The sequence below is a fragment of the Lissotriton vulgaris genome, chromosome 11 (assembly GCF_964263255.1).
Source record: "Lissotriton vulgaris chromosome 11, aLisVul1.2, whole genome shotgun sequence".
NCBI lineage: Eukaryota > Metazoa > Chordata > Amphibia > Caudata > Salamandridae > Lissotriton > Lissotriton vulgaris.
In genome coordinates this window covers 742,589,558-742,877,915 of record NC_141699.1, presented here as the reverse complement: position 1 = coordinate 742,877,915, position 288,358 = coordinate 742,589,558, and the positions used below count along the sequence as shown (strand labels likewise).

Sequence of the window (288,358 nt, the reverse complement as noted above, 5' to 3'; positions counted from 1 at the left end):
ACTATTTAATTATGTAAAAATATATAGTGTGAGAGTGGTAATTCCGCCATTCATGACTTGTGTAGTAAATAGACTGAGATTGTTGTATATACTGAAAGGTTACTAGAGAATGCCATGTGCCTGGAAATCGTTAATATTTCCCTTCCAAGTGTCTGGCATTCTGTGAAGATTTATCTGTACAAAGTATTAGTGCAACTCTTGGAGTACTTCTTCCAAATCATCATTGAGATCTATCAAATAGTTAATTTTAAAATAAAATCCAGAAGGACATTCTATGCTCCCTGAGCCTTAAAACAGGATTCACAAGGAGGCCCACTGGAATTATGAGGCAAAAGACCAAATTATGTAGCAGGGTTGACTAAATATGTGGCAAGAAAAGCAACATTGTGCAGCGCAAAGCAGCAGATTGTGCAGCAGTATTATTTACCTATTTTGTGAATACTTACATACATCAATACTGTCTGGGCAAATGTTACTCCTGAATAGTACCAGCTACTGGAATTTAACCAATTAACCTTTGCAAAGCGCCTGCCTGTGTACAGCATCACGTGTGATTTTTGTTTAACTTACTATTGATCCGTTTGAGTTATAAACAATTTTTGGTTGAAATGTATATTATGCAGCAGGTGGTGTATTATGCGGCCAGTGCCGTCATTTCATAACTATGCGGAAATGCCATAACCGCTGCATCACATAATTCCAGCACCCCTAATGAGCAGGCCGGTTGGACCCACCGACCAAGTACGAGGCAATTGGCGTGCTGTCTATTCCACATTCGTGGATATTAACACAGCAGTCTGCGGGAAACCATTGGGCTAGGCAATCAACCTGAACATTTCTGAACTCTCCTACTTGGGAAAATTCTTGGTGAGTTCAATGCCATCAACGCCCAAGCAACTATGACGAGGTTCCTCTTTCCAGGAGAGAAATTTCTATTTTGAAATGATAAGTGATAGGTGTGTAAGGGACCAAGTTATTGATTTACAGATTCTAACACCATATCTTTTAAGTACACTCTTGGTTAATGAGCAATCTGCGGAGAAGGAGACCAGTGAAACGCATCAAAATTTAGGTCAAAGCGCAACCAGTTTCATAATTGCCAGGTGAAATTTCGCAATCACACTCAATTTCGTTCAAGTCTTTATACTATATTTAGAAACGTAGACCGTAATTTCAGCATCAGCAATCATGGCTGGGTTGCTTTGTTTGCATACCAGTCTTTTAGTCTGCGCAGCCCTACCAAGTATCAGGCATCAGAGTTTGGACTAACGCATTTTAGAATGGTGGTCTGCATCACAGCACAAAAATGCACAAGTCAAGCATTTTTAATGCATCCTGACACCACTGGCGCTGTGGCACACACAAGTGAGACAGGAGAGACACCCTCTGTAGAAGCACTCATTAAGCAAGCAGTGCGGCCTGCACTTGACTACACACTTTGCAGTGCTGCCCTGGTACAGTTGAAATGTTTACTCATCAGAATGGAGTGGGTCACCCTGGCCTGGGGGTTCAGCTGTGCTGTCTGCATTTGTTATGATCACAGCTACTGCCGAGACTCAGCACAAGCAGGCTGCGGTGGCATTGAGTGGCTGCAACAATATTCACAGTCAGTGTGTCCATTTGCCCTCAGGAAGTCATTGTCTGAGTTAGGCGGGCCCTTTTTAGGTCTCTCCTACGCAGCTCGCTTACGCTGCATAGGAAAAAGACCTTTAGCAATCGATTCCATTTTGCTACCAAAAACGTGTACACATTGCATTGCATTGCTTTCAATGGCAATGCGTGCACGTTTGGCGATTCCCTTGCGGGAGCGAGCTTTCAAAACATTTGTTAATTACAAACAGATGGTTCCTGGGAAACAGGCCCAGGCCCCCTGCTGCCTCCTCCTCTCCTCGTTGGTTGCTTGTTTTTTTTATCACTGCAGGCAAGGTTTCAGCATTTTTTTCTACAAAAGGAGAAACTCTTCGCATTTTAGACATTGTATTTGCCACTTTTGATGTCCAGAAACAAGTCACAGGCTAAAACCGCTTGTTATACCCCACTTCCTTTGCAATTGCCTTGGACAATCTATATTCCTGTGTAAAAAGATTGATGTTTCCGGGGTGAATGAGAAAGGGGCTCACACTTAGTTCGTGAGGACTGAGTGCCTGTATGGCGAGCTTGTTGGCTGGCAGTGAGTGTATTATTGCTTTGGTCAGCTGCCTGGCACACTCGTGACCAGCCAGGGAGGCTCAGCGCCGCCGGCTCCGCTCTAGTGCCAGGCACAGATGACCGCTAAGGGGAGAGCGCCTTACCATCGCATCCGAGCCGTGCTGCTTCCGGGAAGTGGGGAAGCAGACATTCTTTGCGAAAGGCTGCGGATCTTCCCACACACCATGGCTCAGTACTAAAGGGTGTGTGTGCAACCAGACACCACGGAGCGCCAACCAGGAAGCCAGGCTAGGTCCCTCCCGGCAGGAGGCGTTCCTGGAGGAGGATGTTTTCAGACAAGCACAGCCAACGAGTGGCGAGAACATGCCGCCAACCCATCATGTCGCTTAGTTTCTGGGCTCTTGACCCCTGGCCCGGAGGGCGGAGCACAACCAGGTATTACCACATGCAAACTACCCCTCCTGTGGCCGGTGAGGGGTAGATCCATTGCCTGGTCATGCTTGACACTGGACCCTAGAACCATAGATTGGTTTGGTGAAAGTCTAACTCACATTCACAAACGTTATAATGGCTACTAGAAATCTGTGTTCCAGGCATGCAGCAAGCTTGGAGGCGGCCATCTTGAAGATGTCCCTTTGGACAACTTGGAAAAGGTTACAGATGCCACCATACTGAAGTGGCACTGCACCTCCTGGTCATCCGGCAGTACGCTACTGAACGGAAAATACTTCTGCAACATATTTGCAAGATAATGGTACTCGTATCCGTTAGTACTGTGCCTAAACCCCCGCCTCTCTCCTCTCCCCACTTTGTAATCATGACTAGGGTGACTAAAGCTGTGGACGGAAGTATGACTACATGTTGGCGTCTACCAAGGAGACAGATGAATGACTTCAAAGACCGTTCTAAGCGAAGTACGACTACAGCTGCAGAGCCGGCAAGTTATCCTGGTCTGTGCATGCCAGTTCAAGTTTATTTTTTGTGTTCTGTGGCATGCAGCCATGATTTTATAATGGTCTAAATTGAGCTTCAAATCCCAGAATGCAAACTAAAATCCTACCCTGGATGGGACAGTCACCCATGAGTCCTGAAAACTTGACCCCTTGTGCCAGACAACTGTGTCCTGGGGGAAAGGGTGACTGAATTAGAGTAAATCTAGCGCCCTCCTGTGCTCGTTAACCTCACTTCTAGCAAAAGTCGTGTGATCTTATAGAACTCTGCCACTTCCACCCTGTCAATATTTTGACTGCTGAATACATCCTTTTATCGCCCGGTTTGATCTCTTCGGTCAGAATCTCTGTTCGTGGCCGTGGTCCCTCGAGTGAGGAAGGCCAGCACCGGGGGTCGCTCCTTTAGTCTTAGAGCCCCTCAGTTGTGGAACACCTTACCTCTGGCCTTGCGGAGTACTCCCAATCTGCTCCTGTTTAGGAAGAGCCTCAAGACCTGGCTTTTTAACCTTTAGGACGTTTTTCCTTTCCTTATCTGTCTCTGTTTTATGCTGTTATGTTTTTTCACACTGAGCTGCCTACATAAAGCGCCGGGACACTCTCACTGAGTAGCCGTGCGCTATACAAATAAAAGTATAACATAACATAACATAACATATAGCCTTCGTGCATACATACTTGCATTAAGAATAAGGATTGCCACAGGAATACACAACCACTGCTCTGTGCGCTCTTCAGCGAGGCCAAGGTTTGGATGAGCATGTATTGTGAACACCTTTTTGACCCGCTGGCAGGAACTGTGAGAAACTCGCACTGACTTCAGGTTCAACTCAAGTGATCTCAATCCTGCCATTTTATAAATACTGGTAGTGACTCAGTTTAAAGTGTGCACTATAAAAGCGTAATAGGCTACACAAAAAGAAACACAACATTCTGGAAATAGCTAACACTCTTAAGGTATGCAAGATTTGAAAAAGCAGGTAAAATGTAAACAGGAACTAAATCACTGTTTTACATACATTTTTCAGAAATTGGACCATGTTTTTGCCAGTAAAGGTAAGGACGTGAATATAGGGCTCTGTTTCAATGTTCATTTTAAATTACTACCTGGTCAGAGATCCAGAAGGACCTGGCCCACTTAAAGCTCTGTATATAGATCTGTCAGAAGAGCTTAAGCAACTTTTGACACCCAATGTTGGACTGGGAAAAAAATAGGTTTAGGCACCAAAAATAAAAGTGGCTCATTAGTGAATTAGAACATTAAAATAAAGTTCCTCCTATTTACAAACTGGGGCAGTTTTGAACTATTAAATACAGTCAGCATAAGTGTTTTTCAAGGTATGGAAGACTGCATAAATGTAAGCTTGCTACATGCAATGCTTGTTATAATATCAGGGAAATCAACAGTAAAAACCAGCCCAGCATACAATAAAACAGACCAAAAACAGCCTACACACTTCCCTGGCAAACCAGTACAATGGGCACTGCCTGATTGCCCCATATACCAGATCCTTAGCCTCTTGTGGACCCATTAGGCTTTCAGCATGCGCTGGATTATTTCTGCTGCATATTATCAGCAGTCTGCACGGGATTCTAACATTCACTTGATTTCCAGCCAGCAGTGGATCCCCTCCTCGCACCTGTCCCTTACAGCATGCATCGAATGCCCAGACTGAACTAGATCTCTGGTCTGCACTTAAATCCGTGGCCCACTCTGACTTCCAAGAGTCTACTGGATCTAGATTGAGTCGGCCTCAGACCCAAGGCCTTTACTCTTTCCCCTATCTGCAATCTCTCCAAATCCAGCTCTACAATAGATTTCAATCCTGCCCTAAGATCTCCGCTTGCATCAGATCCATAATCTGCTCGGTGGGTGATAATGTGCTGCATGGCTAAACGCTTACAAGGTCCCAAATGTGAGACCTATTGGCTATGCCAATGCTTGTTGTTGATGTATGGTCTCACATTCTTTCCCTTCCGTACCTCTTTTCCCATGATTGGAGGAATTGAAGACTTTTGCAGGATCAACATGCGTTAATTTGTTTTGTGTTTTTGAACTTTTCTATCAGGACCATTTTGTTGTCTATATCTCAGAGTCGGACTGGACATAAAATAGGCCGCGCACCAAAATAAAAGTGATAAAAGTGCCTCCATTAGTTAATAGGTTAATCAAAAAAAAGTGACCAGATCCATGTTTGCAAACTGCGGGAGGTTTCAACTCACAAAGACACGCTGTGCAAGTGTTTATCAAGGAATAAAAGAGTGTATGAATTTCAGTTTACTGCAGGCAATGTTTGTTTTAATTACAGGGAAATCAACAGTGAAAACCGGTCCAGCAGACCACAAATCAGGCCCACAAACAGCCCAAATAAAAGCGCACACAATGACCAGGCAGACCAGCCCTTCGGGCACTGCTTGATTGCTCTATGGACCAGTCGGACCTTGACTCAGACACACCTTTCAACTGCTGCCTGCTCTTGCAACCTGTGCTCATCCTGCCCAGCCTGGCCAAAGAACACACAGCTCAAGTGGTGAAGCACTTCCCTGGCAAGTTAAACAAAATAGATGAGAAATTCATTCTTTTACATGACTGTTACGAAACCTTCAATTGATTAATGCAAATAATGAATTTTGTCTTAGTCGGCACAGCGGTGGATTGTGACTTCTGTAGTATAGTGCTACTGTGTCCTACTATGCAACTAAAAGTGAAAGCACTGTGAATATGCCTGTTGCTTTAAAATTGTATAGCATAGGGTGCAGCAAAATGTGCAGAGATTTACAGCCCGATTCATAATAGACCCGTTTTGCGAGTCTATAATAGCGATTCATAAGGAATGCTATAACAGACTCGCAAAACGGGATTCATGTAGGAATCGCAAAAAGATTTGCGATTCCTACACAATCCTTATTTGCGATTAGCAAATTGCTAATCGCAAATAAGGAATAACTACCCATTCATTCCTATGGGCCAAAAGGCCCATAGGAATGAATGGGGAGTATTCCTTATTTGCGATTAGCAATTAGCTAATCGCAAATAAGATAGCGATTTAAAGGGTGCCAGGGGTGTCCAAAGGACACCCTGTAGCACCCCTTAAATGCAAATTGAAACAGGTGTTGCGTACACACATGCCCAAAGGACATGTGTGTGTGCAACATGCAACTTAGAAAAATGCTTTTAAAAGCATTTTTCTGAGTTTTCGTTATTTACCACGAGGTTTGACCTCGCGGTAAATAGCGGGCCGAAATTGCGAATTCGCAATTTTTTTAATGGATGATGAATTGCATTTAAGGAATCTCAAATAGAGATTCCTTAAATGTAATTCCTCGCAAAATTGCGACATCGCTATTACCGATTTTTGCATTTGGGATGATGAATCCCAAATGCAAAAATAGAGCTCGCAAAGGGCCAGAATCTCAGAATCTGGCCCTTTGAGAGCCGATTTCGGCTTGATGAATCAGGCTGTTAGTGTTCATTATAAAGACAGGGTTCACCTTCCATTTCAGGGGGTTTTGCAGCAATTTCAAGATGTTGTTAGAACTTCTCATTAATCAAAAGGGTGACATTTCAGATATTTATCCCTTTCCATGCACCTCATTTTTGGATTTACTTGAGAGAAAGCGTCACTCTAAGTGTCACATATTTGGCAGATGCATGTCACTGTGCAAGTGCACTGAAACAATGGAAATGACACACATAAGCAATATGAAAACTTGTCCACTATGTCCGTGCTTCTCAGGACTGAAAACGGAAGCTTGTATGTTTTGCTTCAATACTTTTAACTTTTTTAAAGGATTTTTAGCTATTTATTGATGAAATATGGAGGTTTGTGCCGCTGATTACCTTGTTTAGTGGAAAAAGTTGTATTTGTCATTTTTACTTTTGAGAATGTGTATTTGTATGTGTGTATTCTGTTTTATGTGGACCTCTTCGGAGTGCCAAAACATAATAAATAAATAAAAATAAATAATTGAAAAATAAAAATGGAAGCTTGTATGTGCTACGTTGTACCTACCCATCTGTCAATGTACCACACCCTCTGCTACTCATGCCAAGCATTACATGTATGGTCTTTTGATTTTGCTTGCCCTCCTTACATACTAGTCGCTAGAAAATGCACTTCACCAAATATTCAAGGACTGCAATAAAAATACGAAATGATCTTTTCCTCAGATATTTGGGCATAAATATGCCTCCCCTCTGAGTTTCAGGAAATACTTAGACATGGCTGCCTCAAAGAGGTACATCATGAAATAATCAAACGCCATACCGCCATGAAGTGTGAACGGTCGTTTAATTAGGACACTGTTGTAAATAGTTAGTCAACCTCCAAAGAACATTAACATAGTGTCAAAACATCTTGATATGTCGTCCCTTTCTTCACCCAACAATTCTCACCTCTCAACAAGCTTTTACCCCAAAAGCCCCATATCTTGCCTCATTCTTTCCCCTTTCACTCACTGACCTCCTTCCATTTCCCAATCTCTCTCGCTCTCTTCCCCTATGAATCATCTTCAAAGGAAGCCTCCTTGTCCTGTTCCAAGAATCCTGCACACCATCTTCTTATGCCTGTGCTCCCCCACCCCCGAGGGGTGGATACGCTGTTGAAACAACAATCCTCGCACCACTCCTCTAAATTTGTTGGGTGGGTGGTCGTATTTAACCTCCCTCTGCCCGGTGGTGCGCAGGAGTCAGGAAATGCTGTACACACCCTCCTGACTCCTTAAATGCGTTTCCCTAGCTCCCACCCCTTTTCCTATCCCTACCTATCCCCTGCCTAGGCCTTCTCCATTTCACGAAATTCCCCAGGGGAGACCAGCTGTACCAGTTGATTGCCCTGGCTCCCAACATGAATTAACCACACGCCATACCACTATGAACCCTAAAAGGTCATTTTATTTGAACAAGGCTTTAAACAGTTAGTCAACCTGCAAACAACATTAACATGGAATCAAAACTTCTTGATATGTCATCCCTTTCTTTACCCAACAATTCTCACCTCTCACCAAGCTTTCAACCCAAACGCCACTTACATTGCCAATTCTTTCGCCATTCACTCACTGACTTACTTCCATTCCCAATCTCACTCTCTTCCTTCCCCTACCAAACATTCTCCAATTAAGTCTCCTTGTCCTCTTCCAAGAATCCTGCACACCGTCTTCCTACTGTGCTCCCCTCACCCCCCAGGGGTGGATATGCCCACATCTGACTCTCAACCCCCCCAACAACCGCCATACAGGAAAACTCATAGGTCATTTTAGTGCCCCCCCACCAGCAGCTGCATACCAACTTATACATTGGCACACCCCTTAGCACCAAATCCTCTCATTCCACGCCTTACTAATCATGTCCCTCATATCCATCATGCTGTGAGCATTGCCAAACTGCGACAGTTGCACCCCATCATCCCTGAAAAGAAAATGCTCCTTTTCTTTGATGCCCCCATGGGCTATCGCCTTAATGTCCCTGGACATGCAAAACACCCTCATCACCTTCCTATCTTTCCACCTAGCCTTGTAAATGGCTGCATGTTTCACTGCACCTCTCCACTGCCTCCTAAGCATAAACTGTCCAGACCAATCTTGTCCGTGCAAAATTCTTTTTCTATCAACTGCAGGTCCTGTTGCATGTGTTGCAGTAACATCAGTCCCAGCAGCTGGACCAAATACATTTTCCCCGGGAGCATATCCGAGCAACCCCTCTGCGGAACCAGCTTCATCAAGAATGGCAACAAATTGACCCAGCGAATCCCATTCCTACCCCACCATAGTACCGCATGTCTGCTACTGGCTAATCCGGACTCCATCCGTAAATCTTTAGGTACACATACTTAGCTGCCCAATGCAAAATAGAGTGTCCAACTATCCAAGTCACCCACTTACTCCTGTCAGGTCCTCTCATTCACCCTACGGGAAAAAATAAAGCATTAGTAGTGGACACACACCCCATTTCCTTGGGCAAAAAAAACCCAATCTCTGCGCGTAGCATGCAAAACACCTTGATTGCCACCTTCCTATACTTCAAATCTGATTCCAAGTCTAACCCAGGGGTTCCGCAGCTGCCGCAATCCTAAAGAAGTGCGTCTCGATACCGGCCAGACCCTCCCCAGTTTACGCACTGCCAAGTGCAGCACTTAAAGCAGTGGAAAGGCAGTAACCCTCTCCCCTCTTTCATGATGAAAAATCACCTCACGCTGGCACCGTGGCCAAACCTGAAATTTGTGCCACTCAGTAACAGGGCACGTCTCTGCTCTGCCCCCTTCCTGCAGCTACACCTACTTGCCCCACCCCACCTGGTCCGTCATGGATCTCCTGAGCCATATCCCCAATTTGCCTTGTTCCGAATGTACCCCAACAATTCAAACACCCTGAACGCACCAAAAACATACATAACATACACAACCTGAAAATCACCACTTCAAATACGTCGTGACAACAATCTGGAAATATTGCAATAAGGCCTTACAACAAATCAAATATTAGTTCCTCACACAAAGTAGATCCACGCTCCCCTCTCTCTACCCCACCCTTTCAGAATCTTCCCCCAAATCTAGTCCCTCACTGGTTCAAAACCACAGTACAATTTCTCATTGAATGAAGCACCAAGTAACTTGCCAGTTAAAGTTGTGGGTGATAAACCTTTGTCATTTAAAGACAGAACAAAATAAATCACTCTCCATTTCTGTCTCTGTGGTCATGTATCACCGGCCTCTGTGGTCCATACCAGATGATTACTTCTCCTTGTACACTCCGTGAAAGAAATTCCACCAACCCTATCACTCTCACTCCCACTCCCCCCATGCCCAAATATCTGCAGGTAATGGCATCTTGCTGTCCTCTGCTCCCGGAGCCAGGCTGCAGAACAGGTGACACTGTGAATGAGATCATGAATCTGCTATATCATTGCTCACTCGCAGCACATATTTTGCCCTGAAAACCATGTTCAATTCACTCATGCTTCCATATCCTATTCTTCATTTTGTCTGACATGTGAGACGCCAAGGGCATTGCCAATGCCATGTAAGGTATCCTCTTTTTATGGGCATCACCCTCCTTACTTCCGTCTCCTCCTGTAACGTCTGTAATTTTTGCGTCTTCTGTCTGAACCCCCTTTCCTTCCTTGCTTTTGTCATTCATCACATCCTTAGGCGTTGCAGGCACCTTCAGTGCCTCCTTTGTTGTCTCCCCCAACTCCCTCAATGACTCCATCACCGATTCCCACCGACCTGCACACCTTTGAGCCTGTCCACCCTTCTTTTCTGTCCTAAACTGGCCATGATTCCTAACTACTTGTAGGTAATCAACCACTGTCCTGTCTGTAGTTGGGATGGCCGCCTCTTGCCTCGGTCTGCTTTCCAGAGGTACCTCCCTTGTCCGCTCTTTACCTCTGAAAGACACCAACTGTACTTTTTGTTGCCTCACCTCTTCCGACCGTCACTGGTGCTTGCACCCTATTTTCGGCTTTCTCCTCCCACCTCTTTAGGCGAACATCTCAGGGCCCTCATGTGCCCTGTTGGCCTCACCAACTGACTGCCAGTCTCACCTGTTGGCAATGTCGATCCTGCACCCGCCAGGCTGCAGCAACATGACAGGCCCCCTGCATCATGGGGCCTCGAGCCACCCCCGTACCCACAGTCTCGGACACCCCTGGACCCCATCTGGCACCCTTAACCAATGGCCTCCCTCGAGTGCCACTGGCCTATCGCTAACCCCCCTCCCTTACCCTGACTTGCCTTTCACCTTCTTCAGCAGGTGTCCCTGTTGTAGGGCCACCTCCCAACACTGCATAGAAGTTACCACCTCTCCTCAGTATCCTTGAAAAGCTGGCACTGTACTGTTTCACATCTAACATGGGCTTTGATTGGAATTCATAGAGCATATTATCAAGCCCATTATCGCCACTTTATCGGCAGTTTCCTGCCGATAAAAGTGACGACAATGTAACGCCCTTTCTTGATAATATGCCCCATAGTTAGGTAAGTCTGGAGATTTTCTATACCTAGCTACATATCCACCTATCCACTCTGTACATATGTCTTCAAGATAGGCAGATAGAAGTGGAGTTAGGAATTGTACATCTATACTTCCCTATATGCACTTACCTTTCAATATTTTCCCCTTCCTTATTCTAAGCTCTATATTGCTGTACCACTATTATCCGTGTTGATCTTCAGTAGTACAATCGAAGGGGAGGGCGGTAGAGCTCCCTCTCTCAAACCACTAGACAGGGGAAGGTGCAGAGATATTAAATCTACACAGAGCAGCACACAAAGCCCTGTCCTTGTACAAAGTGAAATGAATTTGGCCTTCAGCTCCCTATCAGCTTACCTACAGGACTCCAAGAAATAGCTCATCTCTGTACTGGGGATCAAGGAGCCCAAAAAAAACAGAGCAAGAACTTTGCTGCCCTTGATACAGCCTGAAAAGAAGTCCCTGGCCCGGTGACACATAGGACAAGCCAAAAGCAGGCCTCCAGAATATCATCCTGTATTGTTAGTCCCATCCCAATTAATAAAGAATAAAGAAACAAAATCGGTTTCTGAACATGAACAAAAAAAGAACTGGGAAACAGGACCTTCCCAGAGCCCATCCCAAATGAAGGAAACATATAAATACAAGAAAAAGAAATACTGAGGGGCAGATTTTCAATAAAGTAACGCAGCGCGGTGCAGCAAGTCATTTTACTGTGCCGCGCTGCGTTCGTTTTGAAGCACAGGGTTGCAATATATTTACAACAATATGTTGCATCTCTATGCTTTCCCCTGTGCTGGCGCACAAACTGCTGCCATTCGGTGATGCAGGCACCCTTGCACCATGGTGTAAGGATGCCTGCGTCACAGGGATGATTGTTTATGTGCAGGAAGGGTTCCCTTCCTGCACGTAAACAATCAGAAACAGCGTTTTACAACTTCTATGTGAGCTGCATTAGCACACATTCTGATAAGGAGTAGTAAACCAGGGGTGTGGAATCTTGGCTGGTTTATATGGTGACCAGGCGTCCCGGATTTGATATGACAGTCCTGGTTTTCCACCAGCTGTCCCAGCAGATTTTGGCAAATGTGTCTCATGTCCCGGTTTTTAGAGAGGTTCAACTGAAAATAGTGAGAGGCGACTTTTTAGGTGTTCCAAAGCACATATAGTTAGCAGCTGTTATAAGTAAGCAATTTAATGAACAGATATGATGCTGGTTTTAAAAATTACACTTTATTTATCTTCTTAGTTACTTTTCTGTGTTTCCAACTTGATGAGGGCGGTTATTCTTTGCCACTCAGTTGATGTAAAATTGTAGTCCTGCTTCTATGTTTGCGAAATGTCCTGGTTTTTGGTTCACAAGATCTGGTCACCCTACTGGTTTATGGCTCTGAGCAGCTCATCATTGGCTGTACAAAATAAATGTTGACTTCGTATTTAGAGAGATGAACAGACGCACACACCTCCCATCCCTCGCCCGCCATGTTCTAAACTGTTTCTGAGCATACAAGGAAGTAGAGGAGTGGCTAGACGTGCTGTCGACCAGGGGCAGAAACACGAAGGAAAACCTTGCCAAGCATATTATCATACATAGATTTGGAGAAGATATTCGTGGAAGAAAAATCAGCCCACGTTAACCCACTTTAAAAATGTCGCAGCTGCAGCGTCAGTGATAGTGGACTGCGGTTGGCTCTGGGACAGATTGTTATCAGATTATGAGCGTCACCTTCACCTGCTCGAAGCGTGTGGTTGGGAGACAGCCATGATGTGAAAGATTACACAACAATGTTTTCACAAGTTCTAGCCACAAGCTGACATTTCTTTGAAAACAGTGACATGTGGTTTAAACCATTCCGCTGAGGTTGATGAACGTCTGGGTGACTTACGTGGGTGGAGCAGCTCCGACCATTTTAGAAAAGGTAAGATCAGCACAATTTTTCCAACAACAGACCTCAGCTTTCAAGTCCCTAATTTTGGTGAGGACCGAGGTAATTTGAGGTCCTGACCTTGTAACATTTAAACAAGTTTATCAACCACTTACAAATATATATTATGAGATTGTGACAGTTAATGTAAATTAAAAGCTGGCCTTGTGCAATTACAAATTTCACCATTGGTACCAACATTTCAGAGGTTACACAAAAGTAAAGCATGTTTATTCATTAACAGCTTTGTAATCCTGTTTGGTGACTACCTCAGAACAATGGGCCCTATTCACAAAAGCAATCTGAGACAAAATCCTAACTTTACGACTTTCAATATTCACAAAAGGCATTTAGTAGTAGTAAAGTTAGGATTAAGTAACGGAGAGCCATGCAAAGTTGCCTTGCATTGCTTGCTAAATCCGATTTAAGGATTGAGCTGCCACACAATCCTATTATAAATCTGGGGCTGAATATTTGGGGGTGTATAGAGGGGGAGGATTGTGCAGTTTATTAACCACTTAGGGCCTGATTCATGGAGGCAAACTGACACATTGTTTACGTTTACCACTCCTAGATATATTCACAAAGTACATGCAGAGTTTTGAAACTCCACGCTCCTAGTTCTCCACAACTGGAGACTCTGCAATCAGGGCAGAGAACTCTGCACACATAAGTATAGAGAGTACAGTGTCGTAAAACTCTGTACACAGTTTGTGAATACCTAAAAGTAGTAAACTTACCCAAAAATCTAGGTCAACCTATGTAAATCCGGCCATTAATTTCTGATTTTGAATTGCACTGTACTGGTGAGGTGGTAATTGCACTCTGTCCCACTCATAAGCATGGCCTTAAAAGTGTATTTCTCATATTTGTTCAAACAGAAACAGTTACTTTGATTCAATGTATAGGTTTCCTGAAGATGTAAGTGACTTTGGCACCTAGAACAGTAAATATACACTTCAGTGAATTATGGAAGTCATTGACTGGTGTTCAGAAAGATAACTGTGTTTATGGGACCTGGGTGAATACGCTAACCGTGTGTGCCACTAACAATTTCATTTGTATCATCTTAAATGTCCAATGTGTACATACACTTAGAGGGTGTAAATCAATCGATTCTGTCTTTGTTAATGAACAGTAAGCATTTAAACTGTTGCTGTTTTTGTATTTTTGTACAAATTAACTTGGTATCAGATAATAGGGCCAGATGTAGGTATCCAAATACCGGTCGGTAACGGCCGAAAATACCGATTTTCGGCCGTTACCAACTGGTATTTGGATACTGAGATGCATTTTGAAGCTAACGCCTGAAATGTTATCGCATTTAAGATAAACGTTGCTAATAGCACGTTATCTCTGCGATAAAATAAGGGAAAGCACAGCGATAGAAAAAATGACGCTAAGCTTAGTTAGCAATGAATGTCGCTGTTTGTTGATAATATGCCCCGTAGTTACAGGGACGTGAGAGAGCATTGCCAGCTTAACAGTGCCAGTCCCGCAAAGTGTATTGTGGTTAATACAGTTCCTTGGTATTGTTAATACTGACAAGTAAACATTGCTTGTCATTAGTGTTAGCACAGCTAGTACCGGACATCTTTGGACACGTTTCTTGGTAGTCGCCATTCATCAGCAGATGAATAGGTAGTATTAATGGGTAGTATTTGCTGGGGATGCTTGAGATGCTTCTTAAGTTTTCAGCTCAAGAACCTCTCTCTGCTTCAATTGAGTTATGTAACTTGCTATCCACACATCTCCACAATGATCCAATCATTTAGAGATATTTACAGGGAGTGGGAGCAGGCTGTCAGCATATCTGCACCAGCCCTACCAAGTACATTGAGGTTAATGCAGATTCAGTATAATTATTAATGCTCACAACTAAAAATTGTTCTATATCTTTTACTTGTATTAATATAAATTGAAGAAATTCCCCAGTGAGATTTATTTCCTCCTTTTTTAGGATTGTTTAATGACTGTACTTGAATCAAGTAAGTGCACTTCCTTTCCCAATTAACTCTTCATTGTCTTCAGGTTGCTTACTGATTTATCTAAATAGGGGAAAGTTTTTTCATTGTTGACGAAGCCTACCGTAGATATATTGAATCTAGCGGCTTTTCGTCTGATTACCACTTGTTATTTCCAAGCATCCCTCTTGTGGAGAAGTGTGGCTCAATGATTAGAGTGGCAGACCCCGATGCAGAGGTCTAGCCCGGGACCAGGGTTCAATTCCCCGCTGCGGCGGGTCTTGGGCTAAAAATTCCAAGGACCTGATAATTCTTGCCTCTGTGCCTATTCCAATCATGGAGTCCCACTCTGCAACTCTGGGCAATAGCTTGCTTAATCTCCACAACGGCCCCCACAATGCTAAGGATGCCTGGCCTCCACCTTGGGGGTGCCCAGGAGTGGATGTCTCACAGGGAAAGCCAGGATGGGTTCCACAGCGGTATTCGTACAAGCGCCTTGAGACCCTTGCGGGTGAGTAGTGTGCTATACAAGTATCAATTTACATACAAGTATCAATTTACATTACAAAGATATCTTTTGGCAAAGCTTGATTATGATCTTCAGTCTCAGAAACATCTCCAGGCGTTTCAGTCTGGGTTCCATGCATTCCGTGGCACTGGTTTTCAGTTTCAGTTTTGGAGAATGCCATGGATATGGGTGAGGGACATGCCTACGGATTGTCCTAGCAGTCTTTGACATGATCGGCCGTGAGGAACGCCTTTCCAGCCTAGCAGTGGAGGCTCCTCCGCAATGGCAGAGGAGCGTCGCCCCACTGCTTTTGAGCAGTGCAAAGCACAAAACATAAAAGAATAGTAACTTTGCGTTATTATCATTTATTCTTCATGCTGCTTTGCGGGTGGGCGGGCAGTTGGGTGGGGCTGCTCTGCTCTCGGAGCAGGGTAAGGGAGGAGTCCCACTTGACATTGCTCTGATGAGGAAAAAAACACAGTTAAAGTTCATAATCAAAACCAATAAACCACAGAAATGTTAAAATTATGGTTAGGAACATAATCCAAAACTCGAACATCAGCCATAGAAACCATACCTTGCACCATATGAAAAGCTCAAGACCTCACCCTTAATGTGACAGATGCAATTACATATTTTATAAACAATCTTAAAATGAGAGTAAATATCATATTACCATTAACACTATGAAGGAGACAATTTTGACTGTAGTATTATTTATTAGTTTGATTATGTATTGCTTTTTAAGAAAATCTTTATTCAGCAAAATCAAAATAGGCCATGACAGTACAAAGAATATAAATACAACAGCAAATAATAAAAACATTTAAAAACAAATGTACAACATCCAATGCTAAAACAACAAAACGTTTAAAAATCCCAGCTCCAGCCTCTTTTTACAAATTGGAATAAAATAAGTTTCCTGGTTCGAATCGCACCCCAAATGTAAGAAGCAATTATGAGGCATAAAAAAGGATCTACCAGTGCACACAAAAGTCATAGAGAAGCATTATTATCCCTAACATTATATGCAGGAAAAATCGGTTTCAGGTAATATATCCTTAGGCAGCCGTAAAAGGTACAAAATTAAATAAAGTGCTGAGTGCTCTGCTTCGAGATACCGTCAAATGGTCATGGGGCCATTTCCATGGGCCCTTGCTTCATAGTGGTGTAAGCAACAAGAAAATGTACTACACCCAACTGCAGTCTAGTTAGAATGAAGCGGTATTGGGTATTAGTCACCAATGACAAATACGGTTAGTAACCCTCCTGGAAAGCATTCAACATATAAGGGACAACAATAACTTTCTTAAACTCAGCACGGGCTCTAGTTTCAGACCTAACACTTAAGAAAGAGGCCTTAACCTCGGTCTTACGAAAAGCCAGCATACTATGTGGATCTTGGGGCATAGGTAGACCAAATAATGATTTAAAAGTTTCATTAATGTAAGAAAGCAGAGGGATTTTAACCCGTTCCCAGCGTCGAACGTTCAGCGCCCAGTGCTGAATGTTCGGAGAACGAATGCTGGCCCGTCGGCCAACGGTCGTGCGCAGCACTGGGGAGGTATCGCTCGTGACGACCGTTGGCCGACGGCAGCAATTAACGGGTTAAAGGCATGGTCTAGGGCTAAACAATCGAGAATGAAATGATTTTGAAAGGCTGCTTCAACTTTTGCCCAAATAGAGTACCAAAGAAGAATAGGCTAGAGCAAAAGTAAGTCCTCCAAGTGAATTAGCTCAACCGCCTTATGGACAATAAAGGATGGTACAGAGGCCGGTGTACACAACAAGAACCTAAGAACAACATTCTCCTCATCCTGAAGAGGGGCACAGGGCACATAACCCTGGAGGCCCCACTTTACGTGGCAGCCGGCAGTGCTCTTGCCTTGTAAATGCTGATCATTTCCTTGACAGTACGGCTACCAAGTTTGTGGAAGAATCTGAAGACTCCCTGACAACCTCTCCTGATTTTCGATCAAGCATTTCGCATATGAGCCATTATTGGAAAAAAGATACCCAAATAGCAAAATGAGTTAACCCTCACAATTGGAGTGTCCTTGATACAAAGGGTCCTGCGCTTCTGGATTGTTTTTCCCACTTGACATTGCAAATGTTTCAGTATTGTTAATCTTCAGTTTTCTGGCCTCCATAAAGTCAATGAATGTAATCATCAGTCTCTGCAGACTGATGGGAGTCTTTGACATCAGCACAGCATCATCTGCGTACAATAACACAGGGACCAAACGTCTGGCAACAATTGGAGTTTGGAGGGCATCATAGACCCCATCCCATTAAAAAACAAAAAAAATAATTATGGCCAAGGCACAAGCCTGTCTAATTCCCTTCTTGATTTTAAACAATGGGATACATTCCCCATTGGTGCCATAACAAACCTTAGCAGACAAAAAAAAGAACAATGTTCTCAGGCGCCCCAAGTGAGAGCAATGTATGCCAGAGAACAGAGTGATCAACCAAATCAAAGGTGCTGCTGAGGTTGGCAAAACATAAATAGAGGGAGCCTGACTTAGCCTTTGTGTATTTACCAATGAGCAGATCTAGGTTCACACACTTCTTCACTGTCCCCAACCCTCTTCTGAATCTATACTGGGCCTCCAAAAGGATAGAATTATCCATTGCCCACTGTTCTAGTCTCTGTGGTAGAACCCTACCCATCATATTTGCCGAGGAATCCAGGAGGAGGATGGACGATAGCACTTCTGGTCAGATCTATCCCCGTTCTTAAAAATAGGCACTATGATGGATCATGCCCTCCACATCTGCGTTAAAAACACTTGGGTCAGAATGGGGCCCCATAGTTCACCCATTGCTCTGAAAGCATCAACCAGAACCCCATCGGGGCTTAGTGCCTTATCCCCAGCACTATGTTCTAGTGCAAGAAGGACCTTGTCCACGGTAACATCAAGGGACCTGCTGCAAGATTAGTTAACACTCTTAGCCACATTTGAAAAACATCACCCTTGAGGGAGTAAAGAAATCTTGTAAAACAATTAATCCATGCGTGTAGGGGAACAAATTAGGTGAATTCAGGGGTGGTATAATGTTTTTAAAAAGGGGCGTTAACTGTACTCCAGAACACAGTAGCATCATTGGCCAAGTTTGACCAAGCCTCTTCCCAAAGCACCTTTTTTCCGGAGCCTAACACCAGGTTGTAGTGCTTCCTTAATTGCTCTCCATGCCACTGGAATCAAGCTATCTAGCTGATGCGGGCTGAAAGCCCGAAACCGGTCCTAGGATGCTTGTTTCCTGTCCAGGGAGAACCTGGCCTGGTAGTTTGGGCTGGACTGTTCCCATTGGGCGCAGGGTCAAGACTGATTTGCATATGGCTGGGTCCAAACTGGAATGGTATGGTGAGCAAAAAACGATGGATTTAGGCCCAGATCTCTGTATTGCAGTGAATGTATGACATTGTTCTGCATTCTGTCCCTCAATTGTTCTTTTTGCAATTGTTCTTTTTGCGTAAATGACAAGGTAACCCCTAGGGGAACTATGCAAGCCAATCAGTAGCAGCTTAGATGCCTGGGTACATAAAGGGTCAACCCAACCATGTCTATTAGTAGTCCTTGGTCTAGGAGATTGTGTGAGGAGGACAGTAAGGGACCTGGCGATTGTTTTGAAAGTGTACAACAGCCTCCCATGGTCCATCTCAGTACTCAGACAATAAGTGAACTCAGCTCCATTCGTAAATTAACAGCTTTTGCAAAACGCAGAGATGATTGTCCTCCCCCCTCCCATTTGATATGGATGCCATTAGGCCAATTTGGGATAGCATTTGCTACACAGATGATTACTGTAGGGCTTTCTGCATAAAAAGACATGGATAGAGCTAAGGTCATGATCGCTCACTGTGGTTGGAATTATTCTAAAACTAAAAATAAGGTCACTAGAAGCAAGAGTAATTAGGATGTGGTCAAGTATGACCTCCTCTACCAATGAAAGAAAAGGTCTGTTCATCACCCTTTGTATTATCATTCTCCAGTAATAAAAGTTAATATTAACAAATGTAATAATTTAGAGATTTATCATGGGGCGTGTCTTGTTATTTAATTATGTTGTGCTTTTAGATGTTATTACTTTTTGGAATAAATATTGTTAGGTCATAAGCATTACATCTGGTGTACAATTTATGGTTTGCATGTGAGATGTATGAGTTATGGATTGGGGTCCTAACAGTAATTGGCAAAATGTAGTGGTTTTTGGTTTTAATTTGCAACCATAAATCCAATTTAATTAATTTTCACTTAATTTGAGATGTCATCAGTGATGCCACTGACCATTTCATGAGTGATGTAATATGTGAGGTCATAAGCAGTTCATTGTGGGGCGCGAGTTATAGTTACCTCAGCTAACTATAACTGCTGAATTTCACTGGTTTTGAACAAGAAACATCTGAGCCTAAATATAACGTCCCTGTAACCTGTGTTTTTTCAGTGAAATTCTACGTTTTTTTAAAATTCCATTTCCTTACAGTACGTCCCTATAACCTTTGCTTTTTTCAGTGAATTTCCAAGATTTTTAATAGCTCATTCCTAACTATATTGTCCCTATAACCTTTGTTTTTATCTGTAAATGTATATGTTTTTTAACTAGTAGTTGCGTTTACAGAGTGGTGGAGAAAGTGGAAAGGGCCTCTGACATGATCTCAGCAATTCCGCTGTCTGGGACTTACTGGAGGTAACAGAAGGGATTTCTGGCCCCCAAGGACCCTCAGCATCCAAGGAGACTTCATCTCCCAACCAGCAGTGCACCAGGAGGTGCGTTTACAGAGTGGTGGAGAAAGGGGGCATGGCTTCTGACAAACTCTCAGCAATCCTGCTCTGTGGGATTTACTGGAGGTAAAAGGAGAGGTAGTTGGCCCCCAAAGACCCTCAGCAGCCAAGAAGACCTCATCCCCCAACCAGCAGTGCGCCAGGAGGTGTGTTTACAGAGTGGTGAAGAAAGGGGGCATGGCCTCTGAAGACCTCAGCAGTCCTGCAGTGTAGAACTTACTGGAGGTAACAGGAGAGGTCGTTAGCCCCCAAGGACCCTCTGGAATAAACGTGGCCTTCATTCCCCAACCAGCAGTGTGTCAGGAGGTGTGTTTGCAGAGTAGTGGAGAAAGGGGTTGTGGCCTCGGAAGTCCTCTCAGCAATGCCGCTGTTTGGGATTTACTGGAGGTAACAGGAGGGCTTGTTGGACCCCAAGGACTCTCAGCATTCAAGGGGACTTCATCCCCCAACTAGCAGTGTGCCAGAAGGCACGGTTGCAGAATGGTGGAAAAAGGGACCATGGTCTCCAGCCACCTCTCAGCAATCTCGCTGTGTGGACTTACTGGTGGCAACATGAGGCGTTTCTGGCTCCCATAGACCCTCAGGAGGCAAGGGGACTTCATCCCCCAACAAGAAGTGCACCAGGAGGCATGTTTGCAGAGTGACGGAGAAAGGGGGCGTGGCCTCTGAAGACCGCTCATAAATCCCACTGTGTGGGACTTACTGTAGGCAATAGGAGGTCTTGTTGGCCCCCAAGGACCCTCAGCTGCCAAGGGTACTTCATTGCCCAACCAACAGTCTGCCAGGAGGTGCGTTGGCAGAGTGTTGAAGAAAGGGGGTGGGGCCCCCGGCGCCCGGCCAGTCTTTCTTTTTATTTATCTTTTATTTATTCTGGGAGGGGTGCTGCATGGCCCCTCTTCCCTGGGCCAATTTTGGCCACAGAGACCCCATCCCCTGGGGCCATGCCAATTCTGAATAGGGGAGGGGAGCCGTGAAGTGCCCCTCCCAGGGCCGATTTTGTCCCTGGGTAACCAAGGGGTTGCTTTTATTTATTTCAGGTTGGCTTGGTTGGTATTTTACTAATTCAAAGCTGTAACACTGTGCCTGGAATGGTAAAAGGCTTGGACAGCACTGTGTTAGTCCCCTGCTGTAGAAATGGCTAAAGACTTTGTCCCTTTCTATCTTGGCAAGATTCTGTTCGGCTGGATAGAGTAGAATTTTTTTGGGGTAACGGTGCTCAAGGTTTAAAAATGGGTGATTAAAGCCTATGGAAGCATTTTGTTTGTTCGGTGGGTCAATACCAGCAAAAAGAAGGTAACATTCACCAAATGTGGGTGACTTGACAGGTCTACCATTTATCCAGCATGTGGCCAAAGGCCTTGTGCATTATCATTAGACTGGAGATAGAAAACTGGGAAACTGCAGCTTGTTGAATTCAAGTCCACAGACCCTGTAGACCGCAGTCACAATGACTGCATGATTTTATCAGTGATGTCATCAATGAGGTAATTTGAAATGTCATCAGAGATGTCATAAATGATGTAATTTAACATGTCATGAGTGATTTAATAAGTGATGTCATAAGCAGTTCGTAATGGGGCCCAAGTTATAGTTAGCTCACTAAACAATAAATGGCAAATTTCAGTAGCTTTTCGATTTTAAAACAGTAGCTCTAATCTCTTTTGAAAACCTAACCATAATGTGACTTTGAACCTTGGGGCATATTATCAAGCCTGGGCGATAAAATTATCGCTGCTTTATCGGCAGAAAACTGCTGATAAAGCGGCGATAATGGGCTTGATAATATGCTTTATGGAATTCCAATCGAATCCCATGTTAGATGTGAAGAAATCTAACATGGGCTTCTATTGGAATTCCATAGAGCATATTATCAAGCCCTTTATCGCCGCTTTATCTGCAGTTTTCTGCCGCGACAGTGGCGATAATGTTATCGCCAAGGCTTGATAATATACCCCCTTGTTTTTTCAGTGAATATAATTTTTTTTACATAAGCTAAGCCCTTTTCACCATTCTTAACTAATATGTCACTTTAACCATCGCTTTTTCCAGTGAAAAAATATAATACCATCATTAGCTGAGGTGCGTACTGCTGGGAATAAATGAAGGACAAGCAGCAATAAGCAATAAAAGGTTAACATAGCTTGTGGGAGATTTTGGCTTGGAATCTTCACTTTGCAGTAGCTACCACTACAGAGAGATGGTAACTGCAAGGACACATTGTGGATTACAAATTCCCTGCTTGCCCTAAAACTTCCCATCAAAGGAAATACCTATCTTTAATGGCCAAAACTGGTGAGTGTTAAATAATGTTTAATTCTGGCATATTGTTGAATGTCAATTGTGCTGACAGTATCTTGGCTCCAGTAAATTTGATATGTACTAAATGCCAATATTTGTCAAAAAAAGCAAGAGTCTCTGGAGATCTCCTAATATCTCAATATTCTGTCCTCAATAGCCACATAATTGTCATTCGCATAAAAGTAACCTTTGTGAACTAATTCTATTTTCCCAAGTATCGTCACAGTTAAGTTGTAGTTAAGTAGATATCCAGAATCCGCTACCCTACGCGTTGTGTAAATATCGCAATGTACGTATCTCTAAAGATGAAATTTGTCCGCGTCCTCTGCCCGAATACAGGTCACTAACTGACCTGTATTCGGGCAGAGGACACGGAAAATTTTCATCTATGGAGATACGTACATTGCGATATTTACACGATGCGTGGAATTTCGGAGGCCTCTTTTCCGCGTTTAAGATTTTGAGAAAAAAAAGCCCTGATGAAGTCGCAAGGGTAACCCCCTTTGCGAAGTAACGCATTGGCTAAGGCTAAAATAAGAAGAGCATACCGAAGAACGGAATTTTGAGTGCACTTGGATTCTTCAATGATAAAGACATATTTGTATTATAAAAACTGCAACGTGTGCCTTGAAAATCAGTGAAAAGTGTATCCATGTCGCAAGTGTGCCTGCATTGCAGACACAATTGTTTTTGAGCAGGAAGGGACACCGTCCTGCAAAAAAAGAAATCCTCTAGGCATTTTTCTCTTTCTAGGTGTGCAGCATACTAGTAATGGCAAAACTGGGAATGTGCCAAATCCATGAGTGAATGCCTGTGAACACCGATGCTCCTCCCATGGAATGCCTCCCTAGGGTAGAGTGACGTAACACAGTGATTTGTACTGCATTAATCTAGATTTATCAAGCCATGCAAGGTGGCCTTGTGTAGCCTGCTAAATCTGACTTAGTAGTTGCAACGCCCTTCCGCCTCCTTGCGTGGCACAAGGGCGACGCGACTCGTTGATAAATCTGCCCCTTACTGTTTTCATCAAATGCAGATGGTCCTTCTTAAGGAGGCAAAAGGAAATAAGCATGATCTGATACTACTCTTATGTTTAATAAGCATTATTGAAACAAAAAATTGATACAATATAGCATAGGCCAAAAACATAACATTATACAAAATGATGGATGAGCAAAATATAGTAGGCAATTAAACATAGTAGAAAGCTGTTTACATTTTAGGGATATTATGGGAGAAAGAAAATAAGAGAAGAAACAAGGGAGGGAGAGAAAGGAGGGGAAAGAAGGGAAGAATACTCTTGATTCTCTATTTAGGAATTTCCATTGCTAAAAACTTTACCTCGAACCTATTGGCAAAACTGTGGCTCGATTGACGTTAGGTATCTTGGTAGAAAAAAAATATTTTAATTTGTGCCCAACCCATGGCATATTTTGTGAGCCACCCACTCTTCCAGGTATGAGTCATATTTCCGTTATCACTCCTAATCTCTCTGTAATTTGGACTATGTACGATCAGATAACATTATTGTGTACAGTTCGAGAAAACACTTTCCTCCCACACTGGTGTTGGTTTGATCTATCACAGACTCATGGAAAAAGTTTGTATGATAAAAAAAAGGACAAAGAGCAGAACTGTGAAGTTAATTTTCTCACTTGGCTCACTTGCAGAAAGTCACAGCCAGAGTCTGGGTGTTGAGCACTGTGCATAGTATTTGGAATTTGAAACAGTTGAAACCTGTTGTGATTAGTCGTTTTGCGTCTCATTTTGTAATTCTGTAGCTTTAGCATCTCGAGGACATCATGTTATGTACCAAAGTATTATAAAGTGAGCGTGTTTTGGGTCAGCAATCCTAAACCACTGGCTTTCATGTTTTTTTGGGGCTTTTCATAATTTGTCATTGAAGAGCTGACCACTAAGACCATCGCATTTTGTGGATTGTTACATTGTCCCATTTGTCATCCCTTTGGTGATAGCCATCCAGCAGCACAAAGTCTAGCTTGTAATTCAGAGCGAATGCGAGTTTTTTTTATTTGAACTTTACTGACATGATATTTGAATTGCTGGTACATATATTTTGTTTTGTTTAGGAAGTGCTTACTCTTTGTCTTAATGCTGACTAAGGCTATTTACTAAAGACACACATAACTTTGCCTACATCTGCAACTACATTTTGAAATTAGACAACACAACCTTCAGCTTCTGACTAATTATAACACTCTTACTTGAGGATGTGGCTTAACTCTGCAATCACCGTTTGTTCATCAAAGGAGCCTTACTTCTAGCTTCAGTCCTGTTGTAGCCCAAGAGGTTGTCCCATTACGAGATTGTCATTCAAGGGAGGTGCAAAAGCACACGTACGATCAAGTAACTGTTACCAAACACTTCCCCTAACAAAGAACAGACCTACCAGTTTTCCCACTGCATATTTAACACAACTGTGACCTTGTCATTGGTCTGTTGAGGAGTATTGCTTGACCCTACCTAATGCCAGGCTCTACTTGAAATTGTACTCGTTATGTCTCTGTTTTCAATGTTTTCTTGGTGTCAAAGCCCATTTTGTCGACACATTCCCCTGCCTTATTCTGATGCAAAATACCCTCCTTGAGGCCAGATTCTAAGCCCTGCATTCTGAGGTGGCCAATAAAAGCGTGCATAAACACCACCCAGATGTAATACTATAATCGAATATCAACAGTGTTTTCACAATAGGGTTTTGTTCTCAATTGTAAGCAGGAGACTGGGAAAAACATGCAAATCAATCTTTCTTGCCTGCAAAACAGAAAGTGTTGTTTTGGCGGCAAGTGCTACTTGGAGGCGCATGGTTGCATAGTTGCAATGATGCCTCATCTATTTCAATGTGTGCTTGGATGCTATAGCCCATTGCCCCACCGGTGCATCACTTTTGTTAGTGCACCGGCAGCGTAATGGGCTTCCTCATATCTACAATGCCAAGTAAAGTCAGCCTGCATGACTTTTCGTACACTTGTAAATATGTTTCCCTTTCACGGATAACTCTGCCTGAAAGGGGCGTTCCATTGGTGTTGCTGTGGGTGTTTTCACGCAACATCCATGGAACTTAACGCAGTCCCAGATTTACAACATTTTGTAAACCTGGGAATGCGTCAGAATTAGGGAGGCATAAGGAGGCACAACGAGAAGAAATACTTTCATTTTTCCTCATTTTTTCCTCTTTCTATGCGTGATGCATTCTGTCGCATGCATAGAAAGAGGAAAATGCCTTTAATGATTGTTTTTGTGCAGGAAGGTGTCACTTCCTGCACAAAAACTATCATCCTCTCAGCGCAGGCACCCTTGCAAAATGAATCAAGGGTGTCTGCGCTGGTGCAAGGCTGCTGTTTGTGCACCAGCACAAGGGAGAAGGACTGGAATGCTCTGTATCTTGTAGATACTGCACATTCCTGTCCTTTTATTTTGACGGCCAGCAGCGCATCAGGAAGGCTTGCTGCGCTGCCGTGTGTCAAAATATTGTATATGAAGCCCTATGTGTCTACATGTGTAAAAAAAGAAAAACGTATTGGCTTTGCCATTCTTATTCTAGATAAAGTCAGAGTATATCTGTGACACGATCCAAGGAACAATGGCTTTGGAGTGAAAGCCACTTGTTGGTATAGTCCCTGCATTTTGTCCTTTTTAGGTCTTGCGAGAGTCAGCACATGCGCTGCTCTTTCAAGACATTTAGTAGCTGCTTCAAAAAGCATTACTTTGCCGGCCAACAGTTTGCTAGAATGCGCACAAGCGCGCGCGACGTAAACAGCACTTTTTCCCGTCGCGCGTGTGCGCACCAATCGCGTTTTTTTATTGCCGCAAGGCGTTACTTTTACACTCGCGCGGCCAATGCTTGTTTTTTTTACATTGACCTCCATGGCTTGGATTTTGCAGATTTATATTGCGCAGGCTTGGCCCATCCCATACTTGTGGCCCCTTCCAATGGCAAGCGAGTGCATCGCACCAGCCACGTTACCTAGGGCCTATTCCTTCCTGATAGGGGTGCTTCAGTGATTTGTCCCAATTCACATTCCCTCCCGTGGCTTTTGCAAATTCATATCGCGCAGCCTCGCCCTGTAGGTATCCGAGCGCTTTACACGAGCACCAGCATGTTACCCAAGGCCCTATTCTTTCCTTGTTAGTCCCAAGGAGATTAAGTGATTTACATAGCTAACCGGATAAAAAGTTGTATATTTTGCCGAAATTCAAGGTCAAAGTTTAGAACATCACGAGCCTCAATTTATGCATACTTTATCTGAGGTGCAAGCCCCGTTTCACTTACAAACAGGAGCTGGAACTAGCTGTGCTTTTTTATAATTCGGGCACAAAGAAAGTACACACAGCAAATCATTTTTTTCTTTTCAACCGATTTTTGCCCATTCAAACCTCACACCCATCGGGGATGCACACTGACCTCTTATTTTGCTGCTACGGCTGTTTTGTACCAGCCGGTTCACCCCCGGCCCGAGAGCCCCTTCTTCCTTCACCGCTGCATGGGGAGATGGAGTCATCCACACGCCTCTTGTCCATGAGCCTCCTGGTCCCGCTATGCCACGGCTTGCTCCTTTTTCATCCAACGGTGTTGGTGAGTTCTTGGCTTTGTGCTTAGATTTCCTATGATCAGCAAACAGCATTATAAAGATTTCGCGGCTGTTAACTTTTTGCAAATAAGAATCACACATTTGGAGTGATGGTTGAGCCATCACATCAAGTCAAAGCCACACATAGTGAGAAGGTCTACTCTAGAACCTAACATGTAAAACGTTACTTTATCCAGAGCTCCTCTGAGGATCTACAGAGTACAGGCCGCAAGCCTGTGCCCTGTGAACAGCAGGCAGGGTGCACAGTGCCCGCTCCTCTCGCAGTGCAGCCCTGTATAAGCTGTGGAATGTGTGATTCTCTAAGGGACGCCACTACCAACAGCGTCTCCTGGGTTTCACTTTCAGTACAGAATACTGACCTGGTATCGTTTTTGTCTGGGTTTGTTGGACGCCTGCCAACAATGCAGAAATCTGGATGGACTGGTAACACCTTCTCCTCACAGGGCAGCCGTGCTGTCTGCACGACAAAGGGCTTGTCTGAAAACCAATCTCCAGACGTGATAACTGGGGCTAGGACTGCAATTTGCTCCTTGTAATTATTTTCAAGTGCAAATCAAAACAGGTGAAGGTTGTTCATGCAGGGCCTATTAAGACAACAAGATGGAAAGCAATATCATTTTTCTAGGTGCCGAAGAGCACCCGCTGTGAGCTGTCGTCTTCTTGTTCCACGGATGTCTCGGTGTTTCACCCGCACATCTGCCTGAAGGGACCCACACACAAAACAAAGAGGAGTGTCACTTGACAAGGTGTACACTTGCAGACCACCATCCTGCCCAGAGGTAACCAGTGCTTCAGGGACGCAACATCCTCTCACACTACCCAGGGTACTCTGTAAGGACAAGGGTGCTTTTAGGAACCAGGAGCTAGGCCACAGAAAGAGGAGCAGGGTTACCTACATATTCCGAACCTGAGTACATTTGAGGTGTTCCTGGACTCATGTGCATTCCACTGCTGCAACATTGGCAATGAACACAGTTCAATAGAAATCTGGGTTTCAGAGTACTGGAACAAAGAGGCCCACACTTCAAGAGTCGTCAAACATTCAGTTCCTTAGGTGTAGGTCTTCGCCTACTCCCTCCTTCCGAAGCACACACTTCAAGAGTCTTTGAATACGTAGATCATCTGGTGTAGGTCTTCGCACACTCTCTCCTTCCTGAGCCCACGCTAGCTGCACTGACTTTTATCAAAACTTTTATTGGTGGTAATTAGTTATTTCATGATAGTATTGCTTGTATTGAACTATATCTCAACTTGCACTTTTGGCAATTGACCCCTTCAATGCCAATTTCCCGATCAACATTTTATGTTGTCATGGGGATGAGCCTTGCATTTACACTGCGTTAAGTTAGAATGAGCTTATTAGAAGTTTAAACGCCATTGTTCCTTTCTGCTGCCTTTGCATACGGCACACATTGTTATAAATGTTTAGAGTCTTGCAGATTGTTTTGCTTCACACAAGAATAATATGTTTTCCTATAGTAGCAGCCTTGCTTGGTAAGCTTTGTCTAAACAGTGAGTGCCGAGGCCTTCAAGGGTATTTCAACACAGTGGTTGTTGTTCGGTCTGATCAGCGCACGTTCTAGGCATAACATATCTGCAGCTGTGGCCACCTCTGATTTTGGCGCGTTTAATAATGCACTGCGCAGGCATGCTCACACACTTGGAGAACATTCGCATGCAGAGAGCTGGTGTAGAACATGATGCGATCCATTTCTACTAGGACCAGAGGTATGGGGCCAGCCTTGTAACCCCAAGAGACCTTCTGTAGATATAAAATAACCTACTAGCAAGGGATGGTGATTTCTAGGTGTAATTTAGCCCTTTTTCATTTAGAATTTTAACATGCTTTCTCCCTTTGTATTTTATGGAATAGTAACTATGCTGATAATCTTGTTGCTTATAATATGTCTGCTTGTATTAGCTAAGATACTGCGCCTGAGAACACAGCATTAGAAATAAATATTTAAAACTTGCACGTGTCTTCATTTACTCCCCGTTTTGGACTGGTATGAGAGTATAAAGAAATAGTGTTCATGTGTTCCACATTGCCTGAGGTATTCTAAGTTCCATGTTCTGAGTTGTCTAATCATTGGGGTATGGAAGAACCAATGAGACACTGATTGCTAGTCTGGTAGGCGATTTTGGCTACTAAGGTGAGTTTTGGTACAACCTAATTCACTGAGGTTCCAAGTCTCTATGCACTGTTCTGTGTATGAGCAGAATCCCTGCTACATGGCGCCCAATGTGGTGGTCTTGTTACATGACACTTGAGTAGTACTTCATTCAGTCCTTAGCCCCTTGCTATTGTTCCGGATAATAGTAGCGTCGAACAAACCTACCTATAGTTACATAGGTCTTTTCAAACTTGAATCTTTTCAAACGGTTTCCTTTTGAATTACTACCCAGTTGTGCTACTACGTTTTACATTGTGCCTTTTTCTTCTCTGTGTCACTCTGGCTGACATTGTTATACCGCAACATAGTCGCATTGCGGTTCGCAATCACTTTCAAGCATACAATGTTGGATTGGAGGGCATGGCAGTGATTTTGGGCGTAAGTGCTGAGGTTGCTTACCCGTTTGAGATATTCTACTCTTGGGTGACGTTCCCTGCAGTAGAAGCGGCTACGCAGGTTTTTCACACTTACACTCACACAGCCGTGCCCAGGGAATATGTCACTTATAGGACACAGGAGATTCCAATTTCTGCATTGCAGCATCGTGTTTGGTTTGATGGCGCCCTTCCCCACAGTGTAACGGTGGCTAGATTGGGTCCTTTGTCCATTCCAGGTACTTCTTGGCTGGTTTTGGCTGGATTCACCCGCATCCTTGTGCGGGCCAAGTCCCCGTTGCTGAGTTATGGACCCTACATGACTCTTCTATTAGTGTTATTAGGGCCCGAGTTCAATATATTATCCGCAATTTCCAGGGCAGGGCCCCTGGTATGGCGGCCCTTCCAGCAGGACCGAGCGGAATGAAGCTTAGTCCCGTGATGGTCAATGCAGTAATGGGCAAGCGTCCCCAAGATAAGGATGATATGCCTTTTTGGCTTGCCGAGAAATTTGACCAGCTGGAGGCAGTTTTTCCTAATTTGAGTCCCGTAGAAAAACACAGGATTCTTACAATTAGTTTACCCATGGATTTGGTACCAGATGCCAGTGACTGTGAGTCATGGGGTAGGATTTTTGCGGCAGTTGACACGAGGTGCTTTGGCACTCTGTCAATGGCTGTGCTTCCAACGGTCATTAAGCATGTTCAGGACGAACACGGACCTAAGGCTGCGGTTGAATTGGGAATGAGACTCGTTGGCACGTTTGATGTGGTAGACGATCTCGTCCTTTCTAATGTAAAGGGAGATGCGGTGAACTTTCAAGTGGCTAATGATTTACGCGATGCCCCTGATGCCGACAAACCCCGACAGTTACCGAGAATTATAAAGGCTATGTATAAAACTATTGGCCGCAATAGTTTAGGTGTCAAGCCCTTTTCTGCTAAAAGCAAACCCAGGGTGCGAAGTCTGAAATAGACGTTCAACTCACAGCTCCAAAGAAAAATTGGAACAGAAATAAAAAACAGGGGAAACAGCAACAGAAACAGGAGTCCCATCACCAGTTCCTGCGTCTACTGAGCGTGTTCATGATTTGAGCGACCGCACTACGATTAAGTCGCCTGATAGATTTCAGGTCCCTGATCAATGCTCTCCTTGTTCTTAACAGGACACATCAGCCTCATCGTCCGGTGGTGGAGGAGGCGGCAGAGGTCGGGGTGGCCAGTAGAGTCGCGACCAGCCCCGCACGAAACACGGAAATGGCAAACAGGACGATACTTTACAGAAGAGAGCCCGGTTTCAGAAAAAGAAAGTTGCCGCTTTAACAGCGAGATATGCCACAGATAGTGAGACCGCAGCTTCGGAATCAGACATGGGCGCTGACGTTGCTGGACAGCGCAGTGGAGATTACCATAGTGCGAGAGGCCCTTCGTCCACTACTGAATGTGACAGCGACTGACCAATATGTTGTTGTGGAAACAGCTGATACTAGAGTAGCTCCCTTGATAAGCTTTATAAAATAGTTCTTTTAATTGAAGGTGACATACAACTTACCATAAAAGGGGTATTTTCAGAAAATCTTACAACTACATATGACATTTTGTTAGCGGAGGCTGACTGGCCCCCACCTTTTGTTTTCGCGGCTCCGAGAGGGGAGGAGGTAATCCTCCCGGGTTTCATGCACATGGTGTCGAAGGAGCATGCAGTGGATTTAACAAAAGAATGGACTAAGGCCCTTGGGCCGGCTCTGTACCGCACACACTGTGGTTGGGATAAATTTTCCCCTCACCACGAGATTCCCATACAGTCTATGTTACAGCCTCAACCTCAATATCCCATCCGGCGTGAAGCTAAGGCTTTCGTCGTGGAGATCCTTGAACAATTGGAATATCAAGGAGTGATTGAAACTTGTGTGTCACCGATGAATAACCCACTTTTTACTGTTACCAAGCCTGACGGTTCGTACCATTTGGTATTGGATTACCGGCATTTGAACTTGCATTGCCGTACCTGTGCAGTACAGAATACCCACGGCTCTGCTCTCGTGGATGGTCTTGTGCGAAAAAGGTTTAAAACCACACTTGACATATCCAACAGTTTTTTTGCCCACAATTTGGATGGTCTAAGTTCCCAATGGACCAGTTTTTCCTGTGGCGGCAAAGAACGCCAATTTAAACGCCTGGCCATGGGCTATAAGAATAGTCCAGGTGTGTTTGCTTCCTGTATTAACTGTCTCTTAGAGAGAGTTGACCCGGATGCGTGTTCGTATGTGGATGACATCTATCTCACAGACGATGAAATTTGGGCGCATCTGTGTCGAGTAGACCGCATAATTTGTAACTTTGCGGACTTCGGTTACAAATTCAACTTTGCAAAGTCTCATATTGCAGAGTACACAGTGTTGTTCCTGGGCTAAGAGCTAAACAATGAAGTTCGAGGATTGGCTCCTCATTTCTTGGAGAAATGCGCACAGCTGGGTGCTCCTACAACTCTGAAAAAATTACAGTCCTTGCTGGGATTTTTGTATTTCAGGCGTACTTATATTCCCGAATATGCCCAGCGTATCAAGCCTTTGTATGCTTTGGTACAACCTACTTTCACCAAATCGTGCTGGCTGCCTAAACATACAGCCATTTTGCAGTCTTTGCAGGCTGACCTTCTAGAATCTAAATTCTTACTGTGACTTGTAATAACCACACCAACCTGGTGATAAGAATCATCCCTGGGGTGGTGGGTTTCTCTTACCTTGCTTTTAATGAAGGAGACACAGTACCTATTGCTTACAAGTCACACTTGTACACTTCGGCTGAAAAGCGGTTTTCCACTGTGGAAAACGTTTTGACAGCAGCGCAAATGGCGATTCTCAAGGAACGTGCACTGTCGCAGGGAAAATGCATGTTGGTTGTTACCCCATATCCTGCCCTAGAGGCAGTGACGAAGGCCAGTGTACCGAATTCTAAAGCTTTGCACCCACGGTGGATACAATGGGCAGCATCTTTGACGTCTCCGGATGTTACGTTTATTTTTTATGCCTCCTTACAGTCACAAGAGTTTTTGCAGTATGATTTAGTTCATCCTGCACCATTGACTATGCGACCTTTGGAGGATTTCGATTGTATCATTTACACCAATGGTTCAGCGCAAGTTGCGCATGGGTCTAAGCACAGATACCTTTCCCCTTGCGCCATTGTTGTAGGTACCATGGTGAATGACGAATTCAAGTCCAAAGTCGTGCACATGCAGACTTTAGGGGACTGTACTGCACAATTGGCAGAGCTCCGTGCTCTGATGCTTGCATTGGAGTACGCTGATCCTAGTGTGACGACTCTTATTGTGAGTGATTCTTAGTACTGTGTCCAGTCTTACAATGAAAACCTGTTCTTTTGGATTCAGAATGATTTTCGTGACTCCAAAGGTAGCACAATAAAACATAAAATGACCTGGGTACGAGTGGCTGAGCTTAAAGAGCAGTTGCCACTCGTGTATGTAATTCACACTCTCTGTCATCAGCGCGTGGGAGTTCACGCTGTTGGCAATTCTTTGACCGATGAGGCCGCAAAATCAGCAGTTTCAACATATTTGGTTGCAGCAGTTACACGTTCCAAGAATAAGATTGATGATGATACCTTGGCGGCAGTAACGCGACTGAGAAGGGAAGTAAATATCCTAAGGGGTTCCCTTCGAAGTATTCATGCCACTTAAGTCCTGATAAAGTTCCTATGTGAAAATACCGGACGTTGGTGAAAGGTTAATTCCCAACGGAGACCGCAGGTCCACACTGATTACAGCTGCCCATGAAGGTGTTGTGCCTGCGCATGCGGGCGTTTCGGCTACTGTATCTCAGTTACAACAACGTTTCTGGTGGCGGGGTCTGTACAAACAGACGCGTGATTATGTCCTTCAATGTGACATTTGCCAGGAGATTAAGCCTTCCACTGCTGCGCATCCACCCCAGACACAGTTGTCCATTTCTAATAAACCACTTGGTTGTGTTTACTTGGATCACTGCGGTCCTTTTTCTTCTGATACTGCATATAAGTACATCTTAGTAGCAGTTGATTCACACGCTTTGTGCGGGTGTGGCCACACCGCATCGCTGATTCGCAAACTGTCATAAGAGACTTGCGTGTCTTTGTAGGGATTTTTGCCTGTGGCACCTTCCATTCAGATTAGGGTCCTGCTTTCGCCTCTAAGGCGTATAAGGATGCCATGACTTCATTGGGGGTCCAAGTCAAGTTTTTGTCTCCATACAGACCTGAGGGTAATAGTGTTGTGGAACGAATGAACCGAGATTTAAAGCAGTCTTTGACAGCTAGGGTTATAGGCCCTGGTAGGAACTGGCTATCCCACCTCAATAGCGTGCAGCATGTCCTTAATAATCTCCCTAGAAGGTCTCTGGGTGGGGGGACCCCATACGAAATGCTCTTTGGTATCAAGCTGTTTGTCCCGGACCTTGACGGTCTAGACCAGGCATCAGCTGCTGCCTCCTTTGACATAGATGAACAGTGGAATGTTTTACAGGATCTACAAAAGACGAGAGACAGTCTTGCAGAGGAACTCTTGCCCTCCACATTTGAGGCTGCGTTGCAGATTCCGGTAGTTGGCTGGCTACCCCAAGTTAGAGAATTGGTTCGAGAGAAGATCGAAAACAAGAAGGAATTTGGTCCCTCATATCGACCTCCGGTTCCAGTGCTTGGTGTGAAGGGCACAAGAATAGTCATTTTAGCACCACTTCCAGGTCATAAAGATAAAAGGTATATCTTCGTTGACAATGTCAAACTACACAGAGTGGCCGATTCTTCTTAGTATGACTCCAGCAGTGTCATGTCCATCGATTTTGAGAAATTCTGTTTTGGCCCGGCTCCTAATCCCAGGCATGATGTTGCCCTTCGAGATGCTTGCAGTTTCAAGTCCTTTATTGAGTTCAATACCTGGTGCTCACCTTGATGAGACTGAATATACTTACCCCACTGACTTATCGATGCCCGATTTGCAAACTTGTTTTGATACAGAATCAAGATTTTCATTTGACAGTGACTCTCACACATCGAAGACCCTTTCCAAGATTTCTGTTCCTGCAACACTGTTTAAAAACATTTTTTGATTCCTCCTTGGACTTACATTTGGTTGGTGCTTTTTTCGATTTACCTGTTCATGTCTATTGGATTATTTTTTCCGGCTTGTCAACGGACACTTTGTTGAAGAAAGAACATGCATTCGACATATTAATGGAAGATTGGCTCCCCATTCCTCATCACACAGATTGAAGAGGGACTTGGCTTTGGTTAATATCACTGCTTGGCCCTTCTTAGATGGGATTATGTGGGATGCTATCAGATTTCAAATCCATGGGCCCACTGAGGTTATAAATGTCCAAATGTCCTAAGAGTTTCTATGGGGGATGTAAATAAACAAAATATACGTTCTGATGATTGGGATGTTCAGGCCGTATAAGCTTTGTTTTCTGATTTGAAATATTGGATAGCCTTTGATGCTGAAGATTTGTATCTAGATTCCGCGAGTTATGGTGATTTGTTTTGTTATCAACATTTTGGCAATTACTACCTGCATAGAGCAAATACAAGGAGGAATACTGTTAATTATACACAGTGGGAGCATTGGTCTGCTCCTGTACGAAGCAGTTCCACTTCTTTTTTAAAGAGGTTCACTTATTTTACTGATTTCAGTCAGTCAAATCCCAATGCATTTTATTTTAAAATGACTGAGAAGTCCACTTCCAAGGTTAGTCTTACCCACACAAAATTATTGTATTCAAAGTCCTTTTTAGACCAATTGGCTGTTGGGGGCTACGAGCTGTGGAAAGATACTATTGATCTTAAATCTGTTTGGGGTTCTAAAAGTTGGCAAGTGCAAGGCACTGAGGCTTTGCATCGTGCATGCCTCATCCCGAACCATATGTTGTTTTTGAATTCTACAATTTCGCAAACAACTTGCTTTGGATTGGCTACTACAACAAAATTAAATGCTCCTTCTTTTCCTGAATTAGAAGAATATTCCAGTTGGAATAATAATACCAAGTTTCCATCAGAGAATTACAGACGCTGTTACTGAATTCTTCCTTTAACATGTCCAGTTTGAATCCTAAGGGTTAATTGATGTGGCATAAAAGTGCTGATTCTTGCCAGTATTGTTTTCTGGGTTTAGCTCCAGGCTACACGCAGGTCAGGGTGGATCCCGGTTTTGAAAGTGGCCATTCTGTGACTACCTATTTTGTAGGCAGATTATGTCAGAGTTGGCTCAAACGTTCCACTTTGGCGTCAGTTAAGCTGCATTTATCGAAATTGACTGACAATGTTGATCTGAATGATTTTGTGAAAGGGCTGGCTTCCGGCAGATCTAAAAGATGGATATATGATATTTACAAAGGAGTCTGGAAACTTTCCCAGATTGAAGCGGCTTCACGCATTAGAGCTATAGATCAAGCAAATTTAGAAAAAGTGCTAGCAGTTGTAGATAACAGCATTAACACGCTTTCTTCCCGCATTTACACGTTGGATAATATTGTGTCATCTGTTGTTGATATTGTGCAAGATAAAGTGTCTGTTTTGTACCATGGTCAAAATCAATTGTGTTCTGTTATGCAATTTGCATGGACCTTACAAACCTTGATAGCTGGAAAAGTGCCATGGCACTACATGAATACGTCATCATTATTTGCCCCGTGTAATTTGACTGAAAAGCAACGTTTTATGTCAATGAAAGATGCAACTTTTTCTATGTTACACACTGAAAAGTTAGACCCGTTACCATTTTCAGTGGATGAGACCAATTCGGCAACGTGGCTTATCCACGGGTTAATAACTCTACCTTTTCCCCTTTTCAAGTCGATGCTTGTATGAGGTACTATGCAATTGACAGATATGAACCTCTGGGCACCGCTTATCTCCATGAAGCTTGGTTGCTGCCGTTTACCTATAGATGCCTTAGGGAGGGGAAAGAGGTTTACTTGAATGGTGAGGATTGCACTACAACACGAGATCACTCATTAATGTGTAGGAATATCCAATTGCATGGCTCTTGTAACCAGAACGAGCCAAATTTAGCCTGTGTTTTGAAAGGTACACCAGCACCTGCTCTCATACCAACATGCAAGTCAAGTCAAAAAGATCTTTATTTCGGCAGTGTGCCATAAAAAAAAGCAGTGAGTACGAAAAACAGTGCAAAAATAGATGCCAATCTAAATTCACTATATAAATAACAATTGCAACAAGATTTAACGACACAGATGGTTATTCAAATTTCATAGGTATTGGCCACGGTTAAGATTATTAAAACAATAAATAATTTCATTTGACAATTTAAGAACATGTAAAAGAAAACAATATGCCACGGGCTAAAAGTGCAGCCTTAGGTTTGTTCAATTAATAGCCTGCGCTTAAACCACATAGCAGCCAAATACTGTCGGTCCAGTTGTGTCTGTTTTTAGTATTCTAAATGCCTGCATGCATCGTCGGAAGCCTAAGTTTTTTCATAGGGGAACAAGCCAATGGGTCCTGGCCTTAAGATAACCTGCAAAAACAACAGTTGATGGACAGAATGCAGAACAATGTCATACATTCACCCCAGTACAGAGATCTGGGCCTAAATCCCTCACCACCCTCTTTTGTACAGCTTTGTTCGCCATAAGTTGGCAGGGTATGCTCAGACGTGAGTCCCTTGCTCACTTTGCCACTGGATTCAAGCAAGCCGGGCTGAAGACGGCTGAAATGTCAGAAACCGGTCCTCAGAAGCTTGTTTCCGGTCCAGGGAAGGCATGGCTTTGCAGTTCGGGCTGGACTGTTCCCATGAGGCACAGGGTCAGACTGATTTGCATATGGCCATGTCTGAACTGGGGTGGCAGATTGGGCTAAAGAACGGTGATGGATTAAACCCAGATCTGTTGACTGGGTGTGAGTATTTGTTTGGTTCAGATGCTCCGTCCATCACCACCCTCTTTTGTACCGCTTAAGATAACCTGGGCAAAAAAACAACACTTGCAGATCATTTTCAGTGTCATGTTCACAAGCTGGACAGTTAGTCGGGACAGAGGGTGACCACTTGCAGGTGAAAGCTCGCAGTGGTAGAACACCATGCCTCCACTGAACATATATTTTTTTTGCCAAAAGAGGATAGATGTCATCTAAAAATTGCTCAAATAAATAAAAATCTTTAACCAACAGGAAAGAGGCTGTTGTGGAGTCAGTTTGTGGATTGCGTTGAGCAGCAATAAGTCTGTCTACACGGAATGCATTTGTGAGCTGGGTGCTTGAAAGTATTTTACACCCCCGTTCTGGATCGGACCAAAGCTCGGGAAATTCTAACCTTAGGGATTCTTTCCTTATGTAGGCAAGCCAGGGAAATTTCCCCGAGCCTGGAAAAGAAAGGATCTCCTTGAGTTCTTCTCTGTATTGTAGCAGCTCCGGGGTGATCCAGAGTCTGCGCCAAAATCTCAAGGGTTTAAGTGCTAGTTCTTCATTGATTGGTCTAATGCCCAAATTAAGCCTTAGGGGAAAGAGTGGTGTACTAGATGGTAGTGCTATTCACCCTCTTAGAAATTTATTTTCGGTCGTAATAATTTCAGACCTGGCAGAGTAACCCCACAGTTCACCCCCATACATGATGGCACCCCTGGCTTTTGCCTTTTAGACCTCGATAGGCGGTCTCAGAGGTTTAATTGTAGATTTATTAGATAGTTTAAGGCTGCCACCCGAGAGTTGGGCCAATTTTAACTGTGATTTGATCTGCTGGGGGCCCCATGTATAACTTTCATTTATTGTGACCCTGAAATAATCAAAGGTGGTGACCCTTTCCAAAAGTGTCGGTCCTAAACTGGGGTTTGCCCTGGTGGTTCTTGGAGGATTGAAGATCATACATTTAGGTTTTAAAGAATTGATCTCCAGGCTTCGAATGGTGCAAAAATCCTGAAAACCATCCAATATTCTCTGTACCCCAATGGGGGTTTTAGACAACAAAAGAGTATCGTCGGCAAACATAATTGCCGGTACCCTGTTGCCAGCCAACTTTGGGGCATCGTTGTGGGGGACTCCGTTAAGGTGCTTGATTACTCCGTTGACATAGAGGCAGAACAGGGTTGGTGCAAGGACACAGCCCTGCCTTACCCCCTGTCAACGGGAAATCTAGATGAGAGTAAGCGGTTTTTCCCACATCTCACTTGTCCAAAGTTAGCCTCATGTAACCTCATCAAAACGGACAGGAGGTGCATGGGAATACCAAGATCAAGAAGAACAGCCCAAAGTTTGGCCCTGGGAACAAGGTCAAAGGCGGAGCGAAGGTCGACGAATACCATATAGAGGCTGCCACCCTCTATACTCACTGTTTTCCAGTATAAAAGTTGTAAACAGAAGATTTGGTCGACAGTGGAGGTATTCTTCCTAAACCCCGCCTGCTAGAGACTAAGAATTGCAGACTCGTCCATCCAGTTCTGTAACTGGTCCAGAATGAGTCTTGCAAAGATCTTCTGGGGGTCTGTAGTTGGATGGGAGCAGAGGAGAGCCCTTTTTAAATATGGGCACTATCTCTGCGCCCAGCCAATACCATCATGCCTCTCAGAATTGCATTGAACAGGATCTGGAAATAGGCGCCCCAGATTCACATTACTTGCAAACAGGAGTTATTTACTCTTAAATAATGAAGATTGTTGTGGGATGGTTGCCGGAATTCCTTACGTGGTTACGGTCAATGAGCGTGTAGTTTGTTGTAAAAATGCAATGTTTCCTCCTCCGCATGGGAAGCTTGAAGCTTAATGTTTCCATATGGCTGACGATTCCGACCTTGAAAGCAGAGTTCAACAAAATGAGTCATATAAGAGCTCTATTGTCCCAGAAAGAAGTTGCCCTCACATCTGCTCGTGAAACATTTGTCCTTCATGTGGCAAACACCTGCACAGAGATGCATGCTTTATTAAATACTGATTTGCCCCTGCATTTCGCTGAGTTAATTCATGCTATCTTTAATGCATCCTCCACCACAGGGCTGGCTCCCTTTTTTAAAGTTGTTACCAGTGGCCTTGAGACTTCTTTTCAAACTATATTTGATGTGTTCCTGGCATTTTTTCATTCGATTTTTTCCAGCCTGTTTGGTGGATTTCTCTTAATGCTAGCTCTGGCCGCAGGCACACTTCTGTTGTTTTTTTTTTATTTCAAAAGGTATGTACGTCCTGTGTTGCGAGAAGATCTGTCATGATGTTGCTGCTACGCAACCGAATGCTTGAGTATTATGGAGCACTGCCTCTTGCTGCATTGAGTGCGGCTTATGGATTATTGTTTCGATTTTCCTACTTTACATGCATCCAGACTATCTTTCATTGCCTGAGTTGCGATTTCGACTGGGCCCTGGATTTGTGTCTCTACAATACTTGTGTCTCTACAATACGGTGTCTCCCAATGCGGTTTATGATCAGCTTATGAGCTCCTTAGTTGCTCAAGAATTGCTTTGTTCTGGTGGAGGGATTATGGCATTTGCAGCGATGCATGGAGTCCTGGGACATTGGAATGTTTTCGCAGTGATGCAAGATTTCTTGGCACGCAGCATCATTGAAGAAACACAGAGTTTCCCTCTGATGGTGCTGGAGGCTTCGGAAATTGAGGAACATGTATGTTCTTTCCCTTTGCTGCATTGGATGGCTGACATGTTTTCGGATGAGAACAGTGACTTCCTATTGGAGGCTGTTGCTACATATTTTGCATATACATTATTGGATTGAGTTGTGTCATCGCTTCTCTCTCTTCCATGATAGAGGTCACGAGTTGGACATCAGATTTTTTTTGTATATTTTTTTCCCTCAGTTTCATTTTTTTCTGCCCAGACCTATTGACTTCACTATGTCCATGTTTTAAGCAAACAAAGAGTAGCTGTGGGTCAAAAGAACACAATCTGTCGATTAACAATGTATCTGACAACCGGAGAATGGTTATGAAGAAAACATATATGGAAAGAATATATATATGTGAACGTGACAAAAGGTCAACAGGATACTTTCCGTATATGAAAAATACCCATCAGTTATCGACCGATACCGCCCTTGTCATCATCTGGGATCCTTCACACCAGGAAGGTAACAAAGAAAAAAGGTTTCTTATATCAATGTGAATGTCCCAGTGGGCTAGAATATATGGGCATATGGTGATGACTGAAAAGCAGTGTGTGAATATAAGTGAGGATAAAGAGAAAAAGTGCAAATAAGACTATAATTGGAGAGAAAAGAGGCCTATTGGCTATACCAATGCTTGTTAATAAAAGTGGGAGGCTCAGTCGACTTCACAGCTCATCAGCAACCCCATGCAAATCTCTATCTACAAGTGAAAGGGTCTCCTACATACATATCCTGGCTTTGGCACCTCTTACAGGCCAATCCCAAGGTATTTGTGCATCCTAGATTAAGTGCATTTTTGAACTCCACGTAATTTTCGATGGCACCCATGCAGTTACTACCAAAGTGGGCATGATTAAGAACAACTTACTTTAATGCAAGAGTCAGTGGCAAAAAGGCGCAACTGCTGATTAAACTGTTAGTAAGGTATCATTGAATTTCCTGAATTTGTAGATGCAGATGCAAACTCACTTACCTAGGAACCTTTGGGGCCTGCCATCATATGCTAGATTTACTGCTTAAATACCTAAATGGAAAGTCTCACGATTTGACCCCTAAGGACCCAAGGTTATCATTACTGATTCCATTTACAATGTTGGTAGCTAATCAAGGGCTGCTTTTCCAGTTCAAGATTTACTCTGCTAATAAAGCAGCTGCTTTCTAGGGTCCCTGCTAGACAGCTCCACTGTCAGTCAATGGACCTGTAGCAAAAAAGTAATCGCAGGGTTTTAGAGAATAGTAGGTTTGAGAACTTATTCTCAGTCAAATCATCATGTTAAAAAGTTGGGATGTAAAAACAACAATTGATGGACAGAATGCAGAACAATGTCATACATTCAGCCCAGTACAGAGATCTGGGCCTAAATCCATCGTATTTTTGCACTCCACACCACCCCAGTTCAGACATGGCATTATGCAAATCAGCCTTGACCCTGTGCCTCATGGGAACAGTCTAGCCCGAACTGCCTAGCCATGTCTTTTCTGGACCGGAATCAAGCATCCTAGGACCGGTTTAAGGCTATCTGCCGTCTTCAGCCAGGATAGCTTGACTCCAGTGGTGTGGAGAGCATGGGACTCACGTCTGAGCATACCCATACCACTCGGGGAGACAAAGGCAAAAACAACAATTAATAGACAGAATGCAGAACAATGTCATACATGCACCCCAGAACAGAGATCTGGGCCTAAATAAATCGGTTTTTGCACTCCACAACATCCCAGTTCAGACATGGCCATATGCAACTCAGCCTTGACCCTGTGCCTCATGGGAACAGTCCAGCCCGAACTGCCAAGCCATGTCTTTCCTGGACCGGAATCAAGCATCCTAGGACCGGTTTCTGGCTGCCCTCTTCAGCCAGGATAGGTTGACTCCAATGGTGTGGAGAGCATGGGACTCACGTCTGAGCATACCCATCCCACTTGGGGTGACAAATGCAAAAACAACAATTGATGGACAGAATGCAGAACAATGTCATACATTCACCCCAGTAAAGAGATCTGGGCCAAGATCCATTGTTTTTTTGCACTCCACACCACCCCAGTTCAGACATGGCCATATACAAATCAGCCTTGACCCTGTGCCTCATGGGAAAAGTCCAGCCCTAACTGCCAAGCCATGTCTTTTCTGGACCAGAAACAAGCAACCTAGGACCGGTTTCTGGCTATCAGCCATCTTCAAGCAGGATAGCTTGACTCCAGTGGTGTGTAGAGCATGGGACTCACAGCTCAGCATACCCATCCCACTCGGTATGACAAATGCAAAAACAAAACAAAAACAAAAAGCAAACATAACAATTGATGGACAGAATGCAGAACAATGTCATACATTCACCGCAGTACAGAGATCTGGGCCTAAAGCCATTGTTTTTTTGCACTCCACACCACCCCAGTTCAGACATGGCCATATGCAAATCAGCCTTGACCCTATGCCTCATGGGAATAGTGCAGCCCGAACTGCCAAGCCATGCCTTTCCTGGACCAGAATCAAGCATCCTAGGACCGGTTTCTGGCTATGAGCCGTCATCAGCCAGGATAGCTTGACTCCAGTGGTGTGAAGAGCATGGGACTCACGTCTGAGCATACCCATCCCACTCGGGGTGACAAATGCAAAACAACAATTGATGGACAGAATGCAGAACAATGTCATACATTCACCGCAGTACGGAGATCTGGGCCTAAAGCCATTGTTTTTTTGCACTCCACACCATCCCAGTTCAGACATGGCCATATGCAAATCAGCCTTGAGCCTGTGCCTCATGGGAACAGTCCAGCCCGAACTGCAAAGCCATGCCTTTCCTGGACCGGAATCAAGCATCCTAGGACTGGTTTCTGCCTCTCAGCCGTCTTCAGCTAGGATAGCTTGACTCCAGTGGTGTGGAGAGCATGGGACTCACGTCTGAGCATACCCATCCCACTCGGTATGACAAATGCAAAAACAAAAACAAAAAGCAAAAACAACAATTGATGGACAGAATGCAGAACAATGTCATACATTCACCCCAGTACAGAGATGTGGGCCTAAAGCCATTGTTTTTTTGCACTCCACACAACCCCAGTTCAGACATGGCCATATGCAAATCAGCCTTGACCCTGTGCCTCATGGGAACAGTCCAGCCCGAACTGCGAAGCCATGTCTTTCCTGGACCGGAATCAAGCATCCTTGGACCGGTTTCTGGCTTTCAGCCATCTTTATCCAGGATAGCTTGACTCCAGTGGTGTTGAGAGCATGGGACTCACGTCTGAGCATACCCATCCCACTCGATGTGACAAATGCAAAAACAACAATTGATGGACAGAATGCAGAACAATGTCATACATTCACCCCAGTACAGAGATATGGGCCAAAATCTATCGTTTTTTTTCACTCCACACCACCCCTGTTCAGACATGGCCATATGCAAATCAGCCTCGACCCTGTGCCTCATGGGAACAGTCCAGCCCGAACTGCCAAGCCATGTCTTTCCTGGACCGGAATCAAGCATCCTAGGACCGGTTTCTGGCTGCCCTCTTCAGCCAGGATAGGTTGACTCCAATGGTTTGGAGAGCATGGGACTCAAGTCTGAGCATACCCATCCCACTTGGGGTGACAAATGCAAAAACAACAATTGATGGACAGAATGCAGAACAATGTCATACATTCACCCCAGTAAAGAGATCTGGGCCAAAATCCATTGTTTTTTTGCACTCCACACCACCCCAGTTCAGACATGGCCATATACAAATCAGCCTTGACCCTGTGCCTCATGGGAACAGTCCAGCCCGAACTGCGAAGCCATGTCTTTCCTGGACCGGAATCAAGCATCCTTGGACCGGTTTCTGGCTTTCAGCCATCTTTATCCAGGATAGCTTGACTGCAGTGGTGTTGAGAGCATGGGACTCACGTCTGAGCATACCCATCCCACTCGATGTGACAAATGCAAAAACACCAATTGATGGACAGAATGCAGAACAATGTCATACATTCACCCCAGTACAGAGATATGGGCCAAAATCCATCGTTTTTTTTCACTCCACACCACCCCTGTTCAGACATGGCCATATGCAAATCAGCCTCGACCCTGTGCCTCATGGGAACAGTCCAGCCCGAACTGCCAAGCCATGTCTTTCCTGGACCGGAATCAAGCATCCTAGGACCGGTTTCTGGCTGCCCTCTTCAGCCAGGATAGGTTGACTCCAATGGTGTGGAGAGCATGGGACTCAAGTCTGAGCATACCCATCCCACTTGGGGTGACAAATGCAAAAACAACAATTGATGGACAGAATGCAGAACAATGTCATACATTCACCCCAGTAAAGAGATCTGGGCCAAAATCCATTGTTTTTTTGCACTCCACACCACCCCAGTTCAGACATGGCCATATACAAATCAGCCTTGACCCTGTGCCTCATGGGAAAAGTCCAGCCCTAACTGCCAAGCCATGTCTTTTCTGGACCAGAAACAAGCATCCTAGGACCGGTTTCTGGCTATCAGCCATCTTCAAGCAGGATAGCTTGACTCCAGTGGTGTGTAGAGCATGGGACTCACAGCTGAGCATACCCATCCCACTCGGTATGACAAATGCAAAAACAAAACAAAAACAAAAAGCAAACATAACAATTGATGGACAGAATGCAGAACAATGTCATACATTCACCGCAGTACAGAGATCTGGGCCTAAAGCCATTGTTTTTTTGCACTCCACACCACCCCAGTTCAGACATGGCCATATGCAAATCAGCCTTGACCCTATGCCTCATGGGAATAGTGCAGCCCGAACTGCCAAGCCATGCCTTTCCTGGACTGGAATCAAGCATCCTAGGACCGGTTTAAGGCTATCTGCCGTCTTCAGCCAGGATAGCTTGACTCCAGTGGTGTGGAGAGCATGGGACTCACGTCTGAGCATACCCATACCACTCGGGGAGACAAAGGCAAAAACAACAATTAATGGACAGAATGCAGAACAATGTCATACATGCACCCCAGAACAGAGATCTGGGCCTAAATAAATCGGTTTTTGCACTCCACAACACCCCAGTTCAGACATGGCCATATGCAACTCAGCCTTGACCCTGTGCCTCATGGGAACAGTCCAGCCCGAACTGCCAAGCCATGTCTTTCCTGGACCGGAATCAAGCATCCTAGGACCGGTTTCTGGCTGCCCTCTTCAGCCAGGATAGGTTGACTCCAATGGTGTGGAGAGCATGGGACTCACGTCTGAGCATACCCATCCCACTTGGGGTGACAAATGCAAAAACAACAATTGATGGACAGAATGCAGAACAATGTCATACATTCACCCCAGTAAAGAGATCTGGGCCAAAATCCATTGTTTTTTTGCACTCCACACCACCCCAGTTCAGACATGGCCATATACAAATCAGCCTTGACCCTGTGCCTCATGGGAAAAGTCCAGCCCTAACTGCCAAGCCATGTCTTTTCTGGACCAGAAACAAGCATCCTAGGACCGGTTTCTGGCTATCAGCCATCTTCAAGCAGGATAGCTTGACTCCAGTGGTGTGTAGAGCATGGGACTCACAGCTGAGCATACCCATCCCACTCGGTATGACAAATGCAAAAACAAAACAAAAACAAAAAGCAAACATAACAATTGATGGACAGAATGCAGAACAATGTCATACATTCACCGCAGTACAGAGATCTGGGCCTAAAGCCATTGTTTTTTTGCACTCCACACCACCCTAGTTCAGACATGGCCATATGCAAATCAGCCTTGACCCTATGCCTCATGGGAATAGTGCAGCCCGAACTGCCAAGCCATGCCTTTCCTGGACTGGAATCAAGCATCCTAGGACCGGTTTAAGGCTATCTGCCGTCTTCAGCCAGGATAGCTTGACTCCAGTGGTGTGGAGAGCATGGGACTCACGTCTGAGCATACCCATACCACTCGGGGAGACAAAGGCAAAAACAACAATTAATGGACAGAATGCAGAACAATGTCATACATGCACCCCAGAACAGAGATCTGGGCCTAAATAAATCGGTTTTTGCACTCCACAACACCCCAGTTCAGACATGGCCATATGCAACTCAGCCTTGACCCTGTGCCTCATGGGAACAGTCCAGCCCGAACTGCCAAGCCATGTCTTTCCTGGACCGGAATCAAGCATCCTTGGACCGGTTTCTGGCTTTCAGCCATCTTTATCCAGGATAGCTTGACTCCAGCGGTGTTGAGAGCATGGGACTCACGTCTGAGCATACCCATCCCACTCGTTGTGACAAATGCAAAAACAACAATTGATGGACAGAATGCAGAACAATGTCATACATTCACCCCAGTACAGAGATATGGGCCAAAATCCATCGTTTTTTTTCACTCTACACCACCCCTGTTCAGACATGGCCATATGCAAATCAGCCTCAACCCTGTGCCTCATGGGAACAGTCCAGCCCGAACTGCCAAGCCATGTCTTTCCTGGACCAGAATCAAGCATCCTAGGACCGGTTTCTGGCTATAAGCCGTCTTCAGCCAGGATAGCTTGACTCCAGTGGTGTGGAGAGCATGGGACTCACGTCTGAGCATACCCTCCACACCACTGGAGTCAAGCTATCCTGGCTAATGACGGCTGATAGCCAGAAACCGGTCCTAGGATGCTTGATTCCAGTCCAGGAAAGACATGGCTTGGCAGTTCGGGCTGGACTGTTCCCATGAGGCACAGGGTCAAGGCTGATTTGCATATGGCCATGTCTGAACTGGGGTGGTGTGGAGTGCAAAAAACGATGGATTTAGGCCCAGATCTCTGTACTGGGGGAAATGTATGACATTGTTCTGCATTCTGTCCATCAGCTGTTGTTTTTGCATTTGTCACCCCGAGTGGGATGTGCCTTGTAGGAGAATCAATGCCAGTTTTTTTGTATCAATAAGTGTTCATCCTAGTAATATTCACATATTTGCCAGCTGATTGCCAGAACTCTTAGGGGCCGGGCATCTTTATTGCCGCAGATGCCAGATCTTGGGCCTACAATGTCAATTTATATAATTATAGACTCATATGCACTTAAAATAACCCATATTTATGAGGTAATTAGCCTTTTAATTGATGAAATATATGTGCTCCAACTATTGCTAAAATACAGAATTCATGGCTGTGTGCATAGCTCTCAATTAGTCACTTGCATGATGTAACTTTAAACTAGTCATGCTTTTTCAGTCAACATAACTAAGCTTGTGTGACCTGTAATTTATTTTTCAATCAGAAGTATTTAAAGTTGGCAAGTGGACCAGAGATGTGACAGATTTAGTGAGAACTAACTTTATAACCAACAGAGCATTACATTCTGGAATGTATGTGTAGTTTCCCTTCTACATGTAAATGTGGGCCAAGAAGCTAGACATAGTTAATGGTATCACATATGACATAGGAAGTAGATGCCAGGCATACTAAGCCATTATCTTGTATCAAACCCTGCGAGTCACACAATTAGAGGTTTGCGACCACAAATTGCCATTCAGGTATTCACCAAACCAATTTTGCATTTCGGGAAAGGCTTACGAAATTACAAAATGGGTTAAGAAATGGATACTGAATAAGTTTGGATGGGGGGCGTTTAGGTGCCCTTTCCAAATTGTGAATCACAGGTGGTAACTCATTCCCAAAACCGAAGTGGTCCTTTGAGACCACTTCCTCTTTGTGAACATTAAAACAACTTATATTGGGAAATAGTCAGTAGTCCAAAGGATCACTGAAAACTCTCAAGCAAATGTGTTTAAAAAAGTAAACTTTCCTTTTAGAATTCGGCCTTGTTAAGGAAAATAGGCTGCATTAAAAATAGTTTACTTTAATAAAAGGTGATCACAGACATGGTGGCATGCTGACCCTAGCATGCCTCCATCCATGTGACGGTCACAAATCGTACGGAGTCACAATTTGTGAGGCACGTAATTATTATTCATGAGATAGGTCAGTTTGTGACCCACATCGGATGGTAATTTTGTGAACTGACCTAATAATACATCGATTCAATTTGCAAAATCAGAATGAATTTACAAAAAGTCGGTGCACAATTTGTGATTTCTTTTTGCAAACTGATTTTTTGTACATCTTGCCCTATGGTCCTCTAAGCCTCTGCTTATATGTTCTGTTGTGTGAAAAAACTAGGGCTGGCTTAAAGTCGGTCTCATGACATGAAGCAATGAATGCTGGCTGTGTTTGATACATACAATGCCAGTTTTTGATCTCTAAACTGATGCTGGAATTTTGAAGCCTAGATCATTGTTCCTCCACCTAACTGTGTGAAAACAGAGCAGTGAGAAAAGTATGTTCTGCAAGTACAGCTACACTAAACATAAAATAGATTTTTGTAGGCCTGGGCGGCAAACTGTACTCTGTTCTCAGATTTTTCTGCACTCCGCGCTCCATGGAGCACGCAGAGTTCTGAAGGAGTGACGTTTTTTTCTCGCTCATGCTCGCCAACGTTAAGTTGGTGAGCGTGAGCGAGGAAAACACAACACTAGACCACCCCCCAGTGAGATTTCTCAACACAGATAGTCGCGGATGGTCACAACAGCTCGCATTGAGAAACCATCCATTCGTATTGAGGAAGCTCCTGCTTGAGTAGAACAGCTACTCAAGTGGCAGAAGGAAGAAACACCCTCTTGCGCTGCACATGGTGCATTTGAGCTGATTTTCCAGTGTGGGACAAATACCGGGTGCTAAAAATCAGCGCAAACCGCATGAACTAATGCGCTCCGCCACTTGCCGATCTCCGCATAGCAAGGTGGGGGGTTTTGGTCACTTTACAGAGTTCCAATTAGCAGAACACGGCAAACTCCACCCAGGCCTAGATTTTTGTACATGCTGAAGGGGTTACACCAACATGGTTGCTCTGATGGTGACATACTCAGTTTAAGTGACATTCATCCTAAACCCTATAAGCTTTCACATCTTTCCTAGTGCTACCATTATTTGCCTCTTAGCAAATGCACATAAAGGTTAACAGGGTCCTGTCAGCATTAAAGAAGCGTGTCCGATTCTAGTTCTAAGAGTCTCATTCAGTAAAACCATGTGAGATGGTTCGGTGTCAATTTAAGAGTGCAGCCCAGTCCTCATGCGAAATCCATCAGAGCCCAATCCTCAGTGTGAAATCAGTCCCTAGTCCTCAGTGCATGAGATCAGAGCCTAACGTGAACTTAGAGTTGTGTTCTCAGTTCTGAGTGTCAACATGCTCTATGTTCAAATGGGAACCGTCAAAGCTCCTGTCAAGTCAGAGAAAACTGCCATTCCCTGGGGATGGGCACACGCGGACATAGCAGGAGCCGGCCCTGGGGGGTGATGGTCCTCAGGGCCTTGTAAGGCTCCAAGAAGTGCCACGCAGCCTCTCTCCTTTGTAGTTCATGGGCAGGCCCCGGGAGGTGGTGGTCCCCTGGGGGCTGTATATGGCCCGGGAGTGGGGCCTTCACTTCCCCCCCACTTTAAAATTTTTAATTTGGCCCTAGGGAGGTGGTGGACCCCAGGGCCCGTGGAGGTCCATGAAGCCCCCTTTATAATCAATTTAGCTCTGGGAGGTGGCGGTCCCCGGGGCACGGGGTCAGTAAGACCCCCCGGATTTCTTGGTAGTTAACCCTGGGGTGGTGCCTGTACCTGGGAGTCAATGAGGCCCCACAAATACAAACATAAGCCACGTGGAGGTGGTGGTCCCCGGGACATAAAACTGCCCAAGGAGGGTGGCCCCATGCTCCCACTTTCTGCACACCAAGAGCTATTTCCAAAACAAGTTTTAAAGCTCAGGCTAGTTAAAAAAAAAAATATTGTAACAAATTTGGAATTCCTTTAATTTCTCGAAAACTACTGAACAGGTTTAGACCAAATGATTTGCATAACCACATTTACCTTTCTGCCAAATTTGGTGCACTTTCGTCCAGTGGTTCGGGCTGCAGGTTTGTCTAACGCTCATATGAAAATTAACATGGGAAAACTCACTTTTTTACCCTTCCTTTCTCAGCCCCCGCTTGACAGATCGCCCTGAAACTTTCCATGCGGAACAAGATTCACCTGGGAATTATTTTTTGAAAAATGTCGTGCAGATTCATTAAACGGCACCAAAGATATGGGCAAGTCAAAAATGCTTTTTCGATGGAGGCGTGATCCATATATACATATGCCACTAGGTATTTCTAGTTAGTTCTGCTTTTTCATAGATGGAGCATTTTTGGTTTGCTAATACCTTTGGCCCATTTGACAAATCTTCACAAAATCTTCCTCCGAAAAGCTCTTTCCTGTAAATTTCCAGGGTGATCCATCGAGCTGGGGCCAACAAAAAAGGGGGTTCCAAAACATAAAATCCCAATGCATTTTCCATAGACGTCATTAAGACAGGTTATTGCAAAAACTGGTGACCGGAATTGCACCATATTCTGCAGGTAGCTTGATCTTGGTCCGTAGATTGAGCTTTTTGTGATTTGGATTAAATCCGTTCAGAGGTTTTTGTGAAATTAAGGGGTAAAAATAATTATATATTTTAGCAGTTGGGCTCGCAAGACTTTTGCAGGAGAAGACTTATGCAGGAGTGCCAATTTAAAATTGAGCATTCTATTTTGCCCAGGGATCTTTATTTCCCTTGAGCCATCTCGCTCCAGATGGAAAGAGCAAGCCTGCAACATGAGAACAATTTTGCTGCCCGCCATTATAGGACTCAGGGATCTTAGTTCCCTGTCCTGAAGTTGTTAAAAAAGATATATGGAGGCAGGGTAAGGATACCCTTACCCCCAGGCCTCATGGGGGACCCCCTTGGGCCCCCCAAAAAAAATAAATGGCAAGATATCCTGTGATCATGCGGGACTCTTGCAGAATGAAAAAATAAATCACAAATAAATGTCATTTATTGATTATAAGCCCCAAGGCACCTACTCCAGGGGGTACAAATATTTTTTATGGGGTGGGGTGATCCACGGCCCCCCTCCCTGAGTCATTAGAGGCCCCTGGAAAGCCACCCCAGGGCCCATCTGATTATTTATGAGAGGGTGCTGCACGGCCCTCCCGCGTGGAGAGGCCCCAGGGAGCCCAACCCTCCGGTCCGACATTCATCTTTATGGGGAAGGGGCCACACAGCCCTCCTCCCCGATAGGAAGTCATAGAAAATGTCATGAGGGATGTCATATGTGAGTCCTAAAGCATGCATGGTGGGGGCAGAAGTTATAATTAGCACTGCTAACTATAGCTAGTGAATATCTGTGTTTTATTTTAGTTCAAAACTTTAATGTTCACACTGACAAATTACCTTAACTATAATGTTACTTTATCCATTGTTTTTTTCACTGAATTCCTAACGATAAAAAAAGATCCTTTTTATCACACCTAACTCTAACGTTACATTAACCTTTGTTTTTTAATGAACATATAAGTATATATGATGCTATAATGCAGAGTGGCGGAAGCCACTCTGTATATCTAGTTAGGATTCCCAGGTATTGGAATTCCTCAGATTTTTGCTTGCTAATAACTTTGCCCCCATTTGACGGATCACCTTGAAACTTTGCTGATCTTTTGCTTTTTCTACATTGGCTGATGACACAGAGTTTCGTGGTGACTTGGCAAGGGGGAAGCAAAAAGAAAATGGGGGCCCCAAAACGAGCACTGTAATGCACTGCACTGCAAATGGCTAGACGGATTTTCATTAAATTGTGCAGGATTACACATTATGGTGCACAGATGATCCTTTTGGGTACTACAAGTAGGCAGGGAAAGTATTTTTTTCAATTATAAGGTATTTTAACTTAGTGATATCTGTAGTCGCTGTATTTCATGAAATTTCACAGTATTTCATGAAAGTACCATGGTACCTAGCGATGACAAGTCATTGTGTGATTGCTAGTGACTTCCTTTACAAAGGTTAAAGCCAGCAATGTTGTTTTTACGTACACTTTATCTGTGTTCTGCGTTTCGCTCTTAGATGTAGGTAAGTATTAGGTTTGACTTTTTTCCCTTACCTATTACCACTTTATTAAAGTGGCAGTAGGTAGGAAAAATATTTAAGAGTTTTTATATATTTTCAAAAAATGGAGAGAGTACCACAATGCTGCCTTTGAAGTGGCGTGGTACCAAAATAAAGAAATAAATAAAGGGTAAAAAATGTAACATAGACTGTAGTACACTATGTTTTACAAATATATTGTACTACGGTGTATTTTCCATTTTTAAAATATTTAAATCTTCAGTAAAAAGTCTTCGGAGTAGCATGGTAATTTCTACAAATTACGACACTACTTAAAAAAGTTAAAAGAAAATATGCAGTTCTCCCTAAACTGATGTAAGAATATATATTTACCTAGCTTTAAGACTGTAGCCCAGAATGCTGCAAAACGTAGAACGCAGACAAAATTTTCAAAAGTTTACAGGGCTGCCTTTTACCTTTGGTAAACACAGCCATTAGCCATTCGCCAATCAAATACTACCTTATCATGAACATGTACCATTATACAGCAAACTTACAGCAGTACACCTGTGGCACAATATATAACTAAGGCAAAGATTTACAAAGATTTTATGCCATGTTTGCATCACTTACAGTGATTTAGTGATAAACTTGTTTAGCACTGGAAATAATGGAAAAGTAATGGAAAGCAGTGCATTGGCTCTGCTTTACATTACTTGGCGCCATGGGGCTGTACTAAGGGTGGAGCATGGGCGTTCCCATGCAGCCATCCAAGTTTTGTCATGCTAAACCCAATTTTCTAAATAAAGTAGATTGGGTTTAGTGTGAGAAAAATGTACCCGTTTAAAGTAGGTGCAAGGAAGAAGAAATGCTTTCATTTTTCCTTCCTTTTCCTACTTTGGCTGCGTGCTGCAAATTGGGAAAAACTTTGCATCTTGTCTAGGCATGGTATTTTGTACAGGATAGGTATCCTTCCTGTACAAAACCTATGCTAGACTCACAGACACACCCCAGCGCTATGGCGCTAAGGTGTGTGCATGGCGCACCGCAGCTGTAATCACATCTGGCGCAAGGGAAAATGGAGGCGAGAGCCATATCTTTGACAACATGGCGCTCTCCTGCTCCCTCTCTGTCGCGTAATCCAGTACAGCCTCGCTGGGGGCTGCTGTCCGTTGAATGGAGTTTTTGTAAATCTTTCACTAAGTATTAAAAAAAATTATAACTTTAAAACTTCTTACACTATTCACACACATATCACTATTTACACCAAATAATATTTTTTCCTGCCACATTATATCTACATCCATTAACTCCTTCCCTGCTGGCCCGTTTCCGCCGCTGTGCGGTAAACAAACGAACAGGGCGGGGCCGTGAGGAACCCCAGCCGCCATCAGCACACGAGCACCGCGGAGCGTGACGGCTGGGGTTCGTCACCAGCATACAAGGGGTTAACACACTTTCACGCCTGTTCTGTTTCAATTACTAGACTCCACTGTATAACATTAAACTCTATGCCACTCAGAAGAGAAGAGAAGTCTTTGTTTCAGAGGCAGCCAGTGCAGCTCAGAGAGTGCAGCCCCCATAAGAGCCTGTTTTTAATCTTTAATAATCTGTTGTGCAGTGAAACAATTGTTCACACCTATTCAGTATGAAAATGTGGCTCTTTATGGCACGAGCAAGAAAAAAGCTTGTTTATGCACTCTAGATAAACATCACTTTGAATGACGTGCTCAGTGGTAGGCGGAACAGTGGTGGAGTAATAGCTACACGTAGTTATATTTAATTTGTGGTCTGTTTCGAAAAAATGCATGATAACCACAAGAGGAAATATTGAAGAGGGAACTTTGCACGCCTCGGCAACTTTTATTTTACACAGTTTATTGGGCATAATCACACAGCCTAAGACTATGAAGAAAAGTTAGCATGCTTAAGATCGGCATGTTTGAAAGGTTCACATATATTGTTATTTATGGCTGCTGTAGAGAGGATTCGAAATCCAGGAAAGTCACTGCTATGACATGGCAACAGTGGGTAACAGAACTTGTTGCAATTGAAAGCGGTGGCAGATTATTGTAGGGACCAAACATAACATACAATTAGAGGCGTAGAAAATAAATAACAAGGACGTTTTTCACCTCAGGGTTCTGAGTGACGTCATAGAGAGCTTGAGCTTCACTCTCATTGTCTGTTTCATGCCTCTCACAAGGTCTCTCTAAAACAACATCCCCAATATTCACTGTTGCCCCTCTACAATTCTATATGTTATCTAACCTCTTGTAGGAGCATGTTGGTTTGGGACAGTGGCTACTTTTCGAAGCCTGTTTGATAAAGCCTTAGACTCGAGCACTGTCGAGATTAATGAAGATAGAATAATTTGGAGGTATTTTACCTTGAGGCTTCAATAAAGGGGTGAATGGATACAGACTTTTGCCTAAAAGTGGGTCAGAGGAAGGACAAATGTCAGCTCCCAGGCATGAAGGTCGGCTTTCATTGGACTGGGACACATGCTTCGTCAATGTCCTGGTGGTGTAGAATTTCCTCCCATAACTCTGTGCCCAAAGAAGCACTAACTAACGACCTTTGTCTCAACGGACTCAGCCCTTCTAGAACAAAGTCCACAGCAAGTATGGGGACTAAAAGGGGCCCTGGAGGATGTTTTAATACAAGCCAAATATTTCACTGAGCAAACGTGCCCACCATTTCTAGTGGGGGCCATGTAGAGGCGGCTCATGGGAGTTGGCTCCAATAATTACAATTTTTATTTACAAATTTTATTTTTAGAAGATTGCTTTTAACGGACACATTTTCTGATACATTGTCATTAAAGCAGTAGATTTTATTACTAGATCAGACCTGGCAGAAGTAGATGTCTTTCTGCTTATGGGAGAATATTGATAAAGAAAGGTCCTACCATGAGTTTTTACAGTCGCAGCGGCATGACTCACAGGAGGGGGGAGGGTGCGGGGATCGCACAGGGTGGCAAGTTTAATATAATAATACAAAATTGATTAAACTTACCATCCCGTCGGCCGGGTCCCGCGTCATCTCTGCTCCTCTCCTGCTTTCCTGCCTCTGGCAGGAACAGGAAGCGGGCAGCCAGGCTCCCAGTCCCAACCCTAAACCAAAAGAAAAAGCTCCAAGCAGCGTTGTGATTGGTAGGGACGCCGCCGAGCCAGGGGCTAATGGCCCGGCCATGTTCTCTATTTAGGCTGCATTGCAGCCTACATGTAGAAGGACAGATTGTGCATGACTGGTTTGGTCGGCCCTCTGGGGGCCAATCATGCGCACTCAGGAGTGGGCACACCACTCTTTCCCTGCCCAGCCCTTCTCGCAGAGCTGTCCCGCCCACCCGCAACCAAACCCTTCTGCTTTCTCACAGTGCGAGAACCATTCTAGGTTTCTGCTTCATGCACTGCGAGAAAGTAGTGAGGGGACGCTCCTCCGTCTAGTGGAGGAGCTGTCCCTGATTTTTTATGAAATCTGCCTTGGACCATTGTTGAGATGACTTGATATTGTATGAAACCACAGTGATGCTAAGAAGAAGCCCCAAGAAATCGGTGAGCGATAAGCTGTAAGCCAAATGTTGACTATATATAAAATCCACTGTTAACTAGTACAGGAAATTTTAACCAAAACACATCTCTTATAAATAAAAAGTGGGACGGTTAAAGAATTAGGAATCCTTAATTTTTGTTTTTCCCTTTTATCATTTTTTTTAACTTGCCGGGTCAGAGAAAGTAGAAGTAGGTTTGTTTATACAGTACCAATAGGGTAAGAATTCATGCATCCTTGAAGCACCTCAAGTAGTGTGCCAAAGCTTCTTTTCCCCACAAAGAGTTATTATGGCTTTGGTGGTTTTTCACCCACAGTCTTGAAATCGTTGTGTTACTTCATGGCATCCAGTCCAATTGGGTTTTATCTTTACACACGGTTAGCGAATCTCATTGATACTATAAAAGGCACCCGCTGGGACATCTAGACATTGGCGGGTGCGTTCTCATTTATACAGATGGAATCCTGCAAGTGATGAAGAAGAGTAAAAATCTCAACGCTGACAAACACCATCACTACGATATAGGGAACAAGAGAACAGAGAGTACAGAAATAATGAAATAAATGTAGAAATTTAAGGGAGCTAACTTCTCTTCTTTTGCAAAATATCGTATACAAGCCACAATATTACATCATACATAGAGGGAATAAATGTTAAATAGTCCTCCCCCTTCCTTGCTCCTGTTATACTACCACAATTACAGCGAATCAACGCCTCGTCAGGTGGAGTAAGCGCTATATAAATGCAATTACAATTACAAAGTGCCTTATTATGTATGAATATTGGGCACTGGGCCACTGCTTCACAGCTCTCCGCACAAACCCATTGACATACTACACACAGATTAATGTCCAGCACTATATAACTCCATATTTTCAAAATACTGAGAAACATCCTCCTTTCAGAATCTTTAACAGAGACTCTGGAGTGTATATTAGTGGCAAATGCATAATCATCTGTCAATCTCTTCTAGTTAGGCCGTACTGTTGTCAGTATCTATTTGCCTCTGGTTTTGTAAGTTCTCTGGGTCACTTAAATCATGGATCTGCTGCCAGCTGCTTCAAAACTCTTGGGGCATATTTACAATATAAGTGACTGAGTGCAGCGTTAGCCTTCTTGGCCTAACACCACACTCCGCCACTTTTGAAATGCAGGGAGGCACCATATTTACAACAATACGGTGGAGTCCTGCGTTTACCCCTGCTCTGGCACTAATTACAGCTGCCTAGCACCATTGCAGGCACCCTTTCACCATAAAGCAAAGGTGCCTGCATTGTGGGAATGATTGTTTATGTGCAGGAAGGTGTCCCTTCCTGCACATAAACAATCTTAAATGGTGATTTGTAACCTCTATGGGTGCTGCACAATGCAGCACACATAAAAACAGCAAAAATGAGGAGAAATAAAGCATTTCTCCTTGTTGCGCCTTGTTAAGACCGGGTTCTTTTGGTCTTAATTTTGGGGTTGACCCATATTTATGCCACCCTTGTGAATATGGGGCCACGTCAAAATCAATGAGTGTTGCAACAGAGCGCCCATCGCAACACCCATTGCCAACCCCTTTCACATTAAGGGCCCAATTATGATCTTGTCAGGAAAGCATTCCTACTGATTCGGTTCCGGAAATGTTTCCTACCTACTCGACTGCGAGCTTCCTAAATGACGAATTACGATGCATTGCATGTTAAACTCCCACCGAGTCGGTGGGAAATCAATATGCAAGATCGAATTGTCTGGAAACAAGCCAGAGGTGACCAACTCTTTCGGAAACGCTGAATGATAGCATTCCCGTATTAAGTCGGTTTACCCTGTGAACAGATGACGATGCATCTGACGCGGTTTATGAACTGTGCCGGTTGGTGTCACAATTGGCAATTGAAAACTAATAAAAAACTGTCAAAAAAGCATTGGCACCTCTAAAAAATCACGAAAACACCAAGGGGACACTGTAACTAGGACGCTGGATGCAAAAAGTCATCCTGAAACGTCAGGGTGCAAAAAGTCACCCAAACAAACAATTTAAAGGGAAGGAAGAAAAGGGGGGAGGAGACAAAGAAAGAAGCCTAGGTATAAACACCCATCGTAACAAAGGCAAATATTGTCCTTAGTTGCCCTCACACACCCATAGGATATCATGCTTCATCATACACCCATAGGATGTCATGCTTCATCATCGGGCTATAGCTTCACGTGGGGCCGGCGCTGCAATCCCCCACGGGCCCCAAGAAGGGACACTTTACTGAACATCTTTTAGGAAAGCCGGATGGTGCATGCAGGTGTGCGGGGTAAAGGAGGTATGGGGTAAGATGAGGGAAAAACCAGTGCTCAGTGAAAAATCAAAAAAAGGGGGAGGTTTGTACGCAACAATGTGTCGTAATGATATACCTCAAGCAGTTGTAACTATGAAAGACGTTCTTGTTCTAATAGGTATATTCACCTGATGAATCAAGGGTCAACATGTTTCATGCCAGTAATCGCCCAGAGGTCGGTGGCATTTCATCAGGACCAAAAACTAATAAGTGCACGTGAATTATAAAAGAAGAAAACCTCTCAACTTAACAGGGCGGCCAGGGGGGTTATGTATCCAGACTCAGGCTACATCTTCTTAATGTGTCCCGCTCCTGTATAGTACCTAGGACAAAGAGACAGACAAAGGTATACTTGTGTATGCATCAGTAACAACTTGATGTCATAGCGTGTGCCATCAGTGTTGCACATCTTTCAAAAAAAGACAACCGTGAGCTGTACACACAAGGCACACACCTCCAAAAAATCCCCAGAAAAGTTCAAATATTAGGCACACCCACCGATCCACCTATTTAAAGGGCCAAAAACCTGACTATGATCCTTTGCGCTAACAAACCTGCTGCTAGGTCACAGGATTTTCCACACATTCCCTGCTCTCTGCTTCATAGACTCACACTTCACCCACCACACAACCGTCACAGATTTTATTTTTAAACAATTCCTACAAACACACACTCTTTCACATTCACACTCACCCTCACCTTCAAACTTATCCTCACCTTCACAATCACGCTCAACCTAACCATGACCCCAAGGAAGCAGCTGCGGTTCAAAGAGAAGGAGTTGGAAGTGCTTGTAGATGAAATAGTCAGAGTAGAGCCACAGTTATTTATGAACCTAGTTCAACAGTCTGGCGCACAATGGACGATATCAGGAACAAGTACTATGATGTGCGAAAGACGGTAAAAAAACTGCTGGCCAGAGAGCACGCCCAGAGCCAGCAGATGGGCGGTGGCCCTCTTCACTTCCTGGGAGGAGAAGGTGCGTGCCATCCTTCCGCCGGAGAGCGTCTATTGACTACCGGGAGCACCAGAGTCTGGTAAGCACCTAATCCATATTCAAAGTTACCAATTACACCGCCATCAACATCACTGTGAAGGACACAGTGATACAAATGACTCTTTTGAAATGAAAACCAAAACAACAGTAAATTAGCATGTGAGGTGTATGTCATATTGATAGACAACATGCCTGCAATGAAAATTAAAAGTCATAAAATTCAAACCATGTACAAACTTCTTACAAACTTACAGCAAGGCTTTTGTTCCAAACACCAGTCACCAGTGTCAGTCATCTTGCCAGCACATTTTCCTTCACTCTCAGGAAAGCAGAGTCACAGTTAGGCTGTTTGGGATAGTTGGGAAGATGGGGGTGGGCACAGGCCTTATAGGAGTTGCAGTGACTGCAAACACTCCTCCCTCCACACAGCCCAACAAGCCCATATGGAACTATGCTTTCATGACAGTGAGTGGAAATGTACTAGTAAGATGGGTGATCCTGCTGTATGTTGTCTGGAGCAGAGGGCCTTGAAGGTAGTTACAGTCAAGTCAAACAACAGGCACCAGTGTCAGACATCTTGAATGTACACTTCCCCTCATTGTCAGGACATCACTCTCCCTGTTGGCCTGATTGGGCTGCCTGGCAGGAGGAGTATTTACACTGACTACATCTTCCATCAGGCTCTGTCCCCTACACACACCTTCCCACTCAGCTCAAACAGCATACCTGGGACTATGCTGTCCCTGACGGTGAGTGGCAATGTACTGGCAAGATGGCTGACACTGGGGACTGCTGTTTGGAGTACAAGGCCAGGAAGGGAGTTGTGGTCAACCCAGACACCAGGCACTAGTGTCAGACATCTTGAGAGTACACTACTCCTCATTGTCTGAACAACACTCTTTCTGGTGTGCTGTTTGAGCTGTGTGGGAAGGTGTGTGTGTGGGCCCATGCCTGCTGGGAGTTGTAGTGATAGCAAACAGTCTTCCTCACACCTATCCCAAATAGCTCATCTGGGTCTTTGGCTATCTGACAGTGTGGGGAAGTATATTAGCAAGATAGATGGCTGACACTGCTGCATGGTGACTAGAGCAGAAGGCCCCAATGAGAGTTGCAGTCAAGTCAAACAACATGCACCAGTGTCAGACATATTGTCAGTACATTTCCACTCACTGTCAGGTAAGGATAGTTGCTGGTGGGCTGTTTGGGCTGGGTGGGAGGAGGAGTGTTAGCTCTGACTATATATCCCAGCAGGCCCTGTTTTACACACACTTTTCTCACCCAGCACAAACAGCCCACCTGGAACTCTGCTTACCTGATAGTGAGTGGAAATGTACTGGCAAAATAGCTGACACTGGGGACTGGTGTTTGTAGCAGAAGGCCATGGTGGGATTTGTGGACAACTCTGACAACAGGCACCAGTGTCAGACAACTTGATAGTACATTTCTACTCTCTAAGAGGTAGGCATAGTTCCAGGTGTGCTGTTTGGGCTGGCTAAGAAGACGTGTGGGGACAGGGCCTTATGGTCGATTAAGTCAGTGCAAACACTACTCATTCCAAACAGCACAACAAGCCCATCTTAAACTATGCTTACCTGGCAGTGAGGGGAAGCGTACTGGCAAGATAGATGACACTGGGGACTGGTGTGTGGGCACAAGGCACTTTGTTTTTTATTTTTGGTTCAGCACTCCGCCATTGTGCGGCATGAGCTACCACCTTCAAGCACTAAAATAAATCAATCTCACAAAATACTTGCTCATGTTGTGTTGTGACTTTGATTCCCAAATGGACAGATTGAAAAGATGCACAAAATCACAAAGAAGTAAGTGTCAACAGCATTGGCACGAAATCACTTGCAAAATGTCAACTAATGGCTTGTGAGTAAATGTTCCTCATCATTGCATGATAGATAGACACAACCAGATTATCACTTAACCCGCAGTACCTGGTACTGATTCAATTTAAGTCTACTGTCTACAAAACTATCACTAGTTGCAAGCAAAATCAACAATCATTGTCAGCAAACCCGATCCTCATAATACATGTTTTGTCTCAAAATATTCTTTGGATGTGTGAAAACAGACAAGGTATGCCTCAATGTGGAGCACATGTGGAGCACAGGTTTATTCTCCAGCTACAACCTGGCGCTGTCACACAAAATCAGATCACATCACATCATACCGTGTCAAAATGCACAAAAGATCAAAAAATGACCATCAGGTCAGAAGTGCCAGGGATTTCTGCAACAGTAAATTGTTAGAGTATGTCACTGCATCATAGTCTGGTAAGGTTACAACTCTGCAGATGACAAGGCAAAGTACCCTGGTAAGGAGAAAATAGAACAGAGTCAAGAACTCATGAATCAATTGGCTCAATTTTGCAAAGAATGTCATCAAAAGCACAAACATGAACACTAGCTAGGATTCACAATTAGCACTGTACATGTTAACCTGCAAACTTCATTGAACCATTTCATTTGAAAGGTCATGACAATTATCATACACTCACATGCATTCATGCACATTGTACACCAGCACAGATTGACAAACAATTGAAGTGTGTCACCTCCTCTCATTGCATATTTACACTCATGTGAAAAAGTTGTGAATGAGCTGTTGTCGCAAATCCAAGCCCTCCTCCTCATCACCACATGTCCCAGTCCTGGATCTTCCCTCGCTGGCGGCTGCTGGTCTCCGTCATCCAGTATGAGAGGTATTGCCTTCCGTTTAGCCAGGTTGTGGAGCATGCAGCAAACTGTGATGATCTTGCACACCTTCAATGGGGCATACTGAAGGGCTCCTCCAGTGCAATCCAGACAGCTGACTCTGGTCTTCGATAGCCATAAAATCTGCTCCATGACTCGCCTGGTCCTACCATCGGCCTCATTAGCCCCCATTTTTGCAGGGGTGACAGGGTTACAAAGTGGTGTCAGCAATCAAGGCTGGTTGGGGTATCCAGAGTCTCATACATTGAACATAGTAAATACTTTAGTTGTATGGCAACAGGGCACTATCTGACATACAATCAACACATACCACAACATATACATATAACATCACCTCCCAACAAGCCAGGCCCGGTCAGGTTGCAGCTGAGACATCAAATGGGGGATGACGCTGTTTCTCAGGAGGTAAACATCATGTGCGGAGCCAGGGAAACATGTGCAGACGTGGGAGATCGACATGCCAGCTAATCATACCACATGGACATAGATTGAGTGGTAATGTTTTCGGTTACAATATGTTTGATTAATTGCTTGTGGTGGGATCAAAGCAACGTGGATGCCATACATCGAGCCAATGACATGTAGTATCCGTCCCAATGCATAGAATTCCCTCTTGATGTCAGCCAACTCTCCAGGCATCGGGGAACTTAATGTACAGGTCCAAGTTATACAGCAATGCCTCCAACACATCCCGAAGGACATGGCTGAACATAGCTTGGGACATTCCACCTGATGTTGCCACTATGTATTGGAATAAACCAGTGGCAAAGAAATGTAATGCTGCCTTCACCTTTACCTTGGGGGTCAATGCAGTTGGATATGTGCGACCAGGCTGCAAATACGTTGACAACTGCTCAGACAACTCTTCAATAATTGGCCTGGTAAAACAGTATTTTCTAATGGTATCCCGTTCTTCCATGGTCTGGAGGTCAGGAAAGGGCCTGTACACTGGAGGTCGTCTGCGATACCTGTGTGTAGAGTGTAAACACAGATGGTGTTAGTTCACATTGTACAAAGCAACATGAATTTAGAAAAACCGAACATTAAATATGACCACAAATGAAACCAGATAACAATGGTAATACACATTTCAATGAATAAGGTTGATACATGTCACAGCATTATGACCCTTGCCGGATATGTTACCAAGGTATATTGGCCAGCAATTAGTCTGCCGTAGTGTACAATTCACTAGTGTCTTTCACCATTCATGTTAATCAAGCATCACATACTCAACAATTCCCACCAAATAAGCCCAGATATAGGTTTGGGATACCAATTACATAGTTCAAATGTACCCACAATAATATCATGTAATGCAAGATATGTTTGACACCAAATAGAGACAGCATCTGACAATGTAAATTATGCAGACTAATGTCACAGAGTGAACACTGTCATGTTGTCATGTCTGCAATACATATACAGTCACATACGCAAACCATTAACTAGGTTGGACTAGCATATAACACCTCAATCTACTTAAGTCTGGGTCACAAAGATACACTAGTAAATCACCTAACAAACACCAGCTGATATGGCTGCCTAATGTCACAGTCTACTCATTCCAAGGTAAATTCATTATCCATGACTCAGACTCCAAACATCTAGAGTCACAAATCACACAGATTGCACATTGGGTCACACAGTCCACAATCACAGTGAAAATGCAAAGAAAACACGTGTATATCCCCCAAAAATCATTGGCACTGTGACCCAGCCTAGGAGGGTAAATTGAGTCGTTTTATTTCAGAATTTAGAGGTCTATTTCATCATGAAACAACTGTCTACACACCTGTAATGCACAAAAATACATAAATTACAGAAGTGTCTAACCTGCCGACCTATTATTGAAAGGACGCGGTAGCCGCATCCTAACCGATTTGGACTGAGCCATAGGCTGCAAGTTGTTATGGTGACAGACACAGGTGAGTATTCAAAGGACGCGGTAGCCACATCCTAACCAATTCGACACAGCATAGGCTGCAAGTTGTTATATTGACTGATGTAGGTGAGTATTCAAAGGGCGCTGTAGCCACATCCTAACCGATTCGGAGGCAGCCATAGCCGCTAGTTGTTCTGGTAACCGATGTGGGTAAGTATTCAAAGTACGGGGTAGCTGCATCCTAACCAAACCGGTCACAGACATTGGCTGCAAGTTGTTATAGTGACAGACGCCTATTTCAGATTGTGTCCGAATCGCGTAAAAACATCTCAGTAACCTCCCATCACCAATGTATCAAAATCATTCGCATTCCGATGATGAGTTTTTGAACGTCACAGTAGGCATGTCATCTGCAATCAAAGTTATGCATTGTACCGAATCAGAAAATGCAACCGATTCGAACCTCTCGCTTTGGCCAAATGGAATTAAGACCGCTTCTGCTGTTTAGATATGTCTGTCTGTTCCCTAGAGACTTCACTTGCCTGCACTACCTGCATCATTGCTGCACCTCCCCATCTCTTTGCTGCTGTGTCTACATCCTCCTACTATGGCAAGTACAGTGGTCAGGGCCCTAGCTTTCAGCGACGAGGGGAACCTGATCCTGCTGGACGACCTCCTGTCACTGTACAGCCAGCTGTATGGCAAACCGGAGGAGCAGGTGAGTGATGATCACACTGCATTTTCATTGGGCATGTGCAATTATCATGCTATACTACCATTAGGAATCTCATTGGCAAGCATGTAAACGGTTTAATGTAAGTTTAAAAGTGTGTAGATAACTGTTCTGGGCAGGTACACTGCTCTAGAAGTGTGTGTACTGGGGTAAACACCTAATCACTGTTCTCATGGGATAAAGTCATCACTGAACACAGGACAACTGCACAGAAGGCCATATGCCTACCCTTTAGACATTGTTTCCCAACAGACCATGACCTATGTGTACAGGTGTCTGACTTAAAAACATGTTACATGTGAACTGAGGTTCTGTCACCATGTCATACTTACAGGGCTGATTCAGAAAAGGGGGTGGTGATGAACAGAGTGTCTGAATTAAGCAGACCACTCTTACCCAGTCCTAAGATCAGGGCTTGATCCATCACCGTTTTTTAGCTCACTGCACCATCCCAGCTCGGAACTTGGCTATATGCAAATTAGTCTGACCCTGGCCCAGTGCATCATGGGAACAGGGCAGACCAAACTACCAAGCCAATTCTTATACTGGAAATTAAACAAGCTACCGGGGACCGGTTTCTGGCATTTCAGCCGACTTCGGCCCGGCGTGCTTGAATCCTGATGGTGCAATGAGCTAGGGACTCACATCTGAGTATACCCTTCCACGCTTATGGTGGACAAAAATGTTTCAGAAAAGGGGGTGGTGATGAACAGAGTGTCTGAATTAAGCAGACCACTCTTACCCAGTCCAAAGATCAGGGCTTGATCCATCACCGTTTTTTAGCTCACTGCACCATCCTAGCTCAGAACTTGGATATATGCAAATTAGTCTGACCCTGGCCCAGTGCATCATGGGAACAGGGCAGACCAAACTACCAAGCCAATTCTTATACTGGGAAGGAAACAAGCTACCGGGGACCGGTTTCTGGCATTTCAGCCGTGTTCGGCCCGGCTTGCTTGAATCCTGATGGTGCAATGAGCTAGGGACTCACATCTGAGTATACCCTTCCACGCTTATGGTGGACAGAAATGATTCAGAAAAGGGGGTGGTGATGAACAGAGTGTCTGAATTAAGCAGACCACTCTTACCCAGTCCAAAGATCAGGGCTTGATCCATCACAGTTTTTTAGCTCACTGCACCATCCCAGCTCAGAACTTGGCTATATGCAAATTAGTCTGACCCTGGCCCAGTGCATCATGGGAACAGGGCAGACCAAACTACCAAGCCAATTCTTATACAGGGAAGGAAACAAGCTACCGGGGACCGGTTTCTGGCATTTCAGCTGTCTTCGGCTCGGCTTGCTTGAATCCTGATGGTGCAATGAGCTAGGGACTCACATCTGAGTATACCCTTCCACGCTTATGGTGGACAAAAATGATTCAGAAAAGGGGGAAGTAGGGTATACTCAGACATGAGTCCCTTGCTCACTGCACCATCAGGATTCAAGCAAGCCGGGCCGACGACGGCTGAAATGCCAGAAACCGGTCCCCGGAAGCTTGTCTCCTTTCTGGTGAAGAATTGGCTTGGTAGTTTAGTCTGCCCTGTTCCCATGATGCACTGGGCCAGGGACAGACTGATTTGCATATAGCCAGGTTCTGAGCTGGGATGGTGCAGTGAGCTAAATAACGGTGATGGATCAAGCCCTGATCTTTGGACTGGGTAAGAGTGGTCTGCTTAATTCAGACACTCTGTTCATCACCACCCCCTTTTCTGAATCGTTTTTGGCCACTATAGGTGTGGCAGGGTATACTCAGACATGAGTCCCTTGCTCACTGCATCATCAGGATTCAAGCAAGCCGGGCCGACGACGGCTGAAATGCCAGAAACCGGTCCCCGGAAGCTTGTCTCCTTTCTGGTGAAGAATTGGCTTGGTAGTTTAGTCTGCCCTGTTCCCATGATGCACTGGGCCAGGGACAGACTGATTTGCATATAGCCAGGTTCTGAGCTGGGATGGTGCAGTGAGCTAAATAACGGTGATGGATCAAGCCCTGATCTTTGGACTGGGTAAGAGTGGTCTGCTTAATTCAGACACTCTGTTCATCACCACCCCCTTTTCTGAATCGTTTTTGGCCACTATAGGTGTGGCAGGGTATACTCAGACATGAGTCCCTTGCTCACTGCACCATCAGAATTCAAGCAAGCCGGGCCGACGACGGCTGAAATGCCAGAAACCGGTCCCCGGAAGCTTGTCTCCTTTCTGGTGAAGAATTGGCTTGGTAGTTTAGTCTGCCCTGTTCCCATGATGCACTGGGCCAGGGACAGACTGATTTGCATATAGCCTGGTTCTGAGCTGGGATGGTGCAGTGAGCTAAATAACGGTGATGGATCAAGCCCTGATCTTTGGACTGGGTAAGAGTGGTCTGCTTATTTCAGACACTCTGTTCATCACCACCCCCTTTTCTGAATCGTTTTTGGCCACTATAAGTGTGGCAGGGTGTACTCAGACATGAGTCCCTTGCTCACTGCACCATCAGGATTCAAGCAAGCCGGGCCGACGACGGCTGAAATGCCAGAAACCGGTCCCCGGAAGCTTGTCTCCTTTCTGGTGAAGAATTGGCTTGGTAGTTTAGTCTGCCCTGTTCCCATGATGCATTGGGCCAGGGACAGACGGATTTGCATATAGCCAGGTTCTGAGCTGGGATGGTGCAGTGAGCTAAATAACGGTGATGGATCAAGCCCTGATCTTTGGACTGGGTAAGAGTGGTCTGCTTAATTCAGACACTCTGTTCATCACCACCCCCTTTTCTGAATCGTTTTTGGCCACTATAGGTGTGACAGGGTATACTCAGACATGAATCCCTTGCTCACTGCACCATCAGGATTCAAGCAAGCCGGGCCGACGACGGCTGAAATGCCAGAAACCGGTCCCCGGAAGCTTGTCTCCTTTCTGGTGAAGAATTGGCTTGGTAGTTTGGTCTGCCCTGTTCCCATGATGCACTGGGCCAGGGTCAGACTAATTTGCTTATAGCAAAGTTCTGAGCTGGGATGGTGCAGTGAGCTAAAGAACGGTCATGGATCAAGCCCTGATCCTTGGACTGGGTAAGAGTGGTCTGCTTAATTCAGAAACTCTGTTCATCACCACCCCCTTTTCTGAATCATTTTTGTCCACCATAAGCGTGGAAGGGTATACTCAGATGTGAGTCCCTAGCTCATTGCACCATCAGGATTCAAGCAAGCCGGGCCGAAGACGGCTGAAATGCCAGAAACCGGTCCCCGGTAGCTTGTTTCCTTCCCAGTATAAGAATTGGCTTGGTAGTTTGGTCTGCCCTGTTCCCATGATGCACTGGGCCAGGGTCAGACTAATTTGCATATAGCAAAGTTCTGAGCTGGGATGGTGCAGTGAGCTAAAGAACGGTGATGGATCAAGCCCTGATCCTTGGACTGGGTAAGAGTGGTCTGCTTAATTCAGACACTCTGTTCATCACCACCCCCTTTTCTGAATCATCCTTACAGGGCAACCACCATGAGAAGGTTAAGCTGTGGAGTACCATCACCCAGGAAAGTGTTCTCCGTGTGGATGGAAACTCAGCGCATCTGTCATTGCCGCATGAGGTGGCAGGACCTTCGTGGCTGGACTAAGAAGATCGCTGGAGTCCAACTGGGCCTCTCACTTTCAGGCAAGAGGGGCCAGTGTCGAACCCTGACTCCCTAAATGCTCCGCATCCTAGCGATAGTCTGCCCTGACCTGAATGGGAAGTTGAAAGCCACACAGCAGCAAGGAGGGGGTGAATATGTGCCTTGCCGCACAGCTTTCTTCAAACATGCATGCCGTAGTATTTTATCCTGCTGCCCCTTTTACAGGTCGGAAGTCAGCCAAATCCACTCTTCAGTTTTCAAAGATGCATATGCATAAGGATTATTAGATGCCTGGTTATGCCCCTTTTATCAAGGACATGTGAGGAAGTTCTGTTCTAGGTAGTGGCAGTAGTGCCATGCTCATGGGATCAGCACAAATCACGACAACATGTGCATGGAGATAACCTTTTGGAATAAATCAAATCAAATCAGGTGTTTGTTAAACACGACTACTCACCCATAAGGGTCTCAAGTCACTGGGGGTGTGGGGGTTCGCAGGTTCCAGTCCATCAAGAAGGGGGTCTGTCGAAGAGCCAGGTTTTGAGGTTTCTTGCGAAGATGGGGAGCGATGTTATATCTCTGAGGTGGAGCAATAGGTCGTTCCAGGCACTGGCCGCGCGGAAGGAGAAGGAGCGACCTCCCGATCTGGTCTTTCTGGTACGTGGAATTTGAGTCGGCTGTGCAGGTATGCTGGTCCGGTGTCGTGGAGGGCCTTGTGAGCATGGGCTAGCATCTTGAAGGTGACTCTAACTTCGATGGGAAGCCAGTGGAGTGTGTGCAGGTGCTGGTAGATGTGGCAGTGGCTTGGCAGGTTGAGGACCAGTCTTGCGGCGGTGTTTTGGATTGTTCTATAGCTTGCGGGTGAGGTTTTTATTTATTCTGGCATTGAGTGCGTTGCAGTAGTCGAGCCTGCTGGTGACCAGGGCATGTGTGACGGTCTTTCTGTGTGCGTGCGGGATCCATTTGAAGGTCTTACGTAGGAGGCGGAGGGTGTGGAAGCAGGAGGATGAGACGAAGTTGATCTGGCGGTCCATTTTAAGCTCTGATTCCAGGATGATTCCCAGGTTCCGTGCGTGGTCTGTGGGTGTGGGCGGGCTTCCGTTGTGAGGGGGCCACCAGGTGTCGTTCCAGGCATCTGGGTTTGGGCAATTTGTCAGCCCATTTACTAATGTATGACCTTTTCTCAGTGTGGTTTCAACAAATATGTGAAGTATGTTGTTATTGGAGCATTCAAGTTTGAAAAGCCCATGCTATACATCCCAGCAGCAGGTGACATCAATTTCGAGGCCTTGGTGAGTTTTGCTTGGTTATTGTGCCAATGATAGGTCCCAGCCGTAGTGCTCAATGTAATCAAATGTATACCATGGGGTCAATTACAGGTATGCTAACTCTGGTCATCTGTCACACTGGCCTTTTCGCATGATGGTGTGGAAGATTCCATTTTCTCCATTCAAAAGAGTGAGTCCATGTATCTGACTCTGTAACAGTGACAACGCATGCCAGTTAATGACAAACAAAGTTGGTCACTGGTGGAAACATGGCTGAAACTGTAAGGTATGATGTTAGATACACATTCACAATAGTCGGCATGTATGTAAATGCACTTGACTATTCATACTTGGGATTTTGTAAACCATGTGTATGATGTATCACTGGCAGATTGAGAGATGTAAAATATGCATCATTTTGAAGTAAGTCAACAAAATAAGATGGAGAATAAGAGCAATGTAAGCTGCAGAAAGTGTGCAATATGTCTAATAGAAGTGAGGGGCATTCAGACTTGGGCCATACAAATGGAGACTTCTGCAGTCTAGGCAGGATTCGTAGACAGTGCTGACTGGACTCAAGAAGAAAGGACGTTCAGTACTGATAGACTGTACAGACAATGCACTCAGACGGGCCAGTGGCATGGTGTTCCACCAGAAGCATTGTGAATATGCATTCATCAGACTTAGAAGTGTGTTGACCAGTGTTCACATCTGAAAATAGCAAGCTGTTTATAATGTGCACAACATTCTGATTCATCTTCATGACACTGTGCATGAATGACACAAGAGAGTGTGCCACTTATCTCTCACCCTAGCTATGCCTACTGCCTTGGTGTCTCCACAATAAGAGTCAGATGTGTGACATGACCGTAGAGAACCTAAGTTACAGGACAAGTGAGCACAATCACTGTTATCTGTGTGACATGACTCATGCAACGAGTATGCCAGTTTAAAGTTTGACAAGGAAGTCATTGGACCTGTGAAATAAGAACCAATGGTTCCCAATTCGATGACTAGGGACTGCAGAATGGATACCATGTCTCAATTTAATTATATGAATCCAATTCCCATTGTGAGCTCTAAACTCCCTTGCAGGAGATGAGACAGGTATGTAAGGACACAAGACCGTCATGAGCAAAAGATGATACATCACCTGCTACATAATAAAGTAGTTGACATTGTGGTTGTGGCATTTGATGTTGATACACCCAATGTTTCAGATAACATCATGTGTGAGGGAGTAATGGTTAACTGGCAGACTGACAAGTGCCATGTATATAAATGTATCAAAAGGTAATAGCACTAGTCGAAATGATGTGTTTGTTTGATCTGTGAAGATTTGTGATGCTACTTATGTGTGAAGTACATATGGATGACTTATGTGATTCTTTTTCATTCTTGTTCACAGAATCAGCAACGGCCAGCGGAGGAGGCAGTGGCACGAATGAAGGGGGATCAGTTCGCCAGTCTGGGTCCAGTACTGAGTTGGAGGAGGAGGGACCCAGTGGTGTGGAGGGTGAGGGGAGACACACTGATACAACATCTGCAGCATCAGAAGACTACTTCAGCTCCAGTGATGACTTCCTTGTGGTGGTGGAGGAGACAGGGCATGATTGATCTACATCGGAGTCCACCACCCCCACTACCATCTCCGTCCTGCCAGCTGCTCCTGGGCCCAGTGTCCGTGGCCACTCCTGTGGAAGGGGACCCTTCTCTTTTGCGCCAAGCACCTCACCCCCTGCCCTGGTCTCTCCTGCTGCCCTGAGTGTGGAGTCCATTGACATCCTGAGGCAGATCTCTATGGGGCTGACAGCAGTACTGAGTTTCCTCCAGGTGCATTCCAATCATTTGACTCAAATGGTGTCATTCCTGGAAGGCATTCACTCGGACATGTCTGCCCTATAGGGATCCAAACAGGCTCTGGCCTCCACACTGACAGCAGTAGTGTCCCAGCTCCAGCAGTCCTTCACCTCTCCTATCTCTTCCCCACCCACAGTCCCAACTACCATACGTAACCCAAGCACACGAATGCACACACCTCAAAAGCCACACCGAGAAGGCAAACACACACCCACAAGGACAAACCCACACACACATACGCACTCAGGAGCCAGACAGCACACTCACCACTAGGGACATATTAGCAGATGACACACATGTATCCATATGCACTCCACAGACATCAGCACCCTCTGCCTTCACAACCCTTACACTTGCCTCTCCTGTTCCCCTCTCTGCCCAGGCACTCCACCTCTGTGACCTGGACCTCTTTCCTACCCACAACTACAAAGCCCCTCCCAGGAAGAAGAGACAATCCACCCCCTGGCCCTGCCATCTAAACCCACCCCCCTCCGAGAGAAAAAAAACCAAATGCCCCACCAGAAAATCCCCTCAGTCTTCCAAGCCCAAACCCCCTCACCAACCCATACTTCCCCAGCTCAGCCAAGTACCTCCCATACCACAAAAACCCTCTTAAAGAGTCAGAGTCCCTCCCTATTCCTGTCCACACCATAAAGCACTACACCATCCCCAAAATTGACAAACCCAGCCCATCTCCACCTCCAATCGAGCCTTCCCACTACAGCTGCCCCCCCCCCCCTCAGTCTGAGCCTATCACTGTAGTGGACTCATCGCCCCCTCAATCTGACACAACCACTGCAGTGGTACCACTCACCCCCCAATCCCATCCCTCCCAAAACCCAACCCAGTCCTCTCGAGTTTTGTCCCTTTGGTAAATGACATGCCCCCTAGATGCTCCTCCTAGGGGAGGTGTCTCCTTGCAGTATATGTGTACACAAGAGTTGATGGGCAAAATGTTTTGGCCCATGAAGGTGATCAGTATTTATGGACTGACCATTGGCCTTTTGTTATTTATTTTTCTGCTTTTACATGCAGAATAAAGCATCTTTACAGTTTTTTATTTCTGATTTCTATGTCTCACAAAATGTTTTTAGTTAACTGTAAATCATGTACAATTAGTAGTGTAAGTGATTTGTAAATATTTTAATTGTTCAATTTTTAATAGTGACATCAATTCAATGTAATTGTATTCCCCTGATTATGTATTTATGTCTGTGTGCTTTTTATGATTTGTTATTAATCGAAATAAAGTTGTTTTGAACTAGTGTAAGTATACCATGAAGTTAGTATGGCATGGATTGTATATGATCCATGGAGTATGTGACCTTTGACAGCATGGTGTCCAGATTATGGTTTCCACATTTGTTGTGTTTCATCAACCACATCAGTTTTGACTATGAGTGTGAAATGAAGTCACACACATATACTTTTTTACCTCACAATTGCACCTATGTAATGCTTTCATATGTCAACATGGTGCAAGTGACTCAAAGTGCAACAGTTTAGGATAAGCATGCTGCATATGTTTGTGATGTGCAGAAAGACAGGTCTCATCAAAACATCAGGATGCATATGGATTTTGACTACATGATAGTGACTTTGGAGGCACCTGTACACACAAAGTAATGGTACAATACTTGTATGTGACTTGATAGTGGTGGACCCATGTCTATGTGTGGAGTGGAGAAGTATGGCTCAATGGTTGGAGCGGCAGACCCTGATGCAGAGGTCTGACCTGGGACCAGGGTTCAATTCCTGCCGCGGCGTGTCTTGGGCTCAATTACCTCGGACCTGATAGTTCTCGCCTTGGTGCCTAATCTAATCATGGGTTCCACGCTGCAACTCTTGGCAATAGCTTGCTTAATCTCCACAACGTCCCCAACAGTGCTAGGATGCCTGGCTTTCACCCTGGGGGTGCCCAGGAGTGGGCAATTCACAGGGAGAGGCCAGGAAGGGTTCCTCAGCTGTATGCTTACAGCACCTTGATGCCATGTCTGGGGTGATACGTGCGCTATACAAGCAACACTACATTTACATTTATGTCTTCTTTAGATCTGATAGACTAGTGGCAATGACAACCTTGCCCCAGGTGGCATGCCACTGTAGGCAAATTCCCTTCATGGCTGGGTACTCATCTGATACATTTCCTACGCCCATGGTGAGTGTAAGGTGAGCAGTATTCTCACAGTCTTCTGACCATGTTGCCTCCAAGGACTACACTTTCTGCAGATATTCCTGTTCAGCAAGGTGTCTGTGGTCTTAATAGTCCAGTGATCACTTATTCATATGCCAGTCATGCCATCCTGCTTTTGTTCGGGTACATCATGTGGATGGTGTGTTTTGTCTGGCCAACTTTGTATTCCATATTTACAACCACACATCAGTCGTAGTTGAGCATTTGATTTGTATGTAGGTTGTCATATGTGCATGACTGAAAATGGGGTCTTTTGGAGCTATGCTTGATGCTCTTCCAGATTACACAGAGCTGAACAAGGATTGCTGTTGTGTCTATTGGATTGTCATGCGCTACATGTGGTAGGCCAAGTGGAAAGTGAGTGCACAGAAGTATTGTGGGTCCATCCACTGTGCAGATGCTTCAGGAGCTAGTGCCACATCCATGCTCTTAGTTGCCACACAGGGGAAGTTGTGGATTTATGAATGTGAGGCCTAGCTGCAGATGTGTTTTGCACGGTACATGCTGCATGTGCTAAGCTAGCTTAAACAAGGATGAAGGTGAGAGAGACTAGTGTTTCCGATTTTTAAATTGAGTGGAGACTCATACATAGTGGGGGCAGAACAAATTTAGAGGTTGTCAGAGAGTATATGGTATGAATTAAGTTCATAGGCAGTTCTTGTGTAGGAGACGTGATGTATCCACATTGGCTCAAGGTGAGTGGTTTTACATGCGAGGCTGTGAATCAGAGTATGCTAGCTTGCTAGACTTGTTGAATCCTGTACGAGGTATCGTAGGAATAGGCAGATGTGATATGGGTATAACCAGCTATACAAGGTTGGATTATGGCAGGAGATGAGCGCTCTAGTCTGTGGCACTATGGTGAAAGATGTCTGTAAGAGGGCAGTTTCAATGAGTGAGGATAGTTGTTAATATGCATTACTCAAAGGGGGTATAGCGCATGGAAGCCATATGTGGCTGTGACAGGGCCACAGTGAGACAAGGTTAAACTTGTCATTTTTTCAAAGTGGAGAAGTGTAATGTTAGACCTGGCTTTTCTAATGAGTTTATCGCCAGACTTTTTGCGTTTTGTCCTACTGTTTTGGACCCTGTTTTGTTTGTTTTATAACTCTAGGGCACTTTACCACTACTGATCAGTGCTAAAGGGCATATGCCCTCCCTGTAAATTGTGTTTATTAATTGGTGATTCCATGATTGTCATATTTGATTTACTGGAAAGTTCCTAGTACAGTGCACTCTGTGCCTAGGGCCTGAAAATTAAATGCTGCTAGTGGGCCTGCAGCACTGATTGAGCCACCCACAGGAGCAGCCTGTAAATGTAACTCAGAACTGCCACTGCAGTGTTTGTGTGCAGTTTGATACTGCCATGTCGACCTGGCAAATGCACCCACTTACCAGGCCCTAACCTTCCCTTTTCTTACATGTGAGTCACCCCTAAGGTAAGCCCAAGGTTGCCCATGGTCAGAGTGCAGTGTATGTGAAAGATAGGACATGTACTGAGGTGTGTGACTTGTCCTGATAGTAAAATACAGTGTATGTCCTTTGTCACTATTGAAAGCCTATCTGTCCCATAGGGTCGAATGGGGAGTTTACTAATATCATCTTATGAGTAGAACTGCCCATGGGGGACAAATAGGAAGGGAAAGTGTAGTATGCCTGAATTGAGAATATAAAGATGCATCTTTAAGTAAGGATGATTTTTACATTCTGGGTTTGAAAATACCACCTTTAGAAAGTAGGTATTTTCTTGCTTAGCCATCCAGTGTGCCTCTGCTGGGTTTGTGTATTGACTGTCTGGCTTTGGAGTGACAGAGGCTGGGGATGTGCATTCTGTTCAGACAGTCACTTTGGGGGGGGCGGGGTGAGGTGTATCCTGCCTTACCAGGGTGAGTCAGGGCTGGGCTGAATGAACCTGGAATGCATTCACAGTAGTGGGGGGAGATTTCTTTCACACCTGAATGGGTCTGGTCTGCCTCGGACAAAGCTGTCTCCACCTCTTGCCAGGCAAATGCACCAGAGAGCACAGAACAGGTTTTGGCTGGGCAAAGAGCTTCTCTGCCACTAGAGAACAAAGTAATTTGTGCTATAAAAAGTGCGGCCAAGACCTCGGAATTTTAGATCACCTTTGAGCTTCAAGAGGAACCTCTGCCAAGGAGAAGAACTGGAAGAAGCTGGAGTGCTATCCTTTGCTGTGTGCTGTCTGGGGCTGGCCTGCAGTGGCTTTTTCTGCCAAGGAGAGGAACTCTGTGTGTATCCTGCTAGACAAAGTATCTCCAAGGTCTTGAGGTAGAGCTTACCCCCTGTTCAAGAAGTCTCAGGAACAGAAAAGACTTCATTATCCTTCAGGACACTGTCTCTGGAATGGCTGGTTTCAGTCCCCACAGAAGACAAGAGCAGCCGAATCTGTCACAAATCCATCACTGGTTCCATGTCCTGAAGGCTCCACAGTAGGCACCGCCGCACTTCGCACTGCATCTTTGGACTCACTGGCGCCGCTGGGCAACTATCACAGAGCCGTTGCTTGCACCCCGTCCTATGGGCACTGCACTCCGCACCCCATCGCTTCACTCTGCTCGGATGTCACCGACACCGTCCCTGCCCAACCTGAACATCAACTGTCTTCGTCGCCTGGACCATCACCTGCCAGCAACGCCTCAATCTGCATCATAAACCTTGGTCTCACTGACACCATTGGACGCCTGTCACCAAGCTGCTGCCTGCAACGCTTCGTGAGGGCACCGCACGCTGCAATGCTTCATTTCACAATGCAACCGCAATGGTTGCCCTGACCGACTCATACCAACGTGATCGGCCGCAACGAGAAAGGTACTGTCTACAAGTCTGTCTACAGTTTAGCTTGCTCGTACCAATGCAGTCGACTGGAACTGTTGGACTCTGTCATTTTCAGCTTCACTGAAACCTTGAAACCTTGGCTTCACTGTAGCCTTGGACTGAGCTATCGACTTGAAAGAACTGTGTTTTGGGGATATTTCTGCAATTTGAAGGTTATCTTGCAAAATACCTATTTTTACAGTATTGCATGTTGGATTTTTGTCGCATTTGGTCCTATTGGTTTAAATAAAGATTTTCTATTTTTATAAACTGGTGTGTTTTCCATTTGTAGTGTTATCACTGTGTTACTGTATGCATGCACAAATGTTTTACACACTGCCTCTGAGATAAGCCTGTCTGCTCGTGCCAAGCTACCAAAAGGGTAAGCAGGGGTTATTTTGGAAGTGTATCCCCTTTGCCCTGACTAGGAAGAAGGGTCAAAGGTGCAAACCTTTGCCAACTAGAGACCCCCATTTCTAACATGCGTGATTTTGCATTTCAGTGCGATGATGTGGATCACTGTACTGAAATGCATTTGTCTAACACCGAATGCGTGGTACTTGACAGGGCTGCATCTCACATAGAATGTCTCACCCCAGTATCCACATGTATTCCATGCAAGACCAACCACAAGCTCGACAGACGCAAACATGCGATCATCATAACAAACATGGATACAACACCTTGCTGTCCGCAGTGATTACAGTGTGCACCTATGTATAACATTAGCACGCCACAAGAGCACCAACTTTGACACACCGCAGCATGTACTTAAGGCACTGGCGCCCGAGGTCTGCTACATGGTAGGCAGTGACAAGCACACGTTTATTCAGGACATTCGAATGCTGGGGAATATTCATGGGCAGCACAGAACAATGCTTTTCAGTGCCAAATGTTGCATCTTGGTCTCACTTCACAGCATCACTTGCTCTCACTGTCTCTCTCCCAAACCAGTAAGAATGGTCTTGCCTCACTTTTGTCTCTTTCCATTGTCTCTCTGTTATCTCTTTCTCTACTCTCTTATTCTATGTATCTCTCTCTCTTTCTTTTCTCTCTCTTTGGTCGCTATCTCTCTCTCTATTGCTCTGGTCTCACTCTCTTTTCTTCCGCTCTATGGCTTTCCCGCTCTCTCTCCTCTTCTTTCTGTGTCTTCCTCCGGTTTGTTTTCTCCTTCTCTCTTGTGTTGCTCCATCTTGTTGCTGTAAAACAGCCGGTATAAAGGGTGCCAGGGACTTTTCGTGCTTCTCAGTAGTAGCTTTTACAGGGTACGCCCTCTCTGTCCTAAGTCGACAACTCATCTAGAGTGTTTTTTCCCTGCTCCCCAACCCCATGTATGGACTTTGATCCTCTGAACCTCTGCTCAGCACGTCCTGGAGTCTTTTTTTTAAAAAAACATTTTTTATTTGTCAAATGCACATTTAGTGGAGCTCTGTAACCCAAAGGCTTCCGTATCATCAATAGACAGTATTATAAGTTGACACTTTTCTCAAATAAGGAAATAAAACAGAATAATGAAAGGACTTGCAAATGAAACAAAACCAATAATAAACAATAAACATGTAATACCCCGACCCCCACCCCATCGCACTGTCAATACAAGCAAAAACAACATGTATAGTCGAAGCAGCAGTTCTACACTCACTATGACAGATTTCTGAGAAGACACTATGCCACCCGGATTATGTATGATACGGACCCCCCCAGTAATAGGCTGGTGAGTGAGGCCCTTCTATACACATCTAATTGATTTGCACACTCTGTTCCATGTTTTTTGGTTTTTGTTGTTTTTTACGAATTTGCGCTCTTCCGTTGTTTATATTAGTCTAACAGGGGGACTGAGAGTGTACTCGTTTTTCGCTCTCTCTCTCATTGATTTATAATAACAGACAAGGGACCAAGTTTCTATCCCAGGCTGTCGGCCGCGAGTCAGAGTGGAATACACCCAAATATTTCAGCGCCCCGTGCACCACCCGCAACGCGGAGGCCCAGAAACCGTCCGGTGTAAGCCGCGCTTTATAAGAATTTTTTACATTACATTACATTACATTACAGGCACCAGGATCATCCCCTAAGACCCACAGAGTAGACTTCCGCAAGTTCATATAAAGGCCAGATATCACACCTGCATGATGCGCAGCAGCCACGGGCCAGTCCTGTCCAACTGAGTAAGAAAGAACAGCACATTGTCCGCATATAAAGCTATGCTATCCGACAGTCCATCATCCCATTCGAGACCGGCCACTTGCGCATCAATACGCACCCATGCGGCCAGAGGCTCTATTGCCAAGGCAAACAAATAGGGCGACAAATAGGGCGACAAGGGGCACCCCTGCGTGGTGCCTCGACCGATGGGGAAGACCGACGAGGCAGAGCCCGCCACACGCACAGACGCTGTTATGTCCGTGTAGAGAAGAGTTAGATAGGACAGGAAATCCAATCTGCGGAAAAATGAGAATAGAAACTCCCAGCTCAATTAATCAAAAGCACAAACCATGTCTGCGAGCAATAATGCCGCCTGCACCCCCAGACCCCTGGCTGCTACAATTTCTGTGTGCGCTCAGCTAATATTATGGCGGGTCGCCGGCTGAGGCATAAACTCGGCTTGGTCTGCATGGACTACAGAAGAGACATGGGGATGGAGACGATTATGCATGATGCTCGGGAGGCCTACCAGGTTTATGGAAGACCACCACCTCTGCATGCCGCCAGTCATTAGGCAGTCGACCAAGCTCCCTGGGCTCCTCCACCACGTTGCGATAATGAGGGCCAAGCTGCAGGAAGGGAAGTACTGCCTAAAAAATTCATTTGGGAAGCCATTAGGACCCGGCGCCTTACCAGGGCACAACTCCCAAAGAGCAGAGCCCAGTTCATCCTCCGAGAATGGACGGTTCAGGTCTGCGCTAACCTCGTCAGTCAAAGCTCTGGGTGGGAGATCATCCAAATACCAGCCACTAGCCTCTGCTGACAGCCATTCCCTGGGAGCATATAGATCTGTACAGTATGCTGTAAAGCTTTCTGCGATGGCCGACGGGTCTGACATCAGCACCCCATCAGCACCCATCTGATCCGGCAATACCCGGGAGAACCATGCAGCCCATCGTCCCTTGACATAATCTATGTAAGAGTTTACTCAACTTGTCCCCTTATTGGCAAATCCTATTCTGGGTTGCCAACCATGCCTGGTGAGCTTCATCCAGCAAAAAGGCTGAGTAGTCTTGTTGAGCATGCAACAACTGGCGGCGAACCAGCCTCCTCCCTTCATCTCTGCTGCGCTCTTCCAGATCTAAAATTTCAGCTTCTGCCTGGATGAGAGACTCTCTACGGGCCCTGCACGCTGCCTTGCAAAAGTAAATGTCCACCCCACGAAGGGTGGGCTTCATTGCCTCCCACAAAGACTCCGCTGCCGGCACCGATCCTACATTAAGCAATGAATACTGGTCGATGGCTTCCTCCATATGTTCCCTATACTCCTCATTTTGGAGATTCCATGTGGAGAGGCACCACCAGAAAGGCCCACGTGTCAGTCCAGCACGCAGAGTAATGGCCACTGGCAAATGATCCGAAAGCCCTCGAGGGAGAATATCTGCCTCTGCCACCCAGACACAAAGATATAATCAATGCGAGAAAAGTAGTTGTGGACTGCCGATAGATAAGTGAACCCCTGGGTCCCGCCATGCAACCTGCGCCATGGGTCATCCCAATCCTGGCCTACCACCAGGGAATGAAGCTTGGTGTGGTGGCGAACTGCCAGGGCCCCGTTGGGCTTTCACCGATCAATGACAACATCCAACACATCATTCCAATCCCTGCCAACCACTGCTAGGCCCTCTGGAATATCCGTCCACACTGTCACAAGTTTTTCTACAAATCCCCACAACTGCGGTGGGGCATAGATGCTACCCAGTATCATGGATTCACCCATTAATGTACCCTGGAAAAAAAGGTATCTACCCAGTGTATCGCCCCACGTCTTAATGTGAATATAAGGGACTCGTCTATGGATCAAGACTGCGACTCCCCGGGATCCCAGCACAAAGCCCGAATTAAACACTTGTTCATATCCGAAGCGCTGAAAACACAGTGCTTTTGTCCCCATAAGGTGCGTCTCCTGCAGCATTAAAATATCGGTGCCAGCGCGCTTTGCCTGCTTAAGAATTGCTCTGCGCTTAATCTTATCCAGCGCCCCTCTGACATTCCAGCTCAGTACACGCAGGGACCCCAAGGGGTCTAACAATATACCCACAATGGAAGCCATGTGCTGCCATCATGAACATGAAGAACCCCGGGGATCCAAGACAGGTAGTGTTGCAAGGCCCTGACCTGCAATTGAATAGCGCGATTTGAACACAACAACAGTTCCCCAGAACAACCCAACCAACACCCCAACCCCACCCTATACCTCAAAACAGTGAAGTATCTGTCGCGGCGGACAGAGCAGGCAGACCCCAAAAGGAGGTACCATGCCTCACCCGCTAATGGATCCCCAACTTATAGCCCATCGTCCTCTGCCAACTATCCCTGTCTGGAAATATCCAACAGAAATACCGGCCATCTTCGAGCTCCTCCTGTCAATACTAAGCTTTGTGAGGACCTTAATCACAAAATCACAGAAAACAATCAGTCAGCTGGTGCAGCTTGACCCGAGGCAGATCCCACACGTGACGGTGGACCACCCTCTGGACCTGGAATGTCTATACCCCCTCCCCTTACCACCATGCAAGTGTTGAACCACCCCACTCGAGGACAAATCAGAGTCTCTCCCGGGCGGCAAGTGAGGGCGCAGCCACATCGTCTCATCCTTCCACTGGAACACCTCCTCCGGGGAGTAACAAAAATTTGTGCGAGAGCAATAGGCGACCAGCAGCTGGGCCGGGTAAAGCAATGCATATGGGAGCTTAAGTTCTCGCAGGAGGGCCTTAGCTGCGAGGAATGATTGCCACTGTTGTTGGACCAATTTAGTATATTCTGGGAATATAAGGATACGGGCATTATTGTACAACAATGGTTCTTTGGCCTTGGCCTGTTTCAGACCACGTCCCGGTCGTGATAATTAAGTAGTTTCGCAATCACTGGCCTCGGCCGAGCTCCCGGAGGGGGCTTCTGCATCAGGGCCCTGTGGGCACGCTCAACCACAAAGCATTTAGACAAGGAGTCGGGGGGTAGCCAACTCCCCATCCACTGGGTAAGGAACCTTTCCATGTCTCCAGACTCGCACCCCTCCGGAAAACCAACAAATCGGAGATTGTTGTGTCGCGCCCGGCCCTCAGCATCCTCCACCCTCGACACCAGACCCCGCTGGGTACTCTCCAGAGATGCCACTCACTGCTGCAGGATCGTCCTCCACCCCGTGATTCGCGTTTCAGTCTCAGTGATGCGTGCCACCGCATTCCGCAGGTTCTGGCGCAACAGCATAACGTCTGATCCCACCGCCCCAATTTTGGCATTGAGAGCTTCCCTAGATTGTGTAATGGCTGCTAGGAGGGCAGCTTTGTCTGGAACATCTCCCTGGGCCCCACCCGTTTCCGCCGCGGGGGCCCCAGAGCCCTCAAATGTGCCCAATGTACTTTGCTTGAGGGACCCCCCACCGGTTCTGTCCATTTCATGGCGGACCAGGTATATTTTCGTGACCCCCCTCCAGGTAACCATGCGCTAGCTAGGTCTACCCCTGGGCGGCAGGGCAATGTAGGGGACACAAAGGCGGCACTGCTGTCAGGCAGCGGCCCGCGCAGCTCAGCCTAGTTGCTGATGCGTCCCCCGGGGTACCCTCACTGATCCTTGCAAACCCACGGGCGCCAAGCGTCTCAGTTCTGCACCCCTGGACAGTGATCCCCAGGCAGATGAATTTCAATGCCTAGCAGTGCACCAGAGATCAATGGGGGCCCCACGGGACGTCAAGGAGCACACCAGGGATCCAACACGGTAGACCCTCAGAACAGTGGCTGCTGATTGCAGGCCCACAGAATGTGCCACAGTCCACCACTGGTCCACCAAGAAGCCCCACAGATCCACCAGGATACATCCCAGGGCCACCAAGGGGAATCCAGTACACTCAACGGGCCAACGTCATCAATAAGCACCCCCAGGCTGTCTGACAACACCGCCAAACCACCACACAGACCTGGGGAAGGTGGGGGCGTGGGTGATGACCAGAGGGAAGCGCCCAAGCCAGACCCAGGCACACCAGGAGAAAGCAGCCAGCTGACCACAGGCCACTACACCAGGTCCTAGGGCCCAACAGGGGGATGCAACCACTCACTGCGTGCTTTGCAGCCCCCGCGCCCCAAACCGGCCACCGAACGGGGAGGAACGATCCCTGGAGAGGCTGGGAATCACCGGGGGCAGTGGCAGGCAGGTAGGATCTCGCCCGCTTCCACTGAGGAACGGGCCAACCGCCGCAGCCCTAGAATCCACTGGAAGGCATCCGGGGGCCACACACCAGGACACGGTCCCCTGGTGTCAGCAGGCCCAGACAGCAAACCAAGCAAGCCCCCAGGCAGGGTGGGCGCCCAAGCAATCAGCACCTCCAGCCCCCGCCGGCAGGGAGACCACCCGGGCGGAACACCAATGCTCGGCGGGCCAGTCTCAGGATTACCAAAGGGCCGGGAGGCCCGCAGCTAGGCGACTCAAGATGGCAACATCTGCCACAGGTGCCTTCCCAATCGGCCGCACTCTCACTCCACGGTCCGGTCGACCGCCGATCAACGGAGGTGCTCTTCCGCTTCACGGGGGACATCAGCACACGATTGAGGATCGGCCCCAACGAGGAAACAACTATCCTGCACAGCGCCACTGGGGGGATTAAGCCAGCCTCACTTGCTCCGCCTCCGTCAGAATCCGCCAGCAGGTCCGCACTCGAGGCAGCGGTCTCGGTGCTACCCTCGGGCCTCAGGGCCGGCCTCCTCCACACCGCCACCCCAGGATGCAGTACAGGTCTACAAGCGCCACTGACAAGCATCGCCTAGGCTTCCCACCTCCGGGCAAGCCAGGCGGGGGTATCAGAGCTGGAGGAGCAGGATCAATGCAGGATAAAAGGAAGGGCTGGACGGAGCGTACTTAGCACACGTCCGCCATGCTAGCTTGCTAAGCCACGCCCCCGTCCTGGAGTCTTTTGCCGCATTTATTGGTCCAATTTGTGAAACACTGAGCCAAAATGCATCCATCATCTATCCCCTACCATCCACCAACAAGTGTTGCAGAAGACAATGCGTGTTACTTATAACTGAAAGTGCAAGCCAGAGCTATTAGCAATGCTAATGTTTGTTATAAGCAAACTTCATTACTTGTTCCTCAAACTTATTAATCTATACTAACAACTCAATCGTCATTAGGGGGTCTATATTCTTGAAGGCTCCTGCTTCATGAAGGACGAATAGATACTATATGTAGCGACCCTTCACAGGTAGTACTTACACCAGTATACCTAAGTGTCCCATAAACCAGGAAACCTCAAAAACGAGGCACTACTTCTTTTTTTTGTTCAAATCTTTTTTTATTTGTTTTTAAGGCATATGACAAAAACCAGGCACTACCTCTTATGATACTGTTGTACCTCCATCATTTAGCACCACTTAAATTACAGGTGTCTCCCACTAGTTAGTAGTTCCTCCAGTCGCCCAACCCATCATGCAATATTCAATGCATTCTGCTGCCTGATCAGAAACTCTTGCATAACAGAACACTTCTAATGCTGTGTGCCTTAGATTGACCACTCCCTTAAGGAGGGAGTCCACCATCAGCAAATAACAAATTAATATTTCAGGATTTAAGCAATGTTTGCTGCTGATCGAGGTATCAATAAAAATGCAGTGTTATTGCTTTTAGCTATAGCCGCACCTCTAGTTTGTGTGCAATTGAGAGGATTTTATTCAAATCAGATTAAGTGACTGCAGTTTATTGTTTTTAAATAAAACTATAAAGGTGTAGTTTGGAGGATTACATTTGCTTTAAGGACACAAGTTTTTCGTACCCATGTTAGCACCGCACTGCTGACATCTACATGAGGCTGTTGCTCCCCCTACTGTCTCGTGTACAACTGAGGAAGGTAAACTTTCAAAACTTTAACTCAGAAATTCCTTTCCTTCGTGCATCGAGTGGAAATGTGATTAATCAGTTGGTTTGTGTGTGTCATTCTGAAACAAATTGGCCCATATGTTGCATTTTGAAGCAAATAGATTCTAAAGAGGCACTGCAAAGATATTCAACTATGTTCACGCTGTGCCAAGGGAACCAAACCTTCCATAGAGATATTTATTGGACTGCACCACCAAGTAATTTTTTAATAACGACCTGTTTACTATGCCATTCCTATGCATTATTTCAGTAAAATGCCTAAAAAGTAATTTGAGAATGCCAAATGTCCTGGTCTTCTACCATCCTACAAGATCTATATTGTATTGTATTGTATTGTATTGTATATTGGATTTATATACAGCATCTTCCTTCACCTTTACAGCATCTTCCTTCACTTTTACGTTCCACTTCCTTTCATGTTGCCATTGTATTCCCATGGTTCTCAGTCATTCAGTGAGGCTGAGAGTATTCATGGAAAGAGAAGGATGGGAAATGGAAATGTTAAACATATATAACAAACATTGGGCCTGATTTAGAATCTGGCAGACAGGGTAATCTGTCACAAATATGACGGAGTACCATGCCCTCCAAATCCACAGCCCACCCACTCAGTTATGAGTCGGTGGGCCGTAAAACTCTGCACAGGCGGTGCTCCACTGGCCCACCTTCAGAACGCTCATTCCAATGCCCTGACAAAGTACAGACCATTGGAATTAGGGCATCAGATTGCCCACACTATTCAGTGTGGAGAGAATGATCTCTTTTGTTGTCGTTTGTCGTCACAAACTGCCACAGCCTAGAGAGAAAGCTTACATGATGGGGGTGGAATTCGTTTTTTGTTTTTTTCAAAAGAAACTCCCTCTTTGGGAGTTTGGTGCTGAAAAACAAAAATGTGACGTGAAGCCACTTAAAATAAGGTGGCCCTGTACCCAACATTACCTGCAGTGGTGCTGGATCCTGTCAACGCACAGGGATGAGCATTGGGCTGGTGATGATCTCAGCCACCCTGAGGGGTAGTGGGCCTCCCACCATAACTTAAATCAGACCCTTATCCTTAATATTACTTTGTTGTTTGTTGCAGTAGACATCCTAAGTCCAACTGTGTACCTAGATGTTGGTGCTGTGCTCGCTGTGCCACAGAATTCAAGCTATCACTCAATGACAAAGCCTAGAAAGGCTGAAACGTTCCTGGGGCCGAATGTGTTCTGTCTGAAGAAGACCTGTCCTTGCAGTCCGGACTGGACTGTTTCTATTGGAGCCAGATCACAAGTGCATATGGCAGATCTCAATCTAGTGTGGCTGTGCGGTGAAAAACAATGGACTAGAATATGGCAGTCCCTCCATCACTTTCCTGTTTGTTATAACAGTGCTTTCACTTGGGATAGTCTTTCCAGATTAAGATAGCTGACATACCACCATCTTACAGGCTCTAGAAACAGCAACAACTGCCCTCAGTTACAAGGTCAACATCAGTAATAAGTGTTCCTAGCTCAGCAAGAATTAACATTATAATTATATAGGTAACCTCTTAACAAATGTGAGGTAGTAGCTGCGCCAGTCATTTTCCTCATGCAATGTGTTCTGTAGGATGCCTGGATGAACTTCTCCATTTTCAGGCATTTTAGTAAGTGCAAGCAGTTTGGTTCTCTGGATCTGGTAACTGGCATTCCACTGCTTGGGACCTTTACTCCCTGGAACTGTCCCATTTCTTTAGATTTTTGAAGGCTTTTTGAGTGATCAGGATATGGTTGACAAATGCAGACGACTGACATGGGCTTAATTGACCACCCATTTCTGCTAGCACTCTGGGAATCTTCTCCAGGAGACCTTTCATATGAGGAAGAAAATCGGGATGATTCCACCGGTAACTAAATAACACTTTTAGAGCTGGTTCTGCCTGTATATGTTTTCACAGATTTAAGTTCATTCTAGCCACTAAGTGAAGTCAAGTCAAAGAAGGCTTTATTCGATTGATTAGACAAATAATCATAAAAGTACAAGATTACAAAATACATTCAGACAATTCATACATTAAAATTTCGCTTAAATGATACATTAATAATTTCATACAATAAGTTACAACAGTATTAAACTAACAAAAGCCCTCATCTCATTAAAAAAATTAAGTGCATATGTGTTTCCTTTGGCTCAGGGCTTTTTTCAAGAAAATTATTATCCTAAAGACACTATGCTCATTATCTAAGTATTGTAAAGCCACGAAAGCAGAAACGGTATTGGCATAGCCCAAACTGTTTCAAAATAGGTACTAAGAGCAAGCTCCTGGCAGCAGAATAAAACCTACAAAAAAGATTAACATGAATCGTGGATTGTGGGGAGGTATTATCGCAGGGGCATAGCTGGAGGTCTTGAGACCAATCATTCATTACGGGAAAAGTAACTAACCTATGAAAGAACCCAGCCTAAAACGAGTTAGTAAAAATCTATCATAAGCACCAGGTACAAAGTTGATATAGGGTTGAATATTAAAAGTAGTTAAAACCAGCTGATTACGCCGGACTGTGGGTTTTATGGGTTTTAAAATCTCAGATGACATTCTAATGGTATCCAGGAGCAAGATATCCTCTTTTCTTAATTCCTTCCTTGATGTTGCCCTAATGGTAGTAGAATTGATAAAATACTCCAAATGGCAAAGATCTTTTAAACAATTATAAACATCTTAGCCATGGTATCCTCATCACACCTTCCAGTTTCAAAATATCTGAAAGGATATCTCTGTTCAGTTTTGCCTCTTCTTTAGTCCAGAGCCTGTGCCATAATAGCACAGGCTCAATCCTAATTAAATCAGAGATAAAGGAGAGTCCTAACTCTGCATGACAAATGCATACTGAGATACCACTCGGGACAGATAAAATGTATCTTAGGAAGGAGTTCTCTACTCTCTAAATTGAAAGTAGACCAGCAACCCCCAGACCCCTCTCCCGTAAACTGCTGCTGAAACACACTTAGCCTTATAGATTTTGATGAGCTCTTCAGGGTTTTTTTTTCGCCCAGTTTTCTGGCAAAAACGCTGAGAGGAGATGTGGTGCGTAGGAGTGCCCGTTTCTTTGCTGCAACTGCTTGTACCCAAGTGTCATTGTGGGCGAAAAGAATGCCGGTCTGTCCTTTTCTAGCATTTCTATGACTTTCTTTGGTGATCTTGTCTATGTCTTGCAAGCGCCCCACCCAATGGTCGATTTGAAGTGGGAGAACGTTTTGAAGCAAGTAATAGCTGCAGGTATTTGCAAATACTATGGCTCTGACCTAGAGTTTGAGTGAAAAGTTTCTGTTGAAAGCACTTTTGGTTTCTTGCACCTCATGTTTTTTGTTATCTTTTCCAGATGGCTCATGCAGATGTTGAACATCATAAGTCATTACTGAACACTATGGGGCCTTTTCACAAATTCCATATTGTAGTATGTTCAATAGTATTACTGTAGTACAACTCACACACTGCAAAATGCTATTCACAAATGTACATGACAGAGCTCTGCCACTCCTATCTTTTCAAGGTGAAAATCTCTGCCCCTATTTTGGAGATCTCTGCACACATACACCTGCTCGTTAATAGTAAATGTAGGAGGGTTGGGAAGCGGCTGGAAAATGGTGTATACTTACGCCAAAATGGGAGTGGTTTAGTGAGATGTAAGTAGGGGTAAAGGATGGGTTTAGGAAGAGACAAGCACCCACCCACAAAGTAAGCCCGTTGCTACTAACAAAACTGCTCTTCTAGTTATGACAGTCAAAAAGTACCCAAAACAGCCATAAATGTACTCCAGCTCAGACCTAGAGAGAACCAGCTACACACAGGGCCAACCACAGGTACTGCAACACACTTCCATAGAAAATAATTGAGGTAAGGACCTAAAATAGTACCCCATCCTGTTAAAATAAAAGATGTCAAAATATATTAATTTATTTTGATTTTTTTTAAAAATATATGTAAATGTAATTTAAAGTTAAAGATTTATTAGATATTATTTGTAAATATAAATAAAAGCAAATATTAATGTAATTCGTTTTTTTATTTAAAAGGAACGTATTTAAATAAATTGTATACTTAACTTTTAGTAACTTTTACACTAGAGCAGCGTAATTTAGACTCCACCCTCTACTTATACTTTATTTCCATTTTACGGTATATAATCCACATATTCAATGTGTGCCTTAACTCATCAACTTGTGTGCTTCACATTTCTGCCTTATCATATAACTTTGCTGTTCATATTTAGATATCATAATGTAGTGGAGTGGAGTGGACAAATCACACATGTATTTACATTTATTGCATATTCGTGTTGAAATGATGACAATTTGGTTACTTATGGTTAATAATATTATAATGTGATTACATTTTGATTCACAAACTAACTTAACAGCCAAGTGTTACACATATTGGGACTCTCAGTATGCTACACATTCATTTCTTTTAGAGAAAGTCTCATTATTCTGTACTAGATTGATAGTAAGGCTTGATGATGAGAAGTTGGAAGGAATGATGGAGGATAGACAATTAGAGGAGACTCTTGTACCCTGTGTACCAGAAAGATGCAATATTCAAGGATGAGCAGGTATGTACCTAATTGTGTTGGGATGCGAATTTAGGGGGTTCCCGGGTCCTGGCAAATTCCATCACAGTATTGGGTCTGAACTGTGAGAGCAAGATATGGATGTTCTGGAACTTTCGATTGTGCTTTTAATTAGTGTTCCATAGCCGTTAATGGAAAGACGCGATTCTTGACTTTGAACAGAACAGATCTCTCTAAAGTCTCTGATTTCCCAGAGTGTTAGGCTTCTTGCTAAACACTCTATCTATTTCCTGAACTTCTGCTGAGGTTCACACGATGCTGACACTTTCTTCTTCCTTTCCCCTTTAGAAATCTCCTTTGCACATTCATTTCTTAATTCAGCTTGAATAAGCTTTTATGTTGAAAATTCATTCTGGATAATTTGTATTATTAACATACTGATCATTTGCATTTTGTACTTTATAATATCTCGATTTAGAATGTGTGAGCACCTTAACCTTTTTTCTGAAATGATACCTCAGAATATGCTTTAACAAGTTTGATGATTGTGACGAACTAATAACCTGAAAATAAACCTTTATGGTTGCATACCATCTTCTCTGTTGTTATTATATACTTGTATTGGTTTACTGAAATTAAATTGACTTCTCAATGCTAGCTCTCCCTCAATGCTTCAAGTGGACTATCAAAAGTCCATACGACCAGTGGGGGATTCTGTTTGATGATTATACCAAGAGATTGGTATCTAGTGCCAGGATGCTCCTCTGGTAGTGGTAGTGTGCTCTACAAGTACTCAATTCAATTCATTTGAGATTTAGAGACCCCTACTTTATCAAATGGTAGTAAACAGAGGAGGGTTAGTCACTGAAGTGGGGAGACAGAATACTCTGCATGAAATCTGAGGTTGCCCAAGCCCAGTCTAGGCTTTCAAAACAATGGTCAAGTTCGGAGGATCTGCAGTGATTTGACAGCGCTGAAGGAGTTCACAGAAGCTGAGGAGTAAGTATTAATACTGTTGTGCGTCGCCATGTTATGTTGAGTCTGTAGTGAATTCAATCCAATTCAATTAAAAAAACTTTATTCAGTCTTAAAAATAAGCCTGTAGTCATTATTGTATACTAATATCGGTTTACTGAAATTAAATTGACTTCTGAATGTTAGCTCTGCCTTAACGCTTCAAGTCAACTATAAAAGGCCCTTACGACCAGTGGGGAATTCTGTTTGATGATTATACCAGGAGATTGAGGTTTACAGACCCCCACACCATCAAATTCATAATAAATAAATATAACCATTTAACTTTAGATAGGATTTTTTATAAATATTCAATGAAATATTTGAATTTAATTTACTATATTTGAATTCACGAAATATTTAATTAAGAGTTAAGTTAAACATGCTGTAGCTTTTTACAATTGTATTATAATGATAGATTCTTATATAGTGCATAGCTACCCAAAAGGATTTATCAGCATTAGAAAAAGGCGAGTAACTAACCAGAATCAGAAAATAATCAGAAAATCTAGGTTTTGAGATTTTTATGAAAAATGATCAGCGATTGGCAGCCTCTCAGTGAGACACGCAATATGAACCAGAGCTTAGGGCCCAAGTAGGAAAACAAGTGCCCCACATATCCCCACATTGTCCCACTTTTAAAATACATATTAATTTACATTAATGTTTAACCTACGCATATTTTTGCTATTAAGTTTCAAAAACTTAAAAAAATGTCTTTATAGTTTATTATAGAATGAACTCACTCCTATGGAAACCTCCACCTACATGTGAAAAGTTACCAGTAGTAACTTTCACTTGTAAATTTGTTAAAGTGTTGGAGTCATGTAAGTCTACACTTTTTAGGAACCTTACGCTCCGGAAAAGGTGAATAGCCAAAAGTAGTACATTTACTATAAAGTGTGAGATTTGTAATATCTACTGGAAATCATCATGCTTGTGATTTGTTCTTCATCTAGGACTGGGTGATCTCTGCATCTAAACTTTAATACTTATTCTGGACTTTGGTACTGAAAATATTGGGGATGAAAATTGACAAAGGCGAGGGAAGGTAAGAAATTGGTCATACGCCCCCATCTTTTCAAATATGACTATCCTAATCATTTCCCAACACTTGCCCGAGAAGTCCAGATGAAACTTGCTCTCTACTGAGTGAATGTGCTTTATGTTGCCTACCTTGCACATCACATTTTTAGGTCTTTCCTAGGCAGCGCTTGCGCTATCTCTTCGAGACATGCTGTATTTAGCATTTTTATGTTACATATAAAGGGGTCCCAGTTGAAACAATGTTAAGAGCACAAAATCACAATTCACATAAAAAGATATATAAAGAACTTTCTGGAAAATTACTCTGAGAGATGTTATTTAATACACATCCTCAATTGCAGATCAGTTGCATGTACATTTATCAAACAAAGTAATAAACTTATTCTTATTGCCCAAAGAAGGAAGGGCGTGGGAAAGAAGGACAGGTGAGGGAAGGGAGTGTAATCAGGGTAGTGCAAAATATAGAAAAGTTTCAAAAGAAATCACACGTGGTCTCATGTACATTTAGAATTAGGTACCACAATGACATATTTACATTGCCATTCAAGTATTTCGTACAATTGAATATTCCTACCCCATTACAATCTAACACAGCCAAAAATGATCTGTTGTTGGTGGGTAGGAATGGAATAGGTTGTATCGACGTTTCAACCCCAGAGACGTAGGCTGATTCATGCCCTACTGCGGGGTCTTCATCAGGACAAGTGGGGGCAGGATGCCAGGGAGGTGAAGGAGGGCACCTAAGAAGCCACACCAAGTCGCGTGGCACTGTCGAAGAGACGTAGTGGGTCAGGAGGCTCCGGATGTGAGAGAGAGCGTGAACCCAAAAGTCACAGAATAAAGCAGAACTTCATATGTCGAAATCAACGAATATTCATTTCCATAGCGTATTTCAGTTTTGGTTAGCGATCGCAAAAGTGGCGATGATATTTCCTGCCGGATCCGAGCTTTAATCACGGAAGACGCGGCTGTTCCCTCTCGCGCACATCTCGAGTTGAGATGTGCGCGAGAGGGAACAGCCGCGTCTTTCGTGATTAAAACTCGGATCCGGCAGGAAATATCATCGCCACTTTTACGATCGCTAACCAAAACTGAAATACGCTATGGAAATGAATGTTCGTTGATTTCGACATATGAAGTTCTGCTTTATTCTGTGACTTTTGGGTTCACGCACTCTCTCACATCCGGAGCCTCCTGGCCCACTACGTGTCCAAGACGGTGCCACGCGACTCGGTGTGGCTTCTTAGGTGCCCTCCTTCACCTCCCTGGCATCCTGACCCCCCTTGTCCTGATGAAGACCCCGCAGTAGGACATGAATCAGCCTACGTCTCTGGGGTCGAAACGTGGACACGCCCTCTTCCATTCCTACCCACCAACAACAGATCATTTTTGGCTGTGTTAGATTGTAATGGGATAGGAATATTCAATTGTACGAAATACTTGAATGGCAATGTAAATATGTCATTGTGGTACCTAATTCTAAATGTACATGAGACCACGTGTGATTTCTTTTGAAACTTTTCTATATTTTGCACCACCCTGATTACACTCCCTTCCCTCACCTGTCCTTCTTTCCCACGCCCTTCCCTCTTTGGGCAATAAGAATAAGTTTATTACTTTGTTTGATAAATATACATGCAACTGATCTGCAATTGAGGATGTGTATTAAATAACATCTCTCAGAGTAATTTTTCCAGAAAGTTCTTTATATATCTTTTTATGTGAATTGTGATTTTGTGCTCTTAACATTATTTCAACTGGGACCCCTTTATATGTAACATTGACTACCCAGGTCCCAGTACCGTTGGGTCAACCCTTACTCCATAACAGTATTTAGCATTTTGGCATGAAGCTATGCCCACTTTCCGCTCATCTTTTTAATTGCCTCCTGTCACTGTCCTTTGTAAATGGTGGCTATTCATTGGTCAATAGTCTTAGTAGTCCATCCTTAGTACTGCCTTTTCTCTTCATTGCTACTCAGTACCTCTGAATTATAGCATGGGAGCACTATTTTCATAAATGCCTTCAGCAGGCAGGACAGGCTCTCCCGCAAATTTTAATTCTTTTAAATTAAGTTAGCCAGCACGGCACGCCTCAATGGCAGCCATACATTTCTTTTATGTGCCTTTCTTCTACTGGTTCTTGTGCAACTTAAACAAAAAAAACGTAACCAGCGCAGCACGCCTCAATGGCGGCATCCGCACAGGTGCCACCATTGTAACAAAAGTAAACATTTGTTTACTTTAGTTTCAATCATGCACCCGTGCTTTAGCTTTAAACTGCTGAAGTTAAAGCGAGTGTGCCGCGATTGCTGCAAAAGTAAAGAAATAGAAAAAAATGCACATTTTCTTTTTCCTTACTTTTGAGGCAATCGCGGCACCCGTGCTTTAGCTTCAGATGCTTAAAGCTAAAACTTGGGTGCTGCGATCCATTTGGAATGCAATAGCTCTCACATTTTTGAAGGATTGAGCTAATGGCATTGTATTACTATTAGCAACGCCAATAGGTCACACTTTCAGTAATACGTGTCGCATTGCATTGCAAATGCTTGTTTATATTTGTCTTTTATTTTTACTACATGAGGCTGTCGAGCATTTATCCCAGACTTAACTCCTGTGAAAGGCTGGTTCTGGCCCATTATGAGGAGTAAGGGCAGTCCTAAAAATCATAGCATGCATGGTTTTGTGAGTTATTCAGGACTGAATATAGGTGTTGGAAACAGGCACAGACCACTTGACAGCTATATTTGTGAAGTTCGCACTACATCTTGCAAATGCATTTTCATACTCGCTACACAAAAGCTATTCACTGAAATAGCCAGACCTATGGGTAGGTAGTGCTTTGTATTAATTTTGTTTCCAAATCCTTGTCTTGGTCCTTACTATTCCCTTGGGCAGAAGAGCTATACTCATGGGGGAGAGGTTATTTTATGTCCTTCTCAGCACAACGTCGATGTCCGTGGGGGTTGCCTTGTCAATGTTGCAGAACAGAACAACTAACAGGTACGGCTAGCACCGATCAGAGGTAGGGGGATGGGGCTGGAGGTGGGGGGGGGTGCATTAAGTAGGAGGGAGGATGCGGGAGGGGGAGGACGCAGGGGAAGCGGCTATGAAAAAATTAAATTAAGAATGAAAAACGTACCTTTTTGCCACAAGAAGCACACCCAGGCTCTCAGTCAGCCAATCACTACACTGCCTTAGCAGCGTTGTGATTGGTCTAAGTGCCGTTTTTCAGCGCTCAGACGCTGGCTGGAGGCCTGGGCATGTTCTTTTTTTTTTTTAAGTTTGAGTTTATTGAAAATCAGAAAAAAACATAAAAGAAACTAGAGTGAAGAAGAAAACAGCCAAAAAGATAAATTATCGAGTCATACAACAACAAGGGAGAGGGGAGCAAAGGTTATATAACAATATAAGGAGATAAAATTACAATTACATCAAAAATTAAATACTCAAAACGACAAAGTAAGCATAATCAGTTACAAAAAGATAAGCAATTAATAGTAAAAGAAATTAAGGTGGTTTGCGTACCTCAATAGAGTGGACATCATGAGTGACGAATGAAGGGGCAGAGGAGGAGAGATAGTTCACTAAAGGGAGCCAAAGGAGATTACGTTTAATTGCTAGGGAAACAGGGGTAACAAAATTAGTATCTAAGCTATGATGAAAACAGATCGCATTCCACCATGATTGGAAGGAGACATTAGTGGCTTGCTTCCAGTTAGATGTAATATGGTGAAAAGCAATGGCAATGAAAAGATCAAGTAGGAGGTAGTGTCGGTGTGAATGGGGAAATGCAGAGGATAAGGAACCCAAAAAGATGTGAGTAGAGGAAAAAGGAACACGAAATTAGAACATTTTTGGGATTTGCAGGCAAACCAAGTTCCAAAATCGTAGGATAGGAGGGCATTCAAAGAGCATGTGTTTCAGATCTGCAAATAAACAGGGACATGACCAGCAAGTAGGGAGAGTGTCTGAGGAGAAGGAGGATAAAGCAGAGGGAGTCAGTAGAGCACGGTTGTAAATAAAGTATAGAGTCTGGGTTGTATTGGCAGCTCTAGAGGTTTTATGGAGTTTAGACCAGATCTTCTCCCATGTTACAATAGACCATTCTAGAGAGAAGTCTCGCTCCCAAGCTAACTCGACTTTCGATTTGGGCCTATCAGCAGAAAACTGAGCAGAGTTGTAAAGAAAGGAAGCAGAAGGAGAGGAATCCACTGCTAAAGCTATAGAGCGACAAGCTGGGGGAATGGGATTAGAGATTGGCAAGGATGTGAGATAAGACTGAAGAATAGGAAGTAACGTGTCATATTGTGAGCGTGAACTAGTGGGTAAGGAGAATTGAGACCGAAGGTCTGAAAAAGATAGAGGGAGATTATGAGATAGAAGTTGAGAAATCCATCGTAAACCCCGAGACTGCCAAGTTTTCCAAAAGAAAGTGCGGTTACGAATTAAAAGTTGTTTATTATGTCAAATGGGCTATTCATGTGTCGAGGAAATAGAGGGGTAGGAAGAAGATAGGTAGGGAGAGAGAAGTTTGCGAGAATGAGAAATGACGGGATTGCGCAGACTAGTCAGAGGAGAAGTGAAGGATAAGAGTTCACGAAAATCAAAGGGAGAAATAACAGAAGATTCGATTGTTAACCAAAAGGGGGGATAGAAAGGAAGATCAGTAGAAAGCCAATGAGCCGATTGTATGAGAGAAAAAGCACGATGATAAGCTTTGAAATCCGGGAAACGAACTCCCGCTTGGGATTTGTCCTTCCGCAAAGAAGCGAGTGCAATACGTGGTCTTTTGCCATTCCACAAAAATGTTAACAAAATAGAATCGGTCTTTTTAAAATAACAATCAGGAATGCGGATTGGTATCATGGAAATACTGTATAATAGAAGAGGTGAAAGCATCATTTTGATCGAATTCAGAAGACCCCACCAGGACAAGAAGAGCGGGTTCCAACAGGAGGTGGCAGATTCTAATTTTTGGGAAATATAATCAAAATTGAGTCTCAGAGTGTCTGATAAAAGGGGAGCGAACCAAACACCCAAGTACTTAATTTTAGTTGGCTGCCACGAGAAACCAGAGATTTCAAAGAAATGCTTTTGACATGAAGAATTTAAAGGGAGAATTTCACACTTATCCACATTGAGACGGTAGCCTGAAACAGCGGAGAAGGGGGAGACCTGTTGTAAGAAAGAAGGGAGAGAGGAGACTGGATCTGAACAATAGAAGAGAATGTCATCGGCATAAACCGAGAGCTTGACTTGCTGGGAAGCAAAGTGAAAACCGGAAATTGAATCATCCTGACGGATTTTGGTAAGAAAGGGTTCTAAGGCCAAAACAAATAATAAAGGAGAGAGAGGACAACCTGTCGAACGCCTTTTTGAAGGTTAAAATAATCTGAAGTTGCACCATTAACAAAGATCGACGCTTGGGGACAAGAATAAAGTAAAGAAATAAGAGAAATAAATTTGGGAGGGATGCCTGTCCAAGAGAGAGCCTGAAACATAAAATCCCAACCGATCCGATCAAAGGCTTTCTCCGCATCCAGAGAAATAGCAGCTAGGAGAAGATCTAAAGAAGGAGCTTTACTAAGAATATTGAAAAAGACCCTGGAGTTATCAGAGGATAAACGACCCTTTACGAAGCCGGATTGTTCAGGACCAATTAAGGTGGGCAATACGAGATCTAATCGAAGAGCCAGAATTTTAGCCAAAATCTTATAATCTGTATTAACTAAAGAGATAGGTCGGTAATTTTTACAGAGAGAATGGTCCTTATCTTCTTTAGCGATTAAACAAATTAAGGCTTGTTGAAAGGACCAACTCGATAGACCAGAGCTCTGGAAAGTTTGAAATAGAAGTAAGAGTTTTGGTAAGAGAAAAGAAGCGAAATGACTGTAAAACTCAATAGTAAACCCGCCAGGGGCTTTACCATGACGCAATTTGGAGACAGCGTGAAAAATTTCAGAAAGTGAGATATCGGCATCCAGAGACCCAAAATCTACATGAGTTGAAGGAGGAGGAGGAGAGATAGAATGGAAATAAGAGATAATATCAGCCGAAGAAGGAACAAGTTCGGGAGTGTATAGATTTTTGTAGAAAAGCATAAATTCATTAAGAATGTCTTTATCTTTAAATAAGGAATCCCCAGTCGATGATTTAATCAATTCAAATCTTTTTCGTTCTTTTCGAATTTTCAAATAGTTAGCAAGTAATTTCCCCATTTTGTTTTGACCACCATAATAGCGAGCATTACACTTCAGTAATAAATTCCAAGCAGCATATGTGGTGAATTTATTAAAAGACATTTTGGCCTCAATGAGATCTTTAAGGGAAGAGTCGGTGTTCGAGGAGTGGTAGGCAAGTTCAAGCTGCTTAATTTTAGTGAGTAAGAGAGATGATTTAGCCTCATTAGCTCTTTTCTTTCGTGAGACAAAATTAATAATAAAACCCCTAGAAGCTGCCTTAAAAGAATCCCAAACCATGACAAAAGAAGATTCAGGAGTGTGGTAAAGTAGAAAGAACTCAGACGCGAACTTAGAAAATTCTGTACAGAAAGTAGGATCAAGGAGCAGTGAATTATTAAAACTCCATCTGCCAGAGTGAGGAGAAAAGGGAATGAGGTCAATATCAACGAGTACAGGGGCATGATCAGAGATCAAAATGGAACCAATATCAGAATGGATAGCATGTTGGGTTAAAGATTTACTAAGGAAGAGATAATCAATACGTGATTGAGAATTATGTGTGGGGGAATAAAAACTATATTCTCTAAGATCAGGGTTACAAAGTCTCCAAATATCCACTAATGCATTGTGTTAAATGGTTTTGGTGAATAGGGAGTGCATCCTAGAGGGTGAAAACTTAACTTTGGAGTGACTGTCCAAAATAGGATAGGATCAAAAATCTGATTGCAATCTGATTGCAATCGCCACCAAAAATAATATAATCATCAGTTAGGGTGGAGAATTTGTCGGATATAGAGGGCCAAAATAACTTATCAACACCAGTGGGGGCATAAACATTAAAAAACACAATTGGTATCTTATCAATAAGCAATTTAACAATTAACCAACGACCCTGAAAATCACATCCCAGAGAAATAAAATCGAAACCCCACCCTTTTTATTGTCGGTGGGAGAAAAGAAAACAAGCCCTACCCAACAACGTTTAACTTTTAAGGCTTCAGCCTCTGAAAGGTGAGATTCTTGGATAAAGGCCACATCAGATTTAAGTCTAGCAAGATGTGACAGTACTCGTTGCCTCTTAATTGGGTTGTTTAAACCCTTAACATTCCAGGTAGTAACACGGAACGAATTACAGCAAGAATATATAGAACAAAAACAAGCTTAATGAGTCAGTAAAAAGAAGGAAATGAAAAAGGATCTCATAGCAGAAAGGACAGGGGATGAGGATGATAGATAAGGAGAGAAGGAAGGAAAAAAAAGAGGAAAGGAAAAGCATTGGTGAAGAAAAGAAGAATAGAAAGGGATGAAGAACATAAAGACAGTACTAGTCCAGAACAGACGACTGAAAAACATACTTGCAGGACAAACGCGAAACAGGGAATGACGGTGCCAGAGACAGCGATGACAACAGCGAGAAAGCAACCGCATCCGGACCTCCGCCTGCACAGTGACAAAAAGAAAGACAGTATAAGAGGCTAACAAAGGAAACAGTAGGATGGATTGCTCGGGAATGAACCTATATGATAAAAACAAAGGTTAGTAAAAAATGGATAAAACAATAGTGGGCATGTTCTCCACATAGGTTGTAATGCAGCCTGCATGGAGAACATGTGAAGTGCGCAAGATTATTTTGGGCAGCCCGAGAGGGCCATCCAAGCAGTCATTGCATACTTTTGGGGGTGATACCACTCCTCCCCTGCCCCCTCCCCTCACGAAAAGCTGTGGGCGGAAGGAGGAGAAAATAAAATGATAATACAGCGAGTTATTATCATTTTATTTTGTCTGTCTGTCACTGCAAAAAAGCAGTGGGCGACGCTCTTCCGCCTTAGCAGAAGAGCCGCCACTGACAACAGACCCTGATTGAGGTGGCCTTCCAAGCAGGTCTGCCTTTTAACGGGTCTAATTGACCTTTTCCTTACAGTAATTTGTCTGCCTGCCTTCTGTTGCAACTGCTTCCCCTCGTCCTTTAAAGGGATATCCTCCTGCCTCCCCTACCCCCTGGGAATGGTCACGAGAGGGAGTGGTGAAAGCCACGCGAATTGAGGAGGGCTTGAAAGATCAATACTCAGTGAATCTGAGTCCCTGATTGTCTATACTCAAGAAGGGGGGCTTATTACAAAACAAACCTTTCTTCCTTTTTTTATTGTTAACATTTCTGTTCGAGGTTTGAATTCGCTTTCCTATTTAGCGAGAAACTCTTTCGTGTCAAGGTAGCAGTCTATTGCAAATGCCTGGGAGACAAAAAGAGTACATGCAGGGTTAGCAAAAGACAGGCAAAGGTGAGGCTGTCACATCTCCAGGCTAGTTCAGGACACACCTTCCTTTAAGAGTATTCTCGCATGTCTGTTTTGCCATGCATGTTATGTCGTCCCATGAAGGTCATGACATAATCATACAATAGTTCTGAGACAGCAGGGAAGCTGGAGACCATGCCGGGTCCGTGAGCAAGAATCAGACTAAAGCAATAGCAGACTGTTCACCTGAAACTGCCTTCAGATGTAATGGCTATTTACACTTTTTCCATGTGCAAGTGAGATTTAGGTGTGGCAAAAAAATACTCAGCCATTCGTAAATTGATGGGATTCACGAAGGCAGAAATATCTACATTACACATGCAGACGTGTGTTATGTCTGTCTATAACTTGTGATGTGTATGTATTCCTTTTGCATTTTTCAGTGGTGCCAATGTATACAAAAATGGTCATTCCTAGAGGTAAGAGGGATGGCCTATGAAATACAATGCACACAGTCTTATATGTATACGTTGTCTATTCACAAACACTTCTAAATTAATTTCCTAATTTCATCAGTATATTTTATAGCTGGATAATCAAGGTGCAAGTGTTGTGGGAAAGAGTAGTACTAACATTACCTTCTTTCATATCATACTCAAAGAGACAAAATACATTTACTAGAAAATATTTAGCATGAAGTAAAAAGGGGAAACATGCATGAAAGTGCCTTTTGTCCAGATTAATTTAGGTACTTAATGAGTCATAAAACACGCTCTCTAACACTAATTTTTGCACTTATGCATCCATTCATCCATCCACTGACATATTCTTCCAATCACCCTCTGACACAATGACAATAAAACACCCACGCTCAAATCCAAAATAATACAAATAGAAAACATGCTGCTACCTAATCATGGCAGGCAAATGCTTGCAGTATTATACATAGCAGTGGGTGTCTTTCTTGCACTACTGTTGAACATAGAACCAAAGGGATGGGAATCTTGAAATTGTAAAACAAAGATATACTATGGACAATAGCATTCCATAATAGCACCTGGATTAGTGGAAGTGGCCACCCTGAAAGCGGTGCAATGCAAATGAAATGAGTGTCAAGGAAGTAACTCTTTAGCACTGCCTGGGGAGCTGTAGCACCAACACAAATTAAAATAAAAAGAGGAGAAGCAAAGAAATGAAACGGTTAAATATAAAACAAGAAAATTGAAAATTAAAGGGCTGGCCATCTAGCCCTGACATTGAAACTCATTCATTTTCAGGTGTATGTGCATGTCATATGAAAATGCTGTCATTCACATGGCACATGAACCAATGACTGATGTGGTCTGAACCATTACCTCATGCAGAATCGTGTTGTAGAAGGAAGCAGTATGTAAGTGACACTGGCTGAAATAGGAGGTCCTTTATTTATCTCTACGGCTCGATATATTTATATATATGGATGAATGAATTATGTATGCCTTAGTTAATGTTTTTATTAAAATACAATATTCTAGCAAGAATTTTTGCAGTGCATATTTCTGCTCTAGGGCTTGTCAAAGAGGGCAACCAACACCAAAACATTTCCCTTCTAAGTTAATCAGTGATAGTTAATGTAACAAAATTCCTGACTGCAGACTTTAGCTTTTGAAACGCACAGCCGGGCGTCCCGGTCCCTGCCTTCCTATGGCTACTGCCTCCGCCTCAGAGCTCAACAAGCATTTGCAATGCAATAGATCTCGCATTTGTGAGAGTTTAAGCTATTGGCATTGTAAATTAAAATGCCTTTTATTTATGTGTTTTGAAACCCTGCATGCGGTGCTTAAACACGCACTTTGTACTTATAGTAGTTGCTTATGAGAAGCTAGGCTGGCTGTAACTGCGCCTCTTTTACTGCCAGCCTTGCTTCTCGCAATCAAGGACTATAAGTACAAAGTGCATGTGTACGCACCGCTTACAGGTTTTCAAAACACATACATAAAAAGTACTGTCATTTACAATGCCAAAAACACAAATGCAAGACCTATTGCATTGTAAAGGCTTGTTTAAAGATCCTCTGGGTCTAATAAATATAAAGCGCAACTTCGGCTTCAGGAGCAAATGGAAGTATCTATTTTACTTATATTTAAAGCTTCCAATTTTCAGTTTTTACAGATAAATGCAGACTGAAAACAATGTCTTTGATGTCTATATATTTATTTTTAAAAGTGGAAGGATATGGAAAATTGTGATTTTTTTGGGCGAATCTGCATGCTGTTTTTCGTAATTTCCAGGACAACAGGAAGTTACATACAGGTTGAGATTTTCCTAAATGGAGGAATATGTTAACATATATTTGTATTATAATGCTGATAATTACTTGTAGCTGTAGTGTTTTGCTACATTTGCCTGCTTAATTTGCTAAAATGTGACAGGCAGCAAAGTATGAGTGCATGTTTATCAGTTAAATAAATGTGGAAATATACAATTTTAAGACTCCGTGTATTTGCAAAACACAAAATGAATATGGCTAAATACCAACAAGATGGCCAAAAAAAGAAATATGCATAACTACAGACGAAAATATAAAAAAAATACCATAAAACCGGGAGCCCTACTTATATTGTTCTCATTCAAGGAATACCCCAAAAAAGTTCAATATTTTTGTTTCCTAAATTTTCACAGTCTCACTTAATCTCTCAGGGCTAGACCTGCTGTTGGTAGGCGATTATGGGTAGCTTAGACTACAACAAAGGCAATACATATATTTCAAGACACTAGTTAGTTGATCACGTAACTGTTTGGAATGACTGACCTCCTGTGGTTATTTGAAGCAATGTATGTCTACTTCAAGAGCAGCTTTTAGACCAGCTGTTTTCCCTTCAGTGGACCCCACTGAAACCCTACTGGGAGCCTGGGACCCCTGCCTAAGCAATTCGATTATCTGAATCTAAATACAGGAACAACACAAAACAAATAAATACTCAAATAATGAAATATTGTAATTAGTTTGCAAACAAAATATGCAAAAAACGAAGTATTTAATGGTAAGGTTAAAGCTTTTGAAAATGTTATTTTATTTCTAAATGATGAACCAATATGATACGGCCTAACATATCATTTAGCCCGTTTTGCTCCCAATGCTTGCTCTCTTTTTGTCAGTGCATACCAGTTCCCTAATTGAGGACACCAGTCTTCCAGACTAGACTCTGGGTCTGATTTAGATTTCGGTGGACAGGTTATTCCGACACAAACGTGACAAATTTTCAGTTCAACGTATTCCAAGTGCCACTGGATATAATGCATTTGTAACTCAGCGGACGGGATCTCCATTAGGTTTTTTTTTGTCCTCATATTTCGCCCTTGGTGACCAAATAGTGGCACGTGGAGATGAACTTACTGTCACAGGTAAACTGGTAGGGGCTCTAAGCGGTGCAACACAAATAGTTGCCCCTCAGTAAAAAATGCCAAACTCCAACAACACCACATTGGAACAACCGTCGGGGTCATATGCTGCATTAAAATACCAGTTTCTAGACCGATGTCAACCTTGATGGGTATATACAAACGTGGAAAAGGTGCCAAGCAGCGTACTCATTGGACCTTGTGGGGAAAAAAAAACAAAAAAAAACAAAACTTTATGGTCAATTAATAAACAATTACCAATTCAATAAAAGCCAGAAATTTCTTTTTCGTGGGTTGCCTGATCTTAAGAGGTCCAACTTCGATATTTGTAGCACGGAAGTGCGCCAGTCCAGCAGAGAAGGAGGTAGCGGATCCTTCCATCTCCTACATATCTCCCTTGTGGCCAGCAAGATACCATAAAAAAGTAAATTTTTTGCCGGCCCCTGAAACTCCAGAGAAACCCCAAAGATAACAAGAGCAGGACATAATATAACTTGGGATCCCAAGGAAGTGGAGAGTGATAGGCAAACGCATTCCAAAAAGGTGATAAAAGTGGACAGTCTAAGAACATGTGCAGGTCGGAGGCAGATATCAAGCCGCATTTAGGGCATGACACAGGTGAATTATCTGAAAACTTTGACAGGCGTTGTGGTGAATAGTAGGCCCTGTGCAGAGTGAACAGGTGGTTTCGGCGAAGCCAAGATGGTTTCACAATATTCCACATGATCTTGAAAGACTCGAACCAATAGTTCTCCACACTATTGTTAGTAATATGTGCGGCCCACAGCAAATCAGGCAACTGGAACTCACCCTCAACCTCATCCAATAAAAGATTGTACCAGAATGAGACCTCTTTCTTAGATGGAGGCTTGTCTGTTAAGAGGGACACTATATTACTATCACCCCCCAACTGAAACCTACCTTTAACAAAAATCTGTGAGTGTGCCCAGCTTTGTATTTGCAGGTATTTAAATCTAGAAAAACCCGCCCCTATTTTTGAACTCAACACCTCCCACGGGAGTAAACTGCCATCGACAAAGAGATCCCCCATACCACCAATCCTGCCTCTTGTGATCAGCAACCTTTTCCCCTCTAAGCAGTGCCGCAAACATATTCCAACATCCCGAGTTTGTCGGAGATTTTAACAGCATCCTGGCATGGGAAAACTGAAAGGCCCATCCATAGAGCTGTAGGTCGGGCGCCACATGCTATATGCAAAGAAGCATTTTGGCAGATTTGAGTCAGTTTGCACACCTTTTCATTGTGCAAGGTCCGTATTGCATCCAATTACATCAAAATGTTTATAATGTATGCAAGGTGAGTGTTACTGTGCAAATCCATAGCAAAACCAACTCAATCAGATTTACTGATTTCACACAGACCCACGTAGTGTAACACAAAGATCATATTGTATGAAAACATTGCACATAGTACACATCTTTGTAGAAACCAAGGCAAACACACCTCTAAATCTAGTAACATTATGCAGTTCATCGCACATTCATCTTCAGCCATGGAATTGCTAATCCTGCACCTCAAGCAATGTCGGTGATCATTCAAATTACAAAGAATTAGAAGGAAGTGGAATCTCTTTCAGCAGAGAGTGACACTGATTAACTAAGGCGCCTGAATACCCTCACGGGTGATAAGCCATGCTCTACAAATACGGATTGATTGATTGGGTGTTACACACACATCCATTGCAAAACCAATGCAGAAAGACTAACTATTCATACAGACACACACACTGCAATACAAAGGTCAAATTGCATGAAAACCTTAACAATGGTCAAATTAGGCACAAACCAGGGCAAGGATACTACAATACATAGCAGCATTATATAGTTCTTCACATATTCTTCTTTAATCATGAGAACTCTGATTCTGCACCAGAAGCAGTGTCTGTGACAAAGCAAGCTACATAGAAGAGAAATGAAGGAGAGGATGTGTTGTCAGAGGGTTACACTGATTGAACAAAGGGAGCAGGATGTCATCCAATTTTATAGATTTAATTTACAGAATACAATTACTCTATTGGATAAAAGTGGCATACTTTAGTGTCTAACAATGCAAATTCACATGTCATTTCACCACAAGTGAAGCTCCTGGAAGTACTAAATCTGATTTGCTTTTGATAGTTCCACAGTACTTGTCCCATGGTGTCTGCCATTTCTCAACCAATCAATCAATTAATCAATCAGTGTGTCTTGTAAAGTGTGACTGCTCACCCGTAAGGGTGTCAAGGTGCTAGGGGGGAACTGCTGATCCGTTAAAGACACCGTTGTTCTGTCGAAGAGCCGGGTCTCGAGGTCCTTCTTGAATTGAGGCAGTGACGGTGATTCCCTGAGTTGGAGAGGTAGGGTGTTCCAGGTCTTTGCTGCGAGGTATGAGAGGGAACTTCCACCAGCCCTGGTCTTGTGGATACGTGAGATGGTGGCCAGGAACAGTTGGGCGGAGCGGAGGTCTCTGATGGATGCGTGGAATGAGAGCTGGTGGTTAAGGTGCTCAGGTCCAGCGTCCTGTATGGCTTCGTAGGCATGTCTGAGGAGCTTGAAGAAGATCCTTTTGTTGACTGGGACCCAGTGGAGGTCTCTCGGGTGGCCAGTGATATGGCTGCGGTGCAGGATGTTGAGGATGAATCTTGTTCTGAATGTTCTGTAGTTTCTTGAGGAGTTTCTTGGTGCTACCGGTGTAGAGTGCATTGCCGTAGACGAGTCTGCTGCTGATGAGTGCATGGCTGACCGTCTTTATGGACTTGTGGGATTTTTCTTGAAGATCTTTAAGAGAAGGCACAGCATGTTGAAGCAGGATGATGAGACAGCGATGCTCTGGCGGTTCATGGTGAGCGAGGAGGGCCTTGTCTTCTTTGTTGCACAATGTATTGGATGCCCTTATTGGCACTAATCCACGATATCTGCATTCCCCTGAAATAGCTCTAGAATGAATATAGGTCAAATGAGGCTTTTATCAAATTGCTCATTTTCTACATATGCTGAGGAATGTAGAATGTATACTCATGTACAATTAGTACCACCTGTAACAACTGCCCACATGTACAGAATCCTCTAAAATTCTTATTTGGTCAATATGCAGGCCACCGTGGATAATAATTACTGTTTCATTAAAGTGGTTGCAAAATATCCTGAAAGTACCCTTGACCCTTATACATTTGGGAACTCAACAATTAATCATCAGATTCATGAAGGTTACCATGGAAATTCACTATTAGTTAGTAATGTTATTTCCTTTCAAGACAACTTAACAATTATTTTTGCATAGTACAATTTGATGTTAAATTGGGTTTCGTTTTTTCCATTTTAATATTTTTCTTCTTGGTATTTGTTCTATATATTTTTTTGATAGTTTTAAACTAGAATATTTGTTGATTTGATGGGAAGCTGAATCCCCACCCAATTCTAAGTAGGATGGCTAGATTTTAGCACTATAAGATCAAGTACTCTGTATTCTTTACAATTTAGTTTCCTGTCTACAATACCTGTAATTAGGGCCTTAGTACACATTACAAAATACGTCAATAATACTTTATTTATTATTATAAAATTAAGTCATGCTATTTGTGTTTAGCCTTGGTTGAATAAACCCCATAGTGAATCCAATAAAAAAAACTGAAAATCAATATAATTTGGCATTTGAAAACAAAAAATATGATTGAAAAATTTTTGGGATCTACATAACTTACTTCAGGTGATTGGACTAACCTAGAGGACAACTCCTGTACACATGCGAAATGGTGTGGAAAAAGGTCATCATTTGTGCTACGCTGCATAATATCGCCGTCTGACCTTCCATTATTATCAACGTAAATTATGACATTTCAAGCCAAACTATTTACACATTGATTGATTTGTTTCATCTTGATTAAAATCTCATTTATATGTCTAAATAGTGATAAGTTACAAAGTATATATATATTTTTTTATTTTGTAAGAAATTGATGGCAATGCATTGAATTCATAATGATACATCTTGTGAGGATGTGTCTTGCATGTGTTCAACTCAATAGAATAAAAAATGTCTTAAACGAAATGTTATAATGGTATAAACCTATAACCTGTTTTATTACATTTTGAACATAGATACAGCGAGCGATTGCAGTGACATTCGAAACAAAATTAGTACCATATCTCAAAGATATTTTGTTCTTTGACTTTGTCACAGTGCTGTCAAACGTTTGTATGGCATCAGACAATTAACATACTGTTGCACACTGTTGCAAGGATTTCTACATGTTCTGAAGTTCATCCTTAATGTGACAGTAGCCTTGAAGGACATAACTAAGCCTGTAACATTGAAAATACTATAACGTCTGATGTACAATGCAACATACAAGCTAAAATGGTGGCAGCTTGGTCAATGTAAATCTTTAAAAACATTATACTAGCTTCAATGGGGTATAACAATTAAGAGGAATATCCTGTCTGTACGTTAGGCTATATATGTGTTTGTATAAAAAGGAATAGGTAGTCATTTAGAAAAACACATGTAACAAATAAGGAACACACACTTGTAAATAACTACACATTTGCACATAGCTCATCATCATGACTGTTATTTTTGTTAAATCAAGGGTGTGCATAAAACCAAAAAGTATACTCTTAACATACTATGTTTTTTAACACAAACTCTGTACTAAGTGTTACAAATTATAAAGCCATTTCAAGAAGGAATGAGCGTGAAAAACACACTTTCCAATATGAAGAAACTAAAATGATGATGCCCAGATACAGGATCCATATATCTAAAAAATATAAAACAACCTTTATAATTAATTTAGTTGGTGTTTTTGCAAGATTAAATGAACATGATATACAATGTTTTAAATCAAACTATTCTTTAATAACAATATATATACTTAAGATCTATTATAAACTGATAATTATCTAATTAATCTATACTATACTCTAAAATAATCTAACTATAGTATATATCCTAAGAAATAACTCATAAAACTTAATAAAAACAATCTAACCCATAAATATTTCTAAAAAAGAATAAATATCCCAAAACACCTGATCTATCTATACATATATTCCTAAACAATTTCTAATAAACATATCAAAAAGCACACACTATAACATTAGCTCCCCCTTTAATTACACTAATCTAATTTACATCACAACTACAAAACATTCACACTATCTACAACTAATAATCCTATATTTAACGTCAAATAATTGCAAACTATAAATTTTAATCACGCAATTGTAAAGAAATCTAATTATAAAATATTGCGACAAATAAAATCAACTACTAGTGCTGGGCCATTGTATGCAATGCTTTCTGTCACCCATGTAAAATTATAGTGATTTACGTAACTGTCATTTCATGTTTCTAATATTGCGTTCAATATTTGCATCTCTTTCTGAGTTGTAGTGAAAAGTTTGTACGTCTTCCTTAGTCCTTAGTGTCTTGGACGATGTTGTCTTTGGACTTGTGGTAGAGCTGCTGTTGCAGTGTTGGGAGTGGTGATGTTGGTGGTGCTTGAGCAGCTCCTGATAAATAAGCAGCTGGTTCTGCTCTTGCACGCTCATATATTTGAGATATTTATCTAAATCAAAGTGCCGCAGACTGAAGACATTTATATCTTGCTTCTCTTATAGTACACTGGCACCTTTTATCTGGCTTCATGGTATCTACAAATCAATATCCTTTCATAACACATTCTTAGTATATTAGAATTCAACAAATGTAATGCTTTACCATCCAAATATCTAAAACAAGCAATAGGCCACAAATAATACAATATTTTGCGACATAATGCAGTACACAGATATTCAGTAATGGTTTGCATCAAAGGAAAAGTGAAAACTATAACCTTATATAAAATGTTATATTGTTGCTTTGTCCTCCAGCAGTACCATGCACCTGCGCATAACCTCTTGCAACATATTACAAGAGTGCAAGTATTCTGTTTCTCCTAGCTGTCACAGTGGAAGTTCACACATCCAATAGAATTCTATCTATGTGATAATTTTCAAAGTGTGTATATGTGCTGCACAATGCAACACAGATGATTCAAAATGTCAGTTGTATCACAATTGAGGCAGAATAACCACTTTTTAAGGCCTACCAGTGACTAAAATTGCCATTTTTATAGACTTTTCCTCCTAATAAGAAGCTTGTATTTTGCCAGATTTCAAGCATGGAAATGACTATAAAACCACTTGTTATAGTCCCAAAAGTGATGATACATATTCAACAGTCATTTACAGTAAAAATATTAAATATTCAAAAAATCACCATTACTAATATTTTCAACTGTAGAAAAGATGATTCAAAATGTAAATTGTATTCCCCTTGAGGAAAAATAACTACTTTTTAAGCCCTGCCAGTGACCAAATTTGCCATTTTCATAGACTTTTGCTCCAACTCAGAACAATGTATTTTGCCACACTACGAGCATGAATATGACTCTAAACACACTTATTTTATTTCCAACAGAGATGATTCACATACAACAGTAATTTATGTCAAATGATTAAACATTCAAAAAATCACCATTACTGACCATTTGGAGAAGATTTCCTCAGGTCCGGGGCATCGTTATTCATCAGAAAATTGATTTTTTTGGATGTACAAAAAATTATTCAAAATGTCAATTGTATTGCACCTCATGTTGAATAACCACTTTTTAATGCCTCCCAGTGACCACAATTGCCTTTTTATAGACTTTTCCTCCTTCTCAGAAGTTTGTATTTTGAACAGATTTCAAGCATGAATATGACTCTAAATACACTTATTTTAATTCCAAAAGTGATGATTCACATACAACAGCCATTTACAGTCAAAAGATTACACATTAACAAAATCACCGTTAATGACCACTATGAGAAAGTTCCTCAGGTACGGGGTCATTGTTTTTCATCACAAAATGGATTTTTTGGACTGTACAAAGAATGATTCAAAATGTCAATTGTACTGCGCCTAATGTTGAATAACCACTTTTTAAGGCTTCCCAGGGACCAAAACTGCTACTTTTATATATATGTCCTCCCACTCAAAAGCTTATATTTCAACCAATTTTGGGGCATAATCCAAAAGTGCTGATTCACACCTGACAGTCATTTACAGTCAAAAGATTACACATTCAAATAATTGCCATTACTGGCCACTCTGGGAAAGTTCCTCAGCTCCAGGGTCATCAGTTTTCATAAAAAAATTGAGTTTTGGGACTGTACAGAAAAATGATTAAAAATGTCAATTGCATCGCTCTTGAAGTTGAATAACCACCGTTTAAGACCTCCCAGTGACTAAATTTGCCATTTTTATAGACTTTTGCTCCTACTCAGAAGCTTGTTTTTGTCAGACTTAGCGCATGAATATGACTCTAAGCACACTTATTTTAGTTCCAAAAGTGATGAGTCACATTCAACAGTCATTTACAGTAAAAAGATAAAACATTAAAAAATTCACTATTACTGACTATTCTGAAGATATTCCCCAGCCCGGGGTAATTGCTTTTCATCAGAAAATTGATTTTTTTGGACTATAAAAAAAATGATAATAAATGTCAATTGTATTGTACCTTATGCTGAATGACCACTTTTTAAGGCCTCCCAGTGACCAAAATTGCAAATTTTATAGACTTTTCCTTCTACACAGAAGTTTGTATATTTACCGATTTCGAGCATGAAAAAAGTCTCTAAACACACTTATTTTAGTTCTAAAAGTGATGATTCACATCCGACATTCATTTACAGTCACAAGATTAAACATTAAAAATAAATAACATTACTGACCATTTGGAGATTGTTCTTCATGTTTGGGGTAATCGTTTTTCAACAGAAAACTGATCTTTTTGGACTGTCCAAAAAATTATTCCAAATTGGCAATTGTATTGCGCCTTATGTTGAATAACCACTTTTTAAGGCCTCACAGTGACCAAAATTGACATTTTTATAGACTTTTCCTCCTACTCAGAAGCTTGTATTTTGTTTGATGTCAAACATGAAAATGACTCCAAACACATTTATTTTAGTTCCGAAAGTGATGATTCACATCCAACAGTCATATACAGCCAAAACGTTAAACATTAAAAAGTCTCCATTACTGACGATTCGGAGAATGTTCTTCAAGTCCGCGGTCATCGTTTTTCACCAAAAAATGCTCTGTTTCTTTTGGGTCATAAATGTAAAATATTACTGTGTGAAGCTAATTTATCCTTTGAATAGAAATATGGAGGCGCAAACTTTAAATTGCTCTGTGGGTTGCATATTAGACCTATATCGAACTCACATCTTTTTATTCACGGTGATAATTGAACATCTTTTGGGTCACTATTGGGTTCTTTTCTTTCTAGAATTCAAAAGAACAATGTTTCTGAAATCCAGAGCCTAATACAGTAGCATTAATTAAAAGTATTCATAGTTGAGCATTTCAAAGTAGACTGGGAGTTGCTGGTTCCCGATATCAAAAACCAGCTCAAAAGAAGAAAGTTTTTTCTTTTACAAAATGATTGAGGTAGTTACATTTATTTTCCTAGAAGGGAGGTTTAAGGTCTAATTCTTCTTCATGATAAGCAGCTACATTAATTTCATGATGGAACATTTTTCTGTTTGTAGATTCCTGAGTGATGAAAGATGACTTCTTTGTCAGGGATGTTACATATATGAACATTTACATTTTCACCTACCTATAACATCATGTTAACCATTGTCTTTTTCAGTGAATTTCTGAGTTTTTCTTAATGTAAAATTAGATATTATTACCATACTTAACTCTAACGCCACTTTGACATTTATTTTTTCAATGCATTTGTGAGGTTGTTTAACTTAACAGTATAGAGGGTGTAATTTTAAGTAAGGCAAACCTACTGGCTTTGTCAAAGGATCACAACACCAAAATACAAAAGGCAGGCTATTTGGCTTTATCACTGGGGTCATCACATCATCATATATGAAGGAGTCCTATTCACTTTGTCAATAAATCACCATAATGATATAAATATTTAAAACAGCATTTCCCAAGTAACTTTTTGTCATCCAGATAAGAAACTTTTAAACACTAATATTCTGGCTTCTTTGAAAGCATGCTGTAATGTCACATGAACAAGGTCGGACTAGGGCAGAAAAAAAGACCCAAAATAAAAGTGGCCCCTATAAGTAAATGAGATAGCTAAAAAATGGCTCATTTTGCAAAGCTGAACGGTTTGGAACTTGTAGAAACACTCTGTATATGTGGTGTTCAAAGTATAGGAGACTGCATGGATGTGTGCCTGCTGCAAGCAATGTTTGTGGTAATATAAGATAGCAAAAAACGGCCTTCTAGACTATTAAACAGCCCCACAAACAGCCAAACACCGATCCACAAACTGACATGTTAAACCTGCCACCCTGACACTAACTGACTGCTGTAGTATGAACCCTGCTCATGCCTTTGACTTGCACTTCTTCTCCATCTGAATTTTAAATCCAAGATAAGATAATACATCCTACATTTCCCATAATTTGAATCAGTAATATACCACCCCAATCCTGACCCCACTTCCCAGAAAAATAGAATTAATTTAAACTCCCTTTAGTATACTATTTATGTACATACATTTTTGTCTGGGACAGTAGTGCTCTCTAGTGGCATAAAATGGAAGTTCAGGTGTTCCTCTGTAGAAATAAACAGAAAATATATGTCAATGTAAGGAATGAATTGGGCAAGATTTAAGGAACAACAGGCATAAGCAATGCTAGTAGATCTGGTGAGTTTAGACACATCATACATCCACTCTATCATTCATAATTGCACTCATTCATCTATTCATCGATTTACTGATTCTATCTTGCTTTAACCCACTAACTCTCCCACAATAAAACACACGCATTAAGTCAACGAGCATTTGAACAATCATTTCATTAGAAGAATAAAGCGTAAAAAGATACTGGCACCTAAACCGGGTGGACATATGTCTACAATACAATCAAAGTAAAACATTAAGCATTGGATTGGTATAGTGTGTTGTGTATGCATAGTGTAATAACAACCTACCCTTAAAGGCATAGTGGCTTTAACATATACATTTAACAATAAATATGTCATCTCTACTTTCTTTGTCATAACATATTGTCATAACTAGATGAGATCTAAGGCATCTGACATCACTCGTCCTAACGTACTATTTAGTTATATAGCTTGTACTATTGGCTTGTAACTATAACCATGTCAGGCCTATTGAATAGAGGATAACCTTTATCACATGAAAGTCAAGGGCATACAGTCATAAAATGGCATATATACAAAATTAGATTTGGCAAAACAAAATAAAAGCACCTCATAAAGTGCCTAATAGCGAAGATTATCACAGCTCAAGTCTTTAAACCTAAGGGTTTAATGGGGGATCCAGGTGTAACTAACACCAACATCTTTAGATGTTAATCTGTGAGATTCCATGTAACAAAACACCTGTCTACAGACTTTAACTAAGTGTGATAATATTTCACCCTTAGAAACCTATTTGCTTTAACATATGACCTTCATAGTAAAGAAGTCGGTCTTGCTTCCTTTGTGACAATAGATCATCTTAATGGCTTGCCACCATAACTGACTCTACCTCTTTCAGCGGTAGCACACACCTACATCCAATCAGAAGCTTGCAGAGGGAAAGAGCAACGTGTGGGCTAAGTCAAAGACCTGCTCTTAGTAATGATCCTTTTTCTGGTGAGCACATTAGGTCTGGTAACAGCTGCGCTGTCAGCCTGACTTAAAAATGAAACGGAAATTCAGATCCACATTAGATTTGTTGTAGCCTGTGAATCTAGATGTGGGCATATCAACCACTCAATCACTTACTTAACAATAATGATTAAGTGTCCTTGAAATTAATAATTACCCAATGCCCAGACCTTTGGAAGAATGGGATGATCTGTCTGGAACAGAAGACGTGATCGTGTGAGGGGAATCTGAGTAGCCTTTCATGTCTGTTTCTACTGCTTCTGGGACACATGACATAGAAACAGTGGTCCCAGCAAACTTTAATCCAATATAAAAATCACAACATAAATACAAATTCAAGATTGAGACAGAAAATATTTGTTGCTCATGGTGTTTAATTCACACTGAGCATTGGTCTGTTACTGACATGGTTCACATATTATTTTATACAGTGATATCCCTACGTGGGGATAAGGGGGAAGGCAAGGTGGGGTGATTGTGATTCAGGTGAGGGTATGGTAGTGACTGCAAATGTGTAGTGTCCATCAAAACAATCTAACACTTTAGAAAGCACGTGGCTCATTCACCGAGTCTATTATTCACAGTTTACACTGCTTGATTGAAAAAGCCTGCTCGGACAACAGAGATTTAGTACTTTGTTAACATTCGAGATCAGGGCTACATAAAGTTTTTGGGTGTAAATTGTGAATAATAGGCTCAATGAATGAGCCATGTGCTTTCTAAAGTGTTAGATTGTTTTAATGCACACTACACATTTGCAGTCACTACCCTACCCTCACCTGAATCACAATCAACCCACCTTGCCTTCCCCCCTTATCTCCACCTAGGGATATCACTGTATAAAACAATATGCCAGGAGTGCAGGAACTCCACACACAGAGGCAACAGGGCAACGGCGAATTTAAACTGACCCCAGAAGTAGACAAGAGCGCCGCCATCAGTGCGCAAGAAAGTGTGCAGCGATGCCTAGTGGCCACAGGTTAACACTGCGACAGCACAGACAACAGTGAAGCACTACGCCCAGACACTGGGTAGCAGAGCGCAGCCAAAAGCGCGCCAAAGCAAGCGAACTGCGGCGGAAAGGAAGAAGTGGTTGCGCAAACCACCAGAAGCAGTAAGACTCACAAGAAGAAGCCAACCACTCAGTCTGGTCACAAAGGAGAAGAAGCCGACCACCCGGTTTTGTCGCAAAGGAGGAAGAAGCCGACCAACCAATCTGGTCGCAAAGGAGGAAGAAGCCGACCACCCAATTTGGTCGCACGGAGGAAGAAGTCGACCACCCTGCTGGTCGCAAGGAAGATTCTGACCACCCAGCTGGTCGCAACAAGTAAGCCGACCCGTCAGATGGTCGCGATGGAGGATGCTGACCCACCAAGAGGTCAGAGCAAATGTGAAGAAGATCGTAGGGACATCGACAAAAGAAGACCCAGAGAGAGGTCCACGAGGAGGACCAGAAGGTGACTGGCGCCAAGTCCCACAACATCACCTTGACATCAGAAGTATCATGTGACAGAAGGTTGCGACGACAGGTCTAGTCACAGAGTGAAGTAAAGACAGTGTCCGAGTGCCGGGACAAGACTAGAGGGAAACGAGCAGAGGGCCCGCTGCTCGGACAAGCCTGGTCAGGATGAGAAGGAAAGCAAGGAGGCTGGACAGCGTCGCAAAAGGGAAGAAGATAAATGATGGAGAGTGAGCGGCACGACGCCACAAACAAAAGTGAAGAGTAAGAGAGGATGACCCATCCTGAGTGGCACGGTGCCATGACAAAGAATGAAGAGAGGAAAGGAGAAGAGCAATGACAGTCCACCACAACACACACCAGAAAGAGAACACCCAATGGGGAAAGTGAAGAGATGCATGACCATCTAAGCACAGTTCCTGGAAACCATCAGCACCACTGGGAGTACACATCTACGTGCAACCCGAAGATCACCCGGGAACGACAGAGGAGAGCATGCCGGTCTGTTGGCAACAACCACCTCTGGATGGAACGGACACAGGACCGTGGATATCCAAGGAGCAGAGGCCTCAGGGACACCAGTGGCAGCGGATCCCAAAACGAGAGATGGACCGTTGAAGCTTGCTCTGGAGATCCAGGGGGAACAAAGGGTAGCATGCGATGGAACAAGTGCCAACAACACCCTTTTCAGGTGGAGCTTCAGACACGGAGAAGGGACCCGTAGCGACTCCTCCAACGCGCTTGGAGCGACAAGGCAGCTGGCCACTGGTCTAGTGGAAGCCTGGCAGCAAAGGGCCTCCTGGTCGTCCAGTGAGAGTGGACACCCACTAGAGAGGGGTATCAGTGAGAGTGATACCCTTGGAGAAGTGTGGCTCACTGGTTAGAGGAGGCAGACCTGGAAGCAGAGGTCAGCCCGGGACCAGGGTTCAATTCCCGGCTCGGCGGGATCTTGAGTCCTAAAAATGTCCATGGGCTCGACAATTCTTGCTCCGGTGCCTACTCGATTCCCGGGTTCACACTCTGCGACTCTGGACAATAGCTTGCTTAATCTCCACAACAGCCCCTCGCAGCGGGATCCCTGGCTTTCACCTTGCGGATACCCTGCCAGGGTTATCTCACAGGGGAATACCAGGACGGGTTCCCTAAGCAAGCGCTTAGAAACCGCTCGGTGATTTGCGCTATATAAATTCCTGTACATTTACATTTACAACTGTTGATCCTTTCAGCGACAGACACCAGTTGGACAGAACACCTCAACCAGGACGATACAGAGGAAGGTAACACACAAATGCCCCTATCATTCCATCTATACTTTCACAGGATGTGGAACAGGAAAAGAGAGACTGTACAGCCCACCTCTGATCTGCAAGGACGAGAAAAGACACCATCGTCAATGGCTGACCAGCAGCGGTAAAAGATTACGTGGGAGTCGTCATTATTGAGTCGTAATTTTATTTGTGAACTGTGTTTTCTCCGGTAGGTTTCGGGCTTTTCTTTGGTTTGACTTTCACTAAGTTTGGGAGGGATGTAATGACGTAGAGTCAGCATTCTAGTGTTCCGGCATGTTATCACACACTGAACACCCACCCACCACAGGCGTCATCAGTCAGATGACCCTGCAAATAAAAGAGGCTGAGTGCACGTGCTCAGGGCCAGTTGTCTAACCATCTAAACTGTGTCTGCGTCCATCATTATAGCATCATGAGGGCCTAGGGCCCAAAGACACTACATTGCCCAATACTTTCCGGACAGCCAATATCTTTGATCATGGGCCTTTTTTGCAGCATCCCATTACTGCAGGTCACATGTTCATTTCACCAATGCCTTTTATTTCATTTTAGTGGGCTTCACAAGTGAAACAATGCATTATGGTATACATAGTCTATTTCATATTTATTTTTCTCGCCAGTAGGAATATGTGATGCCACAATTAATTAATTTCATAATTTCCTGCCCTCCAGTGGGCAGCCCATCTAATTTGCACAGTTCATAATTTTTTTAACTTGCTGTTCTGTACTTGGTCTCGAGAATCCAGACCATGGACCTGCTGTCCTTTCAATGCAGTGGAGCAGGCTTCACGGCTTGGACTGCCATAAACATGTTTGCATCTGTGTCCTTATATGAAGCCACACTCCCCATAATGTTGCATTTAATATCGTGGCAAAACCGCCAATAACATTGGTGATACTTTATCTTGCCCAATGTGTTTCGGACAACCAATGTCCTTGCTTAACAGTTATGAACTTAGCAAATTATATGGATGGCTCACTGTAGGGCAAGAAATGATTACATTAATTAATTTATTTATTTATAGGATTTTTAATGCGCAGCTAATACCCGAGGGTGTCTAGGTGCAGAAGATACTCTAGGATACGGTGATCAGCACACAAACTTATTGGTTGAAGAGCCAGGTCTTCAAGGCCCTACGGAAACAGATGAGAGTGGGGGCAGTTTTGATGTGTGGAGGGAGAGAATTCCACAATCTAGGAGTTGCTACCAAGAATCGTCTGTCTCCCCAGGTGGCAGTTCTTGTTCGGGGAACAGATAGTAGACAACTAGCTGCTGATCTTAGGTTCCTTATGGGGGTAAATACCTGAAATGCCTCCTTTAGAAACTTCGGGCCAGTATGGTGAATGGCCTTATAGGCAATGCATAAGGCCTTAAATTTGATCCTGCTCTCCACTCTTAGCCAATGAAGATGGCGTATAGCTGCCGAGGTGGACTGGCGCCTTGGAATGTTGAGAAGGATTCTGGCTGCCATATTTTGAACAGATTGGAGCTTGTTCAGAATATATTTATGAGTGTTGAAAAAGAGGGCATTTCCGTAATCAAGCTTGGAAAACACCAAGGTGGTAATTAGGGTTTTTCCAGCTGATGCTGGTAAGTACGGTAGCAGTTTTTTTTATCTTTTTCAGCGTAAAGAAGGCAGCTGAGACAACCTTGTTTACATGATGTTTGAATGATAGTTGTTTATCAAAGTTCACTCCAATATTCCTGACCTTTGCGACTGGGACCGGAGGAGGACCCATCTGAGTCGGCCACCAAGTCGGAGACCATTCTGGAGAGATGTTACCAAAGTTCATAACCTCCGTTTTCTCCGCGTTCAGTTTTAGGCAATTACTATGCATCCATGCTTGTATCTCTAGTATCCCCTCCTGAAACTTAGCTGCCACCGTTGGTCCGTTCTTATGCACCGCCAGCACAAGTTGGGTGTCATCAGCGTAGGTAGTTAAACGCATCCCATGAGATTTTATGACCCTTGCCAAGTCTGCAACATAAATGTTAAAGAGCGCAGGACTTAACGACGATCCTTGGGGGACCCCGCATGGCAGTTTAAAAGTCGATGAATAATGATTGCCCAATTTAACTGCCTGTTTGCGGTTAGCTAGAAAAGAAGCTATGAGATCTTTGGCCAGATGGTTGATCCCCAGGGCTGCGACACGGTCGACCAAGATAGCATGGTCGACCGTGTCGAAAGCCGCCGAGAGATCCAACAGAATGAGCACTGCTGCTCCTCCCGAATCCAAGATTTCTCTAATTTCATCGGAGGCCTTTGATGAATTGTAGTATCACATATACCCACTGGAGGAAAAAATAAATACTGCATGGACTATGTATACAAATTACATGGGCAGAATATGTAACTTTACATGTTTTGACAGTGACAACGTGGAACTGCTGTTTTTGCTATGGCTAGTGTAGAGTTACACGCTGACCCCTCAGATGTTCTAACTCTGGAACAGTGCAACCAAAGTGGGTCATCCTAGTTATCAAACAACTCGTCACCTTGAGCCCAACTAGATTCTCAGGTTAGTGAGCAACTTAGGAAAAGTTGCCACTTTGCTGTCTTCAGTCCACTCTGCCCATACTGGCTGCACACAGCTCCTGTAGATGAAACAGCTTTTTGCCCTCCTGGGGAGACGTGCTAATGGCTCCCAGGAAAGGAAAACATAGGGGTCTGATCTAGAAGAAGGTGTCACTTTCTTCCTTCAGGAGGCCACCTGGGCTTCAAAGGAGATGCTGCCTTTGAAGGGAGGTCAAATGGGTAACACTTGGGAGAGGGGCTGCTCTATTGCTCTGGCAGACAAGCTGGCACTTCGTATAGGAGGAGGGAAACCATTTGTCAAACTGGTTTTCCACTGATGTGCAGCACCCTTGGTAGCCAGACCTTTCGGTTGGGCTAGGGAGATCCACATGCCGAGAGAGGGGTCCAGCCAAATTGGAAGTGGGCAGAATGGTGCATCCTGGGATTCCGTGCAGAAAGTGGTTATCCGGCGGGAGGGAGCCTGGTAGCCCACTGGCTACCAACTGCATTCTGCCCTGAAGGCATTTTCTGAGCATTAGTTGGGTACCCTGGCACTCCGAATTTAGATGTCAAATGGACTGGAAGAAGGACCAAAGAAGGACTTCCCTTCTGCACTGTGGAACCAGCAAAGAGAGGTTCCACCTACGTGGACTGCACCTGCTGAATCTGGTGGCTAGGAAAGGAGAAGGACTGTGACTGCTGAGTCCTGCTCAAGGAGAAGTCATCTCCAGAGCCCCAGCCAAAGCCATGAGACCCCAAGGGCAAGTGAGCAGGCCTCCTGTTCACAGCACAGGGACACAAAAGCTACGAAGCCTGGAGGGGCAAGTTGGCAGCCCAAAGTCTTTAACCTGCCACCAACCGGCATGAACCAGGACCCATCGCACAAAGTTGCACCCGAGTTCTATGAGCTAGGGAGTTTCACCCGAGCACCACTGGGACCTACAAAGGATGAGTTATCATCCCAGGAGGGATTGGTCGGTGACTGCTATAATGTGTGACCAGAAGTTCAGAGAGGATGTGAGGGACGTTGACCTTGTGACATGGACCACCTCTTCCACTTCGTGGACCGAGGAGTAGTCGCCGCAAGACCCCCGTTTTCATTTATTTGTAAAGTTTTATGTAGAGCAGACTAGACCCGATGAGGGTATCAGATCACTTTACATAAGTTACATCAAAAGAAAAGTTGAGCGCTAGTCACCTATAAATGAGTATATAAGATGAGATCATGTAAGTTGTAAGTACTCGTTGAAGGTCAGGATTGTGTTAGTCATTCTCGTTTAGAAATCATCTTGTATTTTGGTAGATGAGCAGCTTCTGATTGGCATCAACTTACCTCAGGGCTGGAATCAGGGGAGAGTTTTATTCATTATAAGTAGTTTGACTTCTTTTTTGAAGGAGGTGGTGGAGGGGTTCATTCTGATTACTTGGGGCAGGGCGTTCCATATCCTCGGAGCTTGGCCTGTGTAGTTTTTTACATTTTTTAATTCTTGTGGTTTCAATAGCAGGGTGTTGGTGCTTCTCAGAGTTCTGCTATTGCCTGATAATTCGGGTTTATTGGCTAGATATTATGGTGTATTGAGGTGCAGGGCATTGTACGCCATGCACGCATCCACAGCATCCTTTGAGCATCTACAGCATCCTTCCTCCCTTGCATCAGTACCACTACCATAGGAAAGCCCTGCAAAGGATACAAAGTTCCCAGAACTGACTGCTTCACCCGCTGAGTTAACTGTTTCTGAGGGACTGACTGGTCTCTCTAAGTGACTCCCTATTGGAGTGGGTCACCTAAAGTGACTCCAAGTAGCCACATTGCAGCTAGCCTAAACCTTTTGGTGAAAACGTTTCTAAGTGTCAAATTCTTTGAATTTACTAAAGCTTGTTCGCCGTTGAGTGGAATAACTTGATTTAATTTACCTAGTAGATTTTATATCTCCACAAAATGTAAAAAACAAATTAAATCCAGGATTTGTAAAGCGCAAACAATTACCTGAGGGCTTCAAGGCGCTGGGGGCTGTCAGGAAAATTAAGGGACCTATTTCCCAGAGTCACATGGTGCTGGGCTGATCTGCCACCGGCGCCAGGGATTGAACCATGAGCCCCCGTGTTCTGGAGTCAACCACCCTGGTAACAGCGCCACAACTCTCGGACACATCTATTTTGTTGTGGTGTCTAAAAACACACAAAAATACAGTCTATTTTTATAAATTGATTTTGGATTTTCTTGGTGTCTTGTTGATTTCTTCTACAATTGTTATTGTACTGTTTAAATGTTTTACACTGGTTCCAGTATGTAAGCCTTATTGCTCAGAGCCACAGCTACTCAGGGTTAAGCTGAATGTTTGACAATTGAAACCTGAGGGTCTTAAAGGGGTTGATAGTACATTACATGGTGAAGTTGCACAAGCACACAACCACACTATATAATACACCCCACTTCCTCACAACGTCCAAATGTGATGTTATTGTTTCACAAATGCTTGTCCACTTCACAAGCTTTGCATGCATTTACTGCTCATTACAAGCTCATAAGGGCAGCATTTTATTTCCAGAGGGTCCCTAAATGCCCATAACATAAGTCATTTAAAAGCACATAGAACACCCCAACAAAACATTAAGAAATATAGCTGTGGAACTCATGCCCACCGTGTGTTTCACTAGCAAGAAACTTAAGCTTGAAGGGTTCTGGGACCTAGGGGCGTGGCCAAGATGGCGGCGAGTGTGGATGCACTTCACTGATCTCCGAGTGAGGCCAGCCAAAATCACTCAGCAAATACAAGACATGAGCCAAATATCCAGGGTCCAGAGGTGCGCAGCACACAGCTCACACACACACTGGACCCCCGGGGTCGGAGGGGAGACACAAGCAAGAGGGATGCTTGGAGGCAGCGCTGGGCTGCCGGCGATCACGGCCGAGGGTGTCAGAGAATGAGAGAGGCGGAGACTACCTCAAGCTTCCGTGGTGGGAGCAGCGGCGATTCCTCCCCTTCCTTAATGCTGCAGGCGATGACCGAGGTGAACATAGACATCGTTTATGCTCCTAGAGGTTAATGATTTGTGGACTGCGACCAACTAGCACAGTAACAGCATGTTGGGAGGTTGACAGCTGGTCGGGCTTGTAAGAGATCAGGCCTATGCCTGGTGCACCGCATCTTGCCTCCCCCTCCCCTCCTGAGCCCCGCAGGATGTGACACCAGGGGCCCGTAAAAGACGATTACAGTGGAAGACTCTTCTCCCCCCCGGGGGCCGGATTGTGCCCAACACCAAATGAGTGACAGGCTCTGTGCGGCCCACATTGGACTACAGTGCACACAGCCTGGCATTCGAGTGTTCCATTGTGGCCGCAGCAGGACCCTGCTGCCATTGGTGCAGTACGTCCCCCACTCTCTCTGGCGCCTGTAGTATAGCTCCTGCAGGAGACCTGGAGACATGCGCTTGGACCCAGAGAGCATTGATAGCCAAAAAGAGTGGCCAGAAGACCGTGACCTGGTGAACACTGCATAAAGGCGCCCTGGGGGCCCCTGAGTTGTCAAGGCTGCCCACAATCCAGAGGATATCAGGCGTGCAGGCTGAAAGGGTAGAAGAGGCATCCACATGAGGCAATGGGACATCGAGGCCTAGAGACATGAGGCGAACTCGCCCTGCGACATATGCGGATGGCGTACCCGGGGTGGCCTGGCTCCACCACTATGTGGGGGCCCATACACCTTACTTTACGGAACGGAGGACCGTGCAAAGGAGGTACTGGAGCTTTCCCCCCCTCCCAGGGCATGAGACACCTCGGGTGCTTTCTCTCCCCTATGTCGGAAAGAATTGCATTCCTGAGCATACCGGCAGGAAAGAGCAAGGACGACGTACTTTCCAGCGAAGTGTAGGTGGAGAGACAGGAGAGTGTACATGGAGGACTGCAGTGTGGGTCGAGCCTGATGCCCCTTGGCTGAAAGGAATAATTAGAATTTAAAACATATTGGGAAAATCACGAGTGGATGAATCGCAACCCCAGCAGGTAGAAACATTGGAGGCTGCGATGGAGGAAGGAGGCGCCGCACAGCATGGTACCCATCATGTAAGTGCCCCTCCAGATCAACCGCATAGGTTTGATGAACTCATGGCAGTGGTACAAGACATTAAGACCACATTGGGACCCAAAATAGATACATTATGCCTTTATATGGGCTACGTAAGAGAGGATCATAAGAAACTCAAGGCCAGAGTGGAGGAGTGCTCTGGTGGCTATGCGCCCCACGACCACTGACCAACTCAAATTCCTGCAACAAGAGGTGAAATACTTGATACATCGGCTGGAGGAACAGGAAGGGTGGTAATGCAGGAGCAAAATCCACGTAGTGGGGCTGCCGGAGCGCATAGAGGGACCAGCCATGGACCTATATCTGGAAAACTGGATCTCCAACAAAATCTTTCAGAGTAGTCTCAAGATTCTTTTCCATTGAAAGGGCCAATCAAGTACCGGGTGGCCCTCCACATCCAGGCAACCTGCCGCGACCAGTATTGGCACGATTGATCAATTACCGGGACAGAGACCACATCCTCCAAGTGACTAGATCCAAGGGCCCAGGGCAGGTGGAGAATGCAACAGTACATATCTACCCGGACTACAAACTGGCTGTACAGTGCTATATAGCCTCCTACACAGAGGTCAAACGGTGTCTGAGGGAACATCAGATACAGTATGCGTTGCAATACCCTGCTAAACTGCGCATCCACCACAAGAAGTCCAATATATTCTGTTCCACTCCAGAAGAAGCCTGGTCCTGGATAGACCGCAACGGGCTCGCACACCATCCACCTACTACTCGGATAGATTCATGAACACCTTGGAAATCAGTGGACGCACGTAGGGGCCAGAAGTTGCATAAGATACAGTGGCCCACCGAGACGCAGGTGGAAGAGAAGCAGGCACAGGCCATAAAGATGGTGGAACACCTCAACAGCACTACAGCGCTGTCAACATCTGAATCGGACTCAGACGATAGACAGAACCGCCAGCTACCCCTAACAGACTCACAAAGTGCAGAATTACTGAGAAAAGGTCCTGAGATGACCACCCAAATGGCAAATGAATTGGGGTGAAGTTTAGCAGTGTGTAGAGACCTGAGGCAGTGAGCCCGTGCTCCAGTATTAATGAACAAGAGAGTTCTGAGGACTTCCTGCATATCCTTTTTCAGTGAACACACAATCAATGGTTGGACGACCAGACATTAATGGGGGCTCAGATGTAATTCCTGTGATTATTAGTGTTTCTTTTTTCCGCTCCGGGCTCGGGGGGATGACTTACGAGAAGGCTTTCCTGTTTTCAGTTTCTATTTTGGTAAATTCTGGTGGTGTTTTTTCAGTGTTTTCAAGAGATCTTAATACCTTAAAAAAATAGTGATTATCAGTGGTTACACATTTTCGCTCCATTAAAACAACAGAAACAGTGTTTTTCAGGTGTTTATGCAACTTTTAGCTTTTATTATTGCTTGCTTTCTGCACTGATAGTGCATGGTATGTAGACAGTGTACGTACAGTGTAAATGAGGTCTAAATACATCAAACTTATTGTAGTACACCATACAATATTACTTCAGTGAGTCTTTAGTCATGCAAGCTCACTCTTTCCTTCCCATATAAACTTTTATCTGTGAAAAGGCCTTCTCAACATTGACACTAGAAGTAGGCAATACAAAAATAGCCAGTATACATTTTGATAATTCTGGCCACTGACATAGTTTTCCATGCCAATACTGGTGCACCGGAGATTGTGATTCTCTGCAACAGGTTCTGCAACATATGCGTTGAACTGGGTGCATATGCCCTCAGAGTTATTGATGCAGTCAAAAATAAGTCAGCACTTTTAAAACTCTGGAGAAAATTTCCCTTTACGGAAGGGATCTATAACTTTTGCAGAATACCACAATGGGGCTTCATTGACTTCAAATGCCATGGTTGGTGAAGGGCTATTTCTCATACATAGTATAATAAAAGTTCCTGAATTGCTCCTGAACATTTCTTTGTTTACCAAGTTGCAAGAACTCTAACATTATGACCACTACAGTAGTCATGTATTCCTTTAAAAATCTAAGAAGGCAGTAGAGTGTACTTTTTTCAAATCACTATCAGGATGTGACCAAAGATCCTCACATTTCTTGCCTTTTGTATCATCACTCAACAAAAGTTCTGTAAACGGTGGCCACATGGATAATATAGCATTCATGGCCTCTAGGACTGAGAACCACCAGCTAAGTGACACATTTGGGATAACTCTTTCATTGATACCACACAAAGCACAACATGAGAAATATTTGCGCTTTAGTTTCCGTGCATAACAAAACAGTGCACCAGAATGGGCTAAAAAGTCAGCAGCATTCTTCATTAACTCTTAAGATTGTAAAGACGCTTTCAGCATACCATCTAATAAGTGGCAAAGATCTCTTACAGGGAAGCACTTCAGCTCAGGTATCGATTTTGACAGGTCATCACTCAACTTTTTCATACATGTAGCTGAATCACTGCAAATACAAATAAAATCACTCCAATCTTTGTTGGACTTGGTAAGAACTTTTTGCAGCAGCATTCCAAGTGACACTGCATTTCATGTTTTACAAAAGTCTGGCGTCATGTTTTCACCAGTATCCCAAATGCTTTGTGCCTACACTCTGTTCACATATACCTGCCACTTTACCTTGCATTGAATGTTTAAAGCCTGGGATGTTTGACAATTCACCTATTATCAATACTGACTCACTAGAAAAGGGGGCTGATTTTTCAAGGGTTTTTACACATTCTCTGTGGGTAAATGTGATGGTACACATTGGGAAAGACTCTTATGAAACCTACATTTTTCCTATCAGTGAAAGACTCAAGCATAGCCACAAATCAAATATGATTTGGATATTTCCTGATTCTCTACAGTTTTTTAAATAAATAAACAACACCTAAAACATGCTTTTAACCCCTGTATCTTTAGATCAAAGGCCACAAACCTGAAACATGGAAGAAGACACAATATTTTAGTGGCATCCCTAAAGAACAAAACTCAAGCAGAATAATGTTTGCCAAGTCTTTCTTACTGCTACCTTATATAACAAAGTTGCATTGCATTTGCCCCTTCAGGAAGAAATAAAAATGACTCTTTCACTCTGCTTTTCCTTTCTTTGAATGGCTTTAGTTTGTGGTTGTGCAGGTTTTTTTCCAGTGTTTATATGTTTACACTGGTGAGGGCTATTTCCCTTCTGGTTGGTTTTTATCAGTTAATATAGGTTTAAACCTAAAACCAGACAGCCTATTTACGAGATTTGCTGCTGGTCAAAAATAGCAGCCAGGAGTATGCTTGGGAAATATTACAGCTGCAACCCCAGTGGACACTCAGTAACTGAGAATAGCAATTGTGTTACGAAGTAGTTTAACAGCATATCAGTACATGTGGCCAATTGCCCCTTGGCAAGCCGGCCTTGGGTGGGGAGCTGTGGGAATGTTTTTATTATTTAGTTAGTTACGCAGTTTAATTACCTGCACCACAAATACTTAACGCCATACAGACTGGAACACATGTATCCTACATCGGGCAACATATGGCCTCGATGTACCGGTACGGATGCAGAGTTCCTTCACAACATCTGGTTGTGCCATCGCCTCGGGGCTTACTGGAGCAAGATTGCGGCACTGCTGGGGGAGGCAACCGATACCATGACCCCGGCACAAACCCTTCACTTCTTGCTAGGTGTCACCAAACAATCTCAAGGACAAAAAAACCTTAATAAATTCTTAGATTTGGCTCTGGTATTGGCAAAGCAAAGAATTGCCATGTCTTGGAAGTCGAGCACACCCCCCGCATAAGCATCTGGTTACTGGAACTTCGTAAGGTACTGATGGCGGAGCACACAATGCAACCACTGAAGGCACCCTGAGACCCTTCATGGACCAGCCCTTCATGGACCAGCCCCATTCAGTGGCAGGAGTACTTGAGGTTCGTGGAGGGTAAATTGAACACAGCTGGCTCCTCCAAGGGATGAATGAGTTCCTCATGGGAGGAAATACTAATACTAACACCATGTGAACATGTTGCGGTGAGCATGGAAGGCACCTGGCCCGGCAAGGTCTGGCTGAACTATTCGAGGGCCCTGGCATGCGCGCAGAAGAGAGAAGGCACGCGGCAAGTAGTATCCCCCCTTCCTCCCCTCCGACCCTTCTCAATCTCTTTACCCTTCTCCCTCTCTCTCTTTCTCCCAGCTTCCCCTCTACCTCCCTGGCTCCCCTCTCTTCATTGTCCCCACTGTCCTCTGAAGGGTACATACATAAGCAACCACCCTAGCTCATATAGGCTCCAAAACACATAGTACAGTTGGGTTAGTTGTGATCACATGGTTTGTGTTTAATGTGAATTGTCTGGTGTGACAGCATAGTGGTAATGTGAGAAGTTGGCCTGGTATATGATGTTCACTACTCTAGTGAGCACCTTGCACCAGTCCAAACGACCCTTATGGTGATTGGTTGTAAGTCAACCTTATAGACCAGCTATCCTATAGGTAGCATGGACAAAAGCAGTCTTAGGCTAAACTCAAGAGGGCATGTGAAGCCAGCTGTTTTACCATATGCAATCCTTTAAACATCAAATGAAAGGACACCACACAAGTTATATATTATAAAATATATGTATTTATTACTAGAATAATCCCCTGTACTCTTTATGAGGACAGAAGCACAAGCGTTAGACAAAGAACTTCATATAACATACACAAGTTGCACAAATATAGATAGGCCCTGGTGGCCACTCAAACCATATACTAAAATAGTGGTATAGGAACCATGTCACGAACAATGGTAAGGCCTAGGGCCTTGGGAATCGCTGGGGCTACACTGGACTAATGAAGGTTAGGTTGGGGGATGCCCACAGGATGCGGGTGCAGTGTCTATACGCAACCGCGTTCACCAATGGAAGTCAATGGTGCGTAAAAGTTAGAAAGTTGCAGTTTTGGAAGTCTTCAGACTGGACTAGAACTTAACCACTTAAAACTAGGACACTAGGGATGTAAATCTCTACAGGAGCACCGGAGTACCCTCGTTACCTCACCCACAGGAAACGGGTGCATAGGTGTCAAAGTGCATCGGGTTTCGTCGTGGAGTTCTATGGAGCCTTGCTGAAAAGATGCTGCAGGCGACCAGGAGAGAAGAGTCCGGGTGGATCCAAGGGTGGATCGAAGATGTAGAGTACCTGAAAGCAGAGGGGACAGAGTCTGGGTCATTAGCCAGTGACCAGGATGGAACCAGGAAGGAGCCAGGCGATGTCGGGTTGCGATCAGGTGCTGTTGTGAAGTTTTTCTCCGCTGCCACGTGGACCAGGAAGAATCGACGGCAACCAGGAGGTGGACACGAACTGTCCCACGAAGGCTCTCACTGTCGGTGGTGTCGGTTCTTGAATCGGAGTCAACAGGCCTTGGCAAATGCAACCCACGCAGGAATCGAAGATGGCTTCTCGATCAGACCAGCAAGATCTGATGGGCTGCTCTTTTTCAGGGGAGCAAGGGCCAGTCTGGAGCAACCAGACCAGCAGTGAAAATTTGAAGGTTCATCGTCACAGAGGCCAATAGCCAACAGGCAGGTGACCGGACAACGCGTCGAGCAAGAAAATGCAAAAGGGCCCCACGCAGCACTCAATGAGTGTGGAAAGGTGATCTTCAGTGCAAAAGCTGCTCGGGGCTGGGGCTTATCAATACCCAATGCACAGCTTCGAGGGTGCCTTGGGAGTTGCACAGAAAGCACTTTGTTGGCTTTCCAAGATGGCTGGTCCCACGTCTCACGTCGCCTCCACGGGTCTCAGCTTTGCTGGCACTGTGGATCGGGCTGTTGGATGTCTGGAAGCCTGGTTCTTGTTGGTCTCTGTTGTTTGAGCTCTGACAGGAGCAACAACAAAGAAAACCTTTGAGCGCTGATGGTGCCTGCTTGTGCAGGGTGGTCACTCCTTGACCACAAGGGAGTTTCTTCAGTCTTCTACGTCGAGTAGGATGTCAAAGGGTCCAGAGTTTTGTATCAAAGTTTCAGTCAGGATGATCTACTGTCTATGGACACAGCTCCTACCTTTATTCCAAATCAAGGGCCTGGATCACCTGCTAGGTCCCTCCTATGGGTGGGTCCCAGGAAGGGGGTGGTTTCACCCCTTTCCCTTTGTCCAGTTTCGCACCAGAGCTGGGGCTGGAGTGCCCCAGCACCGGTTTGAACGGGACTTTGCATGGGACACCTTGTGTGCCCCAGGCAGTGTCTAGTTTCATTCAGCCCTCCCTGCCCCAATCCACTATCTCCTGTCTGGGTAGTGCTAGCTCCTCCCTGTGACAGGAAACCTTTTGTCCAGGCCTCCCCTTCCGGAGTTGCAGTCAGCAGCAGGAGGCCAGACTTGTGTTTGTGGCAGCAGCATCCATTTTGTGATGCTGAGGCTCTGGTTAGTTTTAACCGTGTTTAAGGAAAGTAACATGTCTTCTCCCTCTAGAAGGGTTGAATGCTACCCCCGTCACCAGGACTGGCGAGGGGGTAGTATTCCAAAGTGTATGACCCCTTACACAACATGTTTTGATAAAGTCAAACCATAGTTAGCATTTAACAGGGAGGTTCATTATGCACTTAGGAGTATATGGTGTGGCAATATCCTAGAACAGCTATAAGGACATGGTTCCGAAAGCTGCAGACAGGCTCAGCTCATGCTAGAGCACCATCTCACATAAAACCAAGCACTCTGCCTCCAGGATTGTTAAGGCCTGCCATAGGAGTGACTTATAGGTACATATGTGTCCAGATATAGGTTTAGACATAGGTATACTAAATCTAAGCAAGGGGTGATTACACCACCTTGCCCCAGCTGAGTGATCAGCTAGTTGTGTCAATTTGGGTGGCCAGCCAGGGGTGGCATAATACATGCTGCAGCCCCTGGTAGGCCTTGGATGCACCTATGCCCTGGGTACCTATAGTACACTGTACAGGGGCTCATAAGGTGACCCAGTATCCAATTGGAGATGTACCTAGGGTACATGGAGTCCATTTTAAAGAGAGAGCAGATAGCCTGGGGCCCGGATTAGCAGGATCCCAGGCCAACTAAGTCAAAAACCAGCTATACACTAGGCAAAAAATCTGGGGTAACCATTGTCAGGTATCCACCTTCCTACAGGTAATATGAACAGAAAAGTCAGTTTTTGGTTTTTTAAATTGCTGATTACAGAATAGACAATATAAGTAGACATATATAGGAGTTCAGACATGGTTTTCTTCGTTTTAATGACACCGGCATCCAGAGTAGTCAGATTCCCCACCCAGCGTCAAATGTGTAATTGTCACTGTACCATTGTTATATAATAAAGCTGGCAGATTGTATCATGTATAAGCATGTGAAAACACCTTTAAAGACGATAAAAAAGAAGGGTTCTGGGGCCAGATGTACAACCCGTCAATTAGCGAGTTGCAAATTGAGTCGACTCGCTAATTGAGATGCACAACAGTGTCTGTGACACTGTTTGCGATTCCCAATGGGGTTGCAAATTGCATGCCTCATGCATATTAATGAGGCTGTCACAATTTGCGACCCCATTGGGAATGTCTGGCACTCCCAGGGATGGTGGTCTACTGGGGTCAGCAGACCTCCATGTATGGGACTGCTTTTAAATAAAGCAGCTTTTAATTTTTTTAATGCTGCCAGTTCTCCTTATAGAAAAATGGGATGCATTTAAAAATTAAAATGAAAGTTTTCAGTTTCATTTTTTAAGGGCAGGCAGTGGTCTCTGGAACATCTGCATGCCCTTAAAAAAAATTGCGCATGCATTCACAAATGGGAAGGGGTCCCCTGGGGACCACTTCCCGTTTGCGAGTGCTTTACCACCCTTCTGGGAAGGGTGGTAAACGACAAGTGTTTAGCGACTGCAATTGTGGTTGCAAAACATTCTTACATAGCTTAAGGAGACGCTATTATGAAGGGATGCCCTTAGAATGTCCCTTCCTAATAGCGAGTCGCTAATCATATTTTGCGAGTCGCAAAATAGAATTAGTACATGTGCCACCGGTTTTTTGAGGGTGCAAATGAGTCTAAAACCCATTTGCGCAAGGAAAATCCTTTGTTCATCTGGCCCTTAAACACCTCTTTAACGCCTCATCTTAATAGGGCATTGAAAGGCAAGTTGGTTTGGTGGTAAAGAAATATCAAAAATAGGGCATGTTCTTGCTCTCTTGAACAACTTCTGCGTCTTTAACTTTAGATATGTCCGCCCAGTGCTCACAAAAAGACTTAGGTCCTGACTATAAGTTTGACTGCCTGTTGGACTGCCAAACCCACGATCGGAGTGCTGCAACTGCCTTACCAGCGGTGGGACAGCCCTATTACGAGTTTGGCGGTTGGACCACCATTGGACCGTTGCAACCACCAGGAATCTGTGATCCCTCAGCAGTGGTGTGGCGGTCAGAGGCTCAAAATATGATGCTGGCGCCTCTGCAGCACCACCAAGCGTATTACGAGTTACCTCACCACCACCGTTTTCATGGAGGTGAGCCCGACATGAAAGGTGTGGTTGGACTTTTGCCTCGTGTCCTGAGGATGCATGCAAGGGGGCACATGGTGTGCCCCTCTGTGTGCATGCACCCCCTGTTCCTGTTCCCACTACTCAGTATACCTTTGGATCTCTCAGACCTCAGTTGAGGGGCATCTAAAACCAACTCCAGTAGACAGAACCTCCAGGAATATGGCTACTAGTATAGGCTACATGTGGGGCAGGTGAACCTAAGAATGCTAACTTCAAGTCTATTGTTTCTATTCATGGGACGTTCAGAGCTAGGAACTTTTGCTACTGTCCAAAAGATGTATAAAGTTGAAAGCTACAGGCTGTTCAACACTCCATCCATCATCCCCCTTTGGTTTTGCTTTGGTCGCCCTAAGTTGGCAGGGTATGCCCAGACGTGGGTCCCTTGCTCACTGTGCCACTGGATGATGACGGCTGATTAGCCAGAAACCGGTCCCAGGATGCTTGCTTCCGGTCCAGGGAAGACATGGCTTGGCAGTTCGGGCTGGACTGTTCCCATGAGGCACAGGGTCAGACCGATTTGCATATGGCCATATTGAGCTGTGGACGAACTTCAGAAAGTTGAGAATGCCTTTTTAAGGTATTTATTGGCAGTTCCACAAGGCACCTCAACGTTTTTGTGCCACACAGAACTGGGAATACCTTACATCACAGACACAAAAAAAGTCCAACCAGTCTTATTATGGCATCGTATTTGGTCATGTCCAGAAATATAATTTAACCGGGACGTATTGAAAGATCTTTTAGGCCTTGAGAATGTTCTTAAGATTGGGTGGCTCAAGTATGTAAAAAACCTCCTGTCTGATTTAGGGCTATTAAATTATTTTAAAAATCCTACATCGCTAGCTCAAATTTCTAGGAAAATCTTTAAAAAACAATGCATGAGTCACATGGAGGAGCTTAGATTTGCCGCAGAGGCAACCAAGCAAACAGTACAAAATAATGTAATGATGCAAACTAGCCTTAGCATTCAACCTTATTTAACGTTCATTTTAAGTGGGCATGATAGAGTCATGCTAACACGCTTTAGGCTAAATGTATTTCAACGCTTGGTCAGCGTCCCTAAAATGAATGATTGGGCCAAAGATTTATCAAATTGCCCCTGTGACGAGGTATCGCCTCAAACTTCGATGCATGTGGTCCTGTTCTGTAAATTTTATAAAGAACTAAGAAAAAAATGGATCAAACCTGTTTTACAAATTTGGGGCAAAAGACAATGCCACCCAGCCTTTCTTGCATTGCAATGTTTAGATGCAGAATGCTTTACGAGAAATATTGCACAATTTTTGAAAGCCAGCATTAGGCATAAAAAATATGTTTTTTTACTAGGAATTCTGTACTGTGAATAAGTCTTTTTATTTCTTATTTTTTTAACCATGTACTAGTTTTTATTGCAAACTTCCTGCTTGCTTCATAATGAAGTTATGAATTTGCCAATTGCATTGTATTTTTAAATCCTAATGTATAATGAGACCGAAAAAGTGTTTTTTGACTATTGTTTTTAAACTGTACTTTTATGGTTTTTCTCTACCATCATATGAAAACCGAATAAAGATAATTTTGATTAGTGTCCCTTGCTCACTTGGCCACTGGATTGGCAGTTCGGGTCAGACTCATTTGCATATGGCCATGTCTGAACTGGGGTGGCAAAGTGAGCTAAAGAATGATGATGGATTAAACCCAGATTAGTTGACTGGGGTGAGTGCTTGCAATGTTCAACACTTCGTCCTTTATCCCCTTTGGTTTTGATTTGTTCGCTCTAAGTTGGCAGGGTATGCCCAGACGTGGGTCCCTTGCTCACTTTGCCACTGGATTCAAGCTAGCCTGGCTGATGATGGCTGATTAGCCAGAAACTGGTCCCTGGATGCTTGTTTCTGGTCCAGGGGAGACATGGCTTGGCAGTTGGGGCTAGAATGTTCCCATGACGCACAGGGTCAGACGGATTTGCATATGGCCATGTCTGAACTGGGGTGGCGGAATGAGCTAAAGAATGATGATGGATTAAACCCAGATCAGTTGACTGGGGGTGAGTTTTTGCAATGTTCAACACTCCATCCATCATCCCCATTGGTTTTGCATTGAAGAAAACATTTTCAGAGTTGGGGCAATATGTGCTGTCCTATAGATCTCTAGGTTATGTACAAATATGTTCTGAATTTGATTTAAATGTTGTATTGAATAGCTGTCCAGAATTGGATCTCTAGGTTTTAACCAAGAAATAGTCAGATGGATCTATTGGTTGTATTGAAGATATGTTTAGAGTCGGGTTGTATGGAAACCAACCACCCTCCAACCCACACATTTGTTATGAAGCATCATTTTCCCATGATCCTCCTTTGTGCCAGAGTCCCCATTCACACCCAGCGATACACCTAAGTGTATCCAAGCAAAGCAAGCATAGGAGGGAGCTATTAGAATTTCTCTAGTGTCCCCTAGAAACAGAGCCACCTGTAGGTCCACCTCATAAAAATGCTCGTTGCTAGAGAATATTTAACACATAGGGGCCGATCCCGATCCGGTAAAATAACCGTCCGTATGATTCGCATCCGGAGCCGTCTCTGTACGACTCGTACACACGCCGTACAACCCGACGAGTACGATCCGGACCGGGGAATTAGGACGCGATTCGTATGGTCCACGTCAGGTAAGGGCGATTCGTACGGAAAAGCGCACAATCTCACACACACCATAGGGCGCGTACACCCCATGATCGCAGGGGTACGGCGCGTACCCTTGCGATCATGGGGGGTACATGCCATACCCGGGGGGGGGCCGTTCCGTACCTGTTTCGGCGCAAACTCTGCTTTTACGGCTGTTTTCAGCTCCCGTAGAAAAGGGGTCGTACGGTGCATACCCGACAAGTATCATACTTGCTGGGTCGTATAAACCAGCCGCGAACCGTACATATGTCGCGTACAGCGGGTTCCGAGTGAGAATCGTACGGAGATTAGAGTGGTACGGTCTCTGTACGATTTGTACGGAGTCCAGCTCCTGGTACGAATCGTACTTCATCATACGTACGGGGGACGCTGCAGGGTACGAATCATATGGAAAAAAACGCTCCGAACGGCTATTCGGAGCGGTTTTTACCGGATCGGAATCGACCCCATAGTGCTGTAAAATGTGAAATGCAGGAAAAGTGTTCTCATTTGCAACACTTTTTAAAAACAAGCAACAAAACTGCACCAAAGAATACATTGAATGTATTTTATTCAAGTACATATGATGTTTTTATTGTGCAGTTTATACCTAAACAATGAATCAATGACATTTTCATTAAAGTTTTTAGAAGAACACTCATGTTACTTAGACACTATGCAAATAAAACAGGGTGAAGTGTACACCATCGGAAAAAGCTAATGGACAGGGCTTCTCAATGGGTAGAACAGAGTAACCATTAAAAGACTGTGTGCCTTGTGAGGTAGGAGAAAAATCTCTGCCCTTAGTAAAGTGCTGTTAGTTTGAAACATTTTCCAATAAAATCTTCTTGAATTTTCTACTTAAGGCATGCAGGAAGCTTTTATTATGACTAAATAATATCTATGGTGGGTGCGCGAAAACCTGGAGCAAAGAAGTTTGCTTACAGTCATCTTGTCCTAGGCAAGACCAAGAAGAACATAAGAAATACACTAAGTGCCCGTTTATAAGTTAATGAGGTGCAGGATTGTGTGGTACGCCACCACTGCGTCCCTGCACCACCAACATTGGGCGCTGCCCACCCACAAGATTACGACTTAAAAGTGGTCTGGCAGGCAGGCGGCGCGGCAGTCCTGCAGCGGTGTCTTTGAAAAAGGCACCACAATGGACCCAAGCAACAAGGTTCCTGCAAGGGATTGACTTGAAAGTCCATGCCATGCAGGAACTGGTGTGCATGCACACAGAGGGGAACATGTTATGCCCCCTGTGTACTCCACACATGGAGGCGGCACAGGGGGTCTGGTAGAGCCCTCTTTGTTTCCTCTCCACCACAGTTTCCATGGAGGAGGAACTTCCATTACACCGCCGGCGGAGAGGAAACTCGAAAGACGTTTGGCGGGACTACGGTGTTCCCGCTAAGCATATTGCAGTCTATGACTTCCAGGCCACCTCCAGGGAATGGCAGTTCCCTGATGGCACTGGCGGTCTCAGGGCGGTCCAACACCCCAGCTCGTAATGGGGAGGTCGGACCTTGAGTGTGGTGTGGCTGCACCATCGCGTTCACACAAGTGTGGTGGTCCTTGGACCACCAGGCTCGCAATCGAGCCCTAAGTGGTTCCAGTGCTTAAACTGAGCCTGTGGTTACCAGTGCTCGGCACCAGCACTTAATTGTCAAGACCTGTGCTTGAGACAGTCTGCCACAAGGTGGCACTGCCTGGCTAATTTAGAGATGACCACAACAACAGCTAATAATTAATTCAATATACATTATAAGTGACCCTTACCTGCCTTCCAAGCCATTCATATAGTTTTTGGGGCCTGCAATAGTTTGAATTGTTGCACATGTAGGAGTATGTTGATTATTAGTCCTGTCAGTTTGATCTGTTCATATGATGACTGTGGGGCAGTGTGCCCCCTCGCAGGATTCGGTAAACAGACAAAATATCGACTTCAAAATATGGAATGGACAAAATATCGACTTCAAAATATAGAATGGACAAAATATCGAATGCACAGAATATAGTCATCAAAAATATCGTTTTTAAGGAAAGTAATGTAATATCGAATTTTATAAATATAGAAAGTCAAAATATCGAAGTATATAATATAGGTTATTAAAATTATCGAATTTTTAATAATATCGAATTTTTTATAGTGTTTTGTATTTTAGTATATGTGTGAAAAGTGTATATTTATGTTATACTTTATTTTGAGTAATGAATTTTATGTTATTTAATTTTTACGTCATTTAATTCTGTAGCGGGTTGTGGGTTTATAGGGGAATAGGGTGGGAAGTAATTTAATTATAATTAATTAAATATTTACATTTATTTATTGGTATTTATTTTGAATTAATTGTTAATTAATTTGTATTTGGTAATTAATAAAATTGTAATTGGCAATTCATTTTACCCAATTGATTATTTGATAATTATGTTAATTTTACTAATTAATTTTCCGTAGTGGGTTGTGGGTTTATAGGGGAATAGGGTGGGAAGTAATTTAATTATAATTAATCAAATATTTAAATGTATTTATTGGTATTTATTTTGAATTAATTGTTAATTAATTTTAATTTGGTAATTAATTACATTTTAATTGGCAATTAATTTTACCTAATTGATTAATTGATAATTATGTTAATTTTACTAATTAATTTTCCGTAGCGGGTTGTGGGTTTATAGGGGAATAGGGTGGGAAGTAATTTAATTATAATTAATCAAATATTTAAATGTATTTATTGGTATTTATTTTGAATTAATTGATAATTAATTTTTATTTGGTCATTAATTACATTTTAATTGGCAATTAATTTTACCTAATTGATTAATTGATAATTATGTTAATTTTACTAATTTATTTTCTGTAGCGGGTTGTGGGTTTATAGGGAAATAGGGTGGGAAGTATTTAATTATAATTAATTAAATAATTGAATTTATTTATTGGTATTTATTTTGAAATAATTGTTAATTAATTTTTAATTGCTAATTAATGAATTGTTAATGTGTAATTACTGTGTATTAATAGGTAATTGATTCTAATAATTAATTTGTATTTGTATTTTTATTTGATTAATTAATATATTATATTAAATTGGTAATTACTTTAAATTAATTTTTTATAGATATTAATATATATATATATATATATATATATATATATATATATATATATATATATATATATATATAATTTATGAAGTATTTACTTTCCCTACTGTTGCACTGGAGTGGGAATAGTAATTTTTACCCATACGCTATCCAACGCTTTCCCTACTGTTGCACTCACTGGAGTGGGAATAGTAATTTTTACCCCTATGCTATCCAACGTTTTACCTACTGTTGCACTCACTGGAGTGGGAATAGTAATGTTATCCCTACGCCATCCAATGCTTTCCCTACTGTGCACTCACTGGAGATGGAATAGTAATTATTACCCCTACGCTATCCAACGCTTTCCCTACTGTTGCTCTCACTGGAGTGGGAATAGTAATTATTACACTCCTGCTATCCTACGGTAATAATATTGTATATTTTTTATTAAAATTATGTTAATATATAGATATGTTTTAAGAAATAAAATTGTATCATTATTTTATAACTTACATTAAATATTTAATAATTTTAAGGTTATTTAAGTATTTTTAAGTATATTTTAGTTATTTATTTTTTATATTTTTTTAATGTTACATTACTTTTAAGAAATTCAATATTTTTACAAAGTATATATTTTTAAATGATATTTTGGATTCGATATTTTTGTACTTACCTGTTTGTAGATAGGAATTCGATATTTTGTCCTTCGATATTTTGGCATCGATATTTTTAGTAGTCTATATTTTGTCCCTCGATATTATGTCAGTGATCCGCAGGATTCTTTTAACCTGATTGAGGGAGACTGATTGTGTTTTTATTGATTATTTTATTTGCTGCTGTTAGATTTGTCTTATCTAGGTGATCAAGAGATGTGCTTTAAAAATGTTTTTTATGTTTGGGATGTGCTTTTATGGCTGTGTTCACTGCAGAAATAAAGTATTATCTGATCTGATCTGATCTGATTAGTAGTTGTGTTGTTGCTATCATTGCCAGTGTGGCAGGGACAATGTGTGTTGCAATCTGCAGTGGCCTCCTAACAAGAGCCCTGGCACTTATTGTTTTTTTTTTTTTTTTACAAATTAGCAAAGTGCATTTAGGAGGAGCTCAGATTGGATTGTTTGAAAACAATAGTTGAGAAATATAAATTATAAGCTCACCAGTCTTAAATGGAAATGGTGTATTATGATTTTGTTTTATGCCAACATGGTGGATAGAAAGGGTCCTTTCCATGGCCGAGGACAGCCTTGCCTGAGTACCCCATACTAACTTTTGTTGTTTTTCATTACTCTTTCACCGCACTACGCATGCCAATCCTGTGAGTGCATTGAAGGGCACCCTGTGACATTGAATGCGACCCAGAGTAGGGGTATATAGTCTGCAGGACACCACCAGGTACACTCTTGATTTCCCAGAGCGACAACCATCAGTTCACCCTGCTGTAAAAGGCAGTAACAGATTATAGAAGCGAAACATGTCCATTTGCCCGTCACGAGCTTGGGAGAGTTGGAATGAACCTCAGACAGTGTCAATTTTAGAGGTTCTTACTAGTACTGCTAAGGTCCTTTGTACTGTATGATGCGGAGGCTAGAAGAGAGAGAGAGATTCACCCTTTGTTGTGTAGAGAAAACACTTACCACTTTCCTGCTTCATTCTTTCCCAGAAGTATTATACACAACAAGTTAAGATATTGTTAAGTGGGGAAGCCTCTCTCTTATGTGACTTTGTTTTGGGGCTCCCTTGATGGTAGACTCCCAATTATAGCATACCTTTGCACTGACACTGCTAGTCAAAGATTATGTCTGGACCAATCTGAAAGGAATATTCAAAAGGCAGGATCTGCCCGGGGCTGGCCTCAGAGGTAGACTTTTGGATTAAGCAAAATCTGTTAACAGATTTGGTATAAGTATGGGGTAGAAACATTTATCTACCAGAATTTGGAATCCCACAGCGGTGGATATGGAGGTGTTTTTTTATGTTCCTAGCTTGTAGTCAATGATTTCCATATCACGTTCACAGGTTTGACAGCAGGAAACTGGAAATGTATGCAGTCTGCCAAGAGTAGCTGCGTTCAGACTGCTTTGAATGAAGGATCTAAATGACTGCTAAGGAGAGGTGCTGAAGGTGAATTTGAATCAAGATAAAGGTTACAAGAAAGGTACTATAAGGAGCTGAGGAAGGAGGAAATGAAAACTGTCTGTTGCAAATCGGGGAAAGGCTTGCACCTCTAGGATGTAGGGTGAGGCCCTGAGATCCCTTTTCCCCTGCAGTGCACCCAGAAACAGTGGAACCCATGACTGTGATCATATCTTTCTAACCAATAAAAAATGTGGCATCTGTAACTACCCAGCAGTGAGAAGTCAAGACTGCTTTCAATGGTTGCACCTGATGCACTAAAGCACCAGGAAAGAAGTGCTGCATCAGGTCAAGATCGGGGCTGTGACCTATGCCTCCTGATCAATCCTGCTACAGAGGCTGGGCAGTTTGCTTTGTTTAGGTGGAGGGTTTGTTTTTGAGCTCAAGGTACATCCCAATAGTAAAGATCCACTGGGCCATGAGCTGGAGATGCCCATTTTCATGTTGGCAGGCAGGGTGCATGCAAGCACGCCAGATGCAGACCTTAGCAATGTTGGCTTTGCAACATCAGAGTGGAGGCAATCAAACACTTCACCAGGTGCTATGCTGTGCAGCCACAGGCTAAGAATGCTAACAGGACATCAAGAACAGAAAAGTACAGTACAAGATAGAAACACCCAGGGAGAACCATCATTTGGGTACTGCACATACTCTACCTAAACACAGTCTCTTGGAGGGTGGGCTAGGCAGGGCCAGAGGTGTAATACTAGAACTTTATCCCCAGGAAAGGAAATGTATTAACTTGCTTTGTGTAACCATACATTACCTGTCCAAGAGGAGTAGGCAAGCCTGTCTCCACACTCATAGTAATTATTACCTTGAAACTGTGAATCATTCAAAATGTTGTCTGATAATTGTGTACAGTATTGTGTTGTGTGTCGAAGTAAAGTATTTTCTTCTATATGAGTAAAAGCACTGATTGGATCATGATTTATTGAGCATTATTCGAAGTCTCACTCAGTTATGAGTTTCTACTCTCACCACCAACCTGAATACGCATTCGGCCTCTTGGCTTTGCTACTCTGAAGTGCTAAAATAGTATACTTGCTGCTCAGTTTTGTGTTCAGCAGTAGGTAAAGCTCTAGGACACAAGTGGAAAAGGCTCCCATTGTTACAGTTTGACCCCGGTAACCTCTGTCTGCCCCCAGACTCCCAAAATGGTTCCCAGACAAAACATTTGACTTTTAGTATTCATTAAGAAATATTAAATGAAAGAGAATCGATGGCTGCCATAATGAGTTGTTTGAATTCAGTGGTGCTGGACACATTTTCGGAGTGGGGGTGCTGCCATCATTGTTACATTACTGAACTTGTAGGCATTGTGAAAAATCCAAGCGTCACACAAAGAACAAGTACAGTAAATGAACCACTCCCATTGGGCAATAATGTCTTCAGGCTGTTGTATGGAGCTGGGGTTGCATTTTGGAGCACACTTTCAAAAAATAGTTTCATTTCAACAGGATTTATTTTGGCAATGTGTGTCATAAGAGCAATCCAATACCATGATCAATATTGACAAGAAAGAAAGAATAAATAAAACTTAGCGTTTGACATGCAATCAGCTAAAAATGGAAGCCTAAAATTTCAATCATACATAAATTTAGTAATGATCAATGGCAGAAGGTGTCATTAAATATAATAAAATCACAAGCAAGAAGTATGCAATAAGAATACATAAAAGCCTTAAATGCATAAAGTGCAATGATAAAACAAACTGCCATAAAAAGTTACAGTGCAACAGAGCTGCTGGTTGAAGCCACTAACTAAAGGAAAGCTAGAGATTGCTAAATTCCCTTGAGCGAGGAATCGATAGCTTCAGGCGCCCACATCCAGCCTAGGAACTTAGCAGCCGAACATGCGAGGAATGGGCGAGAGTCGGTTGTTAAAATTCTCAATGCAACAGAACTGCTTCTTGTCCCCAGAGACTGACATAAAGGTTTCAACTATTTTTTGCGCGGACCTGCATAAACAGGACAGACAATCAAAACATGAGACATGGATTCCCAAGCAGAGCAAAAGGGGCAGCAATCATTGGTTTTCCCATTCCATTTATTTGTGTAAGATTTTAAAGGAAGTAATCGCCCCCCCCCCCTCCGATTTAAAAATAAAGTGCATATTATCAAGCCCGGCGTTAAAAATTATCGCAGTTTTAGCGACAGAAAAATGCCGCTAAAGCGGCGATGATGGGCTTGATAATATGGCCTTGTGAATTCCAAAAGAAACCCATGTTCTGGTGTGAACATGGGCTTCTATTGGAATTCCCCAGGGCATATTATCAAGCCCATAATCGCCGCTTTAGCGGCAGTTTTCTGCAGCTAAAACAGCGATAATGTTAACGCCGTGCTTGATAATATGCCTCTAAGTTTTCTATCTAGTGGTACATATATAATGACCCAGTATGCTTCCAGGAAAGAGTTCTGTTTAAATTCTAGGAATCTCCCAGGCAGGGACTCACCTTCTAACCGCTCGATATTCTTCAAAGGAAATGGTTAACCAATAAAGCTCTTTCAGTTTTTCAGCAGACGGAATGGGGCTTCTGTAGGATTGTCCTATAATACCTCCAGACCCAGCTACATCAGTGAGTTTTTGACATTACAGAGCCAAACTATCCTATGGGAATGGTTGGCATCTATTATGTCCCTTAGAGCTGTAGTATAATGGACCAGCTCAGGGGTGGATCAGAGTCTTTGCCAGCATATGATTGGACGAAGTTAGCCTTATTGGTGTTGTATCTTAGTAATGATGTAGTGTTCCATGGTGACTGTGCTCACTGGATTCCAGAGTGTGGAATCCAGGGAGCAGTCCAGAGATGCACAGTTACTGAGGGAGTTGGTCCTTGAATGCCTCTGGGGTTGTTGTACTGAATAAACTACATTTTCTACTTGAACCACTGTACTCCAAGTAATTTCAGTGGCCACGAGGATGGGATCGATTTGAAGAAATCAACCAAGAAAATTTTGACTTGGACTGAAAATTTTCTACAAACTGAAGACTTTCTACACACAACCCCAGGTTAAAGCTGAATGTTTCATGGAGTTTCAAGGTACCTGATGAATATTTATACTAAACGTTTTTTTTTCAAACCAAAAAACTCTCGTTTTTGTGCTTAAATTGAATTTATTTGAGAAAATCGTCTGAATCTAATTTTTTTTTGGGAAACTACTCTGGCACATCAATATAGCGCGCTACATCGTGATTTTTATACTAACTCATTAGCGATAATCCGTTTTCTCATTTGCTGTTTTGCGGATTGTAACAGACTTACAGCGTTATATTTTGAAAAATGCCACCATGTTAAGGATTACATCGGACTTACGTTGTTGTTGGTTTTGAAAAATGCTGATGTGTTGATCACCACCGTCTTCGCGTGCACTTCAGTTTCCTTCCTGATCATCGCGTCACTGTGTTTCTGCATCATCACGTCCAACACTTCGACGTTGAACATCTACATCACCACGTCTGACGCGCTTACGTTTAACACGCACTCTAGCGGCCATCTTAAGTATCCATAGCAACCAATTGTTATTTCACTCGTCGGATGAAATCTTCTGATAAACACGGCAAGTTTACAAATTACTATTAGCGGAACCACTCTATACTAAAATTCAACGCGCATATTGAACAAAATTATTGTTTCATTTGAATTTTGAGCAGCAAATATATACTTTATGAAATAAACTTCTGCCAACAACTTTACAAGCAATTTTCGGCTATTGACAACGGTGACTACTTTTTTTATTTTAATTTATTTATTTATATGCCATCTTGACAACAGTGACTACATTAATTATTTTAATTATTTTTTTTTTTTTTATTCCATTCACAAAGTGTTATTCTGATATTTACAATTCTATTTAATCAATATGGATGTTTCATCTTCTGTAGTTGCTCCTCCCAAGTTCTTGCAGTCTCCAGGTCCGCCTTCTATGAATTGGGAAGATTGGTCAGAATCTTTTGAGACCTATTTAGAGGCCATAGGCGGTGATCTATTCTTACCTTCTAGAAAATTAGCATTACTTAAACACAATTTAGGTGTCGAAGGCAGAAAAGTTTTAAAAACTTTACCTATAATAAATCGTGTTGTTTCAACAGTTGTTGATAATGATGAAACAAGTGAAACTAGTGAAACCAGTTCAAATGACACATCTATTGATGTATATTCTGATGCTTTAAAAGCATTAGAAGAAAATTATGGGAAGAAAACGAGTATTGTAGTTGAAAGACACAAATTTTTCTCTAGAGCACAATTAGCTGGTGAAAATGTGCAACAATATGTGGCATGTTTAAGAACCTTGGCCATTACATGTAAGTTCAAAGATTTACACGAAGAAATAATAAGAGATCAATTTATAAATAGAGTTAAAAACATCAAAATTCAAGAGCGTTTACTTGAGCTCAAGAATCCATCTCTACAGAAAACTCTTGACACTGCTAGAAAAATGGAGAATACTTCCCATTATGTTAAAGAGTTAGGTTCTAAAGATGAATCTGGTAATGTTAATGCTGTATCTACAGGTTATAAAAAATCTGATTATAAAGGTGACAACAAGGAGGTTAAACCTAATTTTTCTAGAAATAAATCTAGTTTTACCAAAAGAGTATGTTATAGATGTGGTAGTCAAAAACACACTGTGGACTTCAATAAATGTCCTGCTAGCAAAGTTACGTGCATTAAATGCAAAAAAATTGGTCATTTTGCCAAATGGTGTAGAACTGGTGATTACAGTAATTGGAAGCGTTCAGTAAATCTTGTGGAATCTCATATTGACAGTGATGATGAGGAATTTGATGGCAATGATAATGATATTGAAGTGATGATGCTGCAGGATGATTTTGTTAATGATATTTCTGAAGATTATTGTCCGCCTAAATGTGAAGTGCTAATAAATGATGTGTACATGATGCTTTGGGCGGATTCATGTTCGCCGTACACTATCATTGATAAAAATATGTGGGAAAATGGAAACAAATACACCTTAATAACCTCTGATGCACGACCTAAAGGTTATTGTGGCGTTAAGTTACCTGTTTTGGGTTATTTTAATGCCAAAGTAACTTTCAAAGGTAGATCTTCTTCAACTAAAGTTTATGTTGTCGAACAGGGACGTGCTTTATTAAGTTGGAAAGATCTTAAAAAGATGGGGTTAGTATTGAATCCTAATCATCCTGATCAGGTGGTTTTGGCTAATGATTATCTTGAACATGTATTATTAACTAATGAAGATTCATCTTCAAGATGGGAATCTGTTTTTCCCAAATTATTTAGCAAAGATCTAGGATGTTTACTCAAATTTGAACATAAAATCATTTTAAAAGCAGACAATATTCCATCTGTTCATAAGGTGAGGAATGTACCATTTGCCCTACGGAATCCTTTAAAGGAAGAATTAAATAGATTGTGTGATGCCAAGGTAATAGAACCTATTGAAGCTTCAGATTGGCTTAGTCCCATCGTTTTGGCTCGCAAACCCAATGGAAAAATTAGGATGTGTGTGGACCTGAGGGATTTGAATAAAAATATTTGGGTTGATAGATATCCTCTGCCACACATCAATGAAATGATTTCAAGTATTAAAGATGCATACCACCAAATCAAATTACATTCTGACTCTAGGCATCTAACATCTTTCACTACACCTGAGGGTGCTTTTCAATATCTCAGAATGCCATTTGGATTGGCATCTGCATCCTCAGTTTTTCAGAGAGTCATGTGCAGTATTTTGAAGGATGAATTGAATGTGAGAATATTTCAAGACGATGTTCTTATTTGGGGGAAAGACATATTTTCTCACGACCAAGCAGTACACGGTGTGCTGCAGAAATTACAGGATGCTGGTCTAACTGTATGTGGTGAAAAGTGCAAGTTTGGAGTGAAAGAAATTGATTATCTTGGTCATACCATTTCCAACGAAGGGGTTAAACCTAAAATGAAACTATTGGATGCCATTGAAAAAGCACCCCACCCCATTAATAAAGATCAGTTACGATCATTTTTGGGACTTGCAGAATACTACTCTAAATTTGTCCCAAACTTTGCTGACAAAGTGTATAATTTAAGATTGCTAATGAAAAAAGGCGCTTCTTTTGTATGGTCAACCTTGTGTCAACAGGCTTTTGAAAACGTCAAAAATGATATCACAAAAGCTGTAGCTCTTAAACCTTATGATCCCGATCATGTCTCTATAATTGTTGTGGACTCCAGTGCTTATGGTTTAGGTGCTGTTCTTATGCAAAAGCACAATGGAGCTGAACGAATTATAGCGTTTGCGTCTCGCACACTTAAGGGTGCTGAACCTTCGTACTCCGTAATTGAAAAGGAGGCTTTAGCATGTTGGTGGGGTGTAGACCATTTCAAAACTTTTATTTGGGGAACTTCTTTTGAATTAAGAACAGATCACCGACCTCTCATTGACATTTTCACAACAAAAGGTGCTTCAAGAGCCACTCCTAGAATAGCAAAATGGTTATATAGACTACAGGGATATAATTTTCAAATAAATTATGTTCCCGGTCATAAAAACATAAATGCAGACTGTTTATCACGTCTTCCCTTGCTGTGTGACAAGGATGATACATCTGAGGATAATGATGAGTGGTTAGTTGCCAGCATCGAGGAATCCTGTAATAATGCATTCAGTGAACAAGAATGGGTTCAAGCTGTGACCGATGACACTTTACTACAACAAATCATTAACAACTTACATGATGGTGTAGATCTGTCATCCTTGGACAAGTCTATTTTGGCCGATTATAAGATGGTTTGGCCGGAATTATCTTTTTATGATGGCATTCTTAGGAGAGGTGATAGATTAGTTGTACCTGCAGTTTTGCGTGACAAATTATTGAATTTATTACATGAAGGACACAGTGGAATGACTAGCATGAAAAGGAGAGCTAGGAATGATTTTTGGTGGGTTGGAATGGACAAGGACATAGACAGATGCGTTAGGAATTGCCTAGCATGGGACAAAGTTGCTATTGATATTTGTGGTCCATTTCATGTTAAGGGTATTGAAAATAAGTTTGCTATTGTCTTGATGGATTTTCACTCTAAATGGCCTGAAGTAGCTTTTGTAAAGGATATCAAAGCTTCCAACATTATTGAATTTTGCGAAGGAATTTTTCGAAGAGAGGGTTATCCTAGTGCTATCCTATCGGATAATGGTCCGCAATTCATAGCAGAGGAATTTTCTGCTTATCTTAACAATGTTGGCATAAAACACATTACTACCTCTGTATATAATCCAAGAGAAAATGGTTTGATAGAAAGATTCAACAGAGTGTTAAAGGAATGCATCCAACTTGCCAGCAACAATAATGATGACTGTAAAAATGCTGTTAAGGAGATGTTATGGTGTTATAGAAATACTCCCCACACAGCTGCGGGAATATCTCCGTTTTCCTTATTAAAAGGGCGTGTGGCTGGATCTAAGGTCAAACCCATATGGATGTCTAGAAATATTTCAAGAGTGACTGATGGTAAGAACTTAGCAATTAAAGTTCGACAATATCAAAATAAATATGTTCAAAATCACAATTCTAAGATCAGTTGTAATGCTAAAGCATTTAAGGTTGGTGACTGGGTACGCTCACAATTAATGGGCAATCGGAAACCTGGTTCCTCTAAATGGTCTAAACCAAAACAAATTATTCTTGTGACTGGTAATATAGTGAAATTAGATGATGGTAAACAATGGAATGTAAGAAGCATTACAAGATGTAATGATCTTGAATGCAAACAAATGAGTGGTCTGGTAGACAATTCTCCAAAAACATCTGTTGAGAAAAGAGATGATGTACCCATTTCTGTGTCTTTATCTACTAGGCCTAAGTGTAAACCGTCTTTATCTATTAGGCCTAAGTGTAAACCAGTTTGGATGAAGGTTTACATCTGTCCATGATTTGGGTGTTTCCAATGTGGATGAAGGATTACATCTGTCCATGATTTGGGTGTCTACTATGTGTATATCATACGGAATGTAAATTTGTAACACTCTTTATTTGTTCCCCTTTTAGTTTCTTTTAATTTATTGTTTTGTGTTTGTTTTGTTATTGTTATAGAAAGGGAGATATGTTGTATCTTAGTAATGATGTAGTGTTCCATGGTGACTGTGCTCACTGGATTCCAGAGTGTGGAATCCAGGGAGCAGTCCAGAGATGCACAGTTACTGAGGGAGTTGGTCCTTGAATGCCTCTGGGGTTGTTGTACTGAATAAACTACATTTTCTACTTGAACCACTGTACTCCAAGTCATTTCAATTGGCTAACAATTTCCTACTAAGGTCTAGCAACAATGGTTTTTTGGGCTTGATTTGCCGAAGGCGCGTTGCATACCTCAGAAACTAGTTCGCAGAGACTGAAAGATTGGCTACATTGGAGTAGCCCATTAATTCAGAGCCATAAAGAACCGAGCACAGAACCTTAGTGTCATAGACTTGGAGGACTGGGCTAATAGGCTTTGAAAAGGAGTTGTTACATTCCTTGAGCAGCACACGGGCGATTTGTCAGTGTTTCAGGGCCATGTTTTCTTCTTGGTGGTTTCAGGACACATTAGAGACTAGCGTGATACCCAAATTGCAGTAAACCTCAGTTTTTCCCAAGAGTTGGTCCCGAACCTTACAGTGTCCTTAAAGGACCTGTCCTGGTTAAATGTTATATGTTTGGTTTTGTCTGAGTTTATTACCAGGCCTGCATCTTAGAGAATTCCTCGTAACAAAGCAGAGCAGGCTGTAAAGCACTTGTTTTTTAAAAAAAAGTATAAATGTGTCATCTGCAAACATTAGTATGGGAATTTTGAGGCCTGCCAGAGTTGGGGAATCAGTGGGAAGATACTTGAGAAACTAGACAATACCATTGAGGAACAATGCAAAAAGGGTGGGAGCTAAGACACACCCTTGGTGCATCCCTTTGGCAAAGGGAAAATGGTCAGTGAGTGGACTTGGGCGAAATTGTTGCCATGTAGTCAAACATATATTACTAAAGCATAGTGTGGTAGCTACTGTCATTAACAGACAACACATTTTTCCAGGGACACTGCAAATAAATTTCCACAGACAAATAGTTTTACTGATAATCACAAATGATTATGTGTGTAAATTGGGTATCAGTGAAAATGTAACACTTCCACATCACCAAGGAAAGTGTCTTGATTTGTTGAGCTCCTGTTCAATTAAAAAGCTTTATTCGATTATCTATGATTGTTCTGAAATAATGATATAAAGCTTATTGATTGATTAGTTGTGAGTCTTTTAAAATCACTATTTCAATCAAAACTTCATAATTTCAAAAAAACATTTTATTTGTGATTTATTAACTGTTGATCGAATTTGAAATATGTGTACAGTTCATATATAAATAATTACATTTTGTTGTGTGTAAAAAAGAAATGACAACCTACAGCCTTTCGTTTCACAGCTGCAATATCGCCACATATATCAATTTGCACAATACTTAAAGTTTGCATTCAGAGAAGAAAAACTTTGCAATCAGAGAAAGTAAACTTTGCATTCAGAGAAAGAAAAGTAAACACCAAACTTCAGGTCAAAAAAATTGACAGCCATTTGCCAGCAGACATAGCCTAACATTTGGTCTCTGAGTTAGAACACACAGCAATGTGATAAGATAAAACAAAAATTAAAATGTATATGTATTGCTCATTCACCTTCTGAACTCCAGCATGAGTATTTTTGGGGCTTCTCCAGCACCCCCTACTTCCGGCAGCTATGTTTGGATTGGTTGAGAAAGAGACATTCTTCATTTTGAGTAATTACTGCTTGTTTATAGAAGTATGTTGTGGTTTGTCTCCTATGTTACTAGATTGGGCAGTCATCTGGAGTGTTATATCATTAAGAGTTGGAATGTTTTTGTGGATTCATACTATGTAGAATCTCTTTTTGCTGGTAAAAATGTCTATGCTGGCTCTACTGCAGAGGGACTTCATGTTACAATAAAACGTGGAACATCAACCCAGTACTACATCTAATATCTCAACAATCTTCATTTCTATTCTGCACAAAAAAATAGTAGATGAGGGGAACTGACGATACCCATGTATTCAATGTACAGGTAGAGCAGAAGTGGAAGTTTCTAGCAATGCTTTGCCAAAGTAAAACTTTATGGCTAGTCTAATCAAACACTGCCAATTGGGGTCTTGGCTTCTGTTTTTTTAATTTCAGAAAAGACAACATATAAAACAAATAGATTAAATAATTAAATGTCAGGAGAAAAACAAAGATAGCATATCAATTTTTAGGCATTATCTACTTGTTAAATATTTCACACACATATAACAAGAATTAAAAAAGAAACCTTTAATCAGTACTATAATGAGCCTGAACATTCATGATCATTGATTAAAGTCATGTTGGATGAAGACTTCTGTAATGTGGCCAGATGCCTGGAAAACACAGGATTGACTCTATCATTAAATTCTTGAAGGCTTTTAGCATCATTCATATGCAAAGACATTTGATCACAGGAGGACGAGAAATAATTGGCTTAAAGGTAAAACAATTTCTATGCATGCACCAGAACATTGGGCACAGGTTTAATATCGCCTTCTGGAAATTGTATACATGAGACAAATAAAATGAAATAGAGTGTTCCGCTGAGGCGTCGCTCATTAGGATCCTCACTTATTTGCGTGTGGTTTTATGTGTCTTGCGTCTCTTTTTTGCATTGGTGTTTTTGACGTTTTTAGGTTTCTTTCTAAATAAAAACACAATATGAAAAAGGGGTTAGTAGGGATTAAAACAAGCCAAGCAATTAAGATGTTGATATGGACCATTTGGAAGCTCTGAGTGTAGTTGTGTTATGCTTGGAGGGCAGACTCTTCGTACAGGAGTCTGGAGCTATTAAGGTAATAGGTGAGTTCTTTATTTCATGTTACGCCTTAGAATACAACAGCTTGACAGGTCCTCTTAGGGCTCCATTCTCCCTCCAACTGTCATCTGCTCCTGTTAGGGATTTTTGTGTATTCATGTCTCTATGCTTTATAACAACATGGAAAATATGATTTTACATTCAGTTACACATTTACACACTGATATTATGCTCTTGTCTTAAAAACGAGTTTTTTTATGAAATATAGAAGTGTGATTTCCTGATCCTTGTCAACTGGGCCTCAAATTGGGCCCCACCGCCATGTTTTAAGAATGGATGTCTCTTTTGTCTTCCCCAAGCACATTTCACTGTTTGTTATTCCTGCAGCACAACAGTCAAGCTGAGTCATGTTTGTTTATTCTCATTGTCATTGTTCTGGCTGTTCTCGAGGAATCTTCCCTGGCTCAGTGACAAAAGTTTATCTTTGATTCAAAGTCCTTCTGTTAGCTCACTATAACATATTCATTCATAATAGCTTGCTTATGTTCACATATCTAAATATTATACCAATTCTAGATGACATTAGGAAAGATTGGGCAAAGCCAATATTAATGTAGTGGGATAGCTACTAGGTGATTGGCCAATATGCTGCTTAATAAAACTGTGCTCTGGTTTGCTGGCAATATTACACTTCCCTTAGCCAGGGGATTTGGGAAGCCCCCCACAATGACCTAACTTCATCCAGTTCCTTGGCAAATAGGCTACGCCCTGGAGTAGTCCAGAGCCGTCACCATTGGGCCACCAGACGGAACCGAGCCAAGTCATTGAAGGGTTTGCAACCCAAATCTAACAGCAGTGGTTTGGTGGGTGTAGATTGAGGAAGACCCACCAAATTACGCAGGAATTTATTTTGTGCCTTAACAAGGAGAGACAAATCTTTATACCCACACACATCAGCGCCATATAATATGGCTGTGTTAATTTTCGCTTCGTAAATTTTTATCACCGGGGCAATACGTTTGGTCAGGGACTTTTTTTGCTCCTGTAATAAGCATCCCGAGAGGCGGACAAACTTAAGATATAAAGCCTCAATCTGGGGTTTCCAGCTAAAGCGGTAGTCCAGGGTCACACCCATGTACATCATTGTATCCACTTGTTCAATCAGGGTACCATTCAAAGTAATAGAGGTTTTAATAGGGCTTTTGTTACTGAAAACCATAAATATTGTTTTATCTGTGTTGATCTGCAGATCATTAACCCTGCAAAACTCAGTGAACCTGTTGAGGGCTAATTGCAACCCCCTACGAGTTTTTGAGAGAAGCAGGGTATCATCTGCAAAAATCAACATCGGGTATTTAAACCCACCCAAAGATGGTGCATCGGTCGGGGTATCAGAAAATAATTTTACAACCTGATTAATAAACAAAAGGAATAAGGTGGGTGCCAACACGCATCCCTGTCGCACACCGCGTGTGACTGGGAAACTATCAGTCACCTGACCTTGTTTACCCCATCTCACTTTAGCGAAGTTTTCTTCATGGAGTCTAACCACTAAATCAAGAAGTTCAGGAGGCAGACCCATGAGTCTAAGGGATTTCCACATTTTCTCTCTTGGTACTAAATCGAAAGCCGATTTAAGGTCCACAAAAGCGGCATAGATGGCGCCACCACCCAGCTTGACAACCTTCCAAAACAACATGTTGAGTCTAAAGACCTGGTCTAGGGTGCTGGTGCCTACTCTAAACCCAGCTTGCATAGGGGACAAAATATTTTCTTGCTCCATCCCCCCCTGGATTCTCACAAGTACCATCCTGGCAACTATTTTTTGAATAGAATCTATCAAGCTTATAGGGCGATAGTTCCCCGGGACTGAGCGGTCTCCCTTTTTAAAAACTGGTAGAATCTCCGCCCCTTTCCAGGAGTCCGGAATCCTTGCCCCTGCAGCGATTGCATTTACAAGCATGGTTATGTAGGGAACCCATATGTCAAAATGCATTTTAAAAAGATCAGAGGGTATTGCGTCCATCCCAGGTGCTCTACCTGAGTGGACTGCACCCAAAGCATACTTCGTGTCAGAGGTATTAAAAACAAGCGGGCAATCAGGGTTAGTAGGCAAGACTACATCCAACTCTTGATAAGAATCCTGATCCACATCCGGAGCTCTGAACTGCAATGAATAGAAAGCCACCCAGTCTTCCACTGAGACATGATTCACAGGGGTTTTGGAATCCTGGTTTGCACCCCACTTAACGATTTCCCAAAACTAAATTTGGTTTGATGTTAGACATGCCGAAAGGAGCTCTGACCAATGTCGGTCCTCCCACTCCTTCTTCGCGGCCCATAGCATTTTTTTATAGATGAGCCGGGCCGTTCTAATAACTGCAATGTCTCTGGATTTAATCGCTAAGATCAGTCTGCTGTGTGCTACCCTACAACTTTTATTATACCATTTGGTCCGGACTTTATCCTTCCTTGGTATTAATGGGGTTGTTAACAGGGTTTTTAGTTCCGCAAAGCACTGGTCCTGAAGATCACTAATCTGGGAGATAGTCCCCTGGGAGGATGATGCAACTTCCATTGCAACCAGTGTCTTTGCCACTTCTTCTTCTATACCTTTTATGATGGAGGGGTCTGCAACTACTCTAGACCATTTTACTCTTTTCCTGTCATTACACAATATAACTTCTGACGTTGAGCAGGTGGTAATAGAAGGCCCATCTCCAACGTCTAGAAGCTTGAGACTCAACGAAAGGGGGTTATGGTCGCTCTCCGGGCGTTCCACAACCTCAATGTCAATAACCTGGGACCAGAGCTCATTTTTAACAAGGAAGTAGTCGATACGACTCTTACTGACCCCATTGTTAAAGGTCGGTTGGCCTAATTTATCGGAGGGCGTGCGTCCATTAGCAGCACGCAGCCCCCACTCTAGACATAAGCCCAGCCAATGAAGTGCTGCCTCAGTGCCCTTGACGCCCCTTGTTATTAATAAGGGCGGGATGTCCCATGCCACATCTTCATCAGCCCCCAGATCCTCCCCCACACTGTTCAGAGGCTCAAATGAACAGTTCAAGTCACCAGCGACCAGAACAAAACTGTCACTGCCTATTCTCCTCAGCAGAGAGTCCAGATCGTCTATAACTGACTGTTTGCGACCTCCAGGGCATCCTCTGGCATATATATTTATGAGTACTAAGTCCTTATTGTTGCCTCTACTACACTTAATACACAAGAGATCCGGATTGTCTACCGAAATCTCCAATAGACTAAACCCCATGGACTGTCTTATCTATACTACTAACCCTCCTGAGGGTCTGCCCTTTGGGCCCTGTATAGCAGGCTTGAAAAAGTTTAGGTACCCAGCCCTATGGATCGGGGTAACTGCCCAACTTTCCTGTAGAATTACAATATCAAAGGAGTCAATGAAATCAGCCCAATCTTCACTATCCATACGACCCCTTAGTCCTGCCATATTCCAGGAAACTATTTTGGCTGTCCCCACCTGGTTACAAGATGGGGCTGCATCTAAGGTACACTTATCCTCTTCGAATTCAGCATTCGCCCTCCAAAGGGGACTAGATCTCAGGGGAGGTGATTTAAGGTATGATTCTGCATAGTCCTTGCTATTACCCTCGTCAGTGGCATTATTTCCTGGGGAGATGGAGAGTTGGATACAACCTATGGTATCTCTACTAGAACTATCTGGACCATGAACATACCCCAGTCAATCCACACATTCCAGCCCAGGCAGTGGATCAAACCTGTTCAAGAGGCATGGGTAAAAGGGTGAGCTGGGAAACCTCTCTACCACGTTTCTCCCCACCGGTCTATGTGATGGGAAATTTCTGGGAGGGGGCGGACCATACCTTTTAGGGTAGAAGTAAGACAAGCTTAAGGATTGTCCATCCCCTGTTCTTCCGAATCTTGCCTCTCTGCGAATATAGTCAACCACCCATGGATCCCGAAAATTTATTAAAATGCAATGGCCTTCCAAGTCCTTTGGACAATAACCCTCCCAATCAACTCTGCAGACTGTCAGAATCTTTGTAGAAGAGGAAGGTGGAAGGGGACGATTTTTATTAAGAAAAAAAGGCTACTTTGTTCATTAAGTCACCATGTGATTCCGATTGTCTGTCCCTTAAGGGTGCAACTCCTGTCAGGACGATAGTATAAGGTGTGGCATCGAATGGAAGATCTGCTGGGGGGGGCCCTCTTCTAGTAACTCTTTTAGGAGGTTGTGTACACCCAGCTGCAACACAAGTACTAGCATTTTGATGGGAAGTCGGTTTGGAACTGCCTACCCCTGAAGTAGAGGCCTGTGCAGAGCTCACAGACTTGGAGGTAGATAGCAGAGGTAGCCCATGAGATTTAAAACTTGCCTTCTTAGGAATAACAGATTGGGTAACCGGGGTGGAGGGTTTATTTAGTGCACTAGATGGCTTCGAAGTCCTAGCCTTAGGGACCGGTCTGGTGTCACTAACATTTGACGGTTCCCCAGGTTGGAAAAGCCTTGGTAGCTGTATCAGTATGGCCTGAAGATTTAGGGTTAGAATGACCAGAACCACTAGAAGAGACCAAATGCTTAGCCTAATGGCCAACCAGTTTTTTTAGTAGACAATAATTATCTTTAATGATGGTCTCTAGGTTGTCAATTTTTAGATTCATAAGTCTAGTTCTCTCTAATACCTGGAGCAAGTGTCTTAAGTAAGATTTCCATTTGTGCTAGCAGGTCGGCATTATTTCCATTCATATTTACTATGCTAGTGAGGGGGACCCCTGTGGGATTAGAAGCAGAAGTAACAGGGCCACCCGATGGTATAGTAAGCAATGGGTCATCCCTTGAAAGGAGAGTTTCAGACACACACAACGATGGACTAACGGTTTTTAGTGCCTTTGAAACTCCGCCTTTCTGCTGGCCTTTGTTACGCTTCCTCTTACCAGGGCGATTCATCTCCAGAGTCTCCTCTTCAGAGGAGGAGTCTTGTAGTGAGGGTGTAGCAGATAGTACGCTATCTTCTACACCACTCACAGATGAATCTGCATCACCAATATTATTATCAGAAATACAATGCAGTAGAGGGGAACCTTCAGTGTCATTATGTATCTCAACTGGTACAAGAACCAAGTTAGGGGGAGGTGGTTGGTTAGGTGTTGGGCTTGGTACTGTAACAAGGTGCCCCAAGGAAGAACGTTTCCCATTTAATAAGTCTGGGGACAACCTTTTCTCAACGAAAGCTATTTCTTTTTCTAAAATACCCGTAGCTTTGGTTCTAAAAGCATCTAATGGGCCTGATACCACCCCCTTTGAAGTCTGAAGTGCTACAGAATGATCTTTACCCGAACGTAGGGGCATGTTGAAGAACAGACAAGCTATACAACCAAAGTACAGAAATTGTAATCTCAGCGGACACCCAACAATAACTATGACTGTATGGGCGACTAAGCCACTTAACCACTAAGTAGTAATATTCACCAGGTCTTTGTCCAAAGGCCAAGAGGAATGGCCCAGCCCGGCCTCCTGCGGCCCCTGACGGCCTTAGACGGCCCGCCCTTTGCCCGGGCTTCGCCCCGGGCGCTCCCGCGCAGCGGAAGACGATGTTAGAGTTATAGGGGGAGTGACGCGCTGGGGGCGGGGCTTGCAGGGAGGGCGGGCCAGGTGTGCACTATTGGCCGGGCAGGGACTCCTGGTAATTGGAGTCCCTGCAGTCGCTCGCAGCCCTGCAGCTCTTCCCCTTCGCTCCTCAGATGCGCCCAAAACAAAGACCTATCAAGCCCAGCAGTCCTCGCCCACGAAGCGGGACCCGCGCAGCGGGTCGGACGAGGAGTGGCGTCCAAGGCAGCAGCAAGGTCTCGGGGCGGGAATCCAGGCCACGCAAGATGAAGGGCAGTCCAGGTACACAATTACTATTCCAACTCCAGAGAGTGCAACAGTAGGGAAAGTGTTGGATAGCGTAGACATTAAAAACAACATACTTATAAATAAATTTATATTTTACAATATTAAAAATATTATTTATTAAATACATCTAAACTATTTACAAATACCAATAAATAATGATTAAAAAAATAACTACCTATTAATAATTAATATCCAATAAATGAATTACCAATACACAAATATAAATTTAAAAACTACTTAATTACATATCAATTACTTTACACACTATTCCCCTATGAGCGCACAACAAACACCAATAATAAAATAATGCACTTAACATAATTATCAATTAATCAATTAATAAAAATTAATTACCAATTAATAAAAACTAATTACCAATTAATTATTAATTAACAATAATATAATTACCAAAAACAATTAATAAAACATTATTACTTAATTACATTTAAATGACTTCCCACCCTATTCCCCTGTAAACTAATTAATCAAAATTAATTACCTATTAATTAATAATTAATCTATGATTTCTAATAAATTAATAATCAATTTTCTATAATTAAATTACTTCCCACCTTATTCCCCTGTAAACTCATAACCTGCTACAGAACATAATTATCAATTAATCAATTAAAATAAATGACGAATTAATAAATATTAATTACCTAATAATTAAAAATTAATTTATAATTCCTAATAAATTAATATTTAATTTAGTATAATTAAGTTACTTCCCACCCTATTCCCCTATAAACCCAAAACCCGCTACGGTACTAAAGTACAAAATGTACTTAAATTACATTAAAAAAACTTATATACATATTAAATACATTATAATATACATAAAAATCATATAAAAATCGATATTAGTAACAACGATATTACTAACATAGATATTAGTAACATCGATATTACTAACATAATATTAGTAACATCGATGTTACTTACCTTCGATATTACTTACATTCGATATTACACACCTTTGATATTACTACTTCAATATTATTGTACTTCGATATTAACAATTCGATATTTTGTCTGCCTACCCACATCATGTTACTACATCATCCCCTTTCCTTATATATTGGACAGTCCAAACAGGTTGCATACTAACTCACCAGAAAATAAGATGGGCATTCATATTTTTAACTTTAATACCTGTATTGTTATATGCAGAAGTTACAAGTGGTTGGTGAAGGAACTTTCAACTATGCAAAACAGTTCTATTAAACACATCCAAATTCAAACTATTGCAAACAATTTTTAAATTGGTAATATGCTATAGATCAGTGAGTACCCTCTCATAAGAAGACATCCATAGAGCTTAAAGTCTTATGAAATACTATTTTTTTTCTTAAACCTTGTCTTTGGCAATATGTGTATGGTTTTGATTAATCTTGACTTTACCAAAGTTAATCAATTACTTTGCCAGCTACTTTAGTGGCTGGCATTTCACAACCTTGAATGGTATACAAAATTTGAAAAGCCTGACATGTTTCTAGTGTAGTAGTTACTTGGGACTGTGAGGAAGTCACTGCCCTAGTAGTATGGAATGAGGATGTAAAAGTTTTTTATGCTTGTATTCCATCCTTCTGTAACACAACTCAGGGTATTATTACGATGCCGGTGGGACCTCCACCGACACGCCGTCGACAGTGGTCCCATGACAGGCAGCCCTTCGGGCCGACCACAGCATTATGATGCAGGGGGTCGGGCACTTTACTGTTGGGGGATGGGCCTCCTCCCACGACAGGATCTACTGATCCTGATGGGACGGTGCTTGGAATCTTGATCCTAAATAGAGGCAGTGCCTGCGCACGCACCGCTGTCAGGATTACAATGTCCATTCCGACAGCCTTTTCAAGGCGGTCCCACAGCCATGAAAAGGCTGTTAGAAAGGGACTTTGGGGACCCCAAGCAGGGCCCATATCCCCCAGGGGCCACTGGCAAGTGGCCAGGGGGCACATGTGGTGCCCCATCAAACATCCATGCACTGTGTACCTGGCACACACAGCATAGATGTTTGTTTGAAAAGTGCCCTTTTCTACTACGGCTTGCGCTACTGCCCTTTCCCAGGTCAAAGCAGAAGCTGCAGTAGCAGGAGGCATTTTACGACTGCCTACATGGTGGTCATATCGTAATGGGTAGGCTGGCCCACCGATGTCTTGTTGAATGGTCCTCTGCCCACGGCGATGGCAGTTGGACGCTCATCCGACTGCCATCCTAATCAGGCCTTCAGTTACTTGCAAATCGAGGCGAGCAAAATAATATTAAATAATACTGATTTTCCATTTTCTCTCTGTTTAGTTAAGATTACTTCTGTCAGAGGTGGGTAATAAACAAAATTAAAAAAACAAAACTGCTCAAGAGACGAGCAATATGGGAATAATTATGTCAAGTAATAGGCATTTATAAATTGTCCAAGGTTAAAATTAGAGGCAGTCACTGTAAAAGGTTTTAGGGATAGGACCTTAACTAAAAGTTATTTCAATAGAAGATTGCAAGTGTATGATGGCAGAAAAGTGTTCAAAACATGTCCATACATGGACCTTTGACCCTAGTGGCTCAAACTTAAGAATTAGTCAGGTTTTGCATGGGGGTCCGTGAAATTCAAATAATTTCAGTTTTTGTAAATATACAAAATTTCTGAAGAATTAGCAAAATTACATTAAATAATAATCTGTCATTTAGCTCTATATTTTAGTGCAAAATAAGTTTGAGGTATTTTGTGCTAAAAAATTACAGCAAAAAACCCAAGTACCATAAACAACAGTCCATCATGGTCTGGTCGTTTGTTTGAGTTGTCCCTGTGCTCTAGCATTAAGATTTTTCAGTGAATGGTTTATAATTATGAAATCGGTCAGAATGGCATCATTTCTGGAATTTTGCAATACAAGTGTAATGTGGAATCCCCGAAATGATGAGGAAATACAATTTCACCCTGGTCTACTTCGGAGGGCCTACTTTAAGAACTGCTGAAATTAGGCCTACTGATAAAAGTTGCCTTAAAATTCTTTATTACAAACTAATTTGCTTTAGTGCCCCCTGCTGTTACTGGGAGAAACAAGATTGTTGCCGGTCAGCACAAGAGTCACAAACACCAAGCTGAACCGTACAATAACACTATGCTGACATGGTGACTCACATACAGACCCCAGCTGTTGCCCTTTGTGTATTTTAGTCTCTTGTCTGTGTCTCTGTGCATTTGTGCTCTTCCCTGCAGTGTTGTGATGGAGAAAGGTGACTAAATGTAGGCCAGCCCACAATTCCACAACCCAATAAAGAACCAGCTATTCTAATGCTGTTAATCATGTACTGTTGACTGCTGCTGTCATGTGTGTGCTTCAATCTCCCATCTGTCTCTCTGCGCTCATTTACTGGTTTGACAAACGCAGTTGATGATAGAGGTGGTTTCCAGCCAGCTTATTAAACAAGCATTGGCAAAGCCTTTGAAATATATTTTTTGCTTTGTCAATGTTTTTGGATATGTTGCACAGCAGCACAAGTTGCTGTGCAACATGTCTGAAAATAAATAAAATACTAGCAATATGACGCGGTCAACGCTGGCTGCATTATAGCACTTTTTTTCTTCACTTTAAGCAATGTTGCATAGCATCCTTAACATAGTTTGGACTAAAGAGCACAATTGACCGTTTTTGGTTATCAGCAAAAAAGAAAATCATTAACTAATGGTGCATGTCAGGAAGTTGGGGAGCAAGGCTTAGTGCCTCGAGTCCAAACCTATAAGCAGGGTTTTCTGTGTTGCAGGTAGTATACATGATGCTTGGCTGAAAATGTTATTGATGTCTTGGGATCTTCAAAAACTGTATGAATGTGTCTATAGTGCTATCAGTCGCTGTACCTTGTCAGATGCTGCCATCCAGTGGGATATCAGTGGAATAGCCTGTTACTTAAAAAACAACACTTGTTATAAGGGGGGGGCATAACTCTGTGGAATTTCACATACTTCCTATATAGTGAGCCTACGGTTCCTAGAGCTGGGGCAGCCTGCATGCTGGTGGTTCCCCAGTGTTACAGGATCTTCCTACCGGGGTTGGCTGACCTTCTTCTGGAAGGGCATCTGGGGCAAGACAAGACCTTCGTGAGGCTTGATGTCTACTTCTATTGGCCCCAGAAAGAAAGTGCCCTCAGATACATTCTGTATGTCCTGTCCCACCTGTCAGGCCAATGGAGAGTCAGGGGAAAAAGCTCAAGGCTCCCCTGACCCCATTACCTGTTGTTAGCACTCCCTCTGAAACAGTGGGCATCAAATGTTTTGACCTATGAGCCCAAAGACAGCTTTAGGAAACAGGTTCATACTGGTCCTGGTGGATTACATCACTAGCTACCCGGAGGCCATCCCTCTGAGGTTGGTGACTGCACCTGGAGTGGCCAGGGCCATGATGGGAATTTTTAGCTATGTGGGGTTCCCCAAAGAGGTAGTGTCTGACAGAGGTACCAACTTCATGTCAGCGTACATGAAGTTCAGGTGGGATGAGCATGGAATAACTTATAAGCACTCCAAGTCTATCACCCCAAAACAAATAGTCTTGTGGAGAGATTCGACAAGACCCTCAAAGGCATGATAATTGGTCTTCCGGAGCCCAGGAGGTGCAAGTAGGATGTCCTCCAGCCATGCCTTCTCTTTTCCCACAGGGTGGTGCCACAGAAGGGTTGGGGTTTAGCACCTTTGATCCATTCTATGGCAGCCCTTTTAGGGGACTCTGAGCCTTGTCAGAGAGGGCGGAAGCAAGCTCCCAGGAAACCCACTTAGGATGTAGTCAACTACATGCTGGCCCTCAGCAACATTATACATCATTTCTGGAAGAAGGCAAAAAGCAAACTTGAGGTAGTCAAGAAGGTTTGAAACTCTGGTATAACCAGAAGGCCCCTCTTGGAGAGTTCCAGCCTGGCGAGAAAGTGTGGGTCATGAGCCTGTGGAGTCCTGGTGTATCTCAAGACCCCTAGAAACTGCTTATGGGTGCTTCACGTGAACAGCCTTAAATCACACTTCAAGAGATCCAAAGTAAGCATGCTCCTGGTGACATATGAAGGAGTGGAAGAGGAAAGCAAGCCTCTCCCTGACTTTCTGCCTGCCCAATAGCATGATGGGGTAGTGGAGGGTGTCAGCCACTCACCTACTCTGACGCGGAACATCAGAGTGACTGTTACCAGCTGCTGTGGGCGTTTTCCTCTCTGTTCTCCCTCACCCCTTGACTCATACACCTGTGCAACACTGTGCATTGCTAAAAAATAGGATTTACAGGTTGTCAGACAAGGTGAGGGCCAATATCAAGGAGGAGGTCACCACGATGCTGGTGTTTGGCGTGACTGAGCCCTCCGACAGTCCCAGTGGTGCTGGAATGCAAGGCTGCCCCACCGGGTACCACTCCACAACTTAGGTTCTATGTGTGCTACATGTGACTCAATTCTGTCAGTATGGCTAATGCACACCCCATCCACCAAGATGATCAACTCATCGACATGGTGAGCGATGCCAAGTTCCTGAGTACCTTTGAGTACCTTACATCAGGGTACTGGCAGATTGCTCAGACTGAGGGAACAAAAGAGAGGTCTGCATTCTCAGCCCCAAAGGGCCACTTCCAATTCGGAGTGATACCCTTTTGGCTTAAACAAGGCCCCTCCCACCTTTCATAGGCTGGGCAACAATGTTCTAGCTGGGAAGGAGGAATTTTGTGCTGCCTACATGGGGGACACAGCTGTCTTTTTTTTGACTATTCATCTATCTTTTAAAAAAAAATGTTTATTGAGAGTTCATAGACAATGGATAAACATTACATGGCATTTTTCAGCAATAACATTGATAAAGTGCATAGTACAATATGTATGAAAACCAGTGAGCAAACTAAGTGACTTCATTTAAATACAGGGTCATATTCAAATTCAAAGAATTTAAAAATACTCATAAAGTGCAATGTGCATAGTGCAATGTATTGACAACAAATCGGACTAAGAGAGAGGTTAAAATCAATGTCCAGCATAAAAAGTCTAACATTCAAACACACTCCAGTATTTATCATATTTCCTAAGGGCCCCTGATCTCAATGCATACTTTCTTTCCCTTCCCTGAATCCTGGATAATTTCACCTTCCATGCATATAGGGTTGGTACTTTCTCTGATTTGCAACACTGCAAAATAAGCGATTTTGCTACCAATGATGCTATGAACAAGGATTCATTGTAGGGAGTAGAGTTCAAGGAGAAACCAAGGACTGAAGTTAATTCATCAAATGTAATATTGACTTTGAACATATTACTGAGATATTTTCCTATCTCCTTCCAGAACTCCTGTATTTTGGAACACTCCCAGACTATGTGTTTCCAAGTGCCCTTTTCTTCACAACGGAAACACTTATCCTCAACTTGGGGATATATACTATGGAGAAACGAGGGCGTTCTATAAATTAACCATTTGCTATAGAATTGCATTCGCTTAAAATTGGTGCCTCGAAAAATGAATTTATTAAATTTATTAACTTTATCCCACGTGAATTTGTTAATTTCAATGTCTTCCCTCTTTTTCCACCTATCTCTAGCCTTATTATACAGTACAATTGAATTAGCATCCTTAAGATTTTTTATCCAGACACTAATTTTCCTTTGCATCGCACTATTCAGTGCTTCCGTTATGACACTTTTATGAAATAAGTTACATATGTCTGCTCTCTAAACTCAGCGTGAAGAACGATAAAGGACCATTTCAAGATTGTGTTCGAGTGATTTCTTCCCAAGATTTCCATCTATTCCCTAAAAGAAAGTCCTCAATTTTCTCGAAGCCGTTTTCCTTCCAAAGTCGCACAATATTTTTATCCAGACAACCTCTCTCCCCAATTTTTAAATTGAATAAACTAGTCAAACTACTTGCTCTAAAAAATATCATAATATTTCAGGAGCCACTGTAAAGACTTATAACGTACCTTCTTTTGGTATTTTGTGATTCTTACTGGATCATAAATTTTAGATTCCAACAACATGTTCCTCATAAAAAAATTGTCTGCTTCATGATCATCTAAAAAAAAACCTAAGACTGTGATGTGCAAAAGTAGCAAAATATTATTCTCTAATATTTGGTAGGGACAACCCTCCTTGTGCGGACGGGAGGTACAAAGTGCTAAGAGCTAATCTCTGAATTTTATTTGCCCATAGAAAAGAGGAGAACATGGCATCCACTTCTTAAAAAAAATGAGACCTGAATTGCACAAGGGGCTGCTCTAAAAAGGATATTATAAAGTGGTAGGATAGACATACAGATTGGGGCAACACATCCCATTATTGATAGCGGTAGTTGGTTCCAGCGATCTAATTTTGAACCAACTCTTTTTAACAGGGGTATGTAATTTAACTTATATAGGTCTTCCAAATTTTCAGAGATGAATATTCCCAAATATCTCTTAGGGTGGTATTGTAAATCTGTCTAAATTCTGATGATAAAGTGTCTACCGTGCAGTTAGCTAAAATGATTTCCGTTTTGTTAACATTTATTCTATAGCCTTCTAGTTTTGGAAGTCAGAAAATATTTTTTAAATTTCTATTTGACTTGGGGGCTTTGAATTTAAAAAAAAGGACAATGTCATCGGCATATAGTTTTATATTTGTCATTCCGACTACAGGTACTGTGTCGGTCATTTTCCCCCTAATTGCAATCGCCAAAGGTTCAATAAATAAAGCAAATAAAATTGGCGACAGGGGGCAACCTTGACGCGTGCCTCTGTTAATTTTACATGTCCCAACATTTATGTTATTAATATTAATCTGTGCCTTAGAGTTCTCATATAGTTGTTTCAGGAGGAAGATAAAATCGGTCGGAAAATCAAAGTTGTGCAAAATCGCAAAAAGACTCCCATGACACTAGGTCAAAAGCCTTTCCGGCATCTAAAAGCCAGATCTGTGTTTCCACCTTATTAATCTTAAAATAGTCCAATGCCTCCAATAGAAATTTTGTGTTAGTGTGGAGGTGTCTACCTGCTATAAAACCGCACTGTTCTGGACCTATAAGAGACCCTACTATTTTATTCAGCCGATTCGCAAGAAGTTTCGTAAAAATGTTATATTCTATATTTAAAAGACTTATAGGCCTGTATGAATTTGTGTTTTCCTTATCCTCTCCTTTTTTAAAAATACTAACGACCACTGCAGTGCGGAAAGAGTCCGGAGGGGGCCCTCGTAATAAGGAATTAGCTAGTAACAAGAACTCTTTGCGGGAATATCATCAAATTTTTTAAAAGTTCCGCAGGAAGTCCATCCTCACCAGTAGCCTTGCCACTGGGAAGGGAGCTAATTACCTCATCTAGATCTGTCCTTGTGAACTCCTCAGCCAACAATTTTTTATCATTGTTACCTAGTTTGGGAATTTTAAGTGTACCTAAAAAGTCCCGAATAGTTTCTGTTGCAACCCCTTCACTAGTTTGGTAAACTCCCTCATAATGTTTTTAAAACACTCACCTATAGAAGCTGTAGTCTTCGCCTGTACTTTGGTAACGGGGTCCAAGAGGTGCTCTATTCTGTTGCGGACTTGATTTTCTTTAGCTTGCCACACCAAGAGTTTACCTGTGTATTCACTCTCTTCATAGAGCTTCTGGGCATAGAGATTACTATTTGTGTCACCTAAATCATAGTAGAATTCCTTCATTTTTCCCTTTGCTTCTACTACCTTTTGCCCCGAGACTAAATATCTCACTATACAATGCTCTTGGTTAGCCTGCACAAGGTTTGTCTGTAAATTAATTTTCTCCTCCCTTTTTGCCCTCTGTTTCGGTATTTCTTTGGAGGTAAATATTCCCCTCAAAGTGGCCTTAAATGCGTCCCAAATTACATTGATTGGAGCTGTCCATCTATTTTGCGTAAAAAACTCCTCAATCTCCTCATCGATGTCTGTACACCATTGTGCCTCTGAAAAGTTCAATTTATTAAAATGCCATCTTCTAGGTGTCTCTATTTCTTGATTCCCTATAGTTATATAAAGTGCTGCGTGGTCTGAGAATGCATTTGGTAGGTGATCATATTTATGAACTTCTAACCCATAGGATGTTAGAAAGAAGTCCAACCTAGATGCTGAATTGTATTCACGTTTAGATATATTGCGGGTTCGCCGATAATCAATGACGTCAAGGTCTGATTTGCAACTTTGTAAGGCAATAGCAACTTTGGGTTTATTCTGGCACCGGTCTTTTTTAGATGAAAAATTAAAATCCTCTGCCTATATTATTTGCCCAGGTATACCCGTCAATGCTTGTTTCAGTTGTAGGATTGGGAGTAGGTCATCTATCACTGGTGCGTATATTGTAGCTAATATTATATTTACCTGATTTAATTTACCATATACGAATGGCCATCTACCACTATGGTCTGTAAGTGACCCTTCCGGAAAGAAGCCTACATGCCTTCCTACTATGATACTTACTCCCCTCTGCGCCAACCCAGCTACTGATGAAATTCTACAAACCGCCCAGCCCTTTAAAGTTTTATCGGATTCAGCCTGGACTCTGTGATCGGTTTCTTGTAAAAAAAATAACATCCGGGCAGAGGCTTTTTAACCAGCATTCAATAGCATTTTTTTTACGAGCATTATTCAAACCATTTGTTTTAAAAGACAAAAACTTCAGCTTATTTCTTATTAATAATCATATATTGAGTATAAAACTAATTGTGTGCAGAGTACAGCAAACACTGGAATAAAAGAAAAAGAGACCCGGGGAATATGTGCAAAATACATGCATATAGTTCAGAGATCATAGGAATTTGAGCAACTTTTAGTGCAAAATATGCAAACCACCACTCCATAAAGCAGCCAACAGTTGTGCGAAATCAGCATTTAAAGTGCAAGTACAGTGCAACATATGCAAACCCTGAGATATAAAATTGGAGGCAAACAAGTGTACAGAAGCATTGCTAAAAGAGAAAAAATTGTAACCTCTTATACCTGGCCTCTGTGCAAAGTCAGCAATTAAAGTGCAAATGACATAGAACTTAAACCTTGCAATAGATTCCAATGTTAGACAAAGAGAAGCTGCCATGGATTTAAGCATTATTGCGACTGGCACTTATAATGTAGCCCCCGCTCTGGGTCTTAAAGTGCCTTTCAGTGCAAAATAAAAAGTGCATCAGCATAAAGCAAACTTCTGCTGCTAATTTGCTACTAATTTCTTCCATATCGTGACTGTACCTCTAACTGACCATATAACTTCTTATCATATGAACTCTCTTTTTTCCCACCAGCAACACCCTTTCACCTTCCCTCCCCCAAACCCTCCTAGAGGCGACGGCAAACCCTGTGTCCCACTTCTGTCTCCCTCTGTTCCTTTTTTCTTCTTTGGGGATGCCATTTTATTGCATCCTTGAGCACTTCCTGTAACCCCTTGCAACCGCCCCTTTCAAAAAAAAAAAGGAGGAAGACAGATAGATGAATAGTCAACGTTCGAGACGGAAGTCAGAATGCAGCTGACGTGAACCCAGGCACGTCGCCAGAAGCGCTTCCTGTCTCGCCGAGCCCCACCGCTCGAGGCCGCACAACCCTGATGCCGATGCTCCTAGTCGCTACCCCGATTCCTCGCTTTGTCTGAAATGAGGGGGTAGTTGCCCGAAAACGCCCCGAGGTCCCCCCCCAGGCAGAAGCTTCCCGCTCCGATGCTCTGCGTCTGAGCATGAGAACTTGAGAACCTGAGCAACTCCGAGACCGTCGGACTGCCAGAAACCGCCAAAACAGCAGGGCTAGCGAGACCACCAAGATCGAGGTCGAAACCGGCAGGGCTGAGGTGAGCGCCTGGGCGGGCTGACCTTTTTATCTGACATCGCAGTTCTAAGCAGCGGGCGCTGAGGGCTCAATGGTGCGTCCCATCTGTCCCAGCTGAGGAGTCTTTGAAGTTGGAGTCTGTGTCGGCCTTTGGTTCTGTGAGTCCAAAAGCCTGGTAACTGCACGGAAATTGCACGGTCTGACTGTATTGTTACATTGTGACATTTGGCATTTGGCATTGGTCACAGAGGGCATCGTACAGAGGGTGTCCTCAGTGGAAATTGCGCCCGATTTGTGAAAGACTTGTGACCCTGAATTAGGCCCCTGGAGTGGCTCTTTACTGGGGTCGGCTATAGTACTAGCAGGACTGCTAGCTCCAGAATGCAATGCGGCCTAGCAACGAAGACCTAGATGGAGGACAGAGAATTTGTTTTCACTTTGAGTTCCTGTGCTTTTGCCTATTGAGTTTCCATTGCTTTCAGCTGCACACTTTTTTACTTGGTATAGTTGCTCTTTCCCATCCAGTGGCATAACCCGAGTAAGACCGCGCAGCCTGCATACAGCCTCCACACCTTGCTCCCTTTCCTCCTTTCCTGTTGCCCACCCCTCGTTGCCTTTTCACCCATGGGGCGGACACTATTCAGCTTACAGGTAAGGCGGCGAGAGCTAGGGGTAAACAGGCTAAACCGGATTCAGTGAGAGATTCAGTGAGAGAGCTCTTAAAATCACCGACAGTGGCTATACCCACACTTGTGTCCAAAGGAGGAGAAAAAAAAAGGTAGAAGAAAGGCGCAGCAAAAAAATGCCCTAAAGTTTAAAGCGATGGAAGCGGCTGAAAAGTACAGACAAAAAAAACACAACATCTCAATCAAGTCGGCTGAGGAGGAGGAGGACTTGAAAGAAGAGGATGAGGACGCGCAGACATTATCCGAACTATCGGCAGAATTTAACCCTTTGGCTGTTGGTGATAATAGTGAGGGGAATGGGGATGACAATGCGGACAAGGTGGATAACACTGGTAAGAGTACAACTAGGAGGATTGAGAGCCAATCGAGTCCTAAGCAGTATCCCCTTTTTTCAAAACCAGTGCTCCAGCAGGAGCGATTTACGAGTACTCCAAAGCGGGAAGAATCCAATCAAAGGGAAGTAAGAGGAGCAATGGGTGAGACGATTCCAGAGAGAGAGGGGTTGCAATAAAACCAACAATGACAGAGGCAGAGGCAATGGCAGTGCCGAATGTCAGTTCGCTCCCCGCCATCTCATTACAATCATTACAGCTACGGGCCCCTTTAGCCCCCTCCACTCCCTTGATTCAGGCTGCACCCCAGCCCCACCTTTGTTCCATACCACCGTCTCATCCTCATCACAGTCTTATCAAGATTGCAAAGACGGCTCACTCTGCAGATAAAGTACCGCTCGTGAATACCGTCTCTTTGCCAACTATGCCACCTTCTACCGAACTCCCAGGTTTAGGTCCAGTACTAAATCTACACGAGACTCAAGAAGATGGTGTATCCACATTCTCTAACGTTCTAAAAGTGAACTCGATAGAGGAGATGCTTATAACTATACTCCGCGAAATAAGGGATCTCAAATTCTCCCAAGCTCACGAGATATCACAACTGCACTGCAGGCTTACAAAAATGGAGGAGCACTTTGGAAATCTTCCCACAAGGGTCTCGGAGGCTGAAGTTCGGGTCTCTAACCTAGAAGATACTTTTATCATGATGCAGAAAGACCTCCATGCAGCAAACAAAGAGAAATCTCAATTGGCGGAAAAGCTACAGGACTTAGAAAATTATAATAGACGGTCCAATCTACGCCTAGTGGGCATTTCTGAAGGCCTGGAAGACACGGACGTGGTGAAATGGTCAGAGTCCCTGTTAAAAAAGCTATGTGCAAGGTGACTTAACAATCACCAGCGCACACAGAGTCCCAGCACACAAACCCAATAATTTTAAATACCCTCGTACAATATTACATAATTTTTCGGATTATAGGGTGAAAGAGAAAATCCTTAATATAGCCTTTTCAAGAAGAACATTTAATGCCGATGAAGCAAAAAACTTTCGGATCTTCTCGGACATGTCAGCGGCATCCGCCCACAGACGTAGGGACTTTGTCAAGAAGATCGATTCTTTTGAGGCTAAGGGTGCTCAAGCCATGATCATCCAGCAGTCCAAACTGAAGGTGCTAGCCAAAGGGAGATTCTTTATTTTTATAGATTTAAAAGAAGCCCAGTCATTTTTGAAGGGTCTCTCCGCATAGCTAGGAGTTAAATAAATAATCAAGCATCTTTTGGAGGGGGGAAAGCTCCTATGATTACTCGATTTGGGATTTCTTTTTTTTTAAAGGGGCGGTTGCAAGGGGTTACAGGAAGTGCTGAAGGATGCAATAAAATGGGGACACAGCTGTCCTAAGCTCAAGCTGGGAATACCTGTACCACTTTCAGGAAGTGCTTCTGGTCCTACAGCAGGTGAGCGTGTCTATCAAGGTCTGTAAGGTCCAGATTAGGCAGGGTTCTGCTGTATATCTGGGCCACTTGGTGGGCGGGGCAAGGTGCAGCCCCTTCAGGCCAAGATTGGAACTTTCCTGACCTGGCATCCCCCTAGACTGAGGTGAGGGCCTTCCTGGGCCTTAGAGGATACTATAGAAGGTTTGTTAAAGAATATGGCCCCTTTGTTGCCCCCTTAACAGAGTTAACTTCTAAGAAGCAGCCCAGAGAGGTGATCTAGATCAATACCTGCCAGAAATCCTTTAATGTCCTCAAGGAGGCCATGTGTACAGCACCCATACTCAAGGCTCCTCACTTCTCCAGGGAGATTATAGTGCAGACAGACGCTTCAGAGCATGGCATAAGGGTTGTCTTAGCACAGTTAAATGAGGAAGGCCAAGACCAAAATGTATCCTTCATTAGCAGAAGGTACCTTCAATGGGAACAGAGGTAAAGCGCGATTGAAAGGGAGGCCTTTGATGTGGTCTGAACACTGAAGAAGCTAAGATCATACCTGTTTGGGACTCACTTTCAGGCACAGACCACGGGCCCCTCAGATGGCTCACGCAAATAAAGGGCAAAAATACCAAACTGTTGAGGTGGTGCATCTTCCTACACCAAATGGAATTTTCATGTGGTACACCGTCCTAGGTCAGACAATGCTAATGATCTAACCAGGTTCTTATGCCTTAGTGAGGAAAACTCCCAAGGGGTTGGATAGTTCTCCCCACTTTAAGCTGGGGGGGAGACACATGTTAGAACTGTCAGCCTTAGGGTGGTCTGCCCCTTCACCCATCTGCCATCCTCTTCCAGTTTTGCTGATCTCATTTTTGCTGGCCTTAGGGCTGCACACTTTACCACTGCTAACCAGTGCTAAAGTGCTTGTGCTCACTGCTTAAAATCTGGTAACACTGGCGTATCCCCAATTGGCATACTTAATTAACTTATAAGCCCAGGCAATGTGGTACACTTATTGTGCCACCCACATAAGTAGCCCTTTAAACCTGTCTCATACCTGCCATTGCAGCCTGTGTGTGCAGTTTTTAACCACCATTTCGACATGACAAAATAAACCTTTTACCAGGCCCAAATCTTTCTTTTTAATACATATATGTCACCCCTAGGGTACGCCCACAGGGCAGGGCGAAGTGCATTTAAAAAGTAGGATATGTACTTTTAAGCTTTACATGTCCTGGTAGTCAAACACTCTCAAAATCATTTTTCCCTACTGCAAGGCCTACCTCTCCGATAGGATAGCATTGACATTACCTTATTACATTTAATAAGCAGTCATTTCTAAATGGGAGAGTGTAATAATTCATGTTTGGTGTCTTTGGAATTGTAATGAAAATCCTAATTTATGATGAAGACAGATTTTAAATTACAATTTTGAAAATGTTTTTGAAAGTTGGCATTTTCCTGCTTTAGCTAATTAGTGCCTGTATCCTATCTTTGGTCACATGACTGGGGCTAGCTGACATCTGAGCTTTATGTTTTCATCCTAGACAGCCACACACAATAGAAAGCTTAGGTGTGCCTGGATTGGCCATCACTGGCAGATAAGAGGGTGGAGCTGGACCAAGCCTACTTACACGTGAATAGGCTATGTTTTGCCTCCACACAAAAGGCTGCATACCTCCTGTAGTTAGTCTGGACCCAGGGCAGGGACATCAGGATGCCTGGGTACTTCAAAAGCTTCTCTCCCACTTCAAGGGCATAACTGGGTATAAATACTGGACCTCAGACACCAACTCTTTAGCATACTTCTGGACCTGTGGATACTCTGCCAAGAAGAACTGTTGTGCTGCTGAAGCACTGCCACTCTGCTGAACTGCTGCCCTGCTGGACTACTGCCTTGCTGTGCTGATCTGCTGCCTGCTCCCCTCTTGCCTGGATAAGAAGGACTGGACCTACATCTCTTGAAACCAGAACCCCGGAGTGACTCCAAACGCGTGTTGGCTGGCCTTCTGACTAGAGCCTCAGGGACTGAAGGCTGTAACAACCTTAACCCAGCACCTGGACTCTGCCATCTGTGAGTCTACCCAGCCAAGTGGTGCCACCCCAGTCCTGGACTGTTGGATGGGGGCCTAAGGTGCTCTGCCAGTTTCTGTGGATCCAGTGCAAATGGCACATCTCCTCTACTGCGTGGTGCAACCCCGAGCAGAACCAACACATCACCGCTACTGCATGGACTGGAACCACCACAAAGACCTGAATTGCATCGCAGCCCTTCATAGTATCCGCACTGCAACTGCATGACAAATCCTCAGCACAGGCCCTCGCATCCCTCATTGATGACAGGCCTTGATGGTGCCGCAAAACTCTATATTGCAGCTTTGCAGCTCTGCAGAATTGACACATCGATCCAATTGCCTGGTGCATCCTCGGTACCGTATTCCGAATTGCAAACCCTGGTTGACTGGATCCTCGAAGATGACACAGAACCTCACACCACAGCTTCTCCGCATCTCGGACCAATGTATGACTTTGGCTGCATGATACATCTTTGACGAAAATCCTCGCAACTCTCCTTAAACCAGGATTTAAGGTACTCTGTTCAGCAGGGCTAACTGGATCCCTGCAGGGGGCACGCGTCCGTCACGTCAGCCTGAACGTGTGACTTTGTCCCGGTCTGGCACAACCTGATGTCCTCAGTTGGCTCTTTACGCATTCTGGTGGTTTTCTCTAAAACCTTTCAAATTTAATTTCTCCAGTTCTACTAATTCCACCTTCATTATTTCAACCACAGAACCAATTAGAGATAGTATTGCTTTAGCTAACATTACTAAAATGGCAACTGACTGTCTGCAGTACAAACCTGCTAGTACTTGGTTTGTAGAACACTCAATTACATTTCACTCATGAACCTTTTATTTAAGTGCAGGTCCGGCTCCCCCACAGATCCCCTTCCGGCCTGGCTGATTCAGAATTTTAAAGCCTTCATTTTTCCATCTTTTTTGTTCCTTCTCAACCATCTCAATTTTTCATTGCCGGAGGTAAGAGCTTTCGAGGCTTCTAATCTGGACCAATCAAAAAGACCAGAGCGTGACCCTCATAATCCTACTCTCAGTTGACCTATTAGCCCGCTTCCAGCCCTGCACAAAATTTGGAAAGAATTTTTTGCTTGACTGACTTGCCACTTTCTAGATTCAAATTACATCTTAGATTATACTCAATTAAACGTCCCCTAATTGAAACAGCGACATTGGCAGTTGTAGATGATCTGCTCGTGGAGGCTGATTGTGATAAAAGTCAATGCCATGGATTGTGATAAAAGTCAATGCCATGATATTACTTAATTTCTTTGCTAAATTTAACAGGGTGGACTGCAAAATTTTCCTAAAGCAACCTCAAGAGATTGGGAGTACAGGCATATTGCTTAACAGGTTTATATCATTTCTGTCAAGCACATCCCAGCAGATTCCTCACAGATACCGGCAAATGTGATGCTCAAATTCAAATGGACTCTCAAGGTCTTCTTTATGAGGAATCTCTGACTAGTCTATTTTTTCATACTGTGGCGATTAGGAAAATAGACATATCAACCCTCAATCGGCCATCCCCCAGCTACTGACAAGACCTCTTTAATACGCCGGTTACAAGTGGTCCAAAATCACATTGCCAACCTGACTTTAAAAGCTTCCTGGTTCAGCCACTCCACTTCCCTTCTGAAACCCTTCACTGGCTTCCTATATGGGCTGGCATTATGTCCAAAGTTCTATGAATAATACATAAACCCACACATGGTTTCACACCAAAGCTTCTAAATAAGTAGCATATATAACTGTAAGATCTTTTCACTCTGTGAGTAAAGATCTACTCCATATCATCACATTTCACAGAACTTTCCAGGTTTTTTGGAGGATTTTTATTCTGGCACCATGTATGTGGAATTGGTTTCTGACCACTTTAAAAGTCATTGAAGGTCACAACAAGCATTTACAATGCAATGGTCTCGGCATCATTAAAGGTAGAGCTATTGGCATTGCTCATGACATTTCTTTTTTTTTTTTTTTAAATCAACAATGGCATTGTCATTTACATTGCCAATAGCTTAATAGTTAAACAAATGGCATTGTCATTTACAATGCCAATAGCTACACCCTACACAGAGCCACCCTCATACAGACACACTCAACAGCACTCTGCACTCTACAGCACACAGCACTCTACAGCTCGCAGCACTCTACAGCACGCAGCACTCTACAGCACGCAGCACTCTACAGCACGCAGCACTCTACAGCACGCAGCACTCTACAGCACACAACACTCTCCGCTCGACAGCACACAGCACTCTGCGCTCGACAGCACACAGCACTCTACAGCACAAAGAACTCTACAGCACACAGCACTCTACAGCACACAACACAACACTCTACAGCACACAACACTCTACAGCACACAACACTCTACAGCACACAACACTCTGCACTGAAAATTTCACAGCACTCTGCACTCTACAGCACACAGCACTCTACAGCACACAGCACTCTGCACTCAAAATTACACAGCACTCTGCACTCTACAGCACACAGCACTCTGCACTCTACAGCACACAGCACTCTACAGCACGCAGCACTCTACGGCACGCAGCTCTCTACAGCACGCAGCACTCTACAGCACGCAGCACTCTACAGCACACAACACTCTGCGCTCGACAGCACACAGCACTCTGCGCTCGACAACACACAGCACTCTACAGCACACAGCACTCGACAGCACAAAGAACTCTACAGCACACAGCACTCTACAGCACTCTACAGCACACAGCACTCTGCACTCTACAGCATACAGCACACAGCACTCTGCACTCTAAAGCACACAGAACTCTACAGCACACAGCACTCTACAGCACACAACACTCTACAGTGTGTGTGGTGTGTGTGTGTGTGTGTGTGGTGTATGTGTGTGTGGTGTATGTGTGTGTGGTGTATGTGTGTGTGTGTGGTCTTATGTGTGTTATGTATGTGTGTGGTGGACTTAGTTTGAGTGTTCGTTTCCTGCACACTCACACACTGCCCCTACACATTCACACACTGCTCACCCTGCACACTCACATTGTTCACCCTGCACACTCAGTCACTCTGCAGTCACTGTCACTCTGCAGTCACTGTCACTCTGCAGTCACACTCACTATGCAGTCAGTCTGCACTCACTGTTACTCTGCACTCACTGTCACTCTGCACTCACTCTGCACTCACTGTCACTCTCGCACTCACTGTCACTCTCGCACTCACTCTGCACTCACTGTCACTCTCACTCTACACTCGCACTCACTGCCGCTCTCGCACTCACTCTGCACTCACTGTCACTCAGCACTCACTGTCACTCTCGCACTCACTGTCACTCTCGCCAAGTGCCAGGAAACAATATGCCAACAGACATGAAGGCCTCAATGCGCCTTTACACGTCACTGAAAGCATGCATTTTGTGGGCTGTTTGTGCATGACGGACAGTTTAAGTACTCGCCATCACCTGGTTCAATTGTACATGTTTAGTGATAGCGGTGAGGCCAAACGTTGCACTTTAAACACCGCGCAGCAGTCCTCTGATAAAAAAATATATTAAAACGTATTCCAAGTTTAGATCGAATAAAATTTGAATACAAATATGTTGCGCCAGTCTGGGTGCATAATTAGTCTTCCGGTATCACTGGAAACAGAACAATAACATACAATTATAGTGAATTGCAAAGTGCTATACTGACCGTTATTTATCGCTGACCTCGTGAGTCTGAGCATCCTTAAATCAAATGACAGTAATGAACCGTCACGATAAATACACAAGAGGTAATGACTCGGACAATCAAAACGCGGCTAATGCTCACACAGGGACTACTGTTTGCCTCTACATTCTGGGATCTGTGGGCGTGGCACAGACGAGCCGACTGAAGTAGTGATTATGTGTTTCTATTTGCCAGTATTTTGTTTTGGCTCGTCCATAAATACTATTATACTCGTTTCATTAATGTTCTGACACTTACTTGACTATTATTAGGCAGTGTGTCCTATAAACTTTGAGGTCACGTTTCTGAAACAACAGACAGTGTGTATATCTTAAAAAAAACATCCCGTGAAGAACCGTGAATTCATTCTGTGTCAAAATTAATACTTTAGTTGCATATTTATTTAGGAGCAGATTTACACTGCTTGAAGCACCGACTTACTTGATGAAAATAATTTCGAGTAACTTCAAGGGCGCGAAGGCTGTTTGTGCCGGTTTCAGTGTAACTCTGTATCTAAAACATGGCCATATTACTGTGACCTGACACACGCCTTTTTGTTCTGCACCGTAGTACCATCGCGTTCTTCTAAATCTTGTTCTTCGTGTTCGTCATTCCACCCAGAGTGTAGCACCCCGACACTATCAATCTATCACCACACGCAGCCTCTAAATCCAAAGGCCTTTGTAGAACTAACATTCCGATGAGGCACGTTTACTGCACGCATTGCCCCTTGTAGACTGTCTAGGACAGGCCTACACAATTGGTGTCAAAGATGCTTCTCGTCCGCGCAATAGACACATTAAAAAGGCCTGCACGCCAGTTTGGTAGTCATACCGTGCCTCATCACGTGTGATTCTAGAATCCAACGAAAGGAGCATTTTTCCGAATCTAATGTCCTGACTTTCCCTGGAGAAGTAACTCGAACAAAGCAGCTCTGTGGCGGCTCAGCCGCCCCCTCCTCGCCTGGCAAAGCATGTACTGTAGTCTGTGTACCTGGGAGCCCTCTGAATACATGTGGAATATGAAAGACACAATGCGGAGCATTAACTCTTGATTCCAAAGCCCGGGCGTCAGAGAACCCTCTTGCAAGCTAAGTTATCTGTTCGTGGTGTCAAGTGTCATTTGTATACATAGCTGGGAGATGGCTGATGCGCGTGAATATTACAATCACGGGGTCCTTGTTGCACACTGTATTTTATATTAAGCAACAGTTCGAGAGCTGCTCAACATCTGGGAAATACTGTGACCATTAACAAAGATTCAACTTAAGGCCGCGCTGCCGCGGGGTCTGGTTCGCTAATGTTTCTGCCTGTCTGTGAGAAGAAACCAATCAAAGCGCCGCTTCCTGTGTGTGGGCCGAGGCGCGTGGTGGGCGGAGGGGCGACGTGCAGCAGTGACAGTAACAACACATAATGGCAAATGCTCCAGCCTGGGTCGCGTGTCTCCAGGCTTGTAAAACGTGTGTTCAGGCATTTGTGTCTTCATCTGTCTGCCCCAAACAAGGGTGTCATACACCTTAGGGTTCTTTGGAACAGCAAAGCTAGAAAGGATGGAATGAGCCTGTGTTATCCATCATGTGTGCACCAGGCACGCTTGTGTGGCCACGTGAGTAGTGCAGTGGGTCAGAGTGGCCTCATGAGTAGCGCAGTGGGGCAGAGTGGCCTCGCGAGTAGTACAATGGGGCAGAATGGCCTCGCGAGTAGTGCAGTGGGGCGGAGTGGCCGCGTGAGTAGCGCAGAGGGGCAGAGTGGCCGCATGAGTAGCGCAGAGGGGCAGAGTGGCCGCGTGAGTAGTTTAGTGGGGCAGAGTGACCTCGTGAGTAGTGCAGTGGGCAGAGTGGCCTCGTGAGTAGTGCAGTGGGGCAGAGTGGCCTTTTGAGTAATAAAATGGGAGTCAGCCACTCGCAGCGCGGCTCCCGGGCCAGGCCCTGATGACACGGGGAGATTCGGCCAATGAGAGCGCGGCTCTTGAGGACAGGCCCACAGCAGCGGCCAATTAGAGCGCGGCTCCGACGAGAAACGGCCAATCAGGTCGCGGTCCCTTCGTCTTCGGCTCTGCTATCTCAGAGCGGGGAAAACAGCTGCTAGGTCAATTTCAGGGGCCCAGGTCGCGGCGGTGAAGAGCGGCAGATCGGGGAAAGGCGCCCAAGGTCGGCAGGGCGAGTTTAGCAGTCGCAGGTCCCGGCATGATATCGGTTTGGCCCTGAGGACGTTCACGGGCTCACAACCACCTCCACACACTGCAAAATGGCGGAAAAAAGCTCCGAGTTTTTTTCGGATTTGGGGGCGTGTTCGGTGGGCGTGGCTAAAAAGTGGAAAGAAGAACACCGAACACACATCCAAATCCGAAAAGGACGGAGCCTATTTGGAGTGATGGCTCTCCTCCAATGGCTGGCCTCCGCTTAGGAAGCCAGCCAATGGGAGAGAGCCAAAATTAGAGGCAAGATGAAGAGCCCCTCTAAGAGACATAAGATCTCGCTACTTCCGGTTCTGACGAACCGGATAGTACCGAGACCTAAAAATGGATGTTTTAACAGTTTCTGTACCAACCCACAATTGCTGTTTCTCAATTTCTTGAGAGTTTTAGCACAAGAGACTCTCACTCAGGTGATAGTGCAGTTTATTGAATGTAAAATCAAACAAAATCAAACCCTTTAGAGGATGTTTATTATTATACAGCTTTAATTTGGCCTTACATCAACATAGGAGTAGCAACAAAATTAGTGTGCTGTCATGTGCTTAGTTAGGGACACCATAAAAGGCTGGGGAAAGAGGCAACAGAAGTGAAAGCATAGGTTGTAATTGCCACACAGCTGGGCCAATTTGCAATGTGGCATGGTATTTACATCTTTCTACCTGTAATCACCATAATGGCCTTCTTTAGAGTTCAACAGCTGGTGTGTTTGCCTGTTTGAGAAGCAGAGGGATTTACTGAGCTCCCCTTTTGGAAGATAGATGTCCGTACTTACAGATCTCTACCAGGCACAGTCATAGTCACACACTTGCAACCTTGGATTTCAGCGCCCCTCTTAGTGGTCAGAATAAAAAGCAGTTTACTGCTGAAAAGCCAAAACGAGAAAGCTGCATTGTTGAGGGATGACTGCCAAATACCTGTACACTGTGCAAAACTCAGGGCCAATGTATTTCTAAAGTTAGGTAAAACGGAGGCCTGATGGATCCATCTGCAGAGCACAGCTCAGACATTGTATTGCATTATGTGGATACTAATAAGACACTTGGAGTTCTATAAACAGGTTCCACAAATTAAAATGAAGAGAATCACTTACTTTAGTTCTTTCAATTTCCGCTTAACCCAGCGGGCTTTAGGATCAGAGCAGATGGGTCCCATCACATCTGTGTAAAATCTAGACCAAACGAATGAAACACACAGATGAGCTCATAATTGCATATTCATATTGCAGAGAGGGGCTTGAATATTGTTTACATTGTGTGAGACCTGGTTTCTGGGGCCCCTGAGCAGTCCATGGTTACTGTTCTTTAACTAGACATTTACCATCGGTATCCTGGGCCAGAGTACTGTTGGACCCCAAAATGGATGACAAAGTACTCCCTGTTAACATTTGGCTGTCTCAGAGTAACAAGCTGGAGCAGACTAAGACTTACTCAAGGAGGTATTCACATTCATGGGACAAAAGGGCTCATGAATGGCATTTTAAAAAGAATGTCCAGCCGCTTCTTTATTTTATGAAAGAAAAGTGCAAAACTAAAACATAAGAATATTAACATGTATTCTAAATAATGGACAGTATTCATAACCAGAAGACGCTAAGCCCAAAAAGAGGAGTGTCAACTAGCCCATAGCTCCACTCTGTTCAAATCTACATGACCCCCTCGCAGACGTCTTCAGATCCCATGGAATCAACATAATCTCCTATGCAGACAGGACACACCTGATCCTCTCGCTCACCGAGGACCCAGCCAATGCAAAAAAAAACAACTGCTGCAAATCCATCATCATTGTAGCCAGATGGAAAAGAGACCACTGCCTCCAACTTTGGTCTGACAAAACAGAAGTACTGATCTTTAGGAAAAACACCTCAGCATGGGACTACAGCTGGTAGCCTGCAGAACTCTGACACACACTGACCGACCACGCATGCAACCTCAACATCTTCCTCAACAGCCAACTGACCATGAAATAACAAGTTAACACAGTCGCCTCCTCCTTCTTCCAGACACTGTGCAAGGTCCGCAGAATCTTCAGATGGATCCCAGCCAACACCAGAAAGACCATCACTCAGGCCCTCATCACCAGCCACATTGACTATGGCAACGCCCTCCATGCCGGCATCTCCAGCCAGCTCCTCAGAATACTCCAGACCATACAGAATGCCAGACTCATCCTGGACCTCCCCAAATGAACCCACTTCGCCCCTCCTGAAAAACCTCCACTAGCTCCCTATCCAGAAAAGATGCCAGTACAAGATCCTCACACATTCCTACAAAGCCCTGCATGACCTAAGCCTGCCTACCTCAGCCATTGTCTGAACTTCCACCAACCCGCTAGACACCTACGCTCCTCTTCACTTGCCCTCACACACACCGCCTGCATCTCCCACACCCACAGTGGCACTGCTCCTTATCCTACATCTCGTTCAAGTTCTGGAACAAACTCCCCCTACAGCTCCAAATGGCCCCCTTGCTGGCAGACTTCAGAAAGAGCCTCAAGACCTGGCTCTTTGAAGGAGACACAGTGCCTAGATACCCTTAGGGTTGACCGCATTGCGCTTTACAAATGTTGAGTGATAGTAACCACAACTGTTAATTCAAAATGATCGGGTAGTGACTGGAGGTTCAAAAGTACGTGTTTCTGAATTACAAAGATAAACTTAAACCAGAAGTCTAACATTAGACCTGAAGTCTATCTCTAGACCTAAAGTCTAAGCTTAGACCTGAAGTCCAAATTTAGAACAACATGTAAAAAGGCCTGATTAATTCTGCTGACACCATTGTAAATCTCTTTTGGCCTGGGGGAGAGGGCAGTCACCTATTATTCATATATGGGTGCACTTTGGTTACCCCCTTTGCTCAGTGCAAATTTGAAGAATAACAACAAGGTCAAAAAGTTTCAGGGCAAGACAGTACAGCTCTCCAGAGCCATACAGGGAATTTTCCATCATAACAAAAAGGAAGACAGCCAGTGAAGGAGAAAAATGGAAACAGGGATAACTATGAGCTGTTTGTATAGCTTCACCACCATGAGGCTTACAGGTGCTGGTAAAATATCCATAGTCCTTCAAGGGATGGAGAGAGAAGTGGAAGGTTGAGCATTGATACATGCATAGAGTTTATTTTAAAAAGATTTTTGTTTAGTTTAAATGAGCAGAAACGTCAGTTTCTGGGTAGACTGTCTGCCATTCTCTAGATATCTAGACAAAGTACACTGTCTTCTTAGGCCTTGGGTTCTATACTATTCTCGGCATTATGGCCCTCATGATGATATTGAGTGGAAAGCCATCCAACAGCATGTTGGAGTCTTTGCGCCCGCATCATAAGTTTCCGTCTGACCTCCGTATTATGATACTGGTGGTTGGAGGGAACGCCACAGGGGAATTCTGCTCCACCACCAATGGACTCATGGAGCCCGTTGGGGCAAGGGGAGGAATTGTAATCCTAAAATGGCAGCAGAGCCAGCCTCGGCTCCGCTGCTCTGATCACAATGTCGCTTTCTGCTGGCCCTTTCATGGCGGTCCACCCGCCATGAAAAGGCAGGCGGAAAGTAACTTTGGGGGCCCCTAGCAGGGCGCTCGTCCCCCTGGCTCTCCGATATGGGGCCTAGGCTGCACCTGTGGTGCCCCCTAAACATCCCTGCACCATGTGGTAGGTATCACATGAAAACATGCATGTGTTGCGGACCTTTTCTAGTAGCTGAACAAGCTGCAATAGAAAAATCCATGTTTCGGACCGCCCATAATACTACGGGTGGAACTGCCGACTAATAGTTGGACGGATTCCATCCTGCTACGGTGTTGGTTGAAAACTCATCCAACCAACATCTTAATAGTGCCCTAAGTCTGGTTCAACCATTCTCTAAGGGGGGTGCACCTGAACAGCACTGACACTGATATCTTATGATACAGTAATATTAAGATAATGCAGGCCCCTTTGCAAAATCATAAAAACATAATGTACCATAACATGATCACACTTCTTCTTTAAACTTTCTAAACACTTTGGTACTGAAAATAATCAATGGAAATGTGAAAAGCTGAAGTACCAACCCATCTCCAACTTCCCAATCAAATCCGAAGAGTTAGAAGGAAGTCAATCAATTTCTAAACTTCTACACAATAGCCATTTGTGAATCAGGCCATGAAGGTAAACAAAAACAATCCTAAGAAACCTTTAAGATAAACAAATGATCACCTAGCAAACTTAAAGCTACCATAAATCTGTGCGACGTAAAATACTGTAGATAGTGACATCCTACTTCAATGTTAACATGTTTTATCATAAAAATAATATGAATTTGTTATTTAGATTTCGTTTGCTAAACATTAAATTAAATGTATGCTTATTTTTAAAAACCTTTGGGAAATCAGTATCATAACCTACTTTTTTTCCTAGATCTCCCCTTATCCTTTTAACCATACCGACTGGAGGTAGTTATAAAATATGGTATACCTCCAGCCAGGTGTTTGTAAATGATATCACCACCCCCACCCCCCTTCATCAAACACATCTTTTATCATTGAAAAAGAAAATAGTGCTCCCACGCAACTTGTAGGTTGCAGCACACTCGATCTGTAGCGGATCAGTATTGACCCTATGATGAAGCATGCCACCAGGGCCTAACCCGGGTGGGAGAGGGTTTTACAAGAAAAACATTTTTTTTTATAGTGGCGAGTTACTATCTATGTTTTTGACAGAAGTGGGTTTCTCTGTTTTTGGAAAAAGTTACTTGTAGAGGAGGTCGAATCCAGTTTGCCCTTCACCCGCTTCTTTTGATTTGCTTATTTTTTAAAGTCAAAATAAATAAATGAATGTTGACAATATTTGCTATGGAGTTCTGTTTACCCCCTTCGCCGCGGCATGAATTTTGCCACGGTGCGGGGGGCGGCGGTGCAGGGGGTGCGGCGCCGCAGTGCTCATGACAGCTGCCAGCCGTCATGAGTCACAGTAGGCGTGTGCTCAGATTGGCCGGGAGCCGTCCGAACTCCACCCACTGATTAATTTGCCCGCACAGGCGGGGAACTAATCATGTGTGGGTGGAGCGGCAATGTTTGGACGTCTCCCGGCCTTCATGAGCACACGGCTACGGTGACTCATGATGTCCGGGAGCCATCATGAGCACGGAACAAGTTAAAGTCCTTTCTTTCATTAGTTTCTATGGGAGGATGTTGCAGTAGTAGTGGTTGGCTATGTGTGGTGCTGGACTTACTCCAGAGTGCTTTTTGTCAATAAGAACGTTATACTAGTACATTTTACTGCACCACCTGTTTCAAAGTGTGGGTACATACATGTAAGTCTACACTTTGTAATTAAGTGACACACAGAAATGGTGAATAGCCAAAAGCAATACCTTTACTACAAAGTGTGAGAGTTAATTTATTCTTGTGTAAATTTAGCTATGTGGATAGGGCCCGCAGATATCAGCGAACAGGATAACACCTCATGTAAATTTCTTGATCCACAAAGATCAAAACGGGTTTCTACGTGGCTGGTTCATGGATTTGAACAACAATTATTTGCTAGAAGCCATATGTTATGTTTCCCCTAGGCAAAAACAGACCCCAATATTTAGGGGGATGCATAGAAAGACTTTGACCTTGTGGCCTAATGTTCTCTTTTACAAATTTTGCAAAGATGTGGATTTCCATTCAGCATTTTTTCCATTATGACTATAACAAATATTGTCTGCATTTTCTAAGACCATCTTCTCACAATATTTTCAAAATCAATTAAAAATAGAGGGAGCCTCCTGAATATTGTTGAATGCCCAACTGATTATAAAAGGGTTCTCTTGTTTACTCTCCGCTGTATAGCATGGTGCACAGACATAATATCGAGTCCAAAATATCGTTTGGACATAATATCGAGTAAATAATATAGACTGGACAAAATATCGACTGGACAGAATATCGACTACAAAAATATTGTTTTTAAGGTAAGTGAAGTAATATCGACTGTATAAAATATAGATAGCAAAAATATCGAATTTTTAATAATATATAATATTTTATAGTGTATATTTATGTAATAATATGTGTGAAAAGTGTGTATTAATGTTATAAATAATTTTATTAAATGGATTTTGTTTTTATAATAATTGCATAATGTAATTCTGTAGCGGGTTGTGGGTTTATAGGGGAATAGGGTGGGAAGTAATTTAATTATAATTAATTAAATATGTAAATTAATTAATTGATATTCATTTAAAATTAATTGTTAATTAATTTATATGTGTTAATTAATTTAATAGTAATTGCAAAATAATTAATAATAATTGATTAATTGGTAAATATGTAAATTTTACTAATTTAATGCAGTAGCGGGTTGTGGGATTATAGGGGAATAGGGTGGGAAGTAATTTAATTCATAATAATTAAACATGTTAATATATTTATTGATAGTAATTAGTAAATAATTGATAATTAATTTATATGTGTTAATTAATTTAATAGTAATTGTTAATAAATTTATATTATTTGATTAATTGGGTAATATGAGCTTTTTACTAATTTAATTATTACAACTACGCTTTCCAACGCTGTCCTTACTGTTGCATCCAATGGAGTGGGAATAGTAATTTTAACCCCTACGCTATCCAACACTTTCCCTACTGTTGCACCCACTGGAGTGGGAATAGTAATTTTTACCCCTACGCTATCCAACGCTTTCCCTACTGTTGCACCCACTGGAGTGGGAATAGTAATTTTAACCCCTACGCTATCCAACACTTTCCCTACTGTTGCACCCACTGGAGTGGGAATAGTAATTTTTACCCCTACGCTATCCAACGCTTTCCCTACTGTTGCACCCACTGGAGTTGGAATAGTAATTTTAACCCCTACGCTATCCAACGCTTTCCCTACTGTTGCACCCACTGGAGTGGGAATGGTAATTTTAACCCCTACGCTATCCAACGCTTTCCCTACTGTTGCACCCACTGGAGTGGGAATAGTAATATTAACCCCTACGCTATCCAACGCTTTCCCTACTGTTGCACCCACTGGAGTTGGAATAGTAATTTTAACCCCTACGATATCCAACGCTTTCCCTACTGTTGCACCCACTGGAGTGGGAATAGTAATTTTAACCCCTACGCTATCCAACGCTTTCCCTACTGTTGCACCCACTGGAGTGGGAATAGTAATTATAACCCCTACGCTATCCAACGCTTTTCCTACTGTTGCACCCACTGGAGTTGGAATAGTAATTTTAACCCCTACGCTATCCAACGCTTTCCCTACTGTTGCACCCACTGGAGTGGGAATAGTAATTTTTACTCTATTGTTATTGTATATTAATAATATTGGCTATTATTTAATTATATTTTGTTACTATATATATATGTTTTAAGAAATATGATAAAATATTTTTTTTTTAGTACTTTCATTAGTTATTTAATTATCATTAGTTAATTTAAGTACTCTTAAGTATATTTTAGTACTTAGTTTTTAATATTAATTTAATTTAATAGTGTTTTTAGTAAAGTCGATATTTTTTACAACTATATTTTTGTAAACGATATTTTAAACTCGATATTTTTGTACTTACCTGTTTGTAGATAGAAACTCGATATTTTGTCTGTCGATATTTTTGACACGATATTCTTGCAGGTCGATATTTAAATTCGATATTTTTTCAGTGATCCGTATAGCATACTTGTTTCTCCAGATTACATCCATAGCATTATCACTAAAAGAGCCCTGTAATAAAGCACTGCAATGGACTAAAATGTGCAGTTATGTTAAATAAAATCTAAAATTCTTAAACCTGTCCACTGTGAAGCAGATTGAGACCACCAACTGTAGCAACTGAGTCTGCACAAACTTGAAGTCGAAAACAGATCACCTCTGCTGTTTACCAATAATGCTGGAGTATGGCTCTGCAACCCTCTGCCAAATCTTAGAGCCACATAGCCAAATCCTTTTTTTGATACTATTTAGTTGTGAATTAATTTTCATTGAATTGATCCATAGTGACCTTAAGCATAAACCCAGTATAAAAGTGCTACAAAACAATATTCAATTTAAATGATCAGGTGTAAATTGATTTATGACACTAATTATTTGATGGACACACCAATAGACATTCAGCCTAAAAAAATGTAACGTTGCAAAATCCATATGGTTTTCAATCTATTATCAAGGTTAAAATATCATCATATTGTGGGCACAATGTCAGCCACCACAATTTCATAAAGGTAAATATATGTACGCAAGAAAACATTCATTGTTGTTGACTTCACATATTTGTACATTAAGGAAGATATTTATACCTGCATTTTCACAGTGGTTGTCATCACTGTATAGTTAGGGTTCAAACGCAATTTCCATTGAAAAGGAATTTTTTGACTTGCCTATATCTTTTTTTCTTCATTAACGGATCAGCACCATATCTGGCGATCACCTAGCATAGTAAGCTAAGGTCCAGCATGCCAGTATTTGTTCAGATGTTCACCAACCTTGGCATCAGATTAGAACTAGAGAACTTTACTGAGAATGCACACTTGTATTGGTGTGGTGTAAATCAGTTCTGTAGTTTTGCATTATGAGCATTTTGAAGAAAGTGCTGGGTGGGCTATAAAATATTAACACTGTTGTATAACTCTGTTGTTTAAAACACGCTTAAGTGATACACATCTTCTGTCATTTGGATTAGTATTTTTTTCACAAATGTGATTGGCTGGAGAAGGGCTCTGTAGATTTTTTCCACCACCTTGAATATTTGTACTAGGAAAAATGTCACAGGCATGGGGTTCAGCACGAGAAGTGGCTGTCCCCAGGAGGAATCCTGGGTGGAACCTTGAGGCAGGAAAACACATGAAATATTGTGTGATTCACTAGTCAAAATTTGATTGTGGTCGCATGAGTCACCATTTTAAGTAGTGGATTTGGCTGCCATTTTGTGAAAAACTCATGAATCAGATATCATTCACAACTTTTTCATAGGGTTAGAAAATGAAGACAAGGTGTATGAGGCAAAAAGGCAGAGAAACGTTGATAGGAAGAGGCAGAGGCAAATGCTGTATGTAGTGAAGTTTGTGCACATCAATGGTTCACAATACAATGTATTAAAATATATATGTATTCACTGAAAAAACACAGTTAAAAAGGGAGTTATTGTATTAATTCAAGTGCCCAAAACCTCTGAAATGTGCCTGCTAAGGCACACAATGTGCCTATGTACTCCGTAACTTGTGTCACCCGCCATGCGCAACACATCTATTTGCAAATGGCACTCAGAAAAAGGTAATCAAGCAAGAGTTAAACTTGGCAGACGACGCATGTTATGACATGTAATGCATGCCATGACTTGTGAATTTCAGCATTTGTCCACATGTTAGCCAGAATCACAACTCAAATCTAACTGTTTTTTCACTGAATATATTGTAGTTATGGTTGAGTCGCACTTTCCATTGAATAGGGATTTTTGATTCGCACATAACTTTGAACCCATGGATGAACCACACCAAAATTAGCAAAATTGGTCAGTGTGGTTCAGATAACACAAAACCAAAAAGTACCTGAAATTATATTAGTTGTGAGGTACAACACAAAATGCACACTATAACTCAAGCCTGCCATGTTTTCCTTTTTGCTATTTGTTGTTTACATGCCACCAGCTCAGGAGTGCACTGAACATGGCAGAAACATTACAAAACAATAGGGAAACTCAGTAAACCATAGGACCTGGGTGAGATATGGTACAAAACACAGTTGATCCCAATGGGGACCAACTGTAATAATTTGTACCCAATATCACGAATCACAAACACCTTAATTAACTAAATTCAACATTTTTTGTACTGAATATCAAGTAAATACAATTGCTCCACAGTGTGTGGAAACTGATTGGCCACTGTTTGGTTTCCTTTAACCCACCATTTAGGTTGCTTCCTTCTCGCCCTGATGAAGATCTTCTTCCAAGGTTTGATTGGTCTCTCCACCCTTTAGGGTAGAGATATTCCACAACTAGATAACACAGAATTTCTATACTGTATCTGATAGCCATTGAAAAAAAATCATAATAAGCATCACCAGACAAGCTCTATTTGAATTGGATGTATATATATATATATTCACAGAAAAAACCATAGGTTATACTCCATATATAGTTAGGAATTTGCATTTACAAAACCTTGAAAATTCAATGAAAAAACCATTGGTTGTAGGCCATATATAGTTAGGGATTTGCATTTAGAAAACCTTATTTTACTCGCATAAAACCATTGAAATTCCATATATAGTTATAAGCGCTAACTATATATCGCGCACCCGCAATCCACTGCTGATGATGTCACATATTACATCATTCATGACATGGTTAGTGACATCACTGATGACATCACTGATGACATCTCAAATGACATCACTGATGACATCACTGATGACAACATCCAGTGACTGTATGTTTCTGTAAAGTTAAAACATGTTTTACATATTGAAGAATGAGTACATGTATAAGTGTCTGGATGAAGGATTTACTAGGTGCATGACTGACTGATTGAGTGAGTGATTAAATGTGTCTCACTGAGTGCATGGGTTAGTGACTAAACTGTTTTAATTTGTGCATCATTATATCTGTTGTTCTACAAACTGCTGCATATGTTGATCAGTAGCTATATGAGTAACTGTATGGGTTATTGATTGGTTGTCCAAGTATTTGTATGGGAAACTGAGTGTGTGTGTATGGGTGGCTGGGAGGTGTGTGACTCTGTACATAGATGTGTGAGTAGTTGATTCACTATATGTATAGATTCAAAACTGCATGTGGAAACAGCTGTATGGGCGGTTGACTGTGCATGAGTGTATTAGTGAGTGAATGGATATCTCAGTGCTACATGTCAAATTAAGTACATATGTAAAACACAGTACATGTGAGAGTTGACATCTATAAATAACTGTGCATAAGAGCTAGTGAATGTGTGAGTGGCTGTATGGATCATTGTGAACATGTATCAGAGATTGTATAAGAGAGTAAAGTAAATATGTGTTAGTATATGTTTGAATAAGTAAGGTGTGTATAACTGTATAGTTGAGAAAATGGAGGTGTGATTAATTTTTGGCATAACTGACTAGGTGTGTGAGTAACTCCATGGATGAGTGACTGTCTGTTTACACTGATTGTATCTAAGGTTATATTAGAGTCTGAAGAGGTTCATGGTATTATCACATGAATGATATCATCAGTGATGTGATCAGTCATGTCAAATGAGATGTTATCAGTGATGTCATCAGTGATGTCATTTGAGATGTCATCAGTGATGTCATCAGTGATGTCACTAACCATGTCATGAATGATGTAATATGTGACATCATCAGCAGTGGATTGCGGGTGCGCGATATATAGTTAGCGCTTATAACTATATATGGAATTTCAATGGTTTTATGCGAGTAAAATAAGGTTTTCTAAATGCAAATCCCTAACTATATATGGCCTACAACCAATGGTTTTTTCATTGAATTTTCAAGGTTTTGTAAATGCAAATTCCTAACTATATATGGAGTATAACCTATGGTTTTTTCTGTGAATTTCAATGGTTTTTTAATAGCAAATATCAAAAGCTGTCAAATGTCAAGTACGTGATAGGTAAAAACGTTTTCGTGTTTAAGCACGCTGATGTGCTTTGAACGCTGCCCCCCCCCCACTCCCCTCTTTTCTCTTAGTAGTACTCTCTCTTTGCAGATAGTGAACGGTAGTTAACTCAGACCTTTACCCCTGTTGTAATCCGTCGTACCTGCTTGTCTCTCCATTTGATTGATTATTATCCAAGCATTTACTGTTTTACAATTGGTTCTCTTTGGATCATTCTCTATTTACAAACAAGCACAAAGTCGCAATACTCTGTTTAGTCTTTGCAGATAGTGAAAAATCGTGTAAAAAAATAAAAGTAATCGAGCAAAATCAGTAGACCACTAATTCGATCTCTTTTTGACCTCGGTAAAATACAAACATTAGGAATAACCCTTCATGAGAAATACGAAAATAGTGAAATGAACTGAGCTCCACACCATGAGGGCTGCAAAACAGCTCGACTCCGCCACCCACACCGCCCAAAATAACGGCAAACCCTATGCAAATATTATAAATATACACAACACACCAGCAAAGAAACAGAGTAAAACATTTTATTAAATAACTATTTACATAACTATTTTATACTTTTTATTGCCCGATCCGGCTAGCTCAATCGATCGAGCATGAAACTCATGCACTGATAACAAGCGTTGAGAGTTTGTAGAATGATGGCTTCAGATTTTCCACATATGGTGTACTGGCGCGAACTGGCAGGGGGCGTTTGGATTCTACCCCTTCTCCAAATAAGATTTTCATACGTGAATGTTCGTTCATGCTTTTTGTCCCTGACTTGCTTCCATGTCACTGCCTTACATACATGGCATAAGTCCTGGTTGTAGAGTGCCATACTTCAGAGTTCTAAGCAGCTCTTGTAACACTGTTTAAACCTTATTTGCACCTGCTGCAGCTTCACTATTCAAAGTAAGTGGGGTCCATTTGTGGACCTGACTGCATTGGAAAACAATGTGATACGGTGCCTCCCTAAACCGCTTGACGGAGGCCCCCGAGGGACGGTGAGATGGCGCGGACTGAGAGGGGGCGCTTGGCTCCTGCCCCCTCCCCAAGTCGTGTTGCCCTGGTGAGGCCTGAGATCGCCCCCGGCATAGGCGGCCGGCTCCCGGGGTCCGGCGGAATTTTTTCCCTTTTGAAGAATCTTTCATTCTGGACCTTGTCCCACAATCCGTTTCACCTGAAGACACGCTGTCGTAGGGCGCCCCTTTACCGTTTTAGTTGCCATTCCGCCCGCTTTTGGTACTCTGTGCCTCTTCCGCCATTCAGCTGTTTACCGCTCGCTCTTGCGACTACAACGTCTCGCTCACCATGTAGTTGAGTTGCTCCCGCTCTTAAGATTTGACCGAACTTTTTGGACTGCTGAAAGCGGTTGTATTCCGACCGCTGGTTGGTGGAGACATTTTGACTATATTCTGCACCTGCATTGTCGCGTAATGCGTCATATGACGCGACGCGTTAGCGCACCCGGAAGTGCTCCGGTGCGCAAGGCGCAGCTTCCCGGAAACGATCCAGAGCGCGCCGCGCAGCGCGTAACGTAAGCATAACAGGTCATGTGACTTGTTAATAAAACTTTTCATTGGTTCATTTTACTTTTCTTTTCCTAATTATGTAAGACTAGGTCATGTGACCTAAAAATAACACTTTTCATTGGATTAAAACATTTTTTTTCCCCAAACGATGAAAGCCCCACCTTGTTTCTGGATGTTTCAGACTGAAGCTGCCGTCACCATGAGAGCACCACCATCTCGTAGCTCCGTCGTGGCCATTCCGCAAGCAATCATGGCAGCCGCTCCCCACCGGAAGCCTGCGGGAGTCGAGGGCCCCCAAGACTTTTGTACAATCTTCAAGGCTGAGGGGACGCTTTCGAGAATGGAACCCAAGCCCTGGCAGACAAGCGTCCGAGTTCCAAGGTGTCCCAGGGCCATTTTACTGGACCAGGCCCAAATCCGAAGAGCCGGCCGCCATTTTAAGAGTCCTGTGGCAGCCGCCTATCGCTGCACCGCAAGAGTGGGAGCAACTCAACTACATGGTGAGCGAGACGCTGTAGCCGTAAGAGCGGGCGCTAAACAGCTGAATGGCGGAAAAGGCACAGTGTAGCAAAAGCGGGCGGAATGGCGACTGAAACGATAAAGGGGCGCCCCACTACAGCAGACAAGCCTCCGCCATGTGCTTCAAAACTGCATATGTATCTCGTGATATCAAGGTTGGGCAACCAGTACAGAACAAGCAGTTACGAGTCCCATTTACACCGGCGCCATTTTGGGCGCGGCCGGGCAGGTCCAGGATCTACTGAAACATAAAAAATGAGGCTGACGTCTCTGAAGCAGTTGACGAACAGCAGGACATAGCAAATAAACATGAACTCTCTAAAGCTGTTAACTCACTGCAGGACAAAACAAGTGAACCTGAAACCTCTGGAATAATTGTCGCTCAAAAGAACAACACACAAAACTCTGTAGAGCCTGAAGAAAAAAAAACAGAAGGGCACTGTAGTTTCAGACACACTTAACACTAATGACTAAACAAAGATATCGTCTGTTTATAAAGCAGTTATCATCTTGACAGAATTGACAAAGAAGTGTACAGACACCAATGCATCAGCATTCTCTGAGATAACATCTTAAGGAACAAAGAAAGACCTGTTCACTCTTGACACCCCAGGTGCTGTGTATATTGCACTATAGTGCTGCATCGAGAAAACGGGCAACCCTATTGATGTGGATTTTTCATTATTGATTATTGTAAAGAAATTGCGACTCCCCCCTTTAGCAGATTAGCTAAATGTTTGCGTAATTTAGGCATAAAAGTTATATTATTGTTGTTGTTATCGTTATAGTTCTGGTTAATTTCAAAAAATGGTTAAATATATTTACAGTTTTTGTTGCGTTCGTTATATTTAAATGTTAATAAAGTTTTAAAATGTAACTGTCTTGGAGTACTATATTTTTTTTAAAAATCGGGTGAATGGGGCCTTGAATCGGGTTATTGTCATGTGTGGGCTTTACAAGTGTACTGCTACAAGATCGGACATTTCAAACTCAAATGCACGTTCTTTTTCTTACCTTTCCGAAGCATGGAGCGCAATAGCAGGCAGAGAAAGGGTGATGCACGTGTTGAACACTGCCTGGCCTGCAAATTGCTGGCAGTGCCCCCCCGCCCGCTCCTGAAAGAGGGCACACACACACCGCCGCCCCGAGTACTTCACAAATCTTTAAAAGACCATGCGCTTGTTCAATGTGAAGTGGATAACATGGCTAATAGCATTTGCTGGATAATGCATGAATATCGCTGACTTTTCAACGATATTCATGCATTGCGGCCGTTTTTTATCGCATTTGCGATAAACCTTGCTAATAGCAAGGTTTATGTGCGATAAAATTCGCCGATGTGCGGCGATAATTTTTGTCTCTAAACAAGTTAGAGACAAAATTACCGCTAGTTGTTGGTAATATGCCCCCGGGTTTTTCCTTGCAGGAATCGGGAAGCGAAAGACTAGCACTGAAATCAGTAGTCTCACGCCTGAATCGGGAGGGTTGGCATGTCTGGATACTCTACAGCTGGGGTCATAAACTACATTCGCAGGGCTAGGTGATAGCCTAGGTCCGGCCTGGACAATCGGACACAGAGGAAGAGGAGTGTCAGAGGGTGCGGTAGTGAATAGGGTGAAAGGGAGGTGTTGGGCAGGCACAGGGTGTGATTCTCAGAGAAGAGCAGCGCAGATGGGGGGAAGTATATGGCCCATGCATGAGAGAGAGAGCGGGGGTGACCATTGCGTGGGGGAGATGCGTGCGAGGGTGGGGAGCCATGCTGAGAATCGGCGGCGTGCAGAGAGTGGCCCTGGTCAAGGCATCTAAAATGGCTGCCGTGCACGACAAAATTGTGGCATTGGACAAAACGCAAGATGGCGCAGACAATGTTTATCAATAAGGATTCATTTATAACAAAATATTTACTCGCAGTGACAAAATGGTGGTCAACACTTCCTGATTTCCATCGAATCGAACGTTAACAAACGTCACGCAGCAAAAAAAAAAAAAAAAAAAAAAACACGCACCGAGCAGTTTTTAGCCATGTTATCCAATGGAAGGTGGATAACACGGCTAAGAGCATTTGCTGGATAATGCATGAATATCGCTGACTTTTCAACGATATTCATGCATTGTGGCCGATGTGCGGCGATAATTTTTGTCTCTAAACAATTAAAACGAAGCACAAAATGGCGAATTCCCGTTTCGCTACCAGTTTGCGGCCCAGTTCGCGGCCCGGGAAACGCTTCTACCGTGAAAAATAATTTTTTTTTTATTTTCCCCACGGGACCCTTTAATAACCCCAACAACAATCCTAGGGGGTCAAGAGGGGGATACCTTGCCCCCTTTCATTAAATTCCCCCTTCGTTTTTCACCTCTTCTTCTCTCTCGATCCTACCGAGAGATAAGATGGCGGCCGCTCCGGACTGTCACGCAGCAAAAAAAAAAAAAGCTCACGCACAGCCGCTGGAAGAGATGTATCAACATATATGAGCCTCCTCAGCCACCCTCAGGAAATATAGGGGATTAGGATACGTCTCCCGCACCCCCTTATACCTAGTAATTTAATTAACGAAGCACAAAATGGCGAATTCCCGTTTCGCTACCAGTTTGCAGCCCAGTTCGCGGCCCGGGAAGCGCTTCTACCGTGAAAAATCATTTTTTTTTTAATTTTCCCCACGGGACCCTTTAATAACCCCAACAACATTCCTAGGGGGTCAAGAGGGGGATACCTTGCCCCCTTTCATTAAATTCCCCTTTCGTTTTTCACCTCTTCTTCTCTCTCGATCCTACCGAGAGACAAGATGGCGGCCGCTCCGGACTGTTTAGAATGTTGACAGACAACGGAGAGCCAATCAGCTTTCTGCGCGCAAAGTTCCGAAACGCGAAAAGTAAGCGGACCGGATCGCTGCCCGGAGCGCTGTTACAGATATATATCTTGATTTAAACGTTAATTTCTCAAAATCCACTGAAGCACATATATTGAGACCTAGCAAAGGCACATCGGGCTAACAGTCCCTACAATTTTGCCAAGTTTCGTGCAAATCCATTCAGCCGTTCGAGCTAAAAGTGAGTCCAACCGCCCTATGGAAAACTCAATGTAAAAAACGCGTTTTGGGACCCCCCTTTTTTCTCAGCCCCCCCTTGACGAAACCCCACCAAATTTTTAGGGGCTGCTCAGGAACAAAATGTGCCATTTTCCTGAAAATTTCAGCCGATTCCGTCCACAAACGCCAAAGTTATTAGACATAGAATTTTCAGAAATCCCATAGGGAATTAATCCTAACTATATATACCTACTGGCGATAGCCAGTAGGTAATATATATATATATATATATATATATATATATATATATATATATATATATATATATATATATATATATATATATATATATATATTACCTACTGGCGGTCGCCAGTAGGTAGTTATAGTTAGGATTTTTTTCAATGTTAAATCTGAAAATTCTATTTGGAATAACTTTGGCACCGGTTGACGAATCTGCCTTAAAATTTCCTGAAAATGTCCTCGTCGAGCTCCGGTCCTTCCTTGAAAGTTTGGGGGGGATTCGTCAAGCGGGGGCCGAGATAAAAGGGGGGTCCCAAAACGCGTTTTCCCCATGTTAATTTCCATAGGGCGGTCGATTTCACTTTTAGCCCGAACGGCTGAATGGATTTCCACCAAACTTGGCAAAATTGTAGGGACTGGTAGCCCGATGTGCCTTTGCTATGTCTGAAGATATGTGCTCCAGTGGATTTTGAGTAATTTAGGTTCAAAAAAATATATATATCTGTAGCCGCGCTCCGGTACGCGCACCGGGGAGCGCACCGGGCGCGACACGCGACTTGCGCGCAGAAAGCTGATTGGCTGTCAGTTGTCTGTAAACATTCTAAACAGTCCGGAGCGGCCGCCATCTTGTCTATCGGTAAAATCTAGTCATAAGAGGTGGCAAAAACAAAGGGGGGAATTGACTATAAGGGGGCAGGGTAGACCCCCCCTGACCCTCTAGGTTTGATATGGGGGCCATTAAAGGGCCCCGCGGGGCCTCCCAAAAAAATTTTTTTTTGCGTTTTTCGCGGGGGAAGCGCCCGGTGCGCGCACCGGGAAGCGCTCCAAGGAGGGTACTATGGAAAAATAATCACTTTAAAAAATTGTATGTTTATTAATTGTTTTTTTTTATTTTATGTAAGTACCTACATGTAGGTACCAATGCAGAGACTTTCATTTAATGTACACCATCTGCTCTGTAGATATCTTGCATGTTGTTATTGTATGTTTTTGTGGTATATGGAATTCATAACATAGTCTGTCTGGAAAGGAGAAACAGATCTTTTAAGCACTCCCTGAGAATTTCTAGGGGATCATGAGTAGTCTATCCTGCTCCCTTATGAAAATGAGGTGTAAAATATTCATATGAGATAATATAGTGGGAGAAAGGTAGTAACTATGAGTAAACTTACTATGTAACAGAAAAATAGTTGAACAGTATACTATAAGTCTCACTTTATATTTTAAACATTTTTGGTAATACTTTATGAATTACATATAAAAAAGAATATTGTCTGAAACAATTTGAAATTATTAAAGATAAATTTATTCCTCTGATTCTTTTTCATAATTTAATAAAATTTCTAACATAATATTGTCCGGAATTTCCTCATAATTATATGTACATGATTCCATTTCTTCCAAACATTCTATAAACTGTTCATCCAAAGAGTCATCCATGAAATCAACTTCTTTTTTTTGATCTTCTGGTTTTTCCACCTTTACTTTGATAGAAGTATCATTTGCCTGATTTTCTCCTTCCATTTTCTTTCTGAAAATTGCATACAAATTAACTATATTAGTAGAGTTAGGGTACTGTATACCAGAGAAGCCTAACTCAATCCATAACTATTACAGAGAAGTCTATCTCTATCTCTAACTATTAAAGAGGGATAGCATATCACTAACAGAATATTTTTTCAGAAATTAACTTAAAGTGTACAATATACTTCCGTAATAACAACTTACCTTAGAGAAATCAGTTGAAGTTGTCAGTGAAATTTGTTTTCAAATGTACTTCTGGAAGCAGTAGTCAAAATGGCTGTGTTTCCCTCTCTTCTTTTATATATATTCTTGTACTTAACCAATCAAACGTCAAGAAATAATCGTAGAAAATGAAAGATACTTTTTAATTGGTTGTAAATTCTAACATTACAAGTGTGTTTTTGTCATGTAATTTACCTCAGGATATTTAGACAGGCCTGTAGCCTAAATGTCTCAATGGAATTTCACCAAATTTGGGCAAATGGTAGGGACTGCTATGTAGTAGGGCGTATTCTATATTTGATGAAAGTGTCTCCATTGGGTTTTCCGTAAATTACTTTCCCACCTTTTTTTATCGAGCGCTTACCGGTGCGCGCTCCTGTACGCGCACCGGCAGCGTTACGGGAGTCCTCCATTTTGTGTTTCGGTACAATCGAGACACAAGATGGAGGGTAAACAATGTTCGGTATGGGTAGAAGGGGGCACTGTAGAGACTTCTTGACCCTCTAGGTTTTCTGAGGGGGGCTTAGGAGGCTCATAAACGTTAAAAAAAATATATATATTTTAATTTTCCACGGGGGGAGCGCCCGGTGCGCGCACCCTTAAGCGTACCCGAAAGCGTACTTTGGTGAAAAATAGTGAAAAAAGTTAGAAAAAAAATAAACGCTTTGAATGATCAGAGGTAGGGTAGCTCTGAGAAGAGCTTTTGGGTTCTGTGGTTGATTTAGGTACCTACAAGTAGGTTCCAATACACATTCTTAAATTCAGGAGGAATATTCTATTCCCCTCATCTGAGAAGTGCACTCCATCTCCTCTGTAGATGTCTTGCATGTTGTAACGCAAGTTATTATTGTATATTGAACCCATTCCATAGTCTCTCATGTAAGCAGAAACAGATTTATTTACATGTTTCCGTGCTTTCTCAAATTGTGGACCAAATTGGTTGGACCAGTTCCATTTCTGTCTTTGGCATATATTGGAATATACCAAGGCAGTGTGGGGAAAAAGTATCATCAATTGATGAAAGGTGTCCTTTAAAAGCATTTCCAGACCTACTCCAGTTAATCTGCCCAAATCATTACCTCCACAGTGCACAATTAACAGGTCAGGTTCTGGCAGATGCAAAAAGGTTTTCACCAATGGTATCAATTGGTGACATTTTAATCCTCTGTGGCCAATCCACTTGATTTCCACATTTGATAAATCAAGGTTATGAAAATTTCCGCTAGCTGCATACCTTTGAGCCCAGTGGATGTAGCTATGTCCAATAATCCAAACAGAGTACATGATGTGAGAAGGTTCTGGTCCAGTCAGATGAAGTGTGGGAATGAAATGGCAGTTGGAACAGTAGGAGTTTACAAAAAAATAATTGTGGAGTTTCTCTGCTCTTGAATCACAAGCAATGATTGGTGGATTCAGATAGTTGAAAACTGAAAGTTAGGGTGCATGGTTATGTTGTGTGAAAGAAGCAATTTGAATGGTTTAAAAAAAGTCACCAAAAGCAAAAATACCCTGTATAGGCTGCTGTATTGAGAGGTCAAACATCCTTGCTGAGTTAATTTGCAACATTGTAAGATAAACTTTTGAACCTTACAGTTCAGTTAGGAGGGAGTTGCTATGGTAACAGATAGAAAGGTTTGAGAGGGGGATGGGTGTTGGTTTGAAAATAGTGAGGGAAGAGTTTTCATTGGTTGAATTAAGGCATATGTGTACAAAGATAGAGATTTTCTATGCCAGTCTTGGTTTCAGTGTATTGAGAGCACACCTTTTCCTCTGCTAAAGAAAAATTGGTGTGTGTGTCTGACACTGTTTTCAATCTCCAAAAGCATTTGTAAAGGTAAGTAATGATTCATTTAATTTAGATAAAGATTTATTTGCTCTATGGAGAATATTTGGAAGCAGATAGTTATGTTTTAGAAGTGAAATTGTATGTTAGTATATAAGTCCTGCGCAGTGTTTCTTACATGTTATTCAAAAATCGATTTTGGGTGCAAATGAATTGTATTTTTATTTGGCTTTTTTTATGATTGCCATGTGCAGCTAGTGCATCACTTTAAACATGGGTAATAAGTGATGCACTGGTGGCGCAAGGCCTTTATAAATCAGACCCTGACTTTGTTTGATGATATTGAGTGGTTGTACTTAGGTTCTGCGCAGTGTTTCTTACATGTTATTCAAAAATCGATTTTTGGGTGCAATTGATTGGTATATGCATTTGGCCCTTATTTATGAATGCCATGTGCAGCTGATGCATCACTTTAAACATGGGTAATAAGTGATGCACTGGTGGCGCAAGGCCTTTATAAATCAGACCCTGACTTTGTTTGATGATATTGAGTGGTTGTACATAGGTTCTGCGCAGTGTTTCTTACATGTTATTCAAAAATCGATTTTTGGGTGCAATTGATTGGTATATGCATTTGGCCCTTATTTATGAATGCCATGTGCAGCTGATGCATCAGTTTAAACATGGGTAATAAGTGATGCACTGGTGGTGCAAGGCCTTTATAAATCAGACCCTGACTTTGTTTGATGATATTGAGTGGTTGTACATAGGTTCTGCGAAGTGTTTCTTACATGTTATTCAAAAATCGATTTTTTGGTGCAATTGATTGGTATATGCATTTGGCCCTTATTTATGAATGCCATGTGCAGCTGATGCATCAGTTTAAACATGGGTAATAAGTGATGCACTGGTGGCGCAAGGCCTTTATAAATCAGACCCTGACTTTGTTTGATGATATTGAGTGGTTGTACTTAGGTTCTGCGCAGTGTTTCTTATATGTTATTCAAAAATCGATTTTTGGGTGCAATTGATTGGTATATGCATTTGGCCCTTATTTATGAATGCCATGTGCAGCTGATGCATCACTTTAAACATGGGTAATAAGTGATGCACTGGTGGCGCAAGGCCTTTATAAATCAGACCCTGACTTTGTTTGATGATATTGAGTGGTTGTACATAGGTTCTGTGCAGTGTTTCTTACATGTTATTCAAAAATCGATTTTTGGGTGCAATTGATTGGTATATGCATTTGGCTCTTTTTTATGATTGCCATGTGCAGCTGATGCATGACTTTAAACATGGGTAATAAGTGACGCACTGGTGGCGCAAGGCTTTCATAAATAAGGCCCTGACTTTGTTTGATGATATTGAGTGGTTGTACATAGGTTCTGCCCAGTGTTTCTTACATGTTATTCAAAAATCGATTTTTGGGTGCAATTGATTGGTATATGCATTTGGCCCTTATTTATGAATGCCATGTGCAGCTGATGCATCACTTTAAACATGGGTAATAAGTGATGCACTGGTGGCGCAAGGCCTTTATAAATCAGACCCTGACTTTGTTTGATGATATTGAGTGGTTGTACATAGGTTCTGCGCAGTGTTTCTTACATGTTATTCAAAAATCGATTTTTGGGTGCAATTGATTGGTATATGCATTTGGCCCTTATTTATGAATGCCATGTGCAGCTGATGCATCACTTTAAACATGGGTAATAAGTGATGCACTGGTGGTGCAAGGCCTTTATAAATCAGACCCTGACTTTGTTTGATGATATTGAGTGGTTGTACATAGGTTCTGCGCAGTGTTTCTTATATGTTATTCAAAAATCGATTTTTTGGTGCAATTGATTGGTATATGCATTTGGCCCTTATTTATGAATGCCATGTGCAGCTGATGCATCAGTTTAAACATGGGTAATAAGTGATGCACTGGTGGCGCAAGGCCTTTATAAATCAGACCCTGACTTTGTTTGATGATATTGAGTGGTTGTACTTAGGTTCTGCGCAGTGTTTCTTATATGTTATTCAAAAATCGATTTTTGGGTGCAATTGATTGGTATATGCATTTGGCCCTTATTTATGAATGCCATGTGCAGCTGATGCATCACTTTAAACATGGGTAATAAGTGATGCACTGGTGGCGCAAGGCCTTTATAAATCAGACCCTGACTTTGTTTGATGATATTGAGTGGTTGTACATAGGTTCTGTGCAGTGTTTCTTACATGTTATTCAAAAATCGATTTTTGGGTGCAATTGATTGGTATATGCATTTGGCCCTTTTTTATGATTGCCATGTGCAGCTGATGCATGACTTTAAACATGGGTAATAAGTGACGCACTGGTGGCGCAAGGCTTTCATAAATAAGGCCCTGACTTTGTTTGATGATATTGAGTGGTTGTACATAGGTTCTGCGCAGTGTTTCTTACATGTTATTCAAAAATCGATTTTTGGGTGCAATTGATTGGTATATGCATTTGGCTCTTATTTATGAATGCCATGTGCAGTTGATACATTACTTTAAACATGGGTAATAAGTGACGCATTGGTGGCGCAAGGCTTTCATAAATCAGACCTTGACTTTGTTTGATGATATTGAGTGGTTGTACTTAGGTTCTGCGCAGTGTTTCTTACATGTTATTCAAAAATCGATTTTTTGGTGCAATTGAGTGTTATTTGTATTTGGCCCTTATTTATGAATGCCATGTGCAGCTGATGCATCACTTTAAACATGGGTAATAAGTGATGCACTGGTGGCGCAAGGCCTTTATAAATCAGACCCTGACTTTGTTTGATGATATTGAGTGGTTGTACATAGGTTCTGCGCAGTGTTTCTTACATGTTATTCAAAAATCGATTTTTGGGTGCAATTGATTGGTATTTGCATTTGGCCCTTATTTATGAATGCCATGTGCAGCTGATGCATCACTTTAAACATGGGTAATAAGTGACGCACTGGTGGCGCAAGGCCTTTAAAAATAAAGCCATGAGTTGCTATTGTATAAACTTAAATATGTTGCAATTTATTGTTTATATTGTTTGCTTTTTAACATTACTTTGTTGTTTGCTAATAGTGGTCTTTAATGTGTTTTTTTAACAGAACAACAGATTCAAATCAACTTCTGAAAAGGAAGCAAAAATGCCTTCAAGGCAAAGAAATATCAAAAATACCATACGGAAAAGGAGAACATCAACAACAGACTTTATGGAATCCTCTTCAACAAGTACTTCAAAAAACACCAGAAAAGCTTCTGGTAAGCCAATTAAGTCCTTTCTTCGCAACATATGTCGTAGGAAAAAAAATGAAATTGCTAATGTGAATATACAGAAAAAGTCAACAAATGTAAAAAGGAAAGAGAAGCCCACAAAAAATGTTTCCATTGGACCAAGAGAGAAGAGAATGGTTAGCAATAGAAGGGTAAATGTTTTTAGGGACATTCGTAGGCGAATGTTTCGCAATAGGGTAGTTTTAAATTTGCTAAAAAATGATAAGAAAAGTAAACTAAAAGCTGCTTTTTACAAGAAAAAGAAAAGTGTAGAAAAGATTGTTGATCAGGCTTTTGAAGTTAAGAAAAAATTATTTATTTTAATAATCAATAGAATTAGGATACTTAATAAGGCAATGGATGTTTTCAAATCGAACAGTAGATGGAAAAGAATTATTAATCGGAGTAATTTTTGTGAAGTATTTTCTGGTGAATGGATGCATAGTTCAAGTTCTGAGCCTTTTTTTAATGAGGAGAGTTACTTTCAGGAAAATGATTTGGTGCATGCAGTTGACACCAGTGGTCGTGCATATGAGGTGAAAGATAGTTGTGTGATGGAAAAAGAGAAACTTGTATCTAGAGATGCAGAAGAGGTGTTAGCTGATGAAGTTTTAGGGAGACGTACTAAGAGTCCAGTGTACACATGGAAATGCAGTAGTATTTGTAGTGTGCGACAGGAATCAATTGATTTGCTTCGAAATTTCTTACGTACATATAGTAAAAAAAGTCTCAAACAAAAAATGAAGATCCTGCAAGAGTTAGATCCTTGCAGAGTGAGAGAAAGCACAGGTTTGCAAGGGCATTCACTAGCATGTCTTTCTAGAAAAGTTTGTCGGAGTGTTTTTCATCATTTTAGGATGTTAGCCGTGCATCATAATAACGTAAGGAAATTAGTGAAGAAGTTGTATTATGCAAAAAGTCCTGCACTTAAGCTTAAACAGTTAAATAGTGCTCTTTTGCATGGATCTGAAGTGGATGTGAAGACTATTTGTGAAGAAATTGAGTTTTGTTATTTTGGGAACAAAGAGGACAGTGTAGAAATAGATATAGTAATGGATGGTAATGCAGAAGATAATGGACAAATTTCAAGTATTGAAAAGTTTGATGAGGAAATTATCAAGTTTAAGGTGAAATCAAGTGAGAGGCCTAATGTAACTTGTGTGTGTTGTCGACGGACTCATTATAAAATTCAGACTAGGTTAGTTGATTTATATGCAAAAAGTGAATTGGAAAATAATAGTGAATGGGAGGATTTTGTAAGTTATTTGTTGGTGGAGAATTCTTTTGATTTGAGTTTGGATCAGCGTATTTGCAATTATTGTTTGAAAAAATTAAATGAAAATAGAATGCCTGCAAGAGCAGTTTATAATAATCTTCAGTTGATAGATATTCCTTCTGAATTGATGGATCTAAATACTTATGAATCTATTTTGATTCAATGTGTCCATCCTTTTCAGGCTATTGTACGCATGGAGCCTAAGACAGGGAAATTGCCTCCATCAGATTTACTGAGAGGATTAAAGGGAAGAGTTGTTTATTTGCCTCTAGATGTAAAGAAAAATAATAATACAATTGGTGTAGAAAGAGTAGAAGAAGATCCTTTAGTTATTCTAGTTAATGGGGTTCCAACAAAGAGTAAGAAAATTTGGCAAGATTTAGTGGATGTTAAAAAAGTCAAGAAGGCAACGTTGTATTTAGTTAAAAACAATGAGTACTACAAAAATGTAAGTGTTGGAGTAGAGGAAACAGCTACAGAAGAAGATAGTGATTCTTCAGTTGGTCAAATTGAAAAAGTTGATGTGTCTAGAACTGAAGAAATATATGAACATTATACTGTTCATCCTTTGCATTCCAAAGAAGTAATGGGAAATGCAATTGACTTGTTTCAAATGAAAGCAGCAAAAGGAAGTCCCATTAGTGTATGGGAAGAAAGTTTGGAAGCTCGTTGTTTTCCACAATTATTTCCAACAGGTTGTGGTGGACGATATGATGATCGACCAGTTCAAATTCCTGCAGCTGAATACCGGACTCTAAGATTATATGCAGAAGATCCAAGGTTTCGTCAATGCATTCCTTATTTATTTCATCTACTGTTTGAAAGTGATTTGTCTGGGCTTTCTTATGCAGTTAATCATATATTAAAAAGTGGACCTCATTTGCAGAATGTTTGTGCAAGGGACTTTATGGAGAAAGTTAATCTGCAAGACAGTATTTTGGAATCTCAGCTAATCAATCTCATGGCATGTCAACGTGGAACCAACGAGTATTGGTTTCGTCGTCATGGAGAATTGAAATGTATGCTAAGAAACTTAGGAACTCCTACATGGTTCCTCACTCTTAGCTGTGCTGAGTATGCATGGGACAATTTACTTCAATTTCTACGAGAGGCAAATGAAAACATACCAAATATAGAATTGAAAACACCAGGAGAACTGTGTTCTTTAGATCCAGTGAATGTTTGCAGATATTTTAATCATAGATTTGAAGCTATGATGTCTTTTATTACCAACAAAAAAAATCCTCCCCTTGGAGAGGTTTTGGATTTCTTTTGGAGGAAGGAATATCAAGCGAGAGGTGCTCCTCATATACATATGTTGTTGTGGATTAAAGATGCACCCAAATTTGGATCAGATTCAGATGAAACAGTGATGAGTTTCATTGAAGAGTATTCAACATGTGCTGTTCCAAAATCTACTGAAGAAAACAATTTAAGGCAACAAGTTTTACGTTTTCAATCTCATCGTTGTGGAAAGTATTGTCGTCGAAAATTTAAAAACAAGGAAAAGTACTACACGAAATGTCGTTTTGCATTTCCTCGACCAGTGATTTCTAAGGGAAGAGTAAATAATTTGATGTCATCTCTACGACATACTGTGACGAGAAAATCTCCCAAAAACACATATAATTTGAAAAGAAATGAAGAATCTAAGTACATCAACGATTACAACCCAGTGATTTTGTCCATGTGGAATGCTAACATGGATATTCAGTTCGTTGCTGACAACTCTATTGCTGTGGCTCGATATGTGACATCTTACATCACCAAAAAAGAAAAGACAGAACTGAAGGAAATGTGGGAGGACATTTCACATGAAAAGAGTCTAAGCAAGAAATTATACAGTTTCAGTCTGAAGATGTTGTCGCATCGAGAAATTGGAGCATATGAATGTTCTGATCGGTTATCATCAGCAAGTCTCTATGCCAAATCAAGAACAATCATTTGGGTGAGTCTTGGTCTTGCTGCAACACGAAACCGAGTTTTGAAATCTGTACAAGAAATTGAATATTTGGCGGAAAAAGAACCAAACAGTACAGATATTTTGAAGACAAATATGTTGGATACATACTATCCAAATAGAAGTACTCACCTTGAGAACACATGTTTGTATGAAGTTCTTCAAAACTACAGTTATAAGAGGAACATCACAGAAGATATCAATAATGGAAAATATGCACTCATTGGCAATGAAGGATGTCTAGTGAAGCAGAAAAAAGGCCATTTGATTAATCATCGAAAATTGAGTTGTGAAGTTCCAGACAAAAGAGAATTTTACTATTTAGCTCTTTTGCAACTCTTTAAGCCATGGCGTACAGAAGAGGAACTACTTGGAGATTTTCTGTGTTATGAAGACTCTTTTAATGCAACTAAGGATACCATAGAATGTCCTATTTTTCTAAATTATCTGCAAATGTTGAATGAAGAAATGGAGCAAGAAACCACAATTGCTGAAGAGATAGCTAGAAACAGTTCTCAAGATAGTCAGAGTTCTACTTCATTGAGCCAGGATCCACTAGGAGGACCAATTATCCAAAATGAAGCTGCCACTGCCATGGATGAGGTGGAAAGAGCTATGGAACAAGCTCAAGAGGATGGAGTTAACTTAGAAGATTTGGTAAAGCAACTAAACATTGAGCAGAAAAAGATATATGATGAAGTCACAGAGCAGATTGAACATGGATTCAGACATGAGAAAAAAGAGTGCTCATGTATATTATTTGACCCTGTCCGACTGTATGTAAGTGGAGAAGCGGGGACAGGAAAAAGTTTTCTAATTAAAGCCGTTGCAAGTTATCTGCAGAAAAGGACTGATTCACCACTGTCTTGTGTTGTAACTGCTCCAACTGGTCTGGCAGCACATAATATTAAAGGGATTACTCTACATCGTTTATTGATGCTGCCAGTTGAACATGATAATAAATTGCATTACAACAAGCTATCTGGAGATGCGTGTTCTGAAGTTTCAAGAGTCTTGAAGAAAATGAAACTTCTTATCATAGATGAAGTAAGCATGGTCTCAAATCTAATGCTTGCTTTTGTGCATTTGAGAATGCAAGAAATTCTTAAAACAGACTATGATGTGTTATTTGGAGGAAAACACATTATTGTTTTTGGAGATCTATTGCAGTTGACTCCAGTAAAAGGACAACCAGTGTTTAAAATGCTCACGCATGAAGATACCAGGAAGTCCCTTGGAAGCATTGGAAATGTTAATATATGGCTAAATTTTAAATATGCTGAACTGCTTCAAAATATGCGACAGGCCAAGGATGAAGATTATAAAAATATTCTACAAGATGTAAGAATTGGAAAAATGACTGAGAAAGGGAAAAAAGCTTTGCATAGTCGATTAATTTCAAATTTGTATGTAAATGAAAACATTCTTCCAGAGAATATTTTTAAAAAAATGACTGAGAAGAAATCTGGGATATGTTTGATGCCAACTCTGCAAGAATGTTCCATCTTCAACCAAAAAATGTTAGACTTAGAAAATGAAGAGATTGTGAAACTGGAAGCAATAGATAAAATAGAGCATATGGGTGCAACAATTGTTTTGTCAGAAAATTTGAAAACTAAATTGCATTCATTGGAGAAAAGTATTTCAAAAACAGCTGGTTTTGAAAAGACTCTGAATGTGTGTTTAAATTGTCGTATCATTTTGAGAAGGAATTTAAATGTTGAAAGCGGTCTGGTAAATGGAGCAATGGGTTATGTTGTTGATTTTGTGAATTACAGAAATAGAGATGGAATTGAATTTTTAAAAATAAAATTTGATGGCATTGAAGAAGTACAACAAATAAGTCGTTGTTCTGCTAGATTTTTACTTGTAAAAGACTTATATGTTCGCCGAAAACAGTTTCCTGTTTGTTTGGCGTATGCGGTGACAATTCATAAATCTCAAGGTTTAAGTGTAGATAGTGCATTGGTGAACATTGGAAGATCTGTGTTTAAAGAGGGTATGGCATATGTGGCATTATCTCGAGTCAGAACTTTATCAGGATTGTACTTGATTGCGTGTGATGAGACAAAGATTTCTGCCGATCTAGATTGTGTTAAAGAATACAATAGGTTAAGAAGAGAGTATGCTCCACATTTGCCTCAATATCCTCTGTTTGAAAAACGTGTGGTAGGCCGAAAAAGAAGAAATGAGGATAATTGTAGTGAGGTAGTTGCAAAAAGACAAAAAGTAGAGAAAACTGTAATTGAAAACAGGAAGAAAAAGAATTGTGGAGAAAATGTTGTTGGATTTCAGTTTGAAAATAGTTCTGGTGTCAACTGCTATGCTAATGTAGTGGTTAATGTTGTTTTTTTTCTTAAAAGTTTACAAGAACAGATTGTTGAAAATCGGGATCAAAGATTGTGTGGTTTATTGAATTCTGTGTTTCAGAAATGTAGCAGTGGTACACCACAAATAGAAAGTGTAACGGAAATTCGAAATATTTTAGATTTGTGTTCTGGTCAAGATACATTTTCACAAAACATTCAGCAGGATTGTCAGGAATTTTTAATGTATATGTTTGGTGTTTTGGAAGATGAAGGAGTAGATGTAGATAATCTTTTCAGTCTTTCTTATCAATGGCAGCATGACTGCCACAATTGTAGTTTATCAAGTACTACTAGAATAGACACTGAAAGATTTATATATTTGACTTTACCAGACTGTAAATCAGTGTCTTTTAAAAATCTAGTTAAAGCAGCAGATCATAATATGGTGTGTACCCAATGTAACTGTACAATGCTGTCCACATTATTTATACAAAGGTATGGGCAGTATATCATTTTAGTTTTCCAACGATGTAGACCTGATGGAACTAAATTGACAACTTCTATCAAAAATTTTGTGGCTTCTCAGTTATCAATTTCTGGAAGGACCTTTACAACTGAAGCTATTATTTATCATGATGGACCTTCGACCACCTCAGGACATTATACATGCTACTTAAAATCTGAAAATGGATGGAGTTACTGCAATGATTCTCATTTAACTTATAAACAACGTTTGCCTTATGACTCTACAAATTCTTATCTAGTGTTTTTAAAACCAAAGTTTTAGTAAAGGGAATTGGCCTTTGAAGACGGGAATAGTTTTTAAAAGTTAGTTAGTTAGTTAGTTAATCTAATATTTTAAATTATTTATCTCATGTAGATACTTTAAGTGGATCTCAAAGTAAAAAATACCGATATATCAGACACAAATTGGCCGTGAGGATTGTGTATGGTATGATGTTTTTAGATCTTTTTTCATAGGAAGTCGATGAAATGGAACTTATAAGGAACAGCAGACTTTTTTTCTACCAAAAGGACCTTCACTATCTTCTACTTGGCCTCATGGAAAAGTAAGTGAATCAAAGATTAGTGTACATATATGAGATGTATGTTTGAATGGGTTTTTTTAAACACAATCTTTTAGATTGTGGTTTTTTTTTCCCGCTGTTATATGATGAAGACTTTGACCTCACTAATTTAAGTGGAATTCAATATATTCTGAGAACAGCAAAAATAAATAATGTAACATATTGTAGAAGTTATTGTGTAGTTTGCATTATGTAATTTATATTGTGTTCACATTGTTATGCACTCATTTTCTTTTTCACCCTTATTTACCTCTCTTTACTAATTTACACTCTTTTTTCATTGCTGTTTCTTTACTGTACTTCATTCACAACTTCTTAATCTAATAGGAACTATCTGCATTTCCTCAGTTCCTTCCACCACTTTTTATCTTTTTTATATTCTCTTAGTACCACTGCTTTAGTTTCCTAACCCTCTTTCTCTTTCTCCATTTTTTTTTCTTTCACACTCATTGTACTGTAGTTCAGTTAGTTCTTCCTTTTGTCTTTCTTTTACTCTCTCTCTTCTTTCTCTCTATTACTCCCCATGTGTTGCCCTTATTCACTTGTATGTACCCTCTTTCACCCCTCTTTACTTATATTCACTGATATTTACTTTCCCTCAATCACTGCTATTCTTTTCCTCTGATTCCGTCACTACCTGTCATTCTCATACTTAACTGTCCTTCTTTTTACTTTCAATATCCATTTATATTCTCCCGTAACCTCTACTTTAGTGTTCTTCCTATTTCTTCTTTCTTTTGCTCCCTTATTCATTTTTCTTTTCTTAGTTACTTCCTTTTACACTTTTTATCTGTCTTACTATCTATTACACAGTCCCTCCTTCATTATTTTTTTTTCTTTTTTTTTTTAGTGCGCTGACGGTACGCGCACCGGTGCGCGCACCGGTGCGCGCACCAGAGTGAAATATAAAAAAAAAATATTTTAAATTAAAAATATTATCTCAATATACATTATAGTGTTCATTTTTACAAAAACATACTTTAGCAATTCACTAAAAAACACATAGGTATGAGTCTGTATAAAAAGTTAGGAATTAGCATTAAAAAAACCTATGAAATTCACTGAAAAAACCATAGGTTTCACACCAGTTATAGTTAGGAATTAGCATTAAAAAAACCTATGAAATTCACTGAAAAAACCATAGGTTTCACACCAGTTATAGTTAGGAATTAGCATTAAAAAAACCTATGAAATTCACTGAAAAAACCATAGGTTTCACACCAGTTATAGTTAGGAATTAGCATTTAAAAAACCTATTAAATTCACTGAAAAAACCATAGGTTTCACACCAGTTATAGTTAGCTGGAAATTTTACTGATATAAAACCATTGAAATTCCCACGTTATAGTTAGTCGGACTCACTATAACTTGCGCGTACAATGCACTGCTGATGACGTCACATATTACATCACTCATGACATGGTCAGTGACATCACTCATGACATCACTGATGACACCATCCTTGTGACAGAGTGACAGACCTAATTTCAGTGTAATGTAACGCTTGAAACACATATTCAAAAATAGAAACAAACATTTTCAAAAAAATGGAGATACCCAAACCAGTAACAACAACCAATTCAGTAATTCCACCATCTATATACACATCCACTCATTCACCAACAGTTCTATATAGTCACTCATATATACTCACTCATCATATGTAGTGATACACCTATACATCCTGTTACACATCAGCAGTCATCCAAAAGTTACTCACACACATACTCACACATGCAAATAAACTATTGAACATCCATTTATTTGCATATACATTTATACACACACTACCACCTTACTTCTAAGGAAACTTACCCATACTTACTCTCTTAAACAATCACTTATAGAAACACATACTTATTTAAACAGGAACTCCTACAATCTCTCACTATATATACTATACTCACTTATATACATCAATACTCACATATACTAGATTAAACATATGTCGTTACTAATGAAGACACTAGTGAGACAGTCATTCACTCACTAACACACACATATACACACTCATCCACCCATACAGTCCTGCACATATGCTGTCTTCAAAACACATACAAACAGTGAGTCAGTCACCAACCGCTGCAGCCACTTATACACAAAGAGAAACACTGATACAAACATTTAAATATTTAAACAATACTCGCTAATATATGTATTCACTAAGATACACGTAATAAGCCAGTTACCCAACCAATTTTTTTTTAAAAAAACATCCATTTACACACTTATTTAAACATTTATTCTTCCATCGACCTTTACAAATACATATATAAAACAAATTTATTTTTCAGAAAGACACACATTCACTGGATGGTGTCATCAGTGATGTCATGAGTGATGTCACTGACCATGTCATGAGTGATGTAATATGTGACGTCATCAGCAGTGCATTGTACGCGCAAGTTATAGTGAGTCCGACTAACTATAACGTGGGAATTTCAATGGTTTTATATCAGTAAAATTTCCAGCTAACTATAACTGGTGTGAAACCTATGGTTTTTTCAGTGAATTTAATAGGTTTTTTAAATGCTAATTCCTAACTATAACTGGTGTGAAACCTATGGTTTTTTCAGTGAATATATATATATATATATATATATATTCAATTGAATTTCCTATTCTCTTCTTACCTACCCACGAACACCATTATCAACAATTACATTCCACCCACTGTGGAGCAACTATATTATTTGATCTAATGTATTTACTTGATATTCAATACAAAAAATCTTGAATTTAATTCATTAAGGTGTTTGGGATTCGTGATATTGGGTACAATTTATTATGATTGAAAAATTCTGTTGGGACCAACTGTATTTTTTATCTGAACATGGCAGAGGCTTGATTTATGGTGTGCATTGTGAAACCCAGACCATAACTGGGGGATTTCAGGGTTTGTAGGGTTTATGTTTACTGAACCATAACTGACTTTTAAATGAGGTTTTTCAGTGAATTTCATGTGTTTTTATGATGTACAATTTCAACTGCCATGTACCCATTTTAGGTTGTGCACAGCCTTCGGCCAGGTACTGCCTCCACCGTGATTCGGCTGTGTGCAGCTAGGAATGGTGCAGGTCCTGTGTGGCCTTTCCCGTGGCCAAATATTCAAGCTGCCTCCTTTCATTTTAATTCATCAGACGGAGCCAACATTCATTGTAAAATAAACTTTTATTGCTCCCCATTTATCAGTACTCACCTGATGGATATGCTCACAGCTTGATACAATGAACAGAAAGCTAATCTTTCTGAATGGCTGCCAAGTTTTGTTTGGCTTCATCAAATTGTGCCAAATTATCTTTGACACCCCTCTTGAAATCTGCCACCCCTTGATGGACTTGCTTCAATTAGAGAAAAGCAAGAGTAGCCTTAACATGCTAAGTCTCTGCCAAATGTTGTGCTGATCCATGAAGGACTACTAAAAGTTATTAGTAAATCAAAAATATTTTAACTTCTGCATTTACTTTATCCCCTATGGGATCTGCACAAAACCTGATATACTTACCCAAGGTGTAATTTGCTTACTGTCTGCCACATGTGATGCAGTTTCCTCAAACAGCAATAATGTTAGAAGAAATTGCAATTGTATTGTTCCCTCCTTAAGTTTGCCACCATTGATGAATTTGCACAAAACGTGACAAACCAATATACATTTTCTCAGAAAGTGTGCTCTTTTTAGTTTGGTGTACATATATTCAATAGTTTTTGAGTTATAATCAGTGTTCAAAAAAGTTACAAAGTGGCTTCCAAGGGTTAACACTTTCATATTTGCATATTATTCGCAAATCTGGGAATTTAAAAAATAAAGCGATCTGATTTGAGGAGGGAGCCTTTTGCTCTCATGGTTCTTCCAGGTCAGCAGATCCAGAGATTGATCCATGGATCCCAAAATTCTGTTTGACTACACAAGAGAAAAATTCCTCTTGTGGTAGCTATTTGAGAATAAGTGGTACAATGCCCTTGTCCTGCAGTTAAACACAGAGCATATAAGGGGGCAGGGTAGCCACAGGTCACACTGAGGAGATCTTAAAGGCTCTCTCAGGATGCTTTAAAAAATGTTTGTTTTTTTAAAAACTCAAAAAGGCTCAAGATTCGAGGAGTCCAAAATGGATCCATGGACCCCGTCTCACAAAAATCATCTAAAATGGGGGCATGAATCTGCTGATTCATGGTAATATCTATGTCTTTGACTCTTGCCCTGGATCTGTAGATCTTAAGGGTCAGCGGATCCCCAAAAATATGAAAAGGAAAATAATTTGACCTGAGCCCCCGCTGTCCAGGGTCAAAGTCTGTGTGCTGTGATGGTGAGCTGTGAGCAGTAGGTTGGCCATCAACACTTGCTGCAGGCCAGACCCAGTGCCAGACCCCCACAGTGAACAACCAAAGGCTGTGAGATGCAGGGGTTGGCTCAGTGGCAGTGGGTTGGAAGCAGGGTCTGGCTCAGGCTGGGCCTTGCACCCAAACCCATCCAGTGCATGGGCAAAGGCAGTGTGATTCACGGGTTAGGTAGCAGCTGTGGGTTAGGTAGCCAGGACCTGTGCCCAACTCCTGTGGTTAACAGGCAAAAACCATGCACTGCGGGTATGGCAGAGGTTTGTGCACAGAGCACGGCCACATAATTTACTTCTTGGTCATGCAATTAAGAAAACCTTGCCACATTCTTTGGCAATCAATGGAGGCGTAATCCTAGTAGTGCAGGCAGTGTTAAAGCGCAGCAGAGTGGTTTGGAGGTGAATGGTGAATCCGTATTTCAAAGCTAACTGGGAAACATTTCCCATATATCATGGTTCACTGTGAAATTTGGCTTTTAATTCATAGCATCATAGCATTTAGTGTAATACAAGTGTGTGTGTGTGTGAGAGAGAGAGAGAGAGTGACTGGCAGTGACAGCACCAGTGCTGTTATGCTTAGGTCACAGTTTCCATAGAAAAGGCATTTTGGTTTCTTAATACCAGTGAAACTGTTCAATGAAGGTGCATGAAACTTCATCAAAAAAGGACATTGACTTTAGGTCTTTCATGGAAAGTTTCATGCAGATCTGTCAAGCAGAGGGTACCAAAAGTGTAATTTACCATTTTAATTCATATCGGCTCTTTGCTCTTTAATACAGAAAAAACCAGCTGAATGGAATTACACCACATTTGGCACAAAGGTAGAACACAGATTTAGCTTTTCATAGTTTTTTTTTTTTTTTTTGGAGTTCAAATCTGCTTTATTGTGTAAGTAAAGACGTGTCACACAGCTTGTCGCGCCCACAACCCGGAGGCCGGCAGCAAATAGGAACAGTAGTGAACACAGCCTTAGTGTCGGCATCCCAGAGGCCCGACGGCATTACATGGGAGAAATAAAGTGGGGTGGTGCCACCGATGTGGTACGGCAGAAAAGGATGAACAGCAGCAGAACAGTGTTTTTCATCGGAGATAAAAGAGAGTTCTTCCCTCTCCGTTTTTTTGGGGGTTTACAACATCTTAACAAAACAACCCAACAATGTAGTAACGAAGAGGCAAGTCATGCTACATGGTGAATTATGCAGCAGTGAGCAGGTGTGGCATGTTATGTGTGCAGAGGTGTGTATATGAGTGTGCGCAAGTCCCAGACGTCCCAGCGAGAGTATCTCTATAAGCCAGAAGCCAGGTTAGGTATGGAGTCCCAGAGAGTCAGCCTGCAGTGGGTGTCATGTCATAGTGCAGGTAGGGCACCTATGGTCCGCGTGCAAGTAAGAGGGAGTAGCGGCAATCTAAGGCAGTAGAGCCATGATGTGGGCTTCGCATGGGGTCTGGGGGGGGTCAGCGAGTGTACAGTGGTCGGAACTAGGGGTACTCCCCCTGGACAGCACAAGGAGGAGGCATGCACGCTGAAAGAGGATCCACAGCCAGTTCCAGTATTGGAGCAGTGCGCTAATCTATGATGGGTTGATCACCTGCCGGGTTTGTGTCTTCTGAGCGTGTGAGTAGATACCGCACCAGTGGATCCCAAATGTCACCGGGGCGACATGAAATAGGCAACAGTTCAGCAAATGTCGCATGTTGCTCTTGGCAGTAAGTTAAGTCACCCAGCCAATCCCTAAATTTGGGCGCTCTGCCCCTTCCCCACCGGCACGCCACGCGTCTCTTGGCCAGCAGGAGCGCAGTGTCTATGAATTTTCGGCAAAATCTGGGAAACCGCACAGAGTCCCCGAGCAGGGCCACCAATGGATCAAGAGGTACAGGCTCTTCAACCATCTCAGCAAGAGCATCCAACACTTGTTGCCAGTAGGTCGCCACCTGGGGGCATGCCCACGCCAAGTGGAGGAAGTCAGCACCAGCAATATGGCAACGTTCACAGCGGTCGTCTTCAGTCAGTCCGAAACGCCGCTTCCTCGCCGGTGTGTAATACACTCGCTGCAAGTATTTATAATGGATGATCTTTAGTCTGCTGCTGGCAGAAATGCGAGATGTGAGCGCGCAGCAGCGGTGCCACTGCTCGTCTGATATGTCGATTGCGAGTTCGGTTGCCCAGCGCATCCGCGCATTGGATTCCGGTATCTGGGCAGCTCCCCCGAGTTGTCGATAAAGGCCGGAGACCAGGTGGGCTCCGTCCTGTGAGCTCAATAAAAAGTGTAGCGGTGGCAGGGTGTCGGGCTCGTTGGGAAATTCTGGCAGTATGTCTGTCATCCCCGCCCGCAGCCGCACATAGTAGAAGAGGTCGAGAGGAGTGCGGTCATGTTCAGCAAAGAACAGGTCTGCTGACTTGAAGGTGCCATTGGAGAACAGATCTCCCCAGCTAGAGACTCGTAGCCTTGCACAGAGGTTGCGAAAGCCCAGTTCCCCCAAGAGGGTGAGATCAGGGTGATGCGTGAGCGGTAATTTGGGTGAGTAGAGAAGTTTACAAGCCAAGCTCCTGGTGATGCGGCGCCATGCGTCCAATGTGCAGGAGACCAACGTATGTGGTGTAGTAATGGCAGATTCAGGACAGTGAAGCAAGCCATTGAGCGGGAGAGGATGTACGATCCAGTCCTCCACTGCTACATGCGGCATAAAGGGGGAAGGGGCCATCCAGTGGTAAGCGAAATGCGCCTGCGCACACTGATAGTAGGCTTTGAAATCAGGAACATCGAAACCTCCTTTTTCATAGGGGAGGGTAACGGTGGACCACTTAAGTCGGGGGTTCCTGCCACCCCAAAAGAGCCGTCGCAGCTCCGACCGCAGAGTTCGGAAAAAAGTAGCGCCAGGGTAGTAAGGTATATTAAGAAAGAAGTAAAGAAAGCGGGGGAGCACCACCATTTTTATGAGCGACGCTCTCCCAGCCATGGATAGAGGCAGGGTGATCCAGCGGTCCACTGAAGCAATCAGTTTGGTTATCGCTACCCCATAGTTGGATCGCAGTGTCTCGTCCCTGTCCCGCGAAATGCATATCCCAAGATAGCAGAGGTCAGATCAACACCACTCAAGTGGGTAATCGAGGGGGAAATCGGTCACTGCATCGGTGAGGGGGAAGAGCTGCGACTTGGACCAGTTGATATGGACACCAGACATCCCCCCAAACAATACAAACTCTCTAAGTAACGGGTTAAGATATACTTCGGGATGTTTGGCATACAGTGTGATATCATCCGCGTAGAGGGACACATCAATCTGGCGCTGCAAGCATTGTACTGCGCCGCCGCAATGTAATTGGCGTAGCCGACAGGCAAGAGGCTCGACAGCTATGGCGAACAATAGGGGAGAGAGAGGGCATCCCTGTCTCGTACCCCTGGTCAGTGCGATGGGCTGAGATAGATGACCGTTGATCAATACTCTCGCCATAGGGCGAGTATACAGCAGGTGGACCCAGGATATGAATAATTTGGGAAATCCCATGCTAGCAAGCACTGAGAGCAGTTATGGCCATTCGACGGAGTCGAAGGCCTTGGTCGCGTCAAGGAAAATGTCCGCCACAGGTGTGTCAGGGTGCACCGTGCGGAGCAGGGAGAAGAGCGTGCGAAGGTTGTGGGAAGTGGACCTGCCCGCCACAAAGCCGGATTGGTCGGGCAGTACGAGTCTAGTCATTAACAACGACAGCCGGGTGGCCAAGACCTTGGCAAGGATCTTGACGTCGCAATTTAGGAGGGAGAGCGGACGGTAAGAGTTACAGGATTTGGGGTCCTTATCGGGTTTAAGGAGGGATGTGATCACCACTTCGCGCATGGAACAGGGGAGCACCCCATCGCATAGTGATTCAGAGAAGACCTCGCTGAGTACCGGGGCCATAATGTCGATGTAAGCTTTGTAGAATTTGGCTGGTATACCATCGAGTCCTGGGGCTTTGCCATTCTTGAGGGACATAATGGCCTCTCGCACCTCATCTAGCTCGAACGAAGCCGCGAGGAACTCCCTATCGCCGTCACTAAGCCAACACAATGCGACGTCGCTTAGGTAGTCAGTATAGGATACATCAGGCCCCACCGTGGAAGTGTAGAGTGAATGGTAATGCGCCACAAAAGTAGAGAGGATCGCGTCTGAGTCTCGAACAGCAGCGCCAGAGGTGTCGGTGAGTTCTAATATGGTGTTGTGAGCTCGTGGTGGTTGTGTAATCACAGCAAGTGCCTTCCCGGGCCTGTCCCCTTCGCAATATTTGCGGGCCTGCCAGTGTTTGCCCCTAAACTTTGCTTCTCGCGCAGCCTCCTCTTCATAACGCAACAGCTTTTCCCTAAAAGTGGCCTGCAGGCCTGGGTTGGGGGTGGACACCATCCTAAGTTCTAAATCCCGCAAGTCTTTCTCCAATGTGCAAATAGATGCGAGGATAGCGCGCAGTACACAATGGCCTTTGGATATACAATACCCCCTGATTGTGACTTTGAATGCCTCCCATATATGCTCAACAGAGTCTACCGATCCCTTATTCCTAGTGAAGAAATCCGCTATCTCTTCCCCTAGCTCAGTGTGAAACAGGTTATCGAGGAGGATATCAGGGCAAAGTCTCTATTGCGGCCGAGGGCTGTCCCAGCCTGGTGTACGACAGTGTAGCAAGACAGGGCTGTGATCAGAGTATGTCCGCGGCAGGTGACGGACCCCCACCAGTTCCACGGCAACATCCTTTGTGATGAGAAAGTGGTCTAAACGTGCCCAGGTCCCGGTGTATGATGTAAAGTGCGTGCCTTCCCGCCCCAGGGGGTGCAAGTGTCGTCAGGCATCCAGCAGTCCGCCCTCCTCAACGACGCCCTCCAGCGCCTCCCTTGCCTTGGCCTTGTAGGTGCAGACCCCATCCGCTCTATCTAACTGTGGTTGCATCGCCAGATTAATGTCCCCTCCCCAAACCACATGTTTTGATGCAATAGAGAGAATTTTGCCCCAGAGTGTAGTGAAAAAAGCTGGTGTGTCTACATTAGGCGCATACATGGACACAAATGTGAAAGTGTCCCGGCCTATCCTGCCCCATAGTAACGCATATCTGCCCTCCCCGTCAAGTAGGTCTCCGAACTTCTGAAAAGGAACCTTGCAGGCAATGCGGATAGCGACTCCCCTCGAATAGGTAGAATAGGAGGAGAAGGCTCGTACTCCGGCCCACCTACTCGCAAACGATGTTCCGCCCTGTGGTGACAGATGTGTTTCCTGCAGCATAGCGACTTGCACGTGATGCCTATCGAGATAGGCAATGACATCTCGACACTTTCTGGCATTATTCAACCCTCTTATGTTCCAGGATAAACAAGTTAATTGCGTGTTAACTATCGGAGTGGCCATGGATGACACAACAAAAGCCAGAACAATGCCGACCTAGGCAGCGTAAATAAACCACCCCCCGCACCACCAGCACCGGTGCTCACAAGGTAGAGTTCAAGCATACAGTCCAAGAGATGATTGCCTCGAAAAAAAAGAGAAACGTCCCACCCCTCCACCCACCCCAGCATCCCAATCATGCCAGCAGCCAAGCTATCCCACCCAACAACCCACCCCCCTCCCCCCTTCCCCAATTCAAGTAACATGAACAGCTGAAACGCCAGCAAGTCAAAGGGGATCTCCCAGACATAGAGAACGTACAGCCACTTCCTAGACCCCAGCCTCGTATCTGTGCCGCCCTCGGTGGAGACTAGGGCCAGGAAAGTGGTCCTTGGTTTACGTTACCACAGGGATGAAGAGTCCATGCAGGGTCACTTTCCGTTCGGTCTCTCGTGCCTGTGCATCAATGTTCGGGAAAACCACAAGCAGCCGCAGGCAGGGTGCGCAATGTAGCGGATATCCGCAGTCAATCTTCATGAGGCGCTGGGGACAAGTCTGCTCTGTCGCGGTCCTCCTCCGCATCTCGGTCCTCCCTGCGCGCCCTCCGGAGCGATTTGAGAAAGTCTTCTACTTTCTGTGGGTTGGTGAAGAACCGTTGCTTGCCCTGATGAGTGATGTGTAGCTTTGCAGGGTACAAGAGAGCATAATCGACCTGTGCCTCGCATAGCTTTTTCTTCACCGGTAGGAACTTACGCCGCTCCTCCTGCACCATTGGTGTGAAGTCCGGGTAGATGGAGAAGGTGACTCCATTGTAGTGCAGCGATCTTTGAGACCAGGCCGCCCGGTCGCGGTAATTCAGCAGCCGAGCAATGATGGGGCGCGGTGGCAGGCCAGGTTTGGGCATAGGCGCCAAGGAGCGGTGCGCCCTCTCAACAATGAACTGAGGCGAAAAAGCGTCCTCGCCGATGGATCCCTTGAGCAGTTTCTCCACGTACAGTTCCATTCTGCCCGTATCTGTGGATTCCGGCACACTGGTGATCCGTATATTGTTTCGGCGACTACGGGCTTCCAAATCCTCATTTTTCGCCGCTATGATCCGGAGGAGGTTGTCCATCCTGGACAGTTGAGTGGTGTGAGATGTGGCCACGTCCGAGGTATCAGAGATGCGTTGCTCCGCGGCCGTGATGCGTTCCTCATGTCGGTCTACCTTGTGCACCAGTGCGTCCAGCCGTGCGGTGACACCATCAACTTTCTCTACGACAGTGGCGAAACCCTGTCGCATCTCTTGTATCAGGCTGGACAGGTCGGCGTCCTTAGCTGAGGAGACGGTGGCTTTTGGGGATGACGTGTTAGGTTCCGGGTCCAGCTGCGTCGACTTCGCGCCTTTCCTCGCGGCATCGAAGCTGAGCTTGGTCTGGCGGTTCTCTGGGTGCACCATGGTGGTGCCGGGGCACGACACCCCAGGAGCGTAGAGTGCAGCAGCACTACGGGCCGTCGATCTAGATGCAGGGCCACAGCGATAGCAAGGCAGGGCAGTGTCGTGAGAGTTCAGCAAGGATCCAGACGGTGAAGGCAGGGGGTCCTGGTGGGTCCGTGCAGGCCCTGCGCAGTCTGGTGGCTGGAAGGGGGGCGGCGAAGTTCTAGTAGCGATGGTGGTGGGGTCCAGCCCATGAACACTGCTGTGGAGGGTGGCGGCGCGGCAGGCCCAGGCAAGTGTTAGAGGCAGGGAGGCCGAGGCGCAGCGGGGGTGTGCCTCGCAGGTGTGCCGGTCAATCTGGGGCGCCTGCAACAAGTCCGCCCCGCACAGCACAGCCAGTAAGCAGCAGAGCAATGCCAGATGAGTGGATGGAGAGCGTGCAGGGCCCCAGCCCTTTCCCCAAGGAAGGTGCGACTGTTCTGCAGCGAGGGGCAGCGTCCCAAGATCAGGCGCAATGTAAGTAGCCAGGGCCGGCAAAGGCCCGATGCAGGTTCGGCAGCAGGCTTGAGGGTCCAGGCCTGATAGTCAGCCACCCCGCCGGGCAGCACACTGGCCTGCGCCCCACTTCACCAATCGGGCCCGGCACCTCTCGGGGAACAGGCAGGCTGTGTAACGTCCGCCCCCCGGCAGCCCGCAGCAACGAAGGCAGCAGCAGTTTCACCGACGGGGGCAGCGAGGGCAGCAGGGGGGGGCGGGGAGGGTCTCTGCAGCACCGGGCAGGCCACCTCTCACCTCCGCCTCAGGCCTGCCGGCGATGAGCCGTCCAGGGGTCCGCCAGCCGCCGAGGGGAGAGGCCTAGTCCCTCGTGGTAATCCCCGGCCCGGCGTAGTACTGCAGGGCCGGCCGCATGCACTCCTCCGCACCAAAGCCGTCGCTGGCAATATTTGGATGAGGCACCGCTCCGGCTCCAAGTCTCCCAGCGGCACCAAACTTGGACCGAGGGTAGGGACAAGTGTCCTGCTGCGAATCACCAGGAATTTAAGCCGATATGGACCCCGTGGCAGAGGATATCAGTAGGATAATGTCCCAAGGAGCGGGAGCTGCGATACTAAGCAGCCATTCCGCTTGTGCGCCCCCCCCCCTTTTCATAGTTTGGTGTAAATCCATTTAGATGTTTTTGAGAATTTGGCCTTTAAGAAAGTGCTCTGGTTGGCAGGTAGAGGTTAAATATTAGAGACATCTAAACCATTCGTTCGCAGATAATCTGTTATTGCTGGTACTGAGGACCTCAGCTGATCCAATATTTTTTTTAAAAATTGATCTGATTGCCCTCAGGAGTTTTTTCTCCCATCATCCTTTTCATTACCATAGATATGAAGACAGACCACAGTACTGGAACGATGGAATTGGTTGTCCAGAAAAAATGTTGTGGCTGCCTTTACGTGTTGGGATGACACAGTCTCTGCATCCTGAAACTATTTTTAAAAAGCCCCATTAGTGGAAAGAGTATGTATGCCTTGACTTTAAGTTCCATGTGGTGGAATCCCACTGGGACCTGATTGTAGTTAAATTTGGAAAAAATGCTGAGTTTTTTCATAGGATGTGTGGACCATCCACAACTTCCCACAAGACCCCACAGTGTCGTAGAACCCCATTTTTTCCACGGAACAACAAACTTTCCATACCTGGTGGTGTGAGACCAGGGCAAGCTTCACTGACCCATCTTAGCCTATTGGAGTAAGATGTAACTAACTATCCACAGACAAACCATGTTGCTGGAGTCTGTGTGAACCTCAGAAAAAGAGCTGCTAAATGAGAAGGCTTTACCAAAAAAAGTGTTTAAATAGATGTAATTAATTGCATTTTGACTGGCTGCTGTCTGTCAGATAGAACAAAGTATGAGGTTACAAATAGGGTTAGATGAGAGGTAACCAATGTAATGTGGCTCTCCCTTCCAGAAAAAAAAAAGTTTTCCCCTTCTTAGCTTTGCAAATCAATACCATGCAGTGTAAACCCTTATGGTGATTTAAGAGGTCAAAGATAACCTTAAAAAGCTATCCAAGTGGTAGTTGTGGGGAGCAGCCTTTCAGGCTTAGTCTTTGAAGGAATGTTAAGCAGCTTGTTTTACCAGAATGAAACCTTATAGTATTGGTTAAATAAAACAAGAACCACACAGTAGTTATAAAAATATGTATTTATTAATATAACACTCCCTAGTACGATACAGTATCTTCTACATGAAGATACTCAGAAAGCACACAATACTGTAGCACAGAAACAATAGTAAATAGCACTAATACACAGTGGGCTACAAGGGGAGACCAAACCACATACTAAAATAGTGGTAAAAGAATCATGACTCGGGTCAAGACAAGTGTTCAGAGGATATAGAATCACTGGGACCCCAAGGAACCACTCAAGATGAGTACATTTGTCCAGTTTGGCACCAGAGCAGGCGCCAACGCCTCCCAGGACTGGTTTGAACTGGACTATGCACAGGGACACCAACTGTGCCCCTCATGCAGACGTTCCGTCACTGGCAAGAGCGCCCACCCAGCCCTAATACACTAAATCCTGTCTGGGAGGTGGTCACACCTCCCTGTGACAGGATGCATATTGTTCCACCATCCTCTACTCGAGCTTGGCTCAGCTGCAGGTGGACAGAGATTTGTCTCCGGTTGCCAGCAACAATTTTGTGCTGCCCTGGACTAGAAGGCTGGTACCGGGAACACCAGGGACCCAACGAAGCTCGATGTTTGGCATCAAACACGATAGGGTTAGGTTCAGCCATTTTAGAGTTGGTCATCATGCGGTCACATAATGCCACTCTATATGTCATAAATGGCTGCTACACTAACAACCCAGGAGAATGGACTCCGTAGGCTGCAGGGGTGTCCTAGTCATGCAGTGGCACCCTCTCACTTATAACCAAGCACCCTGCCTTCAGGATTGTTAAGGTCTGCTATAGGGGTGACTTATAGGATTTAAGTGTAGTGACCCTTAGATATAGTAAACCTATATCTTAAGTAAGTGGTGCATGCACCATCTTACACAGGCTGCAACGGCAGGCCTGCAGTTCCATTTCGCATGGCCTCTCATGGGTGGCATAATACATGCTTCAGCCCATGGGAGGCCTCTGGGGTACCTATGCCCTGGGTACATGGGTACCATATACTAGGGACAGACAAGGGTACCCCAATATCCAATTTGGAGTGTACCTAAGTGCATAACATAACAGTTTAGGGAGAAAGCAGATAGACGGGGGTCCTTATTAGCAGGGTCCCAGTCAGACTATTCAAAAACAGTATCACATTTAGCAAAAAGTTGGGGTAACCATAAGAAGCAGATCCTACTTTCCTACAATTATATATGATGTATTCTTAAAAATATATATATATTAAGGTAGGAAGGAGGAAAATACAATAATTTAAATAATAGTGTCCGAACTCATGCACATTTGGTTAACTGACTTCTTAAAGTCAGAACAGGCTAATGTAGGTGTGTTAACCAAGCTAGCATACCATATTCAGACATTGTGAAAACAGCATAAAGTAAAAAGCACATTAATTGCAGTGTAAAGTATTTAGGAAACAGTAGTACATTCTAGTGTATGCAGGAGAGACACCCAGCTGAACTATAGATTTGAGACACCCCAAAGAACCAACTGTTGAAGAAAGGTGTTCACAGTGTGATTATTTTTCAATTATCTATTAAAAGGCAAATTGTGTACTGACGTGGGAAAATGTTTTTCAAAAGCATGATCAGAGCTAACCTCCAGCTACTCCAGCTGAGTTAATCATGCTAAGCTAGACTAACTTATACACACAGTGTCAGAAAACACTAAGGCAAATGCCTACTCATTGTGCATGCAATGCAGATAGTCCAACTAAAGTAACTATTTGATCAATTGAAAGCTGCTACTGTGTAATATATATATACGGAGTATGTGGTGTATGTGCTGGAGTGCCCCTGTGGTCTGCAATACATTGGTAGTACCAAATTGCAGGTCCACAAAAGGGTACTCCAGCATATCAGGGCAATCAACACCAATGACGCCACCTACCCTGTCGCACGACATTTTAAGGAGTTTCATGGTAACAACAGCAGTCTCCTTAAATATTATGCTATTGACTCAGTGGGCCCTTTGAGGAGAGGTGGTAACCGGGATGGGATCTTAAGGGCACTTGAGACCAGATACATCCTGGAGATGGACAGCAAGAGCCCGAATGGCCTCAACTCCACGGAGGATTTTTACACTTGTTTGTAAGAAACACAAAAGCCTCTTGCTGCACTCTCACCATTTTCTCCCATAAATTGTGTTGGCTATATGAAGAAATGTTGCCTGCCTCAGCCATCAGTGTTGGTCCGTTGGTGATCAAATATGACTATACAAGATAAAAAACACTAGGTCATAAGAATAATGTCGACATAATGGTTGCTGCATACCTCAGAAGCTTAATGTTACTGTCGTTAAGTTTAGTATCTCAGAAAAAAATACTGTTTTTAATTGCACTTGTTCTATTTAGCACTTTCAACAGCGATGGTTTTTTGGTATGATCATTTGTAAACACCTAACATTGGGTTAGGTATGGGGATATGTCAAAATGTACGCATATTTGTGCCCTTCTTATCCGATTATTATACTACTACACCGCAATTAATTATCTAGATGGTAGTAGTTTGGAGTATTGATGATGTATATAGATGTAAATATATGAAATTTTGTGTATATATTTTATATATGTGGGACTTTTAGGTATGCTGTGCACTGATTCTTGCAACATCTAAGGCATTTATGCCGGCAGCTCTCAGACATTTGATCTTAATGTAATTTGACTTCATTTGAGGGTTTCTCTTTGCACATTTTGTAATTATATGAAATTTCGTATGAAGTTTGTAAATACCTTATGTGCCCATGAATTAACTAAAATAACTCACTTGAATTATCGGATATTACAAATGTATTTAAACAGTTATCTAAGTGAAGGGCAATAGCGTAAAACATGTTTGGTTCCCCGCCTTTGCAATGACAAGCGAGTAAGTATTAATCGCAGTTAAAACACTCCCACTGCTTCAAATGTAACCAATCAAATGTGTCCGTCGTTGTTGCATGAGCACTTTAAATTTCTTGCAACTCTCTCAGTGCGTCATGTGACCAAGGCCTCTGTGTAGGCCGAAACGTTATGCTGGCATGGTGTGCTGAGGAATAAAGAAACTCACCTGCACTCTGGGTCTTCCGTGTTTTTCCTGTCAGATGGTCAAGAATTCAAGTCTGTCGCAGTAAAAGCGCAAGTGCGGAAATATATATATATATATATATTCACTGAAAAAACCATAGGTTTCACACCAGTTATAGTTAGCTGGAAATTTTACTGATATAAAACCATTGAAATTCCCACGTTATAGTTAGTCGGACTCACTATAACTTGCGCGTGCAATGCACTGCTGATGACGTCACATATTACATCACTCATGACATGGTCAGTGACATCACTCATGACATCACTGATGACACCATCCTTGTGACACAGTGACAGACCTCCTCTCAGTGTAAAGTAACCCTTGAGACACATATTCAAAAATAGAAACTGAAATTTTTAAAAAATGGACATACCTATATCAGTTACAACAAGCAATTCTGTACTTCCACTATCTATATACTCATCCACTCATTCACCAACAGTTCTATATAGTCACTCATACATATACTCACTCATCATATGAAGAGATACACCTATACATTCTGTTACACACCGACATTCATCCAAAAGTTACTCACACACATATTCACACGTGCAAATAAACTATTGAACAACCATTTATTTGAAAATAGAGTTATACACACACTTCCACCTTACTTCTATTGAAAATTACACATATTTATTCTCTTAAACAATCACTTATAGAAACACATACTTATTTAAACAGGAAATCTTACAATCTCTTACTCTCACATATACTCACTTATATACATCAATATTCATATATACTAGATTAAAACATATGTAGTTACTGATAAAGACACTAGTGAGACAGTCATTCACTCACTAACAAACACATATAGACACTCATCCACCCATACAGTCCTGTACATATGCTGTCTTCAAAACACATACAAACAAAGAGTCAGTCACTCATGCATCTATGTGCTAAGTAATACCTCCACCAAACCATATAGACACTCATACTAATACTAATAAAAATATCAAATAACCCATATACATACGCATGTAGCTACTTATCAACACATGTAGCCACTTATACACAAAGTGAAACACTAATATATGTATTTAAATATTTAAACATAACTCACTAATATTTATTTTTCAGAAAGACACATATTCACTGGATGGTGTCATCAGTGATGTCATGAGTGATGTCACTGACCATGTCATGAGTGATGTAATATGTGACGTCATCAGCAGTGCATTGCACGCGCAAGTTATAGTGAGTCCGACTAACTATAACGTGGGAATTTCAATGGTTTTATATCAGTAAAATTTCCAGCTAACTATAACTGGTGTGAAACCTATGGTTTTTTCAGTGAATTTAATAGGTTTTTTAAATGCTAATTCCTAACTATAACTGGTGTGAAACCTATGGTTTTTTCAGTGAATTTCAAAGGTTTTTTAAATGCTAATTCCTAACTATAACTGGTGTGAAACCTATGGTTTTTTCATTGTATTTCATAGGTTTTTTAAATGCTAATTCCTTTGTATATCGAGTTTCTAACCTTTTTTTTTTTTACAATTTGCTGTTTTTTTTAAGTATTCATTTTTTTTATAATTTTTTTTTTTTGCGCTCTGGGTGCGCGCTCCGGGAAGCTTTCAGCTAAGCTCTCCTGTAAGCTTCTCCGAGAGCTCATCTGAAAGCGCACCCAGAGCGCAACTGTCGTTCGTGAAAAAAAAATATGAATGAAAAGTTAATAATAATGCAAAACATTTCGTACCATACAAATAAAATTTGTTTTTTTTAATATGGAAAATGATTATGCATTTCTATTAAAGATTGATGACGTCACTTCGGCGCGCAACGTACGTGCCCTCGGAAGCGCATACGTGCGCGGCGCCTAAACGCACGCAAAAGCGCCTACGATCGCGCCACGTGTGCGCCCCGGAAGCGCCTACGATCGCGCTGCGTAAACGCACCCGGAAGTGCACCCGAGCGCGCATCGTAAGCGCGTCAGGTCATGTGACCCTAAAATAACACTTTTCATTGGTTGCTAACAGTTTTTTTTTACAATGAATGAAATCCCCACCCATTTCCTTCACTTCTTCTTTCACTTTTGTGACTGAAAGACCTGCCTTTTTTGCTGCTCCATATTCCTGGATTCATCATGGCTGCCAGATCATCCAGCAGTGAAGATGACTTCATTGATGAAGAGCCACCTACCCCAAAGGTGAAGGGACATTTCATCTGGAAATTCTTTAAATTTCCAGCAGACCAGAAGAAGGTGAATGCACCAAAAGTAGAGTGCAGGATCTGCAAAAAGGTCCTGTCACGGGGTAACCCCCAAAAAAAATACTCTTTTGGCAACTTCACCATGATTCGCCATGTGGAGACCAGGCACCCCCAGAATTTTGCCCGAGAAAGTGTCAGGGCTCTGGCACAGGAGGTTCCCAGAGGTGGGGCCTCTACATCAACAGAAGGAGCAACTTCTTCTGGAAGAGAACAATCTCAGGGGCAGGTAGCAAACATCCAACCTGCATTCAACCATGGGGTCGTCAGATGCAGATACTGCAATCAACTCCTCACCTATGGGGAGCAAAGTGTCCTGCTCATGGTTCGGGCATTAGAGAACCATCACTGCCCTTCCCACCCCTAATTTTTTTCTTTTCTTTTTGCTCCTGTTGAGCAGTTTCTATTCCCTGTTTTTGTTCCTCTTCAGTTAAAAGAAGAAAACCAAAAGTTCTTTTCAGAACTACCTCCAATTCTCATCAAAGAGCTATAATCTTAAAAAATGAAGAGTAAGTGAAATATAGTGCATTGATAATTGAAAGGAGAATGAGTAAGAAAGAACAGAAAGGTATGAGAGGTGAAAGGAAGTGAAGTAGGAGGACTGAAAGAAGGTGAGTGTTAGAAAAGAAATTTATGACACAGTGAATAAACTGGAGGCCTCATTTCTGAAAAGTGACGCATCGCTACGTGAAAATAGCGATGCGTCACTTATCTGGACGCACTCCTTATGACATTCCACATATGTCATATTTAATATATGACTAATCAATTCGCAAGGAGTTACAGATATGTCAGTATTTCTGACATATCTCTAAACACAAAAGTAACGCATTGCAGGAGTGCGTCACAAAAGTGACGCAACTCCAGTAATGTGTCCTTTCACATGGAAAAAGCACCATGTGAAAGGTTTGCTGTGAAGCAGGCGCAAGATTTTGGCGCAACTGCATCCTAAAAGTGACGCACTGCGTCATTATTACCAAGCTTTTTGCAAGGAACACCCCCTCTGCATGCATTATACCTGACACTATTTTTTAAAAAGTGACGCATCTAGGTACATGGGTCACTTTTTAAAACTCTGCGCCATATTGTATCTGCATCAGGTATAATGTATGCAGAGGGGGCAATCCCTCGCAAAAAGCTTGGTAATAACAACGTACTGAAATCTATGAGATTTCCCTGCGTCACTTTTAGGATGCTATTGCGTCAAAATTTTGCGCCGGCCTCGCATCACTTTTATGTTTACACATATGTCAGAAATACTGACGTATCTGTAACTCCTTGCAACATGATTCGTCATACATTAAATATGACACATCTGGAATGTCATAAGGACTGTGTACAGAAAAGTGACGCATCACACCAGCAGTGTAATAAAATGTGCCTCGTTGCACTATATTTAAAGGATGCAACAGCATCCTAAAAGTGACGCAGTGAAATCTCAAACATTTCACTGCGTCGCTATTACAAAGCTTTTTGTGGGGGAACACCCCCTCTGCATGCATTATACCTCACGCAGATATAATGTGGCGCTTGATTTTAAAAAGTGACCCATCTACCTAGATACCTCACTTTTTAAATATAACGCAACGCAACACATTTTTTTACACTACTGGTGCAATGCGTCACTTTTCTGTGCGCACTCCTTATGACATTCCAAGTAACGCATTGCTGGAGTGCGTCACAAAAGTGACGCAACTCCAGTAATGTGTCCTTTCAAATGGGGAAAGCAGCATATGAAAGGTCTTGCCTCAGTCTAACACCTGCTGTAAAGCAGGCACAAGATTTTGACGCAACAGCATCCTAAAACTGACGCAGTGAAATCTCAAAGATTTCACTGCGTCGCTATTACAAAGCTTTTTGCGGGAGAACACCCCCTCTGCATACATTATACCTGACGCTATTTTTAAAAAGTGACGCATCTAGGTACATGGGTCACTTTTTAAAACTCTGCGCCATATTGTATCTGCAACATGATTCGTCATACATTAAATATGACACATCTGGAACGTCATAAGGAGTGCGCACAGAAAAGTGACGCATAACACCAGCAGTGTAATAAAATGTACCTCGTTGCACTATATTTAAAAAGTGACGCATCTAGATAGATGCGTCACTTTTTAAATATTGCATAACAATGCGCATTTTTTTACACCGCTGATGCGTCACAAAAATTGACGCACAGGAAGCGCAAAACTAACAGCGCAAGGCCTTCATAAATATAGTCCTGGATTTAGGGGGTCAGAGGGGGTCTACTCTTCCCCCTTATGATCCAATCAGCTTCCTGCGCGCAAGTCGCGTGTCGCGCCTGGAGCGCACTCCCGTGCGCGCACGGGAGAGCGCATATCCCCGCGCAAAACGAAAAAAAAATGTTAATGCCCTGCAGGACCCTATTTTAGTCCCTACATCAAACCTAGGGGGTCAGAGGGGGTCTACTCTTCCCCCTTATGGTCATTTGCCCCTTTTTTTTTCAAACCCCTTGTGTCTCGATTTTACCGAGACACAAGATGGCGGCCGCTCCGCACTGTTTAGAATGTTTACAGACAACTGAGATCCAATCAGCTTCCTGCGCGCAAGTCGCGTGTCGCGCCTGGAGCGCACTCCCGTGCGCGCACGGGAGCGCGGCTATAGATATATATATTTTTTTGAACCTAAATTACTCAAAATCCACTGGAGCACATATCTTGAGACATAGCAAAGGCACATCGGGCTACCAGTCCCTACAATTTTGCCAAGTTTGGTGGAAATCCATTCAGCCGTTCGGGCTAAAAGTGAAATCGACCGCCCTATGGAAATTAACATGGGGAAAACGCGTTTTGGGACCCCCCTTTTATCTCGGCCCCCGCTTGACGAATCCCCCCCAAACTTTCAGGGAAGGACCGGACCGCCATGAGACCATTTTCCTGAAAATTTCAGGCAGATTCGTCAACCGGCGCCAAAGTTATTCAAAATAGAATGTTGAGATTTAACATTGAAAATTATCCTAACTATAACTACCTACTGGCGACCGCCAGTAGGTAATATATATATATATATATATATATATATATATACCTGAAGAAAAAAAAACAAATGTGAAAAAGTGATGTTATGGTTAGGTGCTTTTTAAGAAATCCCTAAAGACGTGGCTCTTCATCGAGGCCTACCCATAGACATGCTCTCGGACCTAGGATTATGTTTTTCTGATTATGTTTTGGTTAGGCGCCTTGACGCCCGATGGGCTATGTTGCGCGATATAAGTTTATCTCATCATCATCATCTCATCAGGTGAAAATGTCAGTTAAAATGTAACATTTTAAACTCAAAGAAGCACTGAAATTCACCACTTATAGTTTACAGAAAAAACTAGAACTTGTTCCCCTACAACGCAGAGTGTTGTCATCAATGATGTTATTTGAGATGTCATTAGTGACATCACCAATGATGCCACTGCATGTCATGAGTGATCCAATCTGTGAGGTCAAAGCAGAACATTCCAGTTTGCTCAGTAACTGTAACTGGTGAATTTTTAAAACAAAAAAGTTTAAAATTGTATGTTTTAGATTACATTTTTATCTAACTATAACATCACTTTAACCTTTGGATTTTTCAGTAATTTTGAGAGGTTTTTTTTAAATGCGAAATAAGATATTATACCATTCTTACTTATTCAATCACTTTAGCCTTTGTTTTTTGTTAATGAATTTCCAGATGTTCTTTAATGTAAAGTAAGTAAGATCTTATCATACCCAACCCCCAGAGCGTGGCCAAAGCCCCCCTGCGCATAGCTGTTGGTTGCGCACTGCGTGGAGTTGGGCGCACAGTCTGGCCTTACCCAGGACCTGCAAACCACCCAGACCCGAAACTCCCCAAACTAAAGGGAAGTCAATACCCCATGGATACTCACCCCACAAGGGCTAGTGTGTCACTGTATTCCAAACTTGACCCCTCATGTCTCTTTTCAGACAGAATGTAAACAAGCATTGGCACCTTCGGCGGTCAGCTGAAACTTTGAAAAACTTCTATGAAATTGTATTGGGGTACTCTGGCCCACTTTGGCTAGTAAGAATTTCTAGGACAGTTATCTTGTCACCAAAGCAGTCTCAAGTCCAGTTCCAGGCAGTATTGGCGATACACTGTAGACTTCAATGGAATTGCCCTGATGCAAGCGATACAGGATGCTGAAGATGCTGTAGGAGGCTGTGTGGTCAAGGGGGGGTTCCTGGGGCTACTCCTCGATCAACATTCTAAATTGGGTGACATTCACCCTAGGGGTCGATGTACCACAAAATCCTGTTGAGTCCAGCAAAAGTCTAGTTGCCACTAGACTAGTGGGATCGAGTAACAACGAAACCAGAGCGCTTTGGTGAAGACTGGCGTCCTTCTTGGGTGACCATACCGCACTCCGACAATGTGTCCAGCAGATTTGATGCAACTTCTAAGCATTGGTACTTGGTTGTCCAGGCTGCATGTTGGCAGTCAGTGGTGGTAAAGCAATTGTGGCTGCTGACTTGCCAAGCCTTTTGCTTTTGTGGCTCTAGAGCTGAAATAGGAAGTCAGCAAACTTTATCTTGGAGTTCACCTGTTCTCAGAAAAAACTCTTCCACAAGTGCACCACAGCTACAGTCCTCTCTTTGCTAGCCTAAGAATCAGTAGGTGCAGTCCAGCGGTTGATGCTGCCTCCCTTGCTAGGTCCAGGGAAAGTAAGGCAGTCATTCTTCAGTTCTCGCTCTGGTCCATATGTGATCTTAGGAATGAGGTTCAGGGGTGCCATATTTATACTGAGAAAGTGCCCTCGTGGAATGTGGCGGTTGCTAGAATACTAGGTCCCTTCCTGCCTGTTGTGACTTCCTGTAATGTGTGGCAGCTAGTTATCCGACTATGCTCACTCCCAGGCTGGCAGACCCCTCTCTTGGCATGTGGAGCTTGGCAGCCCGCCATAGATGTGTAGCTGCCTGAGGGCTACAAGTCCATTGAAAAAATTATTTGGGAATCATTTTCCCCTCTCTTTTCCCAGCACCAACCATCTACCTGAACAAAAGAGCAGCCCCTCTTGTGTGTGTCCACCATTTGCCCTTCCAAGATGGCTTCCCCTTTGAAGCTCGATTTTATATTATAAAAGGAGGCCTGGGCTTTGTCATTAGTTTAAATGACAACGTCTAATTAGCAGTTGAAAACTGCTCTTCCCATCTGCAGTGGCAAGCTTGGATATATGTTTTAATTTGTCACACCAAGGGTGACACAATAAGTGCAATAAGTGCTGCCGCATAGGAGGTACTCCTGGCACCATATACTAGGGACTTACTAGTAGGTTAACTTATGCTAACTAGATATAGGCCAATCCAACACATACTTTTAAGGGTCAGAACGCTGGCACAGACTGAGGTCTGGTTAGCAGGCCGAAATGCACTCTCAGAGTCGAAAAACCAGCAGCATCAGTCCAACACTTTTGAGTGATCATGCAAAAAAGGAATTTCCTTATAGTTGATTTGTTAGCCATGTCAATAATTTTGACCTGGATAGACTGACATACAACAAATCCAATTGCCCACTTAATTGAAGATGAAGTAGGACATCACATTTTCCTAAAATGGGTTCTCTGTCTATCATCTCACCGTATACACCTGAAAACTGGTAACAGTCAGCTTTGCCAAATTTAAAAAACATTTCACCATAGGAACCAGCAGATGTCAGGACCAGAGTGATATGGGAAAGTTAAGTGCTATTCTGTTATTTCTGGTAAAGTACCCGGCGGAATGGCTGGATATGAATGTTGAAAAGAGTTGGTAAAACAGAATGACAAAATCAGGGAAAATTACTCTTTCAGTCTTTCCTTGTGGCCCTTTCAGGAGTTACAATTCTTTGACAGTTACTGCTGATTTCCTAAAGTTGCACCCACAAATTGTTTTGGTCAATTTTGTCCAAATGGACAACACGCTACACCACTGCTCTGTACGGCAATCCACTCTACGCCACTCTAATCTATTCTGCACCACTGCACTCTATGCCACTCTACTCTCTTGTAATGGATGATAATCATGGGCTTAGGAGGACGTGTTCTAATTTAAGCAAATATTTCATAGTGTCCTTGGTGAGACCACCACAAAGATTTCCCAACATCATGACTCAAACAACACTGGAGCTAACGCCACAAAATCATAATTACTATTGTATGTTGATTGATGGAGATCTAAAAACAGCCCACTGATCATCTTTCTATTTTCTGAATATAGTTAACAATGGGAAATCCTCTTACTCCATGTGATACTTGTCATCATAGAAGAGATGGTCATGCAAGGAAAATCAACGATTTTTCATAGATTATCTACTATTATGTCAGGGAGGAAGCCCCTGGAAGTGTTTTGTACTGCTTTTATCCATGAACCAGTGAAGCACTTTATAAAAATGATGAATACAAAAATGCTTAGCTTTCTTCTAATTGCAAAGATAATTGTACCAAAAGTGTGAATACTTTTGAGAATACTCACATAACCGCCTTCACACAGGGATGTAGGGCAGCCTGTTGTCTCACGTGCATAATAGGGTACGGGAAACGACTTCCAGAGACAGATTTGCAGCAGTGAGTTTCCACTTTGCTGGGCCGGAAATCTAGGGGAGGAAACAGACAGCTTTGAATCCTTCTCCGAATTGAATCACAGTGTCCCTTATGTATTCAGCGAAAAGTGAGCTCACAGACATTTGAACTTGGGAATATGAGCAAAACACACATTTCAACATACAGTAATTTAATATTCATATCGGAATGGGGAGTATTTCTCTTCTATTGTTAATAATATCATTAGGTCGTGGCTACAGACAGTCTTAGACCTATTGTTTCCAATATTTTACTTGCACTTAGAGTTGACTTGGGGTCAACCACTTGGTCATGATCGGATGGCTTTGTGTTCTATCAGACTTGTCTGCCGGACTGGGAACCAAAACCGGCCCTGGCAAAGTGCTCGTCTGCCCCCCCACCTACGTCACCCCCCTCCTCGGCTTGGGGGTGCTGCCGAACTCTTTGCCAGGGCTGGTTTTCGACCGATTTTGTTGCAGGGCTGATTTTGCAGCTATGCTGCAGAAAAAAAACCCTGTGACAAAAACGGCCCCCAGTGGCCCAAAACTGGCCCCCACCCGTGTGGCGCAAAGGGTATTGCCCGGTACCCGCTACTGCCAGTCTGGCCCTGCCCATATCCTTTTGTTCTTCGGATCAAGAAACATGGCCGTCCCCCATGATAGATAGGTAAATTAACAAGCACTGGCAAAGTGCCTATGCAGGAGCTATTGGCTATGCCAATTTGTTTTAGCAATGTTGTACACCAGCGTGGCTGAGAGTGGTATAGAGTAGAGTGGATTGTCGTAGAGTGGCGTGGAGTGAAGCGGAGTGACATGGAGTGGTATAGAGTGGAGTGGTATAGAGTGTTGTGGAGTGTCGTAGAGGGAGTAGAGTGTCATAAAGTGGAAGGGCAAACTACCTTAATAACGAATCCCTAACAACGAGTGGGCTTAACGACTTCCAAACAACGACCTGTACCTGCACCACGACCTCCTTAACAACTAATGTACTTGAACCACGATCTCCTTAACAACTACTATATCTGAACCACGACCTCCAAAACAAGAGGTAACTGTCAATAATTAAATTAAAAAGTTATAAATATAATTTTTTTACAAATTGTTTTATACATGGCCTTATTTAATTATGCTGTTGTTATAATAGACGTTATATAAATTTAAAATGTTAAGCCAGGAGATGGCACTGTACGTTTTGAATTTGAACTGTGCTCAATGCGACTGTTTCTCTCTGGTTTTCACAGTTGAAATGGTCACAAAAGGATGGTTGGACATTAATTATGTTTTATACGAGTCAATTTAAAAAAAAATGAAAATATGTTCTGGAATCTGTTTTTATATAATTTTATTTTCTGTTAGAAAAAAGATGATGGAATATTTTTTACGTTTTTTGCTGTACATTACTGTCTCTTTGTAAGTTTGTCTGTATTGAAAAAAATATGATTATTCGATTGTCAAATTAAAGTTTTAATAATAAAAATAGTTTAAATAAAAAATGATGTTTAATTTAAATACATTTTTTTCTGTTTCAAATCTTGCTTTGACTTGAAGTAGTAGTGGGAGATTCGGGAAACATGTCAATTAATACATTTGCGTGGTTTAGTAAGTCGTTGTTTAAAAAGTAGTGGTTTGACTTTGGTCGTGGTTTAGCCTTTGTGGTTTAGGAATCCTTTGTTGAAGTGGTAGTTGTTTAATCATACAGCCGAAGGGCATAGAGGGGAGTAGAGTGTCATAGAGTTGAGTGGAGTTGAGTAGAGTGTCATAGAGTGTTCTAGAGTATCGTAGAGTGGAATGGTGTACAGCAGAGTAGTGGAATGGAGTAGAGTGGCATAGAAAAGAGTTGCATACAGCATCATAGAGTGGAGCAGAGTGTGGAGTAGAATGTTGTGTAGTTGAGTAGAGGGTTTTAAAGTGGAGTGGCATAGAATGGAGTGGTGTACAGTGGAGGGCGTGGAGTAGTGCATGGTAGAGTGGAGTGGTGAAGTGTAAAGTGGAGTGGTCTAGAGTAGAGTTGCATAGAGTGCAGTGGTGCAGAATAGATTAGAGTGGTGTAGAGTGGATTGGCATACAGTGCAGTGGTGTAGCATGTAGTGGAGAAGAGTGCATTGCTGTAGAGTGCAGTAAAGTGGTTTAGGGTGCCGTGAAGTAGCGTAGAGCACAGTATCATAGGATGCAATGGTGCAGATCAGATTAGAGTGGCTTATGTGGATTGGCCTAGAGTGCAGTGGTGTAGAGTGTAGTGCCCTGGAGCAGAATGATGTGGCATACACTGCATTAGCACAGAGTGCAGTAGAGTAGCATAGACTAGAGCGGTACAGAGGAGAGTCCAGTGGTGCAAAGTGCATTGATATAGAGAGCAGTGGTTACAGTTCAGATAGTGCAGTGATGAATAGTACAGCATCATAGAGTGAAGTGGTGTTGAGTAGAGTGGTATACAGTGCATTTATGTAGAGTGCAGTGGTGTACCATAGATTGCAGTTTCATAGAGTGCAGTGGCGTGGAGTAGAGTTGAGGCGTGTAGAGTGGAGTGGCGCAGAATGGAGTAGAAACGCATGGAGTGCGGTGGTGTACATTGCGGTGGCATCGAGTAGATTCTTTCAGAGCAGAGTGAAGTTGTGTAGAATGGAATGATGCAGGGTAGGGAGGAGTGGTGCAGGGTAGAGAGCAATGGAGTAGACTGGCATAGAGTACAGTGGCATAGAGTAAAGTGGTGTAGAGTTCAGTGGCATAGAGTAGATTACAGTAGCATGGATTGGACTGGCATACAGTGCTTTGGAGTAGAGTGGAGTGGTACAGAGTGCATTGGCGTAGAGTGTAGAGTACAGTGGAATAGACTGCAGTGTTGCAGAGTGGCACAGAGTACACTGGAGTGGCCTAGACTGGAGAGATTTACAGTACAGTGATGAAGAGTGTAGTTGTACAGAGCAGAGTGGCACAGACTGCTTTGGAATAGAGTAGAGTGGTACAGAGTAGAGAGACGTAGAGTGGAGTGGTGCAGAGTAGAATGCATTCACGCAGAGTGAAGTGGCATAGAGTGGAGTGTTGCAGAGCATAGTGCAGTGAGGTGGAGTGGTGCAGAGTGGAGTGGAGCGGTATAAAGTGGAGTATGAATGTTGTGGTAGTGCACAGCCATGACAGTCAACACATTTTCAATTGAAATTACCATTGCATTTGCACAGACTTACAGTTTTACTGATAAAACTATACAGCACACCAACGATAGTGTGTGGAAATGTCATCACCTAGTGTATTAATTTGTTTTGATCCCATTAAGATATTTGATTCCTCCGCACTTCAGAATTACCCAAACATTTGCTCTATTTGTGCTTCCCTAAATTGGATATTTTCTGAAATATCTGCACAGTTCATTTACAGACATTTAAAATTTGTTGTGTGCTAGAATTTTTTTTACATTGTACAAACTTCCTCCTGCACACCTTTGGAACCCAGCATGATTGTCATATAAATCCTCTCACTTTGAAGTCAGAGAAAGAAATGTAAACACCAATCTTTCGCGGAAGATAGTGCTGACATTTGACCTCTGTCTCTGAATGCATAGTAAATGTGACAAGATAAGATCAAGATTTAAAGTCTGGTTTAAAGAAAGGAGTGCTGGAAGCAGATACAAGGGGCCCTTGTAAACAGGCTATGCTCCACGGAAGGTACAAGCTGACAGCTTAAAACAAACAGAGCCAGCAAACAGAAAGCAAACAAATTTGAGTTACGAACTACAAAGCCAATGGCAGCAATGGACAGAATGCGTTCCCAGAGAAACTTTCCAGATTACCTAGTACAGCATCTGCAAGTGGTACAAAACATGGCGATCTGCCTACTATACCAGCTACCCAAACACGCTTCAGTATATCTCCTCACCAGAAGCTGCTTCCAGCGCTCAAGCGCATTATGTTTAAAATTCTGACTCTGACCCACCAAGCCCTCCACCACAAGGGTCCCTCGTATTTGAATAAGAGAATTACAGAATACAGAATAGGAAGAAAGCTGTGCTCTAGTAATGCTGCCTTGTTAACAATCCCCCATCTTAAAAAGCAATCAAGAGTGGGTTCCTCCTTCACGGTAATGGCAGTAGGCAAGTGGAACCAGATGCCGGGCCATCTGAGATCAATCACTGAGGAAGTGATCTTCAAAAAAGCACTGAAAATGTACCTCTTCAATGTCTAGGGCTTCAGGATGCCTGTCGGTTCTGCAACACCTGCACCTGTTTCTGATGTCGAGCCCCCTGACACTCCTTGAGTAGCCAAGTGCTTTTTTTAAACCATTCATTCATTCATTCAATGCCCCCAAGATGACTTTAGCAAACCAGACAGCTGCGCGGTCTGGCAGGTTTTGACCTAAAAATGGCCGCCTGCATTATGACACATGCACACACATGCATCACAATGCACACATGTGCAAGCATCACAGCGTACGTGTGTATCCCATTGCATTCATGCTTTTTGACGGCCATTTTGGAATATGTTTTCTTTAAAAGAAAATCCATTTCAAGATATGTGTACCATCCGATTGGTCAGGCAAATGCTTGTTTTAAAATATGCCGCAGTGCTTGGTATGGGCGAGTGGAATGTGATGCCCCTTTTCTAAACAACACTCAATGCATCTTTTTTCTCAGTTGCATTTTGGGCATTTTTGCTCCGCTAATTAATTGATCAGAAACCAATAGGATAGATGGTAGACAGGCAGGATTTTTTCTCAGCTCTCTCTACGCACATGTCGACCAATCAGATTGGAAAGTATGTCTAAAGGCCCCTGGGGAAGGAGGACTTTGGGTCCTCCCAAGTATGGTTGACCAGATTTTTGAAAATTCAAGGCAGCGGATGAAAGGGCCTCCTATTCCATACACAGCGTTTGCTAAAATTCACCTATCTCTTTTACTTTTTTTTTCTTCTTACCATGTTGCCGGTGAATCAGAATCCATGTGGACACTCTAGAAGTGTGCACATTGTCCTCAACTCTACAAAATATGGCTGAAGACTTGACTGAAACATTATCCTTTTGTGCCACCGTTTTAACCATACCCATTAAAATGACTGAAAATCTTATAAACTAGTTCCAACAATGATGATATTTACTTATCTGTCAGTCTACCTCTTTTTCCCCTCGCTTTATTTTACTAAAATAATATGTGTGAACTAATGGGTGTGACCTAGTGAATCCGTGGGTCATCATACCATTAAAGACACATAGAGAGGCAACTCCTTGTACAAAGGGAATGAGTGATTAACTAAAACAGAGCATTCAATATTAGACAAATTGTATTTTACAGGTCTGGGCCAGTAGTTTCCCGTCCCGTCCCCCAACGCCCATTGGCCGCCCCGGTCTCGCCTCCCAGCTGCTCCTCCCTCCCACTTGGCCTTTTATGGGGGACGGCACGCGGCAGTGAGTGTGACCCTTGTCCCTGCTCGCCGGTCAGGTCGCTCCCCACGCCGCACAGCTCCTCCTGTGCGCCTGTGACTCCTTCCCCACTGCTGCCGCTGCCGGGAATTCGCCCCTGGTGTACTCCTGTGATTGTGGTCTGGTGGCTGTTTTGTTCTTATTTCTGTACTCTTATTTTATTTTATTTTGTATTGTAGTCGGTTCTGGACCCTTAAGTGCCCCTTGCCCTCTGTACCCCCCCGCTCCCCGCTTCCCGCTGCTGCACCCCTGCGGCCCCGCCCCCTTTGCCTTCTGTGTCCCGTCCCGTCCCCCAACGCCCATTGGCCGCCCGCTCCCGCCTCCCAGCTGCTCCTCCCTCCCACTTCGCCTTTTATGGAGGACGCCGCGCGGAAGCGCTGGGGAAGTGTGCAGCGGACGCGCCAAAGGCAAGCCCGTCTGCGCCCGTCCGCACCTGGACCGCCCCCAGTACCAGAACCCCTGGACCCCGTGCCGCCCGCAATGCCAGAATCCGAAACAACACCAACGCCCTCCTCGCTCCCAACACCGGCCGGGACCGCCGCTGCTTCCAAGCTGCCCCGAAAAGCACCCACGGACCCTTCTTCTAGCCACACCTGCAGCTTCCCCTGTGACAGAACCACCAAGCCTACAAGGACCGGACCCAACCACTTCCGCTGCATACTCCTCAACACCCGCTCCGCATACAAACACGCCGTCGAGCTTTGGGACCTACTCGACACAACGGCCCCAGACGTAGCATTCCTGACAGAGACCTGGTGGAACGAATCCTCGGCACTGGACATCGCCATAGCCATCCCAGACGGCTACAAGATCACCCGCAGGGATTGCGCTAACAGAATCGGAGGAGGAATAGCCATCGTCCACAAGTCCACGCTCCAGGTCCACACCCTCGCAGACGACTTTCTCAACTCCGCCGAACACCTTTACTTCCAGATCCACACTGACCCCAACACCACTCGTCTACAGACCTCCCGGACCGCGGGCCCTGTTCAGCGACTCCATCGCCAACCTCGCCAGCACCCACGCACTCGCCTCCACGGACTACATCCTCCTTGGGGACCTGAACTACCACCTCGAAAACAACAACAACATCAACTCCGCCACCCTGATCGACAACCTCGCCAACCTCGCCAACATCGGCCTCCCACAACTCGTCACCGAACCCACCCACACCGCCGGCCACACGCTCGACCCCATCTTCTCCACAAGCACCCATGTCACCTTCTTCAACCACACCACCGAACTCCACTGGACCAACCACCACTGCATCCACTTCATATTCAAGAAAGCAACCACGCATCACCACACTCAACAGCTACCTCGCCGCAGCTGGGGCAAAATCACTGAGAACCAACTGACCTCTGCCCTCGCCCTGGACCCACCAATCGACCCCACCGACCCAGACACCGCTGCCCTAAACCTCAGACAGTGAATCGAAGACTGCGCCAACACCTTCGCCCCGCTAAAGAAGCCCTCTGTCAACCACTCCAACAAGAAAGCCGCATGGTTCACCGAAGAACTCCAGACCTCTAAACACACATGCCGGATGCTAGAGAAAAAATGGCTCCAAGACCGCACGTCAGACAACTACGCTGCCCACAAGGACGCCATTCGCAGACACCACCAACTCATCAGAACAACCAAGAGATCCTCCTTCAAAGCCCGCCTGGACAACAATGCACATGATTGCAAAGAGCTCTTCAGCATCGTCAAAGAACTCTCCAACCCCAGCGCCAACACCAACAACATCCCGCCCTCGCAAGGACTGTGCGACCCACTGGCCACCTTCTTCCACCGCAAGATCATCGACATCCACAACAGTTGCAACGCACCACCAGCCCCGACCACGACAGACCCCACCTCGAACACCACTTGCACCAACCAGCTGACCTCCTGGGCCCAAAAGATGAGACACAAAAGATCATGAACTCCATCCACTCGGGATCGCCAGCAGACCCCTGCCCACACCACGTGCTCAACAAAGCAGACGCCACCATCGCATCTCAACTACGAAAGGTCATCAACATCTCCTTCGACTCAGCTACATTCCCGGAAAGCTGGATGCACGCCGAAATCAACGCCCTCCTCAAGAAGCCCAAGGCGGACCCCAAGGACCTCAAGAACTTCCACCCCATATCCCTGCTCCCCTTCCCGGCGAAGGTCATTGAGAAAATCGCCAACATACAGCTGACCCATCGGGAGGAGCCACGACACCAACCAAGATGGCCGCATAGTCCCCCGGCTCCGCTGACCTCCGTCCTACGCTCTAATATCCTGCCATCTATCCTGATTTCCTGCCCCGGATCCGTGTGTGTGACCCGATTTGCACTCCAATGGGGTGCTCCCGGAGTTTCTCTGACATCGTGAAGCGAAGTAATGTCGAGGATCGATTTGAGGCCTAACCCAGCCGAGAAGCCGGGGTCTCGAGTGCTGGCCTTGCCGGGTCCGAGTTGAACAACAACGCACTGCTGAAAGCGGTCGGGTCCGGTCTTTGGAACATTCGGAATTTTGGGATTGCTTTGCTACCATCTGCTGCCTGGTGCTCTATAGGAGGTGAGGCGACTAGGACGCACGGTGCTGGGTTGCGGCGGTCCCGGTCCGGGGGTCCGGCATTTGTACCGCCGGTGCCCCTTGGGTTGGAATCTGGCTACGCGCTACTGCACGCTAACAGTCTGTCCCTCATGGCTAATACCTGCTCCGCCTAATCTTGCCCCGGAGAAGGCGCCTCTCCGTGAGGACCACCATGCCCGAGGAAAAATGGAGGCTGACGGAGCAGGCTCAAAGTGGCCCGTCATTGCGGACGGTACTAGAGGCCCTTGTGGCACTTCAGGAGACGGTTAAAGCTCAGACCTGCAGCCTGTTGTTGGCGGCGGATGGAATCAAAGGATTGAGACCGGATCCTGACTTGACGCCTGAGACCCGGCGGCCAGCTCGCCTTTCGATTGACGCCCCGGTGGCGTACTTAGTCCCGGCGCTGGAAGCTGTATTTGCCCCCGTCACAGTGGAACTACCCGAAAGTACTGTGCTAGGTGATTCAAATAATCCGTTGGGATCCCCGGTTTTGCAACTGTCGGAACACTTGTATGCTGTCCCCACTTTGGTTCCTTTTAATTGGGACTGTGAACTGTTTTGGACTGTGTCGACCCCCATCCCCAGTCGGTCTATCAAGATGGCGATGGGATAAAGACTGGCTTCGGAGACGGGGAGGGGCATCGTTGGTACCAGCCGACTACCTTGGGACTTGCCGTTCTTTTTTCATCTGTGGAACCCTGTTCTGCCAATTTCTGTGTACTATTCGACATTTTGAGGACAGGGCTTTTTTTCCCTTACGGACTCAGCAAATTTCATCGACGGGGCCAAGGCTGAGATTGTTTTCTGGGTGGTTCACTGTGGTATTATGGTTAACGGGATTGTTTTATTGAATAACGGAGTCCGGGGCGGGGTTGGTTAGGTCGGGGGCGAGAGACCGGGAGTGCGTTGAATAAAGCCCTCCTCCATTTCCCTTCTTCGGGTGGGGTTTAATTTCTTTTCCCTTTTTCTCTGTTTCTTCTATATTTCGGGTTTCGGTTTTTGGGCGACAGGCACGCTGCTAGGGGGGTAGGCCATAGTCATCTGCAGGGGTGCAGGGTGGGGGTATACAACGTTTAGCATGCATTTTTTACCACGCACTACCATTACAAAGCAGGCATTACCACGCATACCATTACAACGCATTGCGCTGGGGGGCGCTCTAGGATAGGGAATAAGTTTAATTTTATATCCAACACCTTCCCTAGTGTCCACGGGGACTGGAGTTGGAATATAAAATTATACTTACCACTATCCAGCACCTCGAAGCGCTATGCGTTGTAACGGTATTCGTTGTAAATACCGCGTTGTAAAGGTATGCGTGGTAATAGTATGCGTGCTAACGTCATACATCCGGGGTGGGGGATGGGAGTTTTGTTTTTCTTTGTTTCTATGGCCTTTTTCTCTTCTTATCTTTCCTAGGCCTTTTCTTTTCTCCTTTTCCGGGTCAGTGTTGTGGGTTCCTTGTTAGGTCCATCTCTGTTTTCACATCTGTGCCTCAACTCTCGCGATGTTTCGGGGCCAAGGGGCGGGCATAATTGTTGGCGCGAATCGTAATAGTATGCTTGTTTATCCTGGGTGTCGTTTGCTTAAACGCCACTGACCTACATGAAAATGGATTAACTGTGGACACATTGCTATTTCGCTCGCCCCCACTTCATAGCTTGAGAAATTGTATGGCACCTGATCCTTCTATCTTATATTAAAAAATTAAACCTTTTGTATCCTGTTTCCAATTCGGTAGGTCCTCCAACCAGTACGTATTGTGGAAGTAGCGACTATGCTCCCAGGAGGCTGGGTCTGAAGTTTTCATCGTAATACTGTGTTGCAATTGCCTAGCGGCCAGCCCTGGGGGTTGTAGGCCCGTGTTTGTATCTGGTTGAGAATGTTAAATAAAGGTTTTCAAAAAAAAAAAAACATACAGCTGACCCGCCACCTCGAGGACAACAACATGCTAGACCCGTCGCAATCTGGTTTCAGATGGAACCACAGCACCGAGACAGCCCTCATTGCCGCCACAGACGACATCCGACGCCAGCTAGACAATGACGAAACCTCAGCCCTCATCCTCCTGGACCTGTCAGCCGCCTTCGACACGGTTTGCCACCACACATTAAGAACACGCCTCAAGAAGCTGGTATTCGGGAGAAAGCCCTGTACTGGACCACTTACTTCCTCTTTGACAGAACCCAGAGTGTCCACCTCCCACCCTACCGATCCAAAGCTACCAACCTCATCTGCGGCGTACCCGAGGGCTCATCCCTCCGCCCAACACGGTTCAACATCTACATGGCCCCCCTCGCACAAGTGGCCCGTCAACACGACCTGAACATCATCTCCTACGCCGACGACACCCAGCTCATCCTCTCCCTTACCAAGGACCCGCATACCGCCAAAACCAACCTCCACGAGGGTATGAAGGCAGTCGCCGAGTGGATGATGAGCAGCCGCCTGAAGCTGAACTCGGACAAGACCGAAGTCCTCATCCTCGGCCCTACCCCATCTGCCTGGGACGAATCCTGGTGGCCGACAACACTAGGAACAGCACCAATGCCAGCGGACCACGCACGCAACTTGGGATTCATCCTCAACTCCTCACTCTCCATGTCCAAGCAGGTCAGCGCCGTCTCCTCATCCTGCTACAACACCCTCCGCATGCTTCGCAGGATCTACAAGTGGATCCCGATCAAAACCAGAAGAATGGTGACACAAGCCCTCGTCAGCAGCCGCCTGGACTACGGCAACGCACTCTATGCAGGAATCCCGACCAAACACCTACAGCGACTACAACGCCTCCAGAACGCCTCGGCCCACCTGATCCTCAACCTCCCCCGATGCAGCCACATCACCCCTCACCTCAGAGACCTTCACTGGCTCCCCATCAACAAGAGGATCACCTTCAAGCTCCTCACCCACGCTCACAAAGCACTCCACAACTCCGGACCAGCCTACCTGAACAACAGACTCAACTACTACACCCCCGCCCGCCAGCTCCGCCCCGCCAGCCTCGCCCTCGCCGCATTTCACGAATCCAGCATACCACCTCCGGAGGCAGATCCTTCTCCTTCCTCGCTGCCAAGACCCGGAACACCTTCCCTACCCACCTGCGGCAGACCCAGGACCTGCTCACCTTCAGGAAGCATCTCAAGACCTGGCTCTTCGAGCAGTAGCAGCAGCCACCCCCCCCTTCAGTGCCTTGAGACCCTCATGGGTGAGTAGTGCGCTTTACAAGTTCAGTGATTGATTGATTGATTGATTGATTGATTGATTGGGTAGAGTGATATTGGAAAGGCTTGAAGATTGGGCTGAGGCAAACAGCATGCTTGCAGATTTTATGGCATGTCACGGAGGCCAACATTATGCAAATCTCATTTATTGCCACAGCTCAGCACTAACAATGAAGAGACTATAGAACTTCAAAACATTCTAGATATAGTATATATATATATATATTTCTTTGTTCCTCTCTTCATTCGTGCTTATGCAGTGCGTATGTTTACTTGATTGTTGCCTGCTTATTGCATAACTGGGTCCATTTGACCCTATCATGCGATTGTGTCTATCTTTTATAGACTGAAAATGCCTCTTTTCCTAAATCGTTTAAATGTGTCTTTCCCTAATTTACTAAATGTATCTTCTTTCAACCTTTAAGCGTTTAGCGCTTTCCCACAGGTATTATCAACCCTTTAAGACTGCTGCCTCTCTCTTTCTGGCTGCGCTCTACCCCGGCTTTGCATTAAAATATTTTAAATATTATCCTGCTTACTAGCGTCATGTTTTAAATAACTTCCTACTTACTCACGTCTTTAAATGACGCAATCGCATTTCCGTTGCTGGGTAACGCCCTGAGCGCGTCTGGCATACGCTTTGAAATACGCCGCATTCCCCCTTTGAGCGTCGTAGGATATATGCACTTGCGGGCTTAAAGCGATACCTTAGCAGTCCGGTGGAGCGTTTCAGCTCAAGCTTTGCAGACGTCATGAATCCTTACTTCCCCTCGCCAGTGCGCTTTCAATCGCATACTGCAAAGGGAACATGCATTTAAGGAAAGTACCTTGAGAATGACCACGCACGCAATAGACATGCGTGGTTGTCTTGGTTACAGCAGTCACCTTTGGCAGTTGCTGCTGTCTAACCCAATCAGCAATTGACGAAGAGCACTCTTATCACGGACACGCCCCTCCCTCACAGTTTCTAAATAAAATTAACCAATAATAATACTATTTCTCTACCATTTTGAAAAGAAAAAGGTAGGTAGGGTTCGACACATTTGCCTTTATATAATTACATCCCCCTTTTTCATTATGTCTTCCAACCCTGATACCACCCTAGAAGGGAAAATAGAGTTAATGGTTTCCAAGGCCATGGATAAAGCCATGTAATGACACCATTAACAAAAAATGTCAAATGCTCACAAGGGCATGGCCCTCTACTAGTGGTGCGCATACCTTTGGCGCAAAAGAAGGGGCAGTTAAGGCCCCAATAAAAAGAGCCACAGCAGAGCACCCTAGCTTAGCTTCCAAAAAGACACAAATGTCAACAAAAATGGCTCGATCTCGCTTCTCACAGGGAGAACAGAACGATGCCCCGGCCATCACAGAGGGGCAACAGACAGACCCACAACCCCTTATACATATTGATAGCCATGAACAAGACGAGGATTTTCAATATGGGATAGTATAGGTTTGGGAAAGGTTGAACAATGTGTCAACCTGGACCTCCTCATATGGAAATACACAAGGGCCAAGACCATCAATTTACACTTGTGTTTCCCAACTTGGCAAGTGCCTTTGAATTGGTAAACTACACATTTCTGTGGCAGATGTTGTCACTTGCTGGAGAGGATGCGGGTGCCCTGCAGGAGGACTGCATCTCCCAGACACCTTTGCTGTGGACTCGTGCACTTAAGCAAGGTATGCCCTGCAGGCTTTGTAGCTGTCGCAGAGACTTGCCACTTGCTGGAGAGGAAGTAGGTGCCCTGCGTTTCTCAGACACCTTTGTTGTGGACTCACGCACTTAAAAGTGCCATGCCTTACAGGTGTTGCATGCTACTTGCTCGAGAGGATGCGGATGCCCTGCGGGAAGACTGCTTCTCCCAGACACCTTTGCTGGAGACGCACCCTGGCCAAGGGTGGGCCTGTCCACGCCCGGAGGAGGCTGGACCCCCCTCTAACACCTGGACCACGGAACTCTGAGGTACTGTGATAAGATTTACTTGTTTCTATTTATACCCCAAAACAATGGTTAAACAAAAGAGCTGTAGTGAACACCTGGGGTGGAGTAGCAGGAACTCTTGATGCTTTTTTAATGAGGGTGGAGTCCGTTCTTACCCACAAAATTGAACTAATGGAGCGGCGCCTCTCACTGGAATATCGGACCTCGCCAAAGTACACCTCTCTGGGGGGACAAACAACAGACAAGGCCCCCACACAGCCCCTCCAAACCCTCCAAACTCAAACCATGGCCCATTTGTCCCCAGTTTAGCACATTTCCTCCCCTCCCGTGACTACAACTAGTCCCAAAATAGTTACCAGGGGTCATACTGCGAAAGCACATATGGTCAATAATACTAAGCCGCCAGTGAAAAAAATGAAGGGGTGGTGGACCACAGACACAAAAGACGCTGAAAATTCTGAAACCTGCCCGAACCGGCAAATCAAGGGGAACCGGAGAAAGCAAATTTGGCTTGAGCACTATTTTGAGTACCACCATTCCTAATACATCGTCTCTTTGGGCGAATGTTGGCAACATCTGGAAAACACTAGAGATGACTGGTCACCTCACTTCTGAACCCCCTCCTACTTAAATTAACTCAAATCAAAGAGAGACTATCACACATTGAGGGTTTAGGGACTAATAACTTACCCCCTTTACAGCATCTACGTCCTGGAACAATCTCCGGTCCAGCACTACCTCCAATGATGAGGACTCGCTCAGTTGAAACTATAGATGATGGATATCAGATACCTCACTTAAATAGCAATCTGGACAATCCTGATTCTATCCCTCTTTCTCACTCTCAATTGCGTCCCTCACAACCAACTGAGTTTTCTGTAATCCCACTGGCTCGTTTAATTTCAAATCCACATGCTAGTAGTGTCTTAAATAGCATTGCTAATGGATCACAGGTAACACTTTCGGGGGGTGGGGGGATAAGTGATCTCCTCAGGCAGGAACGATCTAAGATGGGGAACTCTGCTACTATTTATCAGCCCCTTCATCTTCCACTGGCCTCATCCCCCCTTGTACTGGTTCTGGGAAATGTTCCAATTTTGAAGGGGGAACAATTTAAAACAACATACCAACAAATGGCTAAATCCCTCCACTTCTTTAACATGTCATCTAACCTATACTGGTGAAGGGGGTATCCACTCTCCAATCAAATTATTATGGCTAAAAGGGTACGGTGGCTGGGCTTATCAACTAAATTGATGGAAGGTGATTATGTGATTATAAACTTCAATAATACATTTGTAGCTAGATCTCTCTTAACTCGGTTACACCTGAGGGTACACAGATTAAAGCACTACCCTTGGAATACTTTTACAGACCCCCTCCCTTGCTGGCCAGAGAGTCTAGAACCTATCCAAGGGGAGGTGTTACAAGGCCCACCTTAGTAGGAAACACTGGTGTCTTGGGGCTGACCCTTGAAAACAGATTTACCACCCATTCTGATCTGGCAGCTTGCAAATTACTACGCCCTGTTGAAATGGAGGGTTCAGCTACACCGGGCATCCAGGCACCCAACACTCAAGTATCTCCCAAATCCATTGAACCCCAGAATTGGGTAGATACTTTAATGCAAAATAGCATCTGGAACGTGGTGGGTATCGCACAGAAACCAGGTAACGAACATTGGCTAAAACTCTGGCAAGATCGGGACATCTCCTGTTTTCAGGAGACATGGGTAATGGGACCCATCTTTGTAAATGGCTACCTTTCTTTTCAGACAATTGTAACACCGGCACCATCAGGGAGGGCTAAGGGGGGCCTCTTAACGCTAATCCCCAACACACAGGCAATAAAAATAAAGAACTCTAAAGCCAGGAGTGACTATTTCCATCTCCTTACTCTTGCAGTGGTTAATGTAGGCACCTGGCTTTTAATAAATTACTGAACTTAACTTTGATAACTTTATTTCGACCTCGACGGGCCATAAAAGTGCAGGTTAAGATACATACAACAGTTCATTAAAATTCATTGTTAAATAGCACAAAAATTATCACAAAAAACGTATTCATATATACACACACCTATTTACAGAAGTAAAACTATCAGAGCTAAAAATAGTATTAAATCATTCAATACTTATCGAAAGAATACATTTGGTACCTGGTGTCCTTAGGTTATGAATTAATTCATTACAAATAGTCTACGTTTTGCCCACATACCATTTAAAAAGCGGGAAACAGAAAAAACAATGGGGGGATGGGTGTCATATTTTAAAACTCTAAAAGCATTTTCACAATTTCGGTAGCTCAAGCTCCTACAAATGGGTTTCACCCAGCGATTTCGTACCGATCGATATTCTGGGCAGAAAAAGAAAACATGAATTTCGTTTTCCAAAGGATGCCTACATGCAGGGCACTCAGTATTTTTATCACATCCCATTTGCTGGTAAATGACCTAAGTGGCAGACTACCCATTCTAAATTGCATATACAGCTTCCTTGAAGATGCTGGGTAAATCTGATCAAGAAATTCCTCCTTCTTGTACTCTACTTTTATATGGAGGAACTGAGATGTCAATTTACCAACTGATGAACTAGCATGAATGGTAATTAAGTTATGATGCCTATACTGGTATACCAAGTCAGCCCTAGAAAGGGCCAGACAAGATACCTCCGGCGATCCCCATAATTCGGGAAGGCCAATCCTGTCACAAAGGTCTTTGATGTGGGTTAACCATGACATTTTCTTTGATTTGATTGCATCCCACACTTCCTTAAACTCATTTCGATAACAGGCCAGCTCCAGGACGGACCAGAGTCTTCTCCAGTAGGTAAGAGGCCCTAAGGCCACCTCCTCCTCCACGGGGAGTAGCCCTGGATCGAACCTTAGGGGCACAAGCGAAGTACTAGCTGGCAAACCTAGCAGATTCCTCATAAATAGATGTTCAACCCTAATTAGACCTGTAGGCATGCAGTGTCCCCATAGTTCCGCCCCGTATATAGAAGCGGCTCTTGCTTGTACCTTATACATTTCTACAACAGGGGCAGTGGGCTTAAAGACCAGTACTCTATGCATTTTAGATAGACCGCCCACAGTTTACGTCAGTTTTAGAGCAGACTTGTCCACCTGGGCATCCCATCCCAGGTGTTCCTCGAGAACGATACCTAGATATTCGAAGGTCTTTACTCTCTCAAGAGTTGTACCGTTCAAAACTGGATTGGGGCGCATCTGCCTAGGAGGATTAAAAATCATATATTTTATTTTATCTAAGTTAATCTCCAAGCCACTTAGGGTACAGAAGTTTGCAGAGCCGTCCAATATATGTTGGATACCCGTAGATGTTTGGGACAATAATAAAGCGTCGTCCGTGAACATTAGGGCGGGGACCCTGCCTGTTGCTAGTCTCGGGGCATCGGTGCCTGAAAGATGCTTTATAAGCCCATTAATATAAAGACAAAAAAGGGTGGGAACCAGCACACATCCCTGGCGCATCCCCCTTTGTACAGGGAATGGTGCTGATAGTTCTCCATATTTCCCACATCTGACCTGGGCAAAGTTTCCTGTGTGGAGCCTTCTCAACACTCCCAGGAGAAAGGATGGTATACCAAGGTCTTGGAGAACTCTCCACAGCTTGTCCCTGGGGACCAGATCAAACGCGGCCCTCAAGTCCACAAAAATGAGGTAGAGGCTGCCACCCTCCACACTCACTGATTTCCAATTAAGGACCTGTAGTCGGAATATCTGGTCAATGGTTGACGTGCCTGTTCTTAAGCCAGCCTGTAGGGTACTCAGAATATCATTTTCCTCTTCCCAGGTTTGAATTCTTTCCAGGAGTATTCAACCCAAAACTTTCTGGGCTATATCTATCAGGCTGATGGGCCTATAGTTCGAGGGTTGCAGGGGGCAGCCTTTTTTGTGAATCGGAACTATTTCTGCCCCAAGCCACGTCTCTGGTGGGTCCATCCCCATTCATCACTCTCCCAGGACCGAGCAATCTGATTGGCCGCAACATCAACAGAAATATTGTGATTGCCATTTCGGTAGTCGGGGACAACGTCCCTGTGTACTGAGTTTATACATGAAAAATAATCTGCAAGGGACAGGGTAAAGGTAGCCTGACCCCTTGGCCCTTGTGTGGGTATCAAGGGAAAAAACCCACAGGACATAATGTGGAAAACCATGCGGTCCTGCAAGACTCCTGTGGGTGCCAGCGGGACCCTCCAGTGAGGTCCCGCTAGAGTACTCAGGGGTACCACGGGCCAGTGCAAGTGTCAAAAGTAAAGCTTGCACTGTCCTGTGGTACCTTGGAGTGCTGCTTATGTGGCAGTACTGGAGGAGGACCATGTACTCTTCTGCGGACAAAAATGATTAAAAAAAATGGAAAATGTACTGCAGGTTGACAAACCGTGGGGTTTGGACAGCAACCTGGGGTTGGTCGCCCGTAGGGTAATGTGCACTTAACCCTACGTCGCGCACAGGTAAAGGATGTGCGCCGCAGGAAGTTGGTCATTCGAAGCAGGATAGTCAAAAGACTTGGCTCCCTGCAGGGGTGTTAGGTGCAGGGCCAAGCCACAGGTTGAGGCCTGTGGCAAAATTCTCCTCAAGGCGTGGCCAAAGATTGTGTAAGGCTGGGGAGGTTAGCTGCAACGTGGGAGGGTTGTTTGCTGTGGCCATGCATCTTCCTCCAACCCCTTGTGGTGCACGGTTAATTATATCTCACTTTAAGTTTAAAAAAAAAGAACAAATTCGCAAGGTGATGTTACATTTAAAAAAGAAAAAAATCAGCAGTTATACTTTAGTGACCTAACAACGCTCCCACAATGCACAGTTTATGACCACACACATTACATCACTCATGACAGATTGGAATATGTTGGCACCCGGTGCAGCAGCACCTCTCCAACCGCCATAATGCTAACGCTGCTTCACGCTCTCACTCTTGTACTTTCTACTCTCATTAACCACCTGTGCAGGTGCTAAATGGGAGTGGAAAATGCGCTTTATTTGCCCATGGTTTTGATTTTCAAGTGGGAAAGTACCCAGTAATACTGGATCGGCATGTTAATCTTCCACAAAACTCTTGAAACTCGGACTTTGGTCGTTAGAATCTGGCCAGAATTGGTAAATATAGGGCACACAGTGACTTAAAGCAGATGAGAAAACATACGGGCACTCTGTAACCTACCTCAAATTAAAAAATAGCCATGGCAGAATTACAAAGGAGTATGCCATTCTTATATGAAGAATATTTTGCTTTCAACCTTAGATGTTATCACTAATACTGAGAAACGCGCCTCTTTACTTACCTCCAAATAGTATGTCGTTGTACATTGGAAAGACACTTAAATAGCTCAGTGGGTTCAAAGCCATTACAGTATAACATGGCGGCATGTAGAGTTTCTTAATTATAGAAAAGCATGTCCTAAATAATGTAGTTAATCAGAACACCTTTTACGTTATCCTAGGTTGTATGGGGCGCATTACAATGGTAAATGATAGGCTACTGATGTCCTTCTGTTGCTGATGAGTAGAGGGTGTACTTACACGAGTCTCCTTGAACACACGAACATCCGGCGACGAGGAGGAGGACGGCCAGCTTGGGCAGATTCCGCAGCATCGCTTTGCCTCTGGAGACAGACAGTACCAGAGCGGTAGATTGCAAATGGCCCTTCTGGTCGTCACAAGCTTGTGTAGGCATTTTGAAGGGTGCTTTAAGCCCCCTTAGCCCACACCTCCCTCTTCTCCGTTATTGGGACTTTTTTGTTCGAAGTATTTCCGTTGTAGAGTAGGTAGCAGCTCGGCACTCTGAGGCAAAGGCGTGAAAAGCTCGGGTTTCCTTTCTCAAGTGACTGGGAACGTGTCGCAATTGCATCTGTGGACAGATGCAAGAGAGTTTTGAGTTAGTCACGCGGTGCTCGTTTCAAAACACGAATATGTGGGTAGTCATAAGTTCCACTGAGGTGGTGGTGATCTGTGATCCTCTGGGTTAATTCTGCTGCTGGCGAGTTCTGTGCGGACATTGGTCGATGGTATCCAGTGGAATAGCCAACACAGTTGAACATTTTCTCACATCTATGTGAAAAATAACGAATGAATGAATATCTTCTTTATAAAGGGCTCTAATACCCCAAACTGGCGTCTTGACGCCGTTGCATATGTAAGTTTCGCTCAATTCGGATTAATGCTTCATTATAATAATAACATGTAACATCCCAAATTGGCTTTCTGGCTTTTGGATTGACTACGTGAGAGTGATATGCAGGCATCTAGTCTTTGGGATGACATTTGTCTTTTTCAAATTCTAAGTCAATCCAGTTCTAATACTTTGTGGTAACTGTGGGATCCCTATCTAGATCCACCGATAACATCCACTTAGCAAGCATGGCTCACATGCAATTTAGTACATGGAAGACATTGTTAGCAAGACCACAAATACAAATAGCCAAACACATAAAAAGAAGCACATGTAATTTTTGTTGAAAGCATGAGTACAAACAATATGACATCAGGACATCTGAATGCATGTTTAACACTGTAAACATTCAATAACATGTGAGTAGATTTAGCTTGTTTCCACCTTGCTGCAACTGAGAAAACCAATTAATTTGGTTGAAAGTAGAAATAAAAAATTAAAAAGTCAACTTGTGGCACCTTGATCCAGGAACACCAAACCCATGTTTTTTGGTACTGGGCTTTTTTTCAACAAATGTAAGCATTCTAGCATTGTTAGTTTTTCTTTTCTTCAATTGAGCCAATGTGTTTATAAAAACCGATTTGTAGTGAGGAAGTATTGGCATGGATACAGGATAGTTGGTGTGCCTCAAGTGAATTGCATTGTAGGATAATTATGATAACCGAAAGATACCAACTCTGATAGAACCATCTCCTTTTCCAGGGCCCTCACACTTGCTAAGTGAGACATTGCCAGAGCATGGAAGGCGGAGATGCCGCCCCTTGTGGGCGTTTGGAAAAAGGGAATGGACTTCTGTATGGAATTGGAGATGCCAGTTTTTCGAGCCAGAGGGTGCCCTCAGAAACATTTCAAAATATGAAAGTGATGGACAGATTACCATGGTCTCACTCTCACTCTTGCCCCCTGCCATCGCCTTCTTAATCTCTAGAGGAGTGGTCTAATCTTATGGTCAGGATACATGATAAATTATATGGAATGCCAGTTTGGGGTGCGTGTGCAGCAGGGACATGGAGCGCAATACCAACAACAAGTTATACAACGACAACAACAACAAGTTATATTGCAGTCTGTTCTTAGTTTAGTCTGGTTTAAAATTGTAAGAATTTGATGCCATGCTGATAACTGCTATTGTATTTATCTGTAAATGGGACCTTATGGGCCATGTACTGGCATGAAAATCAATAAAATATGTTCTGGGAAAAAAAGATATCAATGCTGGAGTTGGCAGGCAATGCCATGTTACAAACTGGTGCTCATTCCATAGAGAAGTGGTGGATGACACTAGAGACTGACACCCAGTAAAACTGATTTCTCAAAGGAGAGGTTAATACAGGTGCTGACACCACTCATTTCTCTACCGCAAAGTTGAGCCTTTAAGCAAAGGAACTAAAGATTAACTGGTTATGAAGACTTCAACAATTTGTCTGCCCATCCATTCATCTTTTCATCTACCTGTTCCCCAGGCCATTCGTTCATCCATCCATTATCTCTTCTTTTGTCCCCCTGTCCTTCTAGGTGTGTCTGTCTGTGTGCTTTATGCTTGTGTCTCTGTTTTACTGGGACAGTTTCTGCATCTGTATGTCTGTTGCTTGTGTCCACCTCTGTGTGTTGGCCTATGTACATGGATTCCTGCCTTTCCCTGGATTTCCCAAGCAGCTATTCAACTGTAAGGCTTCAAAAATCGATATCAGGACCTGATTCCTCACATTTTATTCTCGGCCCTACATTTTCCCCTTTTTTAGGTCTCGGCTAGCGTGGCTGTGCACATGCGTAGCTTGCTCTGCGAGATTTAATGTTTCGGAAGAGTTTCAGTAAAGGGCTTTCAGCCCCTCCCCTCTTTTCCATTGGCTGGTGTCACCATTTATGCTAAATGGTGGCCAGCCATTGGAAAATAGCTTTGATGTTGCTTCCCTTTGGCTTTTTCTACCGGCCTACTTGGACAAGCTCACCTGCTTTCCGTGCGTCACAAACAATTTCTTATCTTTATGGGGCCATGTGTTTAAACACATGGCCCCATAAAGACAAGAGATGGTCTGCAGCACGTTCCTTCTTTCACTTTTGCGCTTTCTTTACGCCCTACCAGTTTACGTCACCTGCTGCCTGTAGCAGGGTCACTGGGAAGACAGGACTGGGGCAGTAGCCTCTTTCACTTTTGCATCCTTGCGTCTGTCTCCATCTCCAGCGCTTTTATTATTTTCCTTTGTTTCTACCAACACTACAGTCCCGGCTGACCCGTGCGCTTCGAATTCTTTTTAATACCGTGATTCATTTCTGTGCACAGCTTCCCATTCCCCCGGCGCAATTCCCTCGGGGCTTCACAGTGGCTGTGATTAGGGTTTGCACTTGTACTCCTTTCACTTTCGCGCTTGTTATTAAAAATTTCCTCTCGCTGCTGACAGCTCAGACAATAGAGGGAGGGCGGGTCCCTCTATTTATGAACTGTTTTTCTGGACCTGCTTAAGGGGCTCCGGGGGCTTAACGTGTCTAACCTTTACCCAGAAAGGCCCTGGCCCCCCTCCCTGCCCCTCCTGTTCTGATGTTATGGGTTTGAGTCTATCTTTCTGGCCGCAAGCATTCCGTTTTGATTCTATGTAAACGTGTGTGCGAGTGTATCCTAGACTGCTCTGCCCCTCCAGGGCTGTCACTCCAGGTGACACGCTCTATCGCGGAGCCTCCTGCCGGCGGGGGGGGGTCTGCTCCTGTTTCTCGCCGGGCCCCCTCCCTGCCTATGTTTGGATGTCTTCTTCCCCAGACAGGCTGGTGTAACCCGGAGCCAGAGGGGCCTTTCATGCTCTCTCAAGGGCAGGGGCAGTGTTGTGGGAGGGAGTCCCAGGGTAGGGGGCCAAGTGTTCTCTGAGACGGGCAGTCCTGTGGGAGTGAACTCAGAGCCTGGAGGGGGTGCCTGCTCGCTCCTTGATCCCTCCCATGGGGTTCTAAGGTTTGCATGGGGGGCCTTGTGGGGTGGACTGTGTCTTCTACATGCTCCCTCCCAGAGGTGGCAGCTGTGCTGTGGGAGGGAGGGAGCCTAGAGTCCCACGGGGTAGGGGGGCGGAGATGGGGGATGTGATGACTCAATGCTGCCTCTTAAAGGCAGGGGCAGTGCTGTGGGGGGAGCCTGGAGTGCCGGGAGACAGCTGCACTCAAAGACAGTGCTATGGAAGGAAGCTGAGAACCTCAGGACAGCGTACCTGCTCCATACCTGGGCACTGCTGCCTGCCTGGCCACTGTTGATAGCTGAGGGGGTAGTGCGCCTGCCACTGAGATCTGCGAAAAGTCTGTTTATCTCTAGCTGCAATATGTGATAAAAAGTTCAGGGTCTTGATACATCTCCTATGATCTGCAGGACACGGGGTCCATCCTCCGGAAAACCGCTGAGGGGGTTAAAACACCTGCTGCAGGTGTCGCTGTCAGGCCTGCAGCGATAAGTCCTGGCAGCAGGAAAGCCACGTGGCTTACCAACAACCTCAAAAACTCCAAGAAAACCTGCCGCACCCTCGAGAAAGCTTGGCGCCACGACCAGACAGCAGAACACATGACCGCCCTCAAGAACGCTACCCGCAAACACCACCAGCTGATCCGCACCACCAAGAAGACAGCATTCAAAGAACGACTGGACAACAACACCCACAACATCAAGGAGCTCTTCAGCATCGTTAAAGAGATCTCCAACGCCAGTGCCTGCAACACCGACATCACTCCCTCGCAAGACCTCTGCGACTCTCTCGCCTCGTTCTTCCACCGCAAGATCGCCGACATGCACAACAGCTTCGGCACACAAACCACGCACCCAACCACCAAACCATCTGGACCCCGTCAGCACCGAAGACACCATCCGCATGATGAACACATCCACTCCGGCTCCCCTACCGACCCCTGCCCACACCACATCTTCAACAAAACCGACTCCATTATCGCACCCTACCTCCGAAATATCATCAGCAGCTCCTTCACATCTACCACCTTCCCGGAGAGCTGGAAACATGCTGAACTGAGCGCCCTCCTGAAAAAACCCACTGCGGACCCCACGGACCTGAAGAACTTCCGCCCCATCTCGCTCCTCCTCTTTCCAGCCAAAGTCATTGAGAAGACCGTCAACAGACAACTCTCCGCCTTCCTTGAGACCAACAGATCCCTCGACCCCTCACAGTCCGGCTTCCGAGCAAACCACAGCACCGAGACCGCCCTCATCGCAGCCACCGATGACATCAGGTCCCTGCTCGACAACGGAGAAACGGCTGCCCTCATCCTCCTGGACCTCTCAGCAGCATTCAACACCGTATGCCACCGCACCCTGATACAACGCCTCAACAACACCGGAATCCAAGGAGCGGCACTGGAGTGGATCATCTTGTTCCTCGCCGGAAGAACCCAGAGAGTCCGCCTCCCCCCGTTCCGATCCACGGGCACCAAATTCATCTGCGGCGTCCCGCAAGGATCCTCACTCAGCCCCACCCTCTTCAACGTCTACATGAGCCCTCTCGCAGCCATCGCCCGCCAACACAACCTCAACATCATCTCTATGCCAACGATACCCAGCTGATCCTCTCCCTCACCAACGACCCCGACACCGCCAAGGTCAACCTCCAGGAATGAATGAGAGACGTCACAGAATGGATGAAGATCAGTCGTCTGAAACTGAACTCAGACAAGACGGAAGTCCTCATCCTGGGTCTATCTCCCTCCGCCTGGGATGATTCCTGGTGCCCCCCTGCCCAGGACAGCGCACCCATACCAGCGGACCACACTCACAACCTGGGCTTCATCCTGGACTCCTACCTCACGATGACCAAGCAAGTGAACGCCGTCTCATCATCCTGCTTCAACACCCTGCGCATGCTCCGAAAGATCTTCCCGATGGATCCCCACCGAAACCTGGAAGACGGTCACCCAGGCTCTTGTCACCAGCTGTCTGGACTACGGCAACACCGTCTACGCTGGAACCACAGCCAAACTCCAGAAAAGACTCCAGCGCATTCAGAACGCCTCAGCACAACTCATCCTGGACATCCCCCGCCGCAGCCACATCTCTGCCCACCTGAAAGATCTTCACTGGCTCCCCGTCAACAAGAGGATCACGTTCAGACTCCTCACCCACGCACACAAGGCTCTCCATGACATGGGCCTGAAGTACCTCAACAGCCGTCTCACATTCCACACACCCACCCGCCAGCTCCGATCCGCCAGCCTCGCCCTCGCCTCCGTCCCACGATTTCGGAAATACACCGTCAGAGGAAGATGCTTCTCCTACCGGGCGGTCACCTACGGCTGACCCTGGACCATCTCTCCTTCAGGAAACAACTCAAGACCTGGCTGTTCGAGCAGTAGCGACCCCCCCCCCCTCAGCACCTTGAGACCCTCACAGGTGAGTAGCGCGCTATACAAATTTTGTGATTGATTGATTGACTGTTCATAAGGTAACTGGTGGTCTCAGTTAGAGAGGTTCCTGTAGTAAGCACCCAGGAATTCTGTGATAAAATCGCAGGATTCTTCCACTCAAATATTGCGGACATCTATTCGAATCTTGAATCACAAAGATCCGTCACCCCTCCTCCGCCCGTCCCCTCTTTTCCGCTCTCGAAGGAGGTTTTCCCTACCACCTCTATGAGATTGCCCGAGTTTCCGCCTCTATCTTATCAGGAGCTTGACCTGCTCTTAAATAAGACAAGGTTGGGGTCCCCATTGGACCCATGCCCCCTTAAAGTCCTGAAGGAGTGCAGAGACTCCTTACTGCCCTTATTGTTGGACATCATGAATAGGGCTATGAGAGAGGGCACTTTTCCATCTCAATGGAAGAGTGCGGTGGTCAAGCCCCTCCTAAAGAAGCCTACACTAGATCCGGAGATGCTTAAGAATTATCGCCCCATTTCTTTGTTTCCAGCTCCGGCAAAGATGCTGGAGACTCACCTCAATCAACATATGGCGGCATTTCTTGATTCCTCGGGTCTCTTAGATCAATCTCAACACGGCTTCAGGAGGCACCATAGTACCGAGTCAGCCCTTACGGTCGTTCTGAACAACATCCGCATGGAGGTAGACCAGGGACATACCACCGTCCTGGTCCTTTTGGACCTGACAGCTGCCTTCGATACCCTATCCCCTTCGGTCTTAACATCTCGCCTGAGGGAGATAGGGGTGGAAGGGCGGCTCTGAGTCTGCTGGCCTCCTTTCTGGACCAGAGGGAACAGAGGGTTAAGCTGGGAGAGTTCCTATCTCCATCCCTACCTGTGCAATGTGGGGTCCCACAGGGGTCGGTATTAAGTCCGACCCTGTTTAACATCTACGTGACCCCGCTTGCCAGGCTGGTTAGATCTTTTTGGATGGAGGTAGTCTCTTATGCTGATGACACACAGATCTTGGTTTCCCTCTCCCATCTGGATAACTCGTCACCGTTCAACTTCAGGAACTGCATGGAAGCAGTGTCCCAGTGGATGATCTATAATTCACTAAAGTTGAACGGTGAGAAGACTGAGATCTTGGTGTTTGGCCCAAACAATAACATCTGGTCACCTCAATGGTGGCTGCCCTCGTTGGGGACCTGTCCTACTCCTACGGAGTCGGCACGGAACTTGGGAGTATTGATTGAACCCGCCCTCTCCATGACGCTGCAGGTTAACAGAACTGTTGCCAGCTGCTGGGGTATCATTAAAATACTCCGAAAAATAAAGCATTACCTGTCTCCTCAGGTGCGGAAGCAAGTGGTGGTAGCACTTGTCGCTTCGCGACTTGATTATTGTAACGCCTTATACACCTGCATGAATAAGAGCCTGATACAGCATCTTCAGACTGCCCAAAATGCGGCAGCCAAATTTGTTCTGGACGCTCCCAGATTAGCATCAGCAACGGCAGCCAGGAAGGCCTTACACTGGCTTCCTATTGAATCGAGGATCATCTTTAAAATGCTCTGTCTGACCTACAGTGCACTCTCTGGTAGGGGTGCGGGGGGTGTCAAGAAACTGCTGCTACCCTATGTATCGGGCAGAGACTTACGCTCCTCCTAAAAGAACCTGCTGGTGGTACCTCGCTTCCGTAGGAGTAAATGGGGCGGTAGGGCTTTTTCTTCAATTGCCCCTAAGTTATGGAATACCCTTCCTTGTGAAATTAAATTTCAGTCTTCCGTTCTGCTTTTTCGGAAAGCATTGAAAACATGGCTGTTTGCAAGGGCGTACCCGTAGTTACTGTTCATTTGTTCCTATGGTTTTTCATTTTATTTCATTTCATTTCACCGGCTGCAGACGTCTGCATGTTACGGGTTCCAATCAGGATAGCCTAGCTGGTTAATGCACCTACCACAAAGATTTGTTTGAAGCTGGTTGGTTGTAAAACAGCTTAATGGGTTGAAGTGCACGTTGCCCGGAATGGTGTTTAACCTTTGGGTCATAACTTCCAGTCCTACTAGGCCAACTGCTGCAGAGATCCGTGTAAATGTATCGGTCACTGGTTCTAGGTCTAGGGAAAAACCTTTGGGGGTTGATGTACCTGCCTAGGACATCTGTGACTAAAATTCAGTTACATATCTCTTGCTCTCTCTCCCATTCTCTCTCTCTCTCTCTCTCTCTCTCTCTCTCTCTCTCTCTCTCTCACAAACACACGTATTGCACAGACATGTTTTATTTATAATAACGAAATGCGCCACTTGTTCAGAACAACTTCACAAAATAACGCGACAATTTCATGTAAATTCTGTTTATTTCGGCAGGAAAAGTTGCACGTTGTCACCCCGTGTGGTGGTAGGTTACTTTATGTTGAATCCTACAGGAATGGGACATAAGTGGCCTACGGTAGTATTTCTACCTGGAAGAAGAGGGGGTAAATAAAAGCACGCAGGCAAAATGTGTACAGACCCTTTAACAAAATGAAACTTTTACTAAAGTAAAAATAAAATAAAATAATAATAATAACACAAAGCTTTACTTAATTGGGGCATTTGATTGAAAGTGTGCGTTAGCACTTAAAAATAGGTACATTAGTTTTAAGAGTTAGCATAATTATAGAAGAAGTGGGAAGAATGCTATAGAAGTTCTGCAAATAAAAATCGTTTCAACAAATGACGATGTTTTATTCTTAGAAATGCTTCAAGTTTCAAGTTTCAAGTTTCAAGTTTATTTTATTTTGTTTGATTAATTAAAATCTTACAAAAATTACTAAAAGCGTCATCAAATATAACATTTTGAATGCAATAAAAAGATATAAGATTGTTAATATATCTTACACTTAATAAAATGAAATAGGCTGTATATATATACATTTTTTAAATACAATCGATTAGCAATTCAAATTATATTCCTCCAATTTCTTTCCAACGGTACACAAACATTTTTCAAATGCAGAATTCATAAATATATCTTCAGATTTTATACATGCTATCAGAGCTTGTCTACATGTCCTTACTCCACGATCATTAAATAGTCCCTTAAGAGTAATTTTCCTTTCATTTTCTATTTCAAGATAAAGACACAATGAGTGTATAATGTTCTCTTGACCGGATTTACATAACCTGCATTGGGTATTCTCTTCTGAGTATTTCCTCTGTGGTAAATTACAGAATCCCGGCAGTAGACCAAAGCTTGCTTTGATAAAGATAAGTTTGTTTTTCTGTGACCACGATGTTTCAAGATATTCACGGACCTTTTTTTTTCTAAATCCATTTATGATTGGCCATGCATGTTTACTGTTTACAAATATATCTTTATCTATTGTCGGGGACAGATGATTAGTAATTTTATTGATTTAAAAAAAAAAGTTTTCCTGAGTAATTTAGTTCATCCAAATTGGTGTTACGCCAAATTCTTCTACTGCTGCATTTAAATAGGACCAAACCTGCAGTTTCCTAATATCTTTTACTTCTTGTCTTAACAGCTGAGGCATTTGGTTTCCTTGATCATTTTTTATTAGGTTCCACACTTTAAGCTCTTGCCCTTTTCTTGCATAAAGCTGGTTATTTAATCCAAATTCCAGCCTCACTTGAGCTTGCGAGGCATTGTTCAGCAGGCAAAATAGAATTTTATGAGTTTTAGCAACCGTGTTATTAATGATCTTCGCTTCTTACCATTTAGTGCCTCACTTCCGTATGTTAGAGTAGGTAATAATTTTGGCAAAATAACCTTTAAGAAAGGTTGGTAAGACAAATCACTTATAGCTTTCTGTAAGATCCTAAATGCTCCAATCAAAGTATTTGCTTTTCTGGTAATATTCTTTTTTGCGGAAGAAAATTTCCACCATCATTAAATATAACACCAAGATATTTGTAGAATACAACTTGTTCTAATTGAGTCTCTTCCAACAACCATATGTATTTATATTTCAGTCGTGTGTTTTTTGTAACGACCATTACTTTGGTCTTTGCTTCATTTATTACCATATCATTTTCTTTTGCATACGTTAATATACAATCAATTAATCATTGCAAGCCAACTTTAGTTTGACTTAGAAGTATAACATCATCTGCATACAACAAATTGGATATTTGATCGTCTGCTAGCCTAGGGGGGTGTGCATTTACTTCATTTAGTGTGCTAGAGAGATCTGCTAAGATTAAATTAAAAAGCAGGGGGACCAGGACACACCCTTGTTTTAATCCTCCAGTTGTGGGTATTTCTTTTGTTAGCATCCGACCATCACCAATCCTCAACCTGATCCAGGTATCAGTATACAAAAACTGGATAAGTTTCAATAGTAAATCCGGAATTTTGAGATCCTTTAATTTTTTCCACAACAGTTGTCTACTAACACAATCAAAAGCCGATTTAAAATCAACAAAACAAAAATACAAAGACTGTCTTGTTAAAATTGCCTTATCCATTAATACTGATATTATTAGGATGTTTGTGGAAGTTCCTAGACCTTTGATGAATCCTGTTTGATTCGGGGGAAATATCTGCTTTTCATTTACCCACTCTGTTAAATTTGATAATAAAATCCCCACAAACAGTTTTGCATCAGTATCTTGAAGCGTAATCAAATGATATGTCTCTGGCAATTGCCAATTTCCTTTCTTAAAAACAAGAGATATTAATGACCCTCTCCAAGATTTCGGAATCATCCCAGTCTGTATAACTTCATTAAAAACCTCAGTTAGATATACAGACCAAAAGTCTGGTTCTTCTTTATAGAGAGCAAACGGGATACCATTGGGGCCAGGAGCCCTGTCTTTTTGTTTCTTTATTAGTTTGGCGACTTGTGATTTTGTAATATTGATTTCAATATCCCGTTCTAGGTCTGTTTTTGCCATCTGTATCTGCTTGCCTCCCTAGAAATTGGCTTTTGTAACTGGATTTAAGAGATTTATAAGAAAAGTGACACATTCATTTTCGGTTAGGGCAGGTGCTACCACAGATTTGGGAGGTCTGACTAAACCATTAATCATTTTCCAGAACTGCTTGCGTTTGCTTGATTACTGGTGGGAAAGATTCTTGTCCACAAGTCCTGCTTAGCTTTGTTTTATTTGTTCCAAATTAGTTTCCTCAGCTTATGATTGCTGTTTTTGAATTTTCTCTGTATATCTTCATTGTTTGGAAACTTAGGTAGCTGTTTCCTGAGTCTGTTGCGGGTCCGTCTGATGTTTCTAACCGTATATGGGAGATTGTTATTAGTTTCCCTTTTTTCCGATGGAGTCACATGTTTTTTCTGGACGAAAGGAGTGGTATCATTAGCTTTTACTATTTTCTGTGTGAAATTTTCCCATTGCTCAGTTGCAGACCTCTTAGTTTTATCCTTAAAATATTCTTTAACTAACTCTTGTGCTTTTTTCTTATTGTCATCCGTATTATTTATATTCCAAACACGTTTTCTATAGTTGATGGTACATGTCTGAACTTGCGCTGTCAAATACTTTTGATGTTTTGAACATGACAATTTTATGTTAATTATTTGTTGTCTGTGGTCCCTATCAGGCACCTTTCTTGGATGGTAGGAAATTACTTTATCAAAGATATTTAGTGAAACCCTTGTATAATCAATTTGTGAATTAAAGTTATGTGACTGAAATGTCAAAGCTGGTGCTATATCCTTTGCAAATCTATCGTTTAATATTCTTAGTCCCAATGCTTCCATAAACATCAAAAAGTTTCACCCCGTTGAATTTTGTCTGGTGTTTATTATGGGATTCATTATTTGTTCAGGGATTGCCCTTTGTTGGTTTTGGGACTGTATAAAATCCTCCAGTAGAAAATGTATTAGTAGATTTATATTAAAATCACCTGTTACGATATAATCTGCAAAAGGTTCTTCCATTATTTGGTCAAGTAAGAAACTAATAAGAGCAGCACACATATCCTTCCTTGAGCTCTGTTTAGGTGGAATATATATATTTATTAGAATAAGAGATTTTGGTTTCTTTCCCTCAGTTGTTGTATATTGCAATTTACTGCTTCAAAGTTAGAATTATTAGTGGCTAGCTGCTCGTGATCAACTTTCAGGTCAATCAATAAGAAAATTGCCAGGCCCCCACAGGGATGGTCAAATTTATGGTGTTTAATTGCAGGTTCAAAGTATCCTTTGTATCCTTGTAACATAAAAGGGTCCCTCGCCCACGTTGCTTGCAGCAATATAATTTGAAAGGAGTTTGACAGTGTATCTATTTGGGCATTTTTAATCTTTTTACATAACCCATTTATATTCCATGAGCACATCCCTATTGTTGAATTATCCCTATTATGTTCTTCAGTATTATTTTGTAATGTATTCTGTCATTGTTCTTCGTTACCATGTAATGCTGACAGAATCAATTTTTCGCTTATTCCATTAACATTATTGACCTTTATTTCATTAGCAGACTTTTCATCATCGTTACCTGTTTTCCGAAGGGTATATTTTAATATAGAAAAGACTAAATCGTCTTTTTTTTCCTTAACTCTTTTTATTGGACTTTCTTCTTGTGAAAACGGTGTTGGATAAACATTTGGGGCTGGTTGACTAATTAAAATCCCCCAACTATGAAAGATTTCTTGTTCCTGCACAATTCTTTCCGCTATAGAATCAGTGGCTACTGTTAACAGCGTTATTGGAAGACTACCTTCAGGATTTTGTAAAAAACCTACACATTCAATATCTTCAGTTGACACTTTTTCTAATGATGGTACTGATTTCAACAACCAAAGGATATGTCCTCTATTCAAAATATCATAGTTGCCATGTGAATCCTATAATGGTGTGAAAATAATTTGGTCAGGCTTTCTAGGCAACCCTGTTTCTCTTTTTTTATCCTTACAAGTTTGGTACTCCTTATATGTAATTTGTTTATATTGTCCACTTCTTACAATCACTAGGTTATCCCGTGTTGAATTATGCCACATATCTTCTACCAATTCTTTTGGTGTCATAGAGTTATTCTTAGTTTCGCCAACCCATTGATTTTTTACAGTTAGATAATCTTTTTGTTGTGTCAAATTCCAACCTAATCTTGGTGTAGTAATTTGGTCTTGTTCAATTGTCCTCTGAATCAGGGGACCAATATACCTTTGTTCCTCGTTTTGATTACATAACAGAGTTTTAGTTTGAAGAGTGTTTAAGGGCCTCTTTTCTAGGTTAATATTTTTTATTGTGTCACTTTGGATATCACAAGTAGATTCCTTTATTATTACACAGCCATTTCCTTTGAGCCTATATATTTCTTATTTTTCTTGAGCTTTCTTACCCTCCAATTCTGATGTACTAGGCAATCAATCGGTATTATCTGTTAAAATTATTGTGTTTGTCAGAGGAGGTTTTTGATCACCAAGATGTTTCCTAGGCTTTGTAAATATATCATAATACTTTTCGTTTTAATCCGATATTATTTATTTTCATCCCGTATTTTTGCCAACTGGCTCTTAGGTAAATTACTGTCTTGTTTTTCCATTGATCTTTTCCTTTGTTTTCCTTCTTCTTTTATCATATTAGTAGATGTTTCTAGTTTGGAATGTATTTTTGCTGCATTTTCCTTCTTTGCCTTATTTCTTGCCTTAAGTAGTTTTTTTCTTTGTCTTTTTGTAATTTCAAAGGCTACAGAATCTTCATTATCACCACATTCTTCATTTAGCTGAACTGGAAAGTCAGGCAATATTTCTTTTCTATTTAATGTATTTATCTCTTAGTTTGTGCCTTGCGTTGTTACCGTGTTCAATTTAATCAAGACATCAGGATTTATTATATCACTTAGTTGCTCCGCTTCACCCTCTTCCGTAAAGGTAGATAGCTGTTTTTCTGAATGATATCTCTCCTCCATTTGTTTTACGTGTTTATTTCGTACGATATTTTTAACATCCTCTAATATGGTTTTTACAACATCCGGGATAGTTTCCAGTTTATCTATTATGGGCGCACAGGTACAGTCAAAGTAGTTTGAGACTGCTTCCTTTTGTGCTTTAATTATTAAGTTGTTTAGGTCAGCTAATTTATGATCAATCCCGGCAACAGCATTTGCCATAACTCCAAGTATTTCAATTTGGGTATTCATTTTGTTTGACTGGAATGCCAATGCTTCAAGAGTTAATGCTGAAGTTTGATGGAATATATCCCAGCTCTTGATTATCTATATTTTTAGCTTTTTGATCAATGTGTATTTCCTTATTGCAAATGGGTATTTTGGTGTCAGGCTGACTATTTTCTATGTTTCCTGTAGTATTTTGTGGTTTAGCCATAATATTGTTTTTACTACAGTATTCAATTTTAAATTCAGATCTATCATTGCGACCTACATTTTTTCCATTGCTGACTGAAGTTTTTAACTGGTTTTGCATTCTTGCCTTTCATAGCTCAATTCCATATTTTTCTCCACACTCATTTTTATTGACATCATTGTACCCAGCAAGGAGTTGGTTGTACCAGAAATGTGGTATTGGCTTCCTTGTTCGAGTTCAACTGCATTATTTACACTGACCTCTTGATCGCATGCCTTGTTATGTATTATATGATCATTGGCTACTTTGTTTGTTTCCTCATTTTAACCTTAACTTCCAATGGTACAGAGCCCCTGCAGTGAGTGAACTCATAGCCATATCGACATGTGATAATTCTTTCATTGATATTTCCATCACATTCTTACCCGTGTCTCTTTTTTCCTTTTGAACGGGTAACGCTGGGTTTAAAGGCTCCGAATTCAATATTTGTTCGGTTGTTTGTCCTTCTAGATCCTTCATTTGTGGATTGTTAACATGATCCAACTCCCACTCAAGACCAACTGTTTGTATATTTACTTCCAAGTTGTTAGTTGGCTTAATCGGAGTCTGTAACTGTTTTGCTTCTGCTTCTGATTGCATTGACAGGAGTATTCCTGTTGGGTCTCTCATAAAATCAAATTTTTGTGGCATTTTTATTGATTTCTCAAACATCCGAGCTATTGGAGAAATTAGAGTTTGATTTTCTCCTTTTAACTGTGCTTTGGCTTTTTTTATTACTTTTGGTGATTGAGCTTTCCGTGCACATCTTGCTGGGGGACCCATTGTTCTTTCTTTCCTTGAGCGCATTCCCAATATTTGCCTTGTTAGCTTGTATTTGAAAATAGTTAATTCTTAGTACTTTGTACTAGCAGATTGCAAATGTATACGTATACATGTGTGCGTCACAATAGAAATAATAAATGTAGCTCAGCGGGACTGATACTGGATTAATCTTAGGGACAGTATTTAGGTATTGAACAACTCGGCACCATCGAGTTTCCCCAACCTCCTCTTGTACTATTGTTTTTCAATTTTCAATTCTTAATTGAAGAAAAAATTATGTTAATTACATCCTTATTTGCACTTCTATACCATCATTGTGCCACTCAACTTGCCCCTCAACCTTGAGCCACACCACAAGCCACACCGCGTATGTATGACGTTACACTGTATACATTTACATTGCGGTACATTACATTGCGGTTTTTACAACGCAAGTCGTTACAATGACTTGCGTTGGAGGGCGTTGGGCTTAGGAGTAGTATAATTTACTATTCCAGTCTGCATACAGTAGGGAAGGTGTTGGATAGTAAATTATACTATTCCTTGTCCTAGAGCGCCATTCAGCGCAAGTCATTGTAACAACTTGAGTTGTTAAAAACCCGATGTAATGGCATCGCGATGTAATCCCTGCGTTGTAAATGATGTTTCCCAACACCGCATGCTGCGCTCCGTCTCGGTGTCAGTCTTGGTCTCACTTTCAGACTTAAACTCAAAGATGTGAGGCCACCAAGCCACTTCCACGGGGGACAAGGGTGGATGAAGGTGCAAAACTAGTTAAGCGTTTATTTTCCTCAGTGGAATGGCTAATGTCCAATGGCAGATTTAGCAAATGGCAATCAAGAAAGTCTGTTGCTAGCTTTTAGTTGATACACACTTACTTACTACTAGTGTTTACGTACTGAACGTTTAAGCTAAACGTTTAGGCTCCACTCCGGTCCAGGAAAGACATGGCTTGGCAGTTCAAGGCTGATTTGCATATGGCCATGTCTGAACTGGGGTGGTGTGGAGTGCAAAAAAATAAACTGGGGTGAATGTCTGACATTGTTCGGCATTCTGTCCATCAATTGTTGTTTTTGCATTTGTCACCCCGAGTGGGATGGGTATGCTCAGACGTGAGTCCCATGCTCTCCACACCACTGGAGTCAAGCTATCCTGGCTCAAGACGGCTGATAGCCAGAAACTGGTCCTAGGATGCTTGATTCCAGTCCAGGAAAGACATGGCTTGGCAGTTCGGGCTGGACTGTTCCCATGAGGCACAGAGTCAAGGCTGATTTGCATATGGCCATGTCTGAACTGGGGTGGTGTGGAGTGCAAAAAAATGATGGATTTAGGCCCAGATCTCTGTACTCGCTCGCTCTATAATCATTAATTGGCTTTTCAAGCTGCTCATTCGTTCTCAGAGTGTATGGTATGGAATCACCTTGTTTAAATAAGTAATGTAAAAAGTAGAGGCTATGAAGTAGAGAACTTACATAATCAAATCTGCTGCTCTCAAGAGCCTCAGGTGGCTCAGTGTCTCAGTGGAGTGGGGGCCAAAGCTGCTGTGTTCTACTAAAGGCCCTACAAACTCCTTTAGTAGAACACTGGGGGCTCTAACACAGGTTCAAGCAGAGAGGCAAGCAGGCACATGAAGGTCAGTATAGGTAGGTGTAAGACAGCTTCAAACCGCCCTCAATTGGCTTCACAAGTATTAACAGGTGCTTGCCAAAGGTCGATGGTCGCGGGAGGTTCCGATCGCAGCTCTCTGCTCCTTAACAGCCACAAACCATGCTTACTAGCTCGCCGCCGGAGCCGCACTTGGCTTCACAATATTCATGGGTGCTTGCGGATGGTCGCAGGCGGTCCCGCTCTCTGCTCACTGCTCTCTGCTCAGTAGCAAGCCGTAACCGCAAGCGGCCGCCACCCCATTCCACTCCTGCTCACCTTTGCTCTACAACAGCTGCTGACTCCACAACGAGCGTGTCAGACTTGCTTAATCAACACCTCCTACAAAGCCTCGAAATGCGCAAGTCTTTAAAACTGCAAAATAATTTTAGAAGCGCGCAGTTATTTAAAAATCTTTGTAGTTTCTGATTGCAGTAGTATTTAACTAGTAAAGAAGTCTTTAAATAGATCAGTGGCATTAGTTAAAACACAGAGAAAAATTATGTACATGTGGGCTGAATTATATTAATCATCGTGTAGAATTATTTTTATAGCTTACTATAAAATGATCTTTCGTTTATCCTGGCAACAACTGTACGATTAATTTGTGCTTAATCGTACATGACTTGAAATCCAACAGACAGATTTTAACAAAAAGCACGCATGGAATTCTTTAACGGAAGGAGGGCACCCCCTGAATGCGCCCAGGTCCTCTGGTTGAAGGTACATGCATTAAAAGTGACTGCCTGTGTTCCGTGCACTGCGTGCAGGGCCTTGCGGCTGCTGGAGGGTTTCACGTTGAAGCGTGCACGTCTCTCATGTTAACAATGTATAATGTTTTCTTCTGGAGGAGTGCGGCCGCGACAGAAAGCGCTGTCACTTCTACTCTTCAGAAGTAATTGGTGTATTTAGGGAACCTCTCTCTAATCCAGGCCTGAGATCCTAGCACGCCCTGTGGATCTTTTTAGCTGAACTGAGAAATATCAGAGGCGGAATAGACAAGCATTAAAAATACAATAGGTCTCACCTTTGATTAAGTTAAAGTCATTTGCTTTGCCAATGTTATTGTATAGCAAAGCAAATGGCTTTAACTTAATAAAAGGCGAGACCTATTGCATTTTCAATGCTTGTTTTATCCCTACTTTCCTGTCTAGATTATTTCCTTTCTGCTGACTGCACTCATAAGGCTCACTACTCACTCCAAGTTGTATGTGGAGATCATTGCATTCACAATGTCCCTCCTTTATAGCGTACATCTTTTCAACTAAATGTTTTGGTACTTGGAGGAAGAAATAGAGCAGCATGCTGGATTATAAATGCAACATTACATAACTTCTGTTGGGCTTTGTGAATGGCTGACTAAATGTCCGGTGGCCGGTGTGCCTAGGTGGATAGACTATAGAAAAGTCTAACCTACTCACTTTGTCAATGGTTGTTTAAATGATGTCTTTACTGGCAATCGGGTTTCAGAGTTAAATAGCAACATTAGAAAAGGCATCCGTCTGTCATCAAGACTGATTCAGGTGCTCAAAATACTTAACATTACAGAGGCTGAGGTAACTGACTTAATAACAGGTGTCAACGAGGCCCCTGCATCAGTGTTTAAAGCCTCACATGTATGCTGGTCAGGACAGCTTACACCACTCATCAAGCACACCTACGCGACTTCAACAATTCCATCGTCATGGAAAGGTGCCATTCTCTTCCCCATTTATAAAAAAAGGAGAGTGCACGAAGCCAGAAAACTACCGCCTTATTACTTTATTAGACATAAAAGCAGAAGTGTATGCAAGAATACTACTGAAAGAACAAGAAGCCTGGGCAAAAAACAACAACCTTCTTCCCTTTCTCCAATCTGGTTTCAGGCCCAAAAGCTCCACCATGGGTAACATCTTAGTATTGGGTCACCTGTCACACCTAGCTACACAGCCAGCGCAATCACCTCTTTTCTGCTGTTTTGTATATGACAGCGCAGCATTTAACGGGGTGGATCGAGGGACACTGTGGGAAAAACTAGGCTCCTGGGAAATCCCCCAACAGCTACTAAAGGCAATAATAGCATTACATCAGGGGACCTGGGTCCGCATAAAGACCAGCCAATCCACTGTTACAGCGAAGGTGCCAAGCAACAACGTCTGAAACAAGGCTGTGTCCTTGCCCCCTTTCTCTTTAATCTTTACACAGCAGAGCTGGGCAAAGCCTTGGGAGGCGCATGCTTACTAACACCAAGGTTGGGGAAAGTGTGGCTCCAAATCTTCCAGTATGCCGATGACACTGTAATAATGGATCACACGCGGATTGATCTACAGAAATCCCTTAATGCACTCCAGAGTTATAATCAAAAGAACAACTTCATGGTGAACCAGGAGAAGACAAAGATAGTCATTTTTGGGAAGTACCAATGAAAGAAAACAGGTTAATGGTGCCTAGGTGACCTGCAAATTAAAACATGCATGTGCTACAACTCCCTTGGCATCAGGCTATCAGAAGGGGCAAAACCAGTGGCCCACCTAAAATACCTAAGAAGCAAGGGGACCGGAATGATTTACAATCTGAAATGCCTAAACCAGCGACTACACAGTCCAATTGCGGAACCCATCCTGAAAGTTTTGAGAACAAAACTTGTCCCTTCTCATAACCCCTTCGATGCTCATGATGGAGCAGTTCCTTCATGAGCATTGATTGGGCTGTGCTCATGATGGAACCACTCCGTCATGGCACCCACCCATGGGGGAAGTGCTGGGGCTCCCCCCATGGGCAGCCCATCAACACCCCCAGGCAGGAATGGCAGAGGAAGAGTTTCTGCTGCCACCCCAACCACCCCCCTCAGCGATCCTGTGACATCAGCATGCGCCAACGTCATCGGGAAGCACTGGAAAACCTGGAAGCCATTTGCTTTCAGGCGTCCCAAGGAGGAGAGGTAGGTTTTGGTCTCCGGTGGGGCCAAAGGTGCATATCCAGATGCCTTGTGTGATCAGAAACAGTGTTTTCTTTCCTCTGCTGGCACAATGCAGGGCATTCCTGCTGCACGATCACGCACAGGGTCACAATCGTGCAGCAGGAATGCCCCACTAGACATCAGGGATGTTTTTTAAAAAAAAAAGAAGTGACCCCTTGGGCAAGGGTCACTTCCTATGCGGGTCAAATATTTTCAAGACTTTTCTGCCTCCCTTGGGGATGGATCGCCCAATTTTTGGGGTGTTTCTGGCCCCAGGGGGGGTAGAAAGGCCCACTAGAGCCAGGGAATTTTTTATTCTTAAATTGGAAGCGGCCCCTTGGGCAAGGGTCGCTTCCTGGGCCCATATTTATTTAAATAGTATATTCTGCCGCCCCTGGGGGCAGATAGTTTTTTATTTGGCCTGTCTGCCCCCAGAAAACCCCGCTAGACACTAGGGAATTTTTTAATTTTTAAATGGAAGTGACTCCTTGGGCACGGGTCGCTTCCTATGGGGGCTGTTAGAACTGGGATTTCTGGATGGCTAAGGCTGACGCCAAAGCCAGGCAAAAACCACCATTCTAGTCAGGGCAAGGGAGTAACACGCCAAGATAACCCCTGTTCACCCCTTGGTAGCTTGGCACGAGCAGACAGGCTTATCCCGGAGGCAATGTGTAAAGCATTTGCGCACGCACACAACAGCAACAACATCCTAGGCACACCTCAAAAGGAACTCCACACAAGGTTATATAAAAATAACTTTTGTATTATCAAAACACATCAGATAGTAATCACACAATATATATTGTGCCAACTGGCACGGGTAATATTCACAAGGGATTATTTACAGGACAGGGCCATCAACACTTTTGGAACTAGAAATACTGTTAGAAATAGCACTTTTTAATATATAACAATCAGAAGTTTCACACATGATGCATAGAACATTCAGAGGTGTAGGAAAGACACATGATGTATAAACATACATTCAGCGGTGTAAGTAACAAGGCACATTCTGCATCAAAACACATTCAGAGGTGCCGGAGAAACACATGATGCATAAGCACACATTCAGAGGTGTAAGGAACAGGAAACACATGGTGCATAAACATACATTCAGTGGTGTAAGAAAAAGGCACATGACGCATCAAAACACATTCAGAGGTGCAGCACAGGAAAACACATGATGCATAAAAACATTCAGAGGTGTAGGTAAGACACATAATGCATAAATCACATTCGGAGGTGTCACAGGCATAATGGCATATCACATTACGCATAACTCACATTTGGGCCTAACCAGTAAAAACTACAGTAGGCAATCTCTCACTAGTCTAAACACATTAGACTCTCCCCCTAAGCATAACTCACATTTAGGGGCGTAACTCACATAGTGAAATAAACTCTCACTTGCGCAAACATCACCTTAGCAATTGCAATCAAAAACATAGAAATCACATTGCGCAGAAATCACATACCAGCCCCCTGGCCAACTGACCATCCAACAAGGGGACTCAAAAAGCCCTGTGTCCAGAATGTCAGGGCGCGCTGCCACGCAGCACCAGTCAGGGGTGCGCCACCAGGGCAAACCTAAACATTGCAGCTGCCCACTAATTGCTGGGCAGCTGAGAACAGTCACAAGGCCTAAACGTTGCAGCTGGCACTAAGTGCTGCGCAGCTGTAAGAGGCCTGGCACCTCTGTGCCATCTCTGTCCCACACAGGGACTCCCTCCATTGCGCCTAAACGGTGCAGATGCCCACTAATTGCTGGGCAGCTGAGAATCAAAACGGCGACAGGGTCCTCACTGACCCTAGAACAGAACTGCGCCCAATCGTTGGAGCCACACAGGCTCTGAAACAACACTGCGCAGAACGTTGGAGCCGCACAGGCTCTGACACCACACATGGCCAAACGTTGGAGCCTCACAGGCTCTAAGGCAAATATGCCCCAAATCCCTCAGGGGGCTCTAAAATCAATGTGGGCCTCGTTGGTGGAGTCCCCACTCGGGGGACTCAGAAACACTCAATGACACTTTGGGCCTCGCAGGCTCTAATGAACCAACGGCCCCTGTGAGCCTCCAGGCTCTAAGAAGAATGGTGCCCGAGAGCCTCGTTCTCACGCCCCCCCCCCCACGGGGGCCTTTGCACTACCTCACCACGTTGGAGTGGCCCTCTGAGCACACTGGGCCGCTCTGACTTCATCTACCCCCCGCACCACTACCACGGAGAGCCCCACACCTACCGGGCTCCCCAGATGCAGGGAGCAGTCTCCGCTCGGAGGGGCAGCAGCATCGCGCTGCCGTCTCTGGCGCCGGTCTCTTCCTCCTGGGCTGCGGGACCGGCAGCACTCCACATGCGCAGGGCTCTCACCGGGACACGGGAGCCCTGCTTGGCAGACGCCGACTTCCTCCCTCTCCCGGCCAGCATCTCCGGTCTCCCTCTCCACACAGGAGACCGGCAAAGTAGAAAAAACAAGCTTCCCCCCGGGCAGGGGGAAGCGGAAGTGACCGCCTCAAGGCCCCGCCCACAGTCAGGCGGGCTCGGGTCTGGTTTCCGGTTTCGCCGTGGCGGCGGCACCGGCTTTTCCTTTTCTCGGGGGCAAGAGGGGTAGGCACCCTCTAAATTAAATATAAAGGTTGGCGGCCATGACGCGGGACGGCACCCGCAAATAAAACAAACACAGCACGGCCAAAATGCAGGGTGGGCACCTGCTATCCACACGAGCAGGACAGAGAGCAGCTCACGCTGCAGAACCCACATAAAGCGCTCACGAAGCGCTAGGGAGCAGGCAGACCCCAAGCCCCCCCAAGAAGGGCTCCTATAGAAAAGGGGCCTCAGCTACCAAAAGCAAAAGCACAGCGCTCGCCTCTGGAGAAAGGTCCTGGGAAAGGTTTTAAGGGAAAAAGTCCAGATAAGTCCTTTCAGGGGTCAAAAGTCCTGTAGCCATCCAGGGCATCCAGAGGTTGGGCTGGGCCCAGGGAGGCAGCATTCAATTTTACGAGTTTGCACATACCAAACTCGATCCTGCACTCCCCACACATCAGGGACTACCATGGTCACACATAGTCCCCGTGCATTCCTGTGGAAGGGCAGGTCACTCACCACACATACACAGAGAACTCATGCACTTTACACTGTACCACAGTGAAAAGTGCGCAGAGGCCTAAAATCACCAGCACCAGGTCACAGAAACAGGCTTGGAAAAAGCGAAAAGTTTCGGGCTGAACCTGCCAAAAATGGGCCAGGTCCAACAGGAGCCAAAAAATTTCAAGACTTTTCTGCCCCCCCTTGGGGACAGATTGCACAATTGGCCCCGGGGGGGACATAAAAGCCCACTAGAGCCAGGAAATTTTTTATATTCTAAAATTGGAAGCGGCCCCTTGGGCAAGGGTCGATTTCTGGGCCCATATTTATTTAAACAGTATATTCTGCCTCCCCCTGGGGACAGATCGGTTTGTTAATTTGGCCTTTCTGCCCCTGGGGGGAGGGGGGCAGAAAACCCCACTAGACACCAGGGACTGTTTTACATTTTAAATGAAATTGACCCCTTGGGCAAGGGTCACTTCCTTGTGGGCCTAAATAGATTCAAAGACTTTTCTGCCCCCCCCTGGACAGATCGCATGCATTTTTAGGCGTTTCTGAACGGGGGAGGGGGGGCAGAAAAGCAGAAAAGCCCACTAAATAAATACATTGGAAGCGACCCCTTGGGCAAGCGTCGCTTCAAGGGTACTTATATTTTTTCATGTGTATTCTGCCCCCCCGGGGGCAGATCAGCCTGTTTATTTGGCCTTTCCGACCCCATTTGGGTAGTGACATAGCGTGTTATAATGATAATTTGCTTTATTTCTTGTGAAGTGCAATCCCTTTTCGTTCAAGTTCAAGGCTTTTGCTATTTACACTGTTCCAGGTTGCGGTTTCGTTACTGGTGGGTCTGCTGTTTGTGTAGTTACATGTGTTTGGTAAGAGACTTTTTTTGTACAATGTAAATGAGTTTCATTTCTTTTCATGTATGTGCTTTTTGCAAATGGTGTAATAATAGCAGTATGTGTGGCTTGTTTTTTGAGTGTCAACATGTTTTTTCATTTGTGCTCAATGTGTATTTTGTTGTCTTGTGAGTAATTGGGTTTGTTTTTTTCTTAGTGGGATATCTTTGGTTTTTGCTGTGTCTCTGCAGAGTAGGTGCTGGGGAGTCTAGCTGTCTCTTGCAAGTGATTCATATAGTTTTTGAGTATCTAGATCTTTGTGATAAAGGCACACATTTTTTTACTTACTTATTTTGCACAGTGTTGGTTGTTGTTGACTTGTTTGTGCAGTCTCCTTTCTTAGTAAGGATAATAGCTAGCCACAGGATTACTACTCAGCAGGTTGTTGGTATGCTTTTTGAGTCTTTCTCTGACCATGGTTCAGAGACTGACTCTTCATCTGAGGCAGAGGAGGGAGGGGAAGATTCAGGCAGTGAGTTTTCTCTCCACATGGAATCATCGGATGATGAGGCCAAAGTCAAGTTTATTTGTTTGATTAATTAAAATCTTACAAAAATGCATTTAAAAAATATCTTCAAACAGTAAAAATTTTTAAAACACCATACCATGCACTTAATTATTCTAATATTACATAATTTAAAAGAAATCTAAATAATATTTTCTTTAAGGTTTTTACCAATCACAGATACAAATTTTACAAATGCAGAATTCATTAATTCATCATTCGGGTTCAGACATGCCATTAGCGCTTGTCTGCATGTTCTTATACCTCGAGCATTAAATAATCTCTTAAGGATAACTTTCCTTTCTACGTCTATTGCAGGACACAGACATAGCAGATGCAAAATTTCTTCTTGACCATTTTTACATAACCTACATATCGTATTGTCCCCAATTGTCTTCCATGATGGCAGATGACACAAACCTGGCCAGAGTCCAAAATGTACTCTTAAAAAAGTTCGCTTACATTGCTGTGACCAAGGAGTTTCAAGATATTTTTGTACTTGCTTTTTTTTATATCCATTTATAATTGGCCATGCGTGCCTTCTTTTTTCCATCATCGGATGATGAAGATACTCTCAGTGCAGATGAAGCTACTCTTAGTGCGGATGAAGTGCCTGTGTTAGAGGAGGACATTGATGTGCCGATAGTGTGGCAAGAGTCATCTGGGCTGCAGCCTGGGGCTGCAAGCTTCCCGTTGGAAGTGCTGACCTCTGGGTTGCCCCAGGCATGGTGCAGCTGGCATTGCCAGTCCTTACTGGTATTCCAGGGTGTAGAGTGAATATAGAAAACTTTTTGCTGATACATTTTTTTCAGTTGTTTATTGACAATGTATTTTTGGCAGAGATTGTTAAACAGACTAATTTGCATGCCGAACAATTTTTGAGGGAAAATACTGCCAGTCTTAAGCCCCATTCCAGAGCTACCCGGTGAACTCCCACAAATCTGGAAGGGATGAAAAAGGTCTTGGGTTTAACTTTTTGATGGGCTTACTAAGGTAGCCATCAATGTCTTCATATTGATCTACTAGTCCCTTGATGGCAACAGCTATATTTCAGGCAGTCATGAGTCATGATAGGTATTTGCTTCTGCTTCGGATGCTGCATTTTGTCGATAATCCTTTAGTGTTGCCACAAGATCACCCTAAATATGACCATCTTTTTAAGATTCGACCTGTCATTGATCACATTGTAGATCGATTTTCTGAGATCTATGCTCCAGGGAAAGAAATAGCAGTGGATGAGTTTTTGGTCTTGTTCAAGGGCGGCTTGGGTTTTAGGCAATACATTTCTAATAAGAAGGCGCGCTATGGAATTAAGCTGTATATGCTGTGTGACAGTAGGACTGGATATGTCTCTAATTTCAGGGTGTAATAGATAAGGAATCCAGGATAAACCACCCTGGTTTTCCGTCCACTTTTGGAGAGACTGAGAAAATTGTGTGGGAACTTGGTAATGGGCTTTTTAACAAAGGTCACCAATTATATGTAGATAACTTCTACACTGGTATGCGGTTGTTCAGGGAATTGGCCAAAGTGGACACTGTTGCTTGTGGCACAATCCGCTCTAACCGTAAAGGTTTCCCTAAAGAACTAGTTTGTCAAAAGCTTGTGCGGGGAAAGTGCAGTGCTTTGCGTTGCGAGGAACTTCTAGCTGTAAAGTTTTCAGACAGGAGAGATGTCAATATACTGACTACCATCCATGAGGAAAGCACTTCACCTGTGACTGATTGGGGTCAGGTTGCTGAATTGCGCCAACATGTGTGCATTTTAGACTATAATAGGCACATGGGTGGTGTTGACAGAGTAGATCAGAGGTTGGAACCTTACACTGCTCTTTGTAAGGCTTACATTTGGTATAATAAGTTGGCTATCCATCTTTTCCACTTGGCAACCTTTAATGGTTTTGTTGTATTTAAGAATTCTTGTCCTGAGTCAAACATGACTTTTACTGAGTTTCAGGAGTCTGTAATAGGCAGCCTTGTTTTAGTGGAACAGGCAAGTGTTCCTAGAGTTGGAGTGGTGGAGGATGTGGCTAGATTGAAAGATCAACAGTTTCCTGATCACATTTCTCCCACACCCTCAAAAGAATTTCCCAGTAGGAGATGTAGAGTCTGTTTTTGAAGAGGTACGCTGAAGGAGACTCGTATGTACTGCCCCAAGTGTCCTAACCCTGAGCTCTGTGTGCCTGCTTGTTTTAGAATGTACCACACGCAAAATCATTTTTGGGAGCATCCATCAGTGGTAAAGTGAACTGCCTGTCCTCTATTGTTTAATATTTTTTGTTCAGTTTCAAGGTTGGCATTTGTGTAGTGTATTTAGTTTCAGATTTTGTGTTAGAAGATTTGTATCTATTTGCAATTTGTTTGTGTTTTTTTATTTGTATAAAGAAATCCTAATTGTGATGGCGATGTGCGTGGAGTGGCGCTTGGCTGGCGGTGTGCGTGGACTGGCTCTTGGCTGGTGGTGTGTTTGGATTGGCGCTTGGCAGGCGGTGTGTGTGGACTGGTGCTTGGCTGGAAGTGTGTTTGGACTGGGACTTGGCTGGCAGTGTCTTTGGACTGGCGCTTGGCTGGTGGTGTGCCTGGACTGGTGCTTGGCTGGCGGTGTGCGTGGACTGGCACTTGGCTAGTGATGTGTGTGTGGATTGGCACTTGGCTGGTGGTATGCATGGACTGGTGCTTGGCTGGCGATATTGTGGACTGGGACTTGGTTGGGGGTGCGCCTGGACTGGTGCTTGGCTGGTGGTGTACGTGGACTGGTGCATGGCTGGTGGTGTGTGAGTAGTGACTAGCTACTGGTCACTACACACACTGCTAGCCAAATGCCACTCCACGCAATCCGTGAGCTGGTGTGGTTGCTATGTCAGGAATGTGGATGTGTGAAAGTGATGGGCGCTTGAATGGCGCTGTCTGCTGGTGTGAGTGTTGTAATGTGCTGGGCCCGCGGCTGGCGGTGTGAATGGTTTTGTATGTGTCACATGTATGAAAGGTATATGAATGGCCTGTAAAGAAGTTGGTGCCTTGTTGTGGCTTTACAGTTCACAAACTGTGAGTCAATGGTTCAGTTTCTCTTCCTTTCAATTATTAACATTGCATTTCATTTTTGTGAAATAATACAACTCACTCACCCTCGTGCCAAATCCAACCAGTATGTATGTGCGCTTGAGGAATAGGTGGTTGTGTAGAAACAGTTTTATTTTCTGTTTTTGTCAAGCAGGGTGTACCTTGTCCATTTTTGTGAATGTTGTAATGTGTTTGTTTTGTGCCTGGTGGTGTGAATAGTCTTGTGTGTATCATGTATGAAAGGTGTGTGAGTGGCCTGTAAAGCGGTTGGTGCCTTGATGTGGCTTTACAGCTCATGAGCTGCGAGTCACTGGTTCAGTTTTTTGTCCTTTCAATTATTGACAGTGCATTTAATTTTTGTGAAACCTCTTGTTAATAAAATTTTATATACTGAACCATCACTCACCCTTGTGCCAAATCCAACCAGTATGTGTGTGTGCTTGAAGAATAGATGGCTGTGCAGTAATCTTTGTCTTTTTTGTCTCTCTGCCAAGGTGTACATTTCATCTTAGAATAACCTACCAACTGTAAATTTTGTCATAAACTAAACACCCATGGGAGTACATGGTGATGTCTCTCTTGTGGATCCCAATAAGTTATCTTACCCACAATGTCCTGCAAACCTCAAAATGTGACATTTCCCTTGTATTATTGTGCTCAGATTTTCACGCTGCAAAAAGTAACAACAAATTTCCACCCCCAGCATTTCTCCAAGTATCCCAATAGAAATGGTACCTCACTTGTATGGGTGGGCCAAGTACCCACGGCAGAGAAGGGCCCAAAACCTATTGATGCGACATCAAAATTACCTATCACAAACCAACCTGGTTTTGCAAGGGGGGTCCCATGAGTTTTTGGCCTGGGGCTCAGTGGCCATCTAGGGAAACCTACAAAACTCATATATTTCTGGAAACTAGACACCCAGGGGAGACTAGGAGGTATGGTTTGCGTGGGTCCCCCAACATTCTCCTACCCAGAACCCCTTGCAATCCTCACATTTCACTGAAAAAATCATTTTTTTTCTCAAATTTCTTTGTGGGAAAGTTCTGGAATCTGCATGGATCCACAAATTCCCTCCCACTCAGCGTTCCCCCAGGTCTGCCGATAAAAATGGTACCTCCCTTGCATGGGTGGGTCAAGGACTCGCGACAGGCAATGGCCCAAAACCTATTGAGGCAACATCAAAATTACCTATCACAAATGAACCTGGTTTTGCAAGGGGTGTCCCATGAGTTTTTGGCCCAGGGATTGGAGGCCATCTAGGGAAACCTACCAAACCCATATATTTCTGCAAAAAACTAGACACCCGGGGGGAGTCCAGCGAGGTATGGCTTGCGTGAGTCCCCTAACATTCTCCTACCCAGATCCCCTGCAAACCTCAAATTTCACTGAAAAATTCAAGTTTTTCTCAAATTTCTGTGTGGGAAAGTTCTGGAATCTGTGTGGATCATCAAATGTCCTCCCACCCAGTGTTCCCCCAGGTCTCCCGGTTAAAATGGTACCTCACTCGCATGGGTGGGTCAAGGACCCGGGACAGGCAAGGGACCAAAACCTATTGAGGAAACATCAAAATTACCTATCACAAACCAACCTGGTTTTGCAAGGGGGGTCCCATGAGTTTTTGGCCCGGGACTCGGCGGCCATCTAGGGAAACCTACCAAACCCACACATTTATGGAAGCTAAACACCCGGGGAAGTTCAGCGAGGTATGGCTTGCATGGGTACCCCAACATTCTCCTACCCAGAATCTCCTGCAAACCTCAAATTTCTCTGAAAAAATCACTTTTTTTCTAACATTTCTGTGTGGGAAAGTTCTAGAATCTGTGTGGATCCACAAATTTCCACCCACCAAGCCTTTCCTCAGGTCTCCCAAAAAAATGGCACCTCACTTGTGTGGTTAGGCATAGTGGCTGCGACAGGAAATGGCCCAAATCGTACTGTGGAGACTTCAAAATTACCTATATGAAAACTACCTGCTTTGGGGGGGGGAGGGGGGCACCTTAGACTTTGGCCCCAGGCTCGGCGACCATCTTGGGAAAGTACCAAATCCAAACATTTCTGAAAACTAGACACACGAGGAAGTCCAATGAGGTATAGCTTGTGTGGATTCCCCAAATTTTCCTACCCAGAATTCCTGTCAAACCTCAAATTTAGCTAAAAAAAACACATTTTCCACGTATTTTTGTGTGGAATCACCGTGCAGAGCTAGGGTTAAAAAACTACAGCTAGGCACTTTCCCAAAAAAGGGTAATTTTTCACTGTGAAATTGTGGTGTGTCCACGTTGCATTTTGCGCTGTTTCATGTCGTGGGCACTAGGCCTACCCACGCAAGTGAGCTACCAATTTTCTCTGAAGGCTTTGGGGATAGCGGGGTGGGTGGAAATTTGTGGATCCACACAGATTTCAGAACATTCCACCACAGAAATGTGAGGAAAATTTGTTTTTTTAAAACAATTGTGTAGGTTTGTAAGGGATTCTGGGTATTAGAACCTGGTGAGAGCCAGTCAAGTCACCCCATCTTGGCTTTCCCTGGGTGTTTAGTTTCCAGATATGTATAGGTTTGCCAGGTGTCATTAAGTGCTGGCAAAGCTAGGGTTCAAAAACTACAGCCAGGCACTTTGCCAAAAAAGGGTCATTTTTCACTGTGAAGTTGTGTTGTGTCCATGTTGCGTTTTGTGCCATTTCCTGTGGCAGGCACTAGGCCTACCCACACAAGTGAGGTACCATTTTTCTTGAAAGACTTTAAGGAACACGGGGTGGGTGGAAATTTGTGTATCGAAGCAGATTCCAGAACTTTCCACCACAGAAATGAGAGAAAAGTTTGATTTTTTTGACAATGTTTTAGGTTTGCAAGGGATTCTGGCTAACAGAACCTGGTGAGAGCCAGTCAAGTCACCCCATCTTGGATTTCCCTGGGTGTCTAGTTTCCAGATATGTATTGGTTTGCAGGTGTCATTAGGTGCTGGCAAAGCTAGGGTTCAAAAACTACAGCCAGGCACTTTGCCAATAAAGGGTCATTTTTCACTGTGAAATTGTGTTGTGTCCATGTTGCGTTTTGTGCCATTTCCTGTGGCAGTCACTAGGCCTACCCACACAAGTGAGGTACCATTTTTCTTGAAAGACTTTAGGGAACACGGGGTGGGTGGAAATTTGTGTATCGAAGCAGATTCCAGAACTTTCCACCACAGAAATGAGAGAAAATGTTGTTTTTTTTAACAATGTTTTAGGTTTGCAAGGGATTCTAGCTAACAGAACCTGGTGAGATCCAGACAAGTTACCCCATCCTAGATTCCCCTTGGTGTCTAGTTTTCAAAAATGTATAGGTGTTCTAGATTTCCCTAGGTGCCAGAAGAGCTAGGGTTCAAAAATTACCGCTAGGCACTTTGCCCAAAAACGGTCATTATTCACTGTGAAATTGTGGTGTGTCCACGTTGCGTTTTGTGCTGTGTAATGTCGCGGAAACTAGGCCTACCCATGCAAGTGAGGTACCATTTTTCTCAGAAGACTTTAGGTAACATGGGGTGGGTGGAAATTTGTGGATCCACACAGATTCCACAACTTTTCACCACAGAAATGTGAGGAAAATGTGTTTTTTTTGGACAATTCTTTAGGTTTGCAAGGGATTCTGGGTAACAAAACCTGGTAGGAGCCAGTCAAGTCACCCCATCCTAAATTCCCCTACGTGTCTATTGTTCATAAATATATAGGTTTGCTTGGTTTCCCCAGGTGCTGGCAGAGGTAGGGTTCAAAAACCACAGCTAGGCACTTTGCCAAAAAAGGGTCATTTTTCACTGTGAAATTGTGGTGTGTCCACGTTGCATTTTGTGCTGTTTCGTGTCACGGGCACTAGGCCTACCCACACAAGTGAGGTACCATTTTTCTCAGAAGACTCTGGGGAACATGAGGTGGGTGGAAATTTGTGGATCCACACAGATTCCAGAACTTTCCACCACAGAAATGTGAGGAAAATGTGATTTTTTAACAATGTTTTAGGTTTGCAAGGGATTCTGGGTAATAGAACCTGGTGGTAGCCAGTCAAGTCACCCCATACTGGTTTTCATTGGGTGTCTATGTTTCAAAAATGTATATGTTTTCTAGGTTTTCCTAGGTGCCGGCAGAGCTAGGGTTAAAAAACTACGGCTAGGCACTTTGCCAAAAAAGGGTAATTTTTCACTGTGAAATTGTGGTGTGTCCACGTATCGTTTTGCACCGTTTCATATCGCGGGCACTAGGCCTACCCACGCAAGTGAGGTACCATTTTTCTAGAAGACTTTGGGGAATATTTTGTGAATATTTGTGGATCCACGCAGATTCCATAACTTTCCACCACAGAAATGTGAGGAAAATGTGTTTAGGTTTGCAAGGGATTGTGGGTAACAGAACCTGGTGGGAGCCAGTCACGTTACCCCATCCTGGATTCTTCTGGGTGTCTATTTTTTTTTAAATGTATAGGTTTGCAAGGTTTCCCTAGGTGCCAGCAGAGTAGGATTCAAAAACTACAGCTAGGCACTTTGCAAAAAAAGGGTAATTTTTCATTGTGAATATGTGGTGTGTTCACGTTACGTTTTTAGCCGTTTGCTATCGTGGGCACTATGCCTCCCCACACAAGTGAGGTAACATTTTTATCGGGAGATTTAGGGTAATTCAGATTTGTAAAGCGACTGTTATTACCTATTGACTTTCAATGTATTTCTGCCTTCCAAATGAAAGACAATTTGTTAAAAAGAAGTCATTTCGAAAAATGATCGATCATTATCATGCTTGTATGACTATTCCCAATTTCGGAAATGTGCAAACATCTACTGTTTCTCAACTCTATGTTTTGTTCCCATTTCAGAAATACATAGGTGACTTTCATACTGATTTTTCCATGCATACATTTCCCCAAAGTAATTACAACATACCCAGTACATGATAAAAAAACATTGCAAGTTGCCGCTCAGTTTTTGGCTCTGGGTTCATCGGGTTCTTGGTGAACCTACAAGTCCTATATATACCCACAACTAGTAAGGTCTTGCAGATGTAACAGTATATTGCTTTCAAAGAGAAGTCATAATTACAAGAAGTTAAAGGTGAAAAGGTTGACACAAAAGGATGTTTTTTTCAACTAATTTTCAATTTTTCCTAAATGTAACTGTTAGTTTCTATAAAGAAACCTTGAAGGATCTACACAAATGACCCCTTGCTGATTATAGAATGTTGTGCACTTTACTAAAATGTATAGCTGTCCAGGATCCATTATTGCTTTCATACCCATTTCTACCATTAACTGGAAGGAAGTTGAAAGCACAAAAAATAGCAAAAATAGGCTATGTACCAGAAAAATGCCAAAACTGTGTACAAAATGTTAGTTTTCATAAAAAAATCTGTCATTCCCTAAAAGCTGGGAGAATGGTGATTTAAGCCCCACAAACCCTTTTTGATATCATTTGCAGGAAAAACCCCAGATGCTTTGATTTGCAGCATTTTTCCCATTTTCCTCCCCTAAAACAGAAATTAGCTGTATTTTGGCTAATTTCTGGATCCTCTTCGGGGGAATCAACAAACCCCTGGTACCTTTAGAATCCCCATGATGTTGGAAGAAAAGGACGCAAATTTGGCATGGATACCTTATGTGGTCAAAAAGTTACAGGGGCCTAAGTGCGATCTATTCCAAATAGCAAAAAAACGGCTTAGCACCGGGGGGGGGGGGGGGGGCAGCAGCGAAGGGGTTAATTATGCTCACCTAGTATTTCCTAGCGCACTCAACAAGTTCTTCATGAACTTCCAAATCTCCGCTTACAAGAAGGTTCTACCTCTCGCATAACAGGCCAGGAGAGCCAGAGTGAAACTGGAGCTGGGACTCACCCATATATCATTTGCTTAGAAGACAGAATAAAATACATTAGCACTTCGCGTGCCTCAGCACCCTCACTGAAAGATCAAATGAAAACAATTTTTGAAGAGGCTGGTTTCCCATGGCGGGCACAGTCTGCAGGGGCCGCAACTCTACTTGAAATAGAAGTTCAAAATTTGCATAACCAGGGTATCTTGGTGACAGCCTGGAAAAGACAGTGAAAGCACAGGTTAAGAAAATATAATATGAAAAGGATTTGGAAAGTTTACGCTGCCAACCTAATCTTTCTATACTGGACGCCTCCTATATCCTGGAAAAACTTCAGCCTTACTTTGAACAAGCTTTGCCAGTCTAGGCCCAGAAAAGAATCACTTACATGACACTTCTTGCACTAGCTATCACAGAATTTAATCCATCCTGGGTTCGGTGGGACAACTCAACCGATTGTGGTCTATGTAGCTATCAACGTGAATCTTAGCTTCATTGGCTGTGCTGCTGCTCAAAGATGTAAATGTGTTTGTATTTATATAGCGCCTTCTACCCAGAGGTCTCGTAGCGCTGTATTCATACCGCTGTGGAACCCTTTCTGGCTTGTCTGTGAGATGTCCACTCCTGGGCACCCCCAAGGTGAAGCCAGGCATCCAAGCGCTGCTGGGGCTGTTGTGGAGATTAAGCAAGCTATTGCCCAGAGTCACAGAGTGGGACCCATGATTAGACTAGGCACCGAGGCGAGAATGATCAGGTCCGAGGAGATTGAGTCCAAGAGCCTCCGAGGCGAGAATTGAACCCTGGTCCCGGGCCAGACTCTGCATCAGGGTCTGCCGCTCTAACCATTGACGGAATTTGCAAACAAAACAGGTGATGGACAGAATGTGGATCAATGTCACACATTCACCCCAGTCCAAAGATCTGGGCCCTTATCCATCGTTTTTTTATCGTTTTTTTGCACTCCACACCACCCTGGGTTAGACAATGGCGATGTGCAAATCAGCTCTGACCCTGTGCCCCATGGGAACAGTCCAGTCCGAACTACAAAAGCCATGTCCTTCCCAGAACGGAATCAAGCATCCGAGGACCGGACCGGTTTCGAGGTAACACCTCTCATCAGCCCGGCTAGCTTGACTCCAGTGGTGTGGAGTGCCTGGAACCCACGTCTGAGCATCCCCAGCGCACTTATTTGCATAAAGCCATTATCTAACCCAGGGTGGTGTGGAGTGCAAAAAACGATGGATTTAGGCCCAGATCCTTGTACTGGGGTGAATGTAAGACATTGATCTACATTCTGTCCATCAAATTGTTTTTTGTAATTTTCTCCCCGAGTGTACTGGGGTAGCTCAGACGTGGGTCCCAGAGCCTCCACACCACTGGAGTCAAGCTAGCCGGGCTGATGAGAGGTGTTACCTCGAAACCGGTCCGGTCCTCGGATGCTTGATTCCGGTCTGGGAAAGATATGGCTGTGTAGTTCGGACTGGACTGTTCCCATGGGGCACAGGGTCAGAGCTGATTTGCATAAAGCCATTATCTAACCCAGGGTGGTGTGGAGTGCAAAAAACGATGGATTTAGGCCCAGATCCTTGTACTGGGGTGAATGTAAGACATTGATCTACATTCTGTCCATCAAATTGTTTTTTGTAATTTTCTCCCCGAGTGTACTAGGGTAGCTCAGACGTGGGTCCCAGAGCCTCCACACCACTGGAGTCAAGCTAGCCGGGCTGATGAGAGGTGTTACCTCGAAACCGGTCCGGTCCTCGGATGCTTGATTCCGGTCTGGGAAAGATATGGCTGTGTAGTTCGGACTGGACTGTTCCCATGGGGCACAGGGTCAGAGCTGATTTGCATAAAGCCATTATCTAACCAGGGTGGTGTGGAGTGCAAAAAACGATGGATTTAGGCCCAGATCCTTGTACTGGGGTGAATGTAAGACATTGATCTACATTCTGTCCATCAAATTGTTTTTTGTAATGCTCTAACCATTGAGCCACGCTTCTCCACTCCAAAGATGGCAAGAGAGCGGCATCACCTGGTATTGCCAATTTGCAGGTCTCACGGCCTTAGACACTGCAAAGAAGTCTCAGGCCTTGCTTCTCCGCCAACACAGCACAAACTGCTGCCAGACTAGGGAAATTTGCAGATGCAATTCGGGCTGCACTGACATATACAATTAAAGCCATAAGCTGCAACGAGCTGGCCGCCCATCTTGAGTGTCAATGATCAAATGGCTTGCACCGCAAAACTACAGTCCTGTGCCCACAATATAATTAGAGTCCTGTCTCGGATTTCTCCCAACACAAATCCCAGGAACACAAGGGAACTAAAACGATCAAGAGTAGAAAATCAAACAAGCACGTCAGACAAGTCAACCCATGTACCCTGTACCAGGGCCGGACTGAGAACTAAAACCGGCCCTGGCAAAGTGCTCGGCCAGCCCCCTGCAGGTGCGACCGAGCTCTTTGGCGGGGCCGGTTTTCGGCCGATTTTGTTACAGGGCCGATTTTGCAGCTATGCTGCAAAAACAGCCCTGTAACAAAAACGCCCCCCGGGTCCCAAAACCGGCCCCCACCCTTGCGGCGCACCGGGGGATTGCCCGGTGCCCGCAACGGCCAGTCCGGGCCTGACCTGTACCGAAACAAGGAAAATAATGTTGTCTAAAATATTTAGCTACAACTAATGTTGGGACAGTTGACACACATGTTTTATTTAGCACTGTAAAGGAACATTAATTTACTGGGTAAAGGGCCCACTTAAAAGGACGAGCAATCTGGTTTCCCAGACGCAGGTGCCATCCTTACCCACTAGAACTCCAGTTCTCGCTCGGACCCTTGATTTTACTATTTTACAGATCTTAGCAAAACTAGTTACACCAGTTGGAGTCTGCATGGTAGTTATGAATTCAAATTCTTTTGTTTTTTTGTTTTTATAATTTAATGCTTTTAATTAATTAAACAACAAAATAAACAACAGGTTACGGATCAAGACTGATTCAACTGAAGGTGATACAGGTAACTCTGGAGGTATTTTGAAATTTGGAGAGCTTCTTGGGCATCCTGAGTAATGGGGAGCTTAAAAAGATGATTCTTCCCGAGTATGGCCAGCGGAACAACTCCATAAGGCATATTTATTCATACTTGCCAATTATTCTGTTGATTCAGAGCTGGTAAATATTGAGTCCTACATTTTTCCACAGTGATCATCACTGCTTTGACGGTCCTTCAAAAATATTCACAACATTCCTGATACTTCATGCAAAAAGATTCGCTGCATCTGGATACTTTATTTTGGATTGAACGAAGACCCAACATCCAGTTCCGTTTTGAAAGTTTAGATACACCTGTTCAGAAGAGGATGCAGGAATTAGTTTAAGATATTTATATCGTGAAAGTTTCCTGGAGGTGTTTTTATGTAGATGTTCTCACGGCCTAAGTTGAGCATTTTTATGAATTGCTCCAAAAATGCAAGCCCAGACATGCACAGGTGAACAGATCAATTGCTTTTTAACCATTCCATAAATGGAGAATCTCATATAGGTTGCCTTTTTCCATAAGATGGATCTCAATGTTCTTTTAAAGGCATACTACATTTTCAAGCATTCCTCAATATCTTTAAGTTAACTTTTTTAAAATATTGAGGAGCAGAGAATTTATATAGAACCCTTACCTGGTGAATAATCCCATCATGACAGAGAAAACGCTAACCTCCATTTTGACAGCGGTATCGCCCCACTGCTCTTTGAGTGGTGGAAAAAGGAAGAATGTAATGAAATAATCATAACACTATGTTATAATTTTATTTTTCCGTAATGAGACAGGTTTAGGGGGGAGGGGGGCTGGACTAGGCTGTTGTTACAGCCAGCATGGGAGGAGTTGTTGGGCACTTAAGTGTGCATGACAGTTTGGGCGACTGTCTTGAGCCGGCCAAACAGCCATGCACACTTTGCATGTTCTCCACTGGCTGCATTGCAAGCCTGGGTGGACAACATGCACAGGCTCTTAATCTCAGTCTAAGCACCTAACCACAGCACTGAGACCAATCACATTGCTGCCATCATGGTGACAGCAGTGCTGTGATTGGCTTAGGGGAGCCTGTATGTGCTTCCTGCTTCCTTCAGGAACAGAAGAGGATGGAGGCGAGGCAATGCAGAGGCCAGCAGCAAGGTAAGTCAGTTCAAATTTATTTTTCTACATCCCCCCCCTCCCCCACACCTCACCCCTACTACTCGGTGGCAGCTTTCACAGTAAATCACATTAATTATCGGGAAATCTCAGACTCCATCTTAATAAGATACACACATTCAGCCTCTGACTCGAGCCTGATAGGTTTTTCAGGCTCAAATCATTACAGTTTGATACACTGTTGATAAATCATTCACTGTAACTTCCTGTAAAATTGATTCCCTTCTGCATACTCTTTCGTCT

At 43.4% G+C, this 288,358-nt stretch overlaps 1 protein-coding gene across 1 annotated transcript; it reads right to left on the bottom strand.

Moving 5' to 3' along the window:
• Window positions 1-148,197: 148,197 nt before the first annotated feature.
• LOC147683426 (eotaxin-like) lies at window positions 148,198-251,219 on the bottom strand. Its single transcript, XM_086943859.1, has 4 exons — window positions 250,919-251,219; window positions 232,145-232,265; window positions 177,890-177,967; window positions 148,198-149,627 (listed from the first exon to the last, which is right to left on the bottom strand). Exons 1-4 carry the CDS (start codon window positions 251,070-251,072, stop codon window positions 149,555-149,557), a joined length of 426 nt encoding a protein of 141 aa, XP_086799985.1. The 5' UTR covers window positions 251,073-251,219; the 3' UTR covers window positions 148,198-149,554.
• Window positions 251,220-288,358: the final 37,139 nt, after the last annotated feature.

Excerpts from the sequence above, each read along its gene's own strand:
- LOC147683426 (XM_086943859.1), bottom strand. The coding sequence starts at position 251,072 with ATGCCTACACAAGCTTGTGACGACCAGAAGGGCCATTTGCAATCTACC. Across the intron at positions 177,968-232,144 it reads CCCTGTGTGAAGGCGGTTAT|ATTTTACACAGATGTGATGG; the intron begins GTGAGTATTCTC and ends CGTTTGGTCTAG. Across the intron at positions 149,628-177,889 it reads CGGAAATTGAAAGAACTAAA|AAAGAAACCTAAAAACGTCA; the intron begins GTAAGTGATTCT and ends GTTTTTATTTAG.